This window comes from Pseudophryne corroboree, chromosome 4, assembly GCF_028390025.1.
Source record: "Pseudophryne corroboree isolate aPseCor3 chromosome 4, aPseCor3.hap2, whole genome shotgun sequence".
Taxonomy (NCBI): Eukaryota; Metazoa; Chordata; class Amphibia; order Anura; family Myobatrachidae; genus Pseudophryne; species Pseudophryne corroboree.
The window spans coordinates 177,481,282-177,769,639 of record NC_086447.1 but is presented as its reverse complement, the minus strand read 5'-3'; the positions used below and the strand labels follow the sequence as shown (position 1 = coordinate 177,769,639).

At 46.2% G+C, this 288,358-nt stretch overlaps 1 protein-coding gene and 1 long non-coding RNA gene across 4 annotated transcripts; one reads left to right on the top strand and one right to left on the bottom strand.

The window, feature by feature from the left end:
* Positions 1–66,978: 66,978 nt before the first annotated feature.
* TFDP2 (transcription factor Dp-2) lies at positions 66,979–179,721 on the bottom strand. Of its 3 annotated transcripts, none has more exons than XM_063915581.1 (11): positions 179,569–179,721; positions 147,708–147,805; positions 109,915–110,039; positions 109,464–109,511; positions 107,878–108,040; positions 105,261–105,404; positions 101,892–101,960; positions 84,523–84,674; positions 83,592–83,758; positions 79,666–79,771; positions 66,979–70,505 (listed from the first exon to the last, which is right to left on the bottom strand). In XM_063915581.1, the coding sequence occupies exons 2-11, from the start codon at positions 147,708–147,710 to the stop codon at positions 70,352–70,354; spliced, it is 1,131 nt and encodes a 376-aa protein (XP_063771651.1). In that variant the 5' UTR covers positions 147,711–147,805; positions 179,569–179,721; the 3' UTR covers positions 66,979–70,351. The 3 variants fall into 3 exon arrangements, with proteins under 3 accessions (XP_063771651.1, XP_063771652.1, XP_063771653.1); XM_063915582.1 differs by lacking the exon at positions 179,569–179,721 and adding an exon at positions 178,233–178,331; XM_063915583.1 differs by lacking the exons at positions 147,708–147,805; positions 179,569–179,721 and adding an exon at positions 110,703–110,980.
* Positions 179,722–181,470: 1,749 nt separating this feature from the next.
* On the top strand, positions 181,471–195,726 carry LOC134911223 (uncharacterized). The gene is made up of 3 exons (XR_010176411.1): positions 181,471–182,445; positions 195,070–195,260; positions 195,552–195,726. It is a non-coding gene; the product is annotated as an uncharacterized LOC134911223 (long non-coding RNA).
* Positions 195,727–288,358: the final 92,632 nt, after the last annotated feature.

Sequence of the window (288,358 nt, the reverse complement as noted above, 5' to 3'; positions counted from 1 at the left end):
CAGGCTGATAAAAAGAACAAGAGTTCAGGCAATACTCATTGCTTTGGACTGGCCAAAACGGGCTTGGTATGCGGATCTTCTGGAATTACTGCTGGAGGACCAGAGGCCTCTTCCTCTTCGCAAGGACCTTCTACAACAGGGGCCGTTCACCTATCAAGACTTACCGCGGCTACGTTTGACGGCATGGAGGTTGAAGGCCACATCTTAGCTCGGAAGGGCATTCCGAACAGGGTCATTCCTACTCTGATCCAAGCTAGGAAGGGGTTAATGTCTAAGCATTACCATCGGATTTGGAAGAAATACGTGTCTTGGTGTGAGTCCAAGAAGTTTCCAACGGTGGAGTTTCAACTAGGACGTTTTCTCCTCTTTTTGCAAGCAGGTGTGGATGTGGGCCTACGCTTGGGATCCATTAAGGTCCATATTTTGGCCTTGTCCATTTTCTTCCAGAAACAATTGGCTGCTCTTCCGGAGGTTCAGACATTCTTGAAAGGAAAAACGAACCAAAATGTGCGCAGAAGGAAGAGCCAAATAATGAATTAAATTGAATTGATTTTTATTTCATTAGGGTTAATAACCAAGTACTAAATAAATTAGCTAAAATATAATCCTTAGAGTGACCACAATAAGATATGAAGAAAAATAAAAATCTATTCAATTAAAACAACATAATATTAAAATCCACAACCATCTGATAATATCCTCACATGCAGCTATAATTTCAGAAGGCCAATAATGGATACAAATGTAGCAAAATCCTATGGAATGAAGCCGTTCCTGAAATAAATATTAATATAGCCACTTGGGATGCACAAATAAATCACAATATTTCAAAGAATATCAATACATAAACTAAAAAGTCCACAGTGGCTGGCCAGCCTTATTAACTAATTGATGTAATGTGCACAGACAAAATTCATCCAAGATGAAACAACCAGTGCCTACGGTCGAGAAACGCGTTAGGTTGAACGGATTTGGAGTGACCTTTATATATCCAAACCATCCCTGGGTTGTCTCTACTGCCTGGAGACGATCGGATATTACCGCTAGCCCTAACCCGCCACGAATATTTCCATCCACTTCATCATTGTCTAAGGACTATTCAGCTGCGCTGTTGGAGAAGCACCCAGGCAGCGCAGCACAGGACGGCTTGTGGATCAGAGACGGCGGAGGTCCGGTGAATATCCGGCTGGACGGCTACTGCATCAATTACTACGGGTGAGACGGGGCTTTATTCATCATCACGATATCCCATTAGATTAGCCACCCACACCGGCGGCCTTATGAGGCTTGGAGCTTTTTTGAGCCATTTGGGACTTTATATTTATATTAATTACTGCACTGCTACGGGTGATATGGGACTAAATTCATCACTACAGTAATCTGTTTATTAGCCGCCCACACTGGCGGCCTTACGAGGATAAGAGCCTTTGAATTATTTCGGGACTTCATATTTAATTCTGTCTAGTGGGACGGGACTGGCCTCTACCCACTGTCCCGACATTTAGCCACTCAGCGGCCGTACGAGGACAGGAGCCGCTGAGCTGTACGGGACTTTTTGGCTACATACTTAACGGTTAACCATTATCATTTTGGATCGTTATGATTTTTAGTCCTTCATCGTTGTTTTAATCCTATGAATCCTAATTGACAGGTAATATATATTTTTTTACCCATTCATTACACTGACCTTGGATGAATTTTGTCTGTGCACATTACATCAATTAGTTAATAAGGCTGGCTAGCCACTGTGGACTTTTTAGTTTATGTATTGATATTCTTTGAAATATTGTGATTTATTTGTGCATCCCAAGTGGCTACATTAATATTTATTTCAGGAACGGCTTCATTCCATAGGATTTTGATACATTTGTATCCATTATTGGCCTTCTGAAATTATAGCTGCATGTGAGGATATTATCAGATGGTTGTGGATTTTAATATTATGTTGTTTTAATTGAATATATTTTTATTTTTCTTCATATCTTATTGTGGTCACTCTAAGGATTATATTTTAGCTAATTCATTTAGTACTTGGTTATTAACCCTAATGAAATAAAAATCAATTCAATTTAATTCATTATTTGGCTCTTCCTTCTGCGCACATTTTGGTTCGTTTTTCTTGTTATTGTTATTTTTTGGGGGTTGGCAATTTTCCCCCTTTTTTTTCCATATTGTGCGGCATTAGGAAGTTCTCCGAGGTTGAAAGTCACGGGCACCTCTCTTTTTTCCTTTTCTCCATTCTTGAAAGGAGTTCTCAACATCCAACCACCCTTTGTGCCTCCTACGGCACCTTGGGATCTTAATGTGGTGCTGCAGTTCCTGCAATCAGATTGGTTTGAACCTTTACAGGAGGTAGACTTAAAGTTTCTTACTTGGAAGGTGGTCACTCTGTTGGCATTGGCATCTGCACGACGTGTGTCAGAATTGGCGGCATTGTCTCACAAGAGCCCCTACTTGATTTTCCATGAGGATAGAGCTGAGCTCAGAACGCGTCAGCAGTTTCTTCCAAAGGTTGTATCGGCTTTTCATATTAACCAACCTATTGTGGTGCCAGTGGCTACTGACACCTCAGTTACCTCAAATTCCTTGGATGTTGTACGGGCTTTGAAAATGTATGTGAAACGAACTGCTCGTCACAGGAAGTCGCACGCACTCTTTGTCCTTTACAATCCCAACAAGATTGGGTGTCCTGCTTCTATACAATAGGGAAATGGGGGGTAAGGATGTCCTCTGCACTAGAGAAATGTAGACATTTTTAACATTTGCTGAGAAATTCCCCAAATTGATTTCAAGAAGTTTTGTTGTCATTCATCATAGGGGGTGCTACCTTAGACAATAAGTTACAGAACAACACAGGACAGAAAAGGATTGTCTCTTTTGTTGGCGCACTTAGAAAAGAAGAAGAAATTTTACATTTACTCTTAGTGTGAATATATCATATTAAAATTTAACTTTTATTATCACTATCTTAAAAATTGTTAGCAATTGAGAAACATAAATGGAAAATGTATTGTATAAATTTTTATGAATTTAATGAATAAATTCAATATTATAAACAGAATAAAAGCTGATTCACTGTGCCTGAATTTTCTGCTTCATTTATTTATATCATAGATTTTCAGTTGGAGAGCGATGGATGTAGTATAATATCTGTATGTAGGATTAGGTAAAGTGAGCTTCTCACATGGATGGCAGAAACAGGGGAGAGAAGGGGGGGGGGGAAGGGGTTTGTCAAGAGTCCTAATGCTGTAAATGATGTGAACACAATAAGTATTTTTAAAGAACACTCCAGAAAAATCCTGTAACCATCATTGATTCCCTTATTTATACTGGTATTGCTGCTGGTATTGTGGCTATTTGAGCCAGTTGCTATTGATTTCTGAAAGCAATTGCTGGTACTCCCATACCCAGATTCCTATGGGTACTGCAATGGTTCTTATATCTGGAATGAAGCCTGGACCCGTGAAAGCTATATTGCTTATTCCCTCATACAGTTGTTGCAATACACACTCTTGTCAGCTGAAGTGATTGATAGTTCCCTAGCTCACCATGCAGAGTAATTTACTCTGCATGGTGAGCTAGGGAACTATCAATCACTTCAGCTGACAAGAGTGTGTATTGCAACAACTGTATGAGGGAATAAGCAATATAGCTTTCACGGGTCCAGGCTTCATTCCAGATATAAGAACCATTGCAGTACCCATAGGAATCTGGGTATGGGAGTACCAGCAATTGCTTTCAGAAATCAATAGCAACTGGCTCAAATAGCCACAATACCAGCAGCAATACCAGTATAAATAAGGGAATCAATGATGGTTACAGGATTTTTCTGGAGTGTTCTTTAAAAATACTTATTGTGTTCACATCATTTACAGCATTAGGACTCTTGACAAACCCCTTCCCCCCCCCCCTTCTCTCCCCTGTTTCTGCCATCCATGTGAGAAGCTCACTTTACCTAATCCTACATACAGATATTATACTACATCCATCGCTCTCCAACTGAAAATCTATGATATAAATAAATGAAGCAGAAAATTCAGGCACAGTGAATCAGCTTTTATTCTGTTTATAATATTGAATTTATTCATTAAATTCATAAAAATTTATACAATACATTTTCCATTTATGTTTCTCAATTGCTAACAATTTTTAAGATAGTGATAATAAAAGTTAAATTTTAATATGATATATTCACACTAAGAGTAAATGTAAAATTTCTTCTTCTTTTCTAAGTGCGCCAACAAAAGAGACAATCCTTTTCTGTCCTGTGGTGTCCTGCTTCTAAGCAGACCATTTCTCGTTGGATCAGACTTACTATCCAGCATGCTTATTCTGCGGCAGGATTGCCGATTCCAAAATCTGTTCAGGCCCACTCTATCCGTAAAGTGGGTTCTTCATGGGCGGCTGCCCGGGGTGTCTCGGCTCTTCAGCTTTGCCGAGCGGCTTCTTGGTCAGGGTCGAACACGTTTGCCAAGTTCTACAAGTTCGATACTTTGGCCTCTGAGGACCTCAAGTTTGGTCAATCAGTTCTGCAGGATCCTCAGCACTCTCCCTCCCGTACTGGTAGCTTTGGTACATCCCCATGGTTCTAAATTGGACCCCAGCATCCTCTAGGACATAAGAGAAAATAGGATTTTAATTACCTACCAATAAATCCTTTTCTCGTAGTCAATAGAGGATGCCGGGCGCCCGCCCAGTGCTTTGTGTTCCTGCTTTGTTACTTGGTTAAGTATTGTTGGTTCAGTCGTTGCTGAATCGTTTCAAGTTAGTTAACTTGGTTTTCCTTTTGTTCTGTGTGAGCTGGTGTGAATCTCACCACTATCTGTGTATTTCCTTCTCTCGAAGTATGTCCGTCTCCTCGGGCAGAATTTCTAGACTGAGTCTGGTAGGAGGGGCATAGAGGGAGGGGCCAGCCCATACTATTAAGCTCTTAAAGTGCCAGTGGCTCCTAGTGGACCCGTCTATATCCCATGGTACTAAATTGGACCCCAGCATCCTCTACGGACTATGAGAAAAGGATTTACCGGTAGGTAATTAAAATCCTATTTTCTGCGCATCATAGAGCACGAACAAGGAATCCGTCTTTCTGATCTGAGCCGTTCGCTTGACATAGATCTTCAAGGCTCACACAGCATCCAATGCCTCCGGAGGAGCAGAAGTGTCAGACCTTGACGGAACCACAATAGGTTGATTCAGATGAAACGCAGAGACAACCTTCGGCAGGAACTGCTGCTTAGTCCTGAGCTCCGCTCTGTCCACATAAAAGACCAAGGGGTAAATTTACTAAGGTGGGAGTTTTTTAGAACTGGTGATGTTGCCCATAGCAACCAATCAGATTCTACTTAACATTTGTCTAGCTGCTTCTAGAAGATAATAGATACAATCTGATTGGTTGCTATGGGCAACATCACCAGTTCTAAAAATCTCTACCTTAGTAAATTTACCCCCAAGTATAGACTTTTACACGATAAGGCCCCCAATTCTAAGACATGTCTAGCAGAAGCCAGGGCCAGTAACATCACCGTCTTCCACATGAGGTACTTGTCTTCTACCGTCATCAGAGGTTCAAACCAGGAAGACTGTAGAAATTCCAATACCACATTCAAATCCAAGGATGCCGTAGGGGGCACAAAAAGAGGTTGTATGTGGATTATCCCTTGCAAGAAGGTCTGAACTTCTGGCAACACTGCCAATTTCTTCTGAAAGAAAATTGAGAGAGCTGAAATCTGGACCTTAATGGAACCCAGACATAAGCTCTTATCCAAACCAGCCTGCAGGAAACATATGAAACGTCCCAAGTGGAACTCTGCAGGTGGATACGTATGTTCCTCGCACCAAAAGACATATCTTCTCCAGATATGATGATAGTGTTTTGACGTCACAGGTTTCCTGGCCTGAACCATGGTAGCAATAACCTTATTGGGCAGGCCCTTGTGAGCTAGGATGTTCTGCTCAACTTCCATGCTGTCAAATGAAGTCGCCGTAAGTCCGGGTAGACGAACGGTCCTTGTTGAAGAAGATCTCTTAGTGGTAGAGGCCAAGGGTCTTCGACAGACATGTCCAGAAGACCCGCCTACCAAGCCCTCCGAGACCAATTCGGGGCAATCAGAATTGCCTGGACGCCTTGATTTCTGATTCGCTTGAGCACCCTTGGGAGCAACGGAATAGGAGGAAACAGGTGGACCAGCCGGTAAGGCCAAGGCGACGTCAGTGCATCCACTGCCCTCGCCTGAGGGTCCCTGGTTCATGAGCAATACCAGTGAAGCTTCTTGTTGATTCGAGAAGCCATCATGTCTATTTGTGGGCAGCCCCGTTGGTTGATGATCTGCTGAAACACCTGATGGTGGAGTCCCCACTCCGCCAGGTGGAGATCGTGATGACTCAGGAAGTACACTTCCCAGTTGTCCACTCCTGGAATGAAGATTACGGACATTGCTCTTGCATTTCTTTCTGCCCAGAGGAGTATCTTTGACACCTCTCGCATGCAGGCTCTGCTTTTTGTCCCTCCTTGCCGATTGATGTACGCCACTGCTGTGGCGTTGTCCGACTGTACTTGAAGCGCGTGATCCTTGAGCAGAGGAGAGGCCTGAAGCAGAGCATTGTAGATCGCCTGGAGTTTCAGAATGTGGAAGGAGGGCCCCGTGGGCTGACCACCTGCCCTAGAACTGCACCCCTTGGGTGACGGCTCCCCATCCTCTCAGACCTGCATCCGTCGTGAGGAGGGTCCAATCCTGAATCCTGAAACTCCGGCCTTCCTGGATATTGGAGGACTGCAGCCACCACAAGAGGGAAATCCTGCCCTGAGGTGACAGCCGAATCACTCGGTGCATCTGTAGATGTGATCCGGACCACTTGCTCAGGAGATCCAACTGAAATGTTCTGGCATGGAACCTCCCATATTGGATCACCTCGTATGAGGCGACCATCTTCCCCAACGATCTTATGCAAAGATGGTTGGATACTCGAACAGGTCGGAACACCATGCGTACCATCTACTGAAGTGTTCTCGTTTTGTCCTTCGGAAGGAACACATTCTGGGCCACAGTATCCAGTAACATCCCCAGAACCAGGAGCCTCTGAGTTGGCTCCAGGTGGGACTTCTGTAAATTGAGAATCCACCCATGGTGTGCTAGAAGTTGGATAGTATGGTCGATATGGAGCAATAAAAGCTCCCTCGATCTTGCTTTTATCAGAAGATCGTCCAGGTAAGGGACAACATTGACCCCCTGGACCTGGAACATCATCTCCGCCATTACCTTTGTGAATACCCTCGGAGCTGTAGACAGGCCAAAGGGTAGTGCCTGGAACTGGTAGTGATCGTTCAGTAGGGCAAACCTCAGATAAGCCTGATGAGGTTGCCAAATCGGAATATGAAGGTAGGCGTCCTTGATATCCAAGGAAACCATGAATTACTGTTCTTCCATGCCCGCAATCACTGCTGTCAAGGATTCCATTTTGAACTTGAAAACCTTTAGGTAAGGGTTCAAGGACTTTAGATTCAAAATTGGCCTTACCGAACCATCCGGCTTCGGTACCACAAACAGGTTGGAGTAATAACCCCTACCTCATTGTGGTATTGGTACTGGAACAAGGACGTGGGACTGGACGAACTTTTGGATGACGTTGGGGAGGAGCACTGTCGAACTCCAGCTTGCAGCCCTGAGAAATTAGGTCCCTGACCCAGGTACTGTGGCAGGAAACCTCACAAACGCGGCTGAAGTGACGCAGTCGAACTCCCACCTCCAGTTCCCCTCGGGGTGGGTGGGCACCGTAATGCTGAGGACTTAGTGGAAGCAGAACTGGCGGTCTGTTCCTGAGAACCGATGTTTGCAGGTCTTTTTGTCTTACCTCTGGGTGCCTCTAGTCACATTGGAGGCACCTCTGGCCCTAGATCAAAATCAGTGACTTTGGAAATCCACATATCCAACACAACCCCAAAGAGCCATTCCCCAGAAAAGGGGAGGGATTCCACACTGCGCTTGGATTCTGCGTCCGCTATCCACTGACGCAACCACAAGGCCCTGCGCGCCGACACTGCCATGGCAGAAGTCCTAACATTAATATTGCCCATCTCCTTGAGCGAGTCACACAGGACGCGTGCAGTGTCCTGAATGTGCTTCAGGAGAGTCACCGTGTGACCAGAGGCATATCCCCGGAGAGGCCCTCCTGAGTTTGAGTAGCCCACATATGAATGGCATGGGTCATCCAGCAACCTGCTATGACTGGCATTTGCGATACACCTGGTGCTGTGTAGATAGACTTTAGTGTAGTCTCTTATTTTTCTGTCCCCAGGGTCCTTTATGGTAAAGGAGCCCGGGGCAGGTAGTACTGCCTTTTTTGACAGGCGAGAGACTAATAGGTCAATCTACAGGGGTTCTTCACAGAATTTCCTACCTTCAGGAGCAAATGAGAAAATGTGCAAAAATCTTTTTGACATTCGGTATCTCTTGTCTGGATTTTTCCAGGCTAATTTAAATAGGTCATCTAACTCTGCAGAATCAGGGAAGGTGACATTAGGCTTGTTCTGTGTAAAGAAAAATGACTGCTGTGACGCAGTGTCCTCTAGAGGGAGTTTTAACACTTCCCATATTGCCAGAATTAGGGGTTCAATATCCTGAGCAGAAGCGGAATCCCCACTAACGGGATCCAAGTCATCCCCATCCTCCTGTATTTCCTCATCTGAATCAGAGAGTAGAGCAGGTAAACCACGCTTTTGTGGCCCTAAGCTAGAGGGGAGGGGGGGTTTTGGGGTCTGTGTAACATCTGTCCTAGCAGCTCAGGGCATAATTCAGACCTGATCGCTAGGGTGCGTTGTTTGCATCCCTGCGATCAGGTAGTCGCCGCCTACAGGGGGCGGGGGTAGTCACTGTGCAGGGGTGCAGTCTTTGCACAGCTCAGCACTTACTCTTCCAGTGCGATGATCCAGCCCGGAGCTGACGTCAGTAACCCTCCCTTCAAATGGCTGGACACGCCTGTGTTTTTCCGGACACTCCCTGCAAACGGTCAGGTGACACCCACAAACGGCCTCTTCCTGTCAATCTTCTTGCGTTCACCGGTGCGATTGCTTTCTTCATTCTTCTCGTTGCTGTCCGGCGACCCCTGTGCATACAGTGCATGCGCAGTTCTGACCTGATCGCAGCGCTGCAAAAAATGCTAGCGTGCGATCAGGTCTGAATGACCCCCTTAGTCTGCAACAGCCTGTTGTGGTAGCTGAGTTTTCTGAACATTAGCAGTGAATTGCGATGACATATCAGACATCATAGTCTTAAGAGCCCCTAACCAGGAGGGATCTGGACCCTCTCCCACAGCCCCCTCACTGAGTTGTGAAGATTGGGTGCATTGTTCACATGAAACAGAATCAGATGATAAGGGAGAGAATCTGGTGTGGCATACACTGCATAGTTTGTGTTAACCCATGTTTACAGTAATCACAATGACATACACATACACACAGACAGTAATACTTATCAAGACCAGCACACCCCAGCTACACAGCCCAGTGAGGCTGTCAGCTTACTATATCACAGTGAAACACTAATGATTTCTGTCCTGTCTAGGACACAGATTATGTCCTGTCCAGGACACAGATTGTGTACAATAGCTGCGCTCTCCCTTTTGCTACACCCTGTACCAGTTATCCAGCGTGTCTTGTGCGTCAGGAAGAGCTTGCTGCTGCTGCTGCATTAATCAGAGGAAGGCGCCAAAATGCAGCTGGTCCCGCTCTAAGGTAGCTCCGCCCCCCAACACCCCCCCACCCCCTATTGGGGCCCCCGGCTTGTATTCACCAGTCGTCACCTTCAGGCATTTGTTAGGGGTGTGCGGCGTGCTATGGTTGAGACAGCTAAGGCATAGTGCCCTGCTGAACAAACAACCTCTCAGGACGGTGTTCCTGCAGCGGGTAAGTGGCTCTGACAACTCACAAGGCCAGTGTCCATCCCATGCCCTAACTCCCACGGTGCAGGTATGCTGTTGCCCAAACAACATACCAAAAAATAAGAATTTACTCACCGGTAATTCTATTTCTCGTAGTCCGTAGTGGATGCTGGGTACTCCGTAAGGACCATGGGGTATAGACGGGCTCCGCAGGAGACTGGGCACTCTTAAAAGAAAGATTAGGTACTATATCTGGTGTGCACTGGCTCCTCCCTCTATGCCCCTCCTCCAGACCTCAGTTAGGGAAACTGTGCACGGAAGAGCTGACATTACTAGGAAAGGATTTGGAATCCAGGGTAAGACTCATACCAGCCACACCAATCACACTGTACAACTCGTGATAACTATACCCAGTTAACAGTATGAACAATAACTGAGCCTCTCTCAACAGATGGCTCATACAATAATTGCTTAACTAAAGGGTAACTATATACATGTATTGCAGAGAGTCCGCACTTGGGACGGGCTCCCAGCATCCACTACGGACTACGAGAAATAGAATTACCGGTGAGTAAATTCTTATTTTCTCTGACGTCCTAGTGGATGCTGGGTACTCCGTAAGGACCATGGGGATTATACCAAAGCTCCCAAACGGGCGGGAGAGTGCGGGTGACTCTGCAGCACCGAATGAGCAAACTCAAGGTCCTCCTCAGCCAGGGTATCAAACTTGTAGAATTTTGCAAAAGTGTTTGAACCCGACCAAGTAGCAGCTCGGCAAAGTTGTAAAGCCGAGACCCCTCGGGCAGCCGCCCAAGAAGAGCCCACCTTCCTCGTGGAATGGGCTTTTACTGATTTAGGATGCGGCAGTCCAGCCGCAGAATGTGCAAGCTGAATGGTGCTACAGATCCAGCGAGCAATAGTCTGCTTTGAAGCAGGAGCACCCAGCTTGTTGGGTGCATGCAGGATAAATAGCGAGTCAGTTTTTCTGACTCTAGCCGTCCTGGAAACATAAAGTTTCAGGGCCCGGACTACGTCCAGCAACTTGGAATCCTCCAAGTCCCTAGTAGCCGCAGGCACCACAATAGGTTGGTTCAAATGAAACGATGATACCACCTTAGGGAGAAATTGGGGACGAGTCCTCCATTTTGCCCTTTCCATATGGAAGATCAGATATGGGCTTTTACATGACAAAGCCGCCAATTCTGACACACGCCAAGTCCAAGCTAAGGCCAAAAGCATGACCACTTTCCACGTGAGATATTTTAGCTCCACGGTCTTAAGTGGCTCAAACCAGTGAGATTTTAAGAATCCAACACACGTTAAGATCCCAAGGTGCCACTGGAGGCACAAAAGGGGCTGAATATGCAGCACCCCTATAACAACGTCCGAACTTCAGGCAGTGAAGCCAGTTCTTTTTGAGAGAAAAAGGGATAGGGCCGAAATCTTGGCCTTTATGGATCCTAATTTTAGGCCCATAGTCACTCCTGACTGTAGGAAGTGCAGGAATCGACCCCCCTGGAATTCCTCTGTAGGGCATTCCCGGCCACACACCAAGCAACCTATTTTCGCCATATACAGTGAAAAAGTCTTGCTGTCACGTCTTTCCTAGCCTTTATCAGCGTAGGAATAACTGCATCCGGAATGCCCTTTTCCGCTAGGATCCGGCGTTCAACCGCCATGCCGTCCAACGCAGCCGCGGTAAATCTCGGATCAGACAGGGTCCCTGTTGCAACATGTCCTGACTGAGCGGCAGAGGCCATGGGTCCTCTGAGAGCATTTCTTGCAGTTCCGGGTACCGAGTCCTTCTTGGCCAATCCGGAGCAAAGAATATTGTTCACACTCCGTTTATTACAGTTCTCAGCCCTTGGGTCTGAGAGGAAGAGGAGGGAATATATAGACCAACTGGAACACCCACGGTGTTACTAGTGCGACCACAGCTATCGCTTGAGAGTCCCTTGACCCAGCGTAAAACCTTTTTTATCTTTTTATTGAGGTGGGACGCCATGTAGTCCACCTGAGGCAGTTTCCATCAATTTGCAAAACTGCGTGAAGACTTCCTGATGAAGTCACCACTTTCCCGGGTGGAGGTCGTGTCCACTCCCGGAATGAACACTGCTGACAGTGCGCTTACTTGATTCTCCACCCAGCGAAGAATTCTGGTGGCTTCTACCCTCGCCACCCTGCTCCTTGTGCCGCCCTGGCGGTTTACATGAGCCCTTGCGGTCTGACTGGATCAGAACCGGTTGGTCGCGAAGCAGGAACTCCGCTTGACTTAGGGCGTTGTATATGGCCCTTAGTTCCAGGATATTGATGTGAAGGCAAGTCTGTTGGCTTGACCACAAACCTTGGAATTTTCTTCCCTGTGTAACTGCCCCCCCCCCCCCTCGGAGGCTTGCATCCGTGGTCACCAGGACCCAGTCCTGAATGCCGAATCTGCGGCCCTCGAGAAGGTGAGCACTCCGCAGCCACCACAGGAGAGACACCCTGGCCCTGGGGGATAGGGTGATTAACCGATGCATCTGAAGATGTGATCCGGACCACTTGTCCAGTAAGTTCCATTGTCCTTGCATGGAACCAGCCGAAGGGGATGGCCTCGTATGATGCCATCATCCTTCCCAGGACTCGAGTGCAGTGATGCACTGACACCTGTTTTGGTTTTCAATGGATTCCTGACCAGTGTCATGAGCTCCTGAGCTCTCTCTATCGGGAGATAAACCCTCTTCTGGTCTGTGTCTAGGATCATGCCTAGGCGAGGCAGATGAGCTGTAGGAACCAACTGCGACTTTGGAATATATAGAATCCAGTCGTGTTGCCGTTTCACTTCCAGAGAAGGTGATACGCTGTCCAGCAACTGCTCTCTTGGTCTCGCTTTTATGAGGAGATCATCCAAGTATGTGATAATAGTGACACCTTGCTTCCGCAGGAGCACCATCATATCCGCCATTACCTTGGTGAAATTGGTAATGACAATCCCGTACCGCAATTCTGAGGTACGCCTGATGAGGTGGATAAATGGGGACACGAAGGTATGCTTCCCTTATGTCCCGATTCATTTCAGGCATGCAATGACCGCTCTTAGCGATTCCATCTTGAACCTGAACCTTTTCAGGTATATGTTCAGGGATTTTAATTCAATATGGGTCTAACCAAACCGTCTGATTTCGGGATTATAACATGGTCGAATAATAACACCCTCTTGTTGAAGGAGGGGACCCTTGACCACCACCTGTTGAAGATACAATTTACGAATTGCAGTTAACACTGGCTCCCTCTCTTGGGGGGAAGCCCGCCGGGTCCTCGGTGAGGGGGCATCTTCTCACAGTCCAGCCTGTATCCCTGCGATACAATTTCTATTGCCCAGGGATCTAACAGGGAGTGAACCCACTTGTGGCTGAACTTATGAAGGCGTGTCCCCACCGGGCCTAGCTCCGCCTGTTGAGCCCCAGCGACATGCGGTGGATTTTTGTAGAGGCCGGGGAGGACTTCTGTTTCTGGGGACTAGCTGTGTTGTACAGCTTCTTTCCTCTGCCCCCGGCTCTGACAAGAAAGGACGCACCTCAGACTTTCTTGTTTCTTTATTCGAAAAGCTGCATTTAATAATGTCGTGCTTTCCTAGGCTGTGCAGGAATATAAGGCAAAATATCAGAATTACCAGCTATAACTGTGGAGACCAGGCCCGAGAACCTTTCTCCACACAATCCTCAGCCTTCCATATGCCTCTTAAGTCGGCATCATCTGCCCAATGTATATTCTACAGGACACGTCAAGCAGAAATCGACATAGCTTTTGTCTCTAGGACCAAGTATACTCATGTCCCTTTGGGCATGCTTTATAATTATATATCTATCACTTAAAACAGCATCTTAAAATATTTATATGCATACTAGGGTCTCAATCTCTGCTGATAAGGTACCTATCCACGCTGCCACTGCGCTATAAACCCATGCCGACACAATCGCCGGTCTGGGTAGTATACTAGAATGTGCACGCTATCTGCAGGATCCCTGAGAATAGCTAGTGCAAACAGGACACCCAAGGGGAAGATTCTCAACACATCCTGGCCCTAGTGGGGAAAGGATACAGCCTGAGAATTCTCTTGTGGGAAGCTGCCGTCTCTTGTCTGGAGATTCCCGCTCTTTTTCCTCATGAGAGGAGGGAAATTTACCTCAGCATTCTTCCCCTTAACATGTGTACTCTCGTGTCAGGGACAGATGAGTCATCAGTGATATGCAAATCATCTTTTATTCCAATAATCATATATTGAATATCTTTTAGCCCTCTTGGCTGTAACTTTGCATTATCGTAGTCGACAGTGGAGTTAAACTCCGTGTCGATACTTTGTTATTTTGGATAGTGAACATAGAGAGACTCTGAAGGACTCTGTGACATAGGGACAGACCAGGGTAGATTTCCTTTCTGTTCCCTAACCTTTTGTGCAATAATTTTACCTCAGCACTTACAGATATCCAAACAGGTGTCGGCGTTGTTGACGGAGACACCCTCCCACACACTTATCCGCTCTATCACCTCCTTAGAGGAGCCTTTTACCTCAGACATGTCGACACACGCGTACCGACACACCACACACACAGGGGATGCTCTATTTGAAGACAGTTCCCCCACCAGGCCCTTTGGAGAGACAGAGAGAGAGTATGCCAGCACACACCACAGCGCTATATAATACAGGAATGTACACTATACTGAGTGATTTTTCCCCTATAGCAGCTTATATACACAGTTTTGCGCCTAAATTTATGTGCCCCCCGTCTCTTTTTTACCTTTTGTCTACCAGGATACTGCAGGGGAGAGCCTGGGGAGCTTCCTTCCAGCTGAGCTGTGAAGAGAAAATGGTGCCGGTGTGCTGAGGAAGAAGGCCCGGCCCCCTCAGCGACGGGCTTCTGTCCTTTTATGTACTTTAATGGCGGGGGTTAATGCACATATACAGTTTATCAGACTGTATTATGTGCTTTTCGCCAAGTAAGGTAATCTAATTGCTGCCCAGGGCACCCCCCCCAGCGCCCTGCACCCATCAGTGACCGGAGTGTGTGGTGTGCTAAGGGAGCAATGGCGCACAGCTGCAGTGCTGTGCGCTACCTTAATGAAGACCGGAGTCTTCAGCCGCCGATTTTCAACTTCTCTTCGTTCTTCTGGCTCTGCAAGGGGGACGGCGGCGCGGCTCCGGGACCGGACGACCGAGGACTGGGCCTGTGTTCGATCCCTCTGGAGCTAATGGTGTCCAGTTTCCTTAGAAGCCCAAGCTAGCTGCAAGCAGGTAGGTTCGCTTCTCTCCCCTCAGTCCCACGTAGCAGTGAGTCTGTTGCCAGCAGATCTCACTGAAAATAAAAAACCTAACAAATACTTTCTTTTCTAGGAAGCTCAGGAGAGCCCCTAGGGTGCATCCAGCTCTGGCCGGGCACAATTACTAACTGAGGTCTGGAGGAGGGGCATAGAGGGAGGAGCCAGTGCACACCAGATATAGTACCTAATCTTTCTTTTAAGAGTGCCCAGTCTCCTGCGGAGCCCGTCTATACCCCATGGTCCTTACGGAGTACCCAGCATCCACTAGGACGTCAGAGAAATAATAAAAGTTTAAAAGAAATTGAAAAAAATCTCTCTGGAGCTGCAGAGATGTGCATCCTCTCCTGTGGAAACTTTTTTCTAAACTGCCTGTGGGAGGGGGCATAGAGGGGAGGAGCCAGAACACCCAGTGAAGAAATTTAAAGTGCACTGGCTTCTTTGGACTCCATCTATACCCCATCGCACTAAGTCTCACCAATATCCCTTATGGATGCTAGAGAAACAGGAAACGTCTTCTATGCTTTCCCTACAGCAGGCATGTCCAAAGTCCGGCCCGGGGGCCAATTGCGGCCCGAGTTGACATTTTCACTGGCCCGCACCCTCTGTTCACATTTCCCGTCTGCTCACATTTTGTACCGTCCCGCAGCCTCTGTGCAGCTGGAAGCAGGTGGAGCAGTAGATGCGGGACGCCAAAGGGTGGGACACACAGTGAGGACAGCGCAATCCAGTAGCGTCCCAGCAGCAGCTGATGGTGGGGCCCCGCGACCGCGCATTTACCTTCCCAGGAGAAGAGGAAGGACTTTCCGGATTTCTTGCGGTCTGGAGCGAGTGAGGGGGGTGCCGGCCGCAACTGTGAAGTTATTGCCGTCTTTATGGTGAGTGTGCGGGTGGTGGGGGCAGGAGTGCTGGACGATGCTGGAGGGAGGGGGGATTAGGGGTTTTGGTACACTGTATGGATGATTCTGGCAGCACTGCTGGGGGCATATAATGTATCTGGCACTGGGGGCATTTGTGTATCTGGCAGCACTGCTGGGGGCATACTGTATAATGTATCTGGCAGCACTGTGGGGTCATTTGTGTATCTGGCAGCACTGCTGGGGGCAAATAATAAGATTTTACTTACCGATAAATCTATTTCTCGTAGTCCGTAGTGGATGCTGGGACTCCGTCAGGACCATGGGGAATAGCGGCTCCGCAGGAGACAGGGCACAAAATTTAAAAGTTTGACCACTAGGTGGTGTGTACTGGCTCCTCCCCCTATGACCCTCCTCCAAGCCTCAGTTAGGATACTGTGCCCGGACGAGCGTACACAATAAGGAAGGATTTTGAATCCCGGCTAAGACTCAAACCAGCCACACCAATCACACCGTATAACCTGTGATCTGAACCCAGTTAACAGTATGATAACGTAGGAGCCTCTGAAAAGATGGCTCACAACAATAAACAACCCGATTTTTTTGTAACAATAACTATGTACAAGTATTGCAGACAATCCGCACTTGGGATGGGCGCCCAGCATCCACTACGGACTACGAGAAATAGATTTATCGGTAAGTAAAATCTTATTTTCTCTGACGTCCTAGTGGATGCTGGGACTCCGTCAGGACCATGGGGATTATACCAAAGCTCCCAAACGGGCGGGAGAGTGCGGATGACTCTGCAGCACCGAATGAGAGAACTCCAGGTCCTCCTTAGCCAGGGTATCAAATTTGTAGAATTTTACAAACGTGTTCTCCCCTGACCACGTAGCTGCTCGGCAGAGTTGTAATGCCGAGACCCCTCGGGCAGCCGCCCAAGATGAGCCCACCTTCCTTGTGGAATGGGCCTTGACAGATTTAGGCTGTGGCAGGCCTGCCACAGAATGTGCAAGTTGAATTGTGCTACAAATCCAACGAGCAATCGTCTGCTTAGAAGCAGGAGCACCCAGCTTGTTGGGTGCATACAGTATAAACAGCGAGTCAGATTTTCTGACTCCAGCCGTCCTTGAAATATATATTTTCAATGCTCTGACAACGTCCAGCAACTTGGAATCCTCCAAATCGCTAGTAGCCGCAGGCACCACAATAGGCTGGTTCAGGTGAAACGCTGATACCACCTTAGGCAGAAAATGAGGACGCGTCCTCAATTCTGCCCTGTCCGAATGGAAAATCAGATATGGGCTTTTATATGATAAAGCTGCCAATTCTGACACTCTCCTGGCTGAAGCCAGAGCCAGTAGCATGGTTACTTTCCATGTAAGATATTTCAAATCTACCGATTTGAGTGGCTCAAACCAATGGGATTTGAGAAAATCCAAAACTACATTGAGATCCCACGGTGCCACTGGGGGCACAACCGGGGGCTGTATATGTAGTACTCCTTTTACAAAAGTCTGAACTTCAGGAACTGAAGCCAATTCTTTCTGGAAGAATATCGACAGGGCCGAAATTTGAACCTTAATGGACCCTAATTTGAGGCCCATAGATAATCCTGTTTGCAGGAAATGTAGGAATCGACCCAGTTGAAATTCCTCTGTCGGGGCCTTCCTGGCCTCACACCATGCAACATATTTTCTCCAAATGCGGTGATAATGTTGTGCAGTCACCTCCTTCCTGGCTTTGACCAGGGTAGGGATGACCTCTTCCGGAATGCCTTTTTCCCTTAGGATCCGGCGTTCAACCGCCATGCCGTCAAACGCAGCCGCGGTAAGTCTTGGAATAGACACGGTCCCTGCTGAAGCAGGTCCCTTCTTAGAGGTAGAGGCCACGGATCTTCCGTGAGCATCTCCTGAAGTTCCGGGTACCAAGTCCTTCTTGGCCAGTCCGGAGCCACGAGTATTGTTCTTACTCCCCTATGCCGTATAATTCTCAGTACCTTGGGTATGAGAGGCAGAGGAGGGAACACATACACTGACTGGTACACCCATGGTGTTACCAGAGCGTCCACAGCTATTGCCTGAGGGTCTCTTGACCTGGCGCAATACCTGTCCAGTTTTTTGTTGAGGCGGGACGCCATCATGTCCACCATTGGTCTTTCCCAATGGACCACAATCATGTGGAAGACTTCTGGATGAAGTCCCCACTCTCCCGGGTGAAGATCGTGTCTGCTGAGGAAGTCTGCTTCCCAGTTGTCCACTCCCGGAATGAACACTGCTGACAGTGCTATCACATGATTTTCCGCCCAGCGAAGAATCCTTGCAGCTTCTGCCATTGCCCTCCTGCTTCTTGTGCCGCCCTGTCTGTTTACGTGGGCGACTGCCGTGATGTTGTCCGACTGGATCAACACCGGCTGACCCTGAAGCAGAGGTTTTGCCAGGCTTAGAGCATTGTAGATTGCTCTTAGCTCCAGTATATTTATGTGAAGAGACGTTTCCAGACTTGACCACACGCCCTGGAAGTTTCTTCCTCGTGTGACCGCTCCCCAGCCTCTCAGGCTGGCATCCGTGGTCACTAGGACCCAGTTCTGTATGCCGAATCTGCGGCCCTCTAACAGATGAGTACTCTGCAACCACCATAGCAGAGAGACCCTTGTCCTTGTCGACAATTTTATCCGCTGATGCATCTGTAGATGCGATCCGGACCATTTGTCTAGCAGATCCCACTGAAAAATTCGTGCATGGAATCTGCCGAATGGAATCGCTTCGCAAGAAGCCACCATTTTTCCCAGGACTCTTGTGCATTGATGCACAGACACTGTCCCTGGTTTTAGGAGGTTCCTGACTAGTTCGGATAACTCCCTGGCTTTCTCCTCCGGAAGAAATACCTTTTTCTGAACAGTGTCCAGAATCATCCCTAGGAACAGCAGACGTGTCGTCGGGATCAGTTGGGATTTTGGAAAATTCAGAATCCACCCGTGCTGTTGGAGCACTACTTGAGTTAGTGCTACTCCGACCTCCAGCTGTTCTCTGGATCTTGCCCTTATCAGGAGATCGTCCAAGTAAGGGATAATTAATACGCCTTCTCTTCGAAGAAGAATCATCATTTCGGCCATTACCTTGGTAAAGACCCTGGGTGCCGTGGACAATCCAAACGGCAGCGTCTGAAACTGATAATGACAGTTTTGTACCACGAACCTGAGGTACCCTTGGTGTGAAGGGCAAATTGGGACATGAAGGTAAGCATCCTTGATGTCCAAGGACACCATAAAATCCCCCTCTTCCAGATTCGCTATCACTGCTCTGAGTGACTCCATCTTGAACTTGAATTTTTGTATGTACAGGTTCAGAGATTTCAGATTTAGAATAGGTCTTACCGAGCCGTCCGGCTTCGGTACCACAAATAGCGTGGAGTAATACCCCTTTCCCTGTTGTAGAAGGGGTACCTTGACTATCACCTGCTGAGAATACAGCTTGTGAATGGCTTCCAATACCGTCGCCCTGTCGGAGGGAGACGTTGGCAAAGCAGACTTTAGGAACCGGCGAGGGGGAGACTTCTCGAATTCCAACCTGTAACCCTGAGATACTACCTGCAGGATCCAGGGGTCCACCTGCGAGTGAGCCCACTGTGCGCTGAAATTCTTGAGGCGACCCCCCACCGCCCCTGAGTCCGCTTGTAAGGTCCCAGCGTCATGCTGAGGCCTTTGCAGAAGCCGGGGAGGACTTCTGCTCCTGGGAAGGGGCTGCTTGGTGCAGTCTCTTACCCTTTCCTTTGCCTCGGGGCAAATATGAATGTCCTTTTGCTCGCTTGTTCTTATAGGAACGAAAGGACTGCGGCTGAAAAGACTGCGGCTTTTTCTGTTGGGAGGGGACTTGAGGTAAAAAGGTGGACTTCCCGGCTGTTGCCGTGGCTACCAAATCCGATAGACCGACCCCAAATAATTCCTCTCCTTTATACGGCAATACTTCCATATGCCGTTTGGAATCCGCATCGCCTGACCACTGTCGTGTCCATAGACTTCTTCTGGCAGATATGGACATCGCACTTACTCTTGATGCCAGAGTGCAGATATCTCTCTGTGCATCTCGCATATAAAGGAACGCATCCTTTAATTGCTCTATAGTCAATAAAATACTGTCCCTATCCAGGGTATCAATATTTTCAGTCAGGGAATCCGACCAAGCCACCCCAGCACTGCACATCCAGGCTGAGGCGATTGCTGGTCGCAGTATAACACCAGTATGTGTGTATATACTTTTTAGAGTATTTTCCAGCCTCCTATCAGCTGGATCCTTGAGGGCGGCCGTATCAGGAGACGGTAACGCCACTTGTTTGGATAAACGTGTGAGCGCCTTGTCCACCCTAGGGGGTGTTTCCCAGCGCGCCCTAACCTCTGGCGGGAAAGGGTATAATGCCAATAACTTCTTTGAAATTAGCAGTTTTTTTATCAGGGGTAACCCACGCTTCATCACACACGTCATTCAATTCCTCTGATTCAGGAAAAACTACAGGTAGTTTTTTCAGACCCCACATAATACCCCTTTTTGTGGTACTTGCAGTATCAGAGATATGCAAAGCCTCCTTCATTGCCGTGATCATATAACGTGTGGCCCTACTGGAAAATACGTTTGTTTCTTCACCGTCGACACTGGATTCAGAGTCAGTGTCTGGGTCTGTGTCGACCGACTGAGGTAAAGGGCGTTTTACAGCCCCTGACGGTGTCTGAGACGCCTGGACAGGTACTAACTGGTTTGCCGGCTGTCTCATGTCGTCAACCGACTTTTGTAGCGTGCTGACACTATCCCGTAATTCCATAAACAAAGCCATCCATTCTGGTGTCGACTCCCTAGGGGGTGACATCACCATTACAGGCAATTGCTCCGCCTCCACGCCAACATCGTCCTCATACATGTCGACACACACGTACCGACACACAGCAGACACACAGGGAATGCTCTGATAGAAGACAGGACCCCACTAGCCCTTTGGGGAGACAGAGGGAGAGTTTGCCAGCACACACCCAAGCGCTATAAATATATATAGGAACAACCTTAATAAGTGTGTTCCCTTTATAGCAGCTCAAATATTATAAATATCGCCAATAAGTGCCCCCCCTCTCTGTTTTTACCCTGTTTCTGTAGTGCAGTGCAGGGGAGAGTCCTGGGAGCCTTCCTCGCAGCGGAGCTGGGCAGGAAAATGGCGCTGTGTGCTGAGGAGAATAGGCCCCGCCCCCTTTTCGGCGGGCTTCTTCTCCCGTTTTTTTTGGAACCTGGCAGGGGTTAAATACATCCATATAGCCCCAGGGGCTATATGTGATATATTTTAGCCAGAATAGGTATATTACATTGCTGCCCAGGGCGCCCCCCCCCAGCGCCCTGCACCCTCAGTGACCGCTGGTGTGAAGTGTGCGGAGAGCAATGGCGCACAGCTGCAGTGCTGTGCGCTACCTCATGAAGACTGAGACGTCTTCTGCCGCCGGTTTCTGGACCTCTTCTTTATTCGGCATCTGCAAGGGGGTCGGCGGCGCGGCTCCGGTGACCCATCCAGGCTGTACCTGTGATCGTCCCTCTGGAGCTAGTGTCCAGTAGCCTAAGAAGCAAATCCATCCTGCACGCAGGTGAGTTCACTTCTTCTCCCCTAAGTCCCTCGTTGCAGTGAGCCTGTTGCCAGCAGGACTCACTGAAAATAAAAAACCTAACAAACTTTTTCTAAGCAGCTCTTTAGGAGAGCCCCATAGATTGCACCCTGCTCGGACGGGCACAAAAACCTAAAACTGAGGCTTGGAGGAGGGTCATAGGGGGAGGAGCCAGTACACACCACCTAGTGGTCAAACTTTTAAATGTTGTGCCCTGTCTCCTGCGGAGCCGCTATTCCCCATGGTCCTGACGGAGTCCCAGCATCCACTAGGACGTCAGAGAAAATATGTTTCTGGCAGCACTGCTGGGGGCATATGTGTATCTGGCCGCACTGCTGGGGGCATATAATGTGTATCTGGCCGCACTGCTGGGGGCATATAATGTGTATCTGGCCGCACTGCTGGGGGCATATAATGTGTATCTGGCCGCACTGCTGGGGGCATATAATGTGTATCTGGCCGCACTGCTGGGGGCATATAATGTGTATCTGGGCCGCACTGCTGGGGGCATATAATGTGTATCTGGCACTGGGGGCATTTGTGTATCTGGCAGCACTGCTGAGGGCATATAATGTGTATCTGGCAGCACTGTGGGGTCATTTAGGTATCTAGCCGCACTGCTGGGGGCATATAATGTGTATACAAAAAATATAGAGTGACCCCTAGGTGGATTATGCACAGGATATAAAAAAAAAAAATCAATCACATTAGTTTACAAACCAGCAATTTTTCAGAAAATTATTTTTGTGAATTCCTGTAGTGTTATATAGTGCTGGAGGTGCACCAGAAAGCAAATTACAGTGTAAAGGTTTGCGAGTGAGCAGGTAGTAAAAAGAACCTGCTCTAAGAAGGCTTTCTTGGTGGTGCACTCTTTTATTAAGTTTTGAAAATTAGTTAATTAAAACATGACTTTTATTAGGTTATCTCTAAAAAAAATAAAATAGAATTTTGGTACTTACCAGGTAAATCCTTTTCTTTGAATCCATAGGGGGCACTGGAGTACTCTAGGGATATGGACGGTTCCACAGGAACTAGGCACTGAATAAGTTAAAATTTGAGACTACTTCTCCCCTCCATATCCCAGAGTACCTCAGTGTTTTTTTACTGAGCCGAACAGGAGCTATAGAGGTTAATGGAGAATTACATATAACAAACGGACAACAATAAAGTTGACACATAACGTTACTGACAACTATCAGTTGACACCAACCCAATAAACTTGCTAATTTGAACCAGTTGGTGAGAGTGTGTTACCATAAGATTCTCTGAACCTACCACAAACCAGGTATAACTGCTCTGGGTGGGCATCCAGTGCCCCCTATGGATTCAAAGAAAAGGATTTACCTGGTAAGTACCAAAATCCTATTTTCTTTTTCATCCACTAGGGGTCACTGGAGTACTCTAGGGACGTACCAAAGTTTCCCCCCTGGGCGGGAGAGCTGTTTGGCACTTGTAACACTAGACGGCCAAAGCTAGATGCTGATGCCGCAAAAGTATCAAACTTGTAAAAGCGCACAAACATGTGCACTGAAGACCATGTAGCCGCCCTGCAAAAGCTGTGTCGTAGAACTCCACGACCAGCTGCCCATGACGTTCCCGGAGAACATGTGGAATGAGCTGTTACTGATGTAGGCGGCTGTAACCTAGCATGAAGGTAAGCCTGACGTATGGTCAGTTTTATCCATCTGGATAAGGTCTGCTTAGAAGGTGGCCAACCCATCTTGGCCGCATCATAGAGGATAACAACGTATCCATCTTAGGAACTGTAGACGTTCGGAATACATAAACGCGTAATGCACGTACCCCAACCAAAATTCCAGAATCTCCTGTTAACACAGGAACTACTATTGGATGATTGATGTGAAAAGAGGACCCTACTTTTGGTAGGAAAACGGGATTCGTCCAAAGTTCCGCTCTGTCATTATGAAACACTAAATACGGTGGCTTGCATGACAAGGCACCCAATCTGAAACCCGACCTGCCGAAGCTAAGGCTAGGAGAGAAATTGTTTCCCAAGTGAGAAACTTAATATCCACTTGTTGTAAGGGTTCGAAATAAAAAGACTATAAGCAATCTAAAACCAGATTCAAGTCCCATGGCGCAGTAAGTGGAGTGAAATGGAGGCTGTACTTTGAGAACACCCTGCATAAAGGTGTGTACCGACAGCAATAGAGCCAATCTTCTTTGAAAATAAATTGACAATGCAGATATCTGCACCTTTAGTGTGGATAAACGCCGACCTCCATCTAACCCCATCTGTAGACATAACAAAACAAAAAAAAAGACGGGATAACTTGAAGATGATGTCGGAAACTTCCGAACTTCACACCAACCTATATAGGCACGCCAAACTCTGTAATAATGAGCTGCCGTAACTGGCTTACTAGCATGTAACATGGTTGGTATAACCTATTCTGGAATGCCCTCTCTTTTTAAGAGGGCTGTCTCAACAGCCACTCCGTCAACGCAGCCGCGCTAAATCGGAGAAAAAGAACGGACCCTGATGTAACAGGTCCGGACGCAGTGGGAGCGGCCAAGGAACGTCCGCGAGTAGACCGCGAAGATCCAAAACCAAGCTCTCCAAGGCTAATGAGGCGCCACTAGTATGACTGTGGTGGACTCTCTTTTGATCCGTTTTAGCAACAGAGGGAGCAACGGAAAACGGTGGAACAGATACACGAGACTGTATGACCACGTGATTGTGAGAGCATCCACCGCCACTGCCTTTGGATCTCTCGTTCTGGACATGTACTGGGGCGTTTGATAATTGTGGCAAGATGCCATCAGGTCCACTTGCGGGTAACCCCACCTCTGGACCAACATGCGAACACTTCTGGATTTAATGCACATCCTGGATAAAAATCCCGACAGCTGAGATAATCCGCCTCCCAGTTGTCCACTCCCGGAATGAATACTGCCGACAAAATCACCTCGGCCCAATTGAGGATTCAAGCTACTTCCCGCATGGCCATGCGGCTTTTCATTCCTCCTTGTTTGTTGATGTATGCGACCGCCGTCGCATTGTCTGACTGCACCTGAACAGCCTGAGCCTGCAGCATGTGCACTGCTTGTCGTAGCGCATTGTAAATTGCCCGGAGTTCCAGGACATTTATAGACAGCAATCTTTCGTGATCCGCCCAGAGACCCTGGAGCTGAAAATTTTGAACTACAGCTCCCCAACCTCTGAGACTCGCGTCCGCCGTGAGAATTATCCAATTCCAGGCGCCGAACCTTTTCCCTGCGGTTAGATTCTGTACTTTGAGCCACCAGAGTAGACACTCTGGCCTTAGGAGACAACCTCACCCTGCGGTGAATCTGCAGAAGCGAGCCCGACCATTGTGCGAGCACATCCAGTTAAAAAGGACGTAAGTGAAGTCTTCCGAACTGAAGCGCTTCGAAAACCGCCACCATTGCGTCTAATAGGCGATTGCACAAATGAACCGAGACTGTGCGTGGCTTAAGCACTAATTGTACCAGATGACGAAGGACCTGTACTTCTGTTCGGGTAGGTAAATTCCTTGATTTACCGTATCGAGAATCATACCTAGGAATTGAAGTCGATGAGACGGAATCATTCAGGAATTCGCGTAGACAATGGTAGGAAAACAGATTCCCCCCCCCCCCCCCCCCCCCACCTGGTCTGTGATCTATTCTTGTCTGGAACGTAGCCAACGTGGACGTTGTGTGCCACTAGCGAAGCTGAAACACAAGAACCAACTGCCAACGTCACAGAAGCTGTAGGCAGCAAGAAGTGTAAGGTGGTCTTTATTTAGGGCAAACCTGAACTGGAGTGCCCTGCCACTACAGCCTTGTTACCTCAAACCCTTATCAAAGCAGGGCGAAGCAACAGCCGTACTGCTGTGTAGGGTACACTCCGATAGGTAGTTAAACGCCCAATAATTGCAATTGTTCTCATTGGAAATTGTTCAGCCTTCGCTGAGAACCTAACGTACTGGCCTGGTGCTATGAGGGCTGGCGGTGAATCGACCGCAACAATTTAGCTGAAAACAGTAAAAAAAAAAAAATGTAAAAAAAATTCTCTCTCAGGCAGTACATGCGCCCGCATTTCCCCCCAAAGAGGACCGGTAAGGGTCTGTCTGTGCAGTCGTATTTGTCCGACACACTGTGTGACCGACTCTGCAGCGAAGCTGCTTGTTTGATTATGCATTAGACTTAGTGATCATGTACCCCGACCAGTAAGTACACCACGGAAGTAATCTGTGTATAAACCTGCATTACCGTGCATGTGGTTACCAGCAATAGTGAATCTTCCTGTAGAGACATGCTGTCAAAAACAATTAATAAATTAAATTCCTAACAACCCCCCATCCCCAGAGGCTGAGTGTTGTAGGGCAACAACCTCCTGCAAAGAACAAGGAAGTAATGTTAAAAATGGTGTCCTACCATGTTTTCTTTTTTTATATATATTACACCTGTTAAACCAGGATCTGAACCAGTGTCCATGTAATCACAAAGTTCACTGTGGGCGGGAAGCCTAACCACTTGGCTACAGAGCCACCTGTAAAAATAATAAGCAAAGCTGCTGTTTAAACATCAACTCTGGTGATGAAATGGTTGCTGTAGTGACTTGCAATCCAGATGGGACCTGAACCCACAATCCCTGGTTTAGGAGGGCAGTGTCCTATCCATTGGGCCACTGGGGATCTGGGGAGGTGAGGCCTGAGCTCACAATGTTTGCAGTGCTCAACAGATACTGTTTAATAAGCACTGTGTGCCGACCAACTGCGTCACTGTAGTCTTGCTTATTGCAAAATAGATTTTTAATGTCAGCATATTATATATATATATATATATATATATATATATATGTGCAAACATCCGGCACTAACTTTTGCTGTTGCTTAAAATAATCACTCCGGTGCCGTCCAGGGGTTCAGCGTCCCAGTATATGAAAGCGTGATGGCGGCACATGTATGTTCCTGACGACGGGCAGGAGCCCGAAACGTTGAAATAAACAGCATTTTGTAAGCACTTTGCAAATCTCTGAGTGCCGCCATCACGCTTTCATATATATATATATATATATATACATACATACATATACACACACATATATACAACGTATATTCACACATACTCAGACCTTATAAATATATATATTTCATATATGCATACATACACATATATATTATATACCCATATACATATATCCAGATATATCCTGATTCAGAGGTATAATAATTCTTAGAAGTCTGAAACTAAATGTGACCACTCACAGGCTTAAAAAACCTGAGATGTCTGCTGCTTAACCGCAGCTTAGTTAAAGGGTCCCGTATCCAGTGTGGTGTGGCTGTAGATTTAAAAATACCTACAGCACCTTGTATTCCCAGGTGGCTAACCAGGCCCAACACTGCTTAGCTTCCAAGATCAGATGAGATCGGGCGTATCCAATTGTGGTGTGGCTAAGTGAATTAAGCAAAGCTGCTGCAGGTGAGCCTGAACTCACAATGCTTACAGTGCTCCACAGATACTGTTTTATAATCACCATGTGCTGACCAATTGTATAACACATCTTACTTTACAACAGTGAACAAAGCCAGTATTTGGCTGACCACAGCCATGATTCAGATTTGCAGTCTTTGGGATAATATCATTATAAACAGTTATGATAAGAATAATAGTCTTTGCTGGTGTCTTACTCATTATACCGACAGACAATACAAAATACAACTTGCGCGACTCAGTAAATAGCACTAAGGTGTCTTTACAAATATATATCTGGCCAAGTGCAGTACATGTCAGCAATATGCCTGGTTCCAAATTCCCCTTAACACCCCTGCGCCTTCAATGGAGGAGAGATGTAATACAGGAAATTCTGGAAAAACAACAGGAAAAATGGTTAAATATGCAGACTTATAATTATGTAAGCAGATTTAATAAACATACTATGTTGCATTCAAACCTGCACATATATGAGCAACATGTATCCTGTTTAACAAAGACTTAATAGCCTATTGTAATACATATGCAGCGCTGCTGTATTCTAGTAAACATACTTTCTTTTATCAACAAGAGTTGAATCATGAGATTTTATCCAGTGACCCTGACATTTCTGTGTGCAGGGAACATCACTGTTGGCCGGCGCGGCTCAGAGCGGCGGGGGACACAGCATAGACAGCGGCGCTGGAAATGGCGGCGGGCGGCTGAAGGCAGAGGCCGGCGGCCACACACACACACACATACAGTATCCCACACAGCGAGGCGGCAGCGTGAGCTGACCGCCCCGTTCAACATACCTGGACCCTGTGGTGAGGGCTATGACGGGGCTTCTCTGTAAGTTCCGTCCAGCCTTTACTGCAGGTTTTAGTCCTGCACGTGGTAGTGAGGGAGCTCTTTTTAGAGAGGTCCGACACCCACAACTGCTTCAGCAGCTTCCACTATCCCGGACCCTCGCCTTTCTGGAAGGGGGGAAGGGATGTGGAACATTGAAAAATCAAAAATAAATCCAAAAATTGTGGAGAAACTCCACAGGCCTAATTGCTCGGTGAGCACCGAAAAAAACACTGAGGTACTCTGGGATATGGAGGGGAGAAGTAGTCTCAAATTTTAACTTATTCAGTGCCTAGTTCCTGTGAAACCGTCCATATCCCTAGAGTACTCCAGTGACCCCTAGTGGATGAAAAAGAAATATAATGTGTATCTGGCAGCACTGCTGGGGGCATATAATCTGTATCTGGCACTGGGGACATTTGTGTATCTGGCAGCACTTGGGGGCATTTGTGTATCTGGCAGCACTGCTGGGGGGCATTTGTGTAATTGGTCAATCCCCACAGATTTTCCCCTCACCAAGGGCCTAATTCAGAGTTGATCGCAGCAGCAGATTTGTCAGCAGTTTGGCAAAACCATGTGCACTGCGGCAGGGGGGGGGGCAGATATAACATGTGCAGAGAGAGAGTTAGATTTGGGTGGGGTGTGTTCAAACTGAAATCTAAATGGCAATGTAAAAATAAAGCAGCCAGTATTTACCCTGCACAGAAACAATATAACCCACCCAAATCTAACTCTCTCTGCAAATATTATATCTACCCCACCTGCAATGCACATAGGCCCTCATTCCGAGTTGATCGCTCGCTAGCTGCTTTTAGCAGCAGTACACACGCTAGGCCGCCACCCTCTGGGAGTGTATCTTAGCTTAGCAGAAGTGCGAACGAAAGGTTAGCAGAACTGCTCGTAAAAATGTTCATGCAGTTTCTGAGCAGCTCCAAACCTACTACTGCCTTGTGATCACCTCAGTCAGTTTAGTTCCTGCTTTGACGTCACAAACGCCCTGCGTTCGGCCAGCCACTCCCCCGTTTCCCCAGACACGCCTGCGTTTTTACCTGTCACGCCTCCGTTTTTTAGCACACTCCCTGAAAACGGCCAGTTACCACCCAGAAACACCTGCTTCCTGTCAATCACTGACCGATCAGCAGAGCGACAGAAAAGCGTAGCTCGACCTTGTGTAAAACTGCATAGTTTTGTGTGAAAGTACTTCGCGCGTGCGTACTGCGGCCCGTATGCATGCGCAGAAATGCCGCTTTTTCACCTAATCGCCGCGCTGCGACCGGAAGTAGCTAGCAATCAACTCGGAATGAGGGCCATGGTTTTATCCAAATGCTAACAAATTTGCTGCTGCGATCAACTCTGAATTACCCCCCAAATCTGTCCCTCTTTGCAAAAAGTTTGGACACCCCTGCCCTACAGCCATGTGTCAATGTATCCTTTCACAACATGCCAGTAGCAACAGCCTGTCTGACTAATATCTAGATGTATCAGAGGATTTGTGCTAAACTCTCCGCAAACTGCTGTTTTAGCATCCCCATATGTTATAATAAGATTATTTATATAGCACATTTTCATAATAGTAATCAAAGGACGATATTCAATTGTTATATTGCGCCCAATCTCCCATCTAAAGTGACGGGAGATCGCAGCGCGATATTCAATTCAATTTATCCCTATTATCGTGCCCATAGCAGTTGGGTTTAGCTGCGTAAAGCGACAAAACCCAACAAAACTAATGGGCGTGACCATGAAAAGTCCTGTTTGTGTGCCCAAATGGGTCACTTTCAGCACAAACAATTGAATAGCTGCCGGTGAACGGGTGTGGGAGGGGAGCAATTGAATTCCGCCCAAAGTGCTTTACAGCACGAGCTTAACAGTGCATATTAGTGAAATTCTGAGTAAACTGGAAGGTTTTGAGTCTGTTTTTGAAGGTTTCTAGAATGAAGGTCTCTCGCACTGTGCGGGGAAGTGAGTTCCATAGAGTCGAAACTGCAAAGCTGAAAGCTTGACTCCCAGATGAATTTAAGGAGATACTAGGTACTGCTGATAGTCCTTCATGTACAGATTGCAGTAATCGAGCAGGGTAGTATGGAATCGGAAGCTGCTTCAGGTAGCTTGGCCTGCAGACATGTATGGCTTTGAAAGCTAGTAAACCAATCTTGAAAATGAGTTGCCATCTTACAGGCATCCATTGAAGGCAGTAGAGAATGGCTAGTTGGTTAATAGTCTGGCAGCTGCATTTTGTACCAGCAGTAAACGGTGCAATGATTTTGCTGGAAGCAGTGCCGTAACTAGACATTTTAGCGCTGTGTGCAAGAAACAGTATCGGCGCCCCCCCTCCTTACATACAAAGCAGGGCTTCTGCGTACCTAAAATATATAGGGGCGTGGCTTCATGTGAAAGGAGCGTGACCACATAGCTCCTTTTCACACATAACAGCAGGCAGAGCCCCCCTTTTTTTTTTTACACATAGCAGACAGAGCCCCCTTTTTAACACATAACAGCAGGCAGAGCCCCCCTTGTTTACACATTAGGCAGGCAGTCCCCATTTTTTACACATTTGGGAGGATTAGAGCAGGTGAGAGGAATGCGGGGGGAGGGCTAGGATGAGAGCGAGCGAGAGGAACGCAGGGGGAGGGTTAGAGTGAGAGCGAGTGAGAGGAACACAGGGGAGGGCTAGAGAGCGAGCAAGAGGAACGCAGGGGGAGGACTAGAGAGCGAGCGAGCGAGAGGAACGCAGGGGGAGGACTAGAGAGCGAGCGAGAGGAACGCAGGGGGAGGATTAGAGAGCAAGTGAGAAGAACGCAGGGAAGGACTAGGGAGACAGCAAGCTAGAAGAACGCAGGGGGAGGACTAGAGAGCAAGCGAGCAAGAGGAACGCAGGGGGAGGACTAGCGAGCGAGCGAAAGGAACGCAGGGGGAGGACTAGCGAGCGAGCAAGAGGAACGCAGGGGGAGGACTAGGGAGAGAGCGAGTGAGAGGAACGCAGGGGGAGGACTAGGGAGAGAGCGAAGGGGAGGACTAGGGAGAGAGCGAGAGAGAGTAACGCAGGGGGAGGACTAGGGAGAGAGCGAGCGAGAGGAACGCTGGGGGAGGACTAGGGAGAGAGCGAGCGAGAGGAATGCAGGGGGAGGACTAGAGAGCAAGCGAGCGAGAAGAACGCAGGGAAGGACTAGGGAAACAGCAAGCTAGAAGAACGCAGGGGGAGGACTAGAGAGCGAGCGAGCAAGAGGAACGCAGGGGGAGGACTAGCGAGCGAGCAAAAGGAACGCAGGGGGAGGACTAGCGAGCGAGCAAGAGGAACGCAGGGGGAGGACTAGGGAGAGAGCGAGCGAAAGGAACGCAGGGGGAGGACTAGGGAGAGAGCGAGCAAGAGGAACGCAGGGGGAGGACTAGGGAGAGAGCGAGGAGGAGGACTAGGGAGAGAGCGAGCGAGAGGAACGCAGGGGGAGGACTAGGGAGAGAGCGAGCGAGAGGAACGCAGGGGGAGGACTAGGGAGAGAGCGAGCGCAAGGAACACAGGGGGAGGACTAGGGAGAGAGCAAGCAAAAGGAACGCAGCGGGAGGACTAGAGAGAGAGCGAGCGAGAGGAACACAGGAGGACGACTAGAGAGTGAGCGAGAGGAAAGCAGGGGGAGGACTAGAGAGCGTGAGCGAGAGGAATGCAGGGGAAGAACTAGAGAGCGTGAGCGAGAGGAATGCAGGGGAAGAACTAGAGAGAGCAAGCAAGAGGAACGCAGGGGGAGGACTAGAGAGAGCGTGAGCGAGAGGAATGCAGGGGGAGAACTAGAGAGAGCGAGCAAGAGGAATGCAGGGGAAGGACCAGAGAGAGCGAGCGAGAGGAACACAGGGGAAGCACTAGAGAGCGAGCGAAAGGAACGCAGGGGAGGACTAGAGAGAGAGCGAGTGAGAGGAACACAGGAGGAGGACTAGAGAGTGAGCGAGAGGAAAGCAGGGGGAGGACTAGAGAGAGCGTGAGCGAGAGGAATGCAGGGGAGAACTAGAGAGAGCAAGCAAGAGGAATGCAGGGGAGGACTAGAGAGCGAGCGAGAGGAACGCAGGGGGAGGACTAGAGAGAGCGAGCGGAACGCAGGGGAAGGACTAGGGAGATAGTGAGTGAGAGGAACGCAGGGGGAGGACTAGAGAGCAAGGGAGAGGAACGCAGGGGGAGGACTAGAGAGCGAGCGAGAGGAACGCAGGGGGAGGACTAGAGAGCGAGCGAGAGGAACGCAGGGGGAGGACTAGAGAGAGAGAAAGCGAGGGGAACACAGGAGGAGGACTAGAGAGTGAGCAAGAGAAATACAGGGGGAGGACTAGAGAGAGCTTGAGCGAGTGGAATAGAGGGGGAGAACTAGAGAGAGCAAGCAAGAGGAATGCAGGGGGAGGACTAGAGAGAGAGCGAGAGAGGAATGCAGGGTGAGGACTAGAGAGAGAGCGAGCGAGAGGAACACAGGGGGAGGACTAGAGCGTGAGCGAGAGGAATGCAGGGGGAGAACTAGAGAGCGAGCAAGGGGAATGCAGGGGGAGGACTAGAGAGAGAGCGAGTGAGAGGAACGTAGGGGGAGGACTAGAGAGAGAGCAAGCGAGAGGAACGCAGGGGGAGCACTAGAGAGCGAGCGAGCGAGCGAAAGGAACGCAGGGGGAGGACTAGAGAGCGAGCGAGAGGAACGCAGGGGAGGGCTAGAGAGCGAGCGAGAGGAACGCAGGGGGAGTACTAGAGAGAGAGAGCGAGACAAACGCAGGGGGAGGACTAGAGAGAGAGCGAGCGAGAGGAACGCAGGGGGAGGACTAGAGAGTGAGCGAGAGGAACGCAGGGGGAGGACTAGAGAGAGAGAGCGAGACAAACGCAGGGGGAGGACTAGAGAGAGAGCGAGCGAGAGGAACGCAGGGGGAGGACTAGAGAGTGAGCGAGAGGAACGCAGGGGGAGTACTAGAGAGAGAGAGCGAGACAAACGCAGGGGGAGGACTAGAGAGAGAGCGAGCGAGAGGAACGCAGGGGGAGGACTAGAGAGTGAGCGAGAGGAACGCAGGGGGAGGACTAGAGAGAGAGAGCGAGACAAACGCAGGGGGAGGACTAGAGAGAGAGCGAGCGAGAGGAACGCAGGGGGAGGACTAGAGAGAGAAAGAGCGAGTGAGAGGAACGCAGGGGGAGGACTAGAGAGAGAGAGAGAGAGAGAGAGGAACGCAGGGGGAGGACTAGAGAGAGCACGAGAGGAACGCAGGGGGAGGACTAGAGAGAGAGTGAGCAGAACGCAGGGGGAGGACTAGAGAGAGAGCGAGCGAGAGGAACAAACGGTGGGAGCACTAGAGAGAGCGTGAGCAAGATGAACGCAGGGGGAGGACTAGAGAGAGAGAGAGCGAGAGAAACGGATGGGGAAGACTAGAGAGAGAGAGCGAGAGAAACGCAGGGGGAGGACTAGAGAGCGAGCGAGAGGAACGCAGGGGGAGGACTAGAAGGGAGAGAGAGGAACACAGGGGGAGAACAAGCGAGCGAGTGAGAGGAACGCAGGGGAAGGACTAGAGAGCGAGCAAGCGAGAAAAACACAGGGGGAGGACTAGAGAGCGAGTGAGCGAGAGGAACGCGGGGGGAGGACTAGGGAGAGAGCAAGCGAGAGGAACGCAGGGGAGGGCTAGGGAGAGAGCGAGCGAGAGGAACGCAGGGGGAGAACTAGGGAGAGAGCAAGCGAGAGGAACGCAGGGGGAGGACTAGAGAGAGCGAGCGAGAGGAACGCAGGGGGAGGACTAGAGAGAGTGAGCGAGAGGAACGCAGGGGGAGGACTAGGGAGAGAGCGAGCAAGAGGAACGCAGGGGGAGGACTAGAAAGAGAGCGAGCGAGAGGAACGCAGGGGGAGGACTAGAAAGAGAGCGAGCGAGAGGAAAGCAGGGGGAGAACTAGAGAGCGAGCGAGAGAAAAGCAGGGGAAGGACTAGAGAGAGAGAGAGCGAGAGGAACGCAGGGGGAGGACTAGGGAGAGAGCGAGCGAGAGGAATGCAGGGGGAGGACTAGAGCGCGAGCGAGCGAGAGGAACTCAGGGGGAGGACTAGAGAGTGAGCGAGAAGAACGCAAGGGGAGGACTAGAGAGCGAGCGAGCGCGAGGAACGCAGGGGGAGGACTAGAGAGCGAGCGAGAGGAATGCAGGGGGAGTACTAGAGAGCGAACGAGCGAGAGGAATGCAGGGGGAGGACGAGAGAGCGAGCGAGAGGAACGCAGGGGGAGGACTAGGGAGAGAGTGAGTAAGAGGAACGCAGGGGGACTAGAGAGCGAGCGAGAGGAACGCAGGGGAAGGACTAGAGAGCAAGCGAGAGGAACGTAGGGGGAGGACTAGAGAGCGAGCGAGAGGAACGCATGGGGAGGTCTAGAGAGCGAGCAAGCGAGAGGAACGCAGGGGGAGGACTAGAGAGCGAGCGAGAGGAACGCAGGGGGAGGACTAGAGAGAGCGAGTGAGAGGAACGCAGGGGAAGGACTAGGGAGAGAGCGAGCGAGAGGAACGCAGGGGGAGGACTAGAGAGAGAGCGAGCGAGAGGAACGCAGGGGGAGGACTAGAGAGAGAGCGAGCGAAAGGAACGCAGGGGAGGACTAGAGCGCGAGCGAGCGAGAGGAACGCAGGGGGGAGGACTAGGTAGAGCGAGCGAGAGGAACGCAGGGGGAGGACTAGGGAGAGAGCAAGCGAGAGGAACGCATGGGGAGGTCTAGAGAGCGAGCAAGCGAGAGGAACGCAGGGGGAGGACTAGAGAGCGAGCGAGAGGAACGCAGGGGGAGGACTAGAGAGAGCGAGTGAGAGGAACGCAGGGGAAGGACTAGGGAGAGAGCGAGCGAGAGGAACGCAGGGGGAGGACTAGAGAGAGAGCGAGCGAGAGGAACGCAGGGGGAGGACTAGAGAGAGAGCGAGCGAAAGGAACGCAGGGGAGGACTAGAGCGCGAGCGAGCGAGAGGAACGCAGGGGGGAGGACTAGGGAGAGCGAGCGAGAGGAACGCAGGGGGAGGACTAGGGAGAGAGCAAGCGAGAGGAACGCAGGGGGAGGACTAGAGAGAGCGAGCGAGAGGAACGCAGGGGGAGGACTAGGGAGAGAGCAAGCGAGAGGAACGCAGGGGGAGGACTAGAGAGAGCGAGCGAGAGGAACGCAGGGGGAGGACTAGGGAGAGAGCGAGCGGAACGCAGGGGGAGGACTTGAGAGAGCGAGCGAGAGGAACGCAGGGGGAGGACTAGAGAGAGCGAGCGAGAGGAACGCAGGGGGAGGACTAGGGAGAGAGCGAGCAAGAGGAACGCAGGGGAGGACTAGAGCGCGAGCGAGCGAGAGGAACGCAGGGGGAGGACTAGAGAGAGCGAGCGGAACGCAGGGGAAGGACTAGGGAGATAGTGAGTGAGAGGAACGCAGGGGGAGGACTAGAGAGCAAGCGAGAGGAATGCAGGGGGAGGACTAGAGAGCGAGTGAGAGCAACACCGGGGGAGGGCTAGAGAGCGAGCGAGAGGAACGCAGGGGAGGACTAGAGAGCGAGCGAAAGGAATACAGGGGAGGACTAGAGAGCGAGCAAGCTAGAGGAACGCAGGGGGAGGACTAGAGAGCGAGCGAACGAGAGGAACGCAGGGGGAGGACTAGCGAGCGAGAGAAACGCAGGGGGAGGACTAGAGTGCGAGCGAGAGGAATGCAGGGGGAGGACTAGAGAGTGAGCGAGTGAGGATCGCAGGGAGAGGACTAGAGAGCGAGCGAGAGGAACGCAGGGGGAGGACTAGAGAGCGAGCGAGAGGAACTCAGGGGAGGGCTAGAGAGCGAGTGAGAGGAACGCAGGGGGTGGACTAGAGAGAGCGAGAGGAACGCAGGGGGAGAACTAGAGAGAGCGAGCGAGAGGAACGCAGGGGGAGGACTAGAGAGTGAGTGAGCGAGCGAGAGGAACGCAGGGGGAGGACTAGAGAGCGAGCGAGAGGAACGCAGGGAGAGGACTAGAGAGCGAGCGAGAGGAACGCAGGGGGAGGACTAGAGAGAGCGAGAGGAACGCAGGGGGAGAACTAGAGAGAGCGAGCGAGACGAACGCAGGGGGAGGACTAGAGAGAGAGCGAGCGAGAGGAATGCAGGAGTACTAGAGAGAGAGAGCGAGAGGAACGCAGGGGGAGAACTAGAGAGAGCGAGCGAGAGGAATGCAGGGGGAGGACTAAAGAGAGCGAGAGGAACGCAGGGGGAGGACTAGAGAGAGAGCGAGCGAGAGGAACGCAGGGGGAGGACTAGAGAGAGAGCGAGCGAGAGGAACGCAGGGGGAGGACTAGAGAGAAACAGCGAGTGAGAGGAACGCAGGGGGAGGACTCGAGAGAGAGAGCGCGCGAGAGGAACGCAGGGGGAGGACTAGAGAGAGAGCACGAGAGGAACGCAGGGGGAGGACTAGAGAGAGAGTGAGCAGAACGCAGGGGGAGGACTACAGAGAGCGTGAGCGAGATGAACGCAGTGGGAGGACTAGAGAGAGAGCGAGTGAGAGTTACGCAGGGGGAGGACTAGGAAGAGAGCAAGCGAGAGGAACGCAGGGGGAGGACTAGAAGGGAGAGAGAGGAACGCAGGGGGAGAACAAGCGAGCGAGTGAGAGGAACGCAGGGGAAGGACTAGAGAGCGAGCAAGCGAGAAAAATGCAGGGGGAGGACTAGAGAGCGAGTGAGCGAGAGGAACGCAGGGGGGAGGACTAGGGAGAGCAAGCGAGAGGAACGCAGGGGGAGGACTAGGGAGAGAGCAAGCGAGAGGAATGCAGGGGGAGGACTAGAGAGAGCGAGCGAGAGGAACGCAGGGGGAGGACTAGAGAGAGCGAGCGAGAGGAACGCAGGGGGAGGACTAGGGAGAGAGCAAGCGAGAGGAACGCAGGGGGAGGACTAGAGAGAGAGCGAGCGAGAGGAACGCAGGGGGAGGACTAGGGAGAGAGCGAGCGAGAGGAACACAGGGGGAGGACTAGAGAGAGAGAGCGAGAGGAACGCAGGGGGAGGACTAGAGAGAGAGCGAGCGAGAGGAACGCAGGGGGAGGACTAGGGAGAGAGCGAGCGAGAGGAACGCAGGGGGAGGACTAGAGAGAGAGCGAGAGGAACGCAGGGGGAGGACTAGGGAGAAAGCGAGCGGAACGCAGGGGGAGGACTAGAGAGAGCGAGCGAGAGGAACGCAGGGGGAGGACTAGGGAGAGAGCGAGCGAGAGGAACGCAGGGGAGGACTAGAGCGCGAGCGAGCGAGAGGAACGCAGGGGGAGGACTAGAGAGTGAGCGAGAAGAATGCAGGGGGAGGACTAGAGAGCGAGCGCGAGAAACGCAGGGGGAGGACTAGAGAGCGAGCGAGAGGAATGCAGGGGGAGGACTAGAGAGCGAACGAGCGAGAGGAATGCAGGGGGAGGACGAGAGAGCGAGCGAGTGAGAGGAACGCAGGGGGAGGACTAGGGAGAGAGTAAGAGGAACGCAGGGGGACTAGAGAGCGAGCGAGAGGAATGCAGGGGGAGGACTACTGAGCGAGCGAGAGGAACGCAGGGGAAGGACTAGAGAGCGAGCGAGCGAGAGGAACGCAGGGGGGGACTAGCGAGCGAGTGAGAGGAACGCAGGGGGAGAACTAGAGAGCGAGTGAGAGGAACGCAGGGGGAGGACTAGAGAGCGAGCGAGAGGAACGCAGGGGGAGGTCTAGAGAGCGAGAAAGCGAGAGGAACGCAGGGGGAGGACTAGAGAGCGAGCGAGCGAGAGGAACGCGGGGGAGGATTAGGGAGAGAGCAGGTGAGAGGAACGCGAGGGGGGGATTAGGGAGATAGCGAGTGTGAGGAACACGGGAGGATTAGGGAGATAGCGAGTGTGAGGAACGCAGGAGGAGGATTAGGGAGAGAGCAGGTGAGGAACGCAGGGGGAGGATTAGGGAGAGTGCAGGTGAGAGGAACATGGGGGGAGGGCTTGGGATAGAGTTGAGCGGCATACAGAAGGGAGGAGAGGTATGGAGAGAGCAGGTGAGAGGCCCACAATGGGGGTGGTGGACGGGGGGGCTGCAATAAGTCCCTAACCTGCGGTAGTGGTGTGCCCTCGTGTAAGTCTGACTCCTGGTCCTGCGCTGATAGGTGCTGTTGTACGGTTCCCTCTGCTCCATGCCTTCCCCGGCTCTTCCACGGCTGCAGCTGCCATGTCAGGCGCCGCACGCTGGCTGGGCTGGCTAAGTCAGAAGAAGCTGTTTCTGGCTGCCCTGGGCGCACATGATGACGTCACGCCCGACGTTGAGCAGCGCAGCTGAGGGGAGAAAGGATGCTTAGCGCCTCAGCCTCCTCCCCTCAAGATCAGCTGCTGCTGCCGGGTGACGCCTCCAGCCCGTCCACACTAGTAAATCTGGTGAGCAGAGCTTCGGTGGCGCAGCCCAGTTGAGGGTGGGGGGGGGGGTTGGTAGGAGGGGGGATGTAGAGGCGATCACAGCGCCTACCGGACTAGCAGTTCTCCATCTCCACCGTGCTCCTCGGGCAGCAGGCGGTAGTGTAGCGTAGTCCTGCGGGTGCATGTGGAGATTTTTCCGCCCCACAGCGCACAGCGCTGTGTGCAATGCACCTCTCACCCATACCTAGTTACGGCACTGGCTGGAAGACCAAGGTAGAGGGCGTTGCAGTAGTCTAGGCGTGAGGATACAAATGTGTGTATGAGTGAATTAAATGCTTGATTCTGGCTATGTTGCTCAGATGAAAGAATAAGGATTTTATTGTGGCTGATACCTGATGTTTAAGTGTCAAACCACTGTCCAGGACAAAACCTAGATTCCACACATGTTCAGTGTTTTGTAATTCTGAACTCCCAAGCGTAAGTTGGTTGGCTATGCTGCAGTCTTGTTCTTTGACCTATAATAAGGACCTCTGTTTTTATCAGGGTTCAGTCACAGACAACTGGCACTCATCTACTCCTGGAGGTCAGCTAGACAGCCATTTAGAGTTGTTATTGGGTTCTCAGGACCTGGCGCAAAGGACCGGCATAGTTGTGTGTCATCTGCATCGCAGTGGTAGACCAGGCTGTAATGTCTGATTATTTCAACCTGTGGTAGCATGTATACTCCAAAAGCATTGCAGATAGTATAGAACCCTGTGTGCCTTTACATGGAAGTGGCATTGGTGAGAAGAATCTGTGACCTGCCAGTGAGAAATGATTTGAACCATCTAAGGCAGATATTTTCAACCTTTCACAACTCGCGGCACACTGAACGAGATTTAAATATCGCCAAGCCACATTCCAATATAATGGTGATGCATAGTGCAGTTGCGTGTCCTAGGATGTCATGTCGCAGCTTCTCCATAAATAACGCCTGAGCCACATCTGAGAAAGCCAGAAGAGCCCAACACTGCCCGGGCCCAAAATTAGAACTGGCTCTGAATCCACTAAACCCACCAGTATTGATCATTCCAGGGCTTCAGTAGCGGCAAAACACTGACAGGCCTGGCTGTGCTTCTTTGGTGGTACACCTGGAGACTGCTCAGGGCACACTAGTGTGCTACTTCACAGTGGTTGAAAAACACTGATCTAAGAACTGGGCCATCCAGTCCACAGAAATTCTTCAGGAGCTCAATTAGAATCCCATGGTCCACAGTATCAAATGCTGCAGAGAGATCCAGGAGGATAAAGATTGAACAGTCACCCCATATCTCACCCACTGACATACTCAACTACACGCCCTAGCACCATGCTCACAATAAATACCCTTTCCAAAGTTTAGATGAAAATTAAAAAGCACCAAAAGAAAATGATACACCTTGATGCAGGGGCATGTGCGGTGAAAGTGAGACCCAGCAGGACTCGGGGAGTGGTGCCCCTTTCACCACTCCCAGGGCAGGCTACAGCTAGACTGCACAGGCATATCGCTGGACGGGGAGAGTTCCCCAGACTCCGTGGCTGCAGATGATTGACTGCAAAACAGGAAGACCGAGACAGACAGGTGGAAAATCACAAAGAGATAGATGGGAAGATGGGGCGAGAGGATGAAAAACCCCTGCATATACACAAATATGCTAGTGACCTGGTGACTTGCAATCATAATGCTAGTACATTTTATTCATTTATGACTGGGGCAGAGAAGGACTACAGTTATTTTATGAATTGGTAAAAGAGCATATTAAAGGGAATCAGAACAAAAAAATACATGCTGAATACGCATGCTGGATAGTGAACCTGATCCAGTGAGATATAGTCTGCTTAGAAGCAGGACACACAAGTTTCTTGGGATCATACAGGACAAACAGAGTCCGATTTCCTGTGATGAGCAGTCATCTACACATAGATCTTCAGAGCCCTCACAACATCCAAGGACTTTGATGAAATTGAGGAGTCAGTAGCAACTGGCACCACAATAGGTTGATTGATATGAAATGCCGACACAACCTTCGGAAGGAACTGCTGACGTGTCCGGAGCTCAGCCCTATCTTCATGGTAGATCAAGAAGGGGCTCTTACAAGACAAAGCCCCCAACCTCAACACACGTCTAGCAGAAGCTAAGGCCAACAAAGTGACAGCCTTTCACGTGAAAAACTTAACCTCAACCTCCTGTAGAGGCTTGAACCAATCCGATTGGAGGAACTGTAACACCACGTTAAGATCCCAGGGCGCCGTAGGTGGCACAAAGGGAGGCTGAATGTGCAGAACCCCTTTCAAGAAAGTCTGAACCTCAGGGAGGGAAGCCAGTTGCTTCTGGAAGAAAATGGCCGAAATCTGGACCTTTACGGATCCGAACCTCAGGCCGATATCCACACCTGCTTGTAGGAAGAGGAGAAACCGTCCCAGTTGAAACTCCACCGTAGGAAACTTCTTGGATCCACACCAAGACACATACTTTTTCCAAATGCGATGGTAATGTTTAGACGTTACTCCTTTCCTAGCCTGTATCAGGGTAGGAATAACCTTGTTCAGAATGCCCTTCCGAGCTAATATCTGGCGTTCAACTTCCATGCCGTCAAACGTAGCCGCGGTAAGTCTTGATAAGCGAATGGCCCCTGTTGCAGTAGGTCCTCACGAAGAGGAAGAGGCCTCAGATCTTCCAACAGAAGACCCAGAAGATCCGCGTACCAAGCCCTTCTTGGCCAGTCCGGAGCAATGAGGATTGCTTGAACTCTTGTTCTCCTTATGAGTTTTAGAACTCTTGGAATGAGTGGAAGTGGAGGAAACACGTACACCAACTGGAACACCCACAGAGTCACCAGGGCGTCCACCGCCATGGCCTGCGGGTCTCTTGACCTGGAGCAATACCTCTGAAGCTTCTTGCCGAGACGGGAGGCCATCATGTCTATTTGAGGTACACCCCAAAGATCTGTCACCTCCGTGAACATCTCCGGATGGAGGCCCCACTCTCCTGGGTGGAGATAGTGTCTGCCGAGGAAGTCCGCTTCCCAGTTGTCTACTCCCAGAAGGAAGATTGCTGACAGTGCCAACGCGTGTTTTTCTGCCCAGAGGATGACTCTTGTTACCTCTGACATTGCAGCTCTGCTCTTCGTTCTGCCCTGTTGGTTTATGTAGGCCAACGTTGTCACATTGTCCGACTGTACTTGAATGGCTCAATCTCGCAGAAGATAAGCCACTTGGAGAAGACCGTTGTAGATGGCTCTTAGTTCCAGAATGTTTATTGGAAGACTGGACTCCAGGCTTGACCACCTTCCTTGAAAGGTTTCCCCTTGAGTGACTGTGCCCCATCCCCGGAGACTTGCATCCGTGGTTAGAAGGATCCAGTCCTGAATCCCGAACCTGTGGCCCTCCAGAAGGTGAGGCATTTGCAGCCACCAGAGGAGTGAAATCCTGGCTTTAGGCGACAGACGTATCCTCTGGTGCATGTGTAGGTGAGATCCCGACCACTTGTCTAGGAGATTCAGTTGGAAGGACCGAGCATGAAATCTTCCATACTGTGGAACCATCTTCCCCAGAAGGCGAATGCACTGATGAACCGATACCCGAGCTGGCTTCAGGACCTCCCGGACCATTGTTTGAATCACCAACGCTTTCCCCTCCGGCAGAAACACCCTCTTCACTTCCGTGTCGAGGATCATCCCCAGAAAATACAACCTCCTTGTTGGCTCCAAATGTGACTTTGGAAGGTTCAGGATCCAACCGTGTTCCCTGAGCAGATGAGTCGTGAGAGCAATGGACTGCAACAACGTCTCCCTGGACGATGCCTTTATCAGCAGATCGTCCAGATATGGAATTATGTTCAACCCCTGCCTGCGGAGAACGATCATCTCTGCCATCACCTTGGTGAACACCCTTGGTGCTGTGAAGAGGCCGAATGGCAGTGCCTGAGATTGATAGTGACTGTCTAACAGTGCAAATCTGAGATAAGCCTGGTGCGGCGGCCAAATCGGCATGTGGAGATACGCATCCTTGATAACCAGGGATACCAGAAACTCTCCCTCCTCCAAACCTGAGATCACTGCTCTGAGAGACTCCATTTTGAATTTGAACACCCTCAGGTAAGGGTTCAACGATTTCAAGTTCAAATTGGTCTGACCGAACCATCCAGCTTCGGTACCACGAAAAGGTTAGAAAAATAACCCTTGTTTTGCATATGAGGTGGAACTGGGATAATGACCTGTGACTTTTCCAATTTTAGGATGGCTTCCTGTAGGATAGCCCTGTCTGTCAGTAAAGCTGGCAAGCCTGATTTGAAGAATCGGTGAGGCGGGAGTTCTTGAAACTCCAGTCTGTACCCCTGGGACACAATATCCTGTACCCAGGGATCCAGGCCGGATGACACCCAGACGTGGTTGAAACGTCTGAGCCTCGCACCTACCAGACCGTCCTCCAGGCTTTGTGGTCCACCATCATGCTGAGGATTTTGAGGAACCAGAAGCAGGTTTTTGATCCTGGGAGCCTGCGGGTGCAGGCTTCTTGTATTTTGCACGATCACCCCTGAAAAAGGTGGTAGGAGGCTTGGACTTTTTTGCCTTAGCGGACAGCAAGGACTGCGATGCACCTGAAGAAAATGGTTTCTTCATAGAAGGCGTAGCAGAGGGAAGGAAAGGTGACTTACCCGCAGTTGCTGTGGAAATCCACGCATCCAAAGTTTCCCCAAATAGAGCCTGACCTGTGTAGGGTAGGTTCTCCACACTTCTCCTGGATTCCGCATCTGCAGATCATTGGCGTAGCCAGAGTCCCCTGCGAGCTGATATCGACATGGACGATATCCATGCAGTCAGCGTACCCAGGTCCTTCATGGATTCCAGCATGAATCCCGCAGAATCCTGTATGTTACGTAAAAACAATTCAATGTCACTTCTATCCATTGTATCCAAATCCTCTAGTAATGTGCCTGACCACTTTACTATGGCTTTAGAAATCCATGCACAGGTAATAGTGGCCCTTAACACCACTCCTGAAGAAATGTTTATGGATTAAAGCATAGTGTCAATCTTACAATCAGCCAGTTCCTTTAACGCGGTAGATCCAGGGACAGGTTATTTCAAATAACCATTTAAATACCAGCGTTAATATATATTGCGGACGCAAGGTGCATCTTATTAGCGAGGCTTTCTTATTGTCAGTGAAGTAAGCCTCCTCAACCTGATCAGGTGTTGTGTCAGTAATGTTTAACACACCTCTCACAAACCTGCTGTTTTCATCTAAAAAATATTTCCAGGATCAGACCCTTTCTGACCCAGGATGCTACTAAGACTCTTATCCACTCACTGGTCATCTCAGACTGGACTACTGTAATCTCCTCCTGACTGGCATTCCTGACAAATACCTCTCTCCACTCCAATCTATCCTCAATGCTGCTGCCCGGCTCATCTTCCTCACCAAATGCACTACGTCCACCTCTCCTCTCTTACCAGACCTTCACTGGCTCCCCTTACCTTTCAGAATCCATTCCAAGCTTCTCACACTCGCTTACAAAGCCCTCACCTACTCCTCTCCCATATACATCTCTGACCTTATCTCCCTTTACACTCCCACCCGTCCTCTTTGCTCTGCTAATGCATGCCGACTCTCCTGCCTACGGATTACTTCCTCCCACTCCTACCTCCAAGATTTTTCACGTGCTGCACCACTTCTCTGGAATTCCCTACCTCTCCCCCTCAGACTCTCCACAAAACGTCAAACGGGCTCTCAAGACCCACTTCTTCACCAAACCCAGCCAAATCTCCTCCTAACCCTCTGTTCTACGCTCTCTATGTACCCCATCTGTGTCACCCCTGTCTGTCTACCCCTCCCCTTTAGAATGTAAGCTCTCACGAGCAGGGCCCTCTTCCCTCATGTGCTTATCCTTTCTTACTTTAATAATCTTCAACTGCACCAAATCCAGCAGTCTTCTGTCACCTGATACTTATTCCAGTGTCATCTGCTGATGTAACTATGTTTATTTACCCTTTACTTGTCCTATACGGTCATCAACTGTAAGTTGCTGTTTTCCTGTTTGATTATTTGTTTATGTACTCTGTAATTGGGTGCTGCGGAACCCTTGTGGCGCCATATAAATAAAGGATAATAATAATAATAACACATCTCTAATGGCCTCAATCATGAGTTGCACCCCCTTTGCAAGGGACGCCACCCCCATCAGCACGTCCCCATCCCCGTCTGCTGTATCAGAGTCGGTATCCATGTCACCTTGCATAATCTGGGCAAGAGCACGTTTCTGTGGGAACATGCTAGTGGATTTTGCAGGAAAAGGAACAGAACCTGACCAAACTGCCATAGATTTCTTTAACACATGAGTTTCAGTATGTGCTAATCTAGTAGAGATCTGAGAGATTATTCCCTTAATAGAGGTTAACCACTCAGGCTCATTAACAGGGATCTGAGACAAGACATTACATTCCTGTATACATGGAATGGATTCCTCCTGAGAGGAAACATCCTCCGCAGCATAAGACAGAGAGTCCCTGGACATGGCTATGTGAGATAACAAACACCCACACACACACACACACACACACACACACAGGAAAATGTCAGACACAGTTGCCCCCCAAGTATGCCACAGAGATACACCGAGATTGGAGCCAACCCCCACACACACGCACAGCGCTTCCTGAGGTAGAATTAATATAACTACCTAGCGCTTACTGTGTACCTTAATAGACTACACAGTATACACACAGCCTCCCCCCCTTCCACAACCCCCTGGTACCGCACAGGATAGCTGGAGTTGCTTGGAGGGCCAGCTCTCCCTATCAGCGTCTCTGTTAGGATCTGCAGGCAGGAAAATGGCACTGAATGCTCCTGGGTCCGCTCTGAGAAGCTCTGTCCCCTGACCATGGCACTGCTTCCCGCTCTTCAGTTGTATTATACTGGCCTGAGGTTATTGCTGGCAGCGTTACCGAGGTCCCTGACAGACTTTTTGACAAGTGTAGGGTATCGGCTCTGGCTCAGGGCGCCCCTCACAGCGCCGCACCATGTACCGCTGAGCCTCCGGAGCACAGTTAATACTGCGCTCCCACGCTGTTGCCGTCATCTTCACACTGGCTTCCCGCTTGCCAGGGGGGCCAGTGACTCACTCGCCACCGGAATTCTTCTGGCTCTGTAAGGGGGTGGCGGCATGCTGCGGGAGTAAGCGGTTGCCTGGGGCGGCCAACGATCATCACCCTCAGGAGCTCAGTGTCATGTCAGCGGAGATAGTGGCTCAGACGCCTCAGGGCGGACACTACCCCCCCCCCTTAGTTCCTCAAAGCAGGGAGGCTGTTGCCAGCAGCATCCCTGTGCCTATTAACTCTTAGAAAATAGTAAAACTAAAGAAGCTCTAGGAGCTCCCGTAGCTGTGACCGGCTCCTCCGGGCACATTTTCTAAACTGAGTCTGGTAGGAGGGGCATAGAGGGAGGAGCCAGCCCACACTCTCAAACTCTTAAAGTGCCAGTGGATCCTAGTGGACCCATCTATATTCCTGGTACTAATGTGGACCCCAGCATCCTCTAAGACGTAAGAGAAATATTGTTTTTTCCAGGTATTAATGGAGCCTTTGTATGCACAACCAGCACAACAGGCTCATAGCATGGCACAACAGAACTTTTTCTATGCACTTAATATAATGGAATAAGTTTAATGAAGTGTTAATATTGCAGTATTTCATGCCCCCTACCATTTTCCAACATGCTCCCCTGCTTTACTTACCTTAGTTCTAGCAGTTCTGTCAGACACACAAGACTAGGGATTTCCATCGAAGGTTTGCAACCATTGATGATCTATGAATAATGGCAAGTGGTTTTCTATCGTTGGCGGCGCTCACTGTCTAGCGGGGGTCCACTGGCAGAGGTCTGCACATGCGCAGCACCCGTCCAGCAATGGCTAAACATCTATGATTTTCCACCAATAGGTCAAAACCATTGACTATCAATGGCACATCCCTCACTACACAGGACTATGAACAGCAACATGCTCTGTGGCTTGTGTGCCATGTGACTACAGCAGTCACATGACACATTACATCAGCAAAAAGTCATCTGAACAGGAACTACTATGGCCACTTTCTTAACACCTTGGGAGGTGCGGGGGAAGAGAAATGCACCCTAGATGGTGCCCCAAACAGGCCCTGGTGCCCAGAGTACAGCTCTACCCATGCTATGCCTCTGGTCTCTATGGGGACCACAATCTGGCTAAATGTATCAAGCTCTGGTAAGTGTAGATGGCATTAACTATTGTAAACTACTGGCTACAATATCGCAAATTGGCCCAGAGAGGGTTCTGTAGGATCGATTTCCAATTGTGGCCACTTATGCATATTACATCAGTCAGGTTGGAAACCTGGAAGTGAAGACTTCACCAGGACAGCAGTTTGCTGGTAGAGCTGTACCCTCAATATGATTTAAATCAATTCTGGTGTACTACAATACCACTATAATAGGAGGAAGTGGTGTAATACAGCTGAGTAACCAAAAACACCTAATAAGACTTTTAAGCTTTTAATGCAATTAGAGGCAAGTTCTTTCTGGTACTAGGTCAGGGAGACTTTAGGGGCATTTCCTGTTCATAAAAGAACTGGGAATTGTCCGATTCAACAAGACTATACTTTCAGTGATCAAAAAAAAAAAGAAGCATATTATATGTATATATATATATATATATAAATCCACAACAGAGGAGCACTCACCAGTCTTCAAAGCAGTTTTTTCTTTATTTTCAACAAATCATGAAAGAGGGGGGTATCGACGTTTCGGTCCCTGGTGGGACCTTTGTCAAGATCATCTAGTATTGTGAATAGCCCCCATTTATACCAAAACATGGCCCTCCCCCCAATTACCAAATTGGAGGAGTTCCATACAGATACATTAAAATCACAGATATTACAAAACATATACAAACATCACATACTTACATTTAACATCTAGTGTGCAAAATTATTATATTAAAAACATAGATCCACTGTAAAGCGCCACTTGGAGTAGTATGGTAACGGCAGAAGCGGCGTGCGTTCCACTGCATCCCGCACTTCCGGTCCGTGGAACGCAAGTTCCGATCACATGACCGGAAGTGTGTAGATCAACATAGCTGCATAGAAATAAAGTGTGTTACATTGGAGCTCCGTGTTCCCGGTCTCTGGAACGCAAGTTCCAGTTACATGACCGGAAGTATAGAGTGCATTAGTTGGTATTCATAGGTAGCATATGGTAACACAGTCGCCATGGTGACCAGCAGTCACATTCACCAATTAATGTGTATAAAAAGATTATCAGTGCACCTATATATTGGCAATTAAACCAGTGGATATATGTATCACAAAAGGAGCCATATTTGGCTAATGTTACATGGACTCTGGTATAATCCTTAATTATATTATTTTATTTTAACTATATTGTTTAGCAAGTTCTAATGATTTTGGGTACAGACACAGACCATCCTGTTATGGAAATCCAGAACAGCAAAAAATTATATAAAAAAATATATATATATAGAAATATATATAAAAATGAAAAAAATGTGAAAAATGAAAAAAAAAAAAAATGAAATGTAAAGAGTGTAAATACGAAGATATGAAATGAAAGATCATTCTAGAAAAACTCCATATTGAATGCCTTCATTTAGGCCCCGTGGGCGTATAGTGTCCAGTCAGTAAATCCATGATGCTTCTCGTTGCAATAATAGTTTTGCTCTGTCACCTCCCCTTTTCAGGGGTAATATCCGATCTATAATCATGCATTTAAGTGATGCCAGGGTGTGTTTTGCCTCATAGAAGTGCCTTGCTACAGGCTTATCTGAGTGTCCAACATTTAATGCTGTTCTGATGGATAGGCGATGATTCGCCATTCTGTCTCGGAATGGACGGATCGTTTTGCCCACATACATCAGAGAGCATGGGCACATGAGTATGTAGATGATGAAATCAGAGGTATAGCTTACTCGCTGATGAATTTTAATTTTCTGTCCAGTATGCGGATGATGGAAATATTCACCAGAGTTCATACTTCTACATGTTGTGCGGTTTACACATCGATAACACCCCATTTTCTGCGATGGTAGCCATGAGTCAGATTCTAGTTTTAGTGGTCTATCAGGTTGCATGAAGATATCTTTTAAATTCCGCCCCCGTTTGAAGCTGATTAGAGGCTTAGCTGGTAAATGCTTGTTAAGAGCTGGATCACTCTTGACCACCGGCCAAAGGTTTTTAACTGCTTGTCGTACGGCTGAGCCTGCAGTATCAAACGTTGTAGTGACCACAAATGGATTTTGCAACCTCTGTTGTTTCTTTAAATTTCCAGAGGAAAAAATCTTTTGAGCTTTGTGCAAACAGTTATTAATGATCTGTTCACTATATCCTCTAGAGGAGAATCTCAATTTAATTTCTTCAAGTTGTGTATTGGCTGTATCCGGGTCTGAGTTGTTGCGGAGTACTCGCAGAAATTGTGAAACCGGCATATTTTGTTTAAGTGAACCAGGATGGTAACTTCCAAAATGTAACAAAGTGTTGCGATCCGTGTCTTTCTTGAATAGCCTGTGTCCATACCCAAATTCTGTGGCATAGATGGTCACATCTAAGAAATCAATTTCCTTTCTACTGAACTCCATAGTAAGCCTAATGGGGAAGTCCAGGTCATTTAGACACTTCAACATATTCTGGAGTATCACCTCACTATCTGTCCAGATCAGGAATATATCATCTATAAAGCGGCGGTAGAAGCCGATGCTATCTCCAAACAGTGGGAGAATTTGTGTGTTTTCATAAGCATCCATAAATAAGTTTGCATAGGATGGTGCAATGTTATTGCCCATCGCAGTACCCGCCGTTTGGAGATAGTATCGGCCGCCATATTGGAAATAGTTACATGTTAGGGTTAATTCCAATAAGTCAATTAGGAATTCAATTGGTGGTGAGACCATATGTGTTCGAGATAAGGCTCGGCGGACAGCCATCAGTCCTTCATTGTGTGGTATAACAGTGTATAAGGACGCTACGTCCATTGTTACTAGAATTCCACGTTGGGAGGCCGGAAGTGCCTTAATCATTCTCAAGAGGTCATTGGTGTCCTGTATATAGCTCAATGTGTTTTTCACATATTTTTGTAGGAAGCTATCTAGATATTGTGCCACAGGCGAAAATAGGGAGTTCCGGGCCGATATGATTGGTCGGCCCGGTGGTCTCACTAAGGTCTTATGTATTTTAGGCACCAGATACAATATAGGGCAAATAGGATGTTCAGTCTTGAGAAAGGTTAATGTATCGGCATCTATCCAACCATTGGTAAAACCAATATCTAGACTGGTATCTAAGCGCTTTTTGAAGGACATTGTGGGGTCATCCCCCAGTATCTTGTATGTATCACTATCCGATAGTTGTCTGAGTGCCTCGTTGTCATAGTCCTTAGTGTCTAGTACCACCACCGCGCCCCCCTTGTCGGCAGGGCGTATCATCAATAGGGGGTTATTTTTTAAATCCCTAAGTGCTCTTTTCTCAAGAGGTTTTAAATTACATCTCATATGTCTTTGTTGGGTAAGTGATTCCTGTATGTTGTGATCCAATGCTCTGGTAAAAGTTTTGATACTGGGGTTTAGTGAGGGTGGGTCATATGTGCTCTTTTTCTTAAATTTTGTTTTAGTGTATTCCATTTTACAGGTATCTTGGAATTTTTCGGTGAGTCTTAATTTTCTACCTAGCTTGAATTCATCAACTGACCAACGGAATTTGTCAAATTTAGGTGTTGGTATAAAACTCAATCCCTTAGATAGTAAACTAATCTCTGGTTCAGTGAGTTTGTGGGATGATAGGTTAATTACTGACTCTTCTGGGTTTTTGTTGTCTTCTTTTTTTCTTTTGTGTTTGCCCCGCCGGAGGTGGGGCCTTCTGCGTTTAAAGCAGAATTATTAATTTTTGATCGAGTATTGGCCCTAGGTAGAGGTGGTTTTCTAGCGGTCTGGGAATCCGAGGAGTCCCTATCTGAGGATGAACAGCTATCAAGTTGAGATTGGTTATAATGATATTTGTTATTTCTGTGTCTAAAGGGCACTGGATTATCACTGCCTGTGAGCCACCTGTAGACTCTATGATCCTTATAATCCCGTTCAACTTTGATTAATTTAGCTCTCTTGAATGTCACTAGGTCTTTATGGTATTTATCAATTTGGTCTTTGAGTTTACTCAACCATTGTTGTGAGCTATCTGCTTGTAGGATATCAGTTGCTACAGAGCGAGAGGCAGCTAGTTCAGTCCTCACTTTTTTTAAATCAACCCCAACTTCTTCTATTACAAGCAAAAGTAAATCGAAAGAGCATTTATTGAGGACCGTGCACCATCTGCTGCAAAAGGCTGGATTGTTTCTTCCAATTGTTGGGGTGTTTTTTATGCGAAAACCCCTTGGTAGTTGTTTTTTGCGATAGTAATCCGATAAAAATTGCCCATGCAGCAGAAGGTCCACTTCCTTCTTTTGTAAATTTAGCAATTTGTGATACAAATCCAATGCACTCTCTGCCGGTAATCTTTCAAAATCACTGAACTCCGATAACACCCTCTCCGCATCCTCATCTGTCAGTGCTAATAATTCATGTTCAGCTGAAAACAAAAGTTCAGCTGATACTATGTTATCCATATATGTAAATAAGACAAATTCACCCACAAATGTAATTACACAAGATTATATTAGTGTTGTGTGACTAGTATTATTCTCTAAAGCTGAGACCATCGATGCCATAGAGCAAAAAACAGTAAATGAAAAAAATGAAAAAAATGCAAAAAGTAGGAAAAATCAAAAATCATAAAAATAGAAAAATTAACCTAAAAAATAAGATTTTACTCACCGGTAAACCTATTTCTCGTAGTCCGTAGTGGATGCTGGGTACTCCGTAAGGACCACGGGGAATAGACGGGCGCCGCAGGAGACTGGGCACTCTAAAGAAAGATTAGGTACTACATCTGGTGTGCACTGGCTCCTCCCTCTATGCCCCTCCTCCAGACCTCAGTTAGGGAAACTGTGCCCGGAAGAGCTGACATTACTAGGAAAGGATTTGGAATCCAGGGTAAGACTCATACCAGCCACACCAATCACACCGTACAACTCGTGATAACTATACCCAGTTAACAGTATGAACAACAACTGAGCCTCATTAAACGGATGGCTCAGAACAAAAAACCCTATAGTTAAGCAAAAACTATATACAATTATTGCAGAAGTCCGCACTGGGGACAGGCTCCCAGCATCCACTACGGACTACGAGAAATAGATTTACCGGTGAGTAAAATCTTATTTTCTCTGACGTCCTAGTGGATGCTGGGTACTCCGTAAGGACCATGGGGATTATACCAAAGCTCCCAAACGGGCGGGAGAGTGCGGATGACTCTGCAGCACCGAATGAGCAAACTCAAGGTCCTCCTCAGCCAGGGTATCAAACTTGTAGAATTTTGCAAACGTGTTTGATCCCGACCAGGTAGCAGCTCGGCAAAGTTGTAAAGCAGAGACCCCTCGGGCAGCCGCCCAAGAAGAGCCCACCTTCCTCGTGGAATGGGCTTTGACTGATTTAGGATGCGGCAGTCCAGCCGCAGAATGTGCAAGTTGAATCGTGCTACAGATCCAGCGAGCAATAGTCTGCTTAGAAGCAGGAGCACCCAGCTTGTTGGGTGCATGCAGGATAAACAGCGAGTCAGTTTTTCTGACTCTAGCCGTCCTGGAAACATAGATTTTCAGGGCCCGGACTACATCCAGCAACTTGGAAGCCTCCAAGTCCCGAGTAGCCGCAGGCACCACAATAGGTTGGTTCAAATGAAACGCTGATACCACCTTAGGGAGAAATTGGGGACGAGTCCTCAATTCTGCCCTGTCCATATGGAAGATCAGATAGGGGCTTTTACAGGACAAAGCCACCAATTCTGACACACGCCTAGCCGAAGCCAAGGCCAAAAGCATGACCACTTTCCACGTGAGATATTTCAACTCCACGGTCTGAAGTGGCTCAAACCAATGTGATTTTAGGAAATCCAACACAACGTTGAGATCCCAAGGTGCCACTGGAGGCACAAAAGGGGGCTGAATATGCAGCACTCCCTTAACAAACGTCTGAACTTCAGGCAGTGAAGCCAGTTCTTTTTGAAAGAAAATAGACAGGGCCGAAATCTGGACTTTAATGGATCCCAATTTTAGGCCAATAGTCACTCCTGACTGTAGGAAGTGCAGAAATCGACCCAGCTGAAATTCTTCTGTTGGGGCCTTCATAGCCTCACACCAAGCAACATATTTTCGCCATATGCGGTGATAATGTTTTGCTGTCACATCCTTCCTAGCTTTTATCAGCGTAGGAATGACTCCAACCGGAATGCCCTTTTCCATCAGGATCCGGCGTTCAACCGCCATGCCGTCAAACGCAGCTGCGGTAAGTCTTGGAACAGACAGGGCCCCTGCTGTAGCAGGTCCTGTCGGAGCGGCAGAGGCCAAGGGTCCTCTGAGATCATTTCTTGTAGTTCCGGGTACCAAGTCCTTCTTGGCCAATCCGGAACGATGAGTATAGTTCTTACTCCTCTCTTTCTTATTATCCTCAGTACCTTTGGTATGAGAGGAAGAGGAGGGAACACATTAACCGACTGGTACACCCACGGTGTCACTAGAGCATCCACAGCTATCGCCTGAGGGTCCCTTGACCTGGCGCAATATCTTTTTAGCTTTTTGTTGAGGCGGGACGCCATCATGTCCACCTGTGGCCTTTCCCAACGATTTACAATCAGCTGGAAGACTTCTGGATGAAGTCCCCACTCTCCCGGGTGGAGGTCGTGCCTGCTGAGGAAGTCTGCTTCCCAGTTGTCCACTCCCGGAATGAACACTGCTGACAGTGCTATCACGTGATTTTCCGCCCATCTGAGAATCCTTGTGGCTTCTGCCATCGCCATCCTGCTTCTTGTGCCGCCCTGTCGGTTTACATGGGCGACCGCCGTGATGTTGCATGACTGAATCAGCACCGGCTGGTTTTGAAGCAGGGGTTTTGCCTGACTTAGGGCATTGTAAATGGCCCTTAGTTCCAGAATATTTATGTGTAGGGAAGCCTCCTGACTCGACCATTGTCCTTGGAAGTTTCTTCCCTGAGTGACTGCCCCCCAACCTCGGAGGCTTGCATCCGTGGTCACCAGGACCCAGTCCTGTATGCCGAATCTGCGGCCCTCGAGAAGATGAGCACTCTGCAGCCACCACAGCAGACACACCCTGGCCCTCGGGGACAGGGTGATCAGCCGATGCATCTGAAGATGCGATCCGGACCACTTGTCTAACAGATCCCACTGAAAGATCCTTGCATGGAACCTGCCGATGGGAATCGCTTCGTAAGAAGCTACCATCTTTCCCAGGACTCGCGTGCAGTGATGCACAGACACCTATTTTGGTTTCAGGAGGTCTCTGACCAGAGATGACAACTCCTTGGCCTTCTCCTCCGGGAGAAACACCTTCTTCTGTTCTGTGTCCAGAATCATACCCAAGAACAGCAGACGCGTCGTAGGAACCAGCTGCGACTTTGGGATATTCAGAATCCAGCCGTGCTGTTGTAGCACTTCCTGAGATAGTGCTACTCCGACCAACAACTGCTCCATGGACCTCGCCTTTATAAGGAGATCGTCCAAGTAAGGGATAATTATAACTCCCTTTTTTCGAAGGAGTATCATCATTTCGGCCATTACTTTGGTAAATACCCTCGGTGCCGTGGACAGACCAAACGGCACCGTCTGGAATTGGTAATGGCAGTCCTGTACCACAAAACCGAGGTACACCTGGTGAGGTGGGTAAATGGGGACATGTAGGTAAGCATCCTTGATGTCCAGTGATACCATATAATCCCCCTCTTCCAGGCTTGCAATAACCGCCCTGAGCGATTCCATTTTGAACTTGAACTTCCTTATATAAGTGTTCAAGGATTTCAAATTTAGAATGGGTCTCACCGAACCGTCTGGTTTCGGTACCACAAACATTGTGGAAAAGTAACCTCGTCCCTGTTGAAGGAGGGGAACTTTGATTATCACCTGCTGGAGGTACAGCTTGTGAATTGCCGCCAGTACTACCTCCCTGTCCTGGGGAGTAGCTGGCAAGGCTGATTTGAGGTAACGGCGAGGGGGAGACGTCTCGAACTCCAGCTTGTATCCCTGAGATACCACTTGTAAAACCCAGAGATCCACCTGTGAGCGAACCCACTGGTCGCTGAAGTTCCGGAGACGGGCCCCCACCGCACCTGGCTCCACCTGTGGAGCCCCAGCGTCATGCGGTGGACTTAGTGGAAGCAGGGGAGGATTTTTGTTCCTGGGAACAGGCTGTCTGGTGCAGCTTTTTCCCTCTACCCCTGCCTCTAACCCGCTTGCCTTTCTGAGGCCGAAAGAACTGTACTTGATAATACGGTGCTTTCTTAGGCTGTGAGGGAACCCGAGGTAAAAAAGTCGACTTCCCAGCTGTTGCTGTGGATACGAGGTCCGAGAGACCGTCCCCAAACAATTCCTCACCCTTATAAGGCAAAATTTCCATGTGCCTTTTAGAATCAGCATCACCTGTCCACTGCCGAGTCCATAATACTCTCCTGGCAGAAATGGACATTGCATTAATTCTAGATGCCAGCCGGCAAATGTCCCTCTGTGCATCCCTCATATATAAGACGACGTCTTTAATATGCTCTATGGTTAGCAATATAGTGTCCCTGTCAAGGTAATCAATGTTATCAGACAGGGAATCAGACCACGCTGCTGCAGCACTACACATCCATGCTGAAGCAATAGCAGGTCTCAGTATAGTACCTGAGTGTGTATACACAGACTTCAGGATAGCCTCCTGCTTTCTATCTGCAGGCTCCTTTAAGGCGGCCGTATCCTGAGAAGGCAGTGCCACCTTTTTTGAAAAGCGTGTGAGCGCCTTGTCCACCTTAGGGGATGTCTCCCAGCGTAACCTATCCGTTGGCGGGAAAGGGTACGCCATTAGTAACTGTTTAGAAATCACTAGTTTCTTATCTGGGGAACCCCACACGCTTCTTCACACAATTCATTTAACTCATCAGATGGGGGAAAAGTCACTGGCTGCTTTTTCTCCCCAAACATAATACCCTTTTTTGTGGTAACTGGGTTAATGTCAGAAATGTGCAACACATTTTTCATTTCCGTAATCATGCATCGGATGGCCCTAGTGGATTGTACATTTGTCTCATCCTCGTCGACACTGGAGTCAGACTCTGTGTCGACATCTGTGTCTGCCATCTGAGGTAGCGGGCGTTTTTGAGCCCCTGATGGCCTCTGAGATGCCTGGGCAGGCGCGGGCTGAGATGCCAGCTGTCCCAAAGCTGCGTCATCGAACCTTTTATGCAAGGAGTTGACACTGTCGGTTAATACCTTCCACATATCCATCCACTCAGGTGTCGGCCCCGCAGGGGGCGACATCACACTTATCGGCACCTGCTCCGCCTCCACGTAAGCGTCCTCATCAAACATGTCGACACAGCCGTACCGACACACCGCACACAGGGAATGCTCTGACTGAGGACAGGACCCCACAAAGTCCTTTGGGGAGGCAGAGAGAGTATGCCAGCACACACCAGAGCGCTATATAACAGAGGGATATACACTATACACAAGTGAATTTTCCCCCAATAGCTGCTTATATCACAATTTGCGGCTAAATTTATGTGCCCCCCCTCTCTTTTTTACCCTTTCTGTAGTGTATACTGCAGGGGAGAGCCTGGGGAGCGTCCTTCCAGCGGAGCTGTGAAGAGAAAATGGCGCTGGCTGTGCTGAGGAAGATAGCCCCGCCCCTTCAGCGGCGGGCTTCTCCCGCTTTTTTAATGAAAATTATGGCGGGGGATTAGGCACATATACAGTTTAGAACTGTATTATGTGCAGTTTGCCATTAAGGTATACTAATTGCAGCTCAGGGCGCCCCCCCCCCCAGCACCCTGCACCCACCAGTGACCGGAGCGTGTGGTGTGCTGTGGGAGCAATGGCGCACAGCTGCAGTGCTGTGCGCTACCTTATTAAAGACCGGAGTCTTCAGCCGCCGATTTTCTCCGGTATCTTCCGTCTTCTGGCTCTGCAAGGGGGACGGCGGCGCGGCTCCGGGAATGGACGATCGAGGTCGGGCCCTGTGTTCGATCCCTCTGGAGCTAATGGTGTCCAGTAGCCTTAGAAACACAAGCTAGCTGCAAGCAGGTAGGTTTGCTTCTCTCCCCTAAGTCCCACGTAGCAGTGAGTCTGTTGCCAGCAGATCTCACTGAAAATAAAAAACCTAACAAATACTTTCTTTATAGTGAACTCAGGAGAGCCCACTAAGTGCATCCAGCTCTGGCCGGGCACAGATTCTAACTGAGGTCTGGAGGAGGGGCATAGAGGGAGGAGCCAGTGCACACCAGATGTAGTACCTAATCTTTCTTTAAAGAGTGCCTTTTAAAAAAAGCATATGGTAACACAGTCGCCATGGTGACCAGCAGTCACATTCACCAAAATCATTAGAACTTGCTAAACAATATAGTTAAAATAAAATAATATAATTAAGGATTACACCAGAGTCCATGTAACATTAGCCAAATATGGCTCCTTTTGTGATACATATATCCACTGTTTTAATTGCCAATATATAGGTGCACTGATAATCTTTTTATACACATTAATTGGTGAATGTGACTGCTGGTCACCATGGCGACTGTGTTACCATATGCTACCTATGAATACCAACTAATGCACTCTATACTTCAGGTCATGTAACTGGAACTTGCGTTCCAGAGACCGGGAACACGGAGCTCCAATGTAACACACTTTATTTCTATGCAGCTATGTTGATCTACACACTTCCGGTCATGTGATCGGAACTTGCGTTCCACGGACCGGAAGTGCGGGATGCAGTGGAACGCACGCCGCTTCTGCCGTTACCATACTACTCCAAGTGGCGCTTTACGGTGGATCTATGTTTTTAATATAATAATTTTGCACACTAGATGTTAAATGTAAGTATGTGATGTTTGTATATGTTTTGTAATATCTGTGATTTTAATGTATCTATATGGAACTCCTCCAATTTGGTAATTGGGGGGAGGGCCATGTTTTGGTATAAATGGGGGCTATTCACAATACTAGATGATCTTGACATAGGTCCCACCAGGGACCGAAACGTCGATACCCCCCTCTTTCATGATTTGTTGAAAATAAAGAAAAAACTGCTTTGAAGACTGGTGAGTGCTCCTCTGTTGTGGATTTACATTGGAATTGATGGGTCAGAATTATCTATCATTATATGGAAGTCACCCCAGCATATACTTAAAAGGCCAGAGTGTGGACTGTTTGGAAATTATATATATATATATATATATATATATATATATATATATATATATGTGTGTGTGAAATCCATATTGTATTAAGAGCTCTCTAGATGATTTAAGGAGTTCAAGGACCAAACCTCTTCGAATGATTCATTATCCGGGGAGGAAAAGACTACCTCTCATTTACTGCTCCATTTCAAGGGATGAGGAGAGAAGGGAACAATAGGCTGGAGGCCACAGGCCTGACTAACTGGCAGTAAGGATAATTATACTGTCCCAGAAATATACTCTCGCTCATGTTGAATTTTTCTATTTTAATCAAACATGAGCAGACCATCACCACCGGATCTGCAGAGCTCAGAGAGAGGGGGCTTTCAGAGTAATATTTCTGAGAGACAAAGCTGTTTTATGGGAAATAAATCATTGCCCATCTTGAGTCAGTCATTTTGTTGCCTAACACCCATCTAGAGTACACAGAGGATGAGGACGTTATCGTTACATGCCTAATGGTAACACAATCCGAACGGAAATCACTACAATGCAGGATTAGGTTTCTGCGGCTCTTTATTTTCTGGGATTAGATTGCATCAGGCACAGACTGTACAGCAGCATTCTTCACTAATGGGACTGTGAGCTCCTACACACAAAGTCATTTGGAGATCCGTATTAAATTCCTGACAGAAACCGTGGTGCTCTCTAGTAATTATGTGAACAATCTGTGGCAGGATATACCAGCAATAACATTCACAGATCATTGCAGGCAGAATGCAACTAAACTCCAATTCATTGTTTTATTTAATATCTCGGAGCCATATCATTAGCCAGCCACATGAATGCTTCCATTAGTCACTGCACAGGAAGGCATGCTGGCACTTTTAGTACTATTATAGCTGTTCTACTCCTTAAATTATAACAATTCAAAAAAAGTTTTGCTTACCAGATCCTATTGAGCAATGGTTTGGATAGCAAAATCCTATATAGTGCATCAGGAAAGTATTCACAGCGCTTTACTTTTTCCACATTTGTTATGTTACAGCCTTATTCCAAAATGGAATTAAAAAAAAACATTTCCGTCAAAATTCTACACAAAATATCCCATAACGTGAAAAAAGTGTTTTTTATTTTTAATAAATTTGCAAAAATCTCAAACTAAGAAATCACATGTACATAAGTATTCACAGCCTTTGCCATGAAGCTCAAAATTGATCATCCTTGAGATTTTCCTACAGCTTAATTGGAGTCCACCTGTGGTAAATTTAGTTGATTGGACATGATTTGGAAAAGCACACCTGACAGTGCATGCCTCAGCACAAACCAAGCATGAAGTCAAAGGAATTGTCTGTAGACCTCAGAGACAGGACTGTCTCGAGGCACAAATCTGGGGAAGGGTACAGAAAAATATCTGCTGCTTTGAAGGTCCCAATGAGCACAGTGGCCTCCATCATCCGTAAATGGAAGAAGTTCGGAACCACCAATAATTGGCCAGCCGTCTAAACTGAGCTATCGGGGGAGAAGGACCCTAGTCACGGAGGTGACCAAGAACCCGATGGTCACTCTGTCAGAGCTACAGCATTCCTCTGTGGAGAGAGGAGAACCCTCCAGAAGGACAACCATCTCTGCAGTAATCCACCAATCAGGCCTGTATGGTAGAGTGGCCAGATGGAAGCCACTCCTTAGTAAAAAGCACATGGCAGCCCACCTAGAGTTTGCCAAAATGCACCTGAAGGACTCTCAGACCATGAGAAACAAAATTCTCTGGTCTGATGAGACAAAGATTGAACTCTTTGTGTGAATGCCAGGCGTCAAGTTTGGAGAAAACCAGGCACCGCTCATCACTAGGCCAATACCATCCATGGTGGTGGCAGCATCATGCTGTGGGGATGTTTTTCAGCGGCAGGAACTGGGAGACTAGTCAGGATAGATGGAAAGATGAATGCAGCAATGTACACACATATCCTGGATGAAAACCTGTTCCAGAGCGCTTTTGACCTCAGACTGGGGCGACTGTTCATCTTTCAGCAGGACGACTCCAAGCACACAGCCAAGATATCAAAGGATTAGCTTCAGGACAACTCTGTGAATGTCCTTGAGTGTCCCAGCCAGAGCCCAGACTTGAGTCCGCTTGAACATCTCTGGAGAGATCTGAAAATGGCTGTGCACCGACGCTTCCCATACAACCCGATGGAGCTTGAGAGATGCTGCAAAGAGGAATTGGCGAAACTGCCCAAAGATAGGCGTGCCAAGCTTGTGGCACCATATTCAAAAAGACTTTAGGCTGTAATTGCTGCCAAAGGTGCATCAACAAAGTACTGAGCAAAGGCTGTAAATACTTATGTACATGTGATTTCTTAGTTTTTTAAATTAATACATTTGCAAAAACTTTTTTCAAGTTGTCATTATGGGGTATAGGGGATCTTTCCGACCAGATCGCACGCTGCACTTCTTCTACCCCATGGTCCCCAGCATCCTCTACGGACTAGGAGAAATAGATTTACCGGTAGGTTTAAAATCTTATTTTCTCTTACGTCCTAGAGGATGCTGGGGACTCCATAAAGACCATGGGGTTCATACCAAAGCTCCCAATCGGGCGGGAGAGTGTGGATGACTCTGCAACACCGACTGAGCAAATGCTAGGTCCTCATCAGCCAGGGTATCAAACTTGTAGAATTTAGCAAAAGTGTTTGACCCCGACCAAGTCGCTGCTCGGCAAAGCTGTAATGCCGAGACGCCTCGGGCAGCCGCCCAAGAAGAGCCCACCTTCCTAGTGGAATGGGCCTTTACTGAATGTGGTAACGGCAATCCAGCCGTAACATACGCCTGCTGAATCGTGTTACAGATCCAGCGAGCAATAGTCTGCTTTGAAGCAGGCGCGCCAATCTTGTTGGCTGCATACAGAACAAACAGAGCCTCTGTTTTCCTAATTCTAGCCGTTCTGGCTACATATATCTTTAAGGCCCTGCCTACATCCAGGGACCTGGAATCCTCCAAGTCACTCGTAGCCACAGGAACCACAATAGGTTGGTTCATATGGAATGAAGAAACCACCTTAGGTAAAAATTGAGGACGAGTCCTCAATTCCGCTCTATCAACATGAAAAATCAAGTAGGGGCTCTTGTGAGACAAGGCCGCTAATTCTGACACCCGCCTTGCAGATGCCAAGGCCAATAACATGACCACCTTCCAGGTGAGAAATTTCAACTCAACCGTGTTAAGGGGTTCAAACCAGTGTGATTTTAGGAACTGCAACACCACGTTCAGGTCCCATGGTGCCACTGGGGGCACAAAAGGAGGCTGGATGTGTAGCACTCCCTTTACAAAAGTCTGGACTTCTGGAAGAGAAGCCAATTCCTTCTGAAAGAATATCGACAGAGCCGAAATCTGTACCTTAACAGAGCCTAATTTTAGGCCCATATCCACTCCTGTCTGTAGGAAGTGGAAAAAAACGACCCAAATGGAAATCTTCCGTAGTAGCATTCTTGGTTTCACACCAAGAGACATATTTCCGCCAGATACGGTGATAATGTTTTGCAGTCACCTCCTTCCTAGCCTTTATTAGAGTAGGTATGACCTCTTCCGGAATACCCTTCTCAGCTAGGATCCGGCGTTCAACCGCCATGCCGTCAAACGTAACCGCGGTAAGTCTTGGAACATGCAGGGCCCCTGCTGCAACAGGTCCTCCCTTAGAGGAAGAGGCCAAGGATCTTCTGTGAGCATCTCCTGAAGATCTGAGTACCAGGCCCTTCGAGGCCAGTCTGGAACAATGAGTATTGTCTGTACTCTTTCGCCTTATGATCCTCAACACCTTTGTGATGAGAGGAAGAGGAGGAAACACGTAGACCGATTGGAACACCCATGGCGTTACCAGAGCGTCTACTGCTATTGCCTGAGGGTCCCGGGACCTGGCACAATACCTCCGAAGCTTCTTGTTGAGACGTGACGCCATCATGTCTATTTGAGGAACTCTGCAAAGACTTCTTGATGAAGTCCCCACTCTCCTGGATGGAGATCGTGTCTGCTGAGGAAGTCTGCCTCCCAGTTGTCCACACCCGGAATGAAGACAGCTGACAGAGCGCTTACGTGATTTTCCGCCCAGCGAAGAATCCTGGTGGCTTCTGCCATCGCGACTCTGCTCCTTGTCCCGCCTTGGCGGTTCACATGAGCCACTGCTGTGACATTGTCCGATTGAATCAGCACCGATAGGTTTCGAAGAAGACTCTCCGCTTGTCGAAGGCCGTGGTATATGGCCCTTAATTGCAACACGTTGATGTGCAGGCAGGACTCCTGGCTTGTCCATAGTCCTTGAAAATTTCTTCCTTGGGTGACTGCTCCCCATCCTCGGAGGCTCGCGTCCGTGGTTACCAGAACCCAGTCCTGAATGCCGAATCTGCGACCCTCTAGGAGGTGAGCACTTTGCAGCCACCATAGAAGAGACACCCTGGCCCTGGGGGACAGTGTTATCTTTTGATGTAATTGTAGATGGGACCCGGACTATTTGTCCAGAAGGTCCCATTGAAACGTCCTCGCATGGAACCTGCCGAAGGGGATGGCCTCGTAGGCTGCCACCATTTTCCCCAGAACACGAGTGCATTGATGAACGGACACTCTTTTTGGCTTCAGCAGGTCTCTGGCCATGTTCTGGAGGTCCTGGGCTTTTTCCAACGGGAGAAAAACCTTCTTTTGTTCCGTGTCCAGTATCATACCTAGGAACGCTAGTCGAGTTGTTGGAACCAACTGTGACTTCGGTAGATTGAGAATCCAACCGTGTTGCTGGAGTACTCTCAGAGAGAGTGACACGTTTCTCAGCAATTGCTCTTTTGATCTCGCCTTTATCAGGAGATCGTCCAAGTATGGGATAATTGTGACTCCTTGCTTGCGCAGGACCACCATCATTTCCGCCATTATCTTGGTGAAAATCCTCGGGGCCGTGGAAAGCCCAAACGGCAACGTCTGAAACTGGTAATGACAATCCTGTACAGCGAATCTCAGGTACTCCTGCTGAGAGGGATATATGGGGACATGAAGGTAAGCATCCTTTATGTCCAGTGACACCATAAAATCCCCCCCCCCCCCCCCTCCAGGCTGGCTATTACCGCTCGGAGCGATTCCATCTTGAATTTGAATCTTTTCAAGTACAGGTTTAGGGATTTTAGATTTAAAATGGGTCTGACCGAACCATCCGGCACCGGGACCACAAAGAGGGTCGAATAGTACCCTTTTCCCTGTTGGTTCAGGGGAACCCTGATAATTACTTGCTGTTGACACAGCGTTTGAATTGCAGCTAACACTACATCCCGCTCTGGGGTAGAAGTTGGTAAGGCCGACTTGAAAAATCGGCGTGGGGGCACCTCTTCGAATTCCAGTTTGTAGCCTTGGTAAACTATTTCCAAAGCCCAAGGATTCACGTCTGACCTGACCCAGACCTGGCTAAAGAGTCGAAGGCGTGCCCCCACTGGTGCGGACTCCCGCAGGGGAGCCCCAGCGTCATGCAGTGGGTTTTGTAGAAGCCGGGGAGGACTTCTGTTCCTGGGCACCAGCCGAAGCAGGTGTTCTCTTTCCTCTACCCTTACCTCTGGCAAGGAAGGAGGATCCCCGACCTCTTCTGGACTTTTGCAACCGAAAGGACTGCATGTGATATTGTGGAGTTTTCTTTTGATGTTGGGGAATAAAAGGTAAAAAGGTAGATTTACCCACGGTAGCTGTGGAAACCAGGTCCGCGAGCCCATCCCCAAACAACACGTCACCCTTATAGGGTAAAACCTCCATATGCTTTTTCGAATCAGCATCACCCGTCCATTGGCGGATCCATAAGGATCGTCTCGCTGAAATAGCCATGGCATTGGCTCTGGAACCCAGCAACCTAATGTCCCTTTGAGCGTCTCTCATATACAAGACTGCGTCTTTAATATGGGCTAGAGTTAACAAAATAGCATCCCTATCTAGGGTATCAAGGTCAGCCGACAGGGTATCTGTCCAAGCTGCAACTGTGCTGCATACCCATGCCGACGCAATTGCCGGTCTGAGCAAAGCACCAGTATGTGAATAAATAGACTTTAATGTAGTCTCCTGCCTGCGGTCCGCAGGGTCCTTGAGGGCTGCTGTATCTGGAGACGGCAGCACCACCTTCTTGGACAGGCGTGTTAGAGCCTTGTCCACAGTGTGTAGGGAAAGGGTATGCCATATTAATTCTTTTGGGAATCTGCAGCCTCTTATCTGGAGTCTCCCAAGCTTTTTCAAATAACACGTTAAGTTCATGAGATGGGGTAAAGTTTATTATCTGTTTCTTTCCCTTAAACATGTGTACCCTCGTGTCTGGAACAGAGGGTTCATCAGCAATAATCATACACTGAATACTCTTTGTCACCTTAGGGTGCAATCTAGCTTCATCATAGTCGACACTGGAATCAGAGTCCATGTCAGTATCAGTGTCCACAATTAGTGACAAGGGACGCTTTTGAGACCCCGACGGGCCCCGTGAGTCGGTCCAATCCGAGGATTGACCCCCTGATGCCTCCCTGGATTCAGCTTTATCTAGCCTCTTATGTAAAGATGCCACACTTGTATTCAACATATGCCACATGTCCATCCATTCCTGAGTCGGCACTACCGACGGGGACACACCACTCATCTGCTCCACCTCCTCCTTGGAGAAGCCTTCAGCTTCAGACATGCCGACGCGCACGTACCGACACCCCACACACACAGGGATATACCTATAAGGGGACAAATCCCCAACCAGGCCCTTAGGAGAGACAGAGAGAGAGTATGCCAGCACACACCCAGCGCCAAACTGACACTGGAAAATCCAGACAGCGCTTTTATATTATTATATAATGCCAATCTTCCCACTCACTGCGCTCCAATGTGCCCCCCTCCTCTTTTTCAGCCCTCTGAAGTGTTCAGCAGGGGACAGTCCGGGGAGCCAGCGTTCTCTGCAGCCTCTGTAGAGAAAATGGCGCTGGTTAGTGCTGAAGGATCAAGCTCCGCCCCCTCAAGTGGCGGGCTTCGCTCCCTCTTCAATTTTAATAACATGGCGGGGGATCATCTATTTGCTGCCTCCGCAGCCTAATGTGACCTTTTTTGCCCAAAAACGAGGTTTATTGCTGCCCAGGGTGCCCCCCCCCTGCGCCCTGCACCCATCAGTGCTTTCTGTGTGTCTGTGTGTGGGAGCAATGGCGTGCAGTTTACCGCTGCGCGCTTTACCTCATGAAGATCTGAAGTTTTCTGCCGCCTTTGACGTCTTCTTGCTTCTCATACTCACCTGGCTTCTATCTTCCGGCTCTGTGAGGAGGACGGCGGCGCGGCTCCGGGACGAACCCCAGGGTGAGACCTGTGTTCAGACTCCCTCTGGAGCTAATGGTGTCCAGTAGCCTAAGAAGCAGAGCCTATCATTTAAGTAGGTCTGCTCCTCTCCGCTCAGTCCCACGATGCAGGGAGCCTGTTGCCAGCAGTGCTCCCTGAAAATAAAAAACCTAACAAAATTCTTTTTTCCACAGAAAACTCAGGAGAGCTCCCCTGTAGTGCACCCTTCTCCTCTGGGCACAGGATCTAACTGAGGTCTGGAGGAGGGGCATAGAGGGAGGAGCCAGTGCACACCCATACTAAAAGTTCTTTATAGGTGCCCATGTCTCCTGCGGAGCCCGTCTATACCCCATGTTCCTTACGGAGTCCCCAGCATCCTCTAGGACGTAAGAGAAAAGCAAAAAGGTGTGCCTTGTCAGTTTAGCATCTTATTCAGTGTTCCCTGGGCTGAAAACAGCTTAAAGTCCCTGCCTTCTGAACAAACTTGTGTGATTTCTTCAAATGCTACATGTTGTGATGTTTATACCACTAGTACACAAGTAGAACAATCCACCCCTACCTTGTTAAATGAAGAGCACGTAGGTAGGTCTCACTTGTTTTATAGACAGGTCTTCAACAGGCGGCCTTTTGTTTTACCACACTCCACCACCGCACTACAATCCGTGTCCTGTGACGGGCAGCACTCCCAGTGCAGCGCTGCTATATGATGACTTGCCAGACAGGAGTATGAATAATCTATAGGAACACGCCGATTCTTTCCCAATTGCCTTTAAATTTGTAGGCAGAGATCATTTTCAGTAAAGAATTCCAGACATTGAAAACAAAAATAGTTTTACTGAGATAAACATTTAGTATGTTACACAATTTCTTGGAAAGATAATGAGCATTTACAGCATTAAATACTTTAAACTGAATCACTGTTGAAACACCCCCCCACCCCCCCAATAAGACACTGTTACCTCTGTGCATCTCCATCGGCAGTGAAACAGTTACTGACACACTGCCCTGTCACACACTGGCCATATAAAACATCACAATGGTGCAGCGATAAATACTTCAACTAAGCAGAACTTTTAAGATTGCAAGCGTTCCCAGAATTGCAGCGTTCACCCAGCACAGCGCCGAAAACAGATAAAGACAAAAATATGATGAGGGCTGAAAGTGGACTACGCTTAATTGGAGGCACGGTAAGATGGAGGCATTGCGCATAGTGACTTATAGACTCTGTTGGATAAACTAAAATTAGCATCTGGAGACTTTGTTGACTTGTGCTGGGGAACCCCATTCTGGGGGTGATTTACAAAAGTGGTGCAAAATGTGCACAAGTGCAGTAACCCACGGCAACAAATCCACTTTCAGCTACCCCGAATAGTCAGTCTAATAAAAAAAAGGGTCTGATTAACTGCTTGGGCTAATCCGCTTTCAGCCAGCCACCCTGAGCACGTTAGTGTAATAAAAGCAAATGTCTGGTTAGTTGCTATGGGTTACTGCACATTTGCACCATCTCAGCGAATCACCTCCCATCAATCTATCCTTCTATAAAATGATTGTGATTTAATAGCGGATGGGTAATAACTGCAGCGAACATCCTCAAAGAAAACATTTTTACACCATTAAAATAACATTTTCTACCTTATTGCTCACACAGAAATAACCCAGCTGAAATATACAAGCTTATTCGTTTGGCTTTATCCTAACCAAGACTAAAACACTTCTAATGTTAACTTTAAATAATAGGTTCTAATTTCCAATTCAAAATGTTAAATAATAAGTCTTAGGATTTGCATAATTACCATGGGAAGAAAAGTATCCATTGTATGTATTGTGTGTAGCTTAATTGATAAGAATTTATACTGTTCTTCTAAAACCATAGAGAGCAGATGTAAAATCCCATATTTTGCAACGCCCGCTTGTAAAAAGGTGGCAAGCTCCTGTAACCTGCACATGGAGCCATTTTCTGGCCTGAACTAAACCCCACTATCCACTGGGAAGTAGTAACTGATGTCGTTATTCACCTAGTAAGTTAGCAGGCTGCATTATCACGGATATTGCTACAGAGCACAAAATGGCTGCAGGAAGCTAGCACTAGTAAAACAATAACAACAACAACAAAAAACACGTTCTTGCCAATTGTATTATTTATGCATTTTAAACATTGTAAAATCAGCAGTTTAAAGTGAAATACTCCATATCTCTATGAAACAAAACTGCATTTTTGGCAAGTTAATTTCTATATTATTTTACGTTTATGGATATGCTCCCATTATGATGAAGCAGCTAACTCTGTCCTCTGTGTGACAGGTCACCCCTTGTTTCCATGTGGGTGCAAAGTGCATTATAACAGCTGGGGTACAGAGGTCTATTCCCAATTACCCAAGAATATCTGAAGCCTTATATCTTGGAAAATAAACTCGGTGGGTTAATGAGTTTCTATGATAAAAAGAAGACCTCTGTTTGGTCATCCCTAAACAAATATGTAAGAGACACCAAAATGATGTAATCTATGCAAACCTTTCACGTAGAGCTTAAATTGCTTCAAGAAAGACGCCCTGCAGGCAATAAGAACATATAGCTTAACATAACAACAAAATGAATATATTCCACACACTAATTAAATAAACGACACGGTATTTAATATGTACCCACTGCCTGACTATAGCAGAGGCAGTTGTGTGGCCTGGGCCACCATTCACGAGATTTCACACTAACATGGCACTGAACACGAATGACTTGGACAGTGATAAATTCGAGAGATAAATGCACCAGCCAATCAGCTCCTAACTGCTATTTTTCAGGCTGAAAAATGACAGGAGCTGATTGGCTGGTACTTTCAGGTATATTTACTAAGCCTTGTTTGGAGATAAAGTGGGCCGAGAGAAAGTACCAACTAATCAGATCCTGTCATTTTTCAGCCTGTGACATGGCAGTTAGATGCTGAATGGCTGGTACTTTATCTCCGTCCAAAGCTTATTAAATAGACCCCCTTTATCTCCATCCATGCTTAGTAAATAGACCCCAAAACGGTAAATGTACTAAGCCTTGGAGAGAGATAAACAAATAATCAGCTTTACAGATTGCATGGTACTTTATCTCTCTCCAGTGTATGACTCTCCAATGCTTAGTACATCCCTCCCTATGTTTGAAAAAGGAGCTAGGAGCTGATTGGTTGGTAATTTCTTTCTCTTCACTTTATCACTCTACAAGGCTTAGTACGGGTGTGGATTATTAGATCTAGACTAAACGGGTCTACAGTCAATAGGTTTACCACTAATGGTAGACACGCATTAGGTTGACAGGGTCAAAAGGTCGACATGTAAATGGTCGACACTATTTCCCCCCCACACACTTTTCTGCCACAAACAAGCCACATTAGTGCACCATGTCCCCTCGCATGGCTCGCCATGCTCCAGCCAGGGTGTCTCGCTGCGCTCGGCACAGGTTAGTATTTCAATCGTATTCTACGTGTATGTTAAAGTATGAAAAAGTAAAAAAAACAACAAAAAAAAAACTTGTGTCTACCATTGTCATGTCGATCTTTTGACCGGTCTTCATTTTACATGTCGACCTTTTGACCCGGTCAACTTTTTGACCCTGTCGTACCAAATGCATGTCTACCATTAGTGGTAGACCTCTTGACTGTAGACCTTTTTAGTGTAGCTCTATAGTACGGATACCCTTAGTACATGTCTTCCATGGCATGAAGTGAGTTTAGAAGGCTTCATGCCGAAGAATGGTGGTCCAGTCCACAAAATGGCTGCAGCCATCTTCTAAGCACAATGGTGACATATGCAAGGTTACCACGGCTGCAGAAAGCATGGATAGGCTACTTTCCCATTATTAATTGCCCAGCTCACTGACTAAGCAGCCACCATTATGTTTAGGAGAAGAGACGAGCAGGTAAAGCAATAGAAAAAAAACACAACATTTCAAAATCACAAATTAAAATAATAAATTGGGTGATTTTAAAGATATAGGATTTTGCATTAAATTAAAAATCTAGATTTTGTATAATTATCTAAAAAATAAACAAACAAAAAAACACATAAGTGAACTGGCTGGCGGTAATAGATGAAAATTAAAAAAAAAAAAAAAAACCAAAACAAAGAATAAAGTTCCTTATAGTAAAGAAAAGGTATGGCGCAGCGCATATACATGGCTCACAATATAGCTGCCCAGCTACATTATAAAATTCTTTTTAGCTTTGGCCATATACAAAAAACACAGAACACAACATTGAGTAACCAATGAGAGTTATTAGCAGCATTCTTCTTTTTTAGGAATAAATTCTTCTCCTGCAGACAAAATAATGAAATGTTTGTATTTTTTTTTTTTTTTTTACACATGGCAGATTTTGGGGGTTTTATTCTGAAAAAATCCAGCAGTTCTAGTAAAATAACATTAAATTGGTTTAGGGCTCCAAAAACTTCTCTCTAGTGGACAGTCAGAGTGGAACTCAAACACCTATATCCTTGCCCATACCCTACACACAGTGGAGACGGCCATTTTGTAGCATTGCTCATTAGAAGTCAAGGCTATAAATCTACTAGTAAGCTGGCCTCATTGTTTAGTGACCCGATAGGCTGTGTCTTCGGATAGCCCACAGAATGACTGCCGGCAGTGTGTGTATGAGATGGGCACACATTAATAAATCTTTTAGACGTACAAAGACACATTTCCCTGTGTGTTTGTTTGTCATTGTAATGTGGAAATTCCTTGTGAGCTGCACCCAGAACATTGCATCCAATCGTGACTGTGTCCTGCTGCTTTTGTTATAGTATACGATGGAGAAGACATTTCCCAATACCATATATTTCTCACAACTGGAAAAACAAGCAAAAAAAAAAAAAAAACCTGGTTGTTTTTCTTTTAACAATTAGAAACCTTTTCCTCAACAGCATTCCCCATCACAGTATTCCCTTTATTTTCAGTACAGTTGGTGCTAAAATCTTTTAGTTCCTTGTGTATAAGACAACCACTTTAACAGAAACAAAAATCTTCTGATTTCCCCCGCTATCTGCAGCAATCAGAAAATAGCAGCGTCTCTTTCACAGATCGTTGGCAGACATGACTTCCAAATGGGCAGGATGCTCTGGGATACCAAAGTGGTCTCAAGCTTATGACAGGAATTTCCAAAAGATGCGTTGTCCAGAAGTGGCAAAGGGGTGTGCTCCATCAGCCATGCAGAGAAAGAAAATTTACTCTCACAGCGGAAAGGGGGGGAAAAAAAAAAAAATTCACATACCCTGTGTTTGATCCCTGCCCACCAACCAAAACCAAATAGCGTTATTGGGGCAATCAAGTCATTCCACATCCGACAAGACGCCATCTTAAAGCATTCTGAAAATATGGCAGTGTCCACTGCTCGTTTTCATTTGGAGAAAACAGTCTGAGATCTCGATGCGGACAGCCATCGAAATTGCGTTGGAAGACTACACTACGCATACACACTTACATATACATTCTCACATGTACATGCTATACTGCCATTATTATTCCAGAGAAGAGGAATCGTCTTCATCATAGTCATCAAATGAACATGGGGTCTCCCCCCGTGACTCTGTATAATGGGATGTTCCAGAACTGGAGTGATGGCTGCTATTTGTCAGGGACACTTCGGTGTCAAAAAATAATCCTGGATTTACACTGTAGGGGAAGAGAAGAAAGAAGTGACAAGTATTAAAAGTCAGAAAACTTGAGTATACATGGTGAACCAAAAAGTCTAATAGCAATAATTTAATCTAACAGCTTTATTTAGCTTGAAGATAAAACAATCCAAAAAGTTTCTCCTAAAGTGCAGTAAAAAAAATAAAAATAGCTATAGATCAATTATACACAAAAAAAACCCTCAAAACCACAACTTTGCAATATTTTGTGGATCTACTGTTTTTAGTATCCTTTCCACCTGCCTCACTGGCCTGGACTGGTTTATGCTGTAAAACAACTACTCTTCCACCGCCACAAAAACATACATTTTGTGTGATGCTCAGAATCTCCAACCAAGCGCATAATATTCTATAAATATAATTAATGTACGTGTCATGCCTGCGTACCCAAGTCCATCAGACCCGTTGAGTGTCTGCTCCAGTTGCAGTAGGACTACCAAGAATAGCAGCTCCTGTATGTGTCACAAATTTTGATCTACCAGGGGTCGGCACTTCAGTAATAAGTATGTGGCATTTGGAAAATTATTACTGGAGCTCTAGGTACAGACGTGGGCATCATTTTATGTAAAAAGTTCACAAGTCAGGTCCTTCTGACCTGTAATATCAGATCACGGACACTATAGAATGGAAAATACGGGTTGGGTACGGGATACCGGCAATTAGGATGCTGGCGGTCAGAATCCCGACAAGTGGCCGGAACTAAACTAATCCTAACACTCTTTTAAACCGACGGGATCCCGTACGTTGGGATGCCAACTACATCCTGAAAATACTACTGAATTGAATAAATAACACACTGTTCTTGGTTGTCTAGCGATTGTGACACACTGCAGTATCGCACCACAGTAACAGACACTAGATAGACACCGAACCAGTAGGACTAGCTAAATACACCTACTAACATTATGAGGATACTTTGGATAAAGGGGCTATGTTCTAACCCACCAATTGAAAGTGTCACCCAATCCAAATGATACCATTATTGTGCTAAACTTAAATTTTAATAGTTAGCCATTACAATACACAACTTTTAAACTCCTTTCTCAAAGAAGGGTGTGCCCGGGATCAAAACTTTTATGGGCTGCTCTAATGTTATGGACACTATTCCCAAGAATTTAAAGAGACTGGAGAATCCAGCTGGTGACCCCGTATCTTGAGAAACAGAGCAATGACAACAATCATTTAATTAACAGCAAACAGACCATTATGGAGCCAGAATATCTGGTGTAACACTGACAAGCGTCCATTTAAAATTGCTGAACCACCAACAAGTGTTCTGGGACTTGGTAGGTCATGTGCTATATTCATATAATAACTTTCCAAGATTGCAGATCTCAGATGTTGCGGACGCACCCACTGTTCAGGAATGGACAGTCACTAACATGCTCCAGATTTTCTCAGAGCTGTGAGAGTATGTTTGTTCCCCGGCAGCTCAGTGACCCAGCTCAGGATGCATATAGCAGAGTTAAGGTCAACTGGGTTGATGTATATCACATTCAGGCTATATGTCACATGACTTACTCAGAATGTATGGCTGTAACTTTATACATTCCCATGTCATGCGTAAGACAGTACATTCACAGAAGTAAGGCAGAAGGAACCTTTAATTATTGCACTGTGGAACCTAGAGTAAATTAATTGTGTGCAGGATGCACTAGTTTATGTAGGCACTTGGACCCCTCTAGCCTCATGGGAACAAGTCTGTCATCAGTAGCTGCAGCTGGCTGACCATATATTATATGAATGGGTTAGTGACAACAATGCTGCTATTATGTAGGTGCTTAGCATTCAATATCAAGATGGACAAGAGAGTATCCCGTTAATAATCAACATAGGAGGTAGCCAGTCTGGCTACCGATACTTACCTTTTGTAATTTGGAGTGGTCAGCGCGCTCATTATGAAAAATTAAAGAGCAAGAGGTTGAAAAAGAGGGGATGTTGCGGGATAGGGTGTTGTTATAGATATATAGATGTGTAAGAATTGTTCGTATAAATGTGGGTTTACAGCAATAATCAGTCTAATGGTGGTTTCTAAACATAAATTTATTGTGGTATTGGATATATATATAAAAAGGTCAGCAACCTTCTGAAATGATATATGGTTCCTTATCCCACCGTTCCTGCACCACTGTCAGGTGTGTCCTGCAGACTACCCTTTACAAGGTATACCTTACTAATGGTATACCAAAATGGACCCCAGCTCAGGTAAATGTCAGGTGTACCCTAAGGGTCACCTTTACCATAGGTGTGGTGGGTGCCTATGTATCCTCTGAAGCTGTGTCCTAAATTAGTGTCTGGGGAGTTTTGACCAGTGCGGCGTCCCGCCTGTCAGTCCCCTTTCGTGTGCGGCACTGAGTTGTGGGGTCGTGGGCTGTGGGCTGTGTGTCACACACTTACCGCCGGGTGCAGGTCTCTGCCTGCCGCCGGTAACCTTGTCTCTTCCTCGTCTCTTCCATGCAACCCTGGACAAAGGCATCCGTGCTGAAACGCGTTGGGACTTGCTAATTTACACCACAATTATTCACAGCCACCCTTCCCCGGCCGGAGAAGGGAACACAGCGGCTTTCACTACAGACGGAGCGCTCACGTGACATCGCACGTGACGCGCAAACCAGGAAGTGGTAGAACGGGACCCGTGGACGGAGGAGACCGGCGGCTGCAGGAGAAGCGCGCGGACCGAAGAAAACGGAGGACACGGACAAAGAGGACCAAGGCCTGAGTTCGTGGAAGGAAGAGACGAGGTTACCGGCGGCAGGCAGAGACCTGCCCCCGGCGGTAAGTGTGTGACACACAGCCCACAGCCCACGACCCCACAACTCAGTGCCGCACACGAAAGGGGACTGACAGGCGGGACGCCGCACTGGTCAAAACCCCCCAGACACTAATTTAGGACACAGCTTCAGAGGATACATAGGCACCCACCACACCTATGGTAAAGGTGACCCTTAGGGTACACCTGACATTTACCTGAGCTGGGGTCCATTTTGGTATACCATTAGTGAGGTATACCTTGTAAAGGGTAGTCTGCAGGACACACCTGACAGTGGTGCAGGAACGGTGGGATAAGGAACCATATATCATTTCAGAAGGTTGCTGACCTTTTTATATATATCCAATACCACAATAAAATAAGAATTTACTTACCGATAATTCTATTTCTCATAGTCCGTAGTGGATGCTGGGGACTCCGTAAGGACCATGAGGAATAGCGGCTCCGCAGGAGACTGGGCACATCTAAAGAAAGCTTTAGGACTATCTGGTGTGCACTGGCTCCTCCCCCTATGACCCTCCTCCAAGCCTCAGTTAGGACACTGTGCCCGGACGAGCGTACACAATAAGGAAGGATTTTGAATCCCGGGTAAGACTCATACCAGCCACACCAATCACACCGTATAACCTGTGATCTGAACCCAGTTAACAGCATGATAACAGAGGAGCCTCTGAAAGATGGCTCACAACAATAATAACCCGATTTTTGTAACAATAACTATGTACAAGTATTGCAGACAATCCGCACTTGGGATGGGCGCCCAGCATCCACTACGGACTATGAGAAATAGAATTATCGGTAAGTAAATTCTTATTTTCTCTAACGTCCTAAGTGGATGCTGGGGACTCCGTAAGGACCATGGGGATTATACCAAAGCTCCCAAACGGGCGGGAGAGTGCGGATGACTCTGCAGCACCAAATGAGAGAACTCCAGGTCCTCCTCAGCCAGGATATCAATTTTGTAGAATTTTACAAACGTATTTGCTCCTGACCAAGTAGCTGCTCGGCAAAGTTGTAAAGCCGAGACCCCTCGGGCAGCCGCCCAAGATGAGCCCACCTTCCTTGTGGAGTAGGCATTTACAGATTTTTGGCTGTGGCAGGCCTGCCACAGAATGTGCAAGCTGAATTGTACTACAAATCCAACGAGCAATAGTCTGCTTAGAAGCAGGAGCACCCAGCTTGTTGGGTGCACACAGGATAAACAGCGAGTCAGATTTCCTGACTCCAGCCGTCCTGGAAACATATATTTTCAGGGCACTGACAACGTCTAGCAACTTGGAGGCCTCCAAGTCCCTAGTAGCCGCAGGCACCACCAATAGGTTGGTTCAGGTGAGACGCTGAAACCACCTTGGGGAGAAACTGAGGACGAGTCCTCAATTCCGCCCTGTCCGAATGGAAAATCAGATAAGGGCTTTTTCAGGATAAAGCCGCCAATTCTGACACGCGCCTGGCCCAGGCCAGGGCCAACAGCATGACCACTTTCCATGTGAGATATTTTAACTCCACAGATTTAAGTGGTTCAAACCAATGTGACTTTTGGAACCCAAAACTACATTGAGATCCCAAAGTGCCACTGGAGGCACAAAAGGAGGCTGTATATGCAGTACCCCTTTTACAAACGTCTGAACTTCAGGGACTGAAGCTTTCTTTTTGGAAGAAAATTGACAGGGCCGAAATTTGAACCTTAATGGACCCCAATTTCAGGCCCATAGACACTCCTGTTTGCAGGAAATGTAGGAATCGACCCAGTTGAATTTCCTCCGTCGGGCCTTACTGGCCTCGCACCACGCAACATATTTTCGCCAATTGCGGTGATAATGTTTTTGCGGTTACATCCTTCCTGGCTTTGATCAGGATAGGGATGACTTCATCCGGAATGCCTTTTTTCCTTCAGGATCCGGCGTTCAACCGCCATGCCGTCAAACGCAGCCGCGGTAAGTCTTGGAACAGACAGGGTCCTTGCTGGAGCAGGTCCCTTCTTAGAGGTAGAGGCCACGGATCCTCCGTGAGCATCTCTTGAAGTTCCGGTTACCAAGTCCTTCTTGGCCAATCCGGAACCACGAATACAGTGCTTACTCCTCTCCATCTTATCAATCTCAGTACCTTGGGTATGAGAGGCAGAGGAGGGAACACATACCCTGGCTGGTACACCCACGGTGTTACCAGAGCGTCTACAGCTTATTGCCTGAGGGTCCCTGGACCTGGCGCAATACCTGTCGAGTTTTTAATCATGTGGAAGACTTCTGGGTGAAGTCCCCACTCTCCCGGGTGGAGGTCGTGCTGAGGAAGTCTGCTTCCCAGTTGTCCACTCCCGGAATGAATACTGCTGACAGTGCTATCACATGATTTTCCGCACAGCGAAGAATCCTTGCAGCTTCTGCCATTGCCCTCCTGCTTCTTGTGCCACCCTGTCTGTTTACGTGGGTGACTGCCGTGATGTTGTCCGACTGGATCAACACCGGCTGACCTTGAAGCAGAGGTCTTGCTAAGCTTAGAGCATTGTAAATGTCCCTTAGCTTCAGGATATTTATGTGAAGTGATGTCTCCAGGCTTGACCATAAGCCCTGGATATTCCTTCCCTGTGTGACCGCTCCCCAGCCTCGCAGGCTGGCATCCATGGTCACCAGGACCCAGTCCTGAATGCCTAATCTGCGGCCCTCTAGAAGATGAGCACTCTGCAACCACCACAGGAGGGACACCCTTGTCCTTGGTGACAGGGTTATCAGCTGATGCATCTGAAGATGCGATCCGGACCATTTGTCCAGCAGGTCCCACTGGAAAGTTCTTGCGTGGAATCTGCCGAATGGGATTGCTTCGTAGGAAGCCACCATTTTACCCAGAACCCTTGTGCATTGATGCACTGAGACTTGGCTCGGTTTTAGGAGGTTCCTGACTAGCTCGGATAACTCCCTGGCTTTCTCCTCCGGGAGAAACACCTTTTTCTGGACTGTGTCCAGGATCATCCCTAGGAACAGAAGACACGTCGTCGGAACCAGGTGCGATTTTGGAATATTGAGAATCCAATCGTGCTGCCGCAACACTACCTGAGATAGTGCTACACCGACCTCCAACTGTTCCCTGGATCTTACCCTTATCAGGGAATTGTCCAAGGAAGGGATAACTAAAATTCACTTCCTTCGAAGGAATATCATCATTTCGGCCATTACCTTGGTAAAGACCCGGGGTGCCGTGTACCATCCATACGGCAGCGTCTGAACTGATAGTGACAGTTCTGTACCATAAACCTGAGGTACCCTTGGTGAGAAGGGTAAATTTTGACATGAAGGTAAGCATCCTTGATGTCCCGAGACATCATGTAGTCCCCTTCTTCTAGGTTCGCAATCACTGCTCTGAGTGACTCAATCTTGAATTTGAACCTCTGTACGTAAGTGTTCAAAGATTTTAGATTTAGAATCGGTCTCACCGAGCCGTCCGGCTTCGGTACCACAACAGTGTGGAATAATACCCCGTTCCCTGTTGCAGGAGGGGTATCTTGATTATCACCTGCTGGGAATACAGCTTGTGAATGGCTTCCAAAACTGTCTCCCTGTCAGAAGGAGACATCGGTAAAGCCGACTTTAGGAAACGGCGAGGGGGAGACGTCTCGAATTCTAATTTGTACCCCTGAGATATCACCTGAAGGATCCAGGGGTCTACTTGCGAGTGAGCCCACTGCGCGCTGAAATTCATTGAGACGGGCCCCCCACCGTGCCTGATTCTGCTTGTAAAGCCCCAGCGTATACTGAGGGCTTGGCAGAGGCGGGAGAGGGTTTCTGTTCCTGGGAACTGGCTGATTTCTGCAGCCTTTTTCCTCTCCCTCTGTCACGGGGCAGAAATGAGGAACCTTTTGCCCGCTTGTCCATGAAAAGACTGCGCCTGATAATACGGCGTCTTCTCATGTTGAGAGGCGACCTGGGGTACAAACGTGGAATTCCCAGCTTTTGCCGTGGCCACCAGGTCTGAAAGACCGACCCCAAATAACTCCTCCCTTAATAAAGCAATACTTCCAAATGCAGTTTGGAATACGCATCACCTGACCACCGACGTGTCCATAACCCTCTACTGGTAGAAATGCACAACGCGCTTAGACTTGATGCCAGTCGGCAAATATTCCGCTGTGCATCACGCATATATAAAAATGCATCTTTTAAATGCTCTATAGGCAAAAATATACTGTCCCTATCTAGGGTATCAATATTTTCAGTCAGGGAATCCGACCACGCCAACCCAGCACTGCACATCCAGGCTGAGGCGATTGCTGGTCGCAGTATAACACCAGTATGTGTGTAAATACCTTTTAGGATACCCTCCTGCTTTCTATCAGCAGGATCCTTAAGGGCGGCCATCTCAGGCGAAGGTAGAGCCCTTACAAGCGTGTGAGCGCTTTATCCCCCCTAGGGGGTGTTTCCCAACGCACCCTAACCTCTGGCGGGAAAGGATATAATGCCAATAACATTTTAGAAATTATCCGTTGTTATCGGGGGAAACCCACGCATCATCACACACCTCATTTAATTTCTCAGATTCAGGAAAACTACAGGTAGTTTTTCCTCACCGAACATAATACCCCTTTTTTGGTGGTACTCGTATTATCAGAAATGTGTAAAACATTTTTCATTGCCTCAATCATGTAACGTGTGGCCCTACTGGAAGTCACATTCGTCTCTTCACCGTCGACACTGGAGTCAGTATCCGTGTCGGCGTCTATATCTGCCATCTGAGGTAACGGGCGCTTTAGAGCCCCTGACGGCCTATGAGACGTCTGGACAGGCACAAGCTGAGTAGCCGGCTGTCTCATGTCAACCACTGTCTTTTATACAGAGCTGACACTGTCACGTAATTCCTTCCAACAGTTCATCCACTCAGGTGTCGACCCCCTAGGGGGTGACAGCACTATTACAGGCAATCTGCTCCGTCTCCACATCATTTTTCTCCTCATACATGTCGACACAAAAGCACCGACATACAGCACACACACAGGGAATGCTCTGATAGAGGACAGGACCCCACTAGCCCTTTGGGGAGAGTTTGCCAGCACACACCAGAGCGCTATATATATACAGGGATAACCTTATATAAGTGTTTTTCCCCTTATAGCTGCTGTATAGTTAATACTGTGCCTAATTAGTGCCCCCCTCTCTTTTTTTAACCCTTTCTGTAGTGTAGTGACTGCAGGGGAGAGACAGGGAGCTTCCCTCCAACGGAGCTGTGAGGGAAAATGGCGCCAGTGTGCTGAGGAGATAGGCTCCGCCCCTTTTTCGCGGACTTTTCTCCTGCTTTTTTATGGATTCTGGCAGGGGTTAAATGCATCCATATAGCCCAGGAGCTATATGTGATGCATTTTTTTTTGCCATCCAAGGTGTTTTTATTGCGTCTCAGGGCGCCACCCCCCCAGCGCCCTGCACCCTCAGTGACCGAAGTGTGAAGTGTGCTGAGAGCAATGGCGCACAGCTGCAGTGCTGTGCGCTACCTTGTTGAAGACAGGACGTCTTCTGCCGCCGATTTTCCGGACCTCTTCTGCCTTCTGGCTCTGTAAGGGGGCCGGCGGCGCGGCTCTGGGACCCATCCAAGCTGGGCCTGTGATCGTCCCTCTGGAGCTAATGTCCAGTAGCCTAAGAAGCCCAATCCACTCTGCACGCAGGTGAGTTCGCTTCTTCTCCCCTTAGTCCCTCGATGCAGTGAGCCTGTTGCCAGCAGGTCTCACTGAAAATAAAAAACCTAATCTAAAACTTTCACTAAGAAGCTCAGGAGAGCCCCTAGTGTGCACCCTTCTCGTTCGGGCACAGAGATCTAACTGAGGCTTGGAGGAGGGTCATAGGGGGAGGAGCCAGTGCACACCAGATAGTCCTAAAGCTTTCTTTAGATGTGCCCAGTCTCCTGCGGAGCCGCTATTCCTCATGGTCCTTACGGAGTCCCCAGCATCCACTTAGGACGTTAGAGAAATTTATGTTTAGAAACCACCATTAGACTGATCATTGCTGTAAACCCACATTTATACGAACAATTCTTACACATCTATATATCTATAACAACACCCTATCCCGCAACATCCCCTCTTTTTCTACCTCTTGCTCTTTCATTTTTCATAATGAGCGCGCTAACCACTCCAAATTACAAATTCTAGTACAGGAGGTAGGACGCCTCCAGGTCGAGCAGCACTCGTTAGCATCCCTCCGTGAGCGCAGCCTCCACCCAAATCTGTAAATACCGATACTTACCACCTTAGTTAGATTTACCCTACCTTCTATTTGTAGGGAGCGGTTATACCATGCTTTGTTTAACCAACATTAGAGTGAGAGATAAGTGTCTGTCTCCACAGAAAACTACTTGTACAGAACTCCTGCAGGGTACAAATATTATGCAGTCCTACCTGGATTGGGAGTAAGTGGTGGTGCTGGCAGTGTTTGCTGCAGAGACGGTCTGCGATGCATTGAAATGAAGTCCTTGGTCTGCCCAAGATGTCCCCGATGCCATGTCTAACACAAAACACAGAGAGCATACTGTCAGCGTCATGCATGGTTTTTTTTTTTTACATTTACTTTTCTTTATTAAAGTCCTACTCTCTCACTTTCTAATTTTATTCATGCGGTTACCAATGGTTACAAAGGGTCTCCGGCCTTGGCCTGGCATGTAGCAAATGCCCACTGAACATCTGCTTAGAAAAGCCATTTGGCACAAGCCTATTTTGTTCACATCAGGCTGCACAAATCATGTACCACCAGGAAAAAAAAAAAACTGTGAGCATACCAACAACTGTGGGACTATGGGAGTTTCACATAACATCCTCCCCTCCAAACCCACAATCTTTGCAGTGTCCCCCAGATAGGATGAAAAAGGTTTCTTCATTTTTATTCAAATCCGTACACTTGGACATTTGCATTAGAGGCAGGGCATAATTAGGATTATTTTAATCTATGACCAATCAGAGCACTAGAACATTGTCAGGACTAGACCAATCTGTGGCCAATGAGAGCACTAAATACTGACATAACTCCAAACCCCTGTTACACTTAAGCATGAGAACAATGGCAAGATTAGTCCAAACTGTGAACAACCAGAATTCTAGAACATTGACATTACTAGACTACCCTGAGGCCAATCGGAGCAGTTGACCAATAACAGGATTAGCATAAACCAGAGGTTCCCAAACTGTGTGCCGTGGCTCCCTGGGGTGCCTCGGGGCACTTGCAGGGGTGCCCTGGGTTGGTGGTCCAGGACCAATTCAAATTATTCATGGTCAATATAATAGGCAAAACCAGTGCTGGTGGCTGCCAGGGGTGCCCTGGGTTGGTGGTCCAGGACCAATTCAAATTATTCATGGTCAATATAATAGGCAAAACCAGTGCTGGTGGCTGCCAGTCATAAGATATGTGGCCAAACAGAAGCAAATCTTGTCCCTCACCACACAACTTACCCTAAGGATGACATATAAATGCGATCTACTTAATGTAATATTTCTTTCTAAATTTCTCAATAAGAAATTTTTGGCCTAGGGGTGCCGTGAAAAAAATTCTGATACTCTAGGGCGCCGTGATTCAAAAAAGTTTGGAAACCACTGGCATAAACTAAGGTTAATCAGAGCATTAGAACAGTAATAGGACAACTTGTGCCACTCAGAACATTAGAACAGTGACAAGACTGGACCAATCAAAGCACTAGAACAGTAATAGTACAACCCAAGCCACTCAGAACGTTAGAACAGTGATAAGGCTGGACCAATCAGAGCATTAGAACAGTAATAGTACAACCTGTGCCACTCAGAACGTTAGAACAGTGACAAAACTGGACCAATCACAGCATTAGAACATCGATGGGGATAGACAAACCAGAAGATTATTCCATAACACACAAGCTAACAGATGCAAATGCATTAAAATGAACATGTGAAACACACCCTTATATGAGCAATATATCCAGATTCCTTGTGATAAATTGGCTATCTTGATTAAGCAGGCATTATTGCATGACCACCAGACGAATACAATCTTCTGAGAAATAGGACTGGCTGGCCTATGTAAATTTCATCCATGAGCTGCTTTTGGCAGTAGCTATAAAGAAGATTTACTAGCGCTTCTTCCATACAGAGAGATTAGTGAGTTATAGAACAAAACTACAACCATATTTATTGTATAGAATGGTCATACTAATTTTCACTTGTTTTAATAAGGCAGAACGTTATTCTGTGCAATCTGCATGCAACGTGCTGCAGCATTGTACATTTTGCGGTTAATTCGGTAGTACTCTATCCAGTTAATGTGAATGGGATTTCCCCTCTCTGCACAGGCCGTTCTGATTGATCAACAGGAAAAGCCCTTTCATTAAGCAGAGATGTCACCAAGGAGGCAATGAATGCTCCATGTTTAATATGCACAGTGAATCTGCAGCCAGTTCGGCTCTGTTCGGCAGACAAAGCCCTAGACTAAGGAACCCCACCGCCGCCAACTCCTAATGGCTTTGTATTCTGCAGCCATGTGTCCGAGCCCTGCCCACTTCAATGTAACTCTTTCAGTGGCAGTGGAGTGATAGTTCAAAGAAAAGTGACCACCTCTTAAGGAGTCTGTTCACTTAAAAAAAAAAAAAAAAAAAGTAAATTGAAACCTATGAGGAAAACCTGCACTCTGTGATAATTACAGAAGCCCTGCCTCTTCTCTTCAGTAATATACAATGGTACTTAAACTAAAGAAGAAATGTACAGTCAAGGTTGATATTTAAACCCTCTCTCAATCCTGGAGAACCTGGCGTATCTGATGTCCAGGCCAGCCACTACCCGAAACATATCATACCCAAAATGTCCGACATCCAGGCCAGTTAGTACTTGAGACATATCATCTTACCACTACTGTCCAAAATTTTAAGGGCTGGATTCTAAAAGTGCTCTCCCCCCCTCCCAGCCGCGATTGCGCCCGCTGGCAGTATTTTAATGTTACTGCTGATGGGCGTAACAAGTTCATTTCAGCTCGCTACCCCTGGGGCTGAAATGCGCATAGAGACCCGTCTTTTCACGATCGCGCACATTAGTTTAGCTTTAGCTTGGCGTACCTAAACCCGACTGTACTGGGCGCGATAGGGGCAATAATTCCCCCCTAAGAGACATGAGGGAGATGTACTAAGCTTTGGCGAGTGATAAAAAGGGGAGAAATAAAGTACCAGCCAATCCGTTCCTTACTGTCTTGTTACAGGATGTGTTTGAAAAAAATGACAGTTAGGAGCTGATTGGTTGGTACACAGTTTTGTACATCTACCCCATAAATACTAAGGGGCAGATTTAACAATAAGTGATATTCTTGTTATCACTCATTACGAATGATAATTTGTGCTCCAGCCAATCAACTCCTGTCGTGTGTTTGAAAAAGAAGCAGATTGGCTGGAGCACCATTTATCACTCGTAACTCATTAAATCTGCCCCTTAAAATTGGTGACATCTTCAAAAGAGCAATATAAAGCGATTCATGGCTGGTAGGTATTTTTTTTTTCTCCAAACATGTATGTATTCTATAAAGCTCACCACAAACATGGCAGATCTGGCTATTTGGCTCAATCACCAAACAACCAGAGGAAACCAATGTACGGGGTGAAATTGCTGAGCTCCCGTTGCCTGGTGAAGTGGCTTTTCCCGTTTGCCGGTTAGAAAATTTCCAACACCTCTCTCTAATTGAGGAACAAGGTCCAAACGGATTGAGTTCAATCAGAATGACTCTTTAGTCAGTGGCACAAGTTATAATGTGTCAATGTGGTTGGGAATAACAAACAAACTGAACCACCATATCTACATGTATGAAGCCAGAATTATTCCTAGACAAGCCAAATGGCCTGGCTAAAAGGTTCTAACAAATTATCTTTATCCCACTTCATTGCACAACACTTCACATTAATTAGGAATTCCACTAGACATGGTAAATACAATATACCTACAAAGCCAAAATAATGCAAATACCTGTATATATTTTATTAAACATTGTTCAGTAAGAAGCTGAATTTACCACTCTGAATAACCTTTTCTACCATTCGGCGATATTGGTAAACCTGGCAGCATCGCATCCCCCCACAGAAAACTATGGGGGATGTGGCTGCAGCAGGAATGAAGGGATTACAGCAGGTATCAGAGATATCTGCTGCCATCCCTCCTTCATACATTCTGGTGATACATAATATATGCGGCTAACCCCCGAAAACAAAACAACTGCAAATATGCGATGACAACTGGGGCCCTCCATCAGAAAAAATCCTCCCTGTATTCACTCTGCGACCTGCTCCTACCACACCTACAAAGACAGCCATCTTACATGATCTATTTACCTGACACATATCCTTCCAGGGCTCGCGGTACAAAGGATTTGGCCAGTTTTAGATTTTCCGTTGTACATTTCCCTGATTCCAGTCCGAATGACATCCCCATCCTCTTCAGTACCTCGATATCATCATGTATTTCAAAGGCATGGTCAAAATTGAATAGATATTCAAATCTGCAAAAGATACATCCAAATCCAGCAGATCAGACTCACAAATCACACACAGACACACTGAACAGACGCAATCAGAGGAGATACGGATGATGGTGGCAGACAGAAGAGACATTAAGGCCCATACACACTGTGAGATTCGGGCTCAGCCCGATTCTCACTATGCGACAGGGGCTAGGTCGGCATCGCAAGCACATAATGACTGTGCTTGTGATACTGACTATGTGCGATTTTGGCTGTGTCAATTTTTACTATCTTTTCTACGAGATAGTCAAAATTGACTTGCCTGCACAGTCTATCTAGGCTTGCGACGCCGACCACGCGGGACCGCGCATCGCATCGGGATCGCAAAGGTGACTTTCACCTTGCGATCTGCACTAACTTTTCTTACGATTTTGACTATATAGTCAAAATCGTAAGAAAATATCTCACCATGTGTACACACCATTAGATTGTAAGCTCCCGTCGCCTTTGTTTCAGGTCTACATTTATTTTGCCTATTTTGTATGTCTCTGTTTTACTCATTGTCATTACATTGGCCAGGCCCATCCGTTCCCACCATATCTGTACCGTACAATATAATCTGCCATAAGCATTTGTCAGTCACAGGCTTGTATTCTGGTGTATAAAGGAAATACCAGAATGCTACCCGCAAATAACCATGTCCCAGTAACAATTCCCATTTTATATACATTCTTTACTAGACAACTTACATTGGAACCCTACCACCACCACCACCACCACCACCACCGATATCCTGCACTCACTTGTCACTAGAAATGCTGCAATCTATGACGGTCTTCTTGCTGGTATTCACAATTATAAATGGCAGCTTGATGGTAGAGTTGACAGCCGGAGGGGTCTGAGTCTGTTGTTCATTTTGTCGGTTTCTCTGAACAAGGTGCTTAAAGGCAATTTGCTGGGGTAAAAAGAGAAAGCGGCCGGTCACACACAGGACTAAAGGGTCTACGCATATCAATAAACTATACAAAAACTACATTGCATGTTATTACTAGTAAGGGAAGCCCCACCAAATGCCCTCCCTTCCCCCAATGCTGCCAAACAACATGGCGTGGCTCCCTTAATCCGGTACCGCCACAGGTTACTACTACATTTACTATCGATACTTCATTAAATAGGGCCTGGGGATGTATGCTCTCAAGAAAATGATGGTTGTACTGTTTATATTTTTTAAAGGGATGTCCCTGATCATTCTCCAGGTGCTTCTGATATGATTTCACAAATCCCCCAACCCCATTCTTATAGCTATGTAGCAGTCCCCACAAAGACCACTATTGATTACTACTAACAACAAAAAGGTAACACAAACGTCGCAATCACTGGTTGTTGTTTTATTAACAACACAGTATAATAAATTGCGCAAGATTAATCCGTTGTATTATACTAATCAGTTCAGACAATTCAGCTTACTATTAATAAACGCTGTTCTCATAAATTAGTAAGATTCTATGCTGCAGTTATAACAGGGAACTAATTTGATTGGAAAAATATAATGCGTTTTGAGGGGTCTGGGACTGAGGGTCGACAGCACAAAGGTCGACACACCTTAAGGTCGACGCCAATTGGTCGACACACCTTAGGTCGACATGGACAAAGGGTCGACAGGAACAAGGTCGACATGGAAAAAGGTCGACGTGAGTTTTTTATGGTTTTTTGGTGTCGTTTTCTTCGTAGAGTGACCGGGAACCCCAATTAGTGCACCGCGTCCCCTCGCATGGCTCGCTTCGCTCGCCATGCTTCGGGCATGGTGTCTTCGCTCCACTACCGCTTTGCTCGGCACACTTTACCGTTCCAATCGTAGTCCACGTGGATCGTTAAGTATAAAAAGGTTCAAAAAAAGAAAAAATCGTGCAAAACTCATGTCGACCTTTTTCCATGTCGACCTTGTTCCTGTCGACCTTTTGTCCATGTCGACCTTTTGTCCATGTCGACCTAAGGTGTGTCGACCAATTGGCATCGACCTAAGGTGTGTCGACTTTTGTGCTGTCGACCTGGAGTCCGGATACCGTTTTGAGCCTAGTACATGGTAAATGTGTCCCTTATATTCTAGGTCATTAAAGAAAATTACTTGTACTTGCTAAACAATTTAGTCAAACAACCAGTTCTGACTGCTTGGATCGGGCCTGTCTCAGTCAGCAGGTGCAGCTAAATAGTATGGTTAGGTCAATGTAGAGAAAGATCATGATAAAGGTAAGAGTGTAGAAAAAAAGAAAAAAGAAAAAAAAGACAACTTACTGAATATTTGCATCTAAATAATGTACACTTGTCTTGCTGTAAGATGTCACATAGGCAATTTCTCATTATAGCGTCATATCGGCCGATATAACACTAAATGACATATTGGCCGATATATATCGTTCCGATCCGCGTTGGAACGATATATTGACCGATATTTTGGCCACACTGTATAGTGTGTAGCCGCAACTGCATGCTCTCAGCCACCGTCAGCGTGGTCGTGTTATCTGATGTACTCCACGTGAAACAGACCGACTTAGCAGCCGACAGCTTACAGGAAAATGCGGGATGTATCATACAAAATATCGTTCAGTTTGTATGGTCATCGGGATATATCGGTAAACTGGTTGTACCTCTGCCTGATATAGGGTAGCCACCAATTACCAGTAAAAGGAAATACATTTTACAGATAGATAGATAGATGACCCGGCAAATAAAAAGTATTAGTCTATATAGCTCATTCAGAGATATCAGTTATAAAACACATTATTATTGCATGACCCAGAGCATTAACAACTTTTTAATCTTGATATACTAAAGGGTGGCTGATCGAGAACAAGGCATTGACGGGGGAATTCTATAACAAATGCTTCCATTGTCATAAGCCTTATTCGTACTCTGCTGCATCAACTGCAAGGGTGGCCCTGTGACCAGCGGCTCACATGATGCACGCTTAAATTAACAAATACACATAGAACACTCAGTGTTAAAATATGGTCGCTATGGAGAAGAATCTTTTTGTTTCCAAAGCAAATGAGGAACATCACACACACATATGAAAAGCATACTATAGGATGAAGGGCGCCATGCCCAGGGAAGGAGTATGTACACTCTGTGATGTTTTACAAGCAAACTATAATGGGATTATTCATATGGCAACAACTTATTCCATAGCACTGTACTTAAAACACAGGGGGTTAAAGAAAATAAAAATGTTTGGCTATGGGGACCTTGCAATAAGTGCCAACATATATCTTTTGGGGCTTTGAGAAGAAAAATATATTGGTTCTATTATAAATAATGCAACAGAATCAAATTATAAATATATTCCCTAACCATAAATAGATTAAATGATTGCAAGGGGGTCCACTGTGCTCTGCTGCAATATACAATCACTGGGTGCACGGTTTTATGCAATGCTCTGTCTGAGTAGTCATTTCGCTTCTACTTTGGCACTATAAACATTTTAATAGCAACTTGTTTTCTAACTTGCTTCCTACCATTTCCACCAATGCCTACAGCAAAGCAGCAATCTCACATAGATTCTTTTTTTCCCTTTATATAGTAAGTTTTGAACATACATGAAGCATGCATATGACATAGTTGCTTATCTTAGATATAGTCAAATAAATGATTATCTCCTTTTAAAAGCTATCAGGAGGCGAAACAAGTATGCTTGCCGGACAAAGACACAGTCCGTTTGCTACACAGACACACGTCTCTCATAAAGTCAGATGACGGCAGAGGTGTTGGTGGGAGGGGACAGGGGAAGCAAAAGGAGGATTTTGCAGAGAAAACAAAACTAAGAGGGGTGGCCCAAAGCCTCTCTGCTCAATACGTTATGTGCTATGTAACGGTGGTTGTGAGATACCAATAAAAGTATATACAGTATCTTCTGGGCGTGGCCGTGGCAGGTGTGGAGGTAGGCATTCAGTAGTGTTCTCCGTCTAAGCTCTCCAACTCCAAACAATCCTCCTGCAAAACCTAGCAGAGTACCCCGGGGAACTGAACCATATCTCCGCCTGTATCAGGAAGTGGCAATGGTGTATATTTTTGACCGCAGTGAACTGCATCAATCGACTAACACTGCAAGCCTCAGTGGTCTTTGATTAAGTGATTTGCAGATATACTGACACCAGCACTGTGTTTTCCTTGCACCTGCATCAAGATGAGCAGACTGCAAGCAGTTTCTGTATTTGCTGCCTGATGACTATGTATCTGGGACAACAGTAGACATTAATTATAATAAGCTATAGTCATAATTATTAGTGTCTGTTATACTGCTTTGCATTTTTTTTAAATATGCCTTAGTTGCCTGTCTGAATACCATCAGCCTCCGTCTGTTTGAAATCCGACACCGCACATTCCAGTTTGTACCAAGTTATTCTAAATGCTTAATTGTGTGAGATTTTGGTTGCTGTGCATTGTTGGCCTTGTCAGTACTTGGATGGGAGACCACTAGTTAATAGCAGGTGCTGCAAGTAAATAGAAGTTAAATCTGCCGACAAGTACTGGACTCATCTAGTCTGCCCCTTTTATATGATAATAACCTCGGTCATAATTATGGTTTTATGAAATGTGAATTTCCACCTGGCAAATAGCTGTGAGGAACTACCCCACTGAAAAATGGGGAAAACACAACACGCTGCTGCTGCAGCTACATTGAAGAAGTATTCCAGGTCATTCACACCTCGCCATCCACAAAAAAGAGGGCTCAGCTGTCACTCCTATAAAAGCGCCTCCACCTGTTAAGAAATCCTCTAACACATTAGAATCTCATATTACATTACAGCAGGTTTTGGATGCAGTAACTTCAAGTGAGAAGAACCTGGCTCATCATATTGGGGACGTGCAATCTGATCTATCTATTATTCATCAAGACCTTCAAAAGGTTCGCAAAATGGCTGGTGAAGCACAGACAAGCATCTTCAAGTCAGAACACTCTTCTATGCCTATGAAAATATTGGTTGCCTTTCTGGACTCTCAAATGAAGGTTGTTCAGAGGAATTTAACGGATTTGGAGCGTCGCCTTCATCGCAATAATGTACGTTTTATAGGATTTCCAGAGAGAGAGAGAAAGAGAGAGAGAAAGAGAGAGAGAGAAAGAGGAGTGCACTCGGCCAGATGAGTTTCACGAAAAATGGCTGGTGGAGACTTATGGCCGAGATGCCTTTTCTTCACATTTTTCTATAGAGAGCTCATTGTTTACCTACTACAACGGTACCACCAGACACTTGTCACCAAATTTCTTCATTATGGTGATCGTGATGTACTTCTACATCTGGCACGTACTAAGGGCCTACTGGAACGAGATGGCAGTCAAGTTTCTGTGCTTCCTGACTTTGCCATGGAGGTACAGAAAGAAAGAGCGCAATTTCTACCGGTCATGAAACGTCTGAGGGACTTAAATATCTGAAATGCTATGCTCTTTCCTAATCTAAATTGAGGATCACTGCTGATGGTGAAACAGGAGTTTTTTTATTCAACCGGGAAGTCGCTGCTAACTGACTTTGAATCCTAGGACGTTTATCACGTAACTATAATGGCTTCTAGCATTATTTTTTCACCAACATCGCTACACTGGTTATAGTCTTTAGTATACTAGTTTTTTAATGGTTAAAAAGAAAGAAATCACATAAACTGTTATTATACACTATACAAGATTAATAATTTAAGTGATACGGTATACATTACAGCAATCGTTATGAAAGCATCTTAGTAATATGCACTACCACACCTATATTTATGTGTATTGGAATACAACTGCATCGTTGTAATAACACGTGGGTATGGATTTTTTTTAAGTAAAAGATTTTGATATGATAGCACTATTATATTAATATTCATGTGTACTATACTAAATTTTTAGGATTGTAATGACAGTTGTCATAGAAGAATATTGATTTAAAAGATTTATTAGATTTATTTCTATTCACGATTTTGATTAGATTGTACTGTTTAATACCACTACCATGTGGGGTTACAGAATATTATGCATGTTTTTGTTATAGTTTGTAGTCCTTGGGGGTGAATTCGGCTGGAGAGTGCCTCCTGGCCACTTTGTTCCCCTTTTGTAAGCTGAGAAAAGGGAGGTTATCTCCTCCTTTTATGATTTGTTTCTTACTATAGGGCAGTACTTCTTAAACTTTTTTGAATTACAGCACCCTAGAGCAGTGGTTCTCAAACTCGGTCCTCAGGACCCCACACGGTTCACGTTTTCCATGTCACTCAGCAGCTGCACTGTGTATTACCAACTGCCACATTTAAAAAATCTACAGGTGACTTGCAAAATATGGACCGTGTGGGGTCCTGAGGACCGAGTTTGAGAACCTGTGCCCTAGAGTATCCAAATTTCTTTCACGGCACTCCTGGGCCAAAAGTTTCTTATTGAGAAACTAAAACAAATTATTATATTAAGTGCATTGTTTTTTGTTTTTTTTAATTCTTTATTTTGTATGGTCAGGTAAGGTAGAAACAGTACAAATAGGAGTAGCAAATGGGCAAACAGAGCCCAAAAGCATAACAATGACGACCATAGTAATTGTAAAGAGTAACATAGACCAAAAACCAGAATGAAATCAGTATTGAATGAATATAGTGGGGGGGGGGGGGTGAAGAAGAATGTGGGGGGGGGGGGGGGGAGGAGGGAAACCACGATACAATCTTACAACAACAAGTATATATCGCATTATGATATGTAGGATACGAGAGGGGGGAGAGAAGCATAAGAGCATAAAGAGGCCAGGCAAAGGATGGAGAGTGAGAGGTAGAAGAAGGGGTGGACATCAGTCGTCGCCCACGGGCCTGCAGGAAAACTTAACAATGCAAAGGAGGAAGAGACGATCTACTTTCTGCAAGGAGCCAAGGAGCCCAAACCTGGTCAAAAGTATATCCTCGGTCATGGAGGTAGTAGGTGATCCTCTCCATTGCTGCAATGTGCCAGATTTTGGCTTTGAGGGCAGCGAGAGGAGGGGGAGAGGGTTTTTTCCAATTAAGAGCTATCAGTGATTTTGCCGCTATTAAGATGTGTGTCGCTAGTTTTTTTGAAAATTTATCAAGGGCTGGGGGGGGATAACAAAGTAAAAAGAACCAAGGGTCTTTCAGCAGAGGGGTCTCGAGGAGGGAGTTCAAGAGAGCATGAACTAAGTCCCAAAAGGGGGTTATTATCGGACAGGTCCACCATATGTGGAGCATAGTACCTCTACAGCCACAACCTCTCCAGCAATTAGGAGAAGTAGATGGGTAGATCTTATTGAGTCTGTCAGGAGTATAATACCAGCGATAATAAACCTTGTATGAGGTCTCTTTAATATTGGTTGCAATTGAGCTCCTCGCAATCCCCAGTCTCATGTCGTCCCAGTCCTCGGCTGTTGGGGGAGGTCCAAGATCTCGTTCCCAGGCAGTTTCATGGGGTCTGGAAGGGGTAAGGGTGGCGTCTAATAGGAGGGCATAGAGCTGGGAGATTAATCCTTTGGAAAGGGGGGAGTTTTTACATAACGTTTCAAAGGGGGTAAGGGGACGAAGTACCGTGAGCGGGGGCAGAGAGCATAATAAGTGGCGAATTTGTAGGAATTCAAAAGGGTTAAAGGTTTGTGAGGGGTTCTTCTGCTGGAGATCAGACAGGGATAGCCATTGGCCCCGATTGGCAAAATCAGCTGGGAATTTAAACCCCAGTTGAGTCCATGTACGGAATCTCGTAACCGAGGATCCCGGAGGAAATAGAGGGTTCTGCCAAATAGGGGTCAGGGGGGAGGGGAGGGTAGTAAAATTCAGCTTTATGGGACAACCTTCCCAGATTTTAAGATTAAATTTGATGGTAGGAAGTAATTTGGATGTAAGGGGTCGGGATGTGGAAGGTAGGCCCCATATGGGGGTCAGATCCGGGAGGGAAATGTAAGCCGATTCAATATCAAGCCAGGAAACTGATCCAGGGGGAGCATAGGAGGCTATAATATGGGAGAGATGAGAGGCGAGATAGTAGAGTTTAATTTCAGGAAGACCCCTGCCACCGGCAGAGACTGGTCTTTTCAAGGTGTTTGCAGCAATACGCGGGGGCCTGTGGTTCCAAATAAAACGAATATTGCGAAGGAAGGAGGCAGGGACGGCAACAGGGAGAGTCTGAAAGAGATAAAGCCATTTGGGGACTATATTCATTTTGACGGCGATAATCCTGCCCAGCCATGAAATAATAAGACTATTCCAAGATGAGAGGTCAGACTGCATCTTGGAAAACAGAGGTGGGAAGTTTTCACGGAAGAGAGAGTCATAATGGGAAGTGAGATATATCCCCAGATATTTGATCCTTTTGGTTTGCCATTTAAAGGTAAAATTTGTCCTGAGGGAGTCGGCTTCTCAGGGGGGAACATGGAGCATCATGGCCTCCGACTTGGAGTAATTAATCTTATAGCCCGACACCACACCATAAGATCGGAGGACAGAGAATAAGTTTGGGAGGGATATTGCAGGTTGCGTCAGGGAGAGGAGAATGTCATCCGCGAAAAGAGAGATTTTGGAGTCGGTATGGCCCACTTGAACGCCATGTATATCAGGATGGGATCTAATTTGGGAGGCAAGCGGTTCAATTATAAGGGCAAAAATCAACGGAGATAGGGGGCATCCTTGCCGTGTGCCGTTAGAGATATGGACCGAGGCAGATGGGACGCCATTAATCAATACTGTAGCGGAGGGGGTCGAGTATAGTGCCAGGAGGCCAGTGAGGAAGTCACCAGACAAGCCATAGGCTGCGAGAGCAGAATTGAGGAAACTCCAGGAGATCCTATCAAAAGCTTTTTCAGCATCTAAAGAGAGGACAATAGTAGGGGATCCCCTGGAGTTTGAGATATGAATAAGATCGACAGCACGTCTGGTATTGTCCCTCGCTTGGCGACCCGGAATAAACCCCACTTGGTCATAATGGATCAGGGATGTGAGATACGGGTTCAAACGGTTTGCCAGAATTTTAGCAAATATCTTCAGATCTAGGTTCAGGAGGGAAATAGGACGGTAGCTAGCACAGTGAAGTGGATCTTTACCTTCCTTAGGGATCACCACAATTCTGGCTTCCAGCATCTCAGAGGGAAAAGGGTCGCCATGGAGTACCTGATTGAAAAGGGACTGGAGGTGGGGAACGAGGAGGGTAGAAAACTTTTTGTAGTACAAGGCTGTAAAGCCATCTGGACCAGGAGATTTGCCCGATTTTTGAATCATTATAGTCTGAGCAATTTCCTCCGCAGAGATCTCAGTGTTAAGATGTTCCAAAGCGTCGTGGGATATTTTGGGGAGCTTAGCTTCGGAAAGGAAGCCAGAGATCAAGTCGGCGTGGGTCGGAGAGGAGGAGGGGAGGGAAGGAGAGGGGAGGTTATACAGGTCAGTATAGTAGGCTTGAAAAACCGCTCTAATGGCAACAGGGTCATGAGTCAGATCGTTGTGGGCGTCTCTAATCGATATGATATTGTTTCGTGCCCTAGTAGATCGCAGTCGTGTAGCCAGGATCCTGTCTGCCTTGTCCCCCTTCTCATAGAACGTTTGGCGAAGCCATTTAAGACGTGTAGCCACTTGCCTAGAAAGAAGGAGGTCAAGTTCCGCTTTGACTGTACGAAGTTCAGATAAAATAGTCGGGTCAGGAGACGCTTTATGCTGGGATTCTAGGTCATGGAGTTTAAGGGAAAGTGCGTTCATCTGGGTGACGGATTGTTTTTTATTCTTAGAAGCCATGCTGATCAGATGCCCCCGCAAAACCGCTTTGTGGGCCAACCAAAGAGTAGATCTAGAAACATCTGGGGAGTCGTTGAGGGCAAAATAATCGGAGAGCTGGTCGCGAAGATGGGACAGGGCTTCAGGGTTGTGAAGTAGAGAATCGTTAAGGCGCCAAGTCATTGGACGAGGGCGAGAGAGTAAGCCTGAAATATCACAGGAGATAGGAGCATGATCAGACCAAATAAGTGGGTGGATATGGGCAGATTGAAGATTCAGAGCAAATTCATAACTGAGCAGGATCATATCGATGCGGGAGTATGAATTGTGGGGTGAAGAATAAAACGTATAGTCCCGAGCAGACGGATCTTTCATCCTCCAGGAGTCGTAGAGGAGTTGAGACTTCATGAGACGGAGGAGAGACTTAGAGTTGAGGGAGTCCGAGGAGGGGGCTGAGCGTACAGAGGCCGAACGGTCCAGTGTGGAGTTTAGAACAGAGTTAAAATCCCCCGCGAGAATGAGTTCTCCTTGTCGAAATCGGGTTATGATAGTGTCTAGTTTGGAAAAAAATTGATCTTGACGTTGATTTGGGGCATATATGTTAACCAACGTACATAGCTTATTATTTAGTTTCCCCACCAATATAAGAAAGCGGCCCTCTTTATCAGTATGAGACTCAATAAGTTCAAAAGTTAGGTGACGAGCAATCATAATTGCGACCCCTCGTTTTTTGGCACCATGGTCGCACGCATGGAAGGAGTCAGGGTATAGCTTACATCGTAGTTCAGGATGGGAGTTGTGCAAGAAATGAGTCTCATGGAGGAAAACCAGGTCACCTTTGTGGAGCTTAAGAGAGGCAAAAAGTTTCCCTCTTTTTTGGGGCTATTGAGCCCTTTTACATTAAAAGAAAGAACCCGCAGACCCATGGGCATTCAACCAAGAGACAGGCAGAGTAGAAAAAGTGGTGGACCGTAGAGATGGCGTGGAGGAATGGAAAGATGCATGGAGGAAACAGAAAACAAGAGATATCGTGGCGGGAAGGAGGGAGAAGGTAGAGAAAGAAGGAGATCGGAAGGGAGGGAGGGACAGTTGGTCATCCGGCACTCGAGGCCAGGACCATTGGCGATGACAAAAGGAAGGGATACTAGATGTCTGGAGAACATCTAGGTCAGCTAAAGGGCAAAAAGCCCCGAGGGGGCGCGGCAAGGCATCTGAGTGGTGCATCTCAATGGGAATAATGGGAGGGAACATACAAACAAACAATCAATCCCCTCTTGGGGAACCTGAGGGATAAGCAAGAAGTAGAGGCAAGACTGAAGAGCAGGTGGAGCAAGAACAGGAGAAAAGCAGGGAGGGAGTGAAAAAGCAGGGTATCACATTACAATAAATGCTGTCAACATAGTTATTTGAGCAAAATTAAAGGTTATCAAGGTTAAAACACAAGAGTTCTGAACACAACTTCAAACGGCTCCCTGAAGAGGGAGCAAGGCCATTATAGACCATCATAACTGGTGATATCAGGTAACAAAAGATGAGGTCTGGTGACAAGTCAGGTCACCGGAGGTGGAGTTGAAAAGGTCGCTGTTGTCGGGACTGTAGACCATTCCGAACGGGGAGGTAAAGGTAGCATCCTCTGCTTTGGAGTGATTGGGGGCACGGTGGAAGAGTCTCCATCAGTGGGGATGCCTACTTTGGACAGTAGGGATTGAGCCTCAGACAGGTTTCTGGCCGTCAGTAATTTCCCTTGATGCCAGACCAGGATACGGAATGGGAAGCCCCAACGGTATTTGATGTTGTGCTGAGAAAGTCTCGAAGTGACAGGTTTAAAGTCCCTGCATTTAGCTAAGGTGATCGGGGAGGTCTTGAAAGATCTGCAGGGGGGCATTCTCGAAGGTAACAGAACGCAGTCGGCGAACCTCCTTCATAATGGCCTCTTTCGCAGTAAAGTAATGCATTCTGAGGATAACGTCCCTGGGTCGGGAGGAATCCTGTGAGCGAGGACGAAGAGCGCGGTGAGCCCGGTCTAGAAGAAGGTGATCTTCGGGGAGTCAGGGGAGAGCTGGGTAGAGGCGTTTAAGGTATAGGTCGAGATGGGAGGACTCTACATCCTCTGGGACACCCCGAATCCTCAAGTTGTTTCTTCTTGCCCTATTGTCCTGGTCCTCATGATCCTCCTGCAGTTGAGAAATATCTTGGCGCATCTGCTGGAAGTCGGTCTCGACGGATTGTTGGAACGTCACCACCTCCTCAACTCGCCTCTCAAGTTGGTTAGTTCTGGAACCGATCTCTGCAATGTCGGACTTCAGCGCGTGGAGGGCTTGGACAGAAGTTTTAACATCTCTTACTTCCTTGAGAAGGGAGAGAAAGTCTCGCCGTGTAATGGGCGCAAGATCGTCAGCCTCAGATTCGGAGTCGGAGAGTCCATGGGAGTGGTCGGGATTGTGAGGTCTAGATTTGACAGGGGCGCCTTTTTTAGTGAGGAAGGGCGTGAGGTCAGCTCCCTGAGACTTTTTACCTCCTTTAGGCATCTTGCGAGGGCGTAGGAGACGAGGATAATTGAGAAAGAAGTAGGTAGCTGGGTTGCTCCAGTAGCTCGGCTCAGGGCCAAGAGGGGAGAGAGACAGGACGTTTAGGAGTGAGACATTGGGGGGTCAATAAAGAGCACCAGGCGAGTCACGTAGCAGCTTAGGGGAGAAAACTGTGGTTCTGTAGGGGCCCTGCGTGGCTCAGAGATACAGGCAGGGTCAAGCAGATAGGTGGAAATATAAAAAATAAAAATATAAATCCTGGTGTCAATGGAGCCTTTCACCACAGGGGGAGCCAAACAGTCAGAGATGAATCCTGCAGTGTACAGAACCCAACTTCCCCTTCAGGGAGGAAAAAAAAGAAAAGAAAGAAAAAAAGTATATATATATTTATATAAATGGGCCACCTGTGTGGGTACTCACCCCCCTCCTGGGGCAATGCAGGGGTCAGTCTGGTCACGGTCCAGCCAGTGACCAGGGCTCCTATAGCTCTGCTCAGGTAGGGGGGAGATCCGGCATGGGAGCCGCCACACAGGGCACCCGGACGGCCACACTCCTCGGCCACCGCTGTGCAGGTAAGCCCCCGGGGGAAGTTGCAGCGGGGGCAGAGAGGCCGGCAGCGGCAGGAGCGAGTGGAGGATGAAGCCGCACGGGCGCCCGGAGGTCCGCGGCGGGCAGCGGAGAGATGAGCGCAGCACCGGAGCCTGAGTGTCCGGAGGTCGTCTCTCGTCTTCCTCCCCGGGTCCCGGCCAGTAGTGGAGGCAATCAGGCGGCAGTGGGGAGCGGCGGGTCCGGCGCTGACAGGGAGCGCAGGCGGCTCCGTCTCGCCGCCCGTCAGGTCCCCAAAATCGAGGTCCCGGCTCAGTGGACGTGGGTATGCCGCAACCCGCATAGTCGGCCTAAGCCGTCTCCCGATTCCGCGGCGCTTACCCACGGGGGTGAGGGTGATTGATTTAGGAGTGGGGTACTGATGGGGTGGGGGGAGGGCCGCGTTTATGGTGACCAGGAGGGTTTTTGTGAAGGCAGCAGGCCGGAGCTAGGATTAAAAGCAGCCACCTCAGTTGGCAGCCAAGCCACGCCCCCAAGTGCATTGTTTTTATATATCATCCTTAGGCTCAGTTGTGTGGTGAGGGACAAGATTTTTTCTGTTTGTCCACATATTGTATGATTGGCAGCCACCAGCACTGGTTCTGCCTATTACATTGACCATAAATAATTTGGTCCTGGACCACCAACCCAAGGCACCCCTGCAAGTGTCCTGAGGCACCCCAGGGGGCCACGGAACACAGTCTGAGAACCACTGCTATAGGGTTTAGGTTAGGGTTATAGTTATGCCAAAGTTGGGGCTAGGTATATAGGATGGGGGTGTGGGAAGGGTTGTCTCTGTGTGGATTTTGTGGATTTTTATTGTGTGGTGGGATTGTCTTTTCCCTTTTTGCTGGGTCTAGTATTTAGTAGTCTAATCCGAAATGGCTATGTCACATATTAAGGTGCTGAGCTGGAATGTCAGGGATTTAAATGACAAGATCAAGAGGTATTTGTCCTCTGGCAGGTCCAGCATTACAAAGTAGATATAGTATGCCTCTCTGAAACACATTTATTAGGTGGTAAGCTGATTTTGCGTCTGTTGGGCATATTACTCCTCATACACAACAGCACTCAGAGGGGTGTCTGTGTTAATTAGAAAAACAGCAGGTTTCGAATTGGGATGTTTGCAGACTGACCCTTGGGGGCACTGTGTGTTTTTTCAATGTCGTGTCTCATCTATGCCCTGCCTAATATTGGCAGTATATATTCCCCCACCTTATTCACATGCAATTGTTAAAAAAAGTCTTGAATTCCAGTTCACTGATACCCGGTTATTTATATGGGGGATTTTAAGAATGTTCTGGACCCTGGGAAGGAGCGTTGGAAGGCGAATGTTTGCTCTCTTCCTGCAAAGGGAAGTAAGTTTGTGGCACTTGTGGCAGAGATGGGCTTGGTGGATGCATGGAGGATGAGAAATCCTGGTGTGAGGCAATATTCTTGCGTCTCATATACGTATGGTTCATTCTCTAGGACAGACTTAGCTCTTGTCTTTCCTAATTTGATGCCTAGGATAATGTTGATTAGCTACGAACCTAGAAGGATATTGGACCACTCCCCACTGATGTTTGACCTGGATTGGTATATACAGAGGGGGCAACCATTCAGGAACATTAATCCATTTTAGTCAACACGAATGGGAGATTGTTCGGATTGGGAAACGGCGTGGGAGGGATACTTCGCTACTAATAATGGAACGGCTGAGGTGGAGGTAGTGTGGGATGCTTTTAAATCATCCCTATGGGGCACTCTGATAAAACGAGTAGTCAGGAGTTAGATCTTGAATCCTCTTGTAGACAATTAGAATTGGAGTATATAAGAATGGGCACTGAGTTATCAAAGTTAGCATGGCTGGCCTCACAAAAAGAGTGGAATAATCATCTCCTAACTAAGACTCAATTTAGTCTCTCATTTACATCTCATTCACAATATTTATTTGCAGATAGTCCAGGGATCTAATGTATCTTGCATAATTGGCTAGAACAGATCGTTCCTCCAACAAGTCTTAAGGAAGACTCCAGATACTGTGGGGGTATTTGTTCGTTTCTATCAGACCCTTTATGTTTCTAAATCGACATATGTAGTAATGAAGATGTGAGTAGGTATTTGGCTGAGATTCCTCTTCCCACATTATCTAATGAAGCTAAGGGTTTTATGGATTCTCCGCTCATGAAGAGGAAGTAGTCTTCTTCCTCTTGGTTTGGATGGTGTGCCAATTGAGCTATATAAAAGCATGTCTCCTTTTACTTGCCTCGTTTATCGAAATTGTACAATCAATTATTTGTAAAAGCTGTTCTTCCACAATCCATGTCAGTAGCTATCATAGTGGTTTTGCCTAAAAAAGGGAAGGATCCAAAGCTGCCTCAATCATATTGTCCTATTTCTTTACACTCAACAGATGTTAAGATCTTGCCCAAAATATTAGCAACTAAACTTCATCAGGTGATTTCACAGATTATTCACCTGAATCAGACAGGATTTATGTTGGGTAAGTCAGCGTCTATTAATATTAGATGTCTGTTTACTCATTTACAGGTCTCTCATTAAAAGGCGATATCCTTATTAATTGTCTCCCTTGATGCAAGTAAGGTGCTTGACTCTGTAGAATTACCATTTTTGTGGGAGAACATTAAACAGTGTGGAATAGGTAAGGTATATATTAAATGGATTCAACTTTTGTATTCACTCCTGTAGCTCGAATTTTTGTGAATGGAGATATATATATATATATATATATATATATATTTATTATATAGCCTCTCCATTTCCTCTATTACATGGTACGAGACAAGGTTGTCCCCTCTCTCCAGCATTATTTGCCTTAGTAATTGAGCCTTTAGCATATAAATTACGGTCGCACTGAGGCATTCAGGGTTTGAGTTGGGCCCTGGGATAGATAAAGTGGTGTTATATGCCGATACGTTGCTATTTGTCAAGGACTATCATACCTCTAAGTCAATAGTTATTGAAGAATAGTATTGGCCAGTACGGATGGTGTAATGGTTAGCATTACTGCATCACAGCACTGAGGTCATGGGTTCGAATCCCACCATGGTTCTACCTGTGCGGAGTTTGTATATTCTCCCCGTACTTGCATGGGTTTCCTCCGGGTACTCCGGTTTCCTCCCACAATCCAAAAATATATACTAGTAGGTCAATTGGATCCCAACAAAAATTAACCCTAGCATGAATATGTGCACGTGTACATGTGGTAGGGAATATATATTGTAAGCTCCACTGGGTCATGTGAATGGCCAAATATTCTCTGTAAAGCGCTGTGGAATATGTGCGCACTATATAAATAACTGGTAATAAATAATAAATAAAATAATTAACTTAAGTAACAAGATTGGTAGCTTCTCCGGTTTGCTGATAAATTGGGAAAAATCATGCATTCTTCCTTTGAGGGGCCCAAGCCCGTCGAGTCCATCGGTTAACCTTTCACTTCAATGGATAGTTCATATTAAAATAATATGTTATACCTCAAATGGAATATTTAAAGGCACAGGTAAGAGTAAATGACCTCTTACATTGACAGGCCAAGTCAACTTGATAAAGATGTTTATACTCCTTCAATTTTTCTATGTTTTTCATAAGTCCTCGGTTTTTCTCCCCACAGTGCTCTTTAGGCAAACTGATAGCCTTGTTTTATCTTTTATATGGGTGAATAAATGGGCTAGAATAAAATGTTATATACTTATAAGACCTAGACCACAGGGAGGAATTCCAGTACCACATTTTCGGTTATATTATTTTGCCTCCCATATTATTTTGCCTCCCATTTATGGTGGTGGCTGGCCTCCCATTTATGGTGGCTGGCTACCCCAGTGCCTTACCCAGCTTACTAGTCAACTAGCTACTCATACTCCATTACAGGCACTGTCAAGTGGTAAGAAGATTGGGAGTGGTATCTCTCTGGTTGAACAGGCTATTAGGGTATGGGAAGTTGCATTGCATTACTTTTTTATATTTTTACAACTTAGGCACGCATTATCCACTCAGTTCCCTGAAGGCCCTCCAGTTATAAGGACTCTAATATTAAAAAGTATATAATAGCCATAGAGTCATGTAGGATGTTGTCTAAATTGTATATATTCTCTATCATATAGAAGAATTATCAGCTCTTAGACTGAAATGGGAGGCTTGGGGCCGATACAGGAAGAGGAGTGGTGCTTAGTCCTCGTGATTCAACTATTTCTATTCGCTATCAACAAATACAATTATTTTTATTACATCGAACTCTTATTAAGATTTGGTGCTAGGGCAACATCACAGTGTCCCAAATGTGCAAGTGCTGAAGACACTTTTTAACATTTACTATGGGAGCGTGCCCAGATATTAATGTTTTGGAGTGATTGGGGTTATATCTGCTATAGGTGTTTCAAGAAGTATATTTACACCAATAGCTTATTTATTGGGAATAGCTGAAACATATGCACTAGATAGATATACCAAACAATATGTCCTCAATAGTCTGGCTATAGTGTGTATAACTCGAACTTAAATGGCCCAGAAGGGTCCAAAAATGAATCAATGGCATATTCTTGTTAATGTCACGGTGGCACATGATAAATATGCGTACATAGCCAGACATGCTGAACATAAACTCAACACAGTATAGACCAAATGGCTTGATTCTGAGTGTTTCACAGGGGCTAAGGAAATAGACTCTGAATTGTCACAAATGAGTTGTACTGGTATTTAGTGGATAGAGTAATGCTAGTTTAGTTCTGTGACATGAAAGAAAGAAAGAAAGAAAACTCTTTTACCAAGAGAACTCTGGAGAGCTCCCCTAGCTGTGACTGGCTCCTCCGGGCACATTTTCTAAACTGAGTCTGGTAGGAGGGGCATAGGGGGAGGAGCCAGCCCACACTACTAAACTCTTAAAGTGCCAATGGCTCCTGGTGGACCCGTCTATACCCCATGGTACTAATATGGACCCCAGCATCCTCTAGGACGTAAGAGAAATACAGCTTGTGCAGATACATGTGTGTGGCATATCTGGAATATAAACTATACAATGGGTGATATTAAGATATTTGTATTACAATTTTCCTTAAAACCGATAGCGTAAGTAAAAGAAAATTATCAACCCTGCATAGGTCAAGGATCCAGTTATTAAATCTTTTGCAATATGCTTGCATAAACCCTGTGCAGCGGCATTTATTTTCTTTGGATTATCTTATCTGATTAGACCCGTCCACTAATACTGTGATGACAAGCTCCTTGCGTGATTGCTGTACCGCTGCAGTGATAGACAGACAGTAATGAATGGTGTGCTAGGCACGAGCAGCAAGCTCCACAGCCCTCTAAGAAGATTGCGTGACATTATCACATTATAATAGCAGATGATCTACCTGCAGCAGTAGCTCCTGGAGCTGGGCACTCTTTTGTTTGATCCTTTCTATTCTCCTCTGTTTCTCCATCTGCAAAGCCAGGAAAATATTCACATGTAAATTAAAATTTCACCCATCACCAAACAGCAATGAACATTTAATATCAGATGATCATAATTCACTAAAACTTGAAACAAACTTTAATTGAACATTTTCTCTCTCTCGTTATCTTTCTTGGCATCTCAGTTACAATAATCAGACACCAAGGCAGGCAGAGGTTCCTTTACAGCCCACCTCAATCACATAACAGCAAAAAGTTAAACTAAAGTTTATGATCCGCCAACACGGTGCACTTGCCACCTACACCAGGTGGCTCAGTGATACTAAGGAATGGTCTATAACCCCTTGTACATTGGTTCAGGCTACTAATGCCAATCTCCACGTTATGTAACTAGACAGGTGCACTTTAGTGTCCTAGCCGGCGCCTCATTGCTTCCCAGATCACAGCCAAGCTTTCCATTTGCATCTCTTTGATGGGTTACATCAGCCGCCAGAAAGCTAAAGCATATACAGTTATTAACAAAGAGCCATGTATGTCCTATTGAAAACCAACATCAAAAAATTATTTCAGAGACAACAGAACAAAAGCACATGAGATTACAGATTGTGCGCAGTTTAAACTTCTAATATTAATAACTAGAGAGACAAATTGGTCCTAGATATAATTATTCTTTGATTTAGTTTTACAATGAAGAATACATTTATAGATATATGTACAATAACAGGTATGTCAGGAATAAACTAGAACCTCAATAAAACAAGTGGGAAGTAAAATTTAAAAAAAAAACAGCAAGAAATGCAATATATAACACTTTATCTTACACACACATATACATTTATTTTTTACCGGTTATTGTCCTGTTTTTACAAGTCATGGAAATACTATTTTATTAACCTTCATTTAAGTGGGGTAATTAGGAAGGCACCAGGATGCAAGTATTCAATTATTGCAGAGGGCTGTCGGCTTTCTGTTCATATAATACATACATACACACACACACACAAACATACACACACTCAAGACTCCACATCACCCATACTAACACACACTTGATTCCCAAGCATGCGCAGTGCAAAATCACACAGAATATGTCTGCATCAGCCCACAGTCCTGACTGACAAGTGCTTCCTATCACAGTCAAAATTTAAGGTCAAGGGTAATGCCAGTCAGAAATTAGTTACCTATATTTTAGGCATGATGCTCTCTATTATGAAGGACCCATTTATCAGGAAAACCGTAATCACCCAGTACTACGTATAACAGATCCCATGACAAAATATAATACCTTTATTTATAAATAAAACGGATGAAATTGTGAGTTGAATACAGACACGACCCCTGCCATAGTTACAGCACAAGGTAACGTTGAACCTCCCAAGCATGTATATTAAACACCCCCGCTTGTGCAGGGAGCCATGCTCTGCTGACCTACACTAGTGATGAGCTGCCGAGTCAGCTGCTCCCCACAGCTGGGTACAGGGAGCAGGGCTCAGTACATCTATCTGCCATGGATTACACTCAGTGTGGCCTGAAACATAACACACACCATATGGAAATAACAAACAGGAAAGGGATCTGTGCAGCCATTAGGGCAGACCGGTTCTCTAGTCCAGCCTAATCCGTAAACTGGGGCAATGACTCCAAATATGTAAATGGATGCTTCAAACTGAAGCAAAGCATAAGTGAATCGGCCTCTTGCACCAATTTATTCATCCTTATCTAAAGAGTGCACTGACGTACATATTATGCACCTAAATATAGCTTTACTGCTGCTAATACTGGTCTTAAAATAACAGCGTTTATAGCAGACAGAGCTACAGAATAACGCTTTACCACATTCAGAGATGTATATGATGTCCTGGAGCGGCTGTCTGTATATATATATCTAGTGTCACTGTGGTATGCCAAGAACCCTATCATTTATTCAGAAAAGGCTTCCAGTTACCATCCAGATTAAACATTGTATCACTTCATTATTATCAACACTGGAACAATTGTTTGTTTGTTTTTCCAACCTTCATTTTACATTTTAAATCAAAATAGTTATCCTCTCATAAAGCTGCATCAGTTTTTTTTCATTTAAAGAAAAGAAAAACACAAAACCCCAAATAACTTTTAATATTACAGTATATTCCTTGTATTATTAAATGAAATGAAAACAAAAAACAAAACTCATTTTGGAAGACAAAGTAGCACAGGTGATTTGTATTCAGAAGTGAGAGACCACATAAGATCACAGTAAAGGTATATTCACATAGATAGGAAACAATGGGGCAGATGCATTAAGCCTGGAGCAGTGATAAAGTGGAATGTGATAACGCATCAGCCAATCAGCTCCTAACTGTCATTTTCAAACCCAGCCTGTAACATGACAGGAGCTGACTGGCTGGTGCGTTATCACCTTGCACTTTTTCACTTCTTCAGGCTTAATACATCTGCCCTAATGAACCACCGTTATAAATCCATGAAGTGAATCTGTAACTCCCCTATTTTGGTTAAGTTCTTAAACTAAACTACTGCAATCTAGAGAGTGAAAGACAAAATATTGGTGCTCATTCTATGTAAAGGTCTGTACCAAGAATTCTCCAAAGCATAGGGGGCTCTGATGCTGCTGATGTTGCACGCAATCCGATGTATATTTTCTCGCAGCCCCTTGGGGATTTGTAAGTCCGGAGGTACCGTAAGAGCAGCATATAGCGAACCCAGGGGGCTATAAACCCTATAGAGCTTTGCACACCCATTACAAATAAAGCGGCAGAATGAGCCATGTTACAGGGGAAATACTAACTTGTTCACTTAATAAGCAGATTGATGCTAGCATAGTTAGTCTGTGAGAAGTCTTATACAGATACCAGCGCACTAATAATTGTATGTATAAAGCAGATGACCAGGATTCAGTATATAATACCGATGGCCAACAGTGGCATCCCGGCCACCAGGATGACGGCAGCGGGGCGAGCGCTAGTAAGCCACTTGCGGGCTCGCTGTACTCCCCACGCTGCAGGCACGGTGGCTCGCTGCGCTCGCCATAGGTTATATTCTCCCTCTATGGGTGTCGTGAACAACCACAAAGGGAGAAAAGCCTGTGGCGCAGGGATTCCAGCGCCAGCATTGTAGCGCTGGGCAGTATCCCGGCGTCGGCATTGTGATCGCCGGGATCCCTTGCGGTGGGATCTTCACCACTTCCCGATGACCACCATCTAGCTAAAGATAGATTTAACCAACTCTCCAGCCAGTCGATTTAATTATTTTTTTATTTTTTTTAAACCTAGAGAGAAAATAAAAAAAATGGTACCAAATGATCTGTATAGAGGAGATACAATAACTACCTCTAAATTCTCACACTCCTGGACAGAGTTAGACGGTAGGCCAATCCACTTAATTTCTTTCTTCTCCTTTGAGATAATGTTCATGGCCATCAGTACATTGAGGGCATCATAAACTCTCCGCCTGATGTTCTTCTGGTCATAGGCCTGAAAATAAATAAATACATAAGAAATGAAGCAACTGTACTAAAAACTTATACCACAGTCAGCGAAAGTGACAACTCCTTGGTATAGCATGTTGATCACATTATCTTCCGAGCCCCTGAAATAATGAATAATAATATAGGCAACACCACCTTTTTTTCTGCAATAGAATCTAAAGTAAATACAGTGCATCCGGAAAGTATTCACAGTGCTTCACTTTTTCCACATTTTGTTATGTTACAGCCTTATTCCAAAATGGAATAAATAATTTTTTTCCCCTCAAAATTCTACACACAAAACCCCATAATGACAACGTGAGAAAAAGTTTTTTTTTGAGATTTTTGCAAATTTATTAAAAATAAAAAACCGAGAAATCACATGTACATAAGTATTCACAGTCTTTGCCATGAAGCTCAAAACTGAGCTCAGGTGCATCCTGTTTCCACTGATCATCCTTGAGATGCTCCTACAGCTTTACTGGAACCCATCTGTGGTAAAATTAGTTGATTATGATTGGACATAAATTGGAAAGGCACACACCTGTCTATGTAAGGTCTCACACTTGACAGTGCATGTCTGAGCACAAACCAAGCATGAAATCAAAGGATTTCTCTGTAGACCTCAGAGACAGGATTGTCTCGAGGAACAAATCTGAGGAAGGGTACAGAAAAATATCTGCTGCTTTGAAGGTCCCAATGAGCACAGTGGCCTCCATCATCTGTAAATGGAAGCAGTTTGGAACCACCATGATTCTTCCTAGAGCTGGCTGGTCGTCTAAACTGAGAGATCGGAGGAGAAGGGCCCTAGTCACGGAGGTAACCAAGAACCTGATGGTCACTCTGTCAGAGCTATAGAATTCCACTGTGGAAAGAGGAGAACCTTCCAGAAGGACAACCATCTCTGTAGCAATCCACCAATCAGGCCTGTATGGTAGAGGGGCCAGATGGAAGCCAAACCTTAGAAAAAAAGCACTGGCAGCCCGCCTAGAGTTTGCCAAAATGCACCTGAAGGACTCTCAGACCATGAGAAACAAAATTCTCAGGTCTGATGAGACAAAGATTGAACTCTTTGGCGTGAATGCCAGGCGTAATGTGTGGAAGAAACCATCACCTACAGTGAAGCATAGTGGTGGCAGCATCATGCTGTGAGGATGTTTTTCAGCTGAAGGAACTGGGGGACTAGTCAGGATAGAGGGAAAGATGAATGCAGCAATGTACAGACACATCCTAGATGAAAACCTGCTCCGGAGCACTCTTGACCGCAGACTGGGGTGGCGGTTCATCTTTCAGCGGGACAACAACTCTAGTACACAGCCAAGATATCAAAGGAGTGGCTTAAGGACAACTCTGTGAATGTTATTGAGTGACCCAGCCAGAGCCCAGACTTGAATCCGATTGAACATCTCTAGGGAGACCTGAAAATGGCTGTGCACCAACGCTTCCCATCCAACCTGATGGAGCTTGAGAGGTGCTGCAAAGAGGAATGGGCGAAACTGCTCAAAAATAGGCGTGCCAAGCTTGTGGCATCATATTAAAAAATACTTGAGGCTGTAATTGCTGCCAAAGGTACATCAACAAAGTATTGAGCAAAGGCTGTGAATACTTATGTACTGTACATGTGATTTCTTAGTTATTTTATTTTTAATAAATTTGCAAAACTCTAAAAAAACTACTTTTTCACATTGTCATTATGGAGTATTGTGTGTAGAATTTTGAGAGAAAAAATGAATTTATTCCATTTTGGAATAAGGCTGTAACATAACAAAACGTGGAAAAAGTGAAGCGCTGTGAATACTTTCCGGATGCACTGTATACCCCAAAGGGTCCAAAAACGGAAATAAAATACCAGCCAATCATGGTAACATGGCAGTCAGGAGCTGATTGGTTAATATGTTATCTCTCTCCAAGCCTTGGTGCATCTCCCCCATAGTCACATTGGTACTGATTTATGTTAAAGTTGGCAGAACCAGAGAGCAGTGAGGAGCCTCCAGATGCACAGAGCTAAATGGTTGCAATAAATTATCCTTGCAACAACATTTACACATCACGCAGATCAGCACCACTCTTCCGTAGAGGTGACACGTCTGTAAAGTGACAAGAGAGGCTTTACTGAATAAAGCTTTGGTTCTAGACTATGTGGACATTGCCATAAGCTTATTCCGTCTTTGGCGGGAAATGTGCTATGGTAATGCTGAGGGGGGGGGGGGGGGGGGGGGGATTGTTTGCTGTTAAATCAGCTTTTAAAAAGCAACAGAAAATCAACTGGTTGCTATGGGTTACTGCTCCCTTGCTTTATTGTTTTTAAATAAAATAAGTCTCTTCTTTCATTGGCTATTTACTAGACAACACAATTAGCAGGCACAAAGATCACATCTGTGGACATCAGGACAGACACAGAGCAGGTTAGTTACTAAGGTTCACCCATCAAGGGATGAAAGACACAGAAGAACAAGGTAAAGAATGTAAAGGTCACTCACGGAGTCGGTGGCTAGGTGACCCGCAGAGTTGGTGAATTCCGCCACCAGTTCATCAGCCACCTCATTATAGGACGTGGTCCCTTTGGTTTGAACCTTCTCACAGACCTTCATAGAGAAATGCCGCAGCCCCTTCCCACTCTTCTCCCCTCTTTTGCTTCTCTTACTGTGGATTTCAGAAAACTAGCATTAGCCATTACAAAGCGCACAGAGGTGGAGAGCTTAGTAAATATAACGGCTTACATAGATTAATAGCTATCCATAGTTAACCGATCCAAGTGAACAGTCATGTTGTAATCTCCATGGATAGCTGTAAACCGTGAACTAGCTGAAGGGGGATCGGTATGGGATGCTGGCGCGGGGGATGCCGAATGTCAGTATGCAGACATCGGCATCCCGAGCGCCAGAATGTTCGCAGGGGGCTTCGCTCGCCACAGGTTCTATTCTCCCTCTATAGAGGGAAATCACCTACTTCGCCGGTATAGTACCCCTGTCGGGATCCTGGTGTCGGTATTGAGACAGCCAGGATCCCGACGGGCGGTATTTTAACCACATACCGTTGTGTGAATGCAATTTCCCACTTCTGGCAGGAACACACAAGACATGTCCGCTCATGACCCTCGTTCAACTTTGCATTAGCCCATAAAAGTATTAACGCTATGAAAATGTAAAATAATAATCAGGAGGTGACTGACACCTACTTTTAGCCTAGTTTAGTTTTGGATCAAATAATATATTTAGTTAGGGACATAGAGGACAAACAGTGGGTGCAGAACCTAATTGTAGGCCTACTGCACAGAATGTACCCCAAATACTCAGTGCTACTATATGCTGCAGCAAATTCAGTGTGCAGAGACAAAAAGATTCTCAGATGATAGAAGCACTTCCTGACAAGTGGTTGCCACAGTGGCGAGCCGCTCGCTAGAAGCATCCCCAGGGATTCGTTCCAGAATCCTTGTTAGGAATAGCCGGAGGCAGTGAATAGAAGTGAAAGAGTCGGGACGCTGCCAGGGACCAACTGGCCTGAACTGCTCAACGTTTACTGGTCACAGAGAGAGGGGCTTTATAGCATCCGTAGTTTCTTTCAAGACTTCGTGTTCTGTAGTTTATAGTCTTATTTGCATCATCTGGCGCACACACTGCATAGGATAATGAAAATAGACATTTAGCAAGAAATGCTGTAACAAAATAAAATCAGCCAACTACGGTTCACTATGAACCACCTGCACTTTCTGGGCAAATTCTTCCTATTCCTGGTATGGAGTCTCTCCTATTCCTGGTATGGAGTCTCTCCTATTCCTGGTATGGAGTCCCTCTTGCACACGTTCCATCTTTCTCTATGGGAAGACAGTTCTGTAGCGCTGCTTGCACATCTTAACTCCAGAGAGCTGTATTTTGTTTCCATAGGAGTAAATTAATTACCTCCGTAGACCCCTCAAGCGTCAGGATACCTGGATCTAGTTTCCACCCGTCCCATGGCATGACCTTTCTATCTCTGATAATAGAGAGCCCCATACACTCCCCTCCATATCACCAGGTCTACCTTTCCCTCCCACGTGTATTCACATGTTTAGCTATCTACTGCTTACCTGTCTGAGAAGTCAGATTCTATGAATTCTCGGGTCCGTTTCCGATCCCTACATTAAAGAAAAAGTACACATCAAAAACTATAGGAAAGAAGAGCAGAATAGGCAGATTCTTATTATTTGAGCATTTGCTAAAGGTAGAGACAATGATACTTCTATCCATTCACTTATTGCTATAGTTTTTCCTCATATTTGTCACGTCTATACATCTTTAAACATATAATATCTGAATGGTGCAGAAGAAATAACAGTGTTTTTTATTACCCCTATAAAGGAATCGAGGGGGACGGGGGGACAGGGTAAGAACCAGAGACAGTTCTGCAGAGTGATAGCAAAGCAGCAAAATCTGGCAACATGCACAATATAACAATAGAGGAGCAAGATTTATAGAGTGGGCAGAGAGATTAGTAAGGCCTCACTGCCTAACAAGCAGGAACCACACACTGACAATTACCCCGGGATCCAGCTGGTCGCATCTGTGATGTGGCTCTGAGTGACCATGGCTGAGGTGGCTGCGGTGAACTGTCTCCCTATGAGAAGATCTGCTCCCGCGCTCAGTCTCTGGGGAGTGCTTATAATCTACAATGACAAACAAAACAATGACATTATATTAGTGAACCCACCATAGTGTATAAAGCACAGTCATCCTGTTTATCTGTTCTCATGTGAACTAGCAGCAATTCCTCAGAACTGGCCCTCAGTTTTCCTTCAGACAGAGAAACTCTCTACATTCCCAATTCATTAGGCCATACATGGACAAAGAGTGACTCTCCAGTCGTAACTGAACTACAAGTCCCAGACTACCCTGCCATTCTCTTGTCATATAAGAGATGCTAGCTTTGAGGATGGAAAGTTCCCCAGTTAGAATGCCAGCAAAGAGGTGATGAAAGTAAGGAGAATAGCGTGTAATCCTATATGCAGGGGACACATTACATCCATTGCTGCACACAGGAGCCTCTCAGCATAATACAAGCTAACAAATACATGTTCTGACTAATCCACAATCGGATCAGGAGGTCTCTTCGCGAATGTTACGGTAGACACAGCAGCAGAAGGCCTGCAACCAGCCCTTGAGGCAAAAACAGAACCGGTATAAGACACAGGCGCATACATATTCTCACAGACACTGCAGAGGACAAGGAACGTGCTGAAATTGCCGATGTGTGCATGTCTTTTTACCAGAGAAGGCACATACCTAACATTCTGTAGGTTACATTTGCTCTAAACATTTCAGCTCATTACCTCACTTTGCAAACAGTACAGCCATTAATGGGTTAATCGTTGTGAGCCAGAAGCCCACAGCAGGTGCATAGAATAAAGACTAATGATGGTCACATGGGAGATCCAAAAATGGTCCAATCCCTCCTAGTCCAGTCAGAGGCCCCCCAGAACACACGTCACTGATGCTCTTGGCTGACCCCCGCGTCCACCTCTCCGCTTTGATCTCCACCGGAAGCTAAGCTGGGACCCCAGGCTGCGACCCTGCACTGGAGGCTTTACTGCAGGTCTCAGAGACCCACAGAGAAAGACAGCCGCACAGTGACAAGCATTCATACATCTTCTCCGGCTGCAAAAACATTTAATGCCGTAGCCTGCACTGCACAAACCTTTCATACTGGCATATAGGTATTTTGTCCATTCATGACTGTAGGAGGGGTTTGTACAAATGGTTTCAGCTCAATTTACTGGCTAGGTCGTTCTGCTGTTTACCGTTACAGGGTAAATATGGAGATGATGTAGTGCTCTGCTCTGACCTGCTCTGGTAACATGGGAGATGCTTTGCATTTATATGCATAGGATCTGGAATGGAAGGAGCAATCGTCTGAATATTTTTTTTCTTACGTGTTCCAGGCCACACAGACAAGGACAAGACTATAGTCAGTAAGCATTTATACATGCACAGAATCACTGCGTATCAGCGGATCTGCCAATTACACTGCAGTATTTATTCAATGGTCTTAGACACATATAGAGAAAAATCTCATCTGAATTGGCAATCTTGAACATTGACAACATTCACAAATATTTCTGCAGAAAGTGTTAGTGAAAACAGTTTACTATAGCGTTCAAATTCACAAGAATAAAATATCTTCATTAAAAAAACAAAACACAAGAGGTAACTACAGACTTACGTAAAGCTACAGAAGATCCGCGTAGTACCAGTAACACATACGCTTACACAGGTTTTTAAAGATTAGTTTTGATAGCAAAATACACATTTGCTATTTGCGGCAATCTCGCAACGGATCGATTTGATGTATCGATTGCTACACACTATAATGTAATGGCACCACATCGAACATCGCATAGTCCCATCTGACATGCGGCACAGCAGATGGGGGCCAGAGCAGATGGGAATATGAGACCACACAATTCATCAATGTACATACTACACAATGGTCCTGCAGTCTGGTACCATGATTGCAGCACAGATTGTATAGTGTTTACCCAGCTTAACAACAGAAAAAGAACCCCTACTGTTACAATACTCTGATGCTAGGTATTACAGTGGACAGCCCATTGCTTATACACAATGGGAGGAACAATTTTGTGGCCTAAACCAATATACATGGGTATGCCTTGTTACGTCACTAGGAGCTAGCTGCAAGATGTGCCTCGTGCCTCAGTCCTGTCACCGCCTCCTGCTGCAGTCACAGGTGAACCACTGGCTCAGGCCCAGGAATGGCCTGTGTGTAAGAGATGGCCCTCACTTGAAGTGCACGTTTTAGGGACATTTTGGTTTGCAAACCGGTCTGCCGCTTTAACTCCACTCTTAAGGGGTGTGCGTGTTAACACATGGGAACAAATAATTCCCAATCAGGTCCCTAATACTGTTAAAGAAAATACTGCCACAGCCGTCTGGCCCTGTGAAAACCAATTAAGCTGTTTGCTTATCATGCAATAGTTGCCAGAATACCGCGGGTAATATTACCTTGTGTCTCTCCTGCTCAGCGGGTTTGTTAGAGGAATTATTTTCACATGTGCAGTCAGACATTCCGAACGCTTTCTCACAAACAGAAATTTCACTTTACTTTCCCAACGCTTAACGACAGCCCGACTTAACCCCTTCTGTCCATGATACACAATGGGGTAACAAACAAGTGGCTATTCTTACAATCGGCAAAAGTTCTCCACACGGAGTTTTGGATGGGTAATCCCACGAAAGTCCTTTTTCCATGGAGAGGTTATGCTCATGTACTTTGTAAGTATAATGTCCTGCATATTTATCAAGGCAATGGTGCATTCACAGCCCCCCCCCCCCCCCCCCTCTTCTTTTTTTCCAAGAAATAAAATTGACAACAAACTAAATATAATTTAGTTCCACCAATGGCCTTATTCATCAAGCAGTTTTTTCATAAAATTATGCAGGAACAAATTTCGGCATCATTTTATGCATCACTGCTATGTACTAACAGCTTACTGCGCAAAAAGCTAACTATTGGTGCAGATCTATATCACCATCATCATCAAATGGGGACTACGATATGAATCCTGTGTAGCAAACTCTGAAAAGCAAAGTTTTTGGACTTTGCCCTGCTGGTTTACGCCATGCTCAGATGGTATAAACCGCTTTATGTCTATAGAGCAGTGGTTCTCAAACTGTGTGCCTAGGCACCCTGGGGTGCCTTGGGGCACTTGATGAGGGTTGGTGGTGTAGGATCAATTCAAATTATTTACAGTCAATGTAATAGACAAAACCAGTGCTCGTGGCATCCAATCATAAAATACGTGGACAAACAGAAGTGAATCCTGACCCTCACCACATAACTGATACTAACAATGATATATAAACACAATTTACCTCATGTAATTTTTTTTCTGAATTTCTCAATAATAAACTTTTGGCCTAGGGGTTCCGTGAAAAAGATTCCTATACGCTAGGGCTCAGTGACTCAAAAAAGTTTGGAAACCACTGCTATAAAGGCATTCTTGTAACCTCCGTCCTACTCCTGAATCTAACACAATGTGCAGATTCCGCAAATGTGAAAGACTCCTCTAACATGCAGGCGATATAACTCGCAGGGACAGCGGTTAGTGCAACCAATGTACCTATGAGTTAACTTTAGTACATACTATGGATATTTCATTCAGAATACGATACTGACTTCATAAATCATAGCAGTGCTGCGATTATTAATGTATAGGACCCACAGTCTCTATACAATGAATTGCATGGATAATACAGGCTGTACACATAACTATCAGAATCTCCCAACTATAATGAATGTTAGCACTGTATCAATTAAAGAAGATGATAAAAATGTTTTGGGCCTAAAGACGAAACAATGTTTTAGAATATAAATAGCAATGTTTTAGCATAATAATGTTTTAGCATAATAAAATATTTCTAAAAAAGATGGCCAGACCAAAGTACTGCTCAGCCGTCTCCAGAGAACACCAGTTCTGACACATTTGTGCCTCCCACTGGCCGAAAGGGATATTGCATATATAAAAGCACAAACGTCAGAGAAATATACATGTATAGATTACTTTTTTTATTTTTTTATTAAACTTAATATTCTTCTATAAGTAATTTTAAGATAAATCATGGGCATACCGTAGAAGTGGAGGAGGCAGTTAAAAACATTATCACCATCACTGTTTTGTGGTAGTAAATTAAGTGAAAAGTAATTTTTTCTACATTTTTGGTTGATTACATTACTTATCAAGAGCACCTCTGCATGAGCCAATATAAATAGGAGACATGCCACACATTACAGGGAGCTGTATTTGATTTACTCCGCATTTCCTTAATTGTCCCTTTAGGAAGTATGCAATTTGCTGCGGTCATCTCAGAGCTGTTGATTTTGCCCCTCTGCCTATTCAATTGAATCCCCTTTTTCACCCGTTTTTTAGGGATATTTTCACCAATGCCTTTTAACCCTTTTTTTTTTTTTTTGTGAAAAGGCATTGGCAAAAAAAGCCTCAAAATCATTGAAAATGGCCTGCGTTTTCACTAGCACAGGTAAGAACACATGTGGATTCGCTGATCCACATGATTTTCGCTCCTGCTGAATTTTTCGCCTAGGCACGGGGGCATGCTATTGAATAGGGCGAATCCCCAAGTCTCGTTCTCTCACATAGGTGAAAAATATGGACCGAATTGCTTCTCCATGCTCTCTGTATTTTATGTACTTCATTGTTTCTGTAGTGTATTATGTTCATTCTATCTGTTAAGTACCTTTAGTCCTATTGGAGAAAGCGCTATATAAATAAAATCATTATTATTTTTGTCTCCTTTAGATTATAAAATCAGTGTAAACTTCCACAGTGCTTAACCCCTTCGCTGCTGAGCTTCCTGTGTTTTGGCACTCTTTGGGCTACTCCTATTCCATCAATAGCAGTAATTATTTATGTAGCATAACACAAAAATACCTATTTTTGTTTGTTTTCAGTAGAGTTTGACATTTGAGAAAATATAATTAGTTTGCTAGTTTCTGCTCACCGCAAAGGCAATCCACCCAAAATGGATAAAATAGCAAGAATCCAACTGTGGGTACATTTGTTTGTGATGTGCAGCTCATTTCACAAGGGTGTGCACGGAAGGGAACCTAGGCAGGTATACTCTCACCCAATGGCTATGTCTCACCCAATTTCCTCCCCCGTGATATCATCCCCAAACTCTTTCCCCAATAACTATTATGCCAAACCGTGTCGGACTGGGGAATGTAGGGCCCACCTGGGGAATGCAGTGGTAGGGGTCCATGTTTAGGGCTGTGGCCACTCCGCAGAGGGGGTGTGGCCTGCCACCTCATTGGTTTGACTAACCATTAGAGAGTGCAATGTCTGGGCCTCTTCATAAATATATATATACAGTAAATTCAACTGCTGCATGCATGATAATGTACCAGTTTAATAACAGATTAACAATGCACTGTAGAAAATACACCAGGCTTTTTCAACCAGTGTGCCATGGCACACTAGTGTGCCGCGACCAGTTGCAAGGTGTGCCGCGGAACCAGAGCAGCTTCCTGCACCTTCAGAGTGAACTGTTGGCCCGGGCTCTTCTTAGAGGATCAGTTATGCTCTGGCCGTGACCTATGCCTTGATGATGCGGCGGTGTGATATCATAGGTCACGGCCGCCGCTTCTCGCCACCCAGCCAGCCCACTAGCCTGTATCCACTGCTTTCCTTGCCCACCCACATCAAACACCTGCCTGACCGCCCGCTGTTCAGTATTCGCAGCACTCCACTATGAACAACCCCCACCAGTGAGGGACAGGGAGGAGGACAGCTGACCGGTAGGGGCTAATATTTGTTATGTTATTTCTCCTGTGTGGAGCATTAGGATTTATGGGGGGAACAATGTGAGTTCATGTGGGGAGCAACATAATTCATGTGAGGAGCAATGTGATTAGCCTACACACAAAAAATAATAAGATTTTACTTACCGGTAAATCTATTTCTCGTAGTGGATGCTGGGGACTCCGTAAGGACCATGGGGAATAGACGGGCTCCGCACGAGACATGGGCACTTCAAGAAAGAATTTAGATTCTGGTGTGCTCTGGCTCCTCCCTCTATGTCCCTCCTCCAGATCTCAGTTAGAGAAACTGTGCCCGGAAGAGCTGACAGTACAAGGAAAGGATTTTGGAAATCCAGGGCAAGACTCATACCAGCCACACCAATCACACCGTATAACTTGTGATAAACTTACCCAGTCAACAGTATGAACAACAACAGAGCATCAGTTCAACCCTGATGCAACAATAACATAGCCCTTATTGCAGCAATAACTATATACAAGTATTGCAGAAAAAGTCCGCACTTGGGACGGGCGCCCAGCATCCACTACGGACTACGAGAAATAGATTTACCGGTAAGTAAAATCTTATTTTCTCTAACGTCCTAGTGGATGCTGGGGACTCCGTAAGGACCATGGGGATTATACCAAAGCTCCCAAACGGGTGGGAGAGTGCGGATGACTCTGCAGCACCGATTGAGCAAACAATAGGTCCTCCTCAGCCAGGGTATCAAACTTGTAGAACTTTGCAAAAGTGTTTGAACCTGACCAAGTAGCAGCTCGGCATAGTTGTAATGCCGAGACCCCTCGGGCAGCCGCCCAAGAAGAGCCCACCTTTCTAGTGGAATGGGCTTTAACTTATTTTGGCCGCGGCAATCCAGCCGCAGAATGAGCCTGCTGAATCGTGTTACAGATCCAGCGAGCGATAGTTTGCTTTGAAGCAGGAGCACCCAGCTTGTTGGATGCATACAGAAGAAACAGTGACCCCGTTTTCCTGACTCTAGCCGTTCTGGCTACATAAACCTTCAAAGCCCTGACCACATCCAGTAACTCGGAATCCTCCAAGTCACGAGTAGCCACAGGCACCACAATAGGTTGGTTCATATGAAAAGATGACACCACTTTTGACAGAAATTGTGGACGGGTCCGCAAGTCTGCTCTATCCATATGGAAAACCAGATAGGGGCTTTTATGTGACAAAACCGCTAATTCTGACACACGCCTAGCCGAAGCCAAGGCTAATAGCATGACCACTTTCCACGTGAGATATTTTAACTCCACCATTTTAAGTGGTTCAAACCAGTGTGATTTCAGGAAACTTAACACCACGTTAAGATCCCAAGGTGCCACTGGAGGCACAAAAGGAGGCTGAATATGCAGCACTCCCTTACAAACGTCTGAACTTCTGGTAGAGAAGCCAACTCTTTTCGAAAGAAAATGGATAGGGCCGAAATCTGGACCTTAATGGAACCCAATTTTAGGCCCAAATTCACTCCTGACTGTAGGAAGTGAAGGAAACGGCCCAGCTGGAATTCCTCTGTAGGAGCATTCCTGGCCTCACACCAAGAAACATATTTTCGCCATATACGGTGATAATGTTTAGCTGTCACGTCCTTCCTAGCCTTTATCCGCGTAGGAATGACCTCGTCCGGAATGCCCTTTTCAGCTAGGATACGGCGTTCAACCGCCATGCCGTCTAACGCTGCCGCGGTAAGTCTTGGAACAGACAGGGCCCCTGTTGCAACAGGTCCTGTCTTAGAGGAAGAGGCCACGGGTCCTCTGTGAGCATTTCTTGCAGATCTGGATACCAGGTCCTTCGTGGCCAATCTGGAACAATGAGGATTGTTCTCACTCCTCTTTTTCTTATTATCCTCAGCACCTTGGGTATGAGAGGAAGAGGAGGAAATAAATAGACCGACTGGAACACCCACGGTGTCACCAGTGCATCCACAGCTATCGCCTGAGGGTCTCATGACCTGGCGCAATACCTTGTTTTGTTGAGGCGGGATGCCATCATATCCACCTGTGGCAGTTCCCACCGACTTGCAATCTGCGTGAAGACTTCTTGATGAAGTCCCCACTCTCCCGGGTGGAGGTCGTGCCTGCTGAGGAAGTCTGCTTCCCAGTTGTCCACTCCCGGGATGAACACTGCTGACAGTGCGCTTACGTGATTCTCCGCCCAGCGAAGAATTCTGGTGGCTTCTGACTGAATCAGAACCGGTTGGTCGCGAAGCAGGGTCTCCGCTTGACGTAGGGCGTTGTATACGGCCCTTAGTTCCAGGATGTTGATGTGAAGGCAAGTCTCCTGACTTACCCACAGAGCTTGGAACTTTTTTCCCTGTGTGACTGCTCCCCACCCTCGGAGGCTTGCATCCGTAGTCACCAGGATCCAGTACTGAATGCCGAATCTGCGGCCCTCGAGAAGATGAGCACTCTGCAGCCACCACAGGAGAGACACCCTGGCCCTGGGGGATAGGGTGATTAACCAATGCATCTGAAGATGTGATCCGGACCACTTGTCCAGTAAGTCCCATTGAAAGGTCCTCGCATGGAACCTGCCGAAAGGAATGGCCTCGTATGATGCCACCATCCTTCCCAGGACTCGAGTGCAGTGATGCACTGACACCTGTTTTGGTTTTAATAGGTTCCTGACCAGTGTCATGAGCTCCTGAGCTCTATCGGGAGATAAACCCTTTTGTCTAGAATCATGCCTAGGAAAGGCAGATGAGCCATAGGAACCAACTGCGATTTTGGAATATATAGAATCCAGCCGTGTTGTCGTTACACTTCCAGAGAAAGTGATACGCTGTTATGCAACTGCTCTCTTGATCTCGCTTTTATGAGGAGATCGTCCCAGTACGGGATAATTGTGACACCTTGCTTCCGCAGGAGCACCATCATTTCCGCCATTACCTTGGTGAAGATTCTCGGGGCCGTGGAGAGACCAAACGGCAACGTCTGAAATTGGTAATGACAATCCTGTACCGCAAATCTGAGGTACGCCTGATGAGGTGGAGAAACGGGGACATGACGGTATGCATCCTTTATGTCCAGAGACACCATAAAATCTCCCCCTTTCAGGCTTGCTATGACCGCTCTTAGCGATTTCATTTTGAACTTGAACCCTTTCAGGTATATGTTCAGGGATTTTAAATTCAATATGGGTCTGACCGAACCGTCCGGTTTCGGGACTACAACATGGTCGAATAATAACCCTCTCCTTGTTGAAGGAGGGGAACCTTGACCACCACCTGTTGAAGATACAATTTGTGAATTGCAATTAACACTATTTCCCTCTCGTGGGGGGAAGCCGGCAGGGCCGTCGGTGAGGGGGCATCTCCTCAAAGTCCAGCTTGTATCCCTGAGACACAATATTGCCCAGGGATCCAACATGGAGTGAACCCACTTGTGGCTGAAATTACGAAGACGTGCCCCCACCGGGCCTAGCTCCGCCTGTGGAGCCCCAGCGACATGCGGTTGATTTTGTAGAGGCCGGGGAGGACTTCTGTTCCTGGGAACTAGCTGTGTTGTGCAGCTTCTTTCCTCTGCCCCTGCCTCTGGCAAGAAAGGACGTACCTCGGACTTTCTTGTTTCTTTGTGATCGAAAGGCTGCATTTGATAATGTGGGGCTTTCCTAGGCTGTGCAGGAATATAAGGCAAAAGATCAGAATTACCAGCCATAGCTGTGGAGATCAGGTCCGAGATCCCTTCTCCACACAATCCTCAGCCTTCCATATGCCTCTTAAGTCGGCATCACCTGTCCATTGCATATCTACAGGACACGTCAAGCAGAAATCGACATAGCGTTGACTCTAGAACCCAGTAGACTAATGCCTTTTTGGGCCTGTTTTATATATATATCTTAAGACAGCATCTTTAATATATATATATATATATATATCTATATATATATATATATATATATATATATATATATATATATATATATGTATATATATATATATACATACATACATACACACACACACATACTAGGGTCTCAATCTCTGCTGATAAGGTACCTGTCCACGCTGCTACAGCGATATAAACCCATGCCGACACAATCGCCGGTCTGAGTAGTGTACCAGAATGTGCACGCTATCTGCAGGATCCCTGAGGATAGCTGTTAAGTCAGGGCTACCTTTTGGGCAAACGTGACACCCTAGGGGAAGATTCCCATCGTATCCTGGCCCTAGTTGGGGAAGGATACTCCCTGAGAATTCTTTGTGGGAAGCTGCAGCTTCTTGACTGGAGATTCCCGCTCTTTTTCTTCATGAGAGGAGGGAAATTTACCTCGGCTTTCTTCCCCTTAACATGTGTACCCTTGTGTCAGGGACAGATGAGTCATCAGTGATATGCAAATCATCCTTTATTCCAATAATCATATATTGAATACTTTCCTGCCATTTTGGCTGTAACTTTGCATTATCGTAGTCGACACTGGAGTCAGACTCCGTGTCGATATCAGTGTCTATTATTTTGGATAGTGAGCATTGTGAGACTCTGAAGGTCTCTGCGACATAGGGACAGACCTGTGTAGATTCACTGTGTGTTCTCTAATCTTTTGTACAATAAATTTACCTTAGCACTTAATTACACATATCCAAACAGGTGTTGGCGTTGTCGACGGAGACACCCCTCACACACATATTTGCTCCATCTCCTCCTTAGGGGAGCCTTTTACCTCAGACATGTCGACACACACGTACCGACACACCACACACTCAGGGAATGCTCATCTGAAGACAATTCCTCCACAAGGCCCTTTGGAGAGACAGAGAGAGAGTATGCTAGCACACACCCCAGCGCTATTAACCCAGGAATAACACAGTAACTTAATGTTAACCCAGTAGCTGCTGTTTATAATGATTTTTGCGCCTAATTATGTGCCCCCCCTCTCTTTTTACCCTCTTCTACCGTGTATCTGCAGGGGAGAGGCTGGGGAGCTTCCTCTCAGCGGTGCTGTGGAGAAAAACATGGCGCTGGTGAGTGCTGAGGAAGAAGCCCCGCCCCCTCGACGGCGGGCTCCTGTCCCGCTTAAATATACATTTTCTTGGCGGGGGCTCATACATATATACAGTGCCCAACTGTATATATGCTAAACTTTTGCCAAAGAGGTCCCAATTGCTGCCCAGGGCGCCCCCCCCCCCCCCCCTCTGCGCCCTCTACAGTGACCGGAGTATGTGAGGTGTGTTTGGAGCAATGGCGCACAGCTGCAGTGCTGTGCGCTACCTCAGTGAAGACTGGAGTATTCTGCCGCCGATTTCGAAGTCTTCTTGCTTCTTATGCTCACCCGGCTTCTGTCTTCCGGCTCTGCGAGGGGGACGGCGGCGCGGTTCTGGGATCGGACGACGAGGGTGAGATCCTGTGTACGATCCTTCTGGAGCTAATGGTGTCCAGTAGCCTAAGAAGCAGGACCTATCTTCAGAGAGTAGGGCTGCTTCTCTCCCCTCAGTCCCACGATGCAGGGAGTCTGTTGCCAGCAGAGCTCCCTGAAAATAAAAAACCTAACAAAATACTTTCTTACAGCAAGCTCAGGAGAGCTCACTGAACAGCACCCAGCTCGTCCTGGCACAGATTCAAACTGAGGTCTGGAGGAGGGACATAGAGGGAGGAGCCAGAGCACACCAGAATACAAATTCTTTCTTAAAGTGCCCATGTCTCCTGCGGAGCCCGTCTATTCCCCATGGTCCTTACGGAGTCCCCAGCATCCACTAGGACGTTAGAGAAACAATGTATGTGTGGATTTTTTGTTTTTTTAATGTGAGGGCCAATGTGTGTTTTTTTTTGTTTTGTTTTTCTGTGGAGAACGGATGGTGTGCCTTGGCAATTTTAAAAAAAGTGTTCGGTGTGCCGCGAGTAAAAAAAAGGTTGAAAATCACTGAAATACACCACAGTCCAGTATAAGGTAACATATGTATAATGTATAATTCAAGTGCACAGTCTGGAACCTGAATCTTAGAGCAGGAGGTGGGCCCACGGGCAGTGGGGCCCACCGGTGGTTTCCCCTGTACCCCTGTGGGCCAGTCCAAGCCTGATAACTGCATAACGTATTTTATATAGTACATGTAAAACTCACTGTACTCCTCTGCCCTTAGCTCTTTGGGTGTGGAATTAATTAGCATGAAAAATAAAAGGGGGGAGGAGGGGGGGGGGGGTATTGCCCTGCTATGTCTTGTGAACCATTAGGTCAGTCATGGACAATCGTCTTATCGGAAATGCTGGCGGCACGAGTCATTTTGTGGACAAAATGGCACCCAACATTATGGTGTGCATGAGCACAGCCTGGACCTTATGTCTGCATGCCTATGTATGTGTATTTTTCTCAGTAAGTTTCCATAATAAAATCTGGACTTGAATATGATAATACTTTTTTTTATCCCCATAACTTCTAAAATGTGTAGGAATGAGTGACATGGCAGCCTACTCTTCACGCTAGGCTGTTTCAGCGGAACACTGCGCCCCGCCCAAAATGTGCCCTGCCCTTATGGTGGTGCCCCGCTAAAACAGACTGCTCTCTGCCGTCCCCACCCGTGGTTTGCGATCTCCACTTTCTGTAGTATAGGGTGTTAGTAGTTATTGCCGTATTATCACCACATAAAAGAGGCGCACAGATGAAAGAGCAGACTGACAAGCTGTGAGGGGAGGTGGTAAGAGGCGGTGTTCTGTCATGAAGAAAGTGAAGGCTGTGAGGTGAGGTGATAGGTGGTTGTATCTTGTCAGGCAGCCAGTGAGAGCTGTGAGGGGAATGGCAGGGGGCTGTGTCAGAACTGTGAGAGACATAGTCCCAGGTTTTAAAGATGTGCCCCTAGTAATTACTTTTTTTTTTAGTGACTATTTGCACAATAAAAAGATTCAGCATGAGGTTCTAATTCTGTGTGGGCTGTATAATATGCTTCAAAAGTTTCATGCATTTGCTGCATTCTAAAAATAACAATTATGGGCATTATAACGAATCAGGGTATATTATGCGGCGAATTCAATTGTTTTTGGTAAGGTTTAAGTAATGGGTGATAATTGTTCTACAGTGCCGCAAGTGCTCATTAGTCTACTTATCGCGACTGTCTAGCTTACATGCACAGAGTTTGGATGCATAAACAACTGCAAAGTATTGGGCGCACTGCTGAAACGGCAGTTTGAGTGTCCAAAGCCCACTTTTGGGTGGATTTCTGCCTGCCACCTCAGGAGGGTGAAAGCAGAATTAACAGGAGCCCATCGGCGCAAACAACTGAACAGCTCCCATAACTTTAGGCAGGAGCTTTAGGCACCCAAAAACAATTGAATTCTGTCCTACGAGTAATAATACAGTAACATATTTTTCCATGTAAGTGTTATCTATCACTAAACAGTAATAGGTCCTACACACTGGCCGATCCGCCGCCGAGCTGTCCGGCGGCGGATACGGCCGACGGGCGACCCGGCGGCGGGGGGGGCAGTGACGGGGGGAGTGAAGTTTCTTCACTCCCCCCATCACCCGGCTGCACTGAAGTGCAGGCAAATATGGACGAGATCGTCCATATTGGCCTGCATGTACAGCCGACGGGGGACCAGAGATGAACGAGCACGGGGCCGCGCATCGTTCATCGCTGGAGCCTCCACACTGCACGATATGAACGTTATCTCGTTCATTAATGAACGAGATCGTTCATATCGTGCAGTCATGTCGGCCAGTGTGTGTAGGGCCCTTAACACAATCGAATGTGGTGCATTGGGAAAGGGTTGTTTCTGCCTCCATTTACCATATTTTTCTTCCTCGCCTCTGTGAAGTGCCTAAAATTCACCACTTATATCAACTACAGCTCAATTCTAATCAGTTTGTAGGAATGTCAAAATAAAATAGGAGTTTGCGTGGAAATCTAAAATAACAAGATACAGTGTTCATGGTAACAAGGTTCCTTCCTTGTTAATCATCATAAGTAATTTAACTCATTTGCTAAAATTAGGCAAAGAATATAAAGCGTACTGAGGCAACTGTAGGGTTTTTTGGTGTAAATGACAACAAACTCCACTAGAGGGAGATATTGAACACAACAATCATAGACCTTAAACTATGCATAACCACCCGTATAAATATACAGTAATGCTTGATAGAGGTTGAAAGAAAATAAGATTTTACTTACCGATAAATCTATTTCTCGTAGTCCGTAGTGGATGCTGGGGACTCCGTCAGGACCATGGGGATTAGCGGCTCCGCAGGAGACAGGGCACAAAAATAAAGCTTTAGTATCAGGTGGTGTGCACTGGCTCCTCCCCCTATGACCCTCCTCCAAGCCTCAGTTAGGATACTGTGCCCGGACGAGCGTACACAATAAGGAAGGATTTTGAATCCCGGGTAAGACTCATACCAGCCACACCAATCACACCGTACAACTTGTGATCTGAACCCAGTTAACAGTATGACAACGTAGGAGCCTCTGAACAGACGGCTCACAACAAGAACAACCCGATTTTTTTGTAACAATAACTATGTACAAGTATTGCAGACAATCCGCACTTGGGATGGGCGCCCAGCATCCACTACGGACTACGAGAAATAGATTTATCGGTAAGTAAAATCTTATTTTCTCTAACGTCCTAGTGGATGCTGGGGACTCCGTCAGGACCATGGGGATTATACCAAAGCTCCCAAACGGGCGGGAGAGTGCGGATGACTCTGCAGCACCGAATGAGAGAACTCCAGGTCCTCTTTAGCCAGGGTATCAAATTTGTAGAATTTTACAAACGTGTTCTCCCCCGACCACGTAGCTGCTCGGCAGAGTTGTAATGCCGAGACCCCTCGGGCAGCCGCCCAGGATGAGCCCACCTTCCTTGTGGAATGGCCTTGACAGATTTAGGCTGTGGCAGGCCTGCCACAGAATGTGCAAGTTGAATTGTGCTACAAATCCAACGAGCAATCGTCTGCTTAGAAGCAGGAGCACCCAGCTTGTTGGGTGCATATAGTATAAACAGCGAGTCAGATTTTCTGACTCCAGCCGTCCTTGAAATATATATTTTCAATGCCCTGACAACGTCCAGCAACTTGGAATCCTCCAAATCGCTAGTAGCCGCAGGCACCACAATAGGCTGGTTCAGGTGAAACGCTGACACCACCTTAGGCAGAAAATGAGGACGCGTCCGCAGTTCTGCCCTGTCCGAATGGAAAATCAGATATGGGCTTTTATACGATAAAGCCGCCAATTCTGACACTCTCCTGGCTGAAGCCAGGGCCAGTAGCATGGTTACTTTCCATGTAAAATATTTCAAATCCACCGATTTGAGTGGCTCAAACCAATGGGATTTGAGAAAATCCAAAACTACATTAAGGTCCCACGGAGCCACTGGGGGCACAACCGGGGGCTGTATATGTAGTACTCCTTTTACAAAAGTCTGGACTTCAGGAACTGAAGCCAATTCTTTCTGGAAGAAAATCGACAGGGCCGAAATTTGAACCTTAATGGACCCCAACTTGAGGCCCATAGACAATCCTGTTTGCAGGAAATGTAGGAATCGACCCAATTGAAATTCCTCCGTGGGGGCCTTCCTGGCCTCACACCACGCAACATATTTTCTCCAAATGCGGTGATAATGTTGTGCAGTCACCTCCTTCCTGGCTTTAACCAGTGTAGGAATGACCTCTTCTGGAATGCCTTTTTCCCTTAGAATTCGGCGTTCAACCGCCACGCCGTCAAACGCAGCCGCGGTAAGTCTTGGAATAGACACGGTCCCTGCTGAATCAGGTCCCGTCTTAGAGGTAGAGGCCACGGATTTTCCGTGAGCATCTCCTGAAGTTCCGGGTACCAAGTTCTTCTTGGCCAATCCGGAGCCACGAGTATCGTTCTTACTCCCCTTTGCCGTATAATTCTCAGTACTTTGGGTATGAGAGGCAGAGGAGGAAACACATACACTGACTGGAACACCCACGGTGTTACCAGAGCGTCCACAGCTATTGCCTGAGGGTCTCTTGACCTGGCGCAATACCTGTCCAGTTTTTTGTTGAGGCGAGACGCCATCATATCCACCTTTGGTTTTTCCCAACGGTTCACAATCATGTGGAAGACTTCTGGATGAAGTCCCCACTCTCCCGGGTGTAGATCGTGTCTGCTGAGGAAGTCTGCTTCCCAGTTGTCCACTCCCGGAATGAACACTGCTGACAGTGCTATCACATGATCTTCCGCCCAGCGAAGAATCCTTGCAGCTTCTGCCATTGCTGTCCTGCTTCTTGTGCCGCCCTGTCTGTTTACGTGGGCGACTGCCGTGATGTTGTCCGACTGGATCAACACCGGCTGACCCTGAAGCAGGGGTTTTGCCAGGCTTAGAGCATTGTAAATCGCTCTTAGCTCCAGTATATTTATGTGAAGAGACATCTCCAGACTTGACCATACTCCCTGGAAGTTTCTTCCCTGTGTGACCGCTCCCCAGCCTCTCAGACTGGCATCCGTGGTCACCAGGACCCAGTCCTGTATGCCGAATCTGCGGCCTTCTAACAGATGAGCACTCTGCAACCACCACAGAAGAGACACCCTTGTCCGTGGCGATAAGGTTATCCGCTGATGCATCTGCAGATGCGATCCGGACCATTTGTCCAGCAGATCCCACTGAAAAGTTCGTGCGTGGAATCTGCCGAATGGGATTGCTTCGTAAGAAGCCACCATCTTTCCCAGGACTCTTGTGCATTGATGCACAGACACTTTTCCTGGTTTTAGGAGGTTCCTGACAAGTTCGGATAACTCCTTGGCTTTCTCCTCCGGAAGAAACACCTTTTTCTGAACCGTGTCCAGAATCATTCCCAGGAACAGCAGACGTGTTGTCGGGGTCAACTGAGATTTTGGAAAATTCAGGATCCACCCGTGTTGTTGCAGCACTACTTGGGTTAGTGCTACTCCGTCCTCCAGCTGTTCTCTGGACCTTGCCCTTATCAGGAGATCGTCCAAGTAAGGGATAATTAATACGCCTCTTCTTCGCAGAAGAATCATAATTTCGGCCATTACCTTGGTAAAGACCCGAGGTGCCGTGGACAATCCAAACGGCAGCGTCTGAAACTGATAATGACAGTTTTGCACCACGAACCTGAGGTACCCTTGATGTGAAGGGCAAATTGGGACATGCAGGTAAGCATCTTTTATGTCCAGGGACACCATAAAGTCCCCTTCTTCCAGATTCGCTATCACTGCTCTGAGTGATTCCATCTTGAACTTGAATTTTTGTATGTACAGGTTCAAAGATTTCAGATTTAGAATAGGTCTTACCGAGCCGACCGGCTTCGGTACCACAAATAGCGTGGAGTAATACCCCTTTTCCTGTTGTAGGAGGGGTACCTTGACTATCACCTGCTGAGAAAACAGCTTGTGAATGGCTTCCAATACCGTCGCCCTGTCTGAGGGAGACGTTGGCAAAGCAGACTTTAGGAACCGGCGAGGGGGAGACTTCTCGAATTCCAACCTGTAACCCTGAGATACTACCTGCAGGATCCAGGGGTCCACCTGTGAGCAAGCCCACTGCGCGCTGAAATTCTTGAGTCGACCCCCCACCGTTCCTGAGTCCGCTTGTAAAGCCCCAGCGTCATGCTGAGGGCTTTGCAGAACCCGCGGAGGGCTTCTGTTCCTGGGAAGGAGCTGCTTGCTGCCCTCTCTTACCCTTTCCTCTGCCTCGGGGCAGATATGACTGTCCTTTTGCCAGCTTGTTCTTATAGGACCGAAAGGACTGCGGCTGAAAAGACGGTGTCTTTTTCTGTTGGGAGGGGGTCTGAGGTAAAAAGGTGGATTTCCCGGCAGTTGCCGTGGCCACCAAATCCGATAGACCGACGCCAAATAATTCCTCCCCTTTATACGGCAATACTTCCATATGCCGTTTGGAATCCGCATCACCTGACCACTGTCGTGTCCATAAACTTCTTCTGGCAGATATGGACATCGCACTTACTCTCGATGCCAGAGTGCAAATATCCCTCTGAGCATCTCGCATATAAAGAAAAGCATCCTTTAATTGCTCTAAAGTCTGTAAAATACTGTCCCTATCCAGGGTATCAATATTTTCAGTCAGGGAATCCGACCAGACCACCCCAGCACTGCACATCCAGGCTGAGGCGATGGCTGGTCGCAGTATAACACCAGTATGTGTGTATATACTTTTTAGGGTAGTTTCCAGCCTCCTATCAGCTGGATCCTTGAGGGCGGCCGTATCAGGAGACGGTAACGCCACTTGTTTTGATAAGCGTGTGAGCGCCTTATCCACCTTAGGGGGTGTTTCCCAGCGCGCCCTAACCTCTGGCGGGAAAGGGTATAATGCCAATAACTTTTTTGAAATTAGCACTTTTCTATCTGGGTTAACCCACGCTTCATCACATACATCATTCAATTCCTCTGATTCAGGAAAAACTACAGGTAGTTTTTTCACCCCCCACATAATACCCCTTTTTGTGGTACTTGTAGTATCAGAGATATGCAAAGCCTCCTTCATTGCCGTGATCATATAACGTGTGGCCCTACTGGAAAATACGTTTGTTTCTTCACCGTCGACACTAGATTCAGTGTCCGTGTCTGGGTCTGTGTCGACCGACTGAGGTAAAGGGCGTTTTACAGCCCCTGACGGTGTCTGAGACGCCTGGGCAGGTACTAACTGGTTTTCCGGCCGTCTCATGTCGTCAACTGATTTTTGTAATGTGCTGACATTATCACGTAATTCCATAAACAAAGCCATCCATTCCGGTGTCGACTCCCTGGGGGGTGACATCACCATTACCGGCAATTGCTCTGCCTCCACACCAACATCGTCCTCATACATGTCGACACACACGTACCGACACACAGCAGACACACAGGGAATGCTCTATTGAAGACAGGACCCCACTAGCCCTTTGGGGAGACAGAGGGAGAGTTTGCCAGCACACACCCAAGCGCTATAATATATATGGGAACAACCCTATATAAGTGTTGTATCCTTATAGCAGCTTAAATATAGTAATATCGCCAAAAAAAGTGCCCCCCCTCTCTGTTTTACCCTGTTTCTGTAGTGCAGTGCAGGGGAGAGTCCTGGGAGCCTTCCTCACAGCGGAGCTGAGCAGGAAAATGGCGCTGTGTGCTGAGGAGAATAAGCCCCGCCCCCTATTTCGGCGGGCTCTTCTCCGGAGTTTGTGAGATCTGGCAGGGGTTAAATACATCCATATAGCCTCAAGGGCTATATGTGATGTATTTTTTAGCCATAAAAAGGTATTATACATTGCTGCCCAGGGCGCCCCCCCAGCGCCCTGCACCCTCCGTGACCGCTGTGTGAAGTGTGCTGACAACAATGGCGCACAGCTGCAGTGCTGTGCGCTACCTCAGGAAGACTGAAAAGTCTTCTGCCGCCTGCTTCTGGACCTCTTCCATCTTCGGCATCTGCAAGGGGGGGTCGGCGGCGCGGCTCCGGGACCGGACTCCATGGCTGGGCCTGTGTTCGATCCCTCTGGAGCTAATGGTGTCCAGTAGCCTAAGAAGCCAATCCATCCTGCACGCAGGTGAGTTGACTTCTCTCCCCTAAGTCCCTCGATGCAGTGAGCCTGTTGCCAGCAGGACTCACTGAAAATAAAAAACCTAAAAACTTTTTCTAAGCAGCTCTTTAGGAGAGCCACCTAGATTGCACCCTGCTCGGACGGGCACAAAAACCTAACTGAGGCTTGGAGGAGGGTCATGGGGGGAGGAGCCAGTGCACACCACCTGATCCTAAAGCTTTATTTTTGTGCCCTGTCTCCTGCGGAGCCGCTAATCCCCATGGTCCTGACGGAGTCCCCAGCATCCACTAGGACGTTAGAGAAAGTAGGAATACTGTAGTATACTTAATAATTAAGGCATATGGCTTAAATACTTTGGTTTTCTTAATTTCTGTCCACGATCAATGAAAACATTGCTCAGTACATATCAACATATACTGATGTCAGATGCTGTATCAATACCATGAAAACAGGATCCCAGCTATTCCAAATCTAATATACATTTTTAATCCACTTTCACCTACAATCTGCACTGCTTTCCTGATTTTCTAACAGCATTATTCACATAACATTTACCAGAAGAATTATAATAAAAAGTGTCACATACATTTAACTCAAAAGACTTTTTGGGGAAAAATCTCTGTCGATAAACTGTAATGTGGGCGAGCTATGTAATATCACCACAAAGCATGAGGGGGGGGGGGGAAGTAAAGCCACATAAACCTACTAATGGCTGATTTGTGGCTTGTGTGCGAGTCACATGACACACACATAAATTGCATTAAAAAAGATCAGATATTCACAGAATTGATCAGGAATGGTAAACTGTATGGTGGAAGAGAAAGGACAGCCAATAATCAGTGGAGGCCATCAATGCACCAACACAAATACAAAACTTGCATTGTGGCCAGGATCTGCACTACGAGCATTTTTAACGCCAAACTAACGTTTTCTAGATCAACCTAGCAACGCAACGCATCACACCCAGTAAGAGGATGGTTCAGTGGATTTCGGAGAGTGCACTCAAAAACAGAACGATTGCACCCGGTCTGAAGATCTGCTGTTCCTTCCACCATAAGTAAATAGCCAACAACACAAACGAAAGTCGTAACAAAGGGAATGGAAAAAAGCTTCAAAGATGCTTGAGACATGAGCACCAAGGGGGGAGATTTATCAAGGCTTGGATAGAGATAAAGTAACCAATCAGCTTCAAACTATCATTTTACAGGCCATGTTTGAAAAAAATGACAAATGCTGATTGGTTGGTAGTTTTTCTCCCCCCCTTACATAAGATATGCTTGGGTCACCCCCCCAAAACACTTATTGGCTGAACTAAACATGTGACCTCAACACAATCCAGCCCCTAACCTCATACTGTACTTTAAACCATACTAGGCCTATAGAGCCTACTGTTCTTCTCTGCAATACCATTGCTTGCCACAAGCTTGTGTGGAATTATTTGTCCACGTCGCTCATCTTAGGCCACATTTTTGGCAGTTCCGCAGTGTGCAGCTCTGTCATAACAGTACAAAACATAATCATTGGTCAGAATGAATGTGGGTAGTCAGCGCCTGTCCTGGAACCTAAGTGTGTATACCCAAATTTCCATAAGATCAAAAAGTATGGCCCAGCGACTATGTATTGCTTTCTGCATGTGCTCAGACTCCAGAGCTCAATAGTAAACAGTCAAACTAGAAGGTGTGTGCCCAGCACAATATTACTGTTATTGCCAGTGATTTGTAAGGCAAAACAAAGGCAAGTGAAGACAGAGAAGCGAGTGTGGATCAGAGCATGAGATCATACTAGTGTGATTAGCATAGGTGGGAAAAGGAAAGGTGCTAGTAACGAGATGGGTTTGCACTGAGCATTTAAAGATTTAAAGGCTGTAGTAGAGGGTATAGTATGAAATACCTACAATCAAAATCCCGACATTTAAAATACCGGCAAGGTCAAAAAGTCAACACGAGTTTTTCATTGTTTTTTGTGTGTATGTCGACATGGACATCTTATAAGTGTAACGGTGCGCTCGCCATGCTTTGGGCGCGGTGCCTCGCTGCACTCGGGACACTATCATATTCCCCATCCAGGTCCACTTGGATGGTTTAGTATGAACAAGTCGGTTTCAATGAAAAAAACATGAAAAACTCATGTCGACTTTTTGACCTGTCGACATTTTAAAAGGTCAGTATTTTGACCTTGTTGGTATTTTAAATGTCGGGATTTATTTATTTATTAACAGTTTCTTATATAGCGCAGAAAATTCTGTTGCGCTTTACAATTAGAAATAACAATGATATAACAAAACTGGGTAAAAACAGACAGACAAAGGTAGTAAGGCCCTGCTCACAAGCTTACAATCTAAAGGAAAATAGGCATGGATACACAAGGATAGGTGCTATCTATTGCATAGTTGTCCATCAGATTGCAAAGGTTCTTGGTGGGCTGTATGATTTGGTCACACAGCAATGATGAACCGGGGTTGGGAGGAAGGGAAAGTGAAGAGTGAGAAGACATTTGAGGATATGTGTGGACTGTGCAGAGTGGATGCAATTTGATAGGAAGGTTTATGAAAGTTATGAGGGCGGTTCTGGAATTTGATATGCTTGCCTGAAGAGGTGAGTTTTCAGGGAACGCTTGAAGGTTTGGAGACTAGAGGAGAGTATTATTGTGCGTGGTAGGGCATTCCACAGAGTGGGTGCAGCCCGATTAAAGTCCTGCAATCGTGAGTGGGAGAGAGTAATGAGTGTGGATGAGAGACGCAGATCTTGAGAGTAGATTCAGAGAGCGAACACTGAAGAAGCGATTAGATAGGTAGGATAGGAACCAAGAAAGGGCTGTGTCTTTAAGACCTAGGGATTGTAGTGTTTGTATGAGAAGAGAGTGGTCAACAGTGTCAAATGCAGCAGATAGATCTAGAAGAATAAGTAGTGAGTAATAGCCTTTAGACTTCGTAGTGACCAAATCATTAACCACTTTAGTCAGTGCTGTCTCTGTGGAGTATTGGAGAAGGAAGCCTAACTGAAGTGGGTCCAATAAATTGTGTGAGTTAAGAAAGTGTGTGTCGAATGTAGGCAAATCTCTCAAGTAGACTAGAGAGACAAGGGAGCTGAGAGATAGGGCGGTAGTTTGAGAGAGAGTTAGGGTCAGAATTTTGTTTTTTTCAAAATGGGATTAATCACTGAATGCTTGAAGAGTGAAGGAAAAATACCAGTAGACAGAGAGAGATTACCAATGTTAGTTAAGGTAGGGATAAGCACCGGAGACAGAGCTTTACTTATTTGTGAGGGTAAAGGATCAAGAGGAGAGGTACAACACTGTATCAATAATACAACATGCAATATATAACAATTCTCCTCCGTAGCCCCCCTAAGAGTCCCCTTAGTCCTGAGGTCTTTATCCGGATGTTGGATGTAGATAATATGCAGGGTGTTGTTAATTATATATATATATATATATATATATATATATATATATATATATATATATATATGTGTATAGAGTTAGAATATTCTTGTTTTTTTAATACGATTTTCTATTACTTGGCTCTTTTCTAAATATATTCTATTCGTTTGTTAACAAATAGACTTCCTTTGAGAAATTAGCTTAGGTAGATATCTTGTATTTAAATTACTACACTTTGTTTAAAAGTTGAGTTGTATCCACAAGTTCCTGTCCATGTACTTAAATTTGTATCTATTACTCAAATTTGTAACCTCGCTCTCTAGGCAGTTTGTTACTGTGTATAAAATACTCCCCACTAGGTGTCGCTGCTTCCCCACAGTACTTTGCATTAATAGGATGAATTATAATTGGTAAGAACCATTAAAACCCTTGTATAATCCATCGCTCCAGTTGCTCTATATTTGTCCTTCCACAAAGGGTAATCCTTTCAGTTACTATTTATCTTGTTTACAGGACCATCTCCAAACTACAATTGTTCAGCAACTGGTTCCTCCCCTGGTAAGTATGGTTTAACATAAGACAATCTAGGTTGTCATTAGATAATAAGAATTTACTTACCGATAATTCTATTTCTCGTAGTCCGTAGTGGATGCTGGGGACTCCGTAAGGACCATGGGGAATAGCGGCTCCGCAGGAGACTGGGCACAAAAGTAAAGCTTTAGAACTACCTGGTGTGCACTGGCTCCTCCCCCTATGACCCTCCTCCAAGCCTCAGTTAGGATACTGTGCCCGGACGAGCGTACACAATAAGGAAGGATTTTGAATCCCGGGTAAGACTCATACCAGCCACACCAATCACACCATATAACTTGTGATCTAAACCCAGTTAACAGCATGATAACAGAGGAGCCTCTAGAAAAGATGGCTCACTACAGCAATAACCCGATTTTTTGGTAACAATAACTATGTACCAGTATTGCAGACAATCCGCACTTGGGATGGGCGCCCAGCATCCACTACGGACTACGAGAAATAGAATTATCGGTAAGTAAATTCTTATTTTCTCTAACGTCCTAAGTGGATGCTGGGGACTCCGTAAGGACCATGGGGATTATACCAAAGCTCCCAAACGGGCGGGAGAGTGCGGATGACTCTGCAGCACCAAATGAGAGAACTCCAGGTCCTCCTCAGCCAGGGTATCAAATTTGTACAATTTTACAAACGTATTTGCTCCTGACCAAGTAGCTGCTCGGCAAAGTTGTAAAGCCGAGACCCCTCGGGCAGCCGCCCAAGATGAGCCCACCTTCCTTGTGGAATGGGCTTTTACAGATTTTGGCTGTGGCAGGCCTGCCACAGAATGTGCAAGCTGAATTGTACTACAAATCCAACGAGCAATAGTCTGCTTAGAAGCAGGAGCACCCAGCTTGTTGGGTGCATACAGAATAAACAACGAGTCAGATTTTCTGACTCCAGCCGTCCTGGAAACCTATATTTCCAGGGCTCTGACAACGTCTAGCAACTTGGAGTCCTCCAAGTCCCTAGTAGCCGCAGGCACCACAATAGGTTGATTCAGGTGAAACGCTGAAAACCACCTTAGGGAGAAACTGAGGACAAGTCCTCAATTCCGCCCTGTCCGATTGGAAAATCAGATGAGGGCTTTTACAGGACAAAGCCGCCAATTCTGACACGCACCTGGCCCAGGCCAGGGCCAACAGCATGACCACTTTCCATGTGAGATATTTTAACTCCACCTATTTAAGTGGTTCAAACCAATGTGACTTTTGGAACCCAAAAACTACATTTAGATCCCAAGGTGCCACTGGAGGCACAAAAGGAGGCTGTATATACAGTACCCCTTTCACAAAAGTCTGAACTTCAGGGACTGAAGCTAGTTCTTTTTGGAAGAAAATTGACAGGGCCGAAATTTGAACCTTAATGGACCCCCATTTCAGGCCCATAGACACTCCTGTTTGCAGGAAATGTAGGAATCGACCTAGTTGAAAATTCCTCCGTCGGGGCCTTACTGGCCTCGTACCACGCAACATATTTTCGCCAAATGCGGTGATAATGTTTTGCGGTTATATCTTTCCTGGCTTTGATCAGGATAGGGATGACTTCATCCGGAATGCCTTTTTCCTTCAGGATCCGGCGTTCAACCGCCCTGCCGTTAAACGCAGCCGCGGTAAGTCTTGGAACAGACAGGGTCCTTGCTGGAGCAGGTCCCTTCTTAGAGGTAGAGGCCACGGATCCTCCGTGAGCATCTCTTGAAGTTCCGGTTACCAAGTCCTTCTTGGCCAATCCCGGAGCCATGAATATAGTGCTTACTCCTCTCCATCTTATAATTCTCAGTACCTTGGTTATGAGAGGCAGAGGAGGGAACACATACACTGACTGGTACACCCACTGTGTTACCAGAGCGTCTACAGCTATTGCCTGAGGGTCCCTTGACCTGGCGCAATACTTGTCGAGTTTTATAAACATGTGGAAGACTTCTGGGTGAAGTCCCCACTCTCCCGGGTGGAGGTCGTGTCTGCTGAGGAAGTCTGCTTCCCAGTTGTCCACTCCCGGAATGAATACTGCTGACAGTGCTATCACATGATTTTCCGCCCAGCGAAGAATCCTTGCAGCTTCTGCCATTGCCCTTCTGCTTCTTGTGTCACCCTGTCTGTTTACGTGGGTGACTGCCGTGATGTTGTCCGAATGGATCAACTCCGGGTGACCTTGAAGCAGAGGTCTTGCTGAGCTTAGAGCATTGTAAATGGCCCTTAGCTTCAGGATATTTATGTGAAGTGATGTCTCCAGGCTTGACCATAAGCTCTGGAAATTCCTTCCCTGTGTGACTGCTCCCCAGCCTCGCAGGCTGGCATCCGTGGTCACCAGGACCCAGTCCTGAATGTGCGGCCCTCTAGAAGATGAGCACTCTGCAACCACCACAGGAGAGACACCCTTGTGCTTGGTGACAGGGTTATCCGCTGATGCATCTGAAGATGCGACCCAGACCATTTGTCCAGCAGGTCCCACTGGAAAGTTCTTGCGTGGAATCTGCCGCATGGGATTGCTTCATAGGAAGCCACCATTTTTCCCAGAACCATCTCATTGATGTACTGAGACTTGGCTCGGTTATAGGAGGTTCCCGACTAGCTCGGATAACTCCCTGACTTTCTCCTCCGGGAGAAACACCTTTTTCTGAACTGTGTCCAGGATCATCCCTAAGAACAGAAGACGAGTCGTCGGAATCAGCTGCGATTTTGGAATATTGAGAATCCAATCGTGCTGCCGCAACACTACCTGAGATAGTGCTACACCGACCTCCAACTGTTCCCTGGATCTTACCCTTATCAGGGAATCGTCCAAGTAAGGGATAACTAAAATTCCCTTCCTTCAAAGGAGTATCATCATTTCGGCCATTACCTTGGTAAAGACCCGGGGTGCCGTGGACCATCCATACGGCAGCGTCTGAAACTGATAGTGACAGTTCTATACCATAAACCTGAGGTACCCTTGGTGAGAAGGGTAAATTGGGACATGAAGGTAAGCATCCTTGATGTCCCGAGACATCATGTAGTCCTCTTCTTCCAGGTTCGCAATCACTGCTCTGAGTGACTCAATCTTGAATTTGAACCTCTGTATGTAAGTGTTCAAAGATTTTAGATTTAGAATCGGTCTCACCGAGCCGTCCGGCTTCGGTACCACAACAGTGTGGAATAATACCCCGTTCCCTGTTGCAGGAGGGGTACCTTGATTATCACCTGCTGGGAATACAGCTTGTGAATGGCTTCCAAAACTGTCTCCCTGTCAGAAGGAGACATCGGTAAAGCCGACTTTAGGAAACGGCGAGGGGGAGACGTCTCGCATTCCAATTTGTACCCCTGAGATATCACCTGAAGGATCCAGGGGTCTACTTGCGAGTGAGCCCACTGCGCGCTGAAATTCATTGAGACGGGCCCCCACCGTGCCTGATTCTGCTTGTAAAGCCCCAGCGTCATACTGAGGGCTTGGCAGAGGCGGGAGAGGGTTTCTGTTCCTGGGAACTGGCTGATTTCTGCAGCCTTTTTCCTCTCCCTCTGTCACGGGGCAGAAATGAGGAACCTTTTGCCCGCTTGCCCACGAAAAGACTGCGCCTGATAATACGGCGTCTTCTCATGTTGAGATGCGACCTGGGGTACAAACATGGATTTCCCAGCTGTTGCCGTGGCCACCAGGTCTGAAAGACCGACCCCAAATAACTCCTCCCCTTAATAAGGCAATACTTCCAAATGCCGTTTGGAATCCGCATCACCTGACCACTGTCGTGTCCATAACCCTCTACTGGTAGAAATGGACAACGCACTTAGACTTGATGCCAGTCGGCAAATATTCCGCTGTGCATCACGCATATATAGAAATGCATCTTTTAAATGCTCTATAGGCAATAATATACTGTCCCTATCTAGGGTATCAATATTTTCAGTCAGGGAATCCGACCACGCCAACCCAGCACTGCACATCCAGGCGGAGGCGATTGCTGGTCGCAGTATAACACCAGTATGTGTGTAAATACCTTTTAGGATGCCCTCCTGCTTTCTATCAGCAGGATCCTTAAGGGCGGCCATCTCAGGAGAGGGTAGAGCCCTTGTTCTTACAAGCGTGTGAGCGCTTTATCCACCCTAGGGGGTGTTTCCCAACGCACCCTAACCTCTGGCGGGAAAGGATATAATGCCAATAACATTTTAGAAATTATCAGTTGTTATCGGGGGAAAACCACGCATCATCACACACCTCATTTAATTTCTCAGATTCAGGAAAACTACAGGTAGTTTTTCCTCACCGAACATAATACCCCTTTTTGGTGGTACTCTTATTATCAGAAATGTGTAAAAAAAATTTCATTGCCTCAATCATGTAACGTGTGGCCCTACTGGAAGTCACATTTGTCTCTTCACCGTCGACACTGGAGTCAGTATCCGTGTCGGCGTCTATATCTGCCATCTGAGGTAACGGGCGCTTTAGAGCCCCTGACGGCCTATGAGACGTCTGGACAGGCACCAGCTGAGTAGCCGGCTGTCTCATGTCAACCACTGTCTTTTATACAGAGCTGACACTGTCACGTAATTCCTTCCAACAGTTCATCCACTCAGGTGTCGACCCCCTAGGGGGTGACATCACTATTACAGGCAATCTGCTCCGTCTCCACATCATTTTTCTCCTCATACATGTCGACACAAACGTACCGACATACAGCACACACACAGGGAATGCTCTGATAGAGGACAGGACCCCACTAGCCCTTTGGGGAGACAGAGGGAGAGTTTGCCAGCACACACCAGAGCGCTATATATATACAGGGATAACCTTATATAAGTGTTTTTCCCCTTATAGCTGCTGTATCTTTAATACTGCGCGTAATTAGTGCCCCCCCTCTCTTTTTTAACCCTTTCTGTAGTGTAGTGACTGCAGGGGAGAGCCAGGGAGCTTCCCTCCAACGGAGCTGTGAGGGAAAATGGCGCCAGTGTGCTGAGGAGATAGGCTCCGCCACCTTATCGGCGGCCTTATCTCCCTTTTTTCTATGTATTCTGGCAGGGGTTAAATTCATCCATATAGCCCAGGAGCTATATGTGATGCATTTTTTTTGCCATCCAAGGTGTTTTTATTGCGTCTCAGGGCGCCCCCCCCCAGCGCCCTGCACCCTCAGTGACCGGAGTGTGAAGTGTGCTGAGAGCTATGGCGCACAGCTGCAGTTCTGTGCGCTACCTTGTTGAAGACAGGACGTCTTCTGCCGCCGATTTTCCGGACCTCTTCTGTCTTCTGGCTCTGTAAGGGGGCCGGCGGCGCGGCTCTGGGACCCATCCATGGCTGGGCCTGTGATCGTCCCTCTGGAGCTAATGTCCAGTAGCCTAAGAAGCCCAATCCACTCTGCACGCAGGTGAGTTCGCTTCTTCTCCCCTTAGTCCCTCGATGCAGTGAGCCTGTTGCCAGCAGGTCTCACTGAAAATAAAAAACCTAAAACTAAACTTTTCACTAAGCAGCTCAGGAGAGCCACCTAGTGTGCACCCTTCTCGTTCGGGCACAAAAATCTAACTGAGGCTTGGAGGAGGGTCATAGGGGGAGGAGCCAGTGCACACCAGGTAGTTCTAAAGCTTTACTTTTGTGCCCAGTCTCCTGCGGAGCCGCTATTCCCCATGGCCCCTACGGAGTCCCCAGCATCCACTTAGGACGTTAGAGAAATATATAGATATAGTATTCTATTATAAGTTCAGGTAATGTCAATCTCCTCAACTAGCTATGTTAGAGTTCGTGCTGGTTGTCATGCAAAGTTAAGTGTCATTGGCTTAGTATTATAACTAGTTAGTAGCAGTCTACTAGTAGGAATAGTTCTGTGGCTAGGCTGATGTAGTGGGTGCAGTGTGGGGTATAATTCACAGACCTTAGATGGCTTCAGTCACAGCTCCAGCTAGGACCAATGGATGTCTGGCTTGGCTCCGCCCCTTGCTCTCCAATTGAACGTCTTTTGTACTCGTTCTTTAGCTCTATTTCACAGCTCTCCCCCGCTCTCAGTTTTAGCTAGGAGGCTTACTTAACCGCTGCTGAAGGTAACAAGGGAGAGGGTATCTTACGTAGATAATTGTCCCTTTAGGCTGGACTTCTTTGGGCACCGCCTCAGCTCCACAGGCACTCAACACTGACTTCAGCGGCCCCTCCTTCATACACTTCCCCGGCTGTGCGCTCCTCGGCAGGCGCCGCCTCAGCTGAAAGTCACGCCTCTGCTCCTCCGGCTTGCTTACGCTTCGGAGTGGGGACTTCTGTACGGGCGCCGCCTCCGCTGTTAGCAACACCTCGGGACCACCTCTCCTCTGTCAATCGCCCGGGCTGTGTCTGCTGTTCAGGTGCCGCCTACGCTAGTAGCAGCGCCTCTGATCCGCCTCTTCTCTGATGCTTCCCTAGGCTGTCAGGATTATACAGAGGCTCTTCTGGTCGCCGTAACAGAGGTAGATTTCCTCTTCCCCCCTCTAGCGCCACAATGTTTACAGCCAGCTCTTTCCTGTGCAGTGCAAAGAGAGGGGAGAAGTAGTCTCCTCAACGGCTCCCCCGTCATACCTAACCAGCGCGGCTCTCCCCCTTTTATAGCCCTAGACAGTCCTCGTGCGCCCCAGTTTTTCCCGCTCACCGCACGCGGCCCCCCAGTTCAGTAACAGTCTCGAGACCCCCCAGGCTACAAGAGTCTCGTGCTGCCCCAGTTTTTCCCGCTCACTCCCCCCCTGTCATCAGCTCGCGATCCCTCCAGAATTTCTGTCAGAGCTGTCAGTGCCTCACACAATGGTACCTGACAGCTGTCACTGAGCCATACAGTCACGACTTACTAGTCATGGCCGACCTAGAGCTTTATCAACAGAGCAACCAGCACATGAGAAGGAATACTTTTACTTCAGCATTCATTAGAAATCGTAATATGAATATACATATTGTAATACACATATACACACATATTATATATATCATACATATAAGCAGTTTGTCCGGAACCGCCGAGACCGTAGTGACATCAATGTGTTCTGAATGTGTATGACCATGTACTGAATGCCCAAGTTGTGGATCTAACCAGGAAACCTTATGGTTGATATAAAACATAGTATTCGTCGACAGCAGGGAGTAGTAACCAGGCAAAATAACATTCTTGCGACCCCGAGGGGTCCGAGGGAAGTATACATAAATAATTTTAATATTACTCCCTCACAAATACTACCACGTCTGTGCTCGAGCTACAGGGCCATGGAACCGTACCATACATATACATATAAATATATATATATACACAGGTATAAGTTAGTTACAGCATATTAAATTACACCCAGTATTAACAGTTGGTGCCGACAGGGTCACCCACATATTACTGTGTCTCCCATACAGTGTTTACTTTTTAAAAAAGCATACAACTACCGACCTGCTGACACTTCATCTACTGAATCAAGATCCACAGGAGTCGGCGATGCCGACAGAGATTCCCATAACTGTTTTCGACAGAGCACTCACACATGTCGACACATGTGTACTAACAAGCTATAGTGGGTATCTGACAGGGAAAACACAGACACTTATACACAACTCACTGACTACACGCCCATTATCTAATATAGTGCTATATTTTATTCTATATTGCACTAACCACTGTGCCCCCCTTCGGCTTACACTGCTACTGTACACAGCGCTTTGGCGGGGACTGTGGAGAAAATGGCGCTGTATCATGTTGTGAGGGCTAAGCCACGCCCCCTTCTCGGCGCGCTTCAGCCCCGCTATCATTTTAGCGTTTCATGCTGGCGGGGGCCCGTATACAGTGCCTATGCACTGTATACATGTTTAGCCAGGCTCCTTAGAGGCATAATGCTGCCCAGGGCTCCGCCGCCCCCCCCCCCCCCCCCGCGCCCTGCACCCTTGTAGTGCCATTGGTGTGTGGGAGTAATGGCGCGCTGCGCGGTACCTCTGCGACTCTGAAGTCTTCTGCCGTCACTGAAGTCTTCTGTTCTTCTAATACTCACCCGGCTTCTTTCTTCTGGCTTCTGTGAGGGGGGTGACGGCGCGGCTCCGGGAACAAGCAGCTAGGTGCACCAAGTGATCGAACCCTCTGGATCTAATGGTGTCCAGTAGCCTAGGGAGCAGAGCCCTTAACTCAGAAGAAGTAGGTCTGACTTCTCTCCCCTCAGTCCCACAAAGCAGAGAGCCTGTAGCCAGCAGGTCTTTCTGAAAATAAAAAACCTAACATAAAGTCTTTTCAGAGAAACTCAGCAGAGCTCCCCTAGTGTGTGTCCAGTCTCTCCTGGGCACAGAATCTAACTGGAGTCTGGAGGAGGGGCATAGAGGGAGGAGCCAGTTCACACCCATTCAAAGTCTTATAGTGTGCCCATGTCTCCTGCGGATCCCGTCTATACCCCATGGTCCTTACGGAGTCCCCAGCATCCTCTACGACGTATGAGAAATATCCATAAAAAATTATTTTCACATTATTCAGAAATGCATGTATGATCACTTCCATTATTTCCATATTACCCATATACCTGACAGTATAAGTGACCTAAATGCACAGATGCACATTACAGATGTATTTATAACTATGGTTAGCTTGTCATTCCATTAAAAGCACGTTAAAAAAAAAAAAAAAAGGGGGAGAAATATAAAGAGAGACGTTATAAGTTCCTGTCATATAACACAGCCATCAACACCTGTCATAAACAGACATCCTCTGTATTGTTAACTGAAAAGTACCGCAGCCCTTCCACTCCCCTGTGTATGCAGACTGTACCTTGTCCCCCTCCCCTGGCATACATTCTCTGTACTATCAAAAAAACACTCTTAGTGCAGCGCCTAACGATAGTATAGATAAAATAATAAACTGCTGAGACACTGCGCTTGCCTTGACCACTATGTGAAGAATGGAGAGAGTAGACTGAAACAACAAGAGAGGCTGCGCTGTGTGTCAGTAGTTAAGTACAAAAAGAGCAAACGTGTACTATAAAGGTATTAAATTTATTAAAAATGACATGTGGTTAATAAAACAAACTTAAAATAAAAGCACACCTGTATCTGTCTCAAAGGTATATGGAGTAGTGATAACTGGTATATGGTATATGGCAATAAAGGTCCAATATAAAGTTCAGAAAAAAATTTAATACCTTTATAGTACACGTTTGCTCTTTTTGTACTTAACTACTGACACACAGCGCAGCCTCTCTTGTTGTTTCATTCTCTGTACTATGCACACAAATCGTGTCCTCTAGTACAGCTCTTTGTGGACTATAATAGACCATCTGCATAGCTAACCTCCAGACACTGGATAAACCGACATTTATTACAAGTACCATGCACCACTGAACAATGAAACAGAATAAACAAACTAGTATCAAAAACATTAAAGAGAGCAGAAAAAGTATGCAGAGTACTACTGAATGCTATTCTAGAGCAATACAAAACAAGGAGGCTCATTCTGGTGCAGTTGTTCTTGCAGCTGCTGTTGCTTTTTTGCTGTAAGTAATTGCCAATATGGGCAGAAGCTAACCTGAACTTAGGGTCGCCCACTGCTATTGCATCATTTCCGTCCGACAGTGTACAAATGCAGAAACATCGGTACCATCGTTGCAAATTGGGTCATGACGCAGAGTCTGAGTGCCCCTGTAGACGCACAGGCTGAGCGGCTCTCCAGTAGCAAGTAAGATCGCAACTGATAATTTATGCACGCCCAGAAAACGCAGTCTGAACGGCCTGTTTACCCGACCACTTCCTGTCCCCACCCCCAAACACAGTCTTCCAGTCAGTCACTTTGCGACTAATTCCTCGGTGTGACCGCAATCGCAGTTTCACTCACTGAGCGTGCGCACTGCGGCTCAAACGCATGTGCAGCAACAAAACATTGACCAATGTGCGTATAATAGCCGCTTTGTGACCGCACCTGAATGAGCGTCAATAAGCCTTAAAATCGTGACCGACTAGAGCTTGAGTACACAGGACAACACAGTAAAACACTCAATGCTATCTTTTATGATGCATGATGTAAATAGCAATAGATATCAGATATATAAAGTATAATTTGGTATAGTTGTTATGGTGCAGCTCTAACTTCATAATTAGAATTACTACTAGACACTTGAGTGGCTAGTGAGGTCAGAGCTTCCAACTTGTGTCTTAGCTTCATCAACTGTATAAATGGTGTAGATTTTACATTATGTATAACATATATATACACACACACACACACACACACACACACACACACACACACACACACACACACACTGTACACATACATGATGCTGATTTTACTCCAGCTTTATAAAACATTTCTGGTGTTCCGTAGACTAAACAACATCTATAAAATATATAGCACGCCTTCACAGTTTTCACCCCCTTCCACACCCGTTCTGTTTCTGCTGACGGGCGTGGTATAATCATTTCAGCTTGCTACCTCTGGGGTAGCGAGGGCGCCCAACCCTTTACGCAGCTAGACCTGATTATTATGGGCGTGATATGCACGATAACGGGGATCATTTTAAAAAGGGGATTGAGCGTGGTATATCATTTGAATACCGCCCCATATGTTTTACAGGTGGATGGGATCAATATTCAGAATGCCGGCAGTGGGGTGAACGCTAAGAGTCCCCTTGCGGGCTCACTGCGCTCGCCACAGACTCTATTCCCACTCTATGGGTGTCGAGTGGGAATAGCCCTGGGGCGCTAGGATTCTGGCTGTCGGCATTGTCGGCTGTCAGGATTTCAGAGTCGGTATCCTGAACATCGGGATCCCGACAGCCGGCAATTTAACTTCAACCCTTCACAAAACGGCTTAATTTATTTATTTATTTTTAATCCAATAAGGGACAAAACTAAATCTGACTGGAGTCTTTCATTTGAGGTTAAAGAAAAATCAGTATCCTTTGCACTTCTTACAGCGTTAGCGACTGCCATTAAACAATGTTTGATTCTGGTCTGCAGAAAAGGAAACGAGGAGGGAAGAAAACGGTTTCCTCTGTGTGGGAGCTAGAAATGATGTGCATGTCAGCTCAAATAGTCCAACGACATACATACACACACAGAATGTATACGTATTGTAGGGTTTTTAATGGGCATATGCAGTATTCTGTCTACAATTACACAGATCCCCTCTGACAAGTCACCTAGGCAGTGTCACCAGTTTGATTTAAGTAGCATGAAATACAATATGAGGCCCAGCAGCTGCTGTGAAACTATACATCCCAGTATGCCATGCTACAGCTTTAGCATGCCCTTATAAAACAAACTAAAGCAGGGCATGCAGGGATGTGTAGTTCTACAGAAACTGGAGGGCCGCATGTTGAAAATACCAAATCAAGATAAAAACATGACACTGTTGGATACACTCTATTAGCTACTGTGTTTAGCAGATGACTGTAGAGTACATATGTGAATTGTCCTATCTGCAATATAGACATTTTCAGTCCAGCAGACTAGATATATCCTGATCATCAGGACCACACACAGTTCATGTTTTCCAGGTCACCTGGTGATCTTTAGAATGTGACAGTTGGTGATACACAGTGCTCCTGCCGAATGACTTGGAAAACGTGAAATGATTGTGGTTCCGATCACAGAGTTTGAGAACCATTGCTTTAACCTACAAAATTCTAAACAGTTTTCTTCAAGTTCCTAAAAGTTAAGCCAGATACACACTGTGCAATACAGAAATGTCAGCGATCAACGAGTAGCTCATTGAACGATCTAGCATTCAACGATATAGCGCGTACACACTGAATGCTATCGTTCAAAGATAACGATCAGTGACATCACCGCTGGCATTCCCGAACATGCATCTCATCCTGACATTGACGGGTTTAGCTGCATGTCAGCTCAATATTAGTGATCGCTGAACGATGTGCGGGAGCACGCATCGTTCACCAATATAACCCCCATACACACTGGACGATATAAGCCTAAAAATAAACGATAACGGCATTTATGTCATTAACGCTTATTTTCTAGGCTGAAATTGCCCAGTGTGTTCCCGGCTTAAGTGCTTGACCTGATTTTATCAATTGGAAGCTTTGCATGAGAGCTAATTTATGCCCCTTTCACACCTGACCTACCCGGAGTCAGTGCCCCAGGTATTCAACTCAGGTCACCACCACGGCCGAACCTGGGACTGGCCCAGGTAGTCTTCAGTGTCACACTGAAAGTATGCAAAGAGCCGGGTCACCAGTTCTTGGAGATGATGTCATCTACAATCGCCAGCAAAGGGCCGATCCAGCAATAACATGGGTACAGTCTGCAGTGTGAATATGGTTTCAAGCAGCTATGATACGACTTGCAAAAAGAAAAGGCTTTATTTATTAGCGTTGGTTCTACGATATAAAGCCAATGCCATCTATTTTTATCACTTCACTGGAAAGTACATTTCCTTTTTGATTTTTAAAGGGTAAACCAACAAGATTTTTGGCTTAATTTGTACTAATCTTTAATTACACTTCATATTAAGAATGCAACTTCAGCATTTATATAGAACTGCAAAGAAATGAATCTCTTTTAAAATCTGTCCAACTCAATATACATGTAAATTATTTTTTGTGTGTGCCTTTTCACTACGTATATTCGGGTTGGCACTCGACTGGCTGGCTGTCGGGATCCTGGCGCACAGCATACCAGCGCTGGGATCCCTACCGCCGGAATGCTGGCAACTATTCTCCCTTTTGCGCTCGCCCCGCTGCCGGCATTCCGGCGGTCGGGATCCCGACAGCCGGCCAGTCATACCACACCCATATATTCGGAGTGCACCTCTAACACCCCTTTCTCACGGAGCACAAAATTCCAGGGATATTGCAAGGGAAAACCAGGGCAACTCAGGTCCTGTCTCCGTGTGAAAGGGCCTACCCGGGTACAAATTGCTGGACCTGGACCCTGGTAGCTACCAAGGTTATTCCCAGGACTGACCCAGGTAGCCTGCGGTGTGAATGGTGCGACCCGGGATACTTGACCCCCCGGATACCTTTCAAAGCAGCCGATTGGCTGTGTATCTGGAGGCCAGCCTCAAGGGAGTGTCTACAGTGTTCAGCGTGAAAGGGGGTCCGCAAAGGACAAAGGTACAGTGTGAAAGCGGTATAGGAGCTAAGACCCGGATCCAATTACCTGGTAATAAGCAGGGTCAAATTCCCGAATTTAGTCTGAAAATGGTATAATTGTACCCCATGTGTTATATTGTATTACATTTCAGCTTTTGGCAGAAGATGAGTTTGCATGTCCATCATCATCATCAAAATTTTAATGCATTATTTCATTCGGTTATCATGCAATTATTGCTTTGAGCAGGTGACTATGTTGATGATCTACCCCGGTTAACACCACCGCCACACATGGATAAGTGCAGCAAGTCTACAGATGTGTCCCCATACATCTAGCCTCAATATGCCATGCACAGTTAGATGCCTGGTGTGAGTGAGCCGGCCGTTCCCATGCAGCTCTGCTAACGCCCGGCGTCTGTTTTTAACGTGACTGCTGTAGCGATGAGAGGACACATCTTTACGTCCATGACATTTAAGGAAGCCTCTGCAAATAAGAGCATCAGACACAGGGGGTAATTCAGACCTGATCGTAGCAGCAAATTTGTTAGCAGTTGGGCAAAACCATGTGCACTGCAGGATGGGGCAGATATAACATTTGCAGAGAGAGTTAGATTTGGGTGGGTTATTTTGTTTCTGTGCAGGGTAAATACTGGCTGCTTTATTTTTACACTGCAAATTAGATTTGTTTGAACACACCCCACCCAAATCTAACTCTCTCTGCACATGTTACATCTGTCCCCCCTGCACTGCACATGGTTTTGCCCAACTGCTAACAAATTTGCTGCTACGATCAGGTCTGAATTACCCCCACAGCTGGATAACCTGCGGGCTGGTCACACCGGCGCAGGCTTATGACCTTCCATTTGAAACACACAGTTTTATGAATTGGAATCTCCATTAACTTTTTGAAGCAGTATAAAACAAGATGTAGAATGAACCTTCGGGTAACTAGTTTTTAAAATAAAATACATATTTCAGTTTTCTAAAAGGAAAATATAAATAAATCACAATTTTTTTTGTCAAGATGCAGAAATGAATGTACATTCCTGCATCAACAGTAGTTCATGCTCAAAAAATATACAGGAACAAAAACCAACAGAACCTATGCCTAAGCATTGGCCATAAATGGGGTGCTAACAGTAACAATACATGGGCAGCATGGTGGCGTAGTGGTTGGCATTATAGCCTGTAATGGGGACATGAATTCAAGGTCCAGGGGGGCCCACATCTCACCCATCTTTTATTACTTACCTGTCCAGAGTCCCGCACTGGGCGCTGCAGCCAAAATAACCGCAGCACATGCGCAGTAGTGAAATACGCCTCCGGAACATGGCGGGCGCCACGTTTCCGGAGACCTGCACATGCGCGGTAGACTCTGGCACAATGCCAGAGCCTACTGTACCGTGGACAAAAGAGGGGGCCTGTCCGGAGTCTGCAGACGGGCCCCCTCCTCAACTTAAAACGCCCCTGACAACATTAGCCCTATTGAGTGTGCCCTTGTATGTTAAAGCCAATAGGGCGGGGACAAATACAAATTACATATTCTATGTACACAGCGCATTGTAAACTAGTGGTGTTATATAAATAAATGAGAATAGTAAATACTTACCATTTGGAGCTCAGCATTCACGTGTAACGGATCCGAGTGTAAAACCCTTTGCAGACTTTTACAAGCAATTCAGAGATGCGGTTGTTCTGTCATCCAGCCTTAAAAAAAGAGCACAAATATCAAGATTTTAAGATCAGTGATACTAAAGTTCTCATAAGCTTCAATAAAACATTCTCTTACAATAGGACACTAGCTCCAAAATGAATGAACTTGCAGCACAGTAAGAAAGACAACCCTATGGGTGCCCCAAATGGCTGGAACACATAAATACAGCAGGTGTCATAATATAAGGACGATCATCTTAATATTCTAGTATATAAGCAGAGACGGATCTCCATGCATGCGTTCTGAAGTTTGAACTCTTACAGTTTCAGAATGCTCAGGCTTACGGTCTGACTTTCATTTTCAATACAGCTACAGGAAAGGACAGCCTCAACGAATGGCAGGCAGAGAACAGGAGTGTGGCGTTATCTCTTACTAGAATGTGGAGGTAGTTTGGTAAAACTCAAATGATGGAAAATCAATAATGGAACAAGGAAAGTATGTAGAAAGGAAACCAGGTGATCGAGGAGTTAAAAAAAAAACCAACACAATGTAGAAGATAGCAAGTGTAATCTAAAATAGTTTTTCAACTACACAAACAGAAAGACAAAATGATACTTTATAATTTAATGGCCCAAAAAAGTTTAAGTAGGAAAAAATAATTGCAGAAGATAAAGCCGATATTTAAACTTTTTTTGTCATCTGTATTCGCAAATCTGTAAAGAATAATATTACTAGGAAGCAGGCTGTGCAGGAATCCTATACACATCATTACCCATTACTCGTCTGACACAGGAAGAGGACGTACAGCTGTGCTCAATATAAGATGTAGATAGATACAGTGCCCTGGCATCCACCCACATGTGCAAAATAAACCTGCATCAGAAATTGACGGACATTTACCGGACCATATACCCACTGGTGTTTTATTTGTATTTCTGATGGTGATTTAGGGTGGGTGTGGTATGTTAGGTAGACGAGACTTATGTCGACCACTATTGGTCGACAGTAAATCGACATGGTTTCTAGGTCAACATGATAAAATGCCGACATGATTTTTTTAAAAACTTTTTTTGGTATTGCTTTTTCCGTACAGTGACCGGGAACCCCAATAAGAGCACCATGCCCCCTCGCTCCACTACCGCTGCGCTCGGCACAGGTTACTGTTCCCAACTGTAGTCCACGTGGATCGTAAAGTCTCAAATAGTTCTAGAAATGAAAAAAAAAATGTGAAAAACTTATGTTGCCCCTTTGTCATATCGACCTAGAGTCCCTGTCGACGTAGAAATCATGTTTACCTAGAGTCCCTGTCGACGTAGAAACCATGTCGACCTAGACAGTGTCGACCTACTTACTGTCAACCTAAAGACCGGATCCCATTTAGGGTGGCCCGATGTTTTTGCACATGAGATAATTGCAAGAATATGGAACATTAGTATTCCAAAAAACACTACGGTATTGCAACGCAAGTAAGAGGCCAATTGGACATGGTTTCTCGGGTCATACCCAGTTACATGCATTGAAAAGAAATGTAAAAAGCGCTAGTGTTTATGAATCTTATATTTCTAGTTTCCATCATGCGTTGGTCAGTGCCACAGGACTGGTGGAAGCCAGGTGTGCTACCGAGCTTTTACAGAGACATAAAATCAGCAGCAGGGAACTACAGACCAGTGAGCCTGACTTCTGTCATCAATAAATGAATTGAAGGGATAGCAAGAGATGGCATTTTGAAACATGTCATACCAAACAACATTAATAACAGTGTTGATCTGGTCTCATGATGGCCGATCTGCCAAACAAGCATAAAAAGATTCAAGCTGAAATTTTGTGCTGCAACATATTTTATTACTAAAATTTGCTATAGCTTTACATACCTAATCTACATAATACAATGAGATTGCAAAGTCTAGGGTTTGCACATGGTTGTACGATAGAAGACCAATGGAAGAGATAAGTAAAGCATAATAGCTTTAGCCCAGTGTAACACAAGGATCAATACTGGGTCCCTTCCTTGTCGATCTATATTTTGGATTAGCTTGTAGACAGCCTATAATGTATGGTGTCCATATTTGCTATTTAAGATAGGGAAAATAACCTGTTGCAGAAAGATTTCTGCTAAAATAAGGTGGGACATGAAATGGCAGATGGGTTTTGACGCAGATGAATGTGGGGTTAAGTCGCTGTAACAATACTGGGCCAATGCAGGGTTGGAAGTAAACTAGGTATATGCAGCTCAAAGTAAGCGTGCACGGAAAATAGGTGTATATTTGCCCAGATGTACGTTTCTTGAATGTGGCCGCAACCTTGTGTACTAGGTGGAAAGGATACGCTTACAGACAGGTCTGCACAGGATGGATTTGCGCTGACACGCCCAGCCTATGTGAGAAGGGCCGGTTACATTCCAGTTCTGCCGCTTTAGTCGGAAGTGCAGATGTAAATAGAAATGCATATAACTGTGTATCACACAGACTACGCTACACAATTAGGCGTACATTCTACCCTGCATCCACCACTATACCAATAACACATTAAAATGAAATACCAGGAAAACCCAAATGGAAAAGAGCTTGATAATATTGGTAGACACGGATCAGAGTGTCAGCACTGTGCCAGCAACTGGAGAGGGGGACAAATGTACCCTTGTGCAGACGACACATCCACCGCCTGGCCCTATAGTGCTGTAATATGTATGGTCCTATAGTGCTGTAATATGTATGGCCTATCAATCGACAATCACTCGTAAGAAAGCACAGTTCCTGTCAAATGAGATCACAGCAGCAAACAACAGGCCAGCTCAACTTTTCCACACAGTGGAGATGCTTTGCAAGCCAGCATGCCTACAGACTGATGAGACCTTCTCCCAGGCAAGATGCAACGAGTTTGCAAACTTCTTTGCAGATAAAATATCCACCATCCGGGCTGGAATCTCCACAGTGCCATCAAAGGAGTGCCAAACTACAAAGCCTGCCAACATAAGCTACCTGCCTTCATGGACCAGCTTTGACCCAGTGGATGTAAAGGACAGTGCTGAAATTGCTCGGATTTTGTGTCCCACCACCTGTGATCTGGACCCAGCCTCAACCAAGCTTCTAATAGGTTGTATGGATATAATTGGTCCTGTCTTTACAAAAATTGCTCAATGCTCTTTGCAGACAGGCATTTTTCCTGGACCCCTAGAGGAAGCAATTGTTAGACCGCTTCTTAAAAAACCTAATTTAGATCCCAACTGCATGACCAACTACAGACCTGTATCAAACCTTCCTTTCCTAGGAAAGGTTATTGAGAAAGTCGTTGCAAATCAACTGGAAACCCGCCTGACAACCCATGATATTTATGATCCATTTCAATCAGGATTCAGGAGAAGACATAGCACTGAAACAGCCCTGGTGTGTGTGTTAAATGATCTTCTGATGGCAAAAGACAGAGGTGACTGTTCAATATTAATCCTTCTGGATCTCTCGGCAGCATTTGATACCGTGGACCATGGGCTTCTGATTGAGCGACTGATACATTTCTGTGGTCTGGATGGCACAGTCCTAAACTGGTTCAAATCATTTCTCACAGGCAGGTCACAGAGAGTATCATCTGGATTATACTCATCACCACCAGTGCCATTGCCATGTGGTGTCCCACAAGGTTCTATACTATCCCCCATGCTTTTTGCAGTATACATGCTCCCATTGGGCGAAATAATCAGGCGCCATGGCCTGGTCTACCACTGCTATGCAGATGATACACAACTGTACTTGTTCTTTTCTCCGGGCACTGATAACCCAATAGCAACCCTAAATGGCTGTCTAGCTGAACTACAGGAGTGGATGAGCGCCAGTTGGCTGCGACTGAACACGGATAAAACAGAGGTCCTTATGATACGACCGCAACATCAAAGGACAAGACTGCAGCATAGTCAACCAACTGGACTTACACTCGGGGATTCAGAATTACAGACCAGTGATCGTGTGCGGAATCTTGGCGTTGTCCTGGATGGTGGCTTGACACTTAAACATCAGATATCAGCCACAATCAAATCCTCATTCTTTCACCTGAGGAACATAGCCAGAATCAAGCACTTAATTCCCTCAGATGATATGCCAAAAGTCATACATGCATTTGTATCATCTCGTTTAGACTACTGTAATGCCCTCTACCTTGGTCTACCAGCAAAAGAATTGCAACGCTGAACACAGCTGCCAGGCTATTAACCAACCAGCCCCGTTCTAGCCACATAACACCCATCCTCTACTCCCTTCACTGGCTGCCTGTAAGATGGCGAATCATCTTCAAGATTGGCTTACTGAGTTTCAAAGCATTACATGACCAAGGCCCAAGGTACCTGAAACAGCTTCTGACCCCATACTGCCCCACTCGATTACTGCGATCTGTAGATGAAGGACTTTTAGCAGTACCTAGAATCTACCGTAATTCATCTGGGGGTCGAGCTTTTAGTCATGCGGCTCCGACTCTATGGAACTCACTTCCCCGCACAGTGCGAGAGGCCCCAACTATAGAATCCTTCAAAAGTAGACTCAAGACTTTCCTTTTTACTCAAGCATTTCCATAATGTCCCTTATAGTATCTTCATGCTTCTGTATTTTATGAAAATGTACTTCATTATTTTCTGTACTATATTATGCTATGTATCTGTTAAGCGCCTTGAGTCCTATTGGAGAAAGAGCGCTATATAAATAAAATTATTATTATTATTATTAGTGTTCACTCTAGGCTGTTTTAGCAGGGTGCCGCGCCCTGCCCGATTTTTTAAAGTAAAAATCCGCCCTGCCCCTTTTGCGGTGCCCTGCTAGAACAGCCGCCCACTTCTTGCCCTCCCAGCGTGTAAGCGCACGGCATCCATTCACACTTTGGGAGAGAGATGGGGGAAGCCCAGCACCGACGGAGGTGCTGGGCACGCCCCCAACAGCGACGTCCACAGACGCCCCCTATAGCAACGTCTGTGGCCCGCACCGCCCACTAAAATGACGTTGGCATGGCCACACACCCTAATTTGCATGGCCACTCCCCCGTTTCGGGGGCACGCGCCAATGTGCCCCCAGAGTCCGGCGCCCTGCCCCATATTAATTCTAGAAGGAACACTATATGGCCCTATACTGCTGTAATATGTATGGTCTCCAATGTGAGCAATGACACTTCTACATGCGTATGTGTGTCTAAATGGGTGGTCTTCAGGTTGCCGAATGTCGGGATCCCGGCGCACAGTATACCGGCGCCGGAATCCCAACACCCGGCATACCGACAGATATTCTCCCTCGTGGGGGTCCACGACCCCCCTGGGAGGGAGAATAAATAGCACATGTTATATCTGCCACACCTGCAGTGCACATGGTTTTGCCCAACTGCTAACAAATTTGCTGCTGCGATCAACTTTGAATTCTTCCCATAGTGCCTTGGCCAGAAATTCGACTTATGACCTCAGAGCTGTGAGGCAGTAATGCTAACCATCTCACTGTTTGATTATACTGAATGACGCATAACAACAGAGAACATACAGCAGTACATGGCAGCAACAGAAAAATTAGAAAGCAGGGACAAGACATCAATTTGTGCAGCTGGAAAAATAAGTGGGGGCGATTCAATTGTTGTTTTAGCGCCCACCACTAGAGAGCACCCGCCAGTTACAGTTCAACTATGCTGCCAGCGCCAACATTTCTGCTCGCAGCCTCCCTAACTGCCCAGAACTTTAGTCGGGTTTAGCTGCGCAAAGCAGCTTTTTGGCATGTCAACAGTAATGTGCACCCGATTGGAGCAACAACCGAATTACTCCGACAAAAAAACAAAAACAACCAGTAAGTCTAATTTATATCACGCCTAACTGTATACCTGCTTAGGATCTACTACTGTGTATACACTAAGGTGTGGGATGGTGTAGTGGCGGGCGAGAGTCTGCAAATAGATTTAATAGGCAATTCAATGGTTTTTTTGCATGGCGATAATTAATGGGTGTCCAATCAGGGAAACAATTGAATTGCTGCCCATTGCTAACAGCCACAATAAAAACAAATGTAATCCTCCCCCATTTTACACAGCTGATGATGCAAGCTTAAGGGGGGTACACACGGAGCGATGTTCACTTAATTTCTAAGCAATCTGACTAGATTGCTTAGAAATTAAGACCACATCACTCCGTGTGTAGGGGTGCCGGGCGAAGCTAATCGCCGGTGCTAGATTGGCCTGCATTCTAGCACATCTGTGTACTAGGCTTTAGTTATACAGCCCATATCTCCAATTACCCATTTTCTACTTTTCCAACTTACAGCCATTACACAAGCTCCTTTATTTCCTTTGCCCCCAGTTATAGTCACTAGTCTCAACAGGAATCTCCTAAAAGGATTCTGTAGCACTAAATGTAAGCAGTATATAGAGATGCTACGTAGTGTTTCTGACTGGCGCCTTTAAGAGTACCAAATTGTATTAATTGGGGGTATGTGTCCTGCAGCTCAGGAGAACAGGAACTTCCCAATTAGTTCCAGGGAATTCATCAGAATAGATTTGTTTACCTTCAAAGCTGAACTAGTGACCCCCAAATAATGATGTAATAGATGTAGGATATAGCACCAAAACAAAAGCGCAAACCCTTAATTTCAGGGTAATTGTACATTAACAAATGTAAAAAAAAAAACATTAGGAGAGTCACTGCTTCCTCATTTTCATGAGAAATAATAAATCAATCAGACAATGGTAAAATAAGGTTTTATTTAGAATATATATAGTACCAGCCAATCAGCTCCTGCCATTTTACAGGCTGTGGGGCATATGTACTAAGCATTGGAGAGTGACAAATTGGAGAGAGATAAACCACCAACCAATCAGCTCCTGACATTTTTCAAACACAGCCTGTAACATGGCAGTTAAAGTACTAGCCAATCCATTCCTATCGCCTAGGCTTAGTACATAGGACCCTATGTTTGAAAAATGACAAAATCTGGTAGGTTGGTTGGTACTTTGGGGTCTATTTACCAAGCACTGGAGAGAGATGAAGTGTTAACCCACCAGCTCCTGTCATTTTTTATTTTTTTTAAACAGCCTGTAACATGGCAGGAGCGGATTGCCCGGTACTTTATCTCCATTTTATTTTTCTCCAGTTCTTAGTAAATAGACCTCATAGTGTCACATACAGTAACTGGACTGTTCAATGCTCCTCCCAGTATATAGTTATATACTGCACATGGGTTACAACAGGTAGAGAGTGTTAATCTCTTTATTCCTAAAACTATATAGTCACACAATATTCTAAATAAAATATTATTTTAGCAAAGAGAGCTAGCGACACTAATACAGGTAGCACTATTAAAAACAATGTAAAACTCATATATGGATTTAGTCAAATAAAGAGGTCACTCTTGAGGACTAGCAGATATTCAATTGTATATCGCTCCCGATCTCTCATCTAAAATGATGGGAAATTGCAATATATTCAGATGTTTCTTTTTATCGCACTTGTTGAGCTCAGAGAGGTTGGCTTTAGCAGCGTAAAGCGGCTAAAACCGACCAAACTAATGGGTGCAACGCGAAAAGTCCAGTTTGAGAGCTCAAACGGGTTACTTTTCACTCATTTGAGCTCAGCACCCTGGGGTGTGTGAGCTGAAGTGTGAGCTGACATGTGAACCGGCTGCAGCCGATCGCACCTGAATGGAGCAATAATTGAATAGCTCCACTGGGCGCTATCATGTGATGAGATAGTGCTGAAAGTTGCAATAATTACACAGAAATCATCTGTGTCAAAAACACTGAGCTACTGTTACTGATCAACAATAAAACTGATCTTAACATTTTAATAGTATACGGATACTAATAATTATGGTAGAAAATTAAAGGTGAAATGCCTTATCTTCCAGTTTTGGATCTGATGTATAGATCTGCACAGGTAAAGTCATTATTGCCAACTGATCCTTAGGCCAGGGACAGTCCCACATTTTAGAAACCTCATTTTAAATGACCCCAATAGTAATATCGACCGAATGAGCCATTCCATAAAAATGAGTAAAAATGCCCATACATGACACTGTAAATAAAACTCTGCCGCTGTGTATCTTTTGAGTTTGCTCTTTCTCATAGGTTTTCATAAAACTAATCGCTCTTAGGGGGTAATTCAGATCTGATCGCTGCCTGCAGCTCCTGTGCGTGCATGCACACTCTACAAAGGGATTCAGACTGCGATCACTGCAGCGATCCAGTCTGAATTACCCCCCATGTGCACTGCAGGTGGGGCAGATATAACATTTGCAGAGAGTTAGATTTGGGTGGGTTATATTGTTTCTGTGCAGGGTAAATACTGGCTGCTTTATTTTTACACTGCAAACTAGATTTTAGCTTGAACACAGCCCACCCAAATCTAACCCTCTCTGCACATGTTATATCTGCCCCCCCCCCCCCTGCAGTGCACATGGTTTTGCCCAACTGCTAACAAATTTGCTGCTGCATTTAGGTCTGAATTAGGCCCCAAATCCTTCATAAATGCAAATATATATTTTATATGCATTCTATCTAGACTGCAATTTGAACCTTAGGATAATTTAATCTGTGCAATACATGATTTCATTACTGCACAGGTTCTCAAACTCGGTCCTCAGGACCCCACACGGTCCATGTTTTGCAGGTCACCTGTAGATTTTTAAAATGTGACAGTTGGTGATACACAGTGCAGCTGCTGGGTGACCTGGAAAACGTGAACCGTGTGGGGTCCTGAGGACCGAGTTTGAGAACCACTGCATTACTGTATACATAGTATAGGATGGGATGTGGTCAATATGCAGGCAGCCGAAATACTGACACCAGAATCCTGACACCCATCAGAATACCGAGACTGGAACTCCAAAAGGGTCAGGAAACAGTCGCCGGAATCCCGACAGCTGGTATCTCAACCATACTAAGTATACCGCATGGTTAAGTTTAGGGACGGGGGGGTTAGGTTTAGGAGCCACCCGGGAATGTCAGGGTTAGGCTGCAGGGAGAGGGGGGTGTTTAGCGTTAGGGACCCCCCCGGGGAGGGTTAGGCACTCCCGGGGAAGGTTAGCGTTAGGCTACGGGGAGGGGGTTAGGCACCACCAGGGAGGGTTAGGGATAGGCTGCGGGGGGGTGTTAGGTTTAGGCAGCGGGGGAGGGGAGCTTAGATTTAGGTACCACCCACCGCAGGGAGATGAGGATTAAGCACTAAGGGAGAAGGTTAGGATTATGGCGTAGGGGACAGGGAGGAACACCCTTAACTCACCCCTGTCAGGATTGTTGTTGTCTGGATCCCGGCGTCAGTATTACGCCAGGATTACATACTGAACCCTTATAAGACATGAGATACAATACATGTAAACTATGAGGGTGATTCAGAATTGATAGTAGATGTGCTAACATTAGCACATCTACGATCAGATTCTCTGGCATGCGGGGGGACGCCCAGCACAGGGCTAGTCCGTCCCACATGTCAGGCGCTACCCCCGCCACCCGCACAGGTGCGAAAGCATTGCACGGCGGCAATGCTTTCAAACCCGCCAAGTAGCTCCCTCCCTGCACAGCCTAGCTACACTGGCATGTTCTGGGTCGCATCGGCTGCGTGGCCCGTCCCAGCAATGGTCCAGACATGTCGATCGCAGAGGCGATCGGAGTGCGCTGGGGAGCACGTACAAAGGCTTCAGAGTGCGATCGCCTCTGAATTAGGCCATATGCCAGCTTGATGCGTTAGATATCAGTGTAATGTGTGACAGCTACATGTAGTAAGTGGTGATTATCTCAGTGTAATGTGTGGCTGCAGCATGAGGTAATCAATGAAATCTGGTCATGGGTGACAGCTGCAGCTTGGGTAATTAATTATGATGGCATAATATATTATTTTGCTTTACCCTTCTTTGAACATTAACATTTCCTAAAATGTTGAGGAATCTTTTTTTTTTTTTTTAAGAATAAAAGTATTGATTAATTCTGCCAACAAGTAATTACTGAAGAGGATATGACAAGAGGGCAATGAAATAAATGCAAAAGAGGATTTCCCAATCACCACTCTCAAAGGCAATTTAAGAGATAAGGGTGCCTATGTGCAGCAGGCTCCCTACCCATACCTGCACTGGCAAGGACCTGAGGTGCCTGTGCCCCTTCCCCTATTCTAGTTAACAGCAGGGTGGCCATCTTTCTATGGGGATCCGGTCTGAAGATCGACAGTGTCTAGGTCGACAATGTTTAGGTCGACCACTATAGGTCGACAGTCACTAGGTCGACATGGATGGAAGGTCGACAGGGTTTCTAGGTCGACATGTGCTAGGTCGACAGGTCTAAAGGTCAACATGAGTTTTTCAAAAAAAAAATTTGGGGGGGATTTTTTCATACTTAACGATCCACGTGGTCTACGATTGGAACGGTAAAGTGTGCCGAACGAAGCATGGCGAGCGCAGCGAGCCATGCGAGGGGACGCGGTGCACTAATTTGGGATCCCGGTCACTTTACGAAGAAAACGACACAAAAAAAAAAAATCCTCATGTCGACCTTTAGACCTGTCAACCTAGCACATGTCGACCTAGAAACCCTGTCGACCTTCCATCCATGTCGACCTAGTGACTGTCGACCTAAACATTGTCGACCTAGACACTGTCGATAAAACGAACCACACCCCTTTCTATGTACCTGGAAAGATGGTGCGTGCACAGTTACTGCTCTGGGACTTTACTTCAAGGCTGGGGGTTACGCTGTATGTGGTGGTGACAACGCCATGTGTGCACCGGTGGTGCCTGCCTCTTATATTAACAGTTCCAAAGGCTGCCGTGCTCTCTATACACTGGACGACACTGTGTGTGCATCGGAGGTATTTGCGGCTTCCACCAACAGATCCAGAGGCTGCCGTGCTCCCTATACACTGGACGACAGTGTGTGTGCATCGGAGGTATTTGCGGCTTCCACCAACAGATCCAAAGGCTGCCGTGCTCCCTATACACTGGACGACAGTGTGTGTGCATCGGAGGTATTTGCGGCTTCCACCAACAGATCCGGAGGCTGCCATGCTCCCTATACACTGGACGACACTGTGTGTGCATCGGAGGTGTTTGCGGCTTCCACCAACAGATCCGGAGGCTGCAGTGCTCAGTAAGATCTTTTTTGGGCTGACACTCGCAATTTGAACCAAGTAATCAGAGTCCTTAAGTCACCGACCTTTGAATAAATCAGTGACGTCTCTATTCCTATCAACCTGGTGTAGTTAATACCTATGAGGGGGTTTAGTATGAAAACCCGACTATCTGAATCCTGGCGGTCTAAATACAGACGGCGAAATCCTAACAGAATACCGACTTCGATCACAGCGTGTCCGCTCGCCGCGCTTCGGGCTCAGTGGCGACACACTAATCTATTCCCCCTTGGGTAGTGGCGGCGGTCGAGATTCCGACCGCTGGCATTTCAAGGATATCGGGATTTAGGCGTCAATTTAACTGCATCCCCTATGAGGACTTTATATAAAGTGAGACTCATTGATATTGGTCAATACAACCAATGCATTTCCGTTTCAATTGTATGATTGTTTATATATGTTATTTGTGAATTAATGTGGTGTACACCTTTTATATAAGGAATTCAATTGTTTTTTGATAGAATAGGCGCTCCCATTTATGAGTCAGCTCACATTCATTCCTATCGCTAATTTGGTAATCCAGCATTGAATGGCGGAGCTGCTAGTTGAACGCACTCTTAGGATAAGTTTAATAAATATTGGGGATCATTCAGAGTTGATCGCTCGCTAGCTGTTTTTAGCGGCCGTGCAAACGCTAAGCCGCCACCCTCTGGGAGTGTATTTTAGCTTAGCAGAAGTGCGAACGATTGCATCGCAGAACGGCTACAAAAAAATATTGTACAGTTCCAGACCTACCTCAGCGCTTGCGATCACTTCAGACCACTCAGTTCCGGATTTGATGTCACAAACACGCCCTGCGTTCGCCCAGCCACGCCTGCGTTTTTCCTGGCACGCATGCGTTTTTTCCAGCACTCCCTGAATACGGTCAGTTGACACCCAGAAACGCCCACGTCATGTCAATCACTCTGCGGCGGCCATTGCGACCTTGTGTGAAAATACACTGCTCAAAAAAATAAAAGGAACACTTACACAATGTAACTCCAAGTCAATCACACTACTGTGAAATCAAACTGTCCACTTAGGAAGCAACACTGATTGACAATCAATTTCACATGCTGTTGTGCAAATGGAATAGACAACAGGTGGAAATTATAGGCAATTAGCAAGACACCCCCAATAAGGGAGTTGTTCTGCAGGTGGTGACCTCAGACCACTTCTCAACTCCTATGCTTTCTGGCTGATGTTTTGGTCACTTTTGAAAGCTGGTAGTGCTTTCACTCTAATGGTAGCATGAGACGGAGTCTACAACCCACACAAGTGGCTCAGGTAGTGCAGCTCATCCAGGATGGCACATCAATGCGAGCTGTGGCAAGAAGGTTTGCTGTGTCTGTCAGCGTAGTGTCCAGAGCATGGGGGCGCTACCAGGAGACAGGCCAGTACATCAGGAGACATGGAGGAGGCCGTAGGAGGGCAACAACCCAACAGCAGGACCGCTACCTCCGCCTTTGTGCAAGGAGGAACAGGAGGAGCAATGCTAGAGCCCTGCAAAATGACCTCCAGCAAGCCACAAATGTGCATGTGTCTACTCAAACAATCAGAAAGACTCCATGATGGTGGTATGAGGGCCCCGACGTCCACAGGTGGGGGTTGTGCTTACAGCCCAACACCGTGCAGGACGTTTGGCATTTGCCAGAGACCACCAAGATTGGCAAATTCGCCACTTGCGCCCTGTGCTCTTCACAGATGAAAGCAGGTTCTCACTGAGAAGAGTCTGGAGACACCAAGGAGAACGTTCTGCTGCCTGCAACATCCTCCAGCATGAGCGGTTTGGCAGTGGGTCAGTAATGGTGTGGGGTGGCATTTCTTTGGGGGGCCACACAGCCCTCCATGTGCTCGCCAGAGGTAGCCTGACTGCCATTAGGTACCGAGATGAGATCCTCAGACCCCTTGTGAGACCATATGCTGGTGCGGTTGGCCCTGGGTTCCTCCTAATGCAAGACAATGCTAGACCTCATGTGGCTGGAGTGTGTCAGCAGTTCCTGCAAGACGAAGGCATTGATGCTATGGACTGGCCCGCCCGTTCCCCAGACCTGAATCCAATTGAGCACATCTGGGACATCATGTCTCGCTCCATCCACCAATACCACGCTGAACCACAGACTGTCCAGGAGTTGGCGGATGCTTTAGTCCAGGTCTGGGAGGAGATCCCTCAGGAGACCACCTGCCACCTCATCAGGAGCATGCCCAGGCATTGTAGGGAGGTCATACAGGCACGTGGAGGCCACACACACTACTGAGCCTCATTTTGACTTGTTTTAAGGACATTACATCAAAGTTGGATCAGCCTGTAGTGTGTTTTTCCACTTTAATTTTGAGTGTGACTCCAAATCCAGACCTCCATGGGTTAATAAATGTGATTTCCATTGATAATTTTTGTGTGATTTTGTTGTCAGCACATTCAACTATGTAAAGAACAAAGTATTTAATAAGAATATTTCATTCATTCAGATCTAGGATGTGTTCTTTTAGTGTTCCCTTTATTTTTTTGAGCAAATGTACGTCGCGCGTGCGCACTGCGAAGCATGCGCAGAAGTGCCTTTTTTTTACTTAATCGCAGCGCAGCGAACATTTTCAGCTAGCGATCAACTCGGAATGACCCCCATTGTTCCCAGTTTGTGAACCCGTAACTGGAAGGAAGGCCTTTGCTATTCAGTGTGCTGTGCCATCTTTCCAAAAACATACCCTGAAAGATGGCTGGACCACTGTGAGCTAGAATACGGGGTGGTGGTAACCACACAGGCATCAGCAAATTTCTAAGTGCAGTATGTGCAGTGCAGGAACCCATGGGCCCACGTATGCCGCACACATGACAGACAAGCCACTGCCCCGGCTGTATATACATTAGTACTCCTCACCTACCACTGGCCTGCACTGTACCAATACAAAGCATATTAGTATCATATTCTGTGTTAGTTACACTCACACACTTCATCTTCACTATTTTATTCTAAAAAAGGCTTTATGAGGGACGTAATGGCATCTAAGATCGCCGGAGGATCAGGATACCGTTCGATCTCAGAGGTTTTTTAAAGGGCCAATCTCTTATTAGGTAAAACCATGGCTTGCAAGTGATTGCCTTTTAAAAACAAAAACCTCTGAGCTCGCCCGGCTTCCCGCACGCCATTAAATCCCACCCTTTATTTTTTTCAGAACACAGAACAAATACTACCGTGCTGGTCTTTATTTTAGTTGTTTGTGTTTTGTGTTTTTTTTTGGGGGGGGGGGGGGCGGGGGGGGTTCTTGTCAACAACACTTTATTGGCTTTCTCCTCATGCTTTTTCTTTTCTGCAAAATAATGACCAGGCTTGCCGAACGCGATCTCGCTGGGTACAAACCACATGTCGTCTAGTGTGTACCCAGCTTAGGGAGCAAAGTAGACAAGTAGATATATTAGGGGGAAGCAAAAAATGTAAACACATTGTACATTGTAGGGTACACCGACTGTGATCCCAAGATCACTATATCTAGTACATTTCCGATTATCGTTAATTTATATAGCGCAACCAATTTATGCAGCCCTGAATAGACAATGGGGTAGATGTACTAAGCTTTGGAGAGAGATAAAGTGGAGAAAAATAAACTGCCAACCAATCCATTCCTAGCTGTTATTTTTCAAATACAGCCTGGAACAAGACAGTTGTGAGCTGATTGGCAGATAAGTCATCTCTCTCCAAAGCTTAGTACATCTCCCCCTAAATTCCTTAACCTACAAGTGTGCACATACACATTGTGGATATTTTCCTAAGCTGGGTACACACTGGAACAACGGGATTCGTTCAGACACTGGAACGAATTCCCGTCAGCGCAGAACGCCCGTACACACTGCGACAATGTTAATAAAGGACGGAACGACCATGTTCCATCCTTCATTAATGTAACACAGGACTCTAGCGACAGATGCTTGGTTTGATGTGTTGCACAACCGCAGGAACGCACAGTCCTGGGTACACACTGCGCAATGTAAGCGATATGTCGCACCAAAATGCAGACACTGCTCCAGTGTGTACCCTGCTTTAGTCAGAGTCTAATTAACAAACTAAATGGTATGTTTTTGTAGTGTGGGAGGAAACCGGAGTACCTTGAGGAAACCCGCGCAAACACAATGAGAACATACAAAAATAGGGCCACAACAGGGAACTGAACTCACAACCTCAGTGCTGTGAGACAGTAATGCTAACCACTATACTACTGTGCTGTCTTGTACAAGTAGCAAACAAAAGATAAGAAGGTCCAAATTGCAACGCTTGCATAGTAAAGTCATGGACGACAATTTCCAGGGACACAAGTGATGCAAGATTGAGAAGGATCACCCTTATAAGTAATACCTGCACTATCCGCAGACTAAAAGGATAGGGTCAGGCATGGAAATGGGCAGATTTTGTTAGGTATTCAAGCATCTAAGGGCGTAGCTACAATAAGTGCAAGTAGTGCAGCTGCTATGGGGCCCAGAACTGAGAGGGGCCCACCTTCCCTGACAAGTTACAATATATACATTTTCACCATTGGGTGATACATAGCGGCCTTTACAAACTTTTGCCTACAATACGCCTAGCTAAGCTCTGGACCTACTCATTGTTATGTGGTATAAATGAACTGGAGGGCATTATGTTACATAATATGTACTGGGGCACTGTAATGTGGCACAATATGAAGTGGAGGCACTGTAGTGGGAACTGGAGGTACTATGTTGTATAATGTGCATTGGCAGCCCTATAATGTGACATAACATGAACTACTATGGTTCATAATATAAACTAGGGAACTACTATGGGGTATAACATTAACAACTGCTGCAAACAGGTGTCTAGCATTTGGGACAGGGGCCCCTTTGAAATGTTGATATGGGGCCTACAAAGTTCTGTCTACGCCCCTGCATACACCAACAATGAATTAGTATGTATTAGTAATAAACTGGCCGGACTAATATATATATATATATATATATATATATATATATATATATATATATATATATATATATATATATATATATATATATATATATATATAAAATAATACTATAATAAGTACATTATAAATTGTACCTATAGCGTAAAAAAGAAATAAAATAAAAAAAAACTTTCCTAGTGTTGATTGATTGCATTTGTGAAGACGTAAGATGCTTCCTGAGTCCACGGGAGGTGAATAAAGCTGAGAAGCCTGCGTTTTCTATCATTTGGTTTAAAAATCATGCCAAAAGAAAGGAATTACAGTTTGTTCCATTTAAAAGTATATGACCGTATGCTGTTCTCTGGAATCAAATCTGTTGTGAATTGTCTTCAGTCTAGCAGAATAAAACATTACTGCAGGAAAGGCTTCATGTAGAGTGTGCACAAGAGCAGGCAGGAATATTTCTTACAGTGGCATACAGCCTTTGTGGTAAGCAGCCAGCTAAATCACACTGTCAACTGTATAGTTGCCAAACCAAAACACGTAATCCGGCATAGAATCTGAAAATGTACTTCTTTGTGATAACATGGCTTTAAACTGCATTATGTATTAGAAGAAACAAGGAGGAAAGAATATAAACTAAAAAACTCCACTCACTCTAGAGGGCGATAATGAGCAGTTCAAAACAAGTTTAAAAGAAAAAGTGTTCTACAGCAATACTGGTTCTCACTAAGCAGGCAGTGGTTTGCTTTTATTACAACTAAGATTCACACTCTTTAAGGAGCTTTGCTGTATTGCAGAATATTCTGGTGATCTAAACGGCAGGAAAGTGCCACGGTGTGGAAATTATAAAATACTTTCAGTGGCAAAAGAGGCCTCATTCATCAGCTGCCTGATCGGATATGGAGGCAGACATGTTCACGAGGTGTTGGTTTATCCTGCATTAGATACTAGTAACATCATTGACCTCTTTTAGTTCCCACGGTTTTCATAGGCCACATTTACATTCATTTGTAAAGTTGTATTCTCGTAAGGGGCTGCAAATATGATATATGGATGACAGAGCCATAAAAATGCACTTTCTGCTGCGGGGCACACTGGGCTCCACAAGGATAGACATATGGGTGTAAAGTAGGATCTTGATCCGAGGCACCAACAGGCTGAAAAGCTTTGACTGTTCCCAGAATGCATAGCGCCGCCTCCACTATAACCCCGCCTCCCTGCACAGGAGCTCAGTTTTGTAGTTGGTGCCGCAGATAGCAGGCACATAACAGAGGGGCTGCTCTGGGCAGCCCTGAGAAGAGCTTTTTAGAAGAAAAGTGAAGACTTCAAGGGCAGCAGCAGTGTGTATATGTCTTTTGACATTCACTGCTGCAGCTCCATCTCTCCCCAGCGGCGCTGTACACTCCCGAGCCCTGGTTGCCGGGTAACTACAGCAGGAGGCTCCGGTTTTCTTCCATGGTCAGGCACACACGATGGGGGCTCTCCGGGATCGCGTGGCCGCGCTTCGGGAGGTGGTGAGTGGTTCCCGCTTGCTTCCCGCCGTACTTTATCGCAAGTGGTTCCCGCCGTACTTTATCGCGATCTGGCGCGGTCAGTGGGAGGCGGCCCGCGCGCGCTGGCCGTGGACACCGTGGCAGTACAGGCGATCCCACTAGATCACCAGGGCATGGGTGCAGGTCAGGTTTTCCCTTAAAACCATTTTAACAGTAGTCCACAGTACCCGGTGGTTTTGCCAGCAGGGGGATAAGGCTTAGACCTGGAGCCCCTCCCCCAGCCCCAGGGCGCCATTTCCCGCAAATGTTCCCGCCCTGGAGCTGCATATCTGTCTCTTCCTCACTCCCTGTCAGTGTATGGGCGCCATTTCTTTCAGCTACACTGTTCCTGGGACTGCTTGGACAAATCCTCCTGTGTAAAGCCGCCTGGTTGTCAGCGCTGTGACTTTACATGACACTTAAGTATTCTACCTGCCTTTTTAGACAGTGTTAGTTAAGAAAAAGTGCATTTAGTCAGGATACTCTGGTAAAAGTACCCTGTGATATACATCCAGTTCTTACTGTGCAGTGTTATATCTATTGACTACATAGCTATACAAGCTGCAGTATTATTGTTAGTAATAACCTCTGCATTGTACAACTGTGACTATATATGTGTGAATTAGCTTGCTGAGTGGTTTCCATTTCGTGTCTCTCACTCAACTTGCTATCCCTATATTCTATAACCTGAGGGGCTTGGTGCGTCAGGTTTTATATTTATATAGGATTTCACAAGATATACTTTAATACGTATTTTTCTCTGTGATTTTAGTCACCATATCTCTCCTATATCTCTGCTTGTGCTGACTACACTGCGCAGGGGTTTGGGCTAGAGGTATTGTGCTGCTACCAATTGTACTGTGTTACCTAATACTGCAAGTTATATCATGTCTGCTTCTGAAGGTAACGGTTCTGGGGCGGAACACACTGCTGGTGTTGCTGAAGCCACAGATCTATATGAGGAGAATATAGCAGCTGTGGGCTCTGGTTTTGGGGGCTCCTTGCCCCCCATTGGGACTGTGGCAACGGAGGTCCATAATGACCCACCGTGGGCTGATTTTTCCACGCTTCTGCATACGCTAGTTAATAAATTAACACTTCCTATGGGACCCCCTATGCCGGTGCAACCGTATGTGGTCCCTGCAGCTAACCCGCAGTGGGCGGACAATTTAGCTGCTTAATTGAAGAAGTTGAACCAGTCCCTGACTACTAAAAAGTCTGACCCTCGCTCGCCTAAGACCAAGGGGTCCTCTAAGCGAGCTCTTATCTACTCACAATCCACTGCTGTCACGGACACCTCGTCTGATGAAGATGGCACTTACACTGACCCCACAGATTCTGACACAGATACTGCTGATGGGGAGGGTAGTTCACATGTGGATGTTCCTGATCTTTTGGAGGCTATTAAGTTGATTTTACAGATTACGGATGATCCCGAGCCATCCGTCCCTCCTAAGAAACCAGATAGGTTCAAGCGTCAGAAGGTGGTTAAACAAGTTTTACCTCACTCTGTCCACCTAGTGGATATACGTCAGGAACCCTGGGAAAACCCAGGTAAGAAGTTTGTGCCTCAAAAGAAGATGCTGGCTCGCTATCCCCTCGCACCAGAGCTGTCTAAAAGTTGGGAAACGCCTCCTCCAGTAGACTCGCATGTGGCTAGGATGGTGGTTTCCTCAGCACTACCTGTCACTACCGTTACGTCTCTAAAAGAGCCTACGGATAAACGTGTGGAGGGTTGTCTGAAAGCGATTTACACCCTCACGGGTGCTGCACAAAGGCCCACTATTGCAGCGACAGGCTGCAGAGGCTATTGAAGCATGGGCCTTGGAGTTAGAAGCTGAAATCTCTTCTGACCATGCTAGACAATGCTGGTCTTATATTGTCACAGCTTCTCGCTATATTAAAGAGGCGGCTTCTGATGCCGGTATCCTAGCAGCCAAGGCCTCTACTACATCAGTCCTGGCTCGCCAGATTCTGTGGCTGAGATCCTGGTCTGTGGATCTGGACTCTAGAAAAACCCTGGAGGTACTCCCTTTCAAGGGAGATATTCTGTTTGGGGAGGACTTAAATAAGATTGTGGCTGACTTGGCTACTGCCAAAACTGCCTGTCTGCCAAGTACCGCTCCTTCTGTGTCGAAGGCTAAAGGTACTTCCTTTCGCCCCTTTCATCCTTCAGGTAAAGCAAAAGGTCAGGCGTACAACAAGCAGAGCCGCACTTCCAAACCTGGTAAGCCAAAGCCCAAAAAAGACTGGTCAGCCAGCTTCCAAGACCGATAAGCCTGCCGTATGACGGGGCGGGCCTCCCCCTGGGGGATCCCAGGGTGGGGGGCCGGCTTCTAGGGTATACCCAGGAATGGCTGAAGACCACTTCAGATGCCTGGGTACGGGAAGTCGTCACTCGAGGTTACGCCATAGCCTTCAAAAACAGACTCCCTCATCGATTTTGCCGAACAGACGTCCCGTTGGACCAGACAAAGGCAAACACTCTACATTCGGTGGTACAGACCCTCCTGGATACAGGAGTCGTAGTACAGATGCCTCTTGCGCAGAGGGGCCGGGGGTACTATTCTCCGCTGTTTCTAGTCCCGAAACCAAATGGGTCATCCCGGCCCATTCTCAACCTCAAGGCATTGAACAAGTTTGTGAGGGTTTCCAAGTTCCGGATGGAAACCCTTCACTCTATAGTTCTGGCCTTGGAACCTGGGGACTATATGGTCTCCCTGGACATACAGGATGCTTAAAGCATATTCCTATAGCAGCGTCACATCAGCAATACCTGAGGTTTGCGATTGGCAACCTCCATTACCAGTTTCGGGCGTTACCTTTTGGTTTAACTACGGCTCCGCAAGTCTTCACCAAAGTTATGGCGGTGATGGCGGTGGTACTCCGCCGTCAAGGGGTCAGGATACTGCCGTATCTGGACGACTTGTTAATCCTGGCAAATTCCCCAGAACTTCTCCTACGTCATCTGGATATGACTGTCCAGTTTCTACAGGCCCACGGGTGGCTCATCAACTGGAAGAAATCCTCCCTGGTCCCTGCTCAGAGCATGGTGCACCTGGGAGCGCTATTGGACACTCACAACCAAAGGTTGTTCTTGTCTCAGGAGAAAGTCCTGAAGCTTCAGGACAGGATTCGTTGCTTCCTTCCTCGTCCGCAAGTGTCGATACATTCGGCGATGCAGGTGCTGGGCCTCATGGTGTCAGCATTCGACATGGTGGAGTATGCTCAATTCCATTCTCGCCCCCTCCAGAAGCTGATTCTAGCCAAGTGGGACGGCCTGCCTCACCAGATCAGGTCTCACATGATCTCATTGACTCTGGAGGTCCGTCTGTCGCTGCTCTGGTGGCTCCAGGACCGACAATTGTGCAGGGACCGTCCATTCTGGATATCCAACTGGGTCCGGTTGACGACAGATACCAGTCTAAGAGGTTGGGGCGCGGTGCTGGAGCAACACTCCCTGCAGAGTCAGTGGACAAAGGAGGAATCCCTCCTCTCGATCAACATTCTGGAATTGCGGGCGGTCTTCAATGTGTTGAACCTGGCCCAGCATTTAATCCAGAAACGTACTGTCCAAGTACAGTCGGACAACGCCACTACAGTGGCTTACATAAATCATCAAGGCGGCACTCGGAGCCGATTGACAATGAAGGAAGTCTCACAGATTCTACATTGGGCGGAACGCCATCTACCGGCCATATCAGCAATATTCATTCCGGGAGTCCTGAATTGGGAAGCGGACTTTCTCAGTCGTCAGGACGTACATGCCGGAGAGTGGGGCCTCCATCCAGAAGTGTTTCAACTCCTAGTGGAAAAAGTGGGGCCTTCCAGACGTAGATCTGATGGCGTCTCGACACAATCACAAGGTTCTGGTCTTCGGAGCAAGGACAAGAGATCCTCAAGCAGGTGTATCTGGTTTCGTTCAAATAATACACATACATGACATTACTTCATTATATAATTTTAAATCATCATGATGTCTGGCGCTTGATATTATTATAATTATGTACTGCATGAAATAAGTGTTGAATCCATCTCTGTGGCATGTCCGTTTAAATGCGCATGTTACCATATATTGCTGTGCTCGCTGCGCGTATTTGCAAGTATAGCGACTCATATGTGTGTAGTTTGTATGTTATTTTTATGTAATATTTTTGACTTCGGTAGCGTTGAACCTGGCCCAGCATTTAATTCAGAACCGTCCTGTTCAAGTACAGTCGGACAACGCCACCACAGTGGCTTACATAAATCATCAAGGCGGCACTCAAAGCCGTTTGGCAATGAAGGAAGCCTCACGGATTCTACAGTGGGCAGAACGCCATCTACCGGCAATAATCGGCAATATTCATTCCGGGAGTCCTGAATTGGGAAGCGGACTTTCTCAGTCGTCAGTACGTGCATGCCGGCGAGTGGGGCCTCCATCCAGAAGTGTTTCAACTCCTCGTGGAAAGGTGGGGTCTTCCAGATGTGGATCTGATGGCGTCTCAACACAATCACAAGGTTCCGGTCTTCAGAGCAAGGACAAGGGATCCTCAAGCAGCATTCGTGGATGCACTGGCGGTGCCGTGGAGGTTTTCGGCTGCCGTACGTGTTCCCTCTGGTGTCACTCCAGCCCAGGGTAATTCGGAAGTTCAAGCAAGAAAAAGGAAATCTGCTTCTCATAGCTCCAGCGTGGCCCAGACGGCACTGGTTCTCAGACCTGCAAGGCCTATCGTCAGAGCGCCCAATTCTACTTCCACAACGCCCAGACCTCCTCGTTCAGGGCCCCTGTGTCTACCAGGACCTAGCCTGGCTGTCTTTGACGGCGTGGCTCTTGAAGCTTCCGTCTTAAGGGCTAAAGGGTTTTCTGAGGCGGTCATTCAAACTATGTTGCGGGCCCGGAAACCGGTTTCGGCTCGGATTTACTATAGGGTCTGGCATTCTTACTTTGTTTGGTGCGCATCTAACTATTATGACGCTTCCAAGTTTAGTATGGCCAAGTTGTTGGCTTTTCTTCAACAGGGCCTGGACTTAGGCTTGCGTCTGGGCTCCCTCAAGGTTCAAATATCTGCCTTGTCGGTGTGGTTTCAGAGAAAAATTGCGACCTTACCTGATGTGCATACCTTTACTCAGGGTGTGTTGCGTATCCAACCTCCCTATGTCCTGCCTGTGACTCCTTGGGACTTGTCGGTGGTTTTGGAGGCATTACGTTTGAACCTCTTGGTTCAGCTGATCTTAAGTGGCTTTCCTTAAGGTGGTGTTTCTGCTGGTTATTGCTTCAGCTAGAAGAGTGTCGGATTTGGGTGCCTTGTCCTGTAGTTCCCCATATCTGATATTTCACCGTGACCGGGCGGTTCTTAGGACTCGTCCCGGATATTTACCTAAGGTGGTTTCTTCGTTCCACCTTAACCAGGAGATTGTGGTTCCGGCACTTGTTTCTCCTGATCTGTCTCCCAAAGAGCGGTCTTTGGATGTGGTACGGGCTCTCCGTATCTATGTGAAGAGAACTGCTTCTATTAGAAAATCTGATTCTCTCTTTGCGCTGTTTGGATTTCACAAACGGGGCTGGCCTGCTCATAAGCAAACTTTGGCCAGATGGATTAGAATGGTGATTGCACATGCTTATGTGAGGGCTGGTCTATCAGCTCCTGCTCACATTACAGCCCATTCTACTCAGTCTGTTGGACCATCTTGGGCGGCCCGCCGTGGTGCGACCCTTGAACAATTGTGCAAGGCGGCTACGTGGTCCTCTGTGAACACGTTCATAAGGTTCTATGCCTTCGATACTGCCGCTTCCCAGGATGCTTCCTTTGGACGCAGGGTTCTTGTGCCCGCTACAGTGGGTCCCCTCCCATAAGGAACTGCTTTAGGACATCCCCAATGTCTATCCTTGTGGAGCCCAGTGTACCCCGCAGCAGAAAATGAGTTTTATGGTAAGAACTTACCTTTGTTAAATCTCTTTCTGCGAGGTACACTGGGCACCTCAAGGCGCCCACCCTGACGCACTTAGCTTCTTTGGGTTGGCATGGCATTAGCCGCTGACACTTCTCCTGTCGTGAGAGTGTGGTGTATGTGGCTACTAACCGTTGTCGTCTCTTTTCCTGCTACTGCATTGGGCTGGTTAACTAAAAACTGAACTCCTGTGCAGGGAGGTGGGGTTATAGACGGAACAGTCAAAGCTTTTCAGCCTGTTGGTGCCTCGGATCAAGATCCTACTCTACACCCCTATGTCTATCCTTGTGGAGCCCAGTGTACCTCGCAGAAAGAGTTTTAACAAAGGTAAGTTCTAAGTTCTTACCATAAAACTCGTTTTTTCACTAAAGACGATGATGCTAATTTAAATTATGCCAATAGTATACCTCACAGCTCTCTATTCATTTATGTTATTGCAGTTATCTATGGCTATAAATTATATATAGATATAATATAATATCTCCTGATGTTATATTCTGATGAAGGGATGTATATCCCCAAAACATTTAATTAACTGCTGCTATTACACATAAGAAGACACTGAGAGCCGCCTTCTGTGTGAGAGAGAATATATATATATATATATATATATATATATATATATATATATATATATATATATATATATATATATATATATATCTCTTTTGTGTAGCCCGGCACTCCACACTAAGCAATTGGGAGGGGGCGTAGCCCCACTGGCGTCACAATTGGGGGAGGTCCAGCCCCCTTGACAGCACTAATGGGTCATGCCCCAGCCATCTGCATCATTAATGGGGGGGGGGGGGGGTGCTCAGCACTTACGGAGGTGATGGGCTTCCCATCCAGTCACTCGGTGGCAGCACAGCAAACTGTTTTAACAGGGTGCCGCTAAAGGGACAGGGCGCATGTTGTCCTTAAAAATCAGCCAGGGCGCGGCACCAGCCTAGCATTTTATATATTTTCACTCCATAAAGGTTATTAATAAACAAGAGTATGGACACTACGGGCCAGATTCAAATGTACCCCCTCCCTCAATCGCGTCCGCCGGCAGATATTTTAATGTTGCTGCTGACAGGCACGACATGTTAATTTCAGCTCCATATCCCCATGGGTGGAGAGCTGAAATGCGGGTAAAGAGATCCGTTTGGGCGCCCAAACGGGTCTATTTATGCTCGTGCCCATTACTTTAGTCGGGTTTAGGTAATGGGCGCGATCAGCACGATAAGTGGGGGCATTTGAATATCTCCCCTTGATCTCCCGTCACTTTAGACGGGAGATCGGCGGTACGATAACATATGAATTGCCCCCCCCAAATGTACACTATAACCATAAGATAAAACAATACTACAGTTATATCACCACATTGCCCATTGAAATGAGACACCAAATCATCACCGTCTCCATATCTTGGTACTTATTACGCCTGCTAGATAATAACCCACCTATTGCACTTGAAAGCTGCCTGAGTGGTAGGTATTGTGGGTGTGTGTGTGTGTGTGTGTGTGTGTGTGTGTGTGTGTGTGTGTGTGTGTGTGTGTGTGGAGGGGGAGGGGGGGTTGCACTAAAACTATATAAAACTTGTCTTACAGCACAGAAGAGCTCTTGCTTTGCTTTGATTTTCAAGTAGCGTCCATACAGCTGTAGGATGTATTGTTTTATACTGATTTGTGTTTACGGATACATACATCTGTTTTTACATAATCCAGATTCCTGAGCTTTGCGTCATCATTTTATAAGAAGCGACCATATTTGTATCATTTATATACTTACTACTGTTCATTGGGATTTATCAACACACAGTGATATACGGAATCCGATTGAATATCATGTTCTAAGGGCAACATATATAGTGCAGAGACTGATTTATTCAATTACCCCCAATATCCCCTTCCCCAGTGAGCTAACAGCCTAATTCCCCTGCATAATCTAATAGTGTGACGGCTCATAGGAGTAATTGAGGGCATTAAGTGGAAGCTTCAAGTTGCACTGCATGAATATCCCACAGCAAACAAAGTTTGATTATATCACTGGCTTATGTGTGACACTACGAGGGAGATTCAGTCGTTTTTGAATCGATGATCGTGCCTTATCCCCAGTCTTAACAGATGGAGCAATATTTAATTGGAGGGGTTTTTTTTTTATTTCCCCCAAATAAACCTGGTTTAGACGCATAAAGTAGCTAAACATGACTAAAATCCTGGTTAGTGCGCCAAAACAGCTGTGTGGGCGGCCAAAACCAGAACTCTTCGCCGACTTCTGCTCACCACCTCTGGAAGCTGCGAGCAGAAATCGTGTTATCATGCCTGTCGGCAGCAACAACTGCAGAGCTGCTGTGGGGTGCACCACATTACCACCAGCAGCAAGAACAGGTGAATCGCCCAAAGATAAACTCCCATCAAAACTTTCACACATTGTGGCAATGCGCACAACCGAGAAATTAGATATGGCAATTTGCGGTCACACATTTATTTCTTTTCTTACAAAGGGCAACTTGGCAGAAGTGCATGAAAAAGTGGGAAATCAGTCTGAACCCCCAAAAAGTGGCAACTAAGATAGCAGGGCAGTATAGAAGGCTGTAAAATGGCATAAGGGAAGTACTGGAAGGTTTTAAGAGGTGTCAAATGATGGTTGATTTATATAATAATGTTGGAAAAAATGTCAGCCAGGAAGTGTTTTTCAGCAAATTCAAAAATGTCTAGAAAAGTGGGATTTATTTCAGTGTTTTTATAAAAGTTTGTATCATGTCCTAAAAAAATAAACACTTTTCGCTCCAATCTGCAAGTACAAAATTCCTTCACCAATGCACATTATTTACACCTCTACATACACTTTTTCTTTTAAATCCCATACTGTACTCCTAACTGTCCCGATTTCTGGACAGGCTCGGCATTCCCCAAGAGCCCATGCCCCCTAATTTTGATCGCAAGCCTTCGTTGCGCGCAGTTTGTCCCGACCTGAGCACCAAAAGTTAGAAGGTATGAAATCTCTCTTTGCTTATAAAAGGTAGTACACACGCAAATGACTTTTGTAAACATGGCAAAACGAAATCAGTAGATGTGTCCTCTTACTCCATGCGCTACAAGTTGCGTTATACATAACACGTGAGTGCCGTGTGACCTGGTAGCGCCAAGCTTCTTTTTTTGTCCTTTCCCATGAAAATGCATCTTAGTCGCAAAGTAATGCAATATGACACACAAGCCGTTCCTGCTGATTAAAATGATATGCAGCATGCATATATTCTGTGTGTGACTGCAACTGCATACAAAATGCTATGCTACAGTGTTTTCTGGGAAAACAATGTAACATGGCATTTCGGATGCAGATACAGTCGTAATCACACACAGAATATAGACATGCTGCATATCATCCCGCCACCCAATGGTGCAACTTCAAGGGCTGTTTAGCATGACTGCAGCAAGGATATAAAAGGGCACATCTGTAATTGAACAAGTACAGAAGCGTCTTGCAAAGAACATTAAAAAAACTGCATAAGATACAACACTAACACGATCATGAGCATGTCAAAAGGGATGTCCCACATCATTTAACCTTCAAAATTAAATTTTTTATTGGACAAATTATGCTATTTATATCCCCCCAAGTGCATTATTTCTCACTGGGAGGGGTGTAATCATTTGCTCAAAAGGGGGGAGGGGACGATTAAATTGTGCCTCGCGCCCCCTGCTGGCCACCTATCAGAGCAATTCAATTGTTGCACTGATCAGGCACCTATTAGCCAAGGCAGTTACATTTTTTTCTCTCAGCCTCCCGGTTTTGAGAAAAAAAAAAAAAGTGAAATGTGAGAAGTCCATAGTTTGGGCATCTAAAGCACCCAATCCTTGACTTTAGATGCCCATAGAGATTTTTAAACGGGTTTAGCCACTTTGTGTGGCTAAACCTGGTGCTTTCAGCCGTGTTAAATGCAAATGAAAAACTGATCAGAGCAACAACTGAATTGCTTTGATAGATGTCCATTACTATAGGCAGTCAGCAAGGGGCGCGCAGCGCAATTGAAGTCCCCCACATGAGGTGCACTGAAAGACAGATTTGCTGGGAAAATGCTAATTGAATTGCAATTCACTCCTAATTGTACTGACCCCTACATTGTGGTTGCAATGTATGTCCCTATCTACTTCACTATGACATACAATTGTATCACAACCACCTTCTAATGCCTACCATCATTTTTATACCAAACCGTGCGGGTTGCCATGGAGACATCTGATTATATATCTATTGTCCATAAAATAGAATGATGGATACTTAGCAAGAAAAGATAACGCTTAATGAAAATGTATAATCTTCCTGCAGAAGTGCGCCTAAACCGCATTTCCTGAAATGCTGCTAATTCCTGCACACCATCCAAACATAGGCTTTCATATAACATTCAGGGCTCATATTTGAGTTAAGGAATTATGCACCGAAAAAGGATCTTAAGACTCATGGGGGTCGATTCTATTCGGCAACTTAAGAATAGCGCCGGGAATTAGCTCCCGACGCTATTCAATTCAGCTCCAGTTAAGTCGGCGATGTCCCGTTCTCGACGACTTAACAGGTAGTTTTGTCGGGAGAACGGGCATTCTCCGACTTAACTACCCGTGGCGATGCTGATTCACGACAGAATCAGCCTCGCGCCGGCCGCGAGGCAGCACTTTTGTCGGGTTTCTTCTCTCATCCCCCGGGGATGAGAGAAGAATTCCCGACAATTGCGGGTCACTAGCAGCTGAATTGAATAGCGTCGGGAGCTAATTCCCGGCGCTATTCTTAAGTTGCCGAATAGAATCGACCCCATGTATGAGTGATGCGTCTGACAAATATTACTGACCAGTAATTAGAAGTAAGCGTGCAAATTTGTGTCATGACAATCTGGGCACAGGGTGGCAACGCTTTATTTTATATGGAAGGCATTTACTATAACGTACACATCAGGTCCCACTGCCACATGCACATAAACAGGAGCCATTTTCTCTTTACAGGGTGATACGATTTTTCCAAAAAAGTTAATCAATTATATGGGAATTGTCTCCAGGTTAGATAAAAAGGTAATAATGATTGGGAAAATGTGCAAATTACAGGCGATCTACAGATGTATATATCAAACAATAAGCACCTGTGAAACTATAATGTGCAGACATGCCTATAACGGATAATTATGGTACAGATTATAGAGCAGGGTGTGAGGAAAGAGCTACAAGGTTGGAGGCACCAGCGCCTAGTAACCATCTCCACTAACTGAATGCCTCACATAGTTGGCACAAACGTGGCCGAATGGATTTTTCGGCCTTTCAGCACTCCACTTTGTTATTTTATACTGTTGGCCCCTAGGTGGAGTTTCACAACAAGTGGCCAGTCTCAGCATAAGCATTACTGAGAACTGTTCCCAGGTCCCTGCTGCATGGCACATCGTGGTCAGACGATAGAACAACGTGCTGTTACTAGCTGTCTGGCATATAGGGTAATAAAAACATTTGGGGGCAGAAATAAACCCGAAAGTCCAATTAGTCCTTTCATGTGTATTTTTATTTTATGTCTGTTTTTATTTTATGTTTTTCAAACCTAATTCTTAACAGTAGATGTTTCTTTGACCCATGTGTCGCTCTGTGAGCGACATCGTCTAATGTTTCTCCCTCCCGGGCCGGCCGGTCGGCGGCCGCCTGTACACACTGAGCGATATGACCGCTCAATATTGCTCAGTGACGTCACGCCTCCGCCAGCCCTGCATGAAGGTCGTGGACGGCAGTCCACATCCTTCATGCATGCCCTACCGACAGCGACGATCGTTGCCGACCTGTGGGGCCGCGCATCGGTCGTCGCTGGCGGCATACACACTTGACGATAAAATGAGCAACGTCGCTCAAGGAGGGGGAAAATGAGCGACGTCGCTCATTTTATCGTTAAGTGTGTATGCACCTTTATACTGCATGAGTGTCCACCAAAACGGCTAGGAGACTACTCCACGCCCTCTCTGTAAATAATTCCTCCTTATCTTAATTAATTAATTAGCTACTCTGCCCCTTCTCTGCTGTAAACTATATGTATGGTGAGATCTATATGCAGCCCATATACCATTGTAGAAGCCCTTGTCCAACAGGCCACATGACACTTCCTTCACAGACAGGAACTCGATGCTGCTGCTCCATTCTGATTTATTCACGTTGACACCATTATACACCTGTAGCAGAAGGCGGTTTCAGATGTCTCTGTTCTTCACAGAAATAGGTCACGTGACATCACACCAGATTTATTGTGTTCATGTCACACACCTATGTGGTCTAAACCAACCCTCCTTATTTATCAAAGGGACCATTCACACAAGACATCTTTTGTATTATATGTGTTGGGTTCTCCCACCCTTACACAATATGCTATACGTGGTACTTTCTAACTATTTACTATTAATTACTAATTGTGGATGAGTAATGAAACTGCAGATGGAGAATGGGTACAATAAAGCAAACTTTATGTGCCACAGTAATATCTATATCACATTATTATGACCACCTCCCACATTTGGTGTCGGCAGCGCATAGCCCATGAAGTACGTCCCGGTGGGTATATAAGGTGTGCGATAGGCCGTCAGCACACATATCACTCGTTACGGTCATGGGTAAAAGGGGCGATTTATCCAAGCTACAATAAGGGATGATTATCGGCTTTTGGACCAGTGTGCGGGATTTCTGAAACAGCGCAGTTTGTGAACTGTCCGTGTGCTGCTGTGGTGTGTATCGTGACTGGACAAATGGCACCATTGCGAATAACCGACGTGGAAACTGCAGAGCACCATGTGCATTGATGTGAGATGTGAACATCGGCTAAGAAAGTGTGTGAGGGCCGACCGACACCCTACAGTGGAGCAGCTTACAGTCAAAATGGGGCACTGAAGCGGTTACTCTGGCTATTAGCTGGTGGTCATAATAATGTGACCCGATCATGTATATTATATAATAGGTAGATATACACATTATATATCATTCACATTCTTGTAACCCACTCTTTAGTGGTTCCAACCTTCATTAATGGTCCTGCAGACGATACCTCCCCCAATTAGTGCAGGGAGCAATGTGTTGCAGTGATATAAGTGTTCCTGAAGACCGGTGGAATGTCCCCTCCTCTCTGGGAGCAGACAATGCTGTCCCCTTCATTAGCATACAGCTGACACTTGGCTCCTTTCACAGTGACTGTCCCACTGAGCTGCATGTGGTCCCCAGAGACGGCCTGACCCAGGAAGCAGGCTGCACAGAACAAATGGGCACCCTGCCCCCCCACTTAACCTTTTCACTGCCAGTTCTTTCTGGAAGTTAAAGGGTTAAAATAATAAAACGTTTGTATACTAGTGCATAAAGTAAAACAATTTCATGGCAAAAATCCTAAAACAAATAAATAAGAAAAATTCTATATACATTAATTTTTTTAATCAGGGTAATGAATTACAGGTAACTTTCCATGCAGCAAAGCATTCAGCACATTCCCTACATTTGCTCTCTCCCACACACAGTAACACCGCCTTTGTAGTCTCACAGGACACCAAGGTAGATGCAGATAAGTCATTAGGGAATGAAATGAAAGTAACCAAGGCCTGCAAAAAGGAGAGGAATGAGTGCTTAATTCCCATTATCATACCTCCTCCACTAAGATGCTATCTCCCCCTGCCATAAGCCTACACACAGGGTACAATTCAAACAAATCTAAAACATGCCGATATGGGCTACAAACTGCAACATAAAACAATGTATTTAAATACTTGCCATTAATTATATATATATATATATATATATATATATATATATATATATATATATACATACATACATACATACATACATACATACACACACACACACACACACACACACACACACACACACACAGCATTGTGATGGTTTCAGAACTTTTTTCAAACTACATTGCATGCTGAGATTAACGTTTATGAACATGTTCTATTGTACAAACATGTTATTTCAGTGCATATTAATATGACTTGAAAAGTTTTGTATACAAAACAGCCCACAGGAGCACAATATGCTCACACATTTCCAGACTGATGTAACCAAAAACCCAGTTTGATCAGAAAACCCCTCAGTGCACAGTCATGTTTGCACAGAAATAAGGAGGTAGTTAACCCCACAGAGAACAGTGCAAAATACAAGAACATTACAATGTGAAACTGTCCATGACTTAAATATTTAATAAATAAAACAGTGAACCACCCTCCCCCTACTCTGGAGCATGCTGCAGGAAATTAGTGCATTGTGCTGGATCAGAGCCTGGAAATGATCAGAGGATGGGGGGCTGGGGAGAGGGTGTGCGGGGGAGATTCGAGGGTGACCCCCATGCAGACACTTACCTGGCTACAGGACACGACTGGCTCACTATCACAGCTCAGTACTAGACCCACTCTTTGTTACCATACCCTGAAAACTTGAAAATGAGGCAGGCATGAGCAGCAGAGCGCAGAGCTCATCCATTCAGCAGTCAGAGATCTGGTCTGTGGTTGGCAGCTGCTTAAACATTCCATATACACAGTGACTACAATATTAGCCGACGCTTTGGATGATTATATTAATTTTGACTGCTGCAAGATGATCTACTCTGCACAGCCTGTTTATTTCCTTGGCTTCTTTTTTTTTTCTTTCTTTTTTTCCCCTTCTTTTTCACCCTAGGTATATCATTAGCAATTGTGTGTTTGTGATTATTATTTGTTTATTTTTTAGTGGAAAAAAAGGTGATTGCTATACAATTGCACTATAATTTCATTATCCAGTTAGTAACAAGGATGATATGAGTGCTGGCAAATGGGCAACACGCGGCCTTTCGAGTCCTCACTTGCATGCATCCCCCAGCTCCCTCCTGCTTGTTGCCATATAATTTGTTATAATCTTGTATTGTTTATTTCAAAGACCTGCTGATATGATTATTACATATGATAGATTATTACATTTATGTGCCTCTTGCATTGATAAAATGTAATAATGTAATGGGACTAAAGGCCCATACGCACTGGGTGATTTTGAGCTGAAAGCAGGTCACTTTTGGTGTGTTGAGCTGCTTTCAGCTCAAAACCGCCCAGTGTGTATGAACAAGCGATGAGGGGTGAGCGATGATGCTCGCTCCCACTTCATCGCTGGCGGCCGCCGTTCATCTACTGATATTACCAGTAGATGAACGGCGGGGTGAGCGGCTTTCCATAGCGTCCTGCTATGGAAAGCTGCTCACCCACGCTGACATCGCTGGGCAGGTGGGAAAAGTGCTCGGTGTGTATGCACTGAGCGCTTTTCAGCCCAGCGATGTCAGCGATCATCGCTGTGCATACACGCTGGGCAAAAACGACCAGTATGTTGCCTATCACTGGTCTAAACCTAATAACAGATAGTTACAGAAAGCATTTGTTGCCTTCTATGGGGAAATGCTCACGGGGTTCAGTCTTCCAGAACACTTTAGCGCTTGTGCTTTTAGTCAATAAATAACTACATTCACTGAACATTAAGGCCGATATTCAATTAGCCCGTTAATTTTTCTCCTGAAAAAAAATCAAACATGCTGATAGCGTGATTTTTGACTGATGGTCATTATAGGGTTATTCAATTAAAGCCTGTTTTTTTTCAGGAGAAAAATGTCCCGTTATCATTCAATAACACATGGGATCTGGGATAAGTATCTGGATCCATGTGTTATCGTCACCCCAAGGACTGCTTACCGGGGATTACCGGTATGCTTCGGGTGTCGGTTGCAACCAAAGCAATAGCCGCCGGTGAATCAGTTAGCTGCGGTAAATTACTGAAGCTAATTGAATACTGATCTAAATTGATGTCTAAATTGATCAATAAGCTCATGTATTCTAATACATCTGTCTAATGACATTATTTGTGTGTAATTATTGTTTTCTGTTGAAATGCGATTGCAATGTGTGTACATTAATTCTAAAACCTAGGAATTAATTGGTGCGTGTATGGCCTGCCTAAGGAGCTGTGTGTGGTTTATAGGACATTGCATAAATATCCGGATGCATAATTTTTTTTATTATATATATTTTATTTTTTATTTTACTTGCTTATTTCTTACATTGGCCTATAGGTTCTCAAACGCAGTCCTCAGGACCCCAAACATCAGGATCAAGGTCAGCAAATGTCTGCATTGGGTGAGTCAGTATTGCATGTTTCATTTCCACGTCCACGCCAGTATCGCACTAGGCGTGAACTGGAGGATCTCAGCGAGTTCGAGGTGATTCAAAATTATCGGTTATCAACTCGCGACATATATTCGCTGTACGCTCTGTTGGAGGCCGATCTGGAACCTCGGGCACGGACCAATCGCGCAGTCAGCGGTTTCCAGAAACTGCTGGCTACGTTACATTTTTTGGCGTCAGGCACATTCCAGCCTACTTTGTCTCAAACATGCGGTTTTTCACAGTCGACACTGTCGCGCTGTATAACCCAGGTCATTAGGGCTTTCCGCAAATTGACGATCCAGTTCATCACATTTCCAGATACGGACAGCGGATGTCGTGAGATCAAATTAGGCTTTTTTACCAAATACAATTTTCCCAATGTTCTGGGCACGATTGACTGTACCCACGTGCAGATCAGACCGCCACGGAATTCGGAAGAATGTTTTTGGAACCGAAAACATTTCCATTCCATGAATATACAGGCGGTCTGTGATGTCAACATGAAATTTTTGAATATTTTTGTGGGATTTCCTGGATCGTCTCACGACTCCTTCATCCTAAGTCAGTCATCGCTGTTTGACAATTTCGAAACAGGAAACATGCCAGGTGGCTGGCTGTTAGGTATTTATTTTAATTGTTTTTTTTTTTTTTTTATATTACCCACCATTTTTTACATTTCCATAGGCGATGCGGGTTATCCCAACAAATCGTGGCTCTTGACCCCATTGTCTAATCCTGTTGGTAGAGCAGAAAAACGTTACCAAGAGACACACAAAGCATCAAAGCAAGTAATTGAGCGTGCCTTCGGTGTACTTAAAAGCCGGTTTAGATGTTTAGACACTTCCGGTGGTGCTCTTTTGTACTCACCGGCAAAGGTTTGCGGCATGGTAAATGCATGTTGTATTTTACACAACATATGTGTCGCAAACCGTTTGCCGGTGACTCTTCGTCGCAGTGCTTTCCGACGCGGGAACCGTTCTTCTGCTCTACCGGTGGGTATGGACGAAGGAGATGATTCCCGACGGACATTGATCCAAAGCTTTTTTTCCACTGCCTGTGAGTATACTTGTAACATTTTGACAATGCTAAATTCCTTTGTCGTATAAACAACCCTTATGAAGCTAAGAACACTGTACGCTGTTTACTTAAGAAGTACCGTAATGGTACGCTATCTGCGTAGCGATCGCTCAGCCGTAGGCGAGACGCTCAAGCGTCACGTTCGCTCACGGCCCAGTGATCACAGGACACGTTATTGGTTATGTCTAGGGGAATGATTCGCTGTAGCGTAGCGTACGCTCGAGACCACGAGGAGGTCACCAGCGGTGCAGGCGCTCACAGCACAATACCTTTATATTTAAACCTTTTAACAATGTAATGCGCTATATATCTTAATGTGAATACAGGGTGTAAGTGCAACCTTGTGTAACCTGACTAACTACAAAGCTGATTGAACGTCACCGACGCTCAAGTGAACACTTAACACTATAGAAAATACACAGATACTTGTTTAGGGTTCCAAAGCCTATTATCCGTATTATATCTAGTATACTTGTAAAAGAGTAACACAGTACAAATGATACACTACAATATAACAAAGACTTCCTAACCAAACACCTAACTAAGGGATAAACTACAATACTATCCTGATCTAATACAATACAATACAATACAATAAAGTTTAGTCTAGGGGAGATATGAGAGAAAAGAGAAAATAGAGAGAGAGAAATAGACACAGAGGGAGAGAGAGAAATTGGCTCACAGAAAGACAATGATTACGGAGAGAACTTACGCACAAGGGTATGATCGCCAGCGCCTCGATATCCAGCTCCCGATTATCAGCAGATAACCGTTGATGAGAGAGTGAGAGCTGGATGTGGTCGGCCTGCCTATTTATGCTCCACACACAATGCAATCTCCTGGTCCTACAATCCCATTGTCCATTGGCCGAAGGAATTCGGCCCTGCATCATAACAAAAGGTCATAGGGTGATTCATACAGGTGGGCTGTGACGATTTCCAACAGCTCAGGTGGGTGGGAAACTGGGTTTCCCGCCGCATACCTGAGTATGTGCAAATCATAGAAATGGACATAAACTTCTTATGTCCATAACTATTCGCACGAGCGATTAATACGCTCCAAACCAACACCGGAATATTGCTAATTAAATACTCTTCCGATGGGTACCAAACACTGCAGTATGATTCCTGTTAAACCCTTCGTACGATGCAAAGAGGGATTCCTCAGCTCTGGGACATTATACTTTAACCAAACTTACAGAAACTATCAAAGGGATCATGATCTATAAACTACATTAATTGTGAACATTTGTAACTAATGAGTCGCACGCTACGATCACATAAACTCTACCGTAAATGCGCATACTGCGCGTGCGAGTGCACGCTATTGCGGGTATGCGCTTCCACGGGAGAGCGTATGCACGCGCAGCACGGACCAGTGTGCGGTGCAAATATGGCATCGTGCATAGAGACATTTTTCTGACTTCGACAGTCCACCCTTTGGCAGTCAATAATAACTGCCACAAAACATTTAAGGAGAAAAATGTAAGTCAGGGGTTAATTGATTTCCATGGTGGGGTAAGGAAGAAGAGAGGAGTAGGTGTGAAAAGGGTATGACCTAGTGAGAAAGTAGAAGCATGTGTGTATGAGTCCATGTTTGGAGGGTCATGTATCATCGTGCCGTACGTGTGGTAAATCAAGCTTCGAGGTATTGCGAAGTATACATTTGAATTCCTTCTTATCCTGTGGTACAGGTCTGTGGATGGGCTGTCAAACTTTACCGAGCTCATTTTGGCTGTAGTTGTAACAAAATGGGGATGCACATTTTAGTTGATGATACATGAATGGGGGAGGTATGTGGTTGCTGATATCTGTGCCTGTATTCCCTATCGACTATGTGTGTCATTACCTGAGGGTTGTAGAGATGAAGATAAAGAACACTTATGGAAAATGCAATGATATTCTATGTCAGGGAAATGTACATCTGTCGATTGAGGTCTTGATTGGTGTCGGTTGATTGGAGTCTTCTTCTTTGTGCTTTTGCTCATAAATCGTGAGTAAAGCAAACAACGTCCATGGATTTACAAAAAAAAATGTTGGGCTAGCGTGATTTTAAAGTTCCTAGGGAAACTGGGGTACCCATGGCATTGTCCATCAAAATCTTGTATAACAGGTCGTCTGCTCTTCTTCTTTCCATCTTTCCGTTGTCGGCCCCTTGGCTCATCAAATCCTTCGTCTACGTGGGTCTTTGTACCTCGGAGGAAAACATAGAAATGGGTGAAAGACGGACCGTATACTCATTACATCATCACATTCTGGTTTCTATCATTGGGTCATAAATCAAATCCAGGTTAATTACAGTTTCCTCACTCCTCAAGCTCATCACTTTTGTACTTTGTTTGCACCTCATCAAAGCCTGCCCGCATCTAAATATCAATCCAATAGATATAACAACACCTAAGATACACAGGAGAAACTTTCCAACATCCATTATGACTCCTTGAGCCCACTCTCCCAAACCGGAGAACCAATTTCGCGGGTTCAACCATGACACCCAACCAGTCAGCTCATTACCTACAGCAGCAAGGGTGAGATTGTGTTTCCGACGAAATTCCCACTTTAATTGCAGAATATCATCCATCTTTTGGTCTATGACCTCTACCGGATCCTCGGTACTATTTGTGATGTACGTGCAACACTTTATGCCGTACTGTGTTGCCAATGTAACACAATATCCGCCTGTTACTGCTGTAAGGTAATTAAGAACCATCCTATGCTGAACCAGTTCTGTTTTATAAGCTTGGAGTTCCCTTCCAGTGTATCTAAACGTGTCATCATACATTTCAGTGATATTATCTAACAAATTGGCGAGTGCGGAAATGTATTTATAATTCATCACTCCTCGAGCGGTACGAGTGAAATCTAACGCTACCAGAACCTGAATCCCGGTGGATTCATGGATAAGATCAGAGGCCGGATGCTCTAACCTTTCTGACAGGTGTCTTTTAACAAGGTGCTCGTAGTGAGTGTGAGTGTAAGGAGCTTGGGCACCACGGTGTATGTCCTTCATTTTGTCATGTGTAAAAGTCATCACTTCAGGCAATACTTTTCCAATATAACACAATCCTTCAGAGTTTGGGGCAAGCCACTTGTACGCCTTTCTCCCGCATATGAAATATGCATCATCGGGGAGAACATATGGGACGGAGAAGGACATGACCATGTTACAAACCTTCCAGGTGAAATCTCCTGACCCTAATTCTTCCATCTGCCTAATGCACGTATCGGTTTGTACGATATGTGCACAGTATCCTGGTGATACCTCTCCAACTTTAGTAATCCTATTTCCTAAGGTATATCGATACCGGAAAGATTTTCCTCTACTGGCTATGTGGCGTACGAGCTCTGTATCTGTAGGCATTCTATCTGCTCTGTGTGAAAAGGTCATGGTAAGGTTGCTCCATGACACTTCCCAATTTCCCGGTTTTCTGGGATTGGAGATGTTAAAACATATGAGGGACCTATCCACATGGTATTGGTGGAGCTTCAAACTAGGAGGGCTGGAGATGTTAAACCTCCGGTCCACCGGTCTCCCACCACTTAGCTCAAGTACCTCCCCTAACGTTAAAGGAAATGGTACTAGCCCTGATTTACTGTGACCCTGAGGTACTTGAGAGCATACCCAACAATCTGTTTGGTTTAACACGCTACCCACTAGAGAGTGATAGTCACTCAATGGATGCCGGTCCATATGGATATTAAAACTAGATTGGCATTTCTTTATGCATCCATCTTCAACCAGATTATCACATAGCCTACAGATACAATTTTCCTCAGCTAACAATCCATCACAATTTCTTCTATCGGATCGTTTTCTGATACTCGCCTTTGCTTGTTGGTTTGGTTGATCTTGGAAAACTACGCCTCCATCATCATAATCGGAACCCATTCCAGAACCTCTCTCGACCTCTATGGTACTCTCGCCGGAACAGACTGCTCTGGTCAACATCATGGTTAACATCAAAATCCGGATTACAGTCTCTTGGGGCAAGTCCATCTTTGAGGAGGAAATAGAGAAGAATGAGAAGGGGGAAAAAGAAATTTTAAGGGAGAGGGGATGGGAAGTGGAGAAAACAATAAAAGGGAGAGGGGAGTCGACAGCTGCTTTCGGTCTTCAAGGCTCAGGTGCCGCCTCAGTCCTCCTGGAACAGACACTCTAGTGATACAACCTCTACCGTCTGTTCCTTATCACGGGACTTCTCTGGATCAGCAACCTTCTTGCAGTGGGATGAATGGACCCAAGTCTCTCTCTCAGCAACCTTCAATGCTGTGGTGCTAGTCAATAAGACCTGGTATGGTCCTTCCCATCTATCAATAAGACAACCTGAGCGTAGAAAATTTCGTATCATTACATAATCCCCAGGTTCAATGTCATGACAATTACTATCTGGTAAATCAGGAATCACCAACTTCAGATTATCATTTTGATTCTTCAACTGCTTACTCATGTTAATCAAGTACTTTACAGTTACTTCATTGTTACATTTCAAATCATCCTGAGGGTTAATCATGACATGCGGTTGTCGACCAAACAAGATTTCAAAAGGGGACAGATTAAGAGGGGACCTGGGAGTGGTTCTGATGCTATACAAAACAATGGGTAAAGCTTCTGGCCACGTCAAACCTGTCTCTGCCATTACTTTACTCAATTTATTTTTAATGGTGCTGTTCACTCTTTCGACCTTCGCACTCGCCTGTGGACGGTACGGAGTGTGCAGCTTGCTATCAATACCCATCAACTTACACATTCCTTGAAAGACATCACCTGTAAAATGGGTACCCCTATCACTTTCAATGATTCTAGGGATACCATATCTACATACAAATTCCTGCACAATTTTCTTAGCTGTAAACATAGCGGTATTTGTAGCTGCTGGAAAAGCTTCGACCCAATTCGAGAAAACATCTATACAAACAAGTACATACTTCAAATTTCTACATGAGGGTAATTGGATGAAGTCAATTTGTATTACTTGGAAAGGGCCGCCGGCAGGTGGGATATGGGAGGGTTCTGTAGGTATTGCCTTTCCAATATTCTTTCTCAGACAGGTAAGGCATGACATTGCTCTTTTACTCGCATGAGAGGAGAATCCTGGGGCGCACCAGTATGCTCTTACCAATTTGCACATCCCCTCCCTGCCTAGATGAGTCAGCCCGTGAGCTGCTTCAGCCAGACATGGAAGGTATGCCCTGGGGGCCACTGGTTTACCATGTCCATCCGTCCAGAGCCCTGAGGACTCCTGGCCATATCCCTTTGCTTTCCAGACTGCTCTCTCCTGAGTGGAACACAAATTCTGCATCTCACACAACTTCTGTGTGTTGATGGTATTAAATACCATCAACTGTGTGGCGTCTGTCTGTATGGGGGTAGCAGCTGCAAGCTTTGCGGCTTCGTCTGCTCGGCTGTTACCAAGGGATACTGGGTCTTGACTATATGTATGTGCTTTACATTTGATAACAGCCACTCTGTCGGGTTCCTGTATCGCTGTTAGAAGCCTTTTTATGTGAGCTGCATGCGCTATCGGTGTACCAGCTGCCGTCATGAAATTTCTGAGACGCCATAGCGCTCCGAAATCATGGACTACCCCGAACGCGTATCTAGAATCGGTGTAGATATTGGCAGACTTACCCTTAGCCAATTCACATGCTCTGGTTAGGGCGACCAGTTCAGCAACCTGGGCTGAGTGAGGTGGGCCTAGCGGTTCCGCTTCTATGGTGTCTTGGTCATCTACGACTGCGTATCCAGTACACAAGTCTCCCGAGTCTGACTGTCTGTGACAACTACCGTCCGTGTAGAACGTGAGTTCTGCATCTTCTAGTGGATTGTCACTGATGTCAGGCCTTGCGGTAAAATTTTGGGTCAAATATTCCATACAATCATGTGTATCTTCCTTTGCATTAAATCCTCCTTCCCCATCACTCTCACCTCCCACCCTTTGTGCCTGTCCAGGCACACCTGGGAGAAATGTTGCAGGGTTTAATGCACTGCATCTCCTTATGGTGATGTTTACGGGGGCCATTAGTGCTAATTCCCATCTCGTAAACCTGGCTGATGAGACGTGTCTGGTTTGGGCAGAATTCAATAAGGCAGATACCGCATGCGGTGTATGGATTGTGAGGTTGTGGCCTAGCACGACATCTTCGCTTTTCGTCACTAGCAATGCTATCGCCGCAACGCTACGCAAGCATGTGGGGAGGGACCGCGCTACCGTGTCTAGCTGAGCGCTGTAGTATGCAACTGGCCTGCTGGCATCACCGTGTTTTTGTGTTAGTACCCCTGCTGCGCACCCAGCACTTTCTGTTCCGTATAGCTCAAAGGGTTTCCCATAGTCTGGCATACCTAGTGCTGGTGCCTGCGTTAGGCATTGCTTGAGTCTCTCAAATGCTGTTTCGGATTCGTCTGTATGCGAAATCCGATCAGGTTTGTTTGAGGAGACCATTTCCTGCAAAGGTAGTGCTAATATGGAAAACCCTGGGATCCAATTACGGCAATACCCACACATTCCTAAAAACGTCCTTATCTGTTGCTGGGTTTGTGGCAGTGTCATGTCTCTAATGGCTTGGATTCTATCAGCGGTCAGGTGTCTCAGTCCTTGTGTTAGACAGTGTCCCAAATATTTTACCTTAGTCTGGCATAATTGCAACTTGTCTTTGGAAACCTTGTGACCTGTGTCTGAAAGATGAAACAGGAGCTGTTTCGTATCCTTCAGGGAAGCTTCCAGTGAATCTGAACACAGCAGTAAATCATCCACATACTGTATTAATACTGACCCACTCTCTGGTTGAAAAGACTGTAAACAATCATGCAAAGCCTGAGAAAATATACTTGGACTGTCTATGAAACCTTGGGGTAATCGAGTCCACGTATATTGGACTCCTCTGTATGTGAATGCAAACAAATATTGGCTGTCAGGGTGCAGAGGTACCGAAAAGAAAGCGGAGCAGAGGTCAATAACAGTGAAAAATTTGGCAGTGGGAGGAATTTGCATTAGGATGACAGCTGGATTAGGCACTACGGGGAACTGACTCTCGACTATTTTGTTAATCCCCCTTAGATCCTGCACTAGCCTGTAACCCCTCCCCCCACTCTTTTTAACAGGGAAGATGGGACTATTTGCTGTGCTGGACGTTCTTACTAGAATGCCCTGTTGTAGCAAGCGCTCTATTACGGGAAAAACTCCTAACTCCACCTCTGGCTTCAGAGGATACTGTGGGATTTTTGGAGCTATCCTACCTTCTTTTACTTGTACTACTACTGGAGCTACGTTTGCCATTAATCCAGTGTCCTGTCCATCTTTTGTCCAAAGTGACTCTGGTATCTGAGATGTCATCTCTTCTATTTGGGATGGATTCCTATTTGTCATAATGGAATGTGACATTAATTTTGATGGGGAGTCTAACATGTCTCGTACTTCCTGAGCGTGATTCTCAGGGATGTCCAAGAATACACCTTCAGGAGTACAATAAATGACGCAACCCATTTTACATAGTAAGTCTCTTCCCAGGAGATTAGTTGGTGCAGATGCAGCCAGCAAAAAGGAATGCTTGGTATGCAAAGGCCCTATTGTAATCTCGGCTGGTTTGCTAACAGGGTAGTGCTGGACTACTCCTGTTACTCCCATGGCTGGAATTGTCCTACCAGTGGTTCTCATGCCCACTGTCGAATTTATCACTGACTTGGCCGCCCCTGTGTCTACAAGAAAGTTTAAAGTTTTACCAGCCACATTGATTGCAATCTCTGGTTCGCTTCCAAGACTGGCAATCAATTTAACTGGTTGCAGATTACAGGTATGGCCACACCCCTATTGGGTATGCTGACCTCCCTGAATCCCATTGGCAGCAACTATTTGTGCGGGGTTTAGTTGGGAACTACCAGAGGCATGCCAATCTCTGTTCGGAGGGTATCTTTTTGTTTCCCCTGTATGTGGCTCAAAACTCCGCCTCTGTGGACCCTGCTCCCAATGTCGTGTGTTGTGTTGTTGTCTAGGGGGTTGAAAAGATCTTTGTACATTTCTTACTCTACAGTCTCGTGCATAGTGTCCCTGTCTGTTACAAGAAAAACATGTTATTACACTTGCCTTACCCACAGGATTCGGTGGTACATACGCAGGCTGCCTTGTGGTCAGCGCCTGTATACTTACTGACATCAACTTATCACTTTGCGACTCCCTGTGCCTAGTGATGTTTCTGTCATGATCAATAGCAGCCTCTCTCAAGCCGGACACTGACAGACCTCGCCAACATGGTTGTGTGGTCTGTACCCTAGTTTTTAATGTTTCTTTCAAACCATCCATTAGTACAGATACTGCTACTTCTCGATGGTTTGGGTTGGTCTTTATGTCTTCTATACCAGTGTACTTTGCCATTTCTGATAGTGCCCGGTGAAAATATTCTATTGCCGTTTCGGACTCCTTTTGCTTAATGGAAAATATTTTATTCCATTTAACAATGGCTGGGAAATACTCCTTTAGCTGCAAATTTATCCTTTTTACATTATCCTTATTGTACACGTCTGTAAGCGGTACATCTTTATCCAATGCACAATCGGCTAAAAACTGAGTTGCATCAACATTTGAAGGTAAACAAGCTCTTAGCAGTATCTGCCAATCCTTGTTGTTGGGCTCTAAAGTGTTTCCTAAATCCCTGATGTATTTTTGGCTAGCAACTAAGTCCTTCCTGGGGTCAGGAAATTCGGACACTATTGTTCTTATTTCCATTCTGGAAAATGGGGCGTACATGGCAATATTCCTTATGGGAGTGGCTCCAGACACATCTGTTTTTCCATTGGGAACTGCTATTACCCTTACAGGAGCAATTCTAACAGCCTCTTCCTGTGTAGATTCTACAGCTTGTTGTGGTACAATTGTTTCAGTGTAGTGCATGGTGCCGTACTTACCCGTTGACACGACCTCACCTATCCCTCCGCTAGGGGCTTTCACTAATCTCGTGGGTGTCGCTGTGCCTACTGTGGTCTCTGCTATGGTGGCTGCAAGAGAGAGAGCTGAAATTGTTGCTGAATCGTCCTCTTGATCACACTCCTGAGGAAGGTTCAAAACAGGGTACATCTTGCACGGGTTAATACTTGCATGAGTTATTCGGTTAACATCATTTACATTTACAGGGTTACTAAGAGTTTGTGTTTTACAACCCAGTGCGTTTCTCTCCGCAATCAACTTCTCTCCTGCAATGTATGGTGGAGGAGGAGCTGTGGCAATCAACTTCCTGACTGCCCCAGATCCTGCTGCCAGAGCCAAACCTCTCTGTATCTCACCTTCCTGGTGCCATAACTGTAAGTAATCATGATGCTGAATTCGTCTCTTTGATGATTTTACGAGACATATCCTCCTCCTTAAATTTTGTAACACCTCTGGACTGAAGCTACCTATTCTTGGGAACTTGTCCCTGTCTTGTACAGTCATTCTTTGCCATTCATCACATAAAACCTCTGTGTGACTACCGTATTTTTCACACATAATGTATCTTGCCGACCCAATTGGTCGGTCCTCCGAATCAACCTGAACCTGGGTTGATCGCCCCCTACCGGAACAAATGGCCCCCATAATCTGTAGGCGTTGCTTATTCCTCCTTGGATCTTTTATCTCAAGGTTTTCAGCGAACCCTTACAAACCAAGATGTCCTTGGGCAGGCCGGCGGTGGTGGTTTATCAAGTACCCCACTTACTTCTCGCCCACGTTGGCCTGTGCCGCAATCACTGTAACCAGAGCTGTGGTACCCAACCCAGGGCCCCTGTAAACCTTTACTTACTGGGGCGTGCTGGACCTACCAGTCCCCAGCAAGTATCGGTTGTTGGATAGTTCCTGAGTGACCAGCGAACTTCCCTTCCAAAAATAAAAAATTACACAAATCACGTCAGAATGTACAAATAGCGTTTGTGACCACTTTACTCTAATGGTATTTAGGTCAGATTACTAACTACTGCACACAATTACGTGTGGTCCAATCGTTCAGTACACGAGCACTACTTGTCATGTACTGAAAGACCAATGGAATCGATGTTTCCGGCCGCGATTCCTTCAGCAAGAGCTTATGGCCTATATGGGTTCTGCACCAACACCCCAGGCGTTGTGCCACTGGACTTTTATAGCGGACCTTTTACCTTACGACCTCCTGGTCTTGTTCCTTATGACCTCCTGGTCTTGTTACCTTATGGTCCGCTATACTCTAATGCTCAAATATTATTTTAACCAGGGATGCCTCCCTAGCCACCGTATATGTCACTTACACGTATGTTCCTCGACGAGTACTCGACTTTCCTTTTGGTTCCACCTTAAAGTTATATAAACTTTTGTATACAAACACACTCACTCAACACATGTACACTTTGTTTCTATATCTATTTCTGCGCAGAAATTGTCTTCAGGCCAAAAGTGTTACCAATTAGGAGCAGGATCTGTTAAACTAAATTTCAGATTTTCCAAAAAATAGATTTGCGTTATTTACCGCGTCGCGTTATCTACCGCTGTGCGTTACTTATCGCTTTTGCGCTAATTATCGCTTTGCGCTAATTATCGCTTTTCGTGACTTGGGCTACGTGGGCGTAACCAGACGCTACGTTGCGTAATGAACGCTGCGTGCGTCTGCCTTTTGGATTGCGTACGCTAGTCTTTGTTAGCGACACGTGTACGCAATGCAAAGGATCCACCGTAACACAATATATTTATTTATCAATGTAGATGATCCCTGATCATCTACCGCAATCCACACTGACTGCCTTGTATCTCAGACAAACCGTGTGTTTGTTCTATACTTTAACTATTACCTCTACTTTTAAATAACAGCAAATCTCTTTTTAGCACTTTCTATCAACTATAAAAAAATTGGCAAACAGGAATAGTGATATACGAAATTTGAAAAAGAAATGCAGATAAATGTATGCGTACGCAAGACAAAAGAAAAATAAACAGTTTTAAAAGACACAAGCGTTTTGTTCTTACTTCCGGTTACCGGATTCCTTCGGCACTCTTTACCTAAGCGAAGCAGACGCTTATCCCGTCAGCAACTGCGAGACAACCTCCCACCCTTTGCTGGGGGATAATGTCTGCTGATCTACCTAGTGCAGATATGAGAAGGACCGGACGAGCCCGCAATTGACAATGCTAAATTCCTTTGTCGTATAAACAACCCTTATGAAGCTAAGAACACTGTACGCTGTTTACTTAAGAAGTACCGTAATGGTACGCTATCTGCGTAGCGATCGCTCAGCCGTAGGCGAGACGCTCAAGCGTCACGTTCGCTCACGGCCCAGTGATCACAGGACACGTTATTGGTTATGTCTAGGGGAATGATTCGCTGTAGCGTAGCGTACGCTCGAGACCACGAGGAGGTCACCAGCGGTGCAGGCGCTCACAGCACAATACCTTTATATTTAAACCTTTTAACAATGTAATGCGCTATATATCTTAATGTGAATACAGGGTGTAAGTGCAACCTTGTGTAACCTGACTAACTACAAAGCTGATTGAACGTCACCGACGCTCAAGTGAACACTTAACACTATAGAAAATACACAGATACTTGTTTAGGGTTCCAAAGCCTATTATCCGTATTATATCTAGTATACTTGTAAAAGAGTAACACAGTACAAATGATACACTACAATATAACAAAGACTTCCTAACCAAACACCTAACTAAGGGATAAACTACAATACTATCCTGATCTAATACAATACAATACAATACAATAAAGTTTAGTCTAGGGGAGATATGAGAGAAAAGAGAAAATAGAGAGAGAGAAATAGACACAGAGGGAGAGAGAGAAATTGGCTCACAGAAAGACAATGATTACGGAGAGAACTTACGCACAAGGGTATGATCGCCAGCGCCTCGATATCCAGCTCCCGATTATCAGCAGATAACCGTTGATGAGAGAGTGAGAGCTGGATGTGGTCGGCCTGCCTATTTATGCTCCACACACAATGCAATCTCCTGGTCCTACAATCCCATTGTCCATTGGCCGAAGGAATTCGGCCCTGCATCATAACAAAAGGTCATAGGGTGATTCATACAGGTGGGCTGTGACGATTTCCAACAGCTCAGGTGGGTGGGAAACTGGGTTTCCCGCCGCATACCTGAGTATGTGCAAATCATAGAAATGGACATAAACTTCTTATGTCCATAACTATTCGCACGAGCGATTAATACGCTCCAAACCAACACCGGAATATTGCTAATTAAATACTCTTCCGATGGGTACCAAACACTGCAGTATGATTCCTGTTAAACCCTTCGTACGATGCAAAGAGGGATTCCTCAGCTCTGGGACATTATACTTTAACCAAACTTACAGAAACTATCAAAGGGATCATGATCTATAAACTACATTAATTGTGAACATTTGTAACTAATGAGTCGCACGCTACGATCACATAAACTCTACCGTAAATGCGCATACTGCGCGTGCGAGTGCACGCTATTGCGGGTATGCGCTTCCACGGGAGAGCGTATGCACGCGCAGCACGGACCAGTGTGCGGTGCAAATATGGCATCGTGCATAGAGACATTTTTCTGACTTCGACAATTTGTATTATCGTGTAAACTGATATTGTAATATTCTAAAAAAAATCTTTATTTATGTATTTCAGAGTTTTACATCCTGTTGACGCACCTTCCCAGACCTGTTTTCAAAGTTTCGTCCTGTTGACGACCTGTTACCCCGTTTTTTCCTGTTGTTGGGTTGCCGCAAATATTGGACCCGTTTATCCAACTCTACCATGGGCAACCTACTTGTGATGTGGACCTGAACCTCCGCCATGTAGCAGACAACTCCCCTCAGGTGAGATGTATTGCCCAAAACTCCCTCCTGTGTTCAAGTCACCCCGGCATGTCCAAAGTGCAGCCCTCCGGCATTTGCAAAACTGCACATCCAATCATGCCCTGATACACCAATGCTTACACTGTGTCAGGGAATGTTTGGATGTGTAGTTACTCAAGTGCCGGAGGGCTGCATTTGGGACAAAGGCCGCTGTAACCTGCTTGTGTCAAAGTGTTGCTTGTACCTTTTCTTTTCCATAGAAGGGTGACACTATTACCAATAGCTGGAACCTCATACTATTCTCTTCCACAGGTCTTGCGGAGTATCCTTCCCAAGTGGCTTGAATCCTCATGGATGAAAAGGGACACGACAGTTCCCCTGCTGTACCATGGGCGACCTAACACAATACCACTGCATCTCATATATTACATTTTATTTACTAATAATTTAAAGAAAAACACACAAAACTTCTCATTTTAAAACTTTATTGAAGAAATATAATTGTATTTTATTTTGGAATAAAAAATAAAATGTAATAAAACACAAAAAGTAGTGTTTGTTCTTCTTTACATTCTTTTCTTGTGTAGATATCTGTGGGAAAAACTAATGATGTCATGTTCATTCCTTTCCCAAGAACATTTTTGGAACCACACAATCCAGCATGACCCATTGCTGGGCTGTGTTGTTCCACAAGGGCAGACGGTCCAAAGTGGAAGAGTGGTGTCAGTGGTCAGCACTTTGACACGCCTGCACTTGTGGAACCACACAGCCCAGCATGACCCATTGCTGGGCTGTGTGGTTCCACAAGGGCAGGCGTTCCAAAGTGGCAGAGTGGTGTCAGTGGTCAGCACTTTGACACGCCTGCACTTGTGGAACCACACAGCCCAGCATGACCCATTGCTGGGCTGTGTGGTTCCACAAGGGCAGGCGTTCCAAAGTGGCAGAGTGGTGTCAGTAGTCAGCACGTTGACATGCCTGCACTTGTGGAACCACACAGCCCAGCATGACCCATTGCTGGGCTGTGTGGTTCCACAAGGGCAGGCGTTCCAAAGTGGCAGAGTGGTGTCAGTGGTCAGCACTTTGACACGCCTGCACTTGTGGAACCACCCAGCCCAGCATGACCCATTGCTGGGCTGTGTGGTTCCACAAGGGCAGGCGTTCCAAAGTGGCAGAGTGGTGTCAGTGGTCAGCACTTTGACACGCTTGCACTTGTGGAACCACCCAGCCCAGCATGACCCATTGCTGGGCTGTGTGGTTCCACAAGGGCAGGCGTTCCAAAGTGGCAGAGTGGTGTCAGTGGTCAGCACTTTGACACGCCTGCGCTTGTGGAACCACACAGCCCAGCATGACCCATTGCTGGGTTGTGTGGTTCCACAAGGGCAGGCGTTCCAAAGTGGCTGAGTGGTGTCAGTGGTCAGCACTTTGACACGCCTGCGCTTGTGGAACCACACAGCCCAGCATGACCCATTGCTGGGCTGTGTGGTTCCACAAGGGCAGGCGTTCCAAAGTGGCAGAGTGGTGTCAGTGGTCAGCACTTTGACACGCCTGCACTTGTGGAACCACCCAGCCCAGCATGACCCATTGCTGGACTGTGTTGTTCCCCAAGGGCAGGCGGTCCAAAGTTTCTTGAATATATACATTGAAACATGGCTTTACTCACCTTGGTACGCACAACACGAACTACGCCGTCCACTTCACTTTTCCACCCAATCCTATGAAGAAGCCAAAAATAAACACTAGTGAATAGTAAATTCACACAACATTGAAAGCCTATTTTACACCAATAGAAAAAGGAGTTTGTTTTAAAAAAAAAAGTGGTATCAGAATAGCTCTTTGGCCCATCATACATGTAGCCACAAGGAGCTTTCATCAGTTACCACACGCGCCCGCATACATGCCCGCGCATGTATGCCTAGACATAAAGCTCCTTGGTAGTATCCGGTCGAGAGTGGGGGAGCCCAACACAAACATAACATTATTAAGAAAAAAAAAAACTAATGGGAGGGGGAGAAAGGGAAACATGAAAAACATAAGAGTAAATAATAAAACAATACGACCGGGCTTATGGTGGTTGTCCATCTGGATCATCTTCTTCCTCCTGATGGGGCGTCGATGCCCTGGGCGGCTGGGGAGTGTGTTGACTTGGCCTCGGTGGCCGTGCGGGTGTAGATGATGCGGCCGGTGTTGGTGGTGGAGGCATCTGGTGGGTGGGGTACATCCCTGTATATCCTTGGTACAGCTGTGACCATCTATACCAGGATGGTGGTGGAGGAAGGGAAGGAGGCATCCGTGTGGCTTGTGATGGCGGATGTGGTGGTTCACCAGCGTGTTGATGAGCTGGCTCTGGGAGCTTATCGTACATCATCTGCAGTGTGGTTGCGATGATCTGTTGGCTGGATGCCGAATGTCGTTGGCTCTCCGACATGTTGTCAACGCTGTGTGCCAGGCATGATGTGTTATCCACCAGCCGGTTGATGGATGTGGCCAGAACGTGAAGTATGTCCATAGTCTCCCTGTGATCTTCTCGTCTGGTCTTTTGCGTTTCTGCCGTGCTGTCGGCATGAGCCTTTTGCATTTCAACCAGACCGTTTGCCATCTTCTCCATTATCTTCTCAATGGCGTCCAGTCTGGTTTCAACGACATTCGTGTAGGTATCCTGGCGGGCAGTCATCTCTGCTGCCAGGGTGTGTACCCTCTGAACATTTGAGGGATCCTGCCCTTCCTGTACGTCTGCCACCAATTGCATTTGTGCAGCTGAAAAGAAAATTAGAAATTAGTATACACATTCATACATTTGTTTGAAGGCTCACAATTCGATATTTACTCACACAGGGATGTAGAAACAGCGGGCTGCTGCACTTCCACCTCGTCGTCCGACGAATCCTGTAGGAGATCCGGCCTGAAGAAGGAACCAATCCCCGACGCAAGTCCGCTGCTGGTCCGTGGCACCTCTGTTTGCAAAAGAAAAAAAAATTTAAAGTTAATAAACTATACAAAAATGGCGCCCCCCCCTCCCATCCCCCACCCCAAGAAAAGAAAAAGAAAAAAACCTTCTCCATCCGGTGGTGCCGCTGCTCCAGCTTCACTTGTCCTCAATTCTGGAGACTTTTCAAGGGTCTGGCTGGATACTTCTGCACGGCTGTCTTCAAACCCAAGAAAAGTCTCGTCCGTTAACCCTGTAGACTCAAACAGTTCAGGTGATGGGTCCACAAGGGTAGTGTCTTGTTGAGGCTCTTCGGTCACAGCCCCAGAGCTCCTGGAGAGATGACGAGCTGGTGATGGTCTGCGCGCAGGAGATGTACTTTGGCGCCCAGCTGGTGGTGTGGTCGCCGACGGTGTCTGGCGCGTAGGTGATGTTCTGTGCGCTGATGTCTGGCGTGCAGGTGATGGTCTGCGCGCTGACGATGTCTGGCGCGCAGGTGACTTTCTGCGCGCTGACGATGTCTGGCGCGCAGGTGACTTTCTGCGCGCTGCTGATGCTTGCTGCGCAGGTGATGGTCCGCACGCTGCTGCCGATGCCTGCTGTGCAGGTGATGGTCCGCGCGCTGGCGATGTCCTGCGCGCAGGTGATGTCCTCTGGGCAGGCGTGTCTGGGGAAAAAGAACAAACACATATATAAAAAAAATAAAAAAAAAGATTAGTGCAGCTCATCTGAATGTATTCTTGCCATCAGGCCTCCTTTTGGACTGCTTGTCTCCCGCCGTCTTCCGTCTTCTGGGCGGTTCTACCTCCTCGGGAAAGCCAGCGGGACGGCTAGAGTCCACACCTCCGCGAACTCCTTGGACCATGACAGGGTTCATGCGCCTTTTAATAACTTCCTCCCAGGGTAGCCACTTCAGATTGAGAGCCGGACTACCTCCCGTAGCTGTCTCATGTCGGCGCTGAATCCTCATCTTCTTCTTGGTCTGTCTGCAGCAATCACTGTACCGCTTCATGCAGTTTCTGGTGCTCCGGCGGTTTCCAGATACTGCAGTGACTTGTGTCGCGATGGCATCCCAGATGTTTCGCTTGGTCTTAGCTGCTGTGGTCTGTGCCCTTGGTCCATACAGAACGTCGTAGGACCTGTCGACGCCATCCACTAGGGCACAGTTTTCTGCCTCAGTGTATCTGGGTCCACGCGGCTTCTTCTGTCCTGCGTCTTCACCAGAGGCTTCCTCCTCCGACTGATCCTCTGGCTGGCTTCTTGCCTTTAGGGATAAAAAAACAACAACAGGCATTTAATAAGATCGGTATGTACCTGTGAGTGTCAGTATCCCTGGCAGTGCGCAAAGATACCTGTAGGTGTGCATGGCAGTGCGCAAACTAGGGTGTGTCAAGTTGGATGCTATTGTGTCTGCAGGTGTTGTCAGTATTTACCTTTCTAGGCCTTTTCTTTTTCTTTTGCTTCTCTCTTTGGTCCCTTGACGACCACGGCTGGTCTCTGGTAGCCTGTTCGGTCGTATCCTCCTCCTGGGTCGGCTCCCACTCCTCATTGCTGAGCAGGGAAAGTTCTTCTGAGGAGTGGGGGGAAGGGGGGGATCGGGGCCGCTTGTCCCTGGACATTTCTGTTGTAAAAAGAAAAAAATATCTTTTTACCAATTTAACACACATTACATAATTACATGCAACCACACGTCATGCTGCTGGGACCCCAGTGCTCAAGCAGGACCAAACAACAACAAAAATTTAAAATTTGAAAAAAACCACAGCCAAACAAGCCAAAACCCCCGTACAAGCATCCCTGCACATGCTGGTGGTCAACCAGTGCTACAAAAGGAGCAAAAAACATGTTTTGGAAACAAACTACACCACATGTCGGCCCCATGGTGGATACCGACACAGGAAAAGTCAGCCCAAACAAGCCAAAAATCATCCCTGCACATGCTGGAGGTCAACCAGTGCTAAAGTAGGAGCAAAAAAACATTTTTTGGAAACAAACTACATCACCTGTCGGCCACATGGTGGATACCGACACAGTCTAAAATCACCCCAAACAAGCCAAAAAGCATCCCTGCACATGCTGGAGGTACACCAATGCAAAAGCATGACCCAAAAAAACATTTTATGGAGAGAAAAAAACGTGAAAAACTAACCCCAAACACAAAACTCCAAAAAAAACATGCAGCAATACAAGCAGGAGCTATATACACATGCCTGCACACATATACATACCCCAAACACCCCAAAGCAATGCAACATGTACACCTCATGCCCCCCCCCCCCACTACACAAACACATACATGCAACGCCAGACCACATGTGGTACTTACCTACAAATGTAGAAATCGCTCCAAAAACGACTCTCCTCCGGGGTAACAGGTATCCTCCTGTCCGTCCTGGATTAAAGCCTGCTGGGTGTCCAAACGATACCACAGCAAACAACAACCAATTTGCTAGCTCTGCTCCTCCACACACCTCCACACACCTCTCTGCAGGTTCACAAAATGGCTGCTGAGCACGCAGCAAACAAGCCCATATAAAGGTCTGAAAACGGCGGGAAGTCGAATCCAGGACGCCCACTACTCGACGATTGGTCCGTTATTCGACAAGGGGAGTGTAGAATGCGTTTTGTATTGCATATGTCGAATTCATGGTCCCGGGTAGAGGGTTCCGGCTGTCGAGTACAGTCGAATCTTAAAACGGACGAAAAAAAGACGCAATTCGGCCAGAATTGCATATACCCCATAGTCCTTTCCACCAGAGGAGGCACTAGTGGGGTGCGGACCACACCAGTGCAGGCAGATGAATCTCCGGGGTCAGCCCACCATCCCTGGGAATGCTGGGCACACCCCATGAGTGTAAAAACAGGGTTGGGCAGCAAGGTTGTGCCCCATTAGCGGGACCACGCCCCCTTTTAGGTGTGCAGGGGGGGGTGTTTAGCGCACTGGATGTCATGACCCACGTGATGTCCCTGCTTTCCACCTTCAGCGATCTTGAAGAAGGTATTACAGAAAGTACTAAACGGCCTGAGGCCATATGTAATAAATTTCAAGTTGTAAAAAGTGCACATTTCTCTTACATCCTAGAGGATGCTGGGGTCCACTCCACATGGGTATAGACTGATCCCTTGGGAGCCATGGGCACTTTAAGAGTTTAAAGTGTGGGCTGGCTCCTCCCTCTATGCCCCTCCTACCATACTCCGTTTAGAAAATGTGCCTGGTCACAGCTAGGGGAGCTCCTAGGAGTTCTTTTAGTTTTTTTAGTTTTTTTTAAAGAGTTAGGTACAGGGAGACTGCTGGCAACAGCCTCCCTGCTTCGTGGGACTTAGGGGGGGGGGGGGGGAGGGGGAGTAGGATCCAACCCTAGAGGTTAATGGCTCCTATCTCCGCTGACAGGACACTGAGCTCCTGAGGGTGATGATCGCAAGCCCCAGAGGCAACCGCTCACTCCCGCAGCACTGCCGCCACCCCCTAACAGAGCCAGAAGATCAAGGTGGTGAGTATAACACCGGCACACCGATAAGCGGGTCACCGGCGAGATTCATCGCCGGTGGTTCATCAGTGCATTCACCTTCTGGGGAAGATGGTTGCCTCCTATGAGGCCTCTACAGTACGGAAGATTCCATGCACGGTCTTTCCAACTGGATCTCCTGGACAAATGATCAGGATCTCATCTTCACATGCACCAGAGGATACATCTGTCACCGAAAGCAGGAATATCGGGGGTAATTCCAAGTTGATCGCAGCAGGAAAATTTTTAGCAGTTGGGCAAAACCATGGCCCTCATTCCGAGTTGTTCGCTCGCAAGCTGCTTTTAGCAGCTTTGCACACGCTAAGCCGCCGCCTACTGGGAGTGAATCTTAGCATAGTAAAATTGCGAACGAAAGATTAGCAGAATTGCGAATAGACACTTCTTAGCAGTTTCTGAGTAGCTCCACACTTACTCGGCAACTGCGATCAGTTCAGTCAGTTTAGTTCCTGGTTTGACGTCACAAACACACCCAACGTTCGCCCAGACACTCCCCCGTTTCTTCAGACACTCCCGCGTTTTTCCCAGAAACGGCAGCGTTTTTTCACACACACCCATAAAACGGCCAGTTTCCGCCCAGAAACACCCACTTCCTGTCAATCACATTACGATCACCAGAACGAAGAAAAAACCACGTAATGCCGTGAGTAAAATACCTAACTGCATAGCAAATTTACTTGGCGCAGTCGCAGTGTGAACATTGCGCATGCGCAATTAGCGGAAAATCGCTGCGATGTGAAGAAAATTACCGAGCGAACAACTCGGAATGACCACCCATGTGCACTGCAGGGGAGACAGATATAACATGTGCAGAGAGAGTTAGATTTGGGTGTGGTGTGTTCAATCTGCAATCTAAATTGCAGTGTAAAAATAAAGCAGCCCGTATTTACCCTGCACAGAAACAAAATAACCCACCCAAATCTGTCACAACTGAGGGCCTGAGCTGACGGGAGGCAGCCTCAGTTGTAGGGGCTGAGATGTACCGGAACCTGGGAGGTTGTATCAGACCCCTGGACATGTAAGTAACATGAATAATAACTGCCCGAAGGCGTGACCACGACAACTTGGATAAAAGTCAATGATGTTTATTATGACAACTCCGCAACACAGCAGCAGTAAAAGAAAACGTAAAAGTCAGCAAATAATAAATACAGTTCCTGGGTACTACAGGATGGCAGGAGCCACAGGGCACTGGTAGTGTGAGATAGTTCTTATGATCTTCTAGATGGAAAGTCCTTACCAGGCCCGACTGTAGCAATGGAGATAACCCAGGATTGTGCCAGCTGGTGTTCCAGGAAAAGCTGGGTTGCTGAAGGTAAAACAGCTGCTGTGGATACTGGCTGGAACCAGACTGTTGTTAGCACGGAGTGGATACTGGCTGGAACCAGTTAAATAATAAATGAACTTGGGAGCGATGAAATATGAACTGAAATGTAGAACTTGAGAGCGGAGAAATAATAATACCGGTGGAGAGTGGTAAAGTGTAGAAAGGACACCGGCCCTTTAAGGGAAGCTGTACTCTGCTGGAAGCTGAGCTGGAAGCAGGTAATGTTGTAGCTGGAAACAGATGAATCCACAATGGATTGGAGAGTCAGGCTACACCGCAGGTGGAATGCTGGTGCGGGTCTCTATGGTGGAAGTCTTGAGACAGGAGCTGGAACCTGGAAGACAATCACAGGAGAGAGACAAACAGGAACTAGGTTTGACAACCAAAGCACTGACGCCTTCCTTGCTCAGGCACAGTGTATTTATACCTGCAGCAAGGAAGGGATTGGCTAGGCAATTATGCAGATTAACAATACTGACAACAGATTGGAGGAAATGATCAGCTGACAGAATCCAAGATGGCTGCGCCCATGCAGACACTTGGAGGGAAGTTTGGTTTGTAATCCATGTGGTAATGAAAACAGTAATGGCGGCGCCGGCCACTGGAGACAGGAGACGCCAGGCTGACAAGTGCACATCCAACCACGCGGACACAGCGGAGGCCGCGGCTGACGTAATCGCCACTCTGACACTCTGCATGCAGAAGCTCAGGGACGGCGGCGGAGGCCGCGGGAGACACCATGCCAGATGTAATAAGGCGTTACTGTGACAGCGTCTCAGAGAGACAGGAGAGGATGCAGGAATGTGAACATTAGGATAACAGATGGGATCCGGTCCTGGAGCGCTGAGCCAGCCTTAGGAGGCATCTGATGGGTAAGAAATGGCGTCCAGATACCCGGATCGTGACAGCACCCCCCCCTTTAGGAGTGGCCCCAGGACACTTCTTTGGCTTTTGAGGAAACTTGGAATGGAATCTCCGGACCAAGGCAGGAGCATGGACATCAGAAGCATTGGTCCATGAACGTTCCTCAGGACCATAACCCTTCCAGTCAATAAGATATTGTAGTTGACCGTAACGGTGACGTGAGTCCAGGATCTTGGCCACTTCATACTCAACGCCTCGTTGAGTTTGGACTTTCGGAGTTGGAGGAAGTGAGGAATGAAACCGATTCAAGATCAGCGGTTTCAACAGGGAAACATGGAATGTCCTGGGTATTTTTAAGAAGGGAGGCAACTGGAGTCTGTAAGCAACAGGATTGATGACTTGTTCAATCTTGAAAGGACCGATATAGCGAGGTGCAAACTTCATACTGGGAACTCTTAACCTCAAATTCTTCGTGGATAACCATACCCGATCACCCACCTTGAGAGCAGGAACTGCTCGACGCTTCTTATCCGCAAACTTCTTGTACCTGAACGATGCCTTGAGCAGAGCTGATCGTACGCTCTTCCAGATATTGGCAAACTGATGCAAGGTGATATCCACTGCGGGAACAGAAGTTGCTGGAAGCGGTTGGAACTCAGGAACTTTAGGGTGGAATCCAAAGTTAGTGAAGAATGGTGTTGAAGCAGATGAAGAATGATACTGGTTGTTATGACAGAACTCGGCCCAGGGAAGTAATTGAACCCAGTCATCTTGAGAGGAGGACACATAGATGCGGAGGAAGGCCTCCAAGTCCTGATTCACCCTCTCGGTTTGACCATTGGTCTGAGGATGGTAAGCCGTGGAAAACTTTAGCTTGACTTGGAGGACTTGACATAAACTTCGCCAGAATTTGGCTGTGAATTGAACTCCTCGATCTGAGATAATTTCTTCAGGAAGACCGTGGAGTCGGAAGATCTCTTGTATGAATACTTGAGCCAACTTGGAAGCTGACGGAAGACCGGTGAGAGGAATGAAGTGTGCCATCTTGGTGAACCGGTCAACTACCACCCAGATGGTATTGAACTTGTTGCACATGGGTAAGTCTGTAATGAAATCCATCGACAAGTGGGTCCATGGTCGACGGGGAACGGATAGTGGAACCAGTTGCCCCGCAGGCGACTGGCGGGATACTTTATGTTGGGCACACTTTGGGCAAGATGCAATAAACTCCAAGACGTCCTTTTTCAGAGTTGGCCACCAATAGGACCTAGAGATAAACTCCAGGGTTTTTTGGATACCTGTATGTCCGGCAAAACGGGAAGCATGGGCCCAATGCATGAGCTTCTTCCTTAGCATCGGCTTCACAAAACTTTTCCCTGATGGGGGCGTAGAGTCCATCCCTACCGTGGAGAATGCCAACGGATTTATAATAGGATGCTTGTCTGAAGACTCTGACTCATTTTCTTGCTCCCATGAGCGGGAAAGGGCATCGGCCTTGCGATTCTGAGAGCCCGGACAGAACTGGAGTTTAAAGTCGAACCTGGAAAAGAAAAGTGCCCATCTGGCCTGACGAGGGTTGAGACATTGTGCGCCCTTCAGGTATAAAAGGTTCTTGTGGTCTGTAAGTATGGTGATTGAATGAGAAGCTCCCTCCAACAGATACCTCCACTCTTCTAGAGCGAGCTTGATGGCTAGCAACTCCTGGTCGCCAATGGCATAGTTGCGCTCAGCTGGGGAGAACTTCCGGGAGAAGAAACTGCAAGGGTGTAAATGGCCATCTTTAGCCCTCTGAGATAACACCGCTCCTACTCCAACGGAGGAGGCATCCACCTCTAGGATGAAAGGAGAGTCGATGTCAGGCTGTTTCAGGACAGGCGCAGAGATGAACCTCTGTTTTAAAAGATGAAAAGCTTGCATGGCTTCTTCAGACCACTTGGACGGGTTAGCACCCTTCTTGGTGAAAGCAGTAATAGGCGCCACAATGGTGGAAAAGTCTCGTATAAACTTTCGGTAATAATTGGCGAACCCTAAGAACCTCTGGACCCCTTTGAGGGTTAAGGGTACCGGCCAATTCTGAATTGCTTGTAGTTTCTCAGGATCCATCTCTAGTCCGGAACCGGACACAATGTACCCTAGAAACGGAATGGACTTGACTTCAAAGACGCATTTTTCTAATTTGCAATAGAGATGATTGACACGGAGACGGGACAGAACCTCTTTAACCCAAAAACGATGTTCCTCTAAATCGTTGGCAAAAATGAGGATATCGTCTAGATAGACCACGACATGACGGTATAGAATGTCTCTGAAAATCTCATTGACAAAATGCTGGAAGACAGCTGGAGCATTGCTCAATCCGAAGGGCATGATGAGGTACTCATAATGTCCGTCACGGGTGTTAAATGCGGTCTTCCACTCGTCACCCTCACGGATCCGGATGAGATTGTATGCACCTCGCAAGTCCAGCTTTGTAAAGATGGTAGCTCCGCTAACTCTGTCAAAGAGCTCAGTAATCAGGGGTAAAGGATAACGGTTCTTGATGGTGATGTCGTTCAAACCTCTGTAGTCGATGCACGGCCGCAGACCACCATCTTTCTTTTTTACAAAAAAGAAGCCTGCGCCGGCTGGGGAAGAAGAAGGTCGAATGAACCCCTTTGCTAGGTTCTCTTTAATGTATTCCTCCATAGAATGCGTCTCAGGCAGAGACAACGGATAAGTTCGGCCTCGAGGTGGAACCTTCCCTGGAACGAGATCAATCGGGCAGTCCCATTCTCTATGAGGAGGAAGGATATCAGCAGAAGCTTTACTGAACACATCCGTGAAATCTTGATATGGAGGAGGTGGAACATCAGACGACCTGGGGGAGGAAGAACAGACAGGCAATACTTTAAACAAACATGTCTCTGCACAGGAGGAACCCCATGCCAGGATTTGCGTAGTCGTCCAATCAATTGTAGGATTGTGAAGACGGAGCCATGGAAGGCCCAGGACCACAGGATGTGTGGCTCTTGGAATCACTAAAAGTGAAATAAGTTCGGAATGAAGAACTCCCACTCTCAGACGAACTGGTAGAGTCCTTAGAGCAATAACAGTATCAAAAATTTTACTGCCATCCACGGCAGTTAAGGAAAAGGAGGAAGGAAGTCTCTCGGTGGGTAGGGACCACCGTTTAACATAGGCTTCAGTAATAAAGTTCCCAGCTGCTCCGGAATCAAGGAGAGCAATGACGTTCCGATAACGTTGAGCAACTTGAAGCGAGACTGGGAGATTACAATCATGAGGAGATGGAGAGGAGATCATTACTCCTAGCCGGCCCTCTCCTGGGCGAGCTAGGGTTTGGAGTTTTCCCGGACGTTCGGGACAGGCATTGATGGTGTGAGACGGAGCTGCACAGTAAAGACAAAGAGACTCAGAGAGACGTCTTCGGCGCTCAGCAGGAGTTAAACGGGAACGGCCAATTTGCATGGGCTCATCTTTAGATGGTGACAGTTGACGAGGAGGAGGAGCAGAAGATTTTGGAGCAGATGATCTTCCACGCTCAGTTGCTCTCTCTCTGAAACGTAAATCAACTTTCGTGCAGAGTGAGATTAGCTCATCTAACTTAGAAGGTAAGTCTCTGGTAGCTAACTCATCTTTAATAAGCTCAGATAAGCCATGCCAGAATGCAGCATACAGGGCCTCGTCGTTCCATGCCAGTTCGGATGCCAGGATCTGGAACTGTATCAGATATTGTCCTACAGTACGTGACCCCTGGCGTAAACGGAGAATCTCGGATGAAGCTGAGGTTACCCGGCCTGGCTCGTCGAAGATGCGCCTGAATGTTGACACGAATGCAGTGTAAGAAGATAGCAGGGTGTCGGACCTCTCCCATAACGGTGATGCCCAGTCAAGGGCGGAGCCACTGAGAAGAGAGATGATGTAGGCAATTTTTGTACGGTCACTGGGAAAATTGCCAGGTTGTAGCTCAAACTGAATCTCACACTGGTTGAGAAATCCCCTGCAGAATCTTGGAGATCCGTCAAATTTTGCTGGCGTTGGAAGATGAAGACGTGGAGCAGAAATGGGTAAGGTGGGTGGGGTTATAGCTGGAGTCACTGTGGTTGACGCACCAGATGCGCCTGATCCACGGAGAGTTGTCTGAATCCCATCCAGCCGAGTAGAGAGATCCTGGAGACAGCGGATGATGTGGCCCTGTGCAGCCTCCTGATGTTCTAGTCGGGCTGCCAGTTCTTGCATCGGCCTGGCCGCTTGATCCTGGTCTCCGGCTGGATTCATTAGGTCAGTGCTTACTGTCACAACTGAGGGCCTGAGCTGACGGGAGGCAGCCTCAGTTGTAGGGGCTGAGATGTACCGGAACCTGGGAGGTTGTATCAGACCCCTGGACATGTAAGTAACATGAATAATAACTGCCCGAAGGCGTGACCACGACAACTTGGATAAAAGTCAATGATGTTTATTATGACAACTCCGCAACACAGCAGCAGTAAAAGAAAACGTAAAAGTCAGCAAATAATAAATACAGTTCCTGGGTACTACAGGATGGCAGGAGCCACAGGGCACTGGTAGTGTGAGATAGTTCTTATGATCTTCTAGATGGAAAGTCCTTACCAGGCCCGACTGTAGCAATGGAGATAACCCAGGATTGTGCCAGCTGGTGTTCCAGGAAAAGCTGGGTTGCTGAAGGTAAAACAGCTGCTGTGGATACTGGCTGGAACCAGACTGTTGTTAGCACGGAGTGGATACTGGCTGGAACCAGTTAAATAATAAATGAACTTGGGAGCGATGAAATATGAACTGAAATGTAGAACTTGAGAGCGGAGAAATAATAATACCGGTGGAGAGTGGTAAAGTGTAGAAAGGACACCGGCCCTTTAAGGGAAGCTGTACTCTGCTGGAAGCTGAGCTGGAAGCAGGTAATGTTGTAGCTGGAAACAGATGAATCCACAATGGATTGGAGAGTCAGGCTACACCGCAGGTGGAATGCTGGTGCGGGTCTCTATGGTGGAAGTCTTGAGACAGGAGCTGGAACCTGGAAGACAATCACAGGAGAGAGACAAACAGGAACTAGGTTTGACAACCAAAGCACTGACGCCTTCCTTGCTCAGGCACAGTGTATTTATACCTGCAGCAAGGAAGGGATTGGCTAGGCAATTATGCAGATTAACAATACTGACAACAGATTGGAGGAAATGATCAGCTGACAGAATCCAAGATGGCTGCGCCCATGCAGACACTTGGAGGGAAGTTTGGTTTGTAATCCATGTGGTAATGAAAACAGTAATGGCGGCGCCGGCCACTGGAGACAGGAGACGCCAGGCTGACAAGTGCACATCCAACCACGCGGACACAGCGGAGGCCGCGGCTGACGTAATCGCCACTCTGACACTCTGCATGCAGAAGCTCAGGGACGGCGGCGGAGGCCGCGGGAGACGCCATGCCAGATGTAATAAGGCGTTACTGTGACAGCGTCTCAGAGAGACAGGAGAGGATGCAGGAATGTGAACATTAGGATAACAGATGGGATCCGGTCCTGGAGCGCTGAGCCAGCCTTAGGAGGCATCTGATGGGTAAGAAATGGCGTCCAGATACCCGGATCGTGACAAAATCTAACTCTCTCTGCAGATGTTATATCTGCCTCCCCTGCAGTGCACATGGTTTTGCCCAATTGCTAACAAACTTGCTGCTGCGATCAACTCAGAATTATCCCCATCGCTCCTCTGGTGGCTGCAAACTTTTCACCTACTAGAGGGCCGCAGGTCCGGGATTCAGAATTGGATCCTCCTAACCACGGATGCAAGTCTCAAAGATTGGGGAGCTGTCATCTGGGGGAAAAATTTCCAAGGAAGGTGGTCAAGTCTGGAATCCATTCTTCCGATAAACATTCTGGAACTAAGGGTCGTGTACAATGGCCTTCTACAAGCGGCACATCTTCTAAAAGATCAGGCCATTCAAGTTCAGTCGGAAAGTGTAACGACAGTGGCCTACATAATCGACAAGGCGGAACGAAAAGCAGAGCTGAAATGTCAGAGGTAACAAGAATCATCCTCTGGGCGGAAAAGCACGCACGCGGTGGTGCTGTCAGCAATCTTCATTCCAGGAGTGGACAACTGGGAAGCGGACTTCCTCAGCCGACACGATCTCCATCCGGGAGAGTGGTGCCTCCTCCCAGAGGTGTTCGCAGAGGTGACAAGTCTTTGGGGCTTACCTCAAATAGACATGATGGCCTCACGCCTCAACAAGAAGCTTCGGAGGTATTGTTCTAGGTCGAGGGATCTACAGGCAGTGGCGGTGGACGCACTGGTAACTCCGTGGGTGTTCAAGTCAGTGTATGTGTTCCCTCCACTTCCACTCATCCCAAGGATTCTCAAACTAATAAAGAGAACCAGATTTCAGGCGATCCTCATTGCTCCGGACAGGCCAAGAAGGGCTTGGTACGCGGATCTTCTGGAGTTACTGCTGGAATATCCCAGGCCTCTTCCTCTTTGAGAGGACCATCTGCAACAGGGGCCGTTCGCTTATCAAGACTTACCGCGGCTACGTTTGACGGCATGGAGGTTGAACGCCAGATCTTAGCTCGGAAGGGCATTCCAAACAAGGTTAATCCTTCCCTGATACAGGCTAGAAAAGGAGAAACGTCAAAACATTACCATCGGATTTGAAAAAAGTACGAGTCTCGGTGCGAATCCAAGAAGTTTCCTACGGTGGAGTTTCAACTTGGACGGTTTCTACTCTTCCTGCAAGCAGGGGTGGATGTGGGCCTGCGCCTGGACTCCATAAAGGTCCAGATTTCGGCCTTGTCCATTTTTTTCCAGAAACAATTGGCTGCCCTCCCTGAGGTTCAGACTTTCTTGAATGGGGTTCTGCACATCCAACCTCCCTTTGTGCCTCCTACGGCACCTTGGGACCTTAATGTGGTGCTGCATTTCCTGCAATCGGAGTGGTTCGAGCCTTTGCAGGAGGTTGAGGTCAAGTTTCTTACCTGGAAGACTGTGATCTCTCTGATTTCTCAAACTCTCCCTTCCCTCTCTCTGACCACCATCTGCTTTCTTTCACCATCTCATCCTCCCTCCTCCTCTCCACGCCCAGACCCACCACCACCAGACGCAATCTCGGGTCTCTCAACCCCACTTTCATGTCCTCCCTCGAGACTTTCCTTTCTCCTCTTTCCACTATGACTTGTCCCAACCAGGCAGCCACCTTCTATAACTCTTCCCTAACCGCTGCTCTCGACTCTGTGGCCCCCCTCTCCACTGTCCCCCTCCGCCGCTCCAAACCCCAACCCTGGCACACAAAACTAACACGTTTCTTACAAAAATGCTCACGCTCTGCTGAACGCTCCTGGAGGAAATCTCACTCTCTGGCGGACTTCCTCCATTTCAAGTTTATTCTCTCCTCCTACAGCTCTGCTCTTTCCCTCGCCAAGCAATCCTTTTTCCAAGCACTCATCTCTTCTCAGTCCTCCTGTCCACGCCGTCTCTTTGAAACTTTCAACACTCTCCTTCGCCCCCCTCCTCCTCCCCTCCCATCCTCCCTCACTGTCACTGACTTTGCCTCCTTCTTCATCTCCAAAATTGAGGATATCCGACACGACATCTCCCGCCGTCACCCCTCTGCTACCCCCCTGCCCCCTTTATCCCTCCCCTCCATCTATCCCACCCTGTCCTCCTTCCATCCCACTTCAGAAAAGGAAGTCCACTCCCTCATCTTATCCTCCCCCCCCCACCACCTGCCCCCTGGACCCCCTTCCCTCCCGTCTTCTCCGCTCCCTCTCCCCCACTGCCTGCTCCCACCTTGCTCACCTCTTTAACCTGTCCCTCTCCACCGGCATCTTCCCCTCACCATTCAAACATGCTCTGGTCTCGCCTATTCTCAAAAAACCCAACCTCGACCCCTCATCACCCACTAACTACCGCCCCATCTCTCTTCTCCCTTTCGCCTCCAAATTACTTGAACGACTAGTCTACAGCCGTCTCACAAGCTACCTCTCTGACAACTCCATCCTCGATCCACTACAATCTGGCTTTCGCCCACTCCACTCAACTGAGACTGCCCTGGTAAAAGTCACCAATGACCTGCTTTCGGACAAATCCAGGGACCACTTCTCTCTGCTCATCCATCTGGACCTCTCTGCTGCCTTTGACACCATAGATCATCCTCTCCTCCTCGACACACTCCAAAACGCTGGCCTCTCTAGCACTGTCCTTGACTGGTTTTCTTCTTACCTCACTAACCGCTCCTTCTCTGTGTCTGCCTCAAGCACCACCTCACACCCTTCCATCCTTCCTGTTGGTGTCCCTCAAGGTTCTGTCCTTGGACCCCTTCTGTTCTCCCTGTATACCTCTTCCCTGGGTGCGCTCATTAACTCATTTGGCCTTCAATACCACCTCTATGCTGATGACACACAACTCTACCTCTCATCTCCTGATCTGTCCCCCTCTGTCCTCTCTCAGGTTTCCAGCTGCCTCTCTGCAATCTCTTCCTGGATGTCTGAGCGCTCTCTAAAGCTCAACATGGACAAAACGGAACTCATCATCTTCCCCCCATCCAGAGCAACACCCCCGACCAATATCTCCATCATTGTTGACAACACCACCATCTCCCCCGTTCCCCAACTCCGCTGCCTGGGCGTCACTCTTGACTCCTCCCTCTCCTTTGCACCCCACATCCAAGCTCTGGCACAATCCTGTCGTTTCCAGCTACGCAACATTGCTCGCATCAGGCCATATCTCTCCCAGAGTGCAACTAAACTCATCATCCACTCACTGGTCATCTCACGACTGGACTACTGCAATGTCCTCCTCACTGGCCTCGCTTGCTCCCATCTTGCTCCCCTCCAATCTGTCCTGAACTCCGCAGCTAGGCTTATCTTCCTCTCCCGCCGCACCACATCTGCCACTCCCCTTCAACAAAATCTACACTGGCTCCCATTCCCCTACAGAATCCTCTTCAAACTCCTCACCCTCACATACAAGGCCATCTCTAATTCCACTGCTCCCTACATCTCCAACCTCCTTTCCCTTCATACTCCCTCCCGCCCCCTACGGTCGACTAATGACCGTCGCCTCTCCACCGCCCTGGTCACTGCTTCCCATGCACGAGTTCAAGATTTTGCCCGTGCTGCACCCCTTCAGTGGAACGCACTCCCCCGCTACATTAGACTCTCCCCAACCTTGCAAAGCATCAAACGGGCACTAAAAACCCACCTATTCATCAAAGCATACCCTCCCGATGTATAACCCAGTGCTTAAGCCGCGCCTCCACCCCCCTGCCTCATGCCGTGAACATCTCAGCTTTGCTTGCATACTGCCATCAGGCTACCTCCCACTTGCCTGCACCTCTTGTCATCTGTCTGTCGCCCCTCCCCAATAGATTGTTAGCTCTTCAGAGCAGGGCCCTCTTTCCTCTTGTTATCTAAGCCCTCGTCTCAACACATTTCACTCACAGCTCTCCCCTACTCAACGACCATCTTTATCCTGCTAGTAAAGGCTCATCTCCATCTATGGCCACCAGCCTCTAGTAGTACGATGATCACTCCCTCAATACTTACATCTTAGCTGTATTATGTCTTGAGAATGTGTGGTGCTCTGTTACCTGTACTCTATTTCTGTTATTTATTTACTGTAATGAAATGTTTTGTCCCCTGTACTGTCCTTTGTACGGCGCTGCGAAACACATGTGGCGCCTTATAAATAAAATGTAATAATAATAATAATACTGTTGGCATTGGCATCTGCTAGACGTGTGTCGGAGTTGGGGGCATTGTCCTACAAGAGCCCCTACTTGATTTTTCATGAAGATAGAGCAGAGCTCAGGACGCGTCAGCAATTTCTTCCGAAGGTTGTGTCTGCTTTTCATATCAACCAACCTATTGTGGTGCCGGTGGCTACTGATTCATTGATTACTTCAAAGTCCTTGGACGTTGTGAGGGCTTTGAAGATTTATGTGAAGAGAACCTCTCTTCGCAGAAAGTTGGACGCTCTGTTTGTCCTTTATGATCCCAACAAGGTTGGGTGGCCTGCTTCTAAGCAGACGATTTCTCGCTGAATCAGGTTTACTATCCAGCATGCTTATTCTACGGCAGGATTGCCATGTCCTAAATCCGTTAAGGCCCACTCTACTTGTAAATTGGGTTCTTCCTTGGATGCAGCAACTTGGTCAGGGTCGAACACGTTTGCTAAGTTTTACAAGTTCGATACTTTGGCCTCTGAGGACCTAAAGTTTGGTCAATCAGTTATGCAGGAGCCTCTGCGCTCTCCCTCCTGTACTGGGAGCTGGTACATCCCCATGGTACTAATGTGGACCCCAGCATCCTCTAGGACGTAAGAGAAAACAGAATTTTCATTACCTACCGGTAAATCTTTTTCTCGTAGTCTGTAGAGGATGCTGGGCGCCCGCCCACGCTTCGTTTTCCTGCTGTTGCTACTTGGTTCAGGACTGCCTTGTCCTTGGTTAGGTACTGCATTGTTACTTGGTTAAGTAATGTTGTTCAGCCATTGCTGACTTGATTCTAGCTGGTTAGCTTGGTTTTCTGTTGTTATGTGTGAGCTGGTGTGAATCTCACCACTATCTGTGTATTTCCTTCTCTCGAAGTATGTCCGTCTCCTCGGGCAAAGTTTCTAGACTGAGTCTGGTAGGAGGGGCATAGAGGGAGAAGCCAGCCCACACTTTTAAACTTTGAAAGTGCCGATGGCTCCCAAGGGATCTATCTATACCCATGGTACTAATGTGGACCCCAGCATCCTCTACGGACTACGAGAAAAGGATCTACCGGTAGGTAATTAAAATCCTATTTTTGTGATGTTTTTGTTGTGGAATTTAAAGCAGCGGGTTTCTGCCATGGAGTATTAAATCCCACTGCAAAATCGCAGCATTTCATAAATTTTGACAAATTAATACATTTGCCCTCTGTTCAGAGAACAGTTTCTAATATACTGTACCTAATTTCGTCGTAAAAACATTGGCATTATCTACTACTACTTATAGTAAGGAGATAAAGAATACCCATGCTAAGACCACATGCAAAATCCTGGAATGGTATGATATTATGCAAATTTACAAATTGGTCACCAATTGTGACTTTCCTTATAGCAAATTTAAAAGTCAGCTTAGTTTCAGTTGTGATATTGTCACATTTTATTTCCAGACGGGGTTGCCTGCTTCCACACTAACTCATGACTGGACCTTTGCGTTCATTCTTCCAGCCCTTTCCTCTCCATGGTACTAATATAAGCATCAATTTTGGGTGTGGCTTCTTAGTTGTCATAGGTCTCATTATTTCATAACAACTCAGAAAATATGTATTTTTCTTCTTCTCTTAAAAAACTAGTAAATTCTTTTAGATTTCGGTATCATCCTTATGAAAGACAATGACTACATTTGTCTATCGCCTCCGGAACTCTCACCGTCATCATTGTCCCATGTTACTGAATGTCTTTCTGTCATTTCAGCTTTGAGGTCATGTTAAGGTGGGTACACACTTAGCAATAAATTAAACAACGTCGCTCATTTTGACCCTTCCTGAGCGACGTTGCTTACTTTATCACTAATTGTGTATGCCGCCGCTGAGCGATGCGCAGGCCTGCAGGTCGTTAATGACCCTCTGTGCCGGCCGTGCATGCAGCTCAATTTGGACTCATCATCCAAAACTGCATGCACGGCCTGGCCTCAGCATGACGTCACTGTGCTATATCAATAGTGATATTGCACAGTGTGTATGACCGCCGTTGGACGGCCCGGGAGTGGAAACACTAGGCAACATTGCTCACAGAGCACATCACCTAGTGTGTACCCACCCTTACACTTCAAACTCATTAATTTAAAAAAAAAAATATATGTATATATATAATTATATATATATACACACACACACACACACACACACACACACACACACAGGGCCAATAATATTCCCATCAGCCGGCACAAGTTACCAACCTGGCATCTCTCTGTTTCTGTTAATAACACAGCATTAAATGTTATTGCTCAAGTTCGCTGTTTTGACCCAAAACTGTCCTTAGTTTCCCGCATCCAAGTGGTATCCAAGTCCTGTTACATACATGTAAGAAACATCTCTAGAATATTCACTTATCTCACGTGAGATGCTGCAAAAACTTTTATTCATGCACATATTGACGATTGCAATTTCCTCCTTACTGGTTTCTCCTCATCTGATTTTCAGGCCTACACTAATTGGAATGCATCTGCCAGGCTAGCTCTCATTGTAAAAAGTTCTGCTGCTCCAATCTGTCAGTCCCTACATTTATTGGTTGCCATCAAAAAAAGACTGCACCAGCAACACTTGTTTTAAACTATCTTCCAACTTGACCCCTCCACTATGTGCAAGACTGCATCTCTGATAGGCCCTACACACTGGGCGATAATAGTCAAAGATATGAACGATTTTGTTCATTAATGAACGAGATACCATTCATATCTTTCAGTGTGGAGGCACAAGCGATGAACGATGCGCAGCCCCGTGCTCGTTCATTGCTGGTGCCCTGTTGCCTGTGCATGCAAGCCAATATGGACAATCTCGTCCATATTTGCCTACGCTGCTATGGAGCCGGGTGACGGGGGGAGTGAATAAACTTCACTCCCCCCGTCACCTATCCCCCGCCGCCGGGTCGCCCATCGGTCATATCCGCCGTCGGGCAGCTCGGCGGCGGATCGCTAAATGTGTAGGGCCCTTAAACCACACTCATTACCTGCTCCCAGGGTTTAGTACAAAAGATCTACAGTAATTGGATAGACAGTCAATAGGTCGATCCCATATAGTCAACATCCATTAGGTTGACAGGGACAAAGGTCGATATGGAAAAAGGTAGACAGTAGAAAAGGTCAATGGGTACAAAAGGTCTACATTTAAATGGTCGACAGAAGTTTTTACGTTCTTTTGCGTGTCATTTTGTATGTTTTTTTCTTATGTGACCACAATTAGTGCAAACGTATACCCTCGTAGGCTCGCTTCACCTGCCATGCTTCGGACAGGTTTACTGTTCCCAGTCGTAGTCCACATGGATGGTAAATCAAGCAAAAGTTGAAATAAAATGTGAAGACACTAAAAAATCTTGTGTCGACTACATGTGTGTTGACCTTTTAAAAACTGTCGACCTTTTGTACTTGTCGATCTTAAGCACTGTCTACATTTTACCTGTCGACCATATGGTGTTGTGCCATTGACTTTCTAGACACTATCAATCTATCTTCCGAATACTCTGCTCCCATTGCCACTCAGCACTTAGGACCTCATTCCGAGTTGTTCGCTCGCTAGCTGCTTTTAGCAGCATTGTACACGCTAGGCCGCCGCCCTCTGGGAGTGTATTTTAGCTTAGCAGAATAGCGAACGAAAGATTAGCAGAACTGCTAATAAATAATTCTTTGCAGTTTCTGAGTAGCTCCAGACCTACTCCTAGATTGCGATCAGCTCAGTCCGTTTAGTTCCTGGTTTGACGTCGAAAACACGCCATGCATTTGGCCAGCCACTCCCCCGTTTCTCCAGACACTCCAGTGTTTTTCCCTGACACGCCTGCGTTTTTTAGCACACTCCCGGAAATCGCTCAGTTACCACCCAAAAACGCCCCTTTCCTGTCAATCATTCACCGATCAGCAGTGCGACTGAAAAGCTAAGTTTTTAGTTAAATAACTAAGCGCATGCGCCCTGCGTGCCTTGCGCATGCGCAATTAGCAACAAATCGCAGCATAGCGAAAATCGGCAACAAGCGAACAACTCGGAATGATCCCCTTAGTTTGGTCTGCACCCAGCCACAGCTGCCCTCCCTCACAAAATTAGACTTTCCTCTAGCTTCCAAACATTCCCTGAAAACTAACCTCTCCAGGCAAGCTTAGTAACACCCATATCTCCCTATTAACTACCCTAGGCTATTTTTTTAAATCTAATTACCACTTTTATACACAGTTCACACAAAACTTACATGTAGTCTTGGTGTGAATGGATCAAATAGCATTACAACGCTCTTATCCCCATTGCAATCTGGCTGGACCAATATGCAATATGTGGCACTTAATGTAACAGACTCTGACTTTCTTATAGATTGTAAGCGGGCATGCATGTGCCTGTTACCTCATTGTTTGTTTATCATTAAATCGCTTTGTAATATATTTGCACTATAGAAATTAATGTTAATGATTATATTAGACTGCTAACCATTAAACTAACCTATATTATAGCATTAGTAGCTAGAGGTGCAGAACTCATTCACCTCACTGGGCCCTGGCTTACACTTACCGCCGGTGGGTAGCCCATTATTCTGAGAGGCAGAACTACAACGGGTAGCATAGACTAAGCATTAAAGGAATTTGACCTGATCAAAGATACTGTTGACCCTAGTTTGTCTGCAGTGCTATTATGGCCTCATACCTATAAATATTTCCCAACATGCAGCAGATCTCATAACTTCTCTGTATCCTGAAAATCAATTTAGCCAGCTAAAGATAATACAATTAGGGTTTGGGTTCTTTCATCAATATCTTAGGTGGGCATATACATGGAAAAAAACACTAAACTGCTTTCACAGCGCCTCAGAGACAGATGACTGGTAATCAAATTCCCCTGATAGGTGCGCAGCTGAAAAACACTAGGTGGGTGTTTGAATAGAGACAATAGGAACAAAAGAATCAGCTGCGCAAAATATCAGGGAAAGGGAACAATAATGGATTAAGAGAGCTGATGTATATGGAGTTAATTTATTAACCATAGATATAAGGTAACTTCGTTGTGACAATACAATATTAAAAATTATTTAAGAAAGCACACCTTAGCTCAGTATATCCGATTCAATAAACACCAACTGTGTCAGTTCTCTAAATGAGGGTTCACATAAAATACAGAGTCCAGCTGATATTTGGAATAATGAGTGGTAATAGCCGCAAAGCTGAAAGCTGAGGACACAGTGGATAATCAGTTGAATGAATGTCCCATACCATCAAATTGCGGATTAACCAGGTATTGGGCACGGATTAAATACCTCTCCTTGTGTGGGCTGGTCCAGAGCCGAGCGTCCTCGGCGATGTATCCTGCAATGCCCAATGATGCGAATGCCGCAAAGGAGAGGGAACCGTGAGTTCACTGTGGAGTGAGAGCCGTGTGTGATGTGGACGGCTAGCAGAAAGCCGTGTGGACGGCTAGCGGAAAGACCAAGTCCGTGGCTGTTCTAAGATCTCTGTAAAGGTGAGGCGGCTGGCGGGGAGAACAAACCCGCTGTTGCTTTCAAATTCGGATGCCTTGGCAAGGTGTACTGGAGGAGGCGTGGCCTAACGCGTTTCGTCACGTGACCCGTGACTTTATCAAAGGAGTATACCAGCCTCATTGCAGATCCATATTTAAAGCAAACTAGCTAATCATGCAAAGGTGTAGACATTAATTAAATCACTCTCAATTAAATACATCGGCTCTCAAGAAAAATACAAAGCAGATACAAATCTCTAACTATGATTCAAAATATATTCACAACACTTTAAAATACTAAAATGTATCTACAATAATTGATTCAATACAATAAGAATACAATAAAAATACAATAAAAAACGCTCAAATAGTAAATAAAAATATCATAATAATAATAAATAATAAAACAGTATGGGGGAATGTGACCAAAGGGCTCCAAGTGAGAATAATGTTAAGCCAAAGAGTCCATAGTTATATCAGTGGAGCTGTTATGTAATTATGCACTATACAAGTATGCATTATACAAAATTGTGCAGAAAAATAAATAAATAGAAAAAATAAAAAATAAAAAGAAACAATAGCGCTCACAGAAATATAATTTAAACATTACTCAGGATATTAGAGTTCAAACATAGGATCGAACCCGGGTAGCTTAAATTCAAGACAACGGTGGATTATCCCAGTGTGCCACTGAGGCATAGATAAAAAAATATCACCATTAAGAGGATACCAAAGGGATGTATTATGTGAAGAGGATCATATAATAACATAGTCCTCCCAGGATTAAACAACAAAACTAACACAAATTTAATGATGATTAGTGTCAAAATGTGGGATTATATATGAAAATATAGTGCTTAAACCTCATGAATGTGGAGCATAGCACATACTAAAGAAGAGGGAGGGCAAGAGGGTAGGGAGGGGGAGGGGGGGGGGGAGATATGAAAAAGAAAGATTATTGGAATAAGCGCCCTTATTAGTAAAACTTCTTAAGGGTCGAATTCGATGGACTCATTTAACCCATCGGGAACAAGGGTTCTAAGTTTATGAATCCAATAATTTTCCCTGAGACAAAGTTTTCTATATCTATCTCCCCCCCGCGCAGTAGGCAAGATAGTTTCTATGCCAATTAAATGAATGTCATCAGGATTCTTTTGGTGAAATTCAGAGAAATGTCGGGATACACTGTGAAAAAGGAAGCCCTTTTGTATGTTTCGTCGGTGTTCTAAAAATCTGATCCTCAACTTACGAGTTGTTCTTCCCACATAGTGAAGATTACATTTACAGATAAGAATGTATATTACATATGAACTGTTACAGTTGATAAAGGACTTAATTTCAAACAGTGTCTGATCCGAAGAAGTGAAATTTATGGAGTTGTTCTGGATGAAAGAACAGGTGATGCATTTATTAGCACCACATTTGAAGCACCCTTTAGTTCTTGTAAGCCACTGGGAGGTTTCTATCGGGGTGGCAGATGTAACCAGATCTCTCTTGTCTATGAAATGACTGGGAGCTAAATAATGTTGTAAATTATTTGATTTCTTAAAGATAACAAGGGGTGTCTCTTTTAATTCTGTTCTCAGCGTTTGATCTGTAAGCAATATAGGATAATTGGTTCGTATAATATTTCTAATTTATGAAGAAGCAGTATTATACTGTGAAATGAAAGCTGGTTGATTATCTTCAAATTTGTGACATCTTGTTTTATGAGCAAGAAGGTCACTCCTATCCAATAAATCGGCCTTCTGTGTAGCTGATTGAATGAGGGCCACGGGATAACCTCTATTCATAAAAGATAGGGTAAGTTCATCTGCTTGTCGATGGTAATCCTGAAGATTACTACAGTTGCGTTTAATACGCCTGAACTGGCCAAAAGGAATATTATCCAACCAAGGTTTATGATGCGAACTACTGTAATGTAAATAATTGAGAGTATCAACCTCTTTCCGAAAGGTTTTAGTGGAAATTTTATCATCAATTATAGACAAGGCAATATCGAGGAAAGTAATAGAAGATCTATGTGAAGTGCTCGTGAAGTTTAAATTAAATTCATTAGTGTTCAACAAAGAAACAATATTGGAAGAAAGTGAGATATCACCGTCAAAAATAAAGAACATATCATCTATATACCGGCCATAGAAGACGAGGCGCGCGCCAAAGTCACGCCCCCACACATGGGAGTCTTCAAAGGCCCCCATGTAGAGGTTGGCGAAACTCGGCGCGAACCTCGTCCCCATGGCCGTCCCAAGTATCTGTAAATAATTATTCTTATTAAATGTGAAATAGTTATGAGATAATATAAAGGAAATGGAATCCAGTATAAATTGCTGTAACTCGGGTTGACGAGAATTAGACTTCATGAGAGAATCTGCTATAGATGATAGGCCCTTCTGATGCGGGATATTAGAATATAAAGCCTGTACATCACAGGTCATAAAGAAAAAAGAGCTTTTCCAATCAACTTTAGAAATAGCATTAAGAAAAAGAGTAGTGTCTTGTATATGTGATGGAAGAGAAGAGGCAAGTGGCTGTAAAAAATAATCAACAAAATGTGATAAATTAGAGGTGAGGGACCCTACACCAGAGATAATAGGTCTCCCAGGAGGTGCAGTGAGTGATTTGTGGATCTTAGGAAGGTGATAATATGTAGGGGTGATAGGGTGAGCAGGTATCAAATATCTAGATTCTTCCCTCGTTATAGTGCCTTTAGCAGCTGCTGCTTGCACTAATAAGGTCAAAGATTTATGAAAATCCAAGGAAGGGTTTGAGGACAGTTTGATATAGATACTGGTGTCATCCAGCTGTCTGGACGCCTCAGTTAAATAATCCTTAGTATCCTGAATGACAATGCCCCCCCCCCTTGTCAGCAGGCTTGATGACAAGGGAGGGGTCATTAGTCAACCTCTGGAGGGCCAGTCTCTCCTGGGCAGATAAGTTCTGTCTGAATCTAAATTTCTTGCGTGCTTTCAAGCACAACTTATTCATATCATCAAGTGTCTTTTTATAGAAGATCTCGATAGGGGGGCTCCTGTGGTGTTGAGGAAAAAATTGGGACATATTTCTGAACATGAACCCACGTTCATGATTGTAAATCTGTACAGTTTGATTAGATGAATCACTTTCCAAAAGTAGAGATTCCAACATCTCCAAGCCCATTCTATCATGTTCATCCAGAATAATAGGTGTACCCTCAATTTTTCGTTGTGCCAATTTTTTGGTAGCAAAATATCTTTTGCGCGCCAAAGTGCGAACATAAGTGTTCAATTCTACAAATAATTTAAAGAAAGCAGGAGGTTTTGAGGGGGCGAATTTTAGACCTTTAGTCAATAATAGAGATTCAGGTTTCCCAATTTTTGCAGAGGACAGATTAAATACTTGGGTCTGTTTTAAGTTCTCAGATCTCGCTTTTTTTCTTTGTAATTTGCGCCCTCCTCTGCATCCTCTAGATTTTCTTCTCTCGCTCTCTTTGGGGAGTCTATCCTGAGTTGTTCGTACCGATTTTGTATGTGATAAGGGGGTCTTGGTTTGTAAAACCTCTGATCCTTCTCTAAAAAATGCGTGGTGTTAGGAATATTAACGATTTGTAATGTATCAACCGTATGGGTGTTCTTCTGTGTGGGAATTTTAGGTCGTACTGAAGGTTCAACTGGAGGAATATTTTGTAAAGAATGAGAATCACTGTGATTGATGTAAGTATGAGCAGACTGTATATTCTTTTTTGGCTGATATTTAGTATCAGTCCTATCAAATCTCTTAGACTGGGAAGATGTTCTAGTATATCTCCAATTGGTTGTACTTCGGGATCTACCTCTGTTAGAGGAATTAGAACCTTTGTTAAAACTACGAACTCTGGCCCTCATTCCGAGTTGTTCGCTCGCAAGCGGATTTTAGCAGATTTGCTCATGCTAAGCCGCCGCCTACTGGGAGTGAATCTTAGCATCTTAAAATTGCGAACGATGTATTCGCAATATTGCGATTACACACCTCGTAGCAGTTTCTGAGTAGCTTCAGACTTACACGGCATCTGCGATCAGTTCAGTGCTTGTCGTTCCTGGTTTGACGTCACAAACACACCCAGCGTTCGCCCAGACACTCCCCCGTTTCTCCAGCCACTCCTGCGTTTTTTCCGGAAACGGTAGCGTTTTTTCCCACACGCCCAAAAAACGGCCTGTTTCCGCCCAGTAACACCCATTTCCTGTCAATCACATTACGATCGCCAGAACGATGAAAAAGCCGTGAGTAAAATTCCTAACTGCATAGCAAATTTACTTGGCGCAGTCGCAGTGCGAACATTGCGCATGCGCATTAAGCGGAAAATCGCTGCGATGCGAAGATTTTTACCGAGCGAACAACTCGGAATGACCCCCACTATTCTGATTATAATTATCAGTGTCTCTGCTGAATTTCTTATTTTTTCCCTCAATAACTTCTTTTTCATACTGTTCCAATTTACGATTTAATTTATGATCATTAAACTGAAATTGTGGATGATTAGAGAAGGGATTCAATAGTTTCCTAGTGGACTCAATTTCTTGTGCTAATAACATAGTGTCACGATCCGGGTATCTGGACGCCATTACTTACCCTTCAGATGCCTCCTAAGGCTGGCTCAGCGTTCCAGGACCGGATCCCGCTGTTCCTGAGTTTCCACATGCAGAATGTCAGAGTGGTGATTTCATCAGCCGCGGCCTCCGCTGTGCCCGCGTGGTTAAATGTGCGCTTGTCAGTCTGGCGTCTCCTGTCTCCTGTGGCCGGCGTCGCCATTACTGTTTCAATTCTCACATGGATTACAAACCAAAGTTCCCTCCAAGTGTCTGCATGGGCGCAGCCATCTTGGATTTTGTCATCTGATCATTTCCACCAATCTGCTGTCTGTATTGTTGATTTGCATAATTGCCTAGCCAACCCCTTCCTTGCTGCAGGTATAAGTAAGCTGTGCCTGAGCAAGGAAGGCGTCAGTGCTTTGGTTGTCTAACCTAGTTCCAGTTTGTCTCTCTCCTGTGGTTGTCTTCCAGGTTCCAGCTCCTGTCTCCAGACTTCTGCTATAGAGACCCGCACCAGCATTCCATCTGCGGTGTAGCCTGACTCTCCGATCCATTCTGGACTCACCTGTTTCCAGCTCAAACAATCACCTGCTTCCAGCCCAGCTTCCAGCAGTGTATAGCTTCTCTTAAAGGGCCGGTGTCCTTTTCTGCAGTTTACCACTCTCCACCGGTATTATTATTTCACCGCTCTCAAACAATCACCTGCTTCCAGCCCAGCTTCCAGCAGTGTATAGCTTCTCTTAAAGGGCCGGTGTCCTTTTCTGCAGTTTACCACTCTCCACCGGTATTATTATTTCACCGCTCTCAAACTCCAAACTTCATTATTATTTCATCGCTCTCAAGTTCGTTTATTATTTAACTGGTTCCAGCCAGTATCCACTCCGTACCAACAACAGTCTGGTTCCAGCCAGTATCCACAGCAGCCGTTTTACCTTCAGCAGCCCAGCCTTTCCTGGAACATCAGCTGGTACGATCCTGGGTTCTCTCCATTGCTACAGTCAGGCCTGGTAAGGACTTTCCAACTAGAAGATTATAAGAACTGTCTCACTCTACCAGTGCCTGTGGCCCTTGCCACCCTGTAGTACCCAGGAATTGTATTTATCCTCTGTTGACTTTTATGTTTCCTTTTACTGCTGCTGTGTTACGGAGTTTGTCATAATAAACATCATTGACTTTTATCCTGGTTGTCGTGGTCACGCCTTCGGGCAGTTTTTCTACATGTTACTTACATGTCTAGGGGTCTGATACAACCTCCCAGGTTCCGTTACATCTCAGCCCCTACAACTGAGGCTGCCTCCCGTCAGCTCAGGCCCTCAGTTGTGACAGTAAGCACTGACCTAATGAATCCAGCCGGAGACCAGGATCAAGCGGCCAGGCCGATGCAAGAACTGGCAGCCCGACTTGAACATCAGGAGGCTGCACAGGGCCACATCATCCGCTGTCTCCAGGATCTCTCTACATGGCTGGATGGGATTCAAACGACCCTCCGTGGACCTGGCACGTTCGGTGCGTCCACTACAGTAACACCAGCTGTAACCCCACCCACCTTACCCATTTCCAGTCCACATCTTCATCTTCCAACGCCAGCAAAATTTGATGGATCTCCAAGGTTCTGCAGGGGATTTCTCAATCAATGTGAAATCCACTTTGAGCTTCTACCTGGCAATTTCTTCAGTGACCGTACCAAAATTGCCTATATCATCTCCCTTCTCAGTGGCTCAGCCCTTGACTGGGCATCACCTTTATGGGAGAAGTCTGATCCCCTGCTATCCTCCTATACTGACTTTGTAGCTACATTAAGGCGCATCTTCGACGAGCCAGGCCGGATAACATCTGCTTCATCTGAGATTCTCCGTTTACGCCAGGGAACACGTACTGTGGGACAGTATCTTATACAGTTTAAAATCCTGGCATCCGAACTGGCATGGAACGACGAGGCCCTGTATGCTGCATTCTGGCATGGCTTATCAGAACGCATCAAGGATGAGTTAGCTACCAGAGACTTGCCCTCTAAGTTGGATGAGCTAATTTCTCTTTGCACGAAGGTTGATCTACGTTTCAGAGAGAGAGCAACCGAGCGAGGAAGATCATCTACTCCTAAATCTTCTGCTCCTCCTCCTCGTCAACCATCTCCATCCAAGGATGAGCCTATGCAAATTAGTCGTTCCCGTCTATCTCCCGCTGAGCGCCGAAGACGTCTCTCTGAGTCTCTCTGTCTCTACTGTGCAGCTCCGTCGCACACTATCAATGCCTGTCCCAAACGTCCGGGAAACTCCAGATCCTAGCTCGCCAAGGAGAGGGCCGGCTAGGAGTAATGATCTCCTCTCCATCTCCTCATGACTGTAACCTCCCAGTGTCGCTCCAAATTGCTCAACGTTACAGGAACGTCATTGCCCTCCTTGATTCCGGAGCAGCTGGGAATTTCATAACCGAAGCTTATGTTAAACGGTGGTCCCTACCCACCGAGAGACTGTCCTCGTCCATCTCTTTGACTGCCGTGGATGGCAGCAAGATTTTTGACGCAGTCATTTCCTTAAGGACTCTTCCAGTTCGTCTGAGAGTGGGAGTTCTTCATTCTGAGTATATTTCTTTTTTAGTGATTCCAAGAGCCACACATCCAGTGGTTTTAGGCCTTCCATGGCTCCGTCTCCACAACCCATCAATTGACTGGACGACTACGCAAATACTGGCATGGGGTCCCTCCTGTGCTGAGACTTGTTTAGCCAAAGTTCTTCCTGTTTGTTCTTCCTTCCCCAGGTCATCTGATGTTCCGCCTCCTCCATATCAAGACTTCACGGACGTGTTCAGTAAAGCCTCTGCTGATATCCTTCCTCCTCATAGAGAATGGGACTGCCCAATCGACCTCATTCCAGGGAAGGTTCCACCGCGAGGCCGAACTTATCCGTTGTCTCTGCCTGAGACACACTCCATGGAAGAGTACATCAAAGAGAACCTGGCGAAGGGTTTCATCCGACCATCTTCTTCTCCAGCCGGCGCAGGCTTCTTCTTCATTAAGAAGAAAGACGGTGGTCTGCGTCCGTGCATCGACTACAGAGGTCTGAACGACATTACCGTCAAGAACCGATACCCTTTACCCCTGATTACCGAGCTCTTTGATAGAGTTAGTGGTGCAACTATTTTCACAAAGCTGGACTTGAGGGGTGCCTACAATCTCATCCGAATCCGTGAGGGTGACGAGTGGAAGACCGCCTTTAACACCCGTGACGGACATTATGAGTACCTCGTCATGCCCTTCGGATTGAGCAACGCTCCAGCAGTCTTCCAGCACTTCGTGAATGAGATTTTCAGGGACATCTTGTACCGCCATGTCGTGGTTTATCTAGACGACATCCTCATCTTTGCTAATAATCTCGAAGATCATCGTTTCTGGGTAAAAGAGGTTCTTTCCCGTCTCCGTGTCAATCACCTCTATTGTAAATTGGAGAAGTGTGTGTTTGAAGTTAAAACCATTCCGTTTCTAGGTTACATTGTGTCCGGTTCCGGACTAGAGATGGATCCTGAGAAACTCCAAGCAATCCAGAATTGGCCTATACCCTTAAGCCTCAAAGGGGTCCAGAGGTCCTTAGGGTTCGCCAATTATTATAGAAAATTTATACGAGACTTTTCCACCATTGTGGCGCCTATCACTGCATTAACCAAGAAAGGTGCTAATCCGTCCAAGTGGTCCGAGGAAGCTACACAGGCCTTTCACCTTCTGAAGCAACGGTTCATCTCTGCACCAGTTCTGAAACAGCCCGACACCGACTCTCCTTTTATCTTAGAGGTAGATGCCTCCTCCGTTGGAGTAGGAGCAGTGTTATCCCAGAGGGCCAAAGATGGACATCTACATCCTTGCAGTTTCTTCTCCCGGAAGTTCTCCCCAGCTGAGCGCAACTATGCCATTGGCGATCAGGAGTTGCTAGCCATCAAGCTCGCTCTGGAGGAGTGGAGATACCTGTTGGAGGGAGCTTCCCACTCAATCACCATACTTACCGACCACAAAAATCTTTTATATCTCAAAGGCGCACAATGTCTGAATCCTCGTCAGGCCAGATGGGCACTTTTCTTCTCTAGGTTTGACTTTAAACTCCAGTTCTGTCCGGGTTCTCAGAATCGTAAGGCCGATGCCCTTTCCCGCTCATGGGAGCAAGAAAATGAGTCCGAGTCTGCAGACAAGCATCCTATTATTAATCCGTTGGCATTCTCCACGGTAGGGATGGACTCTACGCCTCCACCAGGGAAAAGTTTTGTTAAGCCAGTTCTAAGGAAGAAGCTCATGCATTGGGCCCATGCTTCCCGTTTTGCTGGACATACAGGCATTCAGAAAACCCTTGAATTTATTTCTAGGTCCTACTGGTGGCCAACTCTGAAGAAGGACGTTATGGAATTTATTGCCTCCTGCCCAAAGTGTGCCCAACACAAAGTCTCCCGCCAGTCGCCTGCGGGGCAACTGGTTCCATTATCTGTTCCCCGTCGACCTTGGACCCATTTGTCGATGGACTTTGTTTCCGATCTACCTATCTGCAACAAGTTTAATACCATCTGGGTGGTAGTTGACCGGTTCACCAAGATGGCACATTTCATCCCTCTCACCGGTCTTCCGTCAGCTTCCAAGTTGGCTCAAGTGTTTATACAAGAGATCTTCCGACTTCACGGTCTTCCTGAAGAGATCATCTCGGATCGTGGAGTACAATTTGTAGCCAAATTTTGGCGAAGTTTGTGTCAAGCCCTCCAAGTCAAGTTAAAGTTTTCCACGGCTTACCATCCTCAGACCAATGGTCAAACCGAGAGGGTGAATCAGGACTTGGAGTCCTTCGTCCGTATATATGTGTCTTCCTCTCAAGATGACTGGGTTCAACTCCTTCCTTGGGCCGAGTTCAGCCACAACAATCAATACCATTCCTCATCTTCTTCTACACCATTCTTCATTAATTATGGATTCCACCCTAAAGTCCCAGAATTCCAACTGCTTCCCGCAACTTCTGTTCCAGCAGTGGATGTCACCTTGCGTCAGTTTTCAAATAACTGGAGGAACGTCCGCGCAGCCCTGCTTAAAGCCTCATTCAGGTATAAGAAGTTTGCCGATAGGAAGCGTAGAGCGGTTCCTGCTCTCAAGGTGGGTGATCGTGTGTGGCTGTCCACGAAGAATTTGAGGTTGAGAGTTCCCAGCATGAAATTTGCACCTCGCTACATCGGACCCTTCAAGATTGAACAAGTCATCAATCCTGTTGCCTACAGGTTACAGTTACCATCCTTCTTGAAAATACCCAGGACATTTCATGTTTCTTTGTTGAAACCGCTGATCCTGAATCGGTTTCATTCCGCACTTCCTCCAGCTCCCAAAGTTCAGACTCAACGGGGAGTCGAGTACGAGGTGGCCAAGATTTTGGACTCACGTTTCCGTTACGGTCAGTTACAATACCTCATTGACTGGAAGGGCTATGGTCCTGAAGAACGCTCTTGGACCAATGCCTCAGACGTCCATGCTCCTGCCTTGGTCCGAAATTTCCACGCAAAGTTTCCTTTAAAGCCTAAGAAGTGTCCTGGGGCCACTCCTAAAGGGGGGGGGTGCTGTCACGATCCGGGTATCTGGACGCCATTACTTACCCTTCAGATGCCTCCTAAGGCTGGCTCAGCGTTCCAGGACCGGATCCCGCTGTTCCTGAGTTTCCACATGCAGAATGTCAGAGTGGTGATTTCATCAGCCGCGGCCTCCGCTGTGCCCGCGTGGTTAAATGTGCGCTTGTCAGTCTGGCGTCTCCTGTCTCCTGTGGCCGGCGTCGCCATTACTGTTTCAATTCTCACATGGATTACAAACCAAACTTCCCTCCAAGTGTCTGCATGGGCGCAGCCATCTTGGATTTTGTCATCTGATCATTTCCACCAATCTGCTGTCTGTATTGTTGATTTGCATAATTGCCTAGCCAACCCCTTCCTTGCTGCAGGTATAAGTAAGCTGTGCCTGAGCAAGGAAGGCGTCAGTGCTTTGGTTGTCTAACCTAGTTCCAGTTTGTCTCTCTCCTGTGGTTGTCTTCCAGGTTCCAGCTCCTGTCTCCAGACTTCTGCTATAGAGACCCGCACCAGCATTCCATCTGCGGTGTAGCCTGACTCTCCGATCCATTCTGGACTCACCTGTTTCCAGCTCAAACAATCACCTGCTTCCAGCCCAGCTTCCAGCAGTGTATAGCTTCTCTTAAAGGGCCGGTGTCCTTTTCTGCAGTTTACCACTCTCCACCGGTATTATTATTTCACCGCTCTCAAACAATCACCTGCTTCCAGCCCAGCTTCCAGCAGTGTATAGCTTCTCTTAAAGGGCCGGTGTCCTTTTCTGCAGTTTACCACTCTCCACCGGTATTATTATTTCACCGCTCTCAAACTCCAAACTTCATTATTATTTCATCGCTCTCAAGTTCGTTTATTATTTAACTGGTTCCAGCCAGTATCCACTCCGTACCAACAACAGTCTGGTTCCAGCCAGTATCCACAGCAGCCGTTTTACCTTCAGCAGCCCAGCCTTTCCTGGAACATCAGCTGGTACGATCCTGGGTTCTCTCCATTGCTACAGTCAGGCCTGGTAAGGACTTTCCAACTAGAAGATTATAAGAACTGTCTCACTCTACCAGTGCCTGTGGCCCTTGCCACCCTGTAGTACCCAGGAATTGTATTTATCCTCTGTTGACTTTTATGTTTCCTTTTACTGCTGCTGTGTTACGGAGTTTGTCATAATAAACATCATTGACTTTTATCCTGGTTGTCGTGGTCACGCCTTCGGGCAGTTTTTCTACATGTTACTTACATGTCTAGGGGTCTGATACAACCTCCCAGGTTCCGTTACATCTCAGCCCCTACAACTGAGGCTGCCTCCCGTCAGCTCAGGCCCTCAGTTGTGACACATAGTTTTTTCTTTACGGTAATTAACAAGTAATTCCATAAGTGAAAAAGAACAATTGTCTAATAAAGAGTCCCATTTTTCCTTCAATGAGGGATCATCAACAAAGGACAGCGTCTTGAAGATTCTGAGACCCCTAGGGATTTTTTTAGTTTTAATATATTTCTGTAGGGTGACCATGTCCCACCAATGGCGGGTTTCTGCTTTCATAAGATCCTCTAGTTTATAAAACAGAGTATTGAATTCTCTCTCATGGTCATTCTGAATAGGGGGTAGTAAATTGGTCTCAGAATCCTCATTGAAGCTGGCCTCATAATGTAGACGCCTCTCGGCACATTCCGATAAACAAGTCAAATCAACCATATGTTATGATTCCAGTACTTCTGACCAGAGGAGATCTTATGACAAAGGCCAGAGTACTGGAAGGGAATGCTGGTTACGGGAGCAGGAAAGCCTAGTAACCCCTGGCGCCCTAACTCCGTTGTCTCGCCCGTGTTATCAGAAATCCCCTGCGAGACTATGGTTGCTTGAGCCCATGGCAGCCGCGTTTGAAGGGCGGATTATGTCTGCCCAACTCCGATGCCCCCTCAGGTCTTAATGGGAGACAAAGGGAAATCCGAGACAGGGTGATAACAAGGGGCCCTCTGACTAAACAACCAGGCCAGGGGCTACAAGCTAACTAAACTTAAACCAGAAGTATGTGCGGACAAACCGCCAGGGAAAAGGACAACCAAAATCCACTAATCCGTTACTCCTACCCAGCACCGCTGGATACCAGAGTGGATTTGTGGGAGCGGAATCCTCCGCAAAAGCTCCGAGACTCAATATAACAAATAATAAATAGTAAGCGGTCAAGCCGCAACACACGGCTACGCAGCGACTCACGAACACCACAGGATGTTAAAGGTGCTCGGTAAGGACTCCAGGAACAGATGACAACTTCCGAGTACTGGACCACTGAGGACAGGAACGACCGGATAGAGCAGGACTGGAAACACACTCTGCAACAGATACAGCAAACAGGAAGCTATTACCGGCGTCTGTGAGAAGTCCTGAGAGTGCCTTTAAATGGAAGCCCTCCAATCAGGTGCCAGACAGGGCTCATTACAAACATGCCGTGCAGCTGCCATACTGCACGGCCAGGAAACAAGTGTGGTAATTAACTTTGGACCCAGCAACGGGGAACGCGGTCCGACAGTGGCGTCCCCGTTGCTAGGGTCTGTGCGGCTCCGTGCGCCCGGCGTCCAGCGTTGCCAGGGAGCCGGCGGCTGTCCGCATACGGCGTCCCTGGTTGCTAGGCGCCGGGCCGCACTGACGAGCGGACCCTCGGCGCCTAACAGTACCCCCCCCTTGAGGAGGGGTCAAGGAACCCCTAAAGCCAGGTTTCCGAGGAAATTCTCGAAAAAATGCCCTCTTGAGCCTCGGGGCATGGAGATCCTTATCCAGGACCCAAGACCTTTCTTCTGGACCATAACCTCTCCAGTGTACCAGAAAATAAAGCCGACCCCGGGACAACTTGGAATCAAGAACCTTCTCCACCAAGAACTCCTGATGACCCTGTACATCTACTGGTGATTTCCCCTGAGAGATCTTTCGAGGAAATCTACTGGAAGAAACGTATGGTTTCAACAAAGAGCAATGGAACGTATTTCCGATCCGGAGAGCTCTTGGTAAACGTAACCGGAAAGCAACTGGATTGATTTTTTTAATAATATGAAATGGTCCAATAAATTTGGGACCCAATCTGGCTGAGGTTTGTCGAATTTTAATGTTGCGAGTCGACAACCATACCCTATCTCCTACTTTAAAAGTGCAAGGCCGCCGGAGCCTGTCAGAAAAATTTTTCTCCCGAAATGCCGCTTTTCTGAGAGCAAGGTGCACTTTTCTCCAAATGAGTCTGAGATGAGAGGTTAAGGTTATCGAGGAGACAGAGGAATGTTGAAAAAAGGAATTAGCTCTGGGGTGAAAACCAAAAACTGTAAAGAATGGAGACACATTGGTGGAGGAATGACAGGAATTGTTATAAGCAAACTCCGCCAAAGGAAGAAACTCGGACCAATCATTTTGGAGTTTGGCTGAGTACAAACGCAAATACTGTTTTAATGATTGATTAACTCGCTCAGTCTGCCCGTTGGATTGGGGATGGTAGCCAGACGTTAAAGACAATTTCATCTTTAATGAGGCACAAAAAGACTTCCAAAATTGTGCAATGAATTGTGGACCCCGATCAGAAACAATATCAGTAGGTAACCCATGGAGTCTGAAAACATGACGGAGGAACAAAACTGCCAATCCCTGGGCAGATGGCAGTCGGGGAAGAGCAATGAAATGGGCCATCTTGCTAAAACGGTCCACTACTACCCATATGACTCGGCATCCGGCTGACAGAGGGAGGTCTACCACAAAATCCATGGAAATATGAGACCATGGCCTGAGAGGAACATTCAAGGGCATAAGTTGCCCGATAGGCAAGGAACGGGGAACTTTATGCTGTGCACAGACCTGACAAGAAAAAACAAACTCCTTAATGTCTTTAGAAAGACCAGGCCACCATACTGAGCGGGAGACTAATTCCAAAGTCTTAGAGATCCCCGGATGCCCGGCAACTTTGCTATCATGAAACTCAGTCAAAACAGTTGCTCTCAAAAACTCAGGGACATAAAGACGACCAGCAGGAGTATTTCCAGGAGCTTGATGTTGAAGCTGCTTTAACTGGGTAAATAAATCTTGTGTGAGGCCTGCCCGAATGACTGAAGACGGAAGTATGGGAGTAACAGGACTGTTATCATGAACTGGAAGAAAACTGCGTGATAGGGCATCCGCCTTGGTATTCTTGGAACCTGGCCTGAAGGTGATAATGAACTTGAAACGAGTAAAAAATAAAGCCCAACGAGCCTGCCGGGCATTCAGCCGTTTAGCTGATTCGATGTACTGAAGATTTTTGTGATCAGTCAAAACTGAAATGGTATGTGTTGCTCCCTCAAGCCAATGCCTCCACTCCTCGAAAGCCCATTTAATAGCCAGTAATTCCCGGTTACCAACATCGTAGTTGGATTCAGCAGATGAGAATTTCCTGGACATAAAGGCACAAGGATGTAATTCTAGAGAATCCGGATCCTTCTGAGACAGGATAGCCCCTACTCCAACCTCCGAGGCATCAACCTCAACAATGAAAGGCAATTCTGGGTTGGGATGTCTGAGGACTGGGGCTGAGACGAAGGCTTGTTTCAAGGCCTGAAAAGATAACTCAGCTTCACGAGACCAGCTGGTTGGATCCGCTCCCTTCTTAGTAAGTGCCACAATGGGAGCAACCAGGTCGGAAAAAGAATGAATAAATCTTCTATAATAATTCGCAAACCCTAAAAAGCGCTGAATTGCTTTTAAGTTGGTGGGTTGCGCCCAACTAAGGATGGCTTGGAGCTTCTTTGGTTCCATACAGAATCCCCGAGGGGAAATAATGTACCCCAAAAAGGATACCTCTGTGACATGAAATTCACACTTCTCCAGCTTGGCATATAGGTGATTTTCACGTAATTTTTGAAGAACCTGACGCACCTGGGTAACATGTTGTTCAATAGAGTCAGAATAGATCAAGATATCGTCTAAGTAAACGACCACGAATCTTCCAAGAAAATCACGGAGCACGTCGTTAATGAGATCCTGGAAAACTGCAGGAGCGTTAGACAGGCCGAATGGCATAACCAGATACTCGTAGTGACCCGACTGAGTACTGAATGCCGTTTTCCACTCATCTCCTGACTTGATTCGGATGAGGTTATATGCTCCTCTCAGGTCAATCTTAGAAAAAATCAAAGCCGAACGTAGCTGATCAAAGAGGACAGAAATCAGCGGCAAAGGGTAAGTATTTTTTACTGAGATCTTATTCAAGGCTCTAAAGTCAATGCAAGGTCTGAGTGATCCATCTTTCTTCTCCACAAAGAAGAAGCCTGCACTTAACGGGGATTTAGATGGCCTGATAAATCCTTTCCCTAGGCTCTCTTTAACATACTCATTCATGGCCACAGTTTCTGGTCCGGACAATGCATATAACCTTCCCTTTGGCAAAGTGGCACCAGGAATTAGCTCAATAGCACAATCATAAGGCCGATGGGGAGGCAGAATGTCTGCATTGCCCTTGGAAAATACATCAACAAAATCCTGGTATTCCACAGGAATGGGTTCGGGAATGGCAGCAGCTATTCTGATGGGAAACGTAATACATTCCTTATTACAGATGGTACCCCATTGTGAGATCTCCCCCGACTGCCAATCAATGATGGGATTATGAAAGGCCAGCCAAGGGTGGCCCAGAACCACTGGAACTGCAGGGCAATGGGTAAGGAAAAATTCAATCTTTTCGGAATGAAGAGCTCCTACCGAAAGTAGAACAGGGGGTGTACAGAGGGAAATAACCCCATTGGACAAGGGACTCCCATCTAAACCATGCATGGTGATACGCCTACCCAAGGTTAACTGAGGAATACCTAAGGCCTTGGCCCACGTTAAGTCCATAAAGTTCCCTGCAGCTCCACTGTCAACAAAAGCCGACACCGAAGAACAGAGGCTGCCAAAGGAAACTTTAGCTGGGACTAACAGGGAATTATTCGAGGAGATAAGCTGCAGACCAAAGTGAACCCCCTCACAATTCACTTGGTCGAGGCGTTTCCCGACTTGTTCGGACAATTACGGGCAAAATGTCCCTTACCCCCACAGTACAAACAAAGACCAGAATTTTGCCTTCTGGTTCTTTCTTCAGGAGACAGCTTGGAGAGACCCATCTGCATGGGCTCCTCCAAGTCCACAGGAATGGAAAAAACACAAGGAGAAGACCCGACAGGTGCTCCTTTTTCAGCCCTCCGCTCTCTGAGACGACGATCAATCTTAATAGAAAGCTCCATGAGTTTATCGAGAGTCTCAGGAGCGGGATACTGAAGGAGACTGTCTTTTATAGACTCAGATAAGCCGAGGCGAAACTGACTGCGCAGGGCTGGGTCATTCCAGCCACAGTCGTTCGACCAACGGCGAAACTCCATACAATAAATCTCTGCGGGATTCCTACCCTGTCTGAGAGCACGCAACTGACTCTCGGCGGATGCCTCTCTATCAGGGTCATCATACAAAAGCCCTAAAGACCCCAGAAAGGCATCTACAGACAACAATGCCGGATCCTCTGTTCTTAAACCAAAAGCCCAGGTCTGGGGATCCCCCTGAAGTAAAGAAATAATAATTCCGACCCGCTGAGATTCCGTACCTGAGGAGATTGGTCTTAAGCGAAAATAAAGTTTACAAGACTCTTTAAAATTAAAAAACTGCTTCCTATCACCAGAAAAACGGTCAGGCAAATGCATTTTCGGTTCAGGGACGACCCTTGGGGAAGTCCGTAAAAGATCTTCCTGCGACTTCACCCGAAGGGAAAGATCCTGAACCATCTGAGTAAGTTCTTGAATCTGGCTAACTAGAAGCTGGCCAGGATTTGGCCCTAAACCAGTGGGATTCATGAGGCCGACAAATCTTCCAAACTGAAATAAGGGAAAAAATCAAACCTTGTTTAATTTTAAGTTTTGGTGTGGCCGGTAATAATGTTATGATTCCAGTACTTCTGACCAGAGGAGATCTTATGACAAAGGCCAGAGTACTGGAAGGGAATGCTGGTTACGGGAGCAGGAAAGCCTAGTAACCCCTGGCGCCCTAACTCCGTTGTCTCGCCCGTGTTATCAGAAATCCCCTGCGAGACTATGGTTGCTTGAGCCCATGGCAGCCGCGTTTGAAGGGCGGATTATGTCTGCCCAACTCCGATGCCCCCTCAGGTCTTAATGGGAGACAAAGGGAAATCCGAGACAGGGTGATAACAAGGGGCCCTCTGACTAAACAACCAGGCCAGGGGCTACAAGCTAACTAAACTTAAACCAGAAGTATGTGCGGACAAACCGCCAGGGAAAAGGACAACCAAAATCCACTAATCCGTTACTCCTACCCAGCACCGCTGGATACCAGAGTGGATTTGTGGGAGCGGAATCCTCCGCAAAAGCTCCGAGACTCAATATAACAAATAATAAATAGTAAGCGGTCAAGCCGCAACACACGGCTACGCCGCGACTCACGAACACCACAGGATGTTAAAGGTGCTCGGTAAGGACTCCAGGAACAGATGACAACTTCCGCGTACTGGACCACTGAGGACAGGAACGACCGGATAGAGCAGGACTGGAAACACTCTCTGCAACAGATACAGCAAACAGGAAGCTATTACCGGCGTCTGTGAGAAGTCCTGAGAGTGCCTTTAAATGGAAGCCCTCCAATCAGGTGCCAGACAGGGCTCATTACAAACATGCCGTGCAGCTGCCATACTGCACGGCCAGGAAACAAGTGTGGTAATTAACTTTGGACCCAGCAACGGGGAACGCGGTCCGACAGTGGCGTCCCCGTTGCTAGGGTCTGTGCGGCTCCGTGCGCCCGGCGTCCAGCGTTGCCAGGGAGCCGGCGGCTGTCCGCATACGGTGTCCCTGGTTGCTAGGCGCCGGGCCGCACTGACGAGCGGACCCTCGGCGCCTAACACCATATTAACAAAAAAATATTAATTAAATAATGAGCGATAAAGAGGCAGCTAAGCAGATATACACAAAAAAGAATTAAAGGAAAAAAACACTAAACTGCTTTCACAGCGCCTCAGAGACAGATGACTGGTAATCAAATTCCCCTGATAGGTGCGCAGCTGAAAAACACTAGGTGGGTGTTTGAATAGAGACAATAGGAACAAAAGAATCAGCTGCGCAAAATATCAGGGAAAGGGAACAATAATGGATTAAGAGAGCCGATGTATATGGAGTTAATTTATTAACCATAGATATAAGGTAACTTCGTTGTGACAATACAATATTAAAAATTATTTAAGAAAGCACACCTTAGCTCAGTATATCCGATTCAATAAACACCAACTGTGTCAGTTCTCTAAATGAGGGTTCACATAAAATACAGAGTCCAGCTGATATTTGGAATAATGAGTGGTAATAGCCGCAAAGCTGAAAGCTGAGGACACAGTGGATAATCAGTTGAATGAATGTCCCATACCATCAAATTGCGGATTAACCCGGTATTGGGCACGGATTAAATACCTCTCCTTGTGTGGGCTGGTCCAGAGCCGAGCGTCCTCGGCGATGTATCCTGCAATGCCCAATGATGCGAATGCCGCAAAGGAGAGGGAACCGTGAGTTCACTGTGGAGTGAGAGCCGTGTGTGATGTGGACGGCTAGCAGAAAGCCGTGTGGACGGCTAGCGGAAAGACCAAGTCCGTGGCTGTTCTAAGATCTCTGTAAAGGTGAGGCGGCTGGCGGGGAGAACAAACCCGCGGTTGCTTTCAAATTCGGATGCCTTGGCAAGGTGTACTGGAGGAGGCGTGGCCTAACGCGTTTCGTCACGTGACCCGTGACTTTATCAAAGGGGTATACCAGCCTCAGTGCAGATCCATATTTAAAGCAAACTAGCTAATCATGCAAAGGTGTAGACATTCATTAAATCACTCTCAATTAAATACATCGGCTCTCAAGAAAAATACAAAGCAGATACAAATCTCTAACTATGATTCAAAATATATTCACAACACTTTAAAATACTAAAATGTATCTACAATAATTGATTCAATACAATAAGAATACAATAAAAATACAATAAAAAACGCTCAAATAGTAAATCAAAATATACATACCTGTTTCAAAGATAACTTAAAGATAACTTAATCCATAATATAGTAACTACAAAGTAACTACAAAGGCAGCATCTAAAGAAGTTATACTTAATTATGTGGACAGTTAGATTATATTGAAGAACTTTATGAAACACTATTAATACCTACAGCCCTGGAAAGTGTAATCTTTAAGGGCAACTATCAGGTGAGCGCTATTCTTCTACCATCTATAGCTACGTGGCAAACCTCCTATAGAACAAATAGGGTTATCTAACATCTATGATTTGCTAGCCACATTTGTTCAAGGGATACTGTAGTTGTCCACCTTGCAACAAATGTCCCACACCTTCTGTAGCTCCTTACTGCAAATGTATCAATAACACCAACAAACAAGCACTCCCCCCCCCCCCCCACACACACACTCTCTCTCTCTCTCTCTCTCTCTCTCTCTCTCTCTCTCTCTCTCTCTCTCTCTCCAATAGGACATGAGACCAGATATCTGATATCTGACTTCAAAGCAGTGGTCTCCATCCGAGCCTGTTAATTTATTTTTCCAGCCAGATATCTTGGGTTCTGTCTGACTTAGAGTGTTTTGAAAAGTATTCTCCAAAAGCTGAGACTCTCCCCTGTCAGTGGATGCTGACAGCTTGTCTCTCCGTTGCCCAGAACCAGAGATATCAGCCTTCCAGCAGATGGTCCCTGCTCCAGCTCCACACACCTAATATGCAGTTTTATATTTTCATTGATGGATTGCTCTGGCTCCTGAACTCTGATCCCCAAGTCCCCAGTACCTCCTGAAAGGTGGGACTCTTTAGTGTTTTACCTCATTAAATGCGAAGAAATCTATTTCCAGGGACTAGAGATATCTGCTGTCAAGCACGCTGCCCTCCCACCAGAAAATGATGAATATTAAGCACACTCCACTATCCACCCCTCCCCTACGTATTAAACACCCCCTACAACTATGGAAGTCATGTACCAGGGCCCCTTCATTCAGTCCAATTCTCCCTTCTAAAGTTTAGTGTTCTCCCTCACTCCCCATCTGTGCAGTAAAGGAGTAATTAGCAGAAATTACTGCTCCAGGTCCTACATGCTGACCGGAAGATAGAACACGCCTACCGCCCGCGGGACATCAAAGCTGCCGCTGATAGCACCCGCCCCTTCTACCCCTGGAGGATGGGTATGGGCCTCAGTGCATTCCTTTGCCCAAGGGCCTACACTGCTGTTAAGACGGCCCTGATGATATTATGAGCGATTTGGCCATTTCCAACAGATTGGAACTACAAATCGTTCATAATAGTGCAGATCGTTCAGGGTCTGTGAACGATCACGATGCGCGGTCCCGCTGGCGGTTGGTCGGAGTTTCTGATCTTCTCTGCTGCAGGGAAGATCTGAAGCTATTGTCAACGACAGCATGCTCCTGGATGTAACCACTCCTAGATCTTAAGATATATCTTATGTGTATTGTACTATATAGTTTGCCCAGGACTGCTAGGGAGCTACCGGGGAAGTTCAAGGGCAATCATTAACGAGCATTCTTTACAGGTCGTCTAGTGTATGGGCACCTTTAGATTTGGGCACCTTTAGATTTGGGTGGGGTGTGTTCAAACTAAAATCTAAATTGCAGTGTAAAAATAAAGCAGGTTATATTTGCCCCACCTGCAGTGCACATGGTTTTGCCTTTTAGAGAAAGATTTTGCTTTTGTGATTAACCCTGAATTAAGGCCATTATTCTGTTCGGGGTTCCTAAACATTGAATTAAGGCCATTATTCTGTTCTGGGTTCCTAAACATATCCTTTATGCGGAGGTCTGTTAATAAATTCCTGTACCTTTATTAGTTGGATTTTGTCTTCTCTATCCCACTACTACACCTGCTCCTCAAAGTTTGAGGATGGTATGGTCATTGATAAGTTTACAGAAATCTGAAGTGATTAGGTATTCATGTCCAATCACATGTTCCCTGGATGTACCCATGCGGGGCAAAAATTATGCGTTAGTTCTCCAGAAGGCTTGCATAACCCACAGGCTTCTCTAAGGTGGTTATTAATTCCTTTAATTAATTAGGTTTCCAGATCATAGATTACTGCAAACCCTGTTACCTAGGACTAAGAAGTGGCATGCACACAAAGAGAAATCCTCTGTCATCTAAGTGCTGAATACCAATAATAATTACAGCATTACTATAAATGAAGTGCCTATACAGTGCATCTGGAAAGTATTCATAGCGCTTCACTTTTTCCACATTTTGTTATGTTACAGCCTTATTCCAAAATAGAATAAATTAATTTTCTGCTGCGGGGTTCACTGGGCTCCATAAGTCTGGACAATGGGGTGTAGAGCAGGATCTTGATCCGAGGCACCAACAGACTCAAAGCTTTGACTGTTCCCAGAATGCACAGCGCCGCCTCCAATATCACCCCGCCTCCCAGCACAGGAGCTCAGTTTTTTCAGTTGGTGCTGCGGTCAGCAGGCACTTAACAGAGGGGCTGCTCCATGCAGCCCTGAGAAAAGCTTTTTATGAGGTAAAAATTGAAGACTTCAAGTGCAGCAGCGGTGGTAAATGTTTTGTGTACACTGCCGAGCCCTGGTTGCCGGGTACCTACAGCGGAGGCTCCGGTTTTCTTGATATTAGACACACACGGCTGGGGCTCTCCAGGATCGCGTGGCCGCGCTTCGGGAGGTGGTAAGTGGGTCCCGCTCGCGGGAACCGGTCTTTATCGCGATCCGGCGCGGTCAGTGGGAGGCGGGCCGCGCGCGCTGGCGGTGGACACTGTGGCAGTACAGGCGATCCCACTAGATCACCAGGGCATGGGCGCAGGTCGGGTTTTCTCTCTAAACCAATTCTTATATCGCCCACAGTACCCGGTGGTTTTGCCAGCAAGGGGGATAAGGCTTAGACCTGAAGCCCCTCCCCCAGCCCTAGGGCGCCATTTCCCGCAAATGTTCCCGCCCTGGAGCTGCATATCTGTCTTTTCCTCACTCCCAGTCAGTGTCTGCGGCGCCATTATCCCTCAGCTCACTGTTCCTGGGACTGCTTGGGCAAATCCTCCTATGTAAAGCCGCCTGGTTGTCAGTGCTGTGCCTTTACATGACACTTAAGTATTCTACCTGCCTTTTTAGACAGTGATAGTTAAGAAAGAGTGCATTTAGTCAGGGTTTTATAGTACAATTACCCAGTGATATACATCCAGTTCTTACTTTGTACTGTTATATCTACTGTTATATAGCTGTGTAAGCTAGTCCAGTGCAGTATTATTGTCTGTAATAACCTCTGCATTGTACAAACTGTGACTATCTGTGTGTGCATTTGATAGCTGAGTGTTGTCCATCTCGTGTCTTTCACTCAACCTGCTATCCCTATATTCTATAACCTGCGGGGGCTTGGTGCGTCAGGTTTTATCTAATATAGGATTTTCACAAAGATACACTGTATTACATATTTTTCTCTGTGATTTGGTCACCATATCTCTCTTTTATCTCTGCTAGTGCTGACTACACTGCGCAGGGGTTTGGGTTTGGGATATTGTGCTGCTGATAATTGTACTGTGTTACCTCATACTGCAAGTTATATCATTTCTGCTTCTGAGGGTAATGGTTCTGGGGCGGAACACACTGCTGGTGTTGCTGAAGCCACAGGCACATATGAGGAGAATATAGCAGCTGTGGGCTCTGGTTCTGGGGGCTCCTTGCCCCCCAGTGGGACTGTGGCAAAGGGAGGCACATACTGACCCACCGCGGACCGCTTTTTCCACGCTTCTGCTTACGCTAGTTCATAAACTAACACCCCCTATGGGACCCCCAATGCCGGTACAACTGTATGTGGGACCTGCAGCTAACCCGCCGTGGGCGGACGATTTATCTGCTCAATTAAAGAAGTTGAACCAGTCCTTGACTACTAAAAAGTCTGACCAACGCTCGCCTAAGTCCAAGAGGTCCTCTAAGCGATCGCTCGTCTCCTCACAATCCACTGCTGTCACTGACACCTCGTCTGATGAGGACGGCACTTACACTGACCCCACAGGTTCTGACTCAGATACGGCTGATGGGGAGGGTAGTTCACATGTGGATGTTCCTGACCTTTTGGAGGCTATTAAGTTAATTCTGCAGATTACGGATGATCCTCAAAAGAGGATGCTGGCTCGCTATCCCCTCGCGCCAGAGCTGTATAAGAATTGGGAAACACCTCCTCCAGTGGACTCACATGTGGCTAGGATGGTGGTTTCCTCAGCTCTACCTGTCACTACCGTCACGTCTCTGAAAGAGCCTACGGATAAACGTGTGGAGGGTTGTCTAAAAGCGATTTACACCCTCACGGGTGCTGCACAAAGGCCTACTATTGCAGCTTCATGGGCTGCTGAGGCTATTGAAGCATGGGCCTTGGAGTTAGAAGCTGAAATCTCCTCTGACCATGCTAGACAATGCTTGTCATATATTGTCACAGCTTCTCGATATATTAAAGAGGCGGCTTCTGATGCCGGTATCCTGGCAGCCAAGGCCTCTACTACGTCAGTCCTGGCTCGCCGGATATTGTGGCTGAGATCCTGGTCTGTGGATCTGGACTCTAGAAAAACCCTGGAGGTACTCCCTTTCAAGGGAGATATTTCTGTTTGGGGAGGACTTAAATAAGATAGTGGCTGACTTGGCTACTGCCAAAACTGCCTGTCTACCTAATATCGCTCCTTCTGTGTCGAAGGCTAAAGGTACGTCCTTTCGACCCTTTCGTCCTTCAGGTAAAGCAAAAGGTCAGGCGTACCATAAGCAGGCCCGCACTTCCAAACCTGGTAAGCCGAAGCCCAAAAGAGCCTTGTCTGCCCGTCAGCCAGCTGCCAAGACGATAAGCCTGCCGCATGACGGGGCGGGCCTCCCCCTGGGGGATCCCAGGGTGGGAGGCCGGCTTCTAGGGTATACCCAGGAATGGTTGAAGACCACTTCAGATGCCTGGGTACGGGAAGTCGTCACTCGAGGTTACGCCATTGCCTTCAAAAACCGACCCCATCATCGATTTTGCCGAACAGACGTCCCGTTGGACCAGACAAAGGCAAAAACTCTACACTCGGTGGTATAGACCCTCCTGGATACAGGAGTCGTAGTACAGGTGCCTCTTGCTCAGAGGGGCCGGGGGTACTATTCTCCGCTGTTTCTAGTCCCGAAACCGAATGGGTCCTCCCGGCCCATTCTCAACCTCAAGGCATTGAACAGGTTTGTGAAGATTTCCAAGTTCCGTATGGAAACCCTTCGCTCTATAGTTCTGGCCTTGGAACCTGGGGACTACATGGTCTCCTTGGACATACAGGATGCTTACCTGCATATTCCTATAGCAGTGTCACATCAACAATACCTGAGGTTTGCTATTGGCAACATCCATTACCAGTTTCGGGCGTTACCTTTTTGGTTTAACAATGGCTCCGCGAGTCTTTACCAAAGTTATGGCGGTGATGACGGTGGTACTCCGCCGTCAAGGGGTCAGGATACTGCCATATCTGGACGACTTGTTAATCCTGGCAAATTCCCCAGATCTTCTCCTGTGTCATCTGGATATGACTGTCCGGTTTCTAAAAGCCCACGGGTGGCTCATCAACTGGAAGAAATCCTCCCTGGTCCCTGCTCAGAGCATGGTGCACCTGGGAGCGCTGTTAGACACTCACAACCAGAGGTTGTTCTTGTCTCAGGAGAAAGTCCTGAAGCTTCAGGACAGGATTCGTTGCTTCGTTTCTCGTCCGCAAGTGTCGATACATTCGGCTATGCAGGTGCTGGGCCTCATGGTGTCAGCATTCGACATGGTGGAGTATGCTCAATTCCATTCTCGCCCCCTCCAGAAGCTGATTCTAGTGGGACGGCCTGCCTCACCGGATCAGGTCTCACATGATCTCATTGACTCCGGAGGTCCGTCTGTCGCTGCTCTGGTGGCTCCAGGACCAACAATTGTGCAGGGGCCGTCCCTTCTGGATATCCAACTGGGTCCTGTTGACGACAAATGCCAGTCTAAGAGGTTGGGGCGCGGTGCTGTAGCAGCACTCCTTACAGGGTCGGTGGACCAAGGAGGAATCTCTCCTCTCGATCAACATTCTGGAGTTGCGGGCGGTCTTCAGTGCATTGTAAATGCCAAATTGCTTTCTCACAAATATTTAAAATGCCCACTCTAATATATATTGCAGACGCCAGGTGCATCTTATTACCATATACGATAAAGGTGCGCTGTACATTGCAAAACACTGCATCCCATAAGAGAAAACAATACACCCACACATTATCTGAGTTCCAAAGCTCATTGATGTATATACAGTATTTGTTATTAAAAGGATATGGATTCAATATATATTACAATGTACAGTATACCTATAGTTACATGGTTACACTCACACAGTAAGCAGTTAAAACATACAGTTACATACAGTTACAGTTACATACAGTTACAGGCCAGCAATACAATACCATTCCCTCAATGCTTATGTGTCTCTCTCTCTCTCTCTGTACAATCATGCTGGGACTCCATCTTACGCTGAGGCCAAAACAGGAACTGATCTGGCAATAACTCCATCATCGTCTAGTCCAAACAGCAACTGACTCGTGTGTGATCAACAATGTGTTATCTAGTTGGGGGAGGGAACTTACTCATTCATGATGAGTCACTAGTCTCTTTGTATATTCTAAACAGGTTCAGCCTTGGGGACGTCCAAAGGGGCTGGCCTGAGCTTCCTGTCCACTACCTGTTTGGAATATCTATTGTTCTAATAAAAGTGATTTAAGCTTTTATACATTTAATCATAATTATTTGTTGCAATGCCCTACAACTTTATAACAAGTATCAAATGAATCTACACATTAATCTGCTTGCTTTAATACCTAATATGACAGGTGTATCTGGTTTCGTTCAAATAATAGACATACATGACATTACTTCATTATATAATTTTTAATCATCATGATGTCTGGCGCTTGATATTATTATAATTATGTACTGCATGAAATAAGTGTCGAATCCATCTCTGTGGCATGTCCGTGTAAATGCGTGTGTTACCATATATTGCTATGCTCGCTGCGCGTATTTGCAAGTATAGCGACTCATATGTGTGTAGTTTATATGTTCTTTTTATGTAATATTTTTGACTTCGACCGTCCACCCTTTGCCAGCAAACAATAACTGCCATCAATTATTAACATAAGAAAAAAAATATTTCATACCATAATCGGTGACCTAGACACAAGTATGTAGGCATTTCGCAAATCAGACACTTGACTATATTTGGGGAAGACAGGGAAGAGGACGATACATCCTCTATATGCACTCGGCGGTCACGGGACCACTGGTTGGGTGTGGGACAACATTCAACCTATAGAGTATGCTGGGACAGTGCTCTGGCCTATAATGTCTGATTTGTGACGAACATTTCACACATACATGTACCTACGTCTTTGTACACGGATGTTTGGATTCAATTGAGGTTCTGCTGGGTAGATGAAGAAGACACAAACAAATCGTGACAGTGACAGATAAAATTTTCATGATCTACATATTCCTATCATTTTCTGAACATTGTTTCCATTTCTGGAACGTATGCTAGGTCTGTTTAATCATTGAACAAGGGTTATAAGTAGTGTCCTTCCTAAATAACATAAACCTTCGGAGTTCGGGGAGAGCCACTCATAAACCTTTCTTCCACATATATTAATGAGCTCTTTATCTGCAATGTGTGAATTACCATTGTCTGATTGTTCCTGATTACCTCTGAACTCCATAACTACTAGACCTTTGATTTTTCTCTGACTTTAGCAAACTGATCGGCTAATCCTGGGATCCTATAAGGAAATCACTCCTTCCTCCAGAACCAGTTCCAGTCCCACACTCGACTCCTCATAAAAAAAAAAACCTCACAAAAATAGAATATCCTGGAAAAAAAATGTTTGTCAGCGGGAAAGATAGAAAAGAGAAATAGAACAAAACAACTCTTGTTCATAACAAATCAATTACAATGACTGGTCTTTCTGCAGTCCTTTAGTACGCTCAGGTAGTGTTCAACAGTGCCGCCTCAGTCTTCACGGAACAGAGTCTCTGGTGATACTTTTGCGATCTCACTCCATTTACGAGTTCCTTCCGGACTACCGACTTTCCTGCAATGGGAATCGTGGACCCAAGTCTCTCTCTCGGCTACTTTCACTGGGATAGTGCTGTCAACAAAACTTGGTATGGTTCTTCCCACCTGTCTATTAGGCAACCTGAGCGTACGAACAATCACACAGTCTCTTGGTTCACAATCAAGACAGTATTTGGCATACCAGCAATCAACAGTTTCAAGTTCTTTTTATCAAGTTCTCATATGCTGGCTCATCTCAATAAGGTACTGTACCTCATTGGTGTATTTCTGATCATTGTGCGGATCAATCATGACATGAGGTTGTCTTACAAAAACAACCCAAAAAAGACACAAATACCAAAACAAAAACACATTTTGAAGAGGGTGATTCGTTGAGTGAAGATCTGGGAGTGGTTCCGAAGCTACATAATACTAGTGGCAGTATCTATTGTCAAAGTCAGAAAAATATCTCTATGCACGTTGCCATATTTGCACCGCACACTGGTCCGTGCTGCGCATGCGTACGCTCTCCCGTGAAGGCGCATACCCGCAATAGCGTGCACTCGCAGGCGCGGTATGCGTATTTACGGTAGAGTTTATGTAGTCGTAGCGTGCGACTCATTCGTTACATATTTTCACAATTAATGTAGTTTATAGATCATGATCCCTTTGATAGTTTCTGAAAGTTTGGTTAATATAGAAGGTCCCTGAGCTAAGGAATCCCTCTTTGTATCGTACGAAGGGTCTAACAGGAATCATACAGCAGTGTTTGGTACCCATCGGAAGAGTATTTAATTAGCAATATTCCGGTGTTGGTTTGGAGCGTATTAATCGCTCGTGCGAATAGTTATGGACATAAGAAGTTTATGTCCATCTCTATTATTTACTCATACTCAGGTATGCGGCGGGAAACTTAGTTCCCCACCCACCTGAGCTGTTTGAAATCGTCACAGCCCACCTGTATGAATCAACCTATGACCTTTTGTTGTGATACAGGGTCGAATTCCTTCATCCAATGGACAATGGGATTGTAGGGACTATGAGATTGCATTGTGTGTGGGGCATAAATAGGCAGGCCGACCACATCCAGCGCTCACTCTTCAACGGTTCTCATTGCTGAAAATCGGGTGCTGGATGTCCAGGCGCATGCGATCGTTTACCCTTGTGCGTAAGTTTCTCTCCGTAATCATTGTCTTTCTGTGAGCCAATTTCTCTCATCTCTCTCCGTCTCTCTCTCTCTCTCTCTTTCCCTTCTCTTTCTCTCGTATCTCCCCTAGACTAGTATTGTATTGTATTAGATAGTATTGTATTTTGGTTAGGAAGTCTTTGTTATATTGTAGTGTATCATTTGTACTGTTATCCCCTTTTTACAAGTATATTAGATATAATACAGTTAATAGGCTTTGGAACCTAAACCAGTATCTGTGTATTTCCTATAGTGTTAAGTGTTCACTTGAGCGTCGGTGACGCTCAAGCAGCTTTGTAGTTAGTCAGGTTACACAAGGTTGCACTTACACCCTGTATTCACATTAAGGTATTCCGTGTATTTCATTGGTATAAGGTTTAGACATAAAGGTATAGCGTTGTGAGCGTCTGCGCCGCTGGTGATCTCCTCGTGGTCTCGAGCGTCCGCTACGCCATAGCGAATCATTACTCTAGTCATAGCCAATAACGTGTCCTGTGATCACTGGGCCGTGAGCGAACGTGACGCTTGAGCGTCTCGCCTACGGCTGAGCGATCGTTACGCAACTAGCGTACCATTACGGTACTTCTTAAGTAAACAGCGTACAGTGTTCTTAGACTTCATAAAGGGTTGTTTATACGACAAGGGAATTTAGCATTGTCAATTGGGGACTCGTCCTATCCTTCTCATATCTGCACTAGGTAGATCAGCAGACATTATCCCCCCAGCAAAGGGTGGGAGGTTGTCTCGCAGTGCTGACGGGATAAGCGTCTGCTTCGCTTAGATAAAGAGTGCTGAAGGAATCCGGGAACCGGAAGTAAGAACAAAACGCTTGTGTCTTTTAAAACTGTTTTATTTCTCTTCTGTCTTGCGTATACACGCACGCATACATATATATCTGCATTTCTTTTTTTCAAATTTCGTATATCACTATTCCTGTTTGCCAAGTTTTATAGTTGATAGAAAGTGCTAAAAGAGATTTGCTGTTATTTCATAGTAGAGGTAATAGTTAAAGTATAGACCAACACACGGCTTGTCTGGGAGATAAGGCAGTCAGTGTGGTGTGCGGTAGATGATCAGGGATCATCTACATTGATAAAGGTAGAAATTGTGTTACGGTGGATCTTTGTTTTGCGTACACGTGTCCCTAACAAAAGACTTGCGTACGCAATCCAAACGGCAGACGCACGCAGCGTACATTACGCAACGTAGCGTCTGGTTACGCAACGTAGCTCAAGTCACGAAAAGTTGAATTAGCGCAAAGCGATAATTAGCGCAAAGGCGATAAGTAACGCACAGCGGTAAATAACGCAAATCTATTTTTGGAAAAATCTGAAATTTAGTTTAACAGATCCTGCTCCTAATTGGTAACACTGTTGGACTGAAGACAATTTCTGCGCAGAAATAGATATAGAAACAAAGTGTACATGTGTTGAGTGAGTGTGTTTTTTTATATAACTTAAGAGGTTGAACCAAAAGGAAAGTCGGGTACTCGTCAAGGGACACACGTGTAAGTGACATATACGGTGGCTAGGGAGGCATCCTTGGTTAAATAATATTTGAGCATTAGAGTATAGCGGACCATAAGGTAACAGACCAGGAGGTCATAAGGTAACAGACCAGGAGGTCATAAGGTAACAGACCAGGAGGTCATTAACAGACGGTAACAGACCAGGAGGTCATAAGGTAACAGGTAAAATAGACAAAGAGGTCCGCTATAAAAGTCCAGTGGCACAACGCCTGGGGTGTTGGTGCAGAACCCATATAGGCCATAAGCTCTTGCTGAAGGAATCGCGGCCGGAAACATCGATTCCATTGATCTTTCAGTACATGACAAGTAGTGCTTATGTACTGAACGATTGGACCGCACGTAATTGTGTGCAGTAGTTAGTAATCTGACCTAATACCATTAGAGTAAAGTGGTCACAAACGCTATCTGTACATTCTGACGTGATTTGTGTAATTTTTTATTTTTGGAAGGGAAGTTCGCTGGTCACTCAGGAACTATCTAACAACCCCAACTTTACTGGAAAGAGTAAGTGTCCTTCGGGTAACCCTCATATGTTCCAGTAAACAGAAGGTTCCATAGGGGCCCTGTATCGAGTACGCCAGCACCATATCGGTGTGATCAGGTCGTATTGGTCGAGGTGGGCGAGTGAGTGGGGTACTCGGTAAACCGCCACCGCCGGCCTGCCCAGGACATCTTGGTTTGTTTGTAAGGGTTCGCTGAAAACCTTGAGATAAAGATCCAAGGAGGAATAAGCAACACCTGCAGAATTATGGGGGCCAGTTGTTCAGGTAGGGGGCGATCAACCTCGGTTCGGGTTGATTCAGAGAACCGACCCGTTGGGTCGGCAAGGTACATCATGTGTGAAAAATACGGAAGTCACACAGAATCTTTATGTGATGAATGGGAAAGAATGACTGTACAAGACAGGGACAAATTCCCAAGAATAGGTAGCTTTAGTCCAGAAGTGTTACAAAATTTAAGGAGGAGGATATGTCTCGTAAAATCATCAAAGAGACGAATTCAGCATCATGATTACTTACAGTTATGGCACCAGGAAGGTGAGATACAGAGAGGTTTGGCTCTGGCGGCGGGATCTGGGGCAGTCAGGAAGCTGATAGCCACAGCTCCACCTCCACCATACATTGCAGGAGAGAAGCTGATTACGGAGAGAAACGCACTGGGTTGTAAAACACAAACTCTTAGTAACCCTGTAAATGTTAATGATGTTAACCAAATAACTCATGCAAGTATTAACCCGTGCAAGATGTACCCTGTTTTGAACCTTCCTCAGGAGTGTGATCAAGAAGAAGATTCGGCAACAATTTCAGCGCTCTCTCTAGCGGCCACCATATCAGAAACCACAGTAGGAACTGCACCACCCACGAGATTAGTGAAGGCCCCTAGCGGAGGGATAGGTGAGGTCGTGTCAACGGGTAAGTACGGCACCATGCATTACACTGAAACAATTGTACCACAACAAGCTGTAGAATCTATACAGGGAGAGGCTGTTAGAATTGCTCCTGTAAAGGTGATAGTAGTTCCCAATGGGAAAACAGATGCATCAGGAGCCACACCCGTCAGGAACATTGCCATGTATTGCCCGTTCACTAGAATGGAATTGAGGACCATAGTGTCTGAATTCCCAGACCCCAGAAAAGATTTAGTGGCAAGCCAAAAATACATCAGGGATCTAGGAAACACTTTAGAGCCCAATAATAAGGATTGGCAGATAGTGCTAAGAGCTTGCTTACCTTCCAATGTCGACTCAGTTAAATTCTTGGCTGATTGTGGACTAGATAAAGATGTACCGCTTACAGATGTGTACGACCAGGATAATGTAAAAAGGATAAATTTACAGCTAAAGGAGTATTTCCCAGCCGTTGTTAAATGGAATAAAATATTTTCCATTAAGCAAAAGGAGTCCGAAACGGCAGCAGAATATTTCCACCGGGCACTATCAGAAATGGCAAAATACACTGGTATAGAAGACATTAAGACCAACCCAAACCATCAAGAAGTAGCAGTATCTGTACTGATGGATGGTTTGAAAGAAACATTAAAAGCTAGGGTACAGACCACACAACCATGTTGGCGAGGTCTGTCAGTGTCCACATTGAGAGAGGCTGCTGTTGATCACGACAAAAACATCACTAGACAAAGGGAGTCGCAAAGTGATAAGTTGATGTCCGTAAGTATACAGGCGCTGACCACAAGGCAGCCTGCGTATGTACCACCGAATCCTGTGGGTAAGGCAAGTGTAATAACATGTTTTTCTTGTAACAGACCGGGACACTTTGCACGAGAATGTAGAACAAAGAATGTACAAAGATCTTTTCAACCCCCTAGACAACAACACAACACACGACATTGGGAGCAGGGTCCACAGAGGCGGAGTTTTGAGCCACATACAGGGGAAACAAAAAGATATCCCCCGAACAGAGACTGGCAGGCCTCTGGTAGTTCCCAGCTAACTCCCCCACAAGTAGTTGCTGCCAATGGGATTCAGGGAGGTCAGCATACCCAATAGGGGTGTGGCCACACCTGTAATCTGCAGCCAGTTAAATTGATTGCCAGTCTTGGAAGCGAACCAGAGATTGCAATCAATGTAGCTGGTAAAACTTTAAACTTTCTTGTAGACACAGGGGCGGCCAAGTCAGTGATAAATTCGACAGTGGGCATGAGAACCACTGGTAGGACAATTCCAGCCATGGGAGTAACAGGAGTAGTCCAGCACTACCCTGTTAGCAAACCAGCCGAGATTACAATAGGGCCTTTGCATACCAAGCATTCCTTTTTGCTGGCTGCATCGGCACCAACTAATCTCCTGGGTAGAGACTTACTATGTAAAATGGGTTGCGTCATTTATTGTACTCCTGAAGGTGTATTCTTGGACATACCTGAGAATCACGCTCAGGAGGTACGAGACATGTTAGACTCCCCATCAAAATTAATGTCACATTCCATTATGACAAATAGGAATCCATCCCAAGTAGAAGAGATGACATCTCAGATACCAGAGTCACTTTGGACAAAAGATGGACAGGACACTGGATTAATGGCAAACGTAGCTCCAGTAATTGTACAAGTAAAAGATGGTAGGATAGCTCCAAAAATCCCACAGTATCCTCTGAAGCCAGAGGTGGAGTTAGGAGTTTTCCCCGTGATAGAGCGCTTGCTACAACAGGGCATTCTAGTAAGAACGTCCAGCACAGCAAATAGTCCCATCTTCCCTGTTAAAAAGAGTGGGGGGAGGGGTTACAGGCTAGTGCAGGATCTAAGGGGGATTAACAAAATAGTTGAAAGTCAGTTCCCCGTAGTGCCTAATCCAGCTGTCATCCTAATGCAAATTCCTCCCATTGCCAAATTTTTCACTGTTATTGACCTCTGCTCCGCTTTCTTTTCGGTACCTCTGCACCCTGACAGCCAATATTTGTTTGCATTCACATACAGAGGAGTCCAATACACGTGGACTCGGCTACCCCAAGGTTTCATAGATAGTCCAAGTATATTTTCTCAGGCTTTGCATGATTGTTTACAGTCTTTCCAACCAGAGAGTGGATCAGTATTGATACAGTATGTGGACGATTTATTACTGTGTTCAGATTCACTGGAAGCATCTCTGAAGGATACGAAACAGCTCCTGTTTCATCTTTCAGACACAGGTCACAAGGTTTCCAAAGACAAGTTACAATTATGCCAAACTAAGGTAAAATATTTGGGACACTGTCTAACACAAGGACTGAGACACCTGACCGCTGATAGAATCCAAGCCATTAGAGACATGACACTGCCACAAACCCAGCAACAGATCAGGGCGTTTTTAGGAATGTGTGGGTATTGCCGTAACTGGATCCCAGGGTTTTCCATATTGGCGTTACCTTTGCAGGAAATGGTCTCTTCAAACAAACCTGACCGGATTTCGCATACAGACGAATCCGAAACAGCATTTGAGAGACTCAAACAGTGCCTAACGCAGGCACCAGCACTAGGTATGCCAGACTATGGGAAACCCTTTGAACTATACGGAACAGAAAGTGCTGGGTGCGCAGCAGGTGTACTAACCCAAAAACACGGTGACGCCAGCAGGCCAGTCGCATACTACAGCGCCCAGCTAGACACGGTAGCGCGATCCCTCCCCACATGCTTGCGTAGCGTTGCGGCGATAGCATTACTAGTGACAAAAAGCGAAGATGTCGTGCTAGGCCACAACCTCACAATCCATACACCGCATGCGGTATCTGCCTTATTGAATTCTGCCCAAACCTGACACGTCTCATCAGCAAGGTTTACAAGATGGGAATTGGCATTAATGGCCCCAGTAAACATCACCATAAGGAGATGCAGTGCATTAAATCCTGCAACATTTCTCCCAGGTGTGCCTGGTCAGACACAAAGGGTGGAAGGTGAGAGTGATGGGGAAGGAGGATTTAATGCAAAGGGAGATACACATGATTGTATGGAATATTTGACCCAAAATTTTACCGCAAGGCCTGACATCAGTGACAATCCACTGGAAGATGCAGAACTAACGTTCTACACGGACGGTAGTTGTCATAGACAGTCAGACTCGGGAGACTTGTGTACTGGATACGCAGTCGTAGATGACCAAGGCACCATAGAAGCGGAACCGCTAGGCCCACCTCACTCAGCCCAGGTTGCTGAACTGGTCGCCCTAACCAGAGCATGTGAATTGGCTAAGGGTAAGTCAGCCAATATCTACACCGATTCTAGATACGCCTTCGGGGTAGTCCATGATTTCGGAGCCCTATGGCGGCTCAGAAATTTCATGACGGCAGCTGGTACACCGATAGCGCATGCAGCATATATAAAAAGGCTTCTAACAGCGATACAGGAACCCGACAGAGTGGCTGTTATCAAATGTAAAGCACATACATATAGCCAAGACCCAATATCCCTTGGTAACAGCCGAGCAGACGAAGCCGCAAAGCTTGCAGCTGCTACCCCCATACAGACAGACACCACACAACTGATGGTATTTAATACCATCAACACACAGAAGTTGTGTGAGATGCAGAATTTGTGTTCCACACAGGAAAGAGCAGTCTGGAAGGCAAAGGGATATGGCCAGGAGTCCTCAGGGCTCTGGACGGATGGACATGGTAAACCAGTGGCCCCCAGGGCATACCTTCCATGTCTGGCTGAAGCAGCTCACGGGCTGACTCATCTAGGCAAGGAGGGGATGTGCAAATTGGTAAGAGCATACTGGTGCGCCCCAGGATTCTCCTCTCATGCGAGTAAGAGAGCAATGTCATGCCTTACCTGCCTGAGAAAGAATATTGGAAAAGCAATACCTACAGAACCATCCCATATCCCACCTGCCGGCGGCCCTTTCCAGGTAATACAAATCGACTTCATTCAATTACCCCCATGTCGAAATTTGAAATATGTACTTGTCTGTATAGATGTTTTCTCGAATTGGGTCGAAGCTTTTCCAGCAGCTACAAATACCGCTATGTTTACCGCTAAGAAAATTGTGCAGGAATTTGTATGTAGATATGGTATCCCTAGAATCATTGAAAGTGATAGGGGTACCCATTTTACAGGTGATGTCTTTCAAGGAATGTGTAAGTTGATGGGAATTGATAGCAAGCTGCACACTCCGTACCGTCCACAGGCGAGCGCGAAGGTCGAAAGAGTGAACAGCACTATTAAAAATAAATTGAGTAAAGTAATGGCAGAGACAGGATTGACGTGGCCAGAAGCTTTACCCATTGTTTTGTATAGCATCAGAACCACTCCCAGGTCCCCTCTTAATCTGTCTCCTTTTGAAATCTTGTTTGGTCGACAACCGCATGTCATGATTAACCCTCAGGATGATTTGAAATGTAACAATGAAGTAACTGTAAAGTACTTGATTAACATGAGTAAGCAGTTGAGGAATCAAAATGATAATCTGAAGTTGGTGATTCCTGATTTACCAGATAGTAATTGTCATGGCATTGAACCTGGGGATTATGTAATGATACGAAATTTTCTACGCTCAGGTTGTCTTATTGATAGATGGGAAGGACCATACCAGGTCTTATTGACTAGCACCACAGCATTGAGGGTTGTTGAGAGAGAGACTTGGGTCCATTCATCCCACTGCAAAAAGGTTGCTGATCCAGAGAAGTCCCGTGATAAGGAACAGACGGTAGAGGTTGTATCACTGGAGTGTCTGTTCCAGGAGGACTGAGGCGGCACCTGAGCCTTGAAGACCGAAAGCAGTTGTCGACTCCCTTCTCCCTTTTATTGTTTTCCTCCACTTCCCATCCCCTCTTCCTTGAAATTTCTTTTTCCCCCTTCTCATTCTTCTCTATTTCCTCCTCAAAGATGGACTTGCCCCAAGAGACTGTGATCCGGATTTTGATGTTAACCGTGATGTTGACCAGAGCAGTCTGTTCCGGCGAGAGTACCATAGAGGTCGAGAGAGGATCTGGAATGGGTTCCGATTATGATGATGGAGGCGTAGTTTTCCAAGATCAACCAAACCAACAAGCAAAGGCGAGTATCAGAAAACGATCCGATAGAAGAAATTGTGATGGATTGTTAGCTGAAGAAAATTGTATCTGTAGGCTCTGTGATAATCTGGTTGAAGATGGATGCATAAAGAAATGCCAATCCAGTTTTAATATCCATATGGACCGGCATCCATTGAGTGACTATCACTCTTTAGTGGGTAACGTGTTAAACCAAACAGATTGTTGGGTATGCTCTCAAGTACCTCAGGGTCATAGCAAATCAGGGCTAGTACCATTTCCTTTAACGTTAGGGGAGGTACTTGAGCTAAGTGGTGGGAGACCGGTGGACCGGAGGTTTAACATCTCCAGCCCTCCTAGTTTGAAGCTCCACCAATACCATGTGGATAGGTCCCTCTTATGTTTCAACATCTCCAATCCCCGTAAGCCGGGAAATTGGGAAGTGTCATGGAGCAACCTTACCATGACCTTTTCACACAGAGCAGATAGAATGCCTACAGATACAGAGCTTGTACGCCACATAGCCAGTAGAGGAAAATCTTTCCGGTATCGATATACCTTAGGAAATAGGATTACTAGAGTTGGAGAGGTATCACCAGGATACTGTGCACATATCGTACAAACTGATACGTGCATTAGGCAGATGGAAGAATTAGGGTCAGGAGATTTCACCTGGAAGGTTTGTAACATGGTCATGTCCTTCTCCGTCCCATATGTTCTCCCCGATGATGCATATTTCATATGCGGGAGAAAGGCGTACAAGTGGCTTGCCCCAAACTCTGAAGGATTGTGTTATATTGGAAAAGTATTGCCTGAAGTGATGACTGTTACACATGACAAAATGAAGGACATACACCGTGGTGCCCAAGCTCCTTATACTCACACTCATTACGAGCACCGAGTTAAAAGACAACTGTCAGAAAGGTTAGAGCATCCGGCCTCCGATCTTATCCATGAATCCACCGGGATTCAGGTTCTGGTAGCGTTAGATTTCACTCGTACCGCTCGGGGAGTGATGAATTATAGATACATTTCCGCACTCGCCAATTTGTTAGATAATATCACTGAAATGTATGATGACACGTTTAGATACACTGGAAGAGAACTTCAAGCTTATAAAACAGAACTAGTTCAGCATAGGATGGTTCTTAATTATCTTACAGCAGTAACAGGCGGATATTGTGTTACATTGGCAACACAGTACGGCATAAAGTGTTGCACGTATATCACAAATAGCACCGAGGATCCGGTAGAGGTCATAGACCAAAAGATGGATGATATTCTCCAATTGAAGTGGGAATTTTGTCGGAAACACAATCTCACCCTTGCTGCTGTAGGAAATGAGCTGACTGGTTGGGTGTCATGGTTGAACCCGCGAAATTGGTTCTCCGGTTTGGGAGACTGGGCTCAAGGAGTCATAATGGATGTTGGAAAGTTTCTACTATGTATCTTGGGTGTCGTTATATCGATTGGATTGATATTTAGATGCGGGCAGGCTTTAATGAGGTGCAAACAAAGTACAAAAGTGATGAGCTTGAGGAGTGTGGAAACCGTAATTAACCTGGATTTGATTTATGACCCAATGATAGAAACCAGGATGGGATGAAAATGCGATTATACGGTCCGTTTCTTTCACCTGTTTTTCTGCTTTTCTCCAAGATACAAAGACCCCCTTGGACGAGGAAGTTGACGAGACGCTATACAGACAACAGACAAGCACCAAAGATGAAGTTTTGACCACTTGAGAAATGGACACTTGATGAACTTTGCCATGGATCCCCAGTTTCCCTAGTACTTTTAAACTCACGCTAGCCCAACATTTTTTGTAAATCCGATGGCTCTGACAAAGCTATTTGCTCATGCCCAAGGAGCAATACAGCGCAAAGAAGACGACTCTCAACAGATACCGAACACAACTTCGACGACAGATGTACATTTCCCTGACATAGAATATCATTGCATTTTCCATAAGTGTTCTTTATCTTCATCTCTACAACCCTCAGGTAATGACACACATAGACGATAGGGAATACAGGCACAGATATCAGCAACCACATACCTCCCCCATTCATGTATCATCAACTAAAATGTGCTCCCCATTTTGTTCAAAATCCGAAAAGAGCTCGGTAAAGTTTGACAGCCCATCCACAGACCTGTACCACAGGATAAGAAGGAATTCAAATGTATACTTCGCAATACCTCGAAGCTTGATTTACCACACGTACGGCACGATGATACATGACCCTCCAAACATGGACTCATACACACATGCTTCTACTTTCTCACTAGGTCATACCCTCTTCACACCTACTCCTCTCTTCTTCCTTACCCCACCATGGAAATCAATTAACCCCTGACTTGCATTTTTCTCCTTAAATGTTTTGTGGCAGTTATTATTGACTGCCAAAGGGTGGACTGTCAAAGTCAGAAAAATATCTCTATGCACGTTGCCATATTTGCACCGCACACTGGTCCGTGCTGCGCATGCGTACGCTCTCCCGTGAAGGCGCATACCCGCAATAGCGTGCACTCGCAGGCGCGGTATGCGTATTTACGGTAGAGTTTATGTAGTCGTAGCGTGCGACTCATTCGTTACATATTTTCACAATTAATGTAGTTTATAGATCATGATCCCTTTGATAGTTTCTGAAAGTTTGGTTAATATAGAAGGTCCCTGAGCTAAGGAATCCCTCTTTGTATCGTACGAAGGGTCTAACAGGAATCATACAGCAGTGTTTGGTACCCATCGGAAGAGTATTTAATTAGCAATATTCCGGTGTTGGTTTGGAGCGTATTAATCGCTCGTGCGAATAGTTATGGACATAAGAAGTTTATGTCCATCTCTATTATTTACTCATACTCAGGTATGCGGCGGGAAACTTAGTTCCCCACCCACCTGAGCTGTTTGAAATCGTCACAGCCCACCTGTATGAATCAACCTATGACCTTTTGTTGTGATACAGGGTCGAATTCCTTCATCCAATGGACAATGGGATTGTAGGGACTATGAGATTGCATTGTGTGTGGGGCATAAATAGGCAGGCCGACCACATCCAGCGCTCACTCTTCAACGGTTCTCATTGCTGAAAATCGGGTGCTGGATGTCCAGGCGCATGCGATCGTTTACCCTTGTGCGTAAGTTTCTCTCCGTAATCATTGTCTTTCTGTGAGCCAATTTCTCTCATCTCTCTCCGTCTCTCTCTCTCTCTCTCTCTTTCCCTTCTCTTTCTCTCGTATCTCCCCTAGACTAGTATTGTATTGTATTAGATAGTATTGTATTTTGGTTAGGAAGTCTTTGTTATATTGTAGTGTATCATTTGTACTGTTATCCCCTTTTTACAAGTATATTAGATATAATACAGTTAATAGGCTTTGGAACCTAAACCAGTATCTGTGTATTTCCTATAGTGTTAAGTGTTCACTTGAGCGTCGGTGACGCTCAAGCAGCTTTGTAGTTAGTCAGGTTACACAAGGTTGCACTTACACCCTGTATTCACATTAAGGTATTCCGTGTATTTCATTGGTATAAGGTTTAGACATAAAGGTATAGCGTTGTGAGCGTCTGCGCCGCTGGTGATCTCCTCGTGGTCTCGAGCGTCCGCTACGCCATAGCGAATCATTACTCTAGTCATAGCCAATAACGTGTCCTGTGATCACTGGGCCGTGAGCGAACGTGACGCTTGAGCGTCTCGCCTACGGCTGAGCGATCGTTACGCAACTAGCGTACCATTACGGTACTTCTTAAGTAAACAGCGTACAGTGTTCTTAGACTTCATAAAGGGTTGTTTATACGACAAGGGAATTTAGCATTGTCACTATGATCACAATAGTACAATTTCAAGCTTTGCTCCTACTTCTAGGGGTACCATTATCTACACACAAATTTCTGCGCAATTTTTCTTTGCGGTAAACACAGCAGCATCCGTGGCGGCAGGAAATGCCTCTACCCAGTTTGAGAAAACATCAGTGCACACCAATACATAACAATAATTCCTAAAGGGTGTTAACTGTACGAAGTCGATTTGTATTTCCTGAAAAGATCCGTCTGCAGGAGGGATATGGGATGGCTCTGTTGGTATTGCTTTACCAGTATTCTTCCTCAAGCAAGCAAGACAGGTCATTGCTCTCTTACCTGCATGAGAATAGAATCCTGGCGCACACCAGTAGGCTCTCATCAGCCTGCACCTACCCTCTTTGCCTAGATGAGTCAGACAGTGTGCCACCTCAGCTAGACTTGGAAGGTATGCTCTGGGGGCTACTGGCTTACCGTGTCCACCTGTCCACAGTCCTGAGGACTCCTGGCCATACCCCTTTGTCCTCCAGACTGCCTTTTCCTGTAGGGAACACAAATTTTTGTATCTTAATTTAACTATTGTGTGTTTGCAATGTAGAGTACCATGAGCATAACTCAAAAAAAAAAGAAAAAAGAAACATCTCTAGAGGAGAGGAAGAAGAAGAAAATGAAAAAGAAAATGTCAGGTTTGCCATTCACCAACAGGCATATCAGTGTCTATACAAAATTTCCCTTCACCAGTATTCCCATTCCCCACCCTTTGTGCATGACAAGGCACACTGCAGTAATACTGGTGTCATCGTGCTGTTGAGATATACTGGGTTTGGGCAGAACTCTGAAGGTCCTAGGCATGTGGAGTTTGAACTGTAATTGGGTCCATGTATTGTACCACCCTGTGTGAACGCAAAAGATGAAGAGGAAAACTGTAGAGAAACAGAATAGAGGTTGGTGACAGATGAGTTTGTAGAGGTGAAGAAGATTTTATAAAAATTTGACAACTGGATTGGGCACTATGGGGAAGTGATTCTCTAGGTCTACTCCCCTTAAAAAAATTCTGTGTTTATCGTATCGCTATTGGGACTATCCCAGCCATCAATCCAGTGTCCTGTCCATCCTAAGCTCATAGGGAACCCGGTATCTGTGAGATAATTTCCTCTACCTGTGATGGACATGCATCTAGAACAGTAGAATGCGACATTAGTCTTCGTGGGAGCACAGTATATGTATATCATATCTAACAAAATTAAGTTAATCAGGGGCCATTTCTGCTAGGAAAATGAAACAAAAGTTTAGAGGCCCCATCTTAACCCCAGCAAGTTTTGTCAAAGGGTAATGTTGCATTTATTTTGTTTTTCCCATTAGCCGAATCTGTGTTTTCTATATGGCTTATGATTCCTTACTATATGTCCCTTGGTCCCGTCTATGTGTTTAATAATGTGGCTTGTGTTTTCTGTCTAGGGGATCTATATTGACTATGTGTCCTACTACTCCTACAATCTCTGGCAAAATGCCCTTCCTTCCTACAAGTGTAACATATTATTGACCATTAGGGATCTGGGGTTTGGACTGATGGGTCTTTCCTGTATGTGCCAGTATACTTACCGTCCTCAACCTCTCCACCTGCTGTTCTCTGCGCCTAGCACTATTCTTGTGAGGTTCAATAGCACACTATCTAAGATTAGCTACTGTGACCCCTTTCCAATTTTGCAAAGAAGTCTGCACCCTGACACTCAATGCCTTATTGAGCCCGTCCATTTGCACAGAGACAGCCACCTCCCATTTGCCGAATTAGTGTTTACCAGTGATCTTATCCAGATGGAGAGTTTTCTATTTCTGCAAGAGACAAAAACAAAAAAATTTTTAACAAGCCTTTAGGGCATGCAAAGTATTCACTCAATCCTACTCATCCCGTATTAAGGGTCTGTACATGGTACATGGTTTTTTTGTTTTACTATATATGTACACAAATGATACCATACTTACCTGTTCCACTGGTCTCAGCCACTTCCCCCACAGGCTACTGCTCTTCTTTTACCGGTTGGATACTCCTCTGGGTATATGAGAAATGGCTGAAAACAATCAGGTCACCTTCTCCTCCTAAATAAAACTTCAGCATTCATTAGTACATATATAGGTTACAGTCATATTTTTCATATTTTTATTATTTTCTATAGTTTGTATGCTGGCCGTAACTGCTTCCACATCTACATAAGGCGGTGTACTTGCATTCTCTTTTTTTTTGTTTTTCTTCCTACTTGTTTATTGTTGCTACAAGTTCAAACAGTTCTTATATTTCCATTCTTGTCTTATATGACTTTGGTTAGGCATACCACCTGCAATACCTTAGGATCAAACTCACCAACCCCTCTTGCTGCCACAGGTTTAAACAATTTGTATGTCTGACCCTTTGTTTTCGGGATTTTATCAGACATATTCTTATCCTTAAGTTCTGCAATACGTCTGGTTCAAAGCTGCTCACCTTAGGGAATGGTACCCTATCTTTGTCAGTCACACATAACCCTTCATTGCAAAAAGCCTCCGTGTGTGAACCATACTTTTCACACATAATAAACCTTGCTGACCCTCTCGGTCGCAATTCTGACCTTCTTGGTCCCGAGTCTGACCTTCTCGGTCCCAACTCTTCTTCAGCCTGAACCCTAGCTACCAAACGCCCACTGCTTGTGCAATTGGATCCCATCGCAGACTTTTTGCCAATAAACGCAATCCCCAATGCACACCGCAAATAAATGGTGAAAGACACCTAGCGCTTTCACTCGCTCCTTCTCCGCTGAGTACCACGACACACTCCAATAGTGAACACCGCGTACCCAGTGAGGCCCTATTGGTTTCTATTTACTGGAAGTGTTAGGAGTGACTTACCTTTTCCAGTAAATATCTGCCGCTGGAGATTTTTTCTGAGAGAGACCAGCGAAAACTCCCTATACACTTTTTATACACAAATCACGCTTGCGTATGCTCTATACAGCGCTAATGATACCGCGATTTTACGCAAAAGCTCGTAAAAGGGGTATCAAGTTGCGCTATGTATCGCACCCACAAACGCGCAATCCAATCGCACAGCGTATAGGTACTTGTTACCTATCTGCCGTACAACCATGGGTCAATGTACAAACTGTGACCCTCAGCTCGGAGCGTAGCAAAAAACCTTTATACTTCAATACTACACAATGCACAATTCCCTATTACGCGCCTCTGCAAATCTCCTCACGATTTGCGTATTTCAATCTATATTAATGTGAGTCAGCCACCTCACGCCACCAAGCCTCCACTTACTTGATGTACCACACTACGGGATCCCGAATTCCCTGGGTTCAATATCCACTCACTCCTACGTTCGCTCACTCAAATACACTTTGGTTTTTCTGTACAGAAAATTTAAATTCATTCAGATAGGCAGCTTTACCCCAGAGGCAATACAGTTTTTAAACTAAATTTTGAGTAACCTGCTTTTGAAATCTGATAGTTATGTGCTATTGTATTAAATGGCTACTATCCCACCTTTGAACTAAACGACACTATTGTATAATTTGTACTTAGCGCCCGCATTCTTACGCAGTTTGCGTAAACACGCGACCGTGCGTGTCTCTTACGCTGCGTGCGCAGTCCTGTACTTTGTCCGAGACATGTGTACAAAACCCTGCGTCCGCAATAAAACAAATCACACAGCTCTAAGTATAAATGTGAACAATACTAACTACTATTGCCCACTAGACACAACTTGTTCTGTATAAACTTTTATGCAGACCTGCGTTTGTGTCTTTACGCTTACTTCCTTAAAATACTGTTATTTCAAATTTACCTATAAAGCAACAAATGTATCCTATTTCACACAGATCTATAATGACTCTAGCAATAATCAATAATTTAAATGATATGATTCAGATTGGATAGCTATCTTGCAGAAAATACACTGATATAAATATACACATAATTATAATAATATTATATATATGTACCATTCACTGGTCTCCTATGAGACACCTTACCTCTTATTTGCATATCAAAGCTATTTGCTTTTCCACTGCTAAGAAAAAGCAGTTACACAGGTTAATTTGCATTTCAATGGCTATCTTCCCAAGTAAGCAGAGTTAACTAAATCCTGGGAAAGAAGAAGAAGAAAAAAAAAGTATTTTTATTTTTTTGCAATTTTTTTTTTACACCAAGCCAAGCATTTATCTCACCATTTACTCTCACTAGGCCCAATTGAAACTATTTATAATTGACTATGGCATGGGTTAAATAAATGTATTGGTAACTCATAAATTGTGCTTGATGTGACCAAGGAAACTGATTATTCTGAGCAGACTGAAAATCAGCTATTTAGAAAATGACCTTCCTAAAATGGCCACTGCTCCTCCCCCTTCCACATGCATGTGGTTTACACAAAATGGTGAACAGTCCATGTGGTTAGTCCAAAATGGAGGACAGACCATGCGGCTTCCTTTGACACAAAGAAATCACACATTATACAAGCACCTGAAGTTATTTTAGGCCTGAGTTAAAAAAAAACTATATCAAGGCTATGCAGCAACTTTTAAATGTACTTTTAAACCTACTTAGATAAACAATCCAATCTGAATCAAACACAATATGACTTATTTGAACTTTGTTTTGCAACAATAAAAATACATTTTAGCATCTTAAATATTATGAGAAACACATTGTCCCTATAATTTTCATATCATTGGCTTACTGATAACACAACAGAACACACGGATTTGATTTTCTCAGCATCAGGATGCATCCATCACAAGCTGATCGACCACAGCGTCACATTTATAATGTACAGTGCATCATTAAGACCATGATATCCCGTAAGAGCCCTCATCTGTGAATGCCAAATTGCTTTCTCACAAATATTTAAAATGCCTGCTCTAATATATATTGCAGACACCAGGCGCATCTTATTACCATATAGGATAAAAGTGCGCTGTACATCGCAAAACACTGCATCCCATAAGAGAAAACAATACACCCACACATTATCTGAGTTCCAAAGCTCATTGATGTATATATTTGTTATTAAAAGGATATGTAATCAATATATATTACAATGTACAGTATACCTATAGTTACATGGTTACACTCACACAGTAAGCAGTTAAAACATACAGTTACATACAGTTACAGTTACATACAGTTACAGGCCAGCAATACAATACCATTCCCTCAATGCTTATGTGTCTCTCTCTCTCTCTCTCTCTGTACAATCATGCTGGGACTCCATCTTACGCTGAGGCCAAAACAGGAACTGATCTGGCAATAACTCCATCATCGTCTAGTGCAAACAGCAACTGACTCCTGTGTGATCAGCAATGTGTTATCTAGTTGGGGGAGGGAACTTACTCATTCATGATGAGTCACTAGTCTCTTTGTATATGCTAAACAGGTTCAGCCTTGGGGATGTCCAAAGGGGCTGGCCTGAGCTTCCTGTCCACTACCTGTTTGGAATATCTATTGTTCTAATAAAAGTGATTTTAGCTTTTATACATTTAATCATAATTATTTGTTGCAATGTCCTACAACTTTATAACAAGTATCAAATGAATCTACACATTAATCTGCTTGCTTTAATACCAAATATGACAGGTGTATCTGGTTTCGTTCAAATAATACACATACATGACATTACTTCATTATATAATTTTAAATCATCATGATGTCTGGCGCTTGATATTATTATAATTATGTACTGCATGAAATAAGTGTCGAATCCATCTCTGTGGCATGTCCGTTTAAATGCGTGTGTTACCATATACTGCTGTGCTCGCTGCGCGTATTTGCAAGTATAGCGACTCATATGTGTGTAGTTTGTATGTTCTTTTTATGTAATATTTTTGACTTCGATAGCGTTGAACCTGGCCCAGCATTTAATTCAGAACCGTCCTGTTCAAGTACAGTCGGACAACGCCACCACAGTGGCTTACATAAATCATCAAGGCGGCACTTAAAGCCGTTTGGCAATGAAGGAAGCCTCACGGATTCTACAGTGGGCAGAACGCCATCTACCGGCAATATCGGCAATATTCATTCCGGGAGTCCTGAATTGGGAAGCGGACTTTCTCAGTCGTCAGTACGTGCATGCCGGCGAGTGGGGCCTCCATCCAGAAGTGTTTCAACTCCTCGTGGAAAGGTGGGGTCTTCCAGATGTGGATCTGATGGCGTCTCAACACAATCACAAGGTTTCGGTCTTCGGAGCAAGGACAAGGGATCCTCAAGCAGCATTCGTGGATGCACTGGCGGTGCCGTGGAGGTTTTCGGCTGCCGTACGTGTTCCCTCCGGTGTCACTCCTGCCCAGGGTAATTCGGAAGTTCAAGCAAGAAAAAGGAAATCTGCTTCTCATAGCTCCGGCGTGGCCCAGACGGCACTGGTTCTCACTTCTACTTCCACAACGCCCAGACCTCCTCGTTCAGGGCTCTTGTGTCTACCAGGACCTAGCCCGGCTATCTTTGACGGCGTGGCTCTTGAAGCTTCCGTCTTGAGGGCTAAGGGTTTTTCTGAAGAGGTCATTAAAACTATGTTGCGGGCCCGGAAACCGGCTTCTGCTCGGATTTACCATAGGGTCTTGCTTTCATACTTTGGTGCGCATCTAACAATTATGACGCTTACAAGTTTAGTACAGCCAAGCTTTTGGCTTTTCTGCAGGCAGGGCCTAGATTTAGGCCTGCGTCTGGCCTCCCTCAAGGTTCATATTTCTGCCTTGTCGGTGTGGTTTCAGAGAAAAATTGCAACTTTACCTGATGTTCATACTTTCACTCAGGGTGTGTTGCGTATCCAACCTCCCTATGTCCCGCCTGTGGCTCCTTGAGACTTGTCGGTGGTTTTGAAGGCGTTGCAGGAGCCTCCATTTGAACCTCTTGGTTCAGCTGACCTTAAGTGGCTTTCCTTAAGGTGGTGTTCTTGCTGGCTATTGCCTCTGCTAGAAGAGTGTCGGATCTGGGTGCCTTGTCTTGTAGTTCCCCATATCTGATTTTTCACCGTGACCGGGCGGTTCTTAGGACTCGTCCCGGATATTTACCTAAGGTGGTTTCTTCGTTCCACCTTAATCAGGAGATTGTGGTTCCAGCCTTTGTCTCTCCTGATTTGTCTCCCAAAGAGCGGTCTTTGGATGTGGTACGGGCTCTCCGTATCTATGTGAAGAGAACTGCTTCTATTGGAAAGTCTGATTCTCTCTTTGTTTTGTTTGGATTTCACAAACGTGGCTGGCCTGCTCACAAGTAGACCCTGGCCAGATAGATTAGAATGGTGATTGCACATGCTTATGTGAAGGCTGGTCTGTCAGCTCCTGCTCACATTACGGCCCATTCTACTCGGTCTGTTGGAACTTCTTGGGCGGCCCACCGTGGTGCGACCCTTGATAAATTGTGCAAGGCGGCTACATGGTCCTCCGGGAACACGTTCATAAGGTTCTATGCCTTCGATACTGCCGCTTCCCAGGATGCTTCCTTTGGACGCCGGGTTCTTGTGCCCGCTACAGTGCGTCCCCTCCCATAAGGAACTGCTTTAGGACATCCCCATTGTCCAGACTTGTGGAGCCCAGTGTACCCCGCAGCAGAAAACGAGTTTTATGGTAAGAACTTACCTTTGTTAAATCTCTTTCTGCGAGGTACACTGGGCTCCACAAGGCGCCCACCCTGACGCATTTAGCTTCTTTGGGTTGATATGGCATTAGCCGCTGACACTTCTCTTGTCTTGAGAGTGTGGTATATGTGGCTACTAACCGTTGTCGTCTCCTTTCATGCTACTGCATTGGGCTGGTTAACTAAAACTGAGCTCCTGTGCTGGGAGGCGGGGTGATATAGGAGGCGGCGCTGTGCATTCTGGGAACAGTCAAAGCTTTGAGTCTGTTGGTGCCTCGGATCAAGATCCTACTCTACACCCCATTGTCCAGACTTGTGGAGCCCAGTGTACCTCGCAGAAAGAGTTTTAACAAAGGTAAGTTCTTACCATAAAACTCGTTTTTCCCCTCAAAATTCTACACACAATACCCCATAATGACAAAGTGTTGTTTGTTTTTTTTGCAACTGATTACAAATACAAAAATTACTTGGTGCAAATTGTGTACCACACAGTGCAGCAGTGCTGATCTCTATTGATGGGGAGATAAAAATATAGCAGATAAATGCCTCTTAAAAAGGATGGAGATAGATGAGGGGTCAACATGTTTTCATTTGGACGGTGAGGAAAAGATTCATAATTTTGGAAACTGGTAAAAAGAAATTCATTGGGGGAAAATGGTGAAAAGTGTATGAACTGTAATTGTTCTAAAGGTAGGAGATTGTGGGGGTATATGTAGAAGACATGTATGGCAACATGATGGGGGGTAATATAGGAAGACATGAGCTGGTAAGATATGAAATAAATAGAAAAAACAACTGTAGTGAGAGGGGCTCAATGATAATGGGACTAACTGAGGTATAATATACAGGTGTTTATACGTGGTATGAAGGATTGAGGCTCACAATAGCAGTATACACTGTATACAGTCCATTTTATTGTTGTTTAACATGACTATAAAGTATACCATGTTGAGATCTTTATAGTTCTAGTTTATTCAAAAACTTGCAAAACTTGATGTTGTCGTGTGATATGTTCTGTGTAATAAACTAGAGAATCTAAGTTAATATATGATGGAGATGAAGATTGTTGACAAACATGCTAAAGGGCAGTCCAATTCTCCGTGATGTGCTTCTGCAATGACTATGAAAATGACTGTTTATTACAGTAAGCAATCTTTGCGTAGTTTCCTGTGCACCTCTGTGGGATGCGAAGAAAACTGAGGACACTGTACCCAATGATGAAAATAATGTAAAGATATTACTTAAAAAAAAAAAAGTAATGGCTGCTTCCCTAGGAGAATATATGGGTAGAAGATGACCAGCTTGATAATCAGCCGAAGCCCAACTCCCATGATTATTGCCCCCCCCCCCCCCCCTAAATACCCCCTCCACACCCACACACACTCACACTTCCACCTTCTACATGTCAGCTTGCTACTTGAGGGTATGAGCATATAGAAGGGATCGGGATGAAACAAAGGTATTGGTGGATGGAGGGGACGATAGGCTTCTTTGGTGCACTACTGAACAGAGCGAACCCTGGGCAACCAGGGAGGAAGGAATAATTTAACTATCATATAATTAGCTTACATGTCCATCTAGCAGTTGCACACTGAGAGCTACGGGAAGCCTCCCCTTTCCTCTTCCAGCTCCCACTGGCTGCCTGACGGCCAAACAAAGCCTCTCTTATCACCCTAGCCCTAATTGTTCCCTTCTGTCAGCTCCCTGGAGCTGATGCCACCAACTCTTCTCCCGCATGGGGACATTATGGAGGGGATAGGGAGAGTCAGAGGGAGAGAGAGGCAGGATAAAACATCAAGGGCGTGAGATGGCAAGACAGAGGGGAAAAAATTATGCAGGATTCAACTGCTAGTGATCCAGCGAATTCCGGGTTGTGTAATAGTAGCATGTTATTATAGTGTACCTTTCTTTATACGAATGTGTAAAATATTGTTTTTGGTGGGTTTTTTTTTTAAACATAACAAACTTTGATTGTGAACAGGGAATTTCTTTTAATCTGAGTGCATCTGTATCCTACCTATGGGTTCTACAAAAGTACACTCCTGGTTTACCTATGACATTTCTCTTATAAAATCACAAAGTTACAACCGTTCGGGTGTATGTTCTTGGATAAATGACATCTGTCTGTGGTTTTTTGCAGATTGAACATATGCCAAAATAGATCAGTATGAAAAGCTCTGTTACAATACTCGCAGCAGTTTAACAAACACTAAACTGACCATGAACTTGTTGGAACTGAGCTTGCCATAGTGACCAATTCATCACTATCTGACAAGCATTCAAGCTGGGTTCACCTTCCGGAGAACACATGGCAACACACCACGAATGTTAAACCACCCATGAGTACGTATCCTATATTGTTACATAGGCAGGATGTGACCTTGTGAGACAACAATGCTGATTTTAAATGGGATTAATAGGAAAGGCTCTATCTGGGCTACTTGGAGGTGGGGCTGACCCCTTCTCCACTATAGTACTTCTCACTGGTTAGACCACTGCCCTAGAGAAGAGGGGTGTACAGATGGACAAAATAAAGCTATTCTTTCCATTGTGCGTACCCCCCACTTCTGACTTTACTGGGATAAGGTTAATTTTGGCAACTGGAAGGCAACCGACCTTCAGGAATGGATAACTTGGCAGGATTTGGGGTTGGCCCTTTTTGTCCTGAATTTCCAATAAAAAATGCTGGCCAGCTATGTGCTGTTTAACACGGTCAAGCTGTTATTATACCTTTAAGGTAAGTGTGAAACCTTCTAGGGGCGGGATGTATTAACATACATCGCCGCCCCTCGCCGGTTACCGCAGCGATGTTGATCGCATATGTACTAACATATGCGATCAACATCGCGATGCGGTGACGGAGGCCCCCCGCGATACCTGTTAGGTGGTCTGCGGGGGGTCTCCGTCACCTCCCCGGGGTCCCCATACTGGCTAGATGCCGGGAAGCAGCAGCAGGCTGTCCCCGGCACCTCCTCCTCCCCCCTGCAGCCGGAAGGACGTCCGGCTGCGTTGCTAGGGGGAGGAGGACACTACCTTCCGGGTCCAGGGCAGCCTGGAGGAAGGTAAGCCAGGGGGAAGGGGGGTCGGCGTCTGCGGCGGGGGTCGATGGTGTCGGCGGGTTGCGGCGGTCGGCGAAAAGAAGCCCATAGGCTTCTATAGGGTTTCGCCATCCAGAGATGGCGAAACCCTGGACGCCGAAAACGCTGCGGTAGGGTCTTAGTAAATATGAAAATGCGGTAAAACCCCCGTTTTCGGGGGTTTTACCGCATTTTTGCTTTAGTACATCCCGCCCTAGGTGTCAGGAATCGACTTACCGCTGTTATGTCTGTCCGCCGGAGCGGACTCCGTCCGGGGTCATTGCATGTTGCTGTCACCTGTCACCCTGCTCGTGGATACCATCTCAGGCCTGGGAGCGCCCCTGGAGTCAACGGGCGTGTGGGCGCGCCGCGTCCCAGCCGGGCCGCGTCATGGGCGCCGCCATGACAGTTTTCCCCAGTGTAAGTGCGGCAGCCAATCCGGAGCTTGGCCGCACCTCCTCGTCTCACTCCAGCCAATACCTGCCGGTCAGGGGGTATATCAGGAGCTGCAGGGTGAGTCAGAGGTTGTCCTGAACTTTGTGTCACTCCTGCGACCCGTGTGTCTGGACCTGTTCTCCTGTTCCTCCGTGTTCCTGGATATTCTCCTGATCCTCCGTGTTCCTGGATATTCTTCAGTACCTATTACTTCCGTGGAACTACAAGTACCAGCACCAGCAATACCTTTCTGGCTTCACACCTTCTACACCTGCAGTGTGCTCCAGCCTACAGCAGTAGAGACTCCCTCTCCAGGTGCATTCCGTCATCTCACCTGTGATTCAGCCTGCATGCTGATTGTGCACTTCCAACAGCACAGTGAACATTACCATCTAGTCTCCTGCATTGCTACCAGGTTTGCTACCATTATTCCACCTCTGCTGGCTCCACGTTTTAATTACTCTGGTTCCATTTCTGCTTTACAAACTCTGCCATAGACTTTCAAGTTTCAAACCATATTATATCATTGCCATTACCATTGCCGTTACCATTATCATTTCCATTGCATTCGTTTGTTTTACTTTCTGCTGCATTATTATCTGGACTTTCTGTTAATAATAAATCTTCATTGTGCACATGCGCAGAAACCCAATACTGCCTCCTCATTTCATTCCACCTACCTCCACTGACCCACTAGCGCCCCCTCCGGGGACACAAACTAAACCGACTCTGACAGTAAGTTCAGGACCGATGGACTCGGACGGTGGTCAGAGTGTGGGGTCAGGGGCCTTACAAAACCTGGTCTCCCGTTTGGATGGACAAGAGGCTGTGCAGCAGCAGATCTTCCAGTTTCTGCAAGGGATGTCCTCCCGGATTGATACGTTACAACAATCTCTGCTAAGTGCGCCTGCACCTCCAGTTCCTGTTACCCCTGCACATGCAAGTGTAGGGGGTTCTTCTTCTCCAGCTGCATCTGCTCCTGTATCTCGTTTGCACCTGCCTGTGCCTAGCAGGTATGATGGCAGTCCGAAGTTATGCCGTGGGTTCCTCAACCAGTGTGAAGTCCAGTTTGAACTTTTACCTCATAATTTTCCCACGCCAAGATCCAAGGTTGCTTATATCATTTCACTGCTCTCTGGATCAGCCCTGAGCTGGGTGTCTCCTCTATGGGAACGTGCCGACCCGTTGATGAACAACTATGCTGAGTTTGTTTCCATCTTCAGACGCATCTTCGATGAACCGGGTCGTGCAACATCAGCCTCCGCAGATCTTCTCCAGCTCCGTCAAGGGACTCGCAGTATGGGCCAATACGTCATCCAGTTCCAGACGCTAGCCGCAGAGATCCAGTGGAATAACCAAGCCTTGGTAGCAGCCTTCTGGCATGGACTCTCGGAGAGGATAAAAGATGAACTGGCAACCCGTGATATCCCTGTGCAATTACCAGAATTAATCTCCCTATGTATCAAGTTGGACTCTCGCATCCGCGAACACAATAGTGAGCGTGCTCGTGCTGAGTGTCGCAAACCAAGAATGGTACCTCCTGTACAGTTTCAGCCTCCACCTTCTGACGAGCCTATGCAAATTAATAGGTCCCGCTTAACCTCTGAGGAGCGGTCAAGGAGACTTCGTGAGAGACTGTGTCTTTATTGTGCGGCAGTAGGTCACCAAATAAATTCTTGTCCAGTGCGTTCGGGAAACGCCAGATCCTGACTTGTAGGGGAGGAGTCAAGTTGGGATCTTTCAAGCAAGCTCCTTCAACCCAAGATTTAATTCTTCCTGTGACCTTAGAGACGGCGGCTGGACTCCAATCTGCAACTGCGTTGGTAGACTGTGGTGCAGCGGGGAATTTCATCACTCAAGCTGCGGTAGACAAGTTTCATCTGCCGGTCTATGAACTTCCATATCCAGTCTACATCACGGCAGTTGATGGTAGTCGTATTTCTAAAGGGTATATCACTCAACAAACCCGGCCAGTGATACTGGGGGTTGGGTTCCTGCATTCTGAGTTAATAAAATTTCTAGTTATTCCTCAGGCAACTCAGGAGATTGTGTTAGGTATGCCCTGGCTCCAGCTACATAACCCACAGATTGATTGGGCTACCTTACAACTAACTGCTTGGGGTTCTCATTGCCGTCAGTCCTGTTTAGCCCAAGTTGTTCCTGTCAAGACTTCTGAAATCAAGACCCAGTCTACTCTTCCTATGGCCTATCAAGATTTCGCCGACGTCTTCAGCGAGAAGGCCGCGGATGTCCTGCCGCCCCATAGAGAGTGGGATTGCCCCATCGACCTCATTCCTGGCAAAAAACCACCTAGGGGGCGCACCTACCCGTTATCTGTTCCTGAGACCGAAGCAATGAGCGAATACATCAAAGAAAACCTACTGAAAGGATTCATCCATCCCTCATCATCACCTGCTGGGGCAGGTTTCTTTTTTGTTAAAAAGAAAGATGGAGGACTACGTCCATGTATTGACTACCGGGGACTTAATGATATTACCGTTAAGAACACCTACCCGTTACCTCTTATTGCCGAGTTATTTGATAGAGTCAAAGGAGCCCGCATCTTCACCAAGTTAGATCTCCGCGGTGCCTATAATCTCATCAGAATCCGCAGCGGTGACGAATGGAAGACAGCTTTCAATACTCGGGATGGCCATTACGAGTACCTGGTAATGCCATTCGGGTTGAGCAATGCTCCAGCAGTGTTTCAACACTTTGTTAATGAAATTTTCCGTGACGTTCTGTACAAGTATCTCGTTGTTTACCTGGACGATATCCTCATCTTCTCTCAAGACCTCCCTTCTCATCGTCTCCAAGTCCGTGAAGTCCTCCGACGTCTTCGTGAGAATTGTCTTTACGGCAAATTATCTAAGTGTACCTTTGAGGTTACCTCCATACCCTTCCTGGGGTATATAATTTCTGGATCGGATCTCCAGATGGACCCGGCAAAATTGGAAGCTATTGCCAATTGGTCCATTCCGAACACTCTCAAGTCCATTCAACGATTCCTGGGCTTTGCCAATTATTATAGGAAATTCATCCGAGGCTTTTCAACTCTCATTGCTCCTATTACTAGCTTAACTCGGAAAGGGGCAGATCATTCCAACTGGTCAGAAGATGCCCTGGCTGCGTTTCAAAAAATCAAGATGGCTTTTGTTACCGCTCCAGTTTTGTTACAGCCCGATATTAATAAGCCATTCGAGTTGGAGGTGGATGCTTCCACAGTAGGAGTGGGAGCTGTTCTCTCTCAGATGGGAGCTGACGGGAAGATTCATCCCTGTGGATTCTTTTCCCGTAAATTTCTTCCTGCAGAAGTTAATTATTCCATCGGAGATCAAGAGCTTCTGGCGATTAAACTGGCCCTTGAGGAATGGAGGTATCTCCTGGAAGGGGCGAAGTTTCCATTTAATATCTATACGGATCATAAAAACCTGCTCTACTTGAAGGCAGCTCAGTGCCTTAATCCTCGCCAGTCCCGATGGGCTATGTTCTTCTCCCGTTTTAATTTCAAGCTCCATTTCCGCCCAGGTTCTCAGAATACCAAAGCAGATGCCTTGTCTCGATCCATGGAATCTGAGGACGAGATATCCGATCCAGTACCACGCTCCATCCTGGATCCTGTTGCTTTTGCTTCTTCACAAGTTTCTCCAGCTCCGCCTCCTGGTAAGACTTTTGTTGCTCCTGAACTCCGTTCTAAGTTGTTGTCTTGGGCTCATCAGTCTAAATTTACTGGGCATCCTGGTGTCCTAAAGACTTTTAAATTTCTCTCTGAAACATACTGGTGGCCGAAGATGAAAGTCGACATCAAAGACTTTGTGGCGTCTTGCCCTAAATGTGTGCAGCACAAAACTCCTCGTCAGTCTCCAGCAGGTCAGTTACAGCCATTATCCATTCCCAGCCGTCCTTGGTCACATCTGTCTATGGATTTCATCTCTGACCTTCCCTCCTCCCAAGGATTCAATACCATCTGGGTAGTGGTCGACAGATTTACCAAAATGGCTCATTTTGTTCCACTCCAAGGACTTCCTTCCGCTCCAAAACTGGCTCAAATCTTCCTACGGGAGATTTTCCGTTTACATGGACTACCCACTGAAATAATATCTGACCGTGGAGTTCAGTTTGTGGCAAGGTTTTGGAGAGCTCTCTGTTCTGCCATGCAGGTCCATCTCAAGTTCTCGTCAGCGTATCATCCTCAGACGAATGGGCAGACAGAGAGGGTAAACCAGGAGTTGGAAACTTTCCTGAGACTGTACATATCATCTTCCCAAGATGACTGGGTAGATTTGCTACCGTGGGCTGAATTCGCTCACAATTTCCGCTACCACACAGCTACTGAAACTACTCCGTTCTTCGCTGTTTATTATGGGCAGCATCCACGAGTTCCTGATTTTCAAGACCTTCCTAGCATCGATGTCCCTGCTGCCACTACTGTCCTCAGTCAGTTCTCAACAATCTGGAGGAAGATTCATACTTCACTCAAAAAGGCTTCTGCCCGGTACAAATTCTTTGCCGACCGCAAGAGACGTGCAGTTCCCAGCTTGAAACCTGGGGATAAAGTCTGGCTGTCAACCCGGAATCTTCGTCTTAAAGTGCCTTCGATGAAGTTTGCACCACGCTTCATTGGTCCTTTCTCCATCGAAAGAGTTCTAAATCCTGTGGCTTACAAGCTCAAGTTACCCTCTTCATTGCATATTCCTAATGCTTTCCATGTCTCTCTCCTCAGACCATTAGTCCTAAATCGCTTCCAAAGAGCTCTTCCAGCTGGCCCCAGCATTCCAACTCAGCGGGGCATAGAGTTCGAGATAGAGAAGATCCTGGACTCCCGTCACCGGTATGGTCGTCTGCAATATCTCATCGACTGGGCCGGCTATGGTCCTGAGGAGAGGAGTTGGGTGAACTCTGCTGATGTCCACGCTCCCAGGTTGGTCCGTGTTTTCCACAGGTCTCATCCTTCCAAGCCACGTGGGTGTTCGGTGCCCACCCATAAGGGAGGGGGTACTGTCAGGAATCGACTTACCGCTGTTATGTCTGTCCGCCGGAGCGGACTCCGTCCGGGGTCATTGCATGTTGCTGTCACCTGTCACCCTGCTCGTGGATACCATCTCAGGCCTGGGAGCGCCCCTGGAGTCAACGGGCGTGTGGGCGCGCCGCGTCCCAGCCGGGCCGCGTCATGGGCGCCGCCATGACTGTTTTCCCCAGTGTAAGTGCGGCAGCCAATCCGGAGCTTGGCCGCACCTCCTCGTCTCACTCCAGCCAATACCTGCCGGTCAGGGGGTATATCAGGAGCTGCAGGGTGAGTCAGAGGTTGTCCTGAACTTTGTGTCACTCCTGCGACCCGTGTGTCTGGACCTGTTCTCCTGTTCCTCCGTGTTCCTGGATATTCTCCTGATCCTCCGTGTTCCTGGATATTCTTCAGTACCTATTACTTCCGTGGAACTACAAGTACCAGCACCAGCAATACCTTTCTGGCTTCACACCTTCTACACCTGCAGTGTGCTCCAGCCTACAGCAGTAGAGACTCCCTCTCCAGGTGCATTCCGTCATCTCACCTGTGATTCAGCCTGCATGCTGATTGTGCACTTCCAACAGCACAGTGAACATTACCATCTAGTCTCCTGCATTGCTACCAGGTTTGCTACCATTATTCCACCTCTGCTGGCTCCACGTTTTAATTACTCTGGTTCCATTTCTGCTTTACAAACTCTGCCATAGACTTTCAAGTTTCAAACCATATTATATCATTGCCATTACCATTGCCGTTACCATTATCATTTCCATTGCATTCGTTTGTTTTACTTTCTGCTGCATTATTATCTGGACTTTCTGTTAATAATAAATCTTCATTGTGCACATGCGCAGAAACCCAATACTGCCTCCTCATTTCATTCCACCTACCTCCACTGACCCACTAGCGCCCCCTCCGGGGACACAAACTAAACCGACTCTGACACTAGGTCTGGTTACAATAGACCAGTAATTCTCAACCTGGAGTACATGTACCACCAGAGGCAGGGCGACCCATGAGAATTATGTTGATAATTGGTTCCCCTGTCATTGAGAGATGGTTTTGAAAAATGTTTCATCACACAACAATATGAATCGATAGTAACTGAAAAAATTTGGTAATTAATATGATTATTAATTAGGTTTACTTGCAGCAGATTGGGGGGGGGGGGTTCTTCCCTTTAGAGAAGGGGGCTCGGGGTATGTGCTCCCCCCACCCCTTTAGAACGGTTCTGTTCCAGTACCCATTGGGATTAAGATCAGCGTGCCAATTGGATGATCTAGCTCGGGATGGACACAGTATGGGGAAATCTATCAGAAATGGAACGTGTGGGGGATGGAGAAAAAAATGCAGGGCGCAAAACGTACATAGGAAATCAGTCCAGTAACAGCATCACTGGGGACAGATCTTCCAAACAGAAGATGACAAAGGCCTGTAAATTGTGAATTAAAGTAAGTAGTCCAACAGATGACAATGATATTTAGAGCTATACATTTTATCATAACACTCTGTCTATTATGTAAGATTACTATACATTTTGATTTCAGAACCACAACTGATAACAACTGTTAGGAAGGACCAGACATGCCAATTTTCAGAGTTTGTACAATGTAATTTCTCTATATCTGAGTAATCAAATTAAGCGTAGACAAGATCCCCTAAGTCTCAAGGTGGGTACACACTGGCCGATATATCGGCCGTTCTCTTGAACGGCCGATATATCGCGGGTCCGTCGACCAGTGTGTACGGGCATTATGTCTGTGAACTCCGTCGTTCACAGACATATCGCGTCGGCCCCGCAGCACAGCCAACAGCCAATATATCTACCGATATATTGGCGCACCGCTGTATGTGTACAGGTGGTTGGCCGACCGCCCGTACACATGCTGCGGCAGCCGGCGGGGATTTACAGCTGAACACATGCCCGCGCAGTTCATGACGCCAGTCCCCGACGGATCCGGCAGTGTGTATGCTTAACACACTGCTCGATCCGGCCATAGATATATCTGCCGATCAATTGATGCAGGTGGATGACCCCACGGGTGCGCACATTGTTGGACGACATCATGTCCACAAAGGGAATGATATAGTTGCTGTATCGTTCCAATTCGTCAGATCTGCAGCTATATTGTGCCGTGTTTGGGGGCCTTAATAGTATTTATGCTCATTACAAATGTATTACTTTGCAGATGTTGGGGGGTAGAAGTAATGCCCATAGCAACCAGTTTCTAGCTATCGTTTATCGTACATTCTATAAAATCATAGATAGAAAAAATTGGTTATTATAGGCAACTTCTCCACTCTCTAGTACATCTCCCGTTATCCAACACTGAAGAGCCCTAACAGGGCTGAAATGGACATGACTATTCATTCTGTATAATCTTAAATTCATGTCAGGCTGTAAGCACCCAGTTGGTAAAAGGTATTACCCAAATGTGTTTCTTTAAAGTTAATAAATTATATATTGATACAAACATACATCTGAAAGGGGGAAAGGGGGGTCAGTGTCCAGAGCACTAAGATTTTCAGTATTGCTCAGCTGCCATGGCGATACATTTATAGCTTCTCTTATGGTGGGTACACACTGCTCGATATATCTGCAGATCAATTGATCTGCAGATATATCTAAAGCCGGATTGTGCAGTGTGTTATACATGTTATCCGGATGATAGATAGACAGTGTCTAGTTAGACAGTCAATAGATAGACACCATACAGTGCATCCAGAAAGTATTCACAGCGCTTAATTTTTTCCACATTTTGTCAAGTTACAGCCTTGTTCCAAAATGGAATAAATTCATTTTTTCCCTCAAAATTCTACACACAATACCCCATAATGACAACGTGAAAAAAGTGTTTTTGAGACTTTTAAAAATTTGTTACAAATAAAAAAACTTAGAAATCACATTGACATAAATATTCACAGCCTTTGCCCAATACTTGTTGATGCACATTTGGCAGCAATTACAGCCTCAAGTCTTTTTGAAAATGATGCCACAAGCTTGGCACACCTATCTTTGGGCAGTTTTGCTCATTCCTCTTTGCAGCACCTCTCAAGCTCCATCACGTTGGATGGGAAGCATTGGTGCACAGCCATTTTCAGATCTCTCCAGAGATGTTCAATTGGATTCAAGTCTGAACTCTGGCTGGGCTACTCAAGGACATTCACAGAGTTGTCCTGAAGCCACTCCTTTGATATCTTGGCTGTGTGCTTAGGGTCGTTGTCCTGCTAAAAGATGAACCATCGCCCCAGTCTGAGATCAAGAGCGCTCTGGAGCAGGTTTTCATCCAGGATTCCACAATTTTCCATAGCAGCATTTGAAGTAGAAGTGGGTGTACTCTCTCCATTAGCGCAGTGTCAAAACCCTCTGTCCTTTCATCCAGGATGTCTCTGTACATTGCTGCATTCATCTTTCTCTCTATCCTGACTAGTCTCCCAGTTCCTGCCGCTGAAAAACATCACCACAGCATGATGCTACCACCACCATGCTTCACTGTGGGGATGGCATTAGCCTGGTGAGCGGTGCCTGGTTTCCTCCAAACATGATGCCTGGCATTCATGCCAAAGATTTCAATCTTTGTCTCATCAGACCAGAGAATTTTGTTTCTCACAGTCTGAGAGTCCTTCAGGTGCATTTTGGCAAACTCCAGGCTGCCATGTGCTTTTTACTAAGGAGTGGCTTCTGTCTGGCCCCTCTACCATACAGGCCTGATTGGTGGATTGGTGGATTGCTGCAGAGATGGTTGTCCTTCTGGAAGGTTCTCCTCTCTCTACAGAGTGACCATTGGGTTCTTGGTCACCTTCCTGACTAGGGCCCTTCTCACCCGATCGCTAAGTTTAGACGGACGGTCAGCTCTAGTCCTGGTGGTTCCGAACTTTTATTTACGGATGATGGAGGCCACTGTGCTCATTTGGACATTTAAAGCAGCAGATATGTTTCTGTACCCTTCCCCAGATTTGTGCCTGGAGACAATCCTGTCTCGGAGGTCTACAGACAATTCCTTTGACTTCATGCTTGGTTTGTGCTCAAACATGCACTGTCAAGTGTGGGACCTTAAATAGTCATAGGTGTGCCTTTCCAAATCATGTCCAATCAACTGAATTTACCACGTGTGGACTCCAATTAAGCTGTAGGAACATCTCAAGGATGATCAGTGGAAACAGGATGCACCTGAGCTAAATTTTGAGCTTCACGGCAAAGGCTGTGAATACTTATGTACATGTGATTTCTTAGTTTTTTTTTTTTTTGTAATAAATTTGCACAAATCTCCCAAAAACTTTTTTCACGTTGTCATTATGGGGTATTGTGTGTAGATTTTGGAGGGGAAAAATGAATTTAATCCATTTTGCAATAAGCCTGTAACATAACAAAATGTGCTTAAAGTGAAGCGCTGTGAATACTTTCCGGATGCACTGTATGTTAGACAGACATTAGGTTGACTGGGTCAAAAGGTCAACATAGTCAAGAGGTCAACATGAAAAAGGTAGACAGTACAAAAGGTCGACAGGGTCAAAAGGTAGACAGTATCAAAAGGTCGACATGAAAAAGAATGACATAAAAAAGGTAGACATAGGGTTTTTAAAAAAAAAATTTACATATATTTGAACTTTTTCATACCGTCTCTATCCATGTTAGCATAGAGTTGGTTATAAACCTTGTGGCGAGCACAGCGAGCCACCGAGCCCAAAGCGTTGCGAGCGAAGCGAGCCCCACTAGAGGATGCCTTTCTACAATTGGGGGTTTCAGATGACAAAACTATCCACACAAACCCCCAAAATGCAAAAAATATGGTGTCTACCTTTTGTATGTCGACCATTTTCATGTCGACATTTTGACTCTGTCTACCTTTTGACCCTGTCGACCTTTTGTACTGTCTACTTTTTTCATGTCTACCTTTTGACCCTGTCTACCTTTTGACCCTGTCGACTTTTATACCCTATCGACCTTTTGACTGTCTAACATGTGGTGTCTATCTATTGACTGTCTAACTAGACAATGCACTACCCGACGTCACGAAGTGGGCAGGCATTTACATGCGCTTGCCGAGTTCAGCCGTCAGTCACTGCCAGCTGCTGCAGCTTGTGTACAGGCGGTCGTCTGACCACCCGTACACACACACGATGCACCAATATATCTGTAGATATATTGGTTATCGTGTATGCTGCAGGACTGACGCAATATGTCTGTGGTGTTCACAGACATATCGTTGGTACACACTGGTCGACCGGCCAGCAATATATCGGCCGTTCAATAGATCTTTAAGGCTTAGCCTTTAACCAAATCAGCTCATTTATGTCTTTGCCGTCACAGCTGTAAGATCTGTACCTTTGTTTCTGTTTAGTAGTCAAGCACAACATTCTCATAATTCTTTATGGGAACAATACCCCAAGCTACAAACTGTTTTTGTCAGACATACCTGAGCAGCTGCACTTCCTTTCCATTCCGTGAAGTTAAATAGACACAGATTATATGCAGGTATGTACTATGTAGTTACTACTAGTTACTCAGTCCTTTTCATTGGTTGCACTAACATCACCTTATTTAAGGTATTCTAGCCCTTCCCTAGCCATAGAGATGTGCAAAACTGTTCTGCGAAATGTATTCTTTATTCCGTATTTGGCCGTAAAATCTTGCATGTCAGAATTTGATACTAAGGGGCTCATGTAGATGTGGACACAAATGGAATATGCACCTTTTTTTTTGTGCTTTTTTTTCATCTGTTCTTGAGCTCCAAAAATCCATACACATTCAGACTCATTTTGTGCTTTGGACGCCTTGCGCTTAGGGAGGCAGAACAGTGGGTGGAGGGAATATTAAGAATAGTCAAAGTAAAGGCGTGTTCACACAAAATACACCCCATGCAGAACCTAGGAAAGACCTATATGTGCTTGTTTTTGTTTAGATATTTATTCATTTTTCTGCTGCGGGGTACACTGGGCTCCACAGGGAATGACATTGAGGTGTAGAGTAGGATCTTGATCCGAGGCACCAACAGTCTCAAAGCTTTGACTGTTCCCAGAATGCCTAGCGCCGCCTCCTCTATAACCCTGCCTCCGTGCACAGGAGCTCAGTTTTGTAGTTGGTGCCATGCAGTAAGCAGGCACTTAACAGGGCGGCTGCTCCAGCAGCCCTGAGAGAAGCTTTTAAAGAACTTTGAAGACTTCAAGGGCTGCAGCAGAGACGCTGACTGTGTTAGATGTTAGTCAGACATCTCCTGCTGCAGCTCCATCACCTCCCCCAGCGGCGCTGTACACTCCCGTGCCCTGGTTGCCGGGTACCTACAGCGGAGACTCCGGTTTTCTTCCTTGTTAGTCACACACACGACCGCTGCTCTCCCGGATCGCGTGGCCGCACTCGGGGAGAAGGTAAGGGGTCCCCTCAACTGGACCTGCTGTAAATCGCGATCCCGCGCGGCCGGTGGGAGGCGGGCCGCGCGCGCTGGCGTGGACACTGTGGTAGTACAGGGATCCCACTAAACCACCAGGGCATGGGCACAGGTCGGTTTTCTCTTATAAACCGTTTTACTAAGCCCCCAGTACAGAGCCGGCCATAGGCATAGGCAAACTAGGCAATTGCCTAGGGCATTTGATATGCCTAGGGGCATCAGCAGCTTCTGCTGATTAAAATGATATGCAGCATGCCTATATTCTGCATGTAGGATTTCATATGCAGATACAGCCACAGTCTCACACAGTATATAGGCATGCTGCATATCAGTTTAATCAGCAGAAGCTGCTTGTGCATCCTAGCCACATAGCAATGCAAGTACGATGCATTTTCATTAAAAAAATGCTGCCCGACGTTAGCATTGATGCAAGATTTGTGAGGACACATCTGTATCCAAGCAGAGGCAGAGGTCACAGTGTTAGTGGAAGTGTGAGTGCTGTGTGCATGTGAGTGGGTTGGTTGTGCAGTAGTTTTCAGAATATGTGTAAGGAGCATTATGTGTGTCATGTAAAAATGCATTAATAATGTGCAACATATGTGTAAAGGGCCACTATGTGTGTCATTATGTGTATAAGGGCATTCATAATGTGCGGCATATGTGTAACAGGGTACTACTGTATGTGTGTCATTATGTGTATAGGGGCACTAATAATGTGCAGCAAATGTGTAGGGGGCACTATGTGTGTCATTATGTGTATAAGGGCATTAATAATGTGCGGCATATGTGTAAGGGACATTATGTGTAAAAGGGCATTAATATTAAGGTTGTCATAATGTGTAAGGTGCATTATGTTTATAAGGACATTAATGTGTCTCATATGTGTAAGGGGCATTACTCTGTTGAATTGTGTATAAATGTATTACTAATGTGTGGCATTATGTGTATAAGGTGCTCTACTGTGAGGAGTAACGTTTATAAGGTAAAGGGATACTACTGTGGGATGTAATATGAATTATGAACACTATCGCAAGATAAAATGTGAATAAAGTTGCAGTACTGTGTGGCATAATTGGAATTGGGGTTACTATTGTGTGGCCATGCCCCTTCCCAGCAAGAAGATGCCCCTTTTTGGGCTGTTCGTCAAATGTGCGAACTGTTCCTATTTAAAATATAGGGGGTACAAGCAGAGGCGTCACTCACCTCTGTGACACCTGGTGCGGCAACGAGTATAAAGGGGCGGGGCTTCCCGGGAATGGGCGGGGCTTAAACAGAGGGGCGGTGCTTCGCGGGCGGAACCCGTTTTTAGATTATTGCAGGCACACAAAGGGGCGGGGCTTTGCGAAGGGGCGGGGCTTCGCGTCCCGACACCCGTTTTTTTTTTCCACTGGGGGGTGTGGGAGGTGAGGGCTCACTCCCGGGAGGTGCTGTCCCTGCAGTGCTGGCTTCTACACAGTGACAGGAGCCGAGTACTGCACATAATATAACAGTGCAGCACTCGGCTTCTGTCACTCTGCAGGAGCCGGCATTTTGGTGTCACCCCTCGGCGGGTGACACCCGGGAGCGGGCCGCACCCCCCACGCCCCCCTTGTGACGCCACTGGGTACAAGGACTGCTATGGGTGAGGGGTGATGGTGCTGGGAAAGAGGTGCAAGGTCAGAGGCAGAACCAGCGGTGGTGCTAGGGGGCACCAGCCAAAATCTTGCCTAGGGCATCATATTGGTTAGGGCCGGCTCTGCCCCAGTACCCGGTGGTAAAGTCCATCAGGGAAATAAGGCTTTGACCTGTAGCCCCTCCCCCAGCCCGAGGGTGCCATTTAGAGTAAATGTTCCCGACCTGGAGCTGCATTTCTCTATCTCCCTCACTCCCTGTCAGCGTTTGGGCACCATTATAGCAAGCAGAGCTGATACTGGGACTGTTTGGGCAAATCCTTCTCTGTAAAGCCGCCTGCCTGTGAGCGCTGTGCATTTTACAGGACACTTAAGTATTCTACATGTCTGCTGACAGTGGTGGTCATTCCGAGCTGATCGCTAGCTGCATTCATTCGCTGTGCAGCGATGAGGCCAAAAAATGGCACTTCTGCGCATGCGTATGCGGCGCAATGTGCACGCGCGTCATACTATTACAACGAACGATGTAGTTTCACACAGGGTTTAGCAAAGCTTTTTCAGTCGCACTGCTGGCCGCAGAGTGATTGACATGAAGTGAGCGTTTCTGGGTGTCAACTGACCGTTTTCAGAGAGTGTTCGAAAAAACGCAGGCATGCCAGGAAAAACGCAGGCGTGGCTGGGCAAACGCAAGGCGTGTTGTAATGTCAAAACAGGAACTGAACAGTCTGAAGTCATCGCAAGCGCTGAGTAGGTATTGAGCTACTCTAAAACTGCACAAAAAAACTTTGCCGCCGCTCTGTAATCCTTTCGTTCGCACTTCTGCTAAGCTAAAATACACTCCCAGTGGGAGGCGGCATAGCGTTTGCACGGCTGCTAAAAACTGCTAGCGAGCGAACAACTCGGAATGACCACCTGTGTTAGTTAAGAAAAAGTGCATTTAGTCAGGGTTATTTAGTACAAGTATCCTGTGATATACATCCAGTCTTTATTGTGCATTGTTCTATCTATTCAGTGTATAGCTATACATAGTACTACTCTGTATTGTTAGTCCAGTGCAGTTTTATTGCATGTCATAATTTCTGCATTGTACAAAATGTGACTCTGTGGGGTATATTTACTAAAAATCGTATTTTCCCGTTTGAGGTCAAAGTTCAATAACGAATGACATCGAAAGTGTAAATATGCAACTTTTTGAATTTAGTACGACTAATTTACTAAGCTGCCGTATTCTGCATTTTCGGTTTTACCGATGTTGATGTCATTCGTTTTTTTAGGCAGTGTTTTACGTGAGTGACTTGTAAAACACTGCCGACTTTAATACAATGAATCTCGGCCGGATCTGAGAGATCCGTGCTGGGCTTCATTGTGCACCTTGTTAAAAAAAAAAAAACAGTGTTAAAATCTAAAAAAAAAATGCGTGGGGTCCCCCCTCCTAAGCCAAACCAGCCTCGGGCTCTTTGAGCCGATCCTGGTTGCAAAAATATGGTGAAAAAAATGATAGAGGTTCCCCCATATTTAAACAACCAGCACCGGGCTCTGCGCCTGGTCCTGGTTCCAAAAATACGGGGGACAAAAAGCGTAGGGGTCCCCCGTATTTCTGAAACCAGCACCGGGCTCCACTAGCCAGATACATAATGCCACAGCCGGGGGACACTTTTATATAGCTCCCGGCGGCCCTGGCATTACATAACCAACTAGTCATCCCTGGCCGGGGTACCCTGGAGGAGTGGGGACCCCTTCAATCAAGGGGTCCCCCCCCTCCAGCCACCCAAGGACCAGGGGTGAAGCCCGAGGCTGTCCCCTCCATCCAAGGGCTGCGGATGGGAGGCTGATAGCCGTTGTGTAAAAAAATGAATATTGCTTTTAGTAGCAGTACTACAAGTCCCAGCAAGCCTCCCCCGCAAGCTGGTACTTGGAGAACCACAAGTACCAGCATGCGGAGGAAAACCGGGCCCGCTGGTACCTGTAGTACTACTACTAAAAAAATACCCCAATAAAAACATAAGACACACACCTTGAAAGTATAACTTTAATGCATACATACACACCTCCATATACACATACTTACCTTATGTTCACACGAGGGTCGGTCCTCTTCTCCATGTAGAATCCATGGTGTACCTGTGGAAAAAATTATACTCACAAAATCCAGTGTAGAAGGCTCTTCTTGTAATCCATTTGTAATCCAGGTACTTGTCAAAATAAAAATAACGGACACCCGACCTCGCACTGAAAGGAGCCCCATGTTTTCACATGGGACCCCTTTCCCCGAATGCCAGAAACCCCCTCTGACTTATGTCTAAGAGGGTTCCATCAGCCAATCAGGGAACGCCACGTTGTGGCATCCTCCTGATCGGCTGTGTGCTCCTGTACTGTATGACAGGCGGCACCCGGCAGCAGAGCCGGCCCTAACCAATATGATGCCCTAGGCAAGATTTTGGCTGGTGCCCCCTAGCACCACCGCTGGTTCTTCCTCTGACCTTGCAACTCTTTCCCAGCACCATCACCCCTCACCCATAGCAGTCCTTGTACCCCCTATATTTTAAATAGGAACAGTTCGCACATTTGACGCACAGCCCAAAAAGGGGCATCTTCTTGCTGGGAAGGGGCATGGCCACACAATAGTAACCCCAATTCCAATTACGCCACACAGTGCTGCAACTTTATTCACATTTTATCTTGCGATAGTGTCCATAATTCATATTACATCCCACAGTAGTATCACTTTACATTATAAATGTTACAGTAGAGCCCCTTATTCACAGTACATCACACTGAATTGCTCCTTATTCACATTACACCACACCTTTTTGCTCTTTATTCACATTATACCACACAGCAGTGCCCTTTCTATATGCAACGCCACATAGTAGAGCACCTTATGCACATAATGCCACACATTAGTAATGCATTTATACACAATTCCACACAGTAATGCCCCTTACACATATGAGACACATTAATGTCCTTATAAACATAATGCACCTTACACATTATGACAACCTTTATTAATGCCCTTTTACACATAATGTCCCTTACACATATGCTGCACATTATTAATGCCCTTATACACATAATGACACACATAGTGCCCCCTAAACATTTGCTGCACATTATTAGTGCCCCTATACACATAATGACACACATACAGTAGTTAGTACCCTGTTACACATATGCCGCACATTATTAATGCCCTTATACACGTAATGACACACATAGTGGCCCTTTACACATATGTTGCACATTATTAAAGCATTTTTACATGACACACATTATGCTCCTTACACATATTCTGAACACTACTGCACAACCAACCCACTCACATGCACACAGCACTTACACTTCCACTAACACTGTGACCTCTGCCTCTGCTTGGATACAGATGTGTCCTCACAAATCTTGCATCAATGCTAACGTCGGGCACCTTTTTTTTTAATGAAAATGCATCTTATTTGCATTGCTATGTGGCTAGGATGCACAAGCAGCTTCTGCTGATTAAACTGATATGCAGCATGCCAATATACTGTGTGAGACTGTGGCTGTATCTGCATATGAAATGCTACATACAGAATATAGGCATGCCGCATATCATTTTAATCAGCAGAAGCTGATGATGCCCCTAGGCATATCAAATGCTCTAGGCAATTGCCTCGTTTGCAATGCCTATGGCCGGCTCTGCCCAGCAGTGTTACAATGTAGCGCCTATGCGCTCCATTGTAACCAATGGTGGGAACTTTGTGGTCAGCGGTTGACCGAAAGTAACCTCACCGCTGACCACAAAGTTCCCACCACAAAGTTTTATCAGCCTCCCATCCGCAGCCCTTGGATGGGGGGGGATAGCCTCGGGCTTCACCCCTGGTCCTTGGGTGGCTGGAGGGGGGGACACCTTGATTGAAGAGGTCCCCACTCCAGGGTACCCCGGCCAGGGGTGACTAGTTGGTTATGTAATGCCAGGGCCGCCGGGACCTATATAAAAGTGTCCCCCGGCTGTGGCATTATGTATCTGGCTAGTGGAGCCCGGTGCTGGTTTCAGAAATACGCTTTTTGTCCCCCGTATTTTTGGAACCAGGACCAGGTGCAGAGCCCAGTGCTGGTTGTTTAAATATGGGGGAACCCCTATTATTTTTTTTCCCATATTTTTGCAACCAGGGCCGGCTCAAAGAGCCCGAGGCTGGTTTTGCTTAGGAGGGGGGACCCCACGCATTTTTTTTTCCTAAAAATAACACTTTCCCATCCCCTTCCCACTGATAAACATGCACGGATCTCATGGATCCGTGCATGCCTATCCAAACACGGTAAAAAAAAGCAGGTCTGTTTTTTTTTTAGCACTTTTTCACGATTTGTATTTCTGCACGGCAGTGTTTGGCTATTGTCGGCAGTGTTTGTGATTTGCACTTTTTAGTAAATTACCGATGTCTACCAAATTGCAGGCGTATTTGACCGATGGTGTATTGATTCGTGATTTTTTCCTAGGACTTCCAATATATTACGAATGCCCTCATCACTGCCGAGATTTTTGCTTAGTAAATTACCGACATGACACTTTGAAGAAAAACGGCATCTCGGTCAAAATCGGGACCTTAGTAAATATACCCCTGTGTGTGTGCATATAGCTGCTGTGTGACCTCCATTTCGTGTCTCTCACTCAGATTGCTATCTCTATATTCTATAACCTGAGGGGGCTAAGTGTGTCAGGTTTATCATAATATAGGCAGTTCACAGGATAAACTCAGTGTGTATTTTTCTCTGTGATTTTTAGTCACCATATACCTCTTGAATTCCTTGTTTGTGCTGATACACTGCACAGGGGGTTCTTGTCAGGTGTTGTGCTGCTGATATTGGCCCTCATTCCAAGTTGATCGCTCGCTAGCTGCTTTTAGCAGCAGTGCACACGCTAGGCTGCCGCCCTCTGGGAGTGTATCTTAGCTTAGCAGAAGTGTGAACGAAAGGATCGCAGCATTGCTACAAAAAAAGATTGTGCAGTTTCTGAGCAGCTCGAAACTTACTCCTAGCTAGCGATCACTTCA

Coding starts and splice junctions, on each gene's coding strand:
- TFDP2 (XM_063915581.1), bottom strand. Junction 101,961..105,260: donor AGGAGTGTGAGAATTTAGAG/GTAGTTATTGTA, acceptor CTGGCTTTGCAG/ATGGAGAAACAGAGGAGAAT. Junction 79,772..83,591: donor CCTGGAAGGATATGTGTCAG/GTAAATAGATCA, acceptor GTTTTGTGTTAG/ACATGGCATCGGGGACATCT.